Below are 233,421 nucleotides of genomic sequence, written 5' to 3'. Positions count from 1 at the left end.
TTGCAAGTGTCTTTCATGATTTTCCTCAATCTCCGAATGAAATATAGCCGATGTTGTGCCTTCATTGTAACTGCATCAACATGTTGGGCCCAGGATAGTTCCTCAGAGATGTTGACAGGCAGGAAATGGAAACTGCTCACCCTGTTCACTTCTGATCCCACTATGCGGACTGGTGTGTGTTCCCTCGACTTCCCCTTCCTGAATCCACAATCAATTCCTTTGTCTTCATGATGTTGAGTGCAAGGTTGTTGCTGCGACACCACTCAACTTGCTGATCTATCTCACTCCCGTACTCCTCCTTGTCACCGTCTGAAATTCCAGCAACAATAGTTGGGTTGTCAGCAAGTTTGTAGATGAGTCTAGACACACAGACGTGGTGTAGAGAGAGTAGAGCAGTGGGCTGAGCACGCATCGTTGAGGTGTGCCAGTGTTGATTGTCAGCAAGGAGGAGATGTTATTTCTGATCCACACAGGCTGGGGTCTCCTGGTGAGGATCCAGTTGCAGAAGGAGGTACAGAGGCCCAGGTTTTGGAGCTTGTTGATTACAATTGAGGGTCTAATTGTTTGAACGCTGAGCTGTAATCAACAGCCTGACTTGTGTATTGCAGTTGTCCAGGTGATCTAAGGCTGAGTGGAGAGTCAGTGAGATTGCATTTGCTGTAGACAGATTGCGTTGATCGGCAAATTGCAGTGGGTCCAGGTCCATGCACAGACAGGAGTTGATTCTAGTCAGGACCAACCCCCTCAAAGCTGTTCATCACAGCTGTGTGTCTGTGTGTGTGCGTACACGCTTCAAACAGTGATCCCAGTTTGATTCAGGAATCTTTCCTGTAGCTGGGGTACCTCAGAAGAGGGGTCATTGTGATGGGATGATCATTCTGATCCGAGCCAAATCATTTAGCCAGTCGATGCTGAACCTTTAGAAATTACAAAGCACATGTGTGTTTGAGAGAGTAATTTAAATGTAGAATTCAAAATTTACAAAGTAAGTTTATTATCGAAGTTTACGCTTGTCACCATGTTCAATCCTGAGATATTTTTTTTTTCGGACAAACTCAGTAAATCAAAGAATCATGATTGAATCAATGAAAGCCCGAACCCAACATTGGAGACAAAATACAATGTGCAAAAGACAACAAACTGTGCAAATACAAAAGAAAAAAAAAGTAATAAATAATTACCATGAACAGGTGATGAAGAATCCGTGAATGTGTCCATGGGTTATAGGAACAGTTCAGTGATGGAGCAATTGAATTTGAGTAAGATTATCTCCTCTGTTTGAAGAACTTGATGTTTGAAGGGTGATAACAGTTCCTGAACCTGGTGGTGTGGGTCCTGAGAATCCTGCACTTTCTTCCTGATGGCATCAGTGAGAAGAGATCATGTTTCACTTGGTGGGTTCCTTGATGATAGTTGTAGCTTTCCTATGACAGCACACCAGAGAAATGTGCGCAGTGGGGGGAGGGTATTACCCGTGATGTACTGGGCCATATCCACTACTTTCTGCAGGATTTTCCTTTGAGGGGCTTTGGTGTTTCCATACCAGGCCATGATGTAACCACTGAACATATTCTCCACACACACCTGCAGAAGTTAGTCAAGGTTGTAGATGTCATGCTGAATCTTTGCAAGCTTCTAAGGAAATGGAGATGTTGCTGTGCTTTCTTCGTAATTACACTTCCATGCTGGGCTCAAGACACATCCTGGAAAGTGATGACATTGAGGAATTTAAGGTTGCTGACCTTCTCCGCCTTTGATCTCTGATGAGGACAGGCTCACAGATCTCCTGGTTCCTCCTCCTGAAGTCAATAATTAGCTCCTGGCTCTTGCTGATGTTTAATGAGAGGTTGCCATAAAACCATCAGATATAGGAGCAGAATTAGGCCATTTGGCCCATCGAGTCTTCTCCGCCATTTCATTTTAGCGGATCCAATTTCCCTCTTGGCCCCGATCTCCTGCCTTCTTCTGGTAGCCCATCATGCCCTGACCAATCAAGAAACTATCAACCTCTGCCTTAAATGTACATGAAGATTTGGCCTCCACAGCTGCCTATGATTCACTATCCATAGAATCCATAGATTCATTACTCTCTGGCTAAAGAAATTCCCCCTCATCTCCATTCTAAAGACACCCCTCTATTCTGAGGCTGTGTCCTTTGGTCTTAGACTGTCCCAAAATAGGAAACATCCTGTCCATATTCACTCTATTAATCCTTTCACTATTTGATATATTTCAATTAGGTCTGCTCTCATTCTTTTGAATTCCACTCAACACAGGCCCAGAGCCATCAAATACTCCTCATATGACAACATATTTAATTTGGGAATCATTTACGTGAACCTCTTTTGGATACTCTCCTGTTTCAGCACATCTTTTTCTCAGATAAGGAGTCCAAAACTGCTCACAGTACTCCCAGTGAGGCCTCACCAGTGCTTACAAAAATTTCAACATTACATCCCTGCGTTTATATTCAATTCCTCTTGAAATGAATTATGACATTACATTTGCCTTCTTCACCACAGACTCAATCTGCAAATTGACCTTTAGGAAGTATTTGGAAAATAGTCAGCCCTTTCATTTCTTCTACCAAAGTGCATGCTGATACCCTTGGCTGACACTGTATTCCATCTCCCACTTCTTCGCCCATTCTCCTCATCTGTTGAAGACCTTCCATAGTCTCTCTATTTCCTCAAAACGACATAACCCTCAACCATCTTCATAGCACCTGTAAACTTTGCAGCAAGGTTATCAATTTCATCATGCACATCACCGACATTTAACAGAAAGAGTATCAGTCCCAACACAGATGACTGTGGAACCCACTCATCAAGAGGCTCCGTTTATACCCATTCTTTGCTTCCTCTCAGTCAGCCACGGCTTTGTCCATGCTGGAATCTTTCCGGTAATACCATGGGCTCGTGGGTTGTTAAAGCAGCCTCATGTGTGGCATCCGCTCAGAAGCCATCTGAAAATCCAGGTAAACACCATCAATCGATTCTCCTTTGTCTGTCCTGCTTGTTATTTCTTAAAATAATTTCTACAGGTTGGTCAGGCAAGGTTTTCCCTTCAGGAAACCATGCTGACTGTGGTCTATTTTATCTTGTGACACGGTACTCTCAGAGCTCATCATTAATAATCGACTCCAACATCTTCCCAATCACTGCGGACAGACTAACTGGCCTATAGTTTCCTTTCTTCTGCCTCTCTCCCTTCTTGAAAAGTGGTGTGACATTGGCAATATTACATTCTTGAGGAACCATTCCGGAACATTGTGATTCCTGAATGTTCATTACTAATGGGGCCACAATCTTTTTAGCCACCTCTTTCAGAAAGCCGGGGTGTACACCATCTGGGTCACGTGACTTATCTAACTTGGCCTTCCAGTTCCTCAAGAACCTTCACTCTGGTTCTGGTAACTTTGTACACTTCTGACTCCTGACACCCGGAAGTCCCACCATTATGCTGGTGTCTTCCTCTGTGAAGACAGACACAACATACTTATTCAGTCTGTCTACCATTTCTTTGTCTCCTGTCACTGCCTCTGCAGCATCGTTGTCCAGCCACCCTAGACTTTTTATTCGATAAAAAGTGGGGTGCAAGTGCTTTAATTGGGCAAGAATGTTGCACCAACACACCAGACAAAACTGAAAATGTAACTCACCTGATGGATTATATTTGAGAGGCAGCAGATAGAATGAGAGAAGTGGGAGAGCAGTTCCACAATGATAACCCCTCAGTAAGTCAGTGGCCATGTGGGACTCTGGGACGATGGTGGGATACTGGTTTACATTGTACATTTCCGCAATGATAACCCCTCAGGAAGCCGTTGGCCATTTGGGACTCTGGGACGATGGTGGGATACTGGTTTACATTGTACAGTTCCACAATGATAACCCGTCAGGAAGCCGGTGGCCATTTGGGACTCTGGGAGGATGGAGGGATACTGGTTTACATTGTAGAGTTTATCAATCATAACCCCTTAGGAAGCTGGTGGCCATTTGGGATTCTGGGAGGATGGAGGGATACTGGTTTGCATGATGGAATAACCATTGGAGCAATAATAATACAAACAATCTGATTATGATTCTCGTGCTCAGTCGGGAGTCTGAAAAGGAGGAGATATCAGGGTTCTGGCTCCTCATGGGGAATGGACGGGGAAAAGAAAGCCCTGAGATCTGAAGTATTTTCACTTTAAAGACATCATTCACTTCGTAAGTTCTGATGATATTGGATGTCTGTTGTCATGGGACAACAAAGAGGAGGGAATGGGGAAATATGTACTGAACTTTAGATTTTATTGTAAGTATCTGATGAGACAAAATGGAGCTGTACAAACCCCGGAGTGCTGAGCTAGTATATGCGATATATGTAGGTGGGAACAGTAACCTCGTCTCGTTCTTATGTACGGAAGGAATATTTTGTAAACGCTGTGTTTGAGGTCCCCTCCCATCCCTGGTGAGAATGGAGGTGAACTTACCCCCTGCAGGTAATAAAGAATAAAGCTGCTTGATGAAGAAACACTCAGTGTTGGGATTGTGTTCTGTGAGTCTCAGCAGAGAGATACTTGACAGGGGGTTAAGGGTGAAAGGTGGGGAGTTTATGGGGCACATGAGGGGATACCTCTTCACTCAGAGGGTCACACACCCACAAAACGTCTCCCCCCGAATGAGGCGGAGCCCAAATGTCGGGTCCCTCAAATGAGCTGCTGCCAACCGGAGACCGGGGTCTTCGGGCTGGTTTGTTGCCGCCAGAGAACATGATGTGTGCCCCTGGTGATGGACACACTGACGGTAGGTGTCGGCGATTGAAAGCCCGTGTTTCCCTGCACCCCACCCCCCCCCCCCCGGATCCAGCCAGTCTCGTTCCCCCGGGAGATGAAAGAGAAAGTAAATTCATCCGCTTACAACTGGACAATGATGTGTGTTAATTATTTGGACAATGCAGTTCAAACAATTAGTGAGGTTGTGGATGTCACCAAAACCGGTGTGTGGAGAAAGTGAGGGTTGTCTAAGGTTCCAGTGGGATCGAGACCAGTTGGGAAAGTGGGCCGAGGAATTGCAGGTGGATCTTAGCTGTCACTCAGAAACAGTTCTTCAGGGGGTCATAGACGACTGAGACACGAAAGAGAGCTTTTCTTGGGCTCTGGATTCAAACGGACAAGACTCATCTCGTTTGAAGGTACCACGGCAGAATAAAAGTTGTTGCTCCGCCACCCTGAGGGTGCAGTCATCAATTAGGAGCAACTTCGCACCATCCTCCACAAGTCTGACTTACCAGTCAGCACGCATTTTAATTCTTCATTCCCAGTCCTGTTCCGCCGTGTCGATCCATGGACTCCTCTTGTGCCAAGATGAGCTCCCATCCCCCCACCCCAGGGTGGTGGAGCAACACATTATATTCCGTCTGGGTACCCTCCAACCTGACGGCATGAACATCGATTTCCCCTCCTGTGAATAAATTACCGTCACCCTCCTCTATGCCCCACTCTGACCTTGTACTTCTCACCTTCCTACATTCCTCCCGGGACCCTCCTCCTGCCCTCTCTCTGGTCCACTCTCCCCTCCTATCAGATTCTTTATTCTCCAGCCCACCCTTTCTTGACCTTCCCCACCCACCCGGCATCAAATTCCAGCTCGCCTCTTCCCCTCCCCCACCATATTTCTATTCTGGCACCTTCCCCTGTGCTTCTCTGCCCTGCAGAAGGCTTTCTGCCAAAAAACGCCGTCTGTTCATAATTTTCTATAGATGCTGCCTGAGGTGCTGAGTTCCTGCAGCGTTTTGTGTGAGTCGCCTTGAATTTCCAGCACTTGCAGACTTTCTCCTGTTAGTTCCAGAAATCGCCGTCCGTGACCAGACGATCACATGCGCATGCGTAAGGTCGCGGTGAGTTTCGCGCGTGCGCACGGTGGACAAAAAGCTCGGAGACTCGCTGCAGGTAGGAGCGGGGATCCGGGCGGATTATCATCGGTACCGGCGTCCGAACCGCGACCGGCCACACCTTTCTTCCCCACCCCGGGTTAGTCCAAGTCCTTACCCCTCTCTCTACGGGGGCTCCGGGGAATTTGCTGCTGAGGAGCGGAGACGCTGGAGCCGTGGCGGATAGATGGGTCTCTTCTTCGTGTAGGTTTCTGGGTAATGAGGCAGCCATTGATGACAGGGCCAGCGTTTTCCCCGTTAGTCCGTAGGCCGTATTTGGAATCGCAGGGGGAGGGAAGGGGAGTAGATGGATCACTCGGGCACCACCGAGCACTGAGGAGCTGACCTTCCAGTCAATGAAAATGTCAATTTTTACTGTATGAAAAGAAGGAAACAAAATCCTTACATCAGCTTTAGTCCTTGTGGAAATCACCTTTGTTCCATCTTGATCTGGACCTTTCTACCTGTGAGAACTTGTTTAGTACCATTCGCTTTGGGTACATAATAATACCAATTACCTTTGGCCTGGTTAACAAGTGACCTGTAGCGTTCTCATCACAAATATGCCACTCTCCAATGAGAACAAGGACTGCCCTCCCCATCATGTTCATTGGCATTGCCGCTGACGGGCTCTCCACCGTCAATCACCTGTGCGGAGGGGCAGAGTAATTTGAAACTCTCCAGGGTTTGCTATGTAACATCACATGCTCTTTGTAGTGCTGCCGTACACGATCAGAACTTGAAATAATACCTATGTTTTCTCTAATTTATTTTTCTCAGAACGTATGGACCGACCATTTGTCTGAAAGTTAAATGTTTAAACAGCCTGAAAACAGCACGGCATCAACAAAACACCAGCTGTGCAGCAGCAAAGGCTGTCTGTGTGGGAACATTTCAGTTACTGCGCAGCTCGGAATAATATGGGACAGAGAATAATACTAATGGAAGGAATCAGACTGAGCTAAGTCACAGATTGAAATTCCCATTCTCACACAGACAGGAAATCTGTTGGGGAATTAGATGGACAGACCAGTTGCCGGCGTCATGAGCAGTTAGAAGGTGAGTTTTTCCCCCAACTTGGGTTGATCCTCGCTGTAACAGTGTGATGTCAGAGTTCAGAAAGGAGATTAAAATTATCTCACAATATATCGGCTGTGAAAATTAATCAGATACAGGAGCCGAATGAGGTTGTTTGGCCCATCGAGTCTGCTCATATAACCATATAACCATATAACAATATAACCATATAACCATATAACAATCACAGCATGGAAACAGGCCATCTTGGCCCTCCTAGTCCGTGCCGAACCCTTAATCTCACCTAGTCCCACCTACCCGCACTCAGCCCATAACCCTCCACTCCTTTCCTATCCATATGCCTATCCAATTTTACCTTAAATGACACAACTGAACTGGCCTCTACTACTTCTACAGGAAGCTCATTCCACACAGCTATCACTCTTTGAGTAAAGAAATACCCCCTCGTATTTTCCTTAAACTTCTGCCCCCTAACTCTCAAATCATGTCCTCTAGTTTGAATCTCCCCTACTCTCAATGGAAACAGCCTGTTCACGTCAACTCTATCTATCCCTCTCAAAATTTTAAATACCTCGATCAAATCCCCCCTCAACCTTCTACGCTCCAATGAATAGAGACCTAACTTGTTCAACCTATCTCTGTAACTTAATTGTTGAAACCCTGGTAACATCCTAGTAAATCGCCTCTGCACTCTCTCTAATTTATTGATATCTTTCCTATAATTCGATGACCAGAACTGCACACAATATTCCAAATTTGGCCTTACCAATGCCTTGTACAACTTTAGCATTACATCCCAACTTCTGTACTCAATGCTTTGATTTATAAAGGCCAGCGTTCCAAAAGCCCTCTTCACCACCCTATCTACATGAGACTCCACTTTCAGGGAACTATGCACAGATATTCCTAGATCTCTCTGTTCCTCTGCATTCCTCAATGCCCTACCATTTACTCTGTATGTTCTATTTGGATTATTCCTGCCAAAATGTAGAACCTCACACTTCTCAGCATTAAACTCCATCTGCCAACGTTCAGCCCATTCTTCTAACTGGCATAAATCTCCCTGCAAGCTTTGAAAATCCACCTCATTATCCAAAACACCTCCTACCTTAGTATCATCGGCATACTTACTAATCCAATTTACCTCCCCATCATCCAGATCATTTATGTATATTACAAACAACATTGGGCCCAAAACAGATCCCTGAGGTACCCCGCTAGTCACCGGCCTCCATCCCGATAAACAATTATCCACCACTACTCTCTGGCATCTCCCATCTAGCCACTGTTGAATCCATTTTATTACTCCAGCATTAATTCCTAACGACTGAACCTTCTTAACTAATCTTCCATGTGGAACTTTGTCAAAGGCTTTGCTGAAGTCCATGTAGACTACAGCCACGTAGACTACATCCACTGCTTTACCCTCGTCAACATTCCTCGTTACTTCTTCAAAAAATTCAATAAGATTTGTCACACATGACCTTCCACGCACAAATCCATGCTGGCTACTTCTAATCAAATCCCGTCTATCCAGATAATTATAAATACTATCTCTAAGAATACTTTCCATTAATTTACCCACCACTGATGTCAAACTGACAGGTGTATAATTGCTAGGCTTCCTTCTAGAACCCTTTTTAAACAATGGAACCACATGAGCAATACGCCAATCCTCCGGCACAATCCCCGTTTCCAATGACATATTAAAGATCTCCGTCAGAGCTCCTGCTATTTCTACACAAACTTCCCTCAAGGTCCTGGGGAATATCCTGTCAGGTCCAGGAGATTTATCCACTTTTAAATTTCTCAAAAGCGCCAGTACCTCCACCTCTTTAATTGTCATTGGTTCCATAACTTCCTTACTTGTTTCCCACACCTTAGACAATTCAATATCCTTCTCCTTAGTGAATACCGAAGAGAAGAAATCATTCAAAATCTCTCCCATCTCCTTCGGTTCCACACATAGCTGACCACTCTGATTCTCTAAGGGACCAATTTTATCCCTCACTATCCTCTTGCTTTTAATATAACTGTAGAAACATTTCGGATTTACTTTCACCCTATTTGCCAAACCAACCTCGTATCTTCTTTTAGCTTTTCTAATCTCTTAAGATTCCTTTTACACTCTTTATATTCATCGAGCAATTCCTTTACTCCATGCTGCCTATATCTATTGTAGACATCCCTCTTTTTCTGAACCAAATTTCTAATATCCTTTGAAAACCATGGTGCTCTCAAACCTTTAACCTTTCCTTTCACCCTAACAGGAACATAAAGATTCTGTACCCTCATAATTTCACCCTTAAATGACCTCCATTTCTCTATTACATCCTTCCCATAAAACAACTTGACTCAATCCACTCTCTCTAAATCCCTTTGCATCCCCTCAAAGTTAGCCTTTCTCCAATCAAAAATCTCAACTCTAGGTCCAGTCCTGTCTTTCTCCATAATTATATTGAAGCTAATCCATTTCCATCTCAGCCGCACTCTCCTGCCTTCTCCCCATATCCCTTCCTGCCCTGACTAATCAAGAATCCATCACCCTCTTCCCGAAAATAGACCCAATTACTTGGACTCCAGAGCAACTCATAGCAGCAAATCCCCCAGAGTCACCACGCTCCGGTTAAAGAAATTCCTCCTCACCTCCATTCTGAAAGAACAAAGCTCGATTTTGATGCTGTGTCCTCTGGTTTTGGACTCCCCCACTCTTGTCAACATACTCTCCATATCCACTCTATCGAGATTTTTCAATGTTCGATAGATTTCAATGAGGGCCCCTTCATTTTTCTGAACTCCAGTGAGTAGAGGCCCTGAGCCATCAAATGTTCTTCATCTGACAAACCTTATAAGTCCTGAAATATTTTTGTAAATTTCCTTTGAACGCTCTGCAATGTAAGTACATCTGTTCTACTTAAGGGGCCTGAATCTGCTCTCAACAGTCCAAGTGAGGCCACATTTTATAAATACTCAACAATACATCCTTGCTTTTATATTCTCCTACTCTTCAACATTATTTCCTCTCTATTGAGAAAACAGTCTGCACTCTCATTGCCTCTAACAAAGTGGATGACCATACACTTCTCTGAATGATGATTTTCATTCATTGATGTCTTTTGTAAATCTTTTTTACAGGTTAGAAATGACAAAAATTGTGTACGGGAATTTTAAACAGAACAACATGTCAGTTTGCTGTCTCTGCCCAGATATTTAAGGAGTTACTAGATATTTAACAATGTATCACTGTTGATCCTTGGAGATGAAGAATTTTGTCATCACAGCTGGAAAAGTGCTTTGTGTCTGAAATTAAGTTTTCTGTTGTAACTCACTGAAATCCACTGGAACCGGGGAACTGAGAACACACCAGCATTTGTTCACTGGAGATCAGTTCTTCAACTACTTTGATTGTGCAAGGGGTTTACTACATCTGATATTTGACTTATGAATTGACAAAGAACTGTGGGAAGGGATTCACTCTTCACTCACTCATCTCACCTGCATGCACAACAGCGAGTTCACACTGATAAGATGTCTTTCACCTGCGCTGATTGTGGGAAGGGATTCACTCGGTCATCCTGCCTACTGACACACCAGCGAGTTCACACTGGTGAGAAGCCATTCACCTGCTCAGACTGTGGGAAGGGATTCACTCAGTCATCGCAACTGCGGAGACACCAGTCACTTCACACTGGGGAGAAGCCATTCGCCTGCTCAGACTGTGGGAAGGGATTCACTTGGTCATCTGAACTGAAGATACATCAGCGAACTCACACTGGAGAGAGGCCATTCACCTGTTCAGACTGTGGGAAAGGGTTTATTCGGTCATCTCAACTGAAGGTACATCAGCGAACTCACACTGGGGAGAGACCGTTCACCTGCTCAGTCTGTGGGAAAGGATTCACTCAGTCTTCTGTACTGAAGGAACATCAGCGAATTCACACCGCAGAGAGGCCATTCACCTGCTCAGACTGTGGGAAAGGATTCACTCATTCATCTGTACTGAAGGTGCATCAGAGAATTCACACTGGGGAGAGGCCGTTCACCTGCTCAGACTGTGGGAAGAAATTCACTGACTCATCCAGGCTACAGGCTCACCAGCGAGTTCATACTGGAGAGAGGCCGTTCACCTGTTCAGACTGTGGGAAGGCATTTACTCGGTCATCTCAAGTGATGGTACATCAGCGGATTCACACTGGGGAGAGGCCATTTTCCTGCTCTGAATGTGGGAAGAGATTTATTCATTTATCTGACCTGCAGGTGCACCAGCGAGTCCACACTGGAGAGAGGCCGTTCACCTGCTCAGACTGTGGGAAGGCATTTACTCGGTCAGTTGAACTGAAGACACATCAGCGAATTCACACTGGGGAGAGGCTGTTCATCTGCTCAGACTGTGGGAAAGGGTTTATTCGGTCATATCAACTGAAGGTGCATCAACGAGTCCACACTGGGGAGAGACCATTCACCTGCTCAGACTGTGGAAGGGGATTTATCCAGTCATCTCAACTGATGATACATCAGCGTATTCACACTGGGGAGAGACCGTACGCCTGTTCTGATTGTGGAAAGAGATTCAGTCAGTCATCCGACTTACAGACACACCGACGAGTCCACACTGGAGAGAGGCCATTTTCCTGCTCCCAATGTGGGAAGAGATTCTCTCAGTCATCCCACCTTGTGACGCACTACCGAGTTCACACTGGGGAAACTGTTTAAACAGGCGACAGGCTACAGGCTGGATATTTCACCATCACAGTTGCTGAATCAAGTTCAAAAGTGACTGTTGGTGCCGAACTCGGCAATTACTGCTGCTGTTTATCAAACCCAGTTCCGCACTCTGGTCACTGGGCGTGGGAGTTATTCCTCAGCGAATGTTCACGTTTAATGGGACTGGAATTTAATGGTTTGGATCTGTGACGCAGAAATCAGTTCTAATTTAAATCCTGTCCACACCTACAGAATCTCCTTTCTCTCCCCAGAATATCATCTCTTATAACTGCCACAAGGGCTAAATTTACACTTCCCTGTTAAGCTTCAGAGTGGACAGTGCTGCTGGCCTTTCTGTTGCTTCCATGCCCCAATGGAACAACTCCCCACCCACTGAGCAGTATCCAACAAGGTGTTCTGCTGTGGAGAATGCCCACAGGACAGCCCTGCACTGTCTTCCTAATGACCCTTACTCTGCTGGTGGTCACGCTTCTCCTGTCCGAAGCTTGTACTCTGGGTGTGGCCACCTCTTCAGATGTTTCATTGACAGTATCTTCAGGCTCCCGAATGATCCTGAGTACATCCAACTCCCTGAACCAGTCAGTCCGGCGATGTGATTGGGTGCACTTCCTGCAAATAGTCATCGGCAAACTGTCGGATGTCCAGAGTTCCCACATCTGACTGGAGGAGCATCCCATCCTGACTGCTCTGCACCAAAATACACCACTGTCTGAATGAATTAACATACGCAAGAAAACATCGAACGGGAATGGGGCAATGACAGTGGAAGTAGAGTGTTCAATTACCTGTGTTTTTGCCATGAGGTCGAAGGAATAGAGGCTGCCATTTTGTGAAGCTGTTCTGTCACCCCCATTTTGTGCACTGATTGCTGTGGGATAACCTGATCAGATCAACTGAACACAAGAAGTTACTGGTATTCCCATTGTAAGCCTGAAATCACTCTCACATAATCTGTGTATTACGTACACTGTCAGGTTTGCAGAAGTAATCTCGTTATCTCTGAACCTGAAGTCTCTCTGAGATAAGGTGTGTATTACGTACAGTGGCAGTTCTGCAGAAGGAATCTCGATATTTCTGCTGAGAGTCTGAGCGACACAGTTTGTCTGTTTGGAACCATAGTGGAGGAGAACAAAAGAAATTACCTTTGACATGATGTTGTGTAGCCCTTGGACTACATCCAATGGAAATCTGTTAGTCATCAGCCTGATGGACCTCAGCCAACAAGAATGAGATGCGTCCTCTGAACTGATAAGAGTTGTGTCAAATGTTTCAAATCATGCTTGTTTCAAAACAAGTAAAGAGTTTCAAATGCAAAGGTGTGATAACTCCGGAGACTAACTATCACAAGGAAGAACCCCCATGGAAGGGATAGGAGAAGAAATGATCGATCATTTGGATACAGTGGGATCCCCTGTTTCAGTGTTGTGAATTTGAGAAGTGGTCAGGGTGTTTATTAATACAGAGGCAGCAGTGGAATTCATGTTTCAGTTGTTAGCCTGGGGTTTTCATTGTTACTTTGTTGTTTGTGCAGGAAAATTAAAGAGAGAGCTGTAACAATTACGAGTTTCCTGATGAGGTTCCAAACTGATCTCAGTTGATGAACGGTGAACATATTTTCGCGCCCTGGGTGCACTCGAAAAGAAGGAAAAGTGGTCTGGGACCCTGGTGTCGAGTTGACCCACACAGTAGATTAGGATATTAAACTGTGAAAGGGAAAGGACAGGAGGAAGAAACCAGGGATTCAGAGGATTTCAGAGATTACTTTCATCGTTAATTATTAAGGAAATGGTCAAATTATGAGGCGTGGTTAGAAAAGTTTGACAGCCAAGGTTCCGGGACTGTGGAGGAAGAATTGTGGAAAATAGTTCGTGAAAATAAGTTAAAGAAATTACCAGGGATTAAAAATGTTGTAATGTGATGTTTGTTGGATGATCTAATTGAAGTGAAGAGAGAAAAAACTGAAATTGGCAGAGAAATTGTGTAAGTGTAGGGAAGAGTTAGAAATTGTGACGGAGCAGGATCAGGTGAATTTGATCCACATGAGTCAGTTTCAGGCTCAGTGTGAAAGCGTTAACAAGAGAAAATGAGAAAACAGAAGAGGAGGATAAACAGGCGGATACAGAATTAGAGAAAGGAAAAGTCAGGGTCGGGATTTACGGCTGTTACGAATGTCATGAAGAAATTGGCAGCTGAGAAGAAAGGCTGCGCTGATCACAAGTGTTTAAAACAGATGGAAAATCTGCAAAGTGAACTCTCAGCTCGGAGAGGAGTGATATGTGCGAGGACGGACGATGATGGTGATGCAGATTGGGGTGATTTAACGTATGAAGAGACGCTTGTATCACACACCGGTCACCAGTCACCTGATGAGGTAATCGTAGCCTTTGTCCGGGGTCAGATATGGTCAGGTCGTGTCCAAATTTCATAGAGTGTTTCAACCGTTAACCACTACTCTTTCCAGTTGGTGGATCAGGAGTGAGGGCCAAGTCACTGCCCAACTGTTCCTGACCTCGAGCTCAACCCCTCTCTCCAGCTCCATACCCAGTAAGGGGCTCTTTCTGCTCCCTCCCCCATCCTGCCAGCTGCTTGCTTCTTGCTCTTTTCATCAAGGCCCAGCACAGACAGCTACCTCCATGCTGGCCGTGCCGGGAACCCACTACAGTCGATCTCCATGAGGAACAGCCACGTCTGCCATCCTTTGTCCCTGCACTCCGGGACTAACAGTGTCAGAGCCAGGATTATTGGGGAAGTGGCCCGCCTCCCAGCAGGTTTTTCCGAGAGTGGGTGGAAGCTTCAACACCCAGTGCCCCAGTGGCGCCTGTAGTAATGGAGGGACTGCAGGACACACCAGAGTCGGGGGTGTAGGGCGTTTGTGACATGTTATTCTGTCCCCTTTGACGTGGCCCAATTGAGTGCTTGAGCTGTGAATGAGAGATGATTCTCGGAAATTTTCCCGGTGCATTCAGCAGATAGGATAACTCACGGTCTATATGAAACGGAGGAGGGGAAGCTAACCCTTCACTGTCTAACTTCAGCTTTCCCTTTAGCCCTGCCTGAGGAACAGGCACCCTCCCAGGGGACACGGGGTGATTTTCAGAAGGCACCATTAGAAGCTGCTGGACTAATAGAGGTGACAGTGGAGGTTTTGCATAACTGCAGACAGTGGAAAGGGAGGAACCTTCTTTATTTGTTACGAGGTTGTGGCCGGTTTTCTCGAGTATTTTGGGTCCTACTTTGGATACGCAGAATTTGACTCCGTGACAGAGTAGGAACTGGCCGAGGAACTTGGTATCGCACAGTACCGAGGAGAGCAGAAGGGTGTGTGAAATGATTGCTCCATTCAAACCCCACACATGCTGAAGCATGGGCTCTCAGAAGGATGATGCGAATGAGGGAAAGGGAGTGAGGGAGAAAGGTACTGAGGAGGATAAGGGGAAACAGGGTTCTAAAACGACCCTATCACAGAACAAAGTTTGCAGTGGCAGAATGAAGGGAGACGGGGGTGGGTGCGGCCGATCAGTACAAACTCCACAACGCCACCTAATGGCTGGGTAGTCAACGACGTGGTTGGAATATCTATGTTCCCCCTGTTATGAATACTGGATCCACAAAGTAATGATGCAATACTGGATACGAAGTTTATTTTGGCATTGATTGCCCACAACCCAGGTGGGTTGGGACTTGTCAGCATGTAACGATGGCCTATTGCCCCAAGAAGGTCAACTGTGTTACCTATAATATAATGCCCATGGTGCTGATGATAAGCCACGACTTGAATCCAGAGTTACCCAGGGGGTCTCCAAGATACATGTGCGTTCACCACATGGTCGGATGGTGCAGCTGGACCCCTTGTTGAAACTAAAGTAGGAATCCGCCCCATAAAATTTCTTGCAGATGATACTAAGGTAGATGGCGTTGTGGAAAGCTTGTTTCAAAGTTTACAGAAAGTTAGAAGAGTGGGCTGAGTTTAATGCTGATAAGTGTGAGGTCCTACATTCTGGTAGGAATAATCCAAATAGGACATAAATGATAAATGGCTGGACATTGAGGAATGCAGTAGAACCAAGGAATAATGGTGCAGAGTTCGCTGAAGGTGGAGTCTCAAGTGGATAGGGTGGTGAAGAAATCTTTTGGTATGCTAGCCTTTATAAATCAGAGCATTGAGTAATGTTAAAATTGTGCAATGCATTAGTAAGGCCGAATTTGGAGTATTGTGTACAGTTCTGCTCACCGAATTATAGGAAAGATATCAACAAAATAGGCAGAGAACAGAGAATATTTACTAGAATGTTACCTGGGTTTCGGCACCTAATTTACACGGAAAGGTTGAACAAATTACGTCTTTATTCTTTGGAGCATAAAGGTTTGAGTCGGGACTTGATAGAGGTATTTAAAATTATGAGGGGGATAGATAGAGTTGACGAGGATAGGCTTTTTCCACTTAGAGTAGGGGAGATTAAAACAAGAGAACATGATTTGAGAGTTAGGGGACAAAAGTTTAAGGGTAACACTAGGGGGTATTTCTTTACTCAGAGAGTGGTAACTGTGTGGAATGAGCTTCCAGTAGAAGTAGAAATAGTAGTGTATATATATATATATATATATAAATATATATATATATAAATATATATATGGTTCATAATGCGGGAGAGTCTCGAACCACCCTAAACATGGCTACATTCAATGCAACACATTGGGAAACAGAAGATGCAGTTATTATGAATGAATTTACGTGACACTCACGTGTGGGAGTACCGTTGATATACATTCGAAACTTGGAGATTTTTTAATGTATTTAATCTTGTAATGTGCTCAATAGACCCTACATTATCCCAGATTGCTTTGCTGTATGCTAACTAAGGACGTGGAAGGAGGCGTGTGACTTTGGCTTCGAAGGACAAAAAATAAGATGATCAAAGTAAATATGTTATTATGACCTGAATTCACTTTTGTGTTGAAAATGCATTTTTGTGTCAGTGTCCCACGCAGCTGTATCCACCCCCACCCCCACGTTTCTTTGTAATGTGTGAAAGTGCACTGTTTATTTTAAGTTTTGCAATTATTCTGTGGAACGAAACAGCTGTGGGATTGGGGACAATGTTTCTGTTGCGTTTTTATTTGTTTTTCTGCATTTCGTGCGGAAGAGGAGTTGGTGATGTTTTTTTCTTGGTTTCGAGGCTATATGGTGAAGAAGAATCACAGGATTGTGTACTGCATACATATTCTGATAATAAATATAATGAAATGAAGGAATGAAAGAATGATACAAACATTGATTTTTGTACTGTCTTGTGTGTGTGTGTGTGTGAGAGAGAGAGAGAGAGAGAGAGTGTGTGTGTGTGTGTGTGTGTGCGTGTGCGTGTTTCGTTGTGTTTCCTTATTTGTTTTCCATGTAATTGATATTAAGGTCACCCGAATTCCACACTGGCAATGTGAAATCCTGGTTGAGCAGATGGAAATCCGTGCATCTGTATTCGGATATAGCTGCCTACATTTCAGGAGAATATTACTCATTGGTGTACCGTTAAGTTTGGGAATTTGAAATTAACAATTTTGTTAAGACTGGAATAATTTGAGAGCAGTCCTAAAAATTGCTTAACTAACCAGATATTTTTTCTTTTATAGAACAGAAAAGATTTTCAAGACTTTTGACAACTTGGTTAGAGTCCCCCAAACACAAACTAATCCAAGAGTTCATACTCTCGAGGAGAATGATAACAGTAGGTGATGCAATACAATTTTACAGGCTACAATGACATAATTTACTTCAGTATTATGTTTCTCAAATGGCTCCATTGAAGTACATACTTAGAGTGGGAGAATATTGAATTGATAAGAAACCACTGAAGGTTCAGTCACCTTTGTTGGGACAAACTAATTCACATAAACAGTCCACACATTGCACTCGTTCATTATTTAATCGCAATCTGTCACCACGGGGATTGCATCTGCCTGACGTAATTGGTTTGTAAATAATTTTAAAACAGCTATTTTTAAATCTGTTAAAATGTGTCCCTCTGGAGTCGCTAAATGGTATTAAAAACCGTAGGCTTGGGCTGCCTTTACATTTCATTCCAAGAGATCGCCTGTAGCACAGTGGGGACAGATCACTGGACAGAGAAAATGCCTGCATTGTTCAATAGGTACAGAAGTGTGGAGAAAATACTGTACGTGTTCATCGCCGTCATTGGAGTTCCTGGTAAGTGAGCAGAGCAATTCTTGTTTGGTATTTCTGTGTGTTAACCATGTGAATCTGTTTATGATCATTTGACGAGCTTCTAACTTGATGATCATTGTAGAAATATCCGTCAGAGATATTGATCCTGTCAGTTCAACACTCTGAATTTTCATATTTAATGACAAGCGGAGCTAAACTCCTGTCTCTCATCAAACTCACGTGATCGACTCGAACGTTGTTCTTGCCTTCAATGACACCTTGTCCGGAGTTGTCCCAGTGTGGGGACAGGCAGCTCTCCCGCAAGGTGTGACTGGAATGGGTTTACATTGTAAAGTTCACTGTTTCTGAGTTATCGATCAGAGAGAACCCCTGGTCCTGTGTTTCATGTCTCCCTGTGGAGTCTGTCACAGTCGGATCCCACTGCCTGTCGGTCAATAATTGGGTCTGATCATCTGAACCAGTGTCAACGGATCTGCTGACGAGAGTTATCGAATTGAACTGCGCTGTGGAATTAATCCATTAACGGAGCCGCTCAGCCTCAGGTTGCTCAGTTGTTCCTGCTTTCCCTCTGAGACGCGTCGTAAATTTTCTCCAGGACAACTCTTCGTCCTGGAGAAAAGTCTCGGCCCAATACCAAAGTTTGTTCAATTCCATGTACAGAATGTTGCCTGACCTGCTGAGTCCCTCCAGTGTTTTGTGTGTGTTCCTCTCCTCTGCATGCCTTATCGGCCCCATCATTTACGAGTTTCCAGGGGCCAGGTCAGTCACGATTAAATCAGTGAAACCGGCCAGGTCAGGGACAGGAATCGTGATCAGCACCGACCTATGTTGTTCATGCAGATCGCTTTTATCGCCGACGATTGTCCACAATTGTCTTATCTCCACACTGAAGAAGGCAGGTCAGAGACAGTGTGACCAGTGTCCCATGTTAGGTTAGCAGCCGTGCACTGACTCCACAACTCCTGGTCTTCAGCTGAAACCCGATCCCTTGAGGAATGCGTTCAGTAATGGCCTCTGTCTGTTATCTCTCTCTCCCTCACTCTCTCTGCTCCCTCGCCCTCCCACCTCCCCTCTCCCTGTCTCCCTCCCCCTCTCCCTCCTCTTCTCCCCCTTTCCCACACGCAGTGAATGTAGTGGCGATTGTGATCCTGTCTCGGGAAAGTGCGGCCTCTCTACCTGCACCACTCGCTACCTGGTTGCCATGGCAGCGGCTGATCTACTGACCATTGTCACCGCGGTCATTTTGTGGCGAATCAAATCCTATTACTTCCCGTGGAGTTTTCTGGACATCACCCCTGTGTGCAGTGTTATCGATGTACTGAGATGCACAGCCACAAACTGTTCTGTCTGGTTCACCGTCGCTTTCACCTTTGACCGGTTTGTCGCCATTTGCTGCCAGAAGCTGAAAACAAAATATTGCACCGGGAAAACTGCAACTGTGGTTCTAACAACAATCGGCGCACTATTCTGTCTGAAAAATGTTCCCCGATACACACGGCAACCCAGGGTGATCATCGACAATGTACCGTGGTTCTGTAAAGTGATGGACAGTTATTTCACTGACCCCGGGTGGGGAGGGTATGACTGGTTCGATACGGTTTTAACTCCGTTCCTCCCTTTCGCTGGGATCCTGCTGCTCAACGCTCTGACAGACACATTTTAGTGGCCAGTCGGGTCCGAAAGGGGCTGAAGGGACAGGGCAAGGGGGAGAACCGCAGTGACCCGGAGATGGAGAGCAGGAGGAGGTCTGTGATTTTACTTTTCACCCCCTCCGGCAGCTTCATCCTCCTGTGGATGACACTGGTTGTAAATTTCATATATTATCAGGTCTCAGGGAAAGGATTCAGTTTCAATGATTCTGAATGGATCTTTATGTACGTCGGGGTTTTGCTGAGTGATTTCAGCTGCTGCACCAACACGTTTATTTACGCGGTGACTCAGTCAAAATTCAGGGAACAGATAATTAGGTCGGTGAAATATTCTGTCACCTCGGTGGTTCATTACATTAATAAAGCTGCGTCCTGAGCACAAGCCGGACGCAGCCACAATTTCTCCAGTCCGGAGGCCAACTCCTCACATTCACCGCCTGATCTCGCAGTTGTTATTCCGGGGCCGACTGTCCCATTGACCAGTAGGTCTGGGACATTAGGATAGTGTGTTTCTGGGGAGGGGCAAAGCACTGTCCTGGACTCGCCAGATGTCAGTCAACGAACTACTCTGAAATGCCAGCCATCCATTGGTCTGGGAATATGTCCATCTACTCCTATTCCCACCCACCAACCTCACAGACCGACTTTCCCACAAGACAGCTGGTGTTCTAGTCTGATGCTGGTAGGATAATCAAATGTCAAGCACACCAGTTTCCGCCTTCCGCTTGAATGATTGGCTAACGTGCATATAAATAGGGCGGGTTTTGGATACATGGTGGTTGGTACTCCAAATTAATGCACGTTCCCGCCACTAACTGGACTGGAATATGGTGTAGAGGATTGGGAAATAAAACCCTTGCTGCTTCTTTGTTCTAATGAAAACTGAATTACACTCCAAAAATCCTACAGATTGTACCCACGTGAAGCCCAATAGAGAGAATCAAATTAAACTCATTCCCACGACTGAAATGAAAGATATCCGCCCCCAACGATTGTAATGAAATCTGTATTTCATTTCTGTCTACCTGATCACCTTCACCCTGAAATAGTGTGTGTTCAAGTGCTTCATAATGACAAGAACTACATGACCCAGTATGGAGTTTTCCAACACGACATAAGGAATAATTCGTTATAGTCGGGCTAATTCAGGTCGTATCAATATAATTCCTTCCCTTCTTGTTTTTACCCGGTTCTCCCATGAACCGAACACAGGTGTTCTCTAAAGGTGCTCCCCTTGTGCCCAGTATCCCACTAGATTTACCATAAGCCCCTAATTCTTAACCCTGCAAACTCTGAACCAGCTTCTGATTTGCAAAGTGGAAGGTTTGAATCTACAGTTGAATCTTCAACAGCTTTTGCAGCGAAATAGTCAACCCGTTCATTCACACCCAATTCTGAATGGACGCCCATTCCAAGTGAACCACAATATTCGACAAATGAACCACAATTGCTCACATCCGCAAACCGGTGTGTACCCCGTATATGGCAAATTACATCAGCAAATTACTGTGCATCCCATATTGGCCGACGCATTCCGTAATCTGTGTACACCCCAAATCCATGTTCAACCCCAAATCGGGGCGCCCCTCCAAATCCGCAAGCAACCCGCAAATCAGTGTGTACACCCAAATCCGTGTGCACCCACAAATCTGCGCACATTCTGAAACAGGAGCGCACTCCATAATCATTTTGCACACCAACCAGGTGAAAGCTCCACATGCAGTTCATCTAATCCCAAAGCATAATTTTCAAACAGTACACAAAACGGCTGACTCGATATTAAGCACTCGCACGCAACCCACAATTCTTGTGTAAATCCAAATCCGCTGGCGTTCGCTGATCCCATATTCGACAACACAGAAATAAGAGAGCACCACAAAATCTATGTGCACCCGTTGAAAGGACAAAGCACAGGGGTTATAAAAGTATCGGAAATTAAAACCCGTCACAACTCCAAATCCGCAGTCTCCAAAAAATCTGTGAGAACACCGAACTCAGTAAACATCGCCAGAAAGCCCGAAAGCAATGAAAATCTGTGCCAGCCCCAAATCAGTGCGCACCCCAAACACCTCACATGCATAATAGCTTGTCTCAGAGCAAGAATCATTTCAAACAGTTTAGAAAATGGCTGTATCAACATTAAAAAAGTCCCCAGCCAACCAGTTGTTTGTTTGCACCTTCCGATCGGCCGAAACCCCAAATCTGGATGCAACCTTAAATCTGTGTGCAGTCCTACCTCCGACAGCACAATCCTAAATCTGCGTGCACCCCCAAATCCAAATCCCCCCACCCAAAGCCGTGTGCACTCCATAGTTGCCGACAAACCGCTAAATCTGGTCCCCAGGTAAGTGCGCCCCCACATGTTCGGGAAGACAGCCATGAATTTGTGTGCATCCCTAAACGCATGCGCACCACCAAGGACCACGATTGTCGTTCCAAATCAGTGCGCACAACAGACCTGCTGACAACCCCATATGTGCATGAGATTATCTCAGAACAAAAAATGAGTCGCATTGAAAATCTGCCTCGACGTAAAAACTCCGAACCCAGTCCAAAACCCGTGTGGAAATCTTGATGTGCAAGACCATCACGTGCTGCCACGTATGCACCCCGATATTTGAAAGCGGACATCACTAAATCCGCGTGTGTTCCCATGTTCGACAACGCACACTAAATCTGCGAACATTTGGGTGCGCACCCTCAAATATGTGCACATCACCAAGAGGGCACCACAAACCCGCTAAAAATCTGACACGCACATCAGAATGGTTTCAAGCAGTTCTCAGAATAGCTTCCACCACCTTCAAAAAGCTGTGTACATTCATTATCAACGTACAGGAAACAACCTTTATATTTATTACTCAACCAAATCTACCGACACCCCTAAATTCATTTACATGCACGTCCTGAACTGGGGCTCTGCCAGCGAGATGTTTCCTGAGACGCCCGGGCAGAAAGGGGGCGCTTCACGCAAAAATTAGAGTTTCTGACATTGAGACAGTCTGTGAAGCCGATCTATTGACTTACATCCTGACCTTGGCAAAGTTGGATGCCAAAGTTCATCGTTGGTTCGTCGCGTTGTCTGCCTATGATTTCAGCCTGAAGTACCGGCCGGGCGGCCGGAACATTGATCCAGTTGTTTTCTCCCATGTGTGCATGAAGGTCTGGAAATGGACTGAGAGTGGATGGGCGTTCCCGTGCCTGGATTCATCACGGGGCTGGTTTGAGCGGTGGGTCATTTGGGAACTTCTGGTTGCGCCATTCCACAAGCCTGACCACTCTGGATGCAAAGCAGTTCTCTGAGCTGCTTCCAGAGGGAGTGACCTCCGCTCAGCGAGATGACCCTTGTGTAATCACTGTTTGCTCGGCGGCTGCGGAAGCGGAAATGGCCCAAGCTGAAATGAAGAAACACCCTGCCGTATCTCTACTGCGGAGAGACTGGCCGAAACGGCAGTTGAGGAACCAGATTCTGTGCCGGGTCACGTCTGCTCCAGAAAGTTCTCCGCGTTCCCAGTTGCTTCAGTCTGGGAAGTATCGAGGATTGTGTTGAAGTCATTTGATGATAATTCAGGTTAATTGGGGGTTGAAAAGATCTAGGGATTGGATCGTTTCTACTGACCCCGAATGAAAACTATGGTCGAAGAGTACTGTAAACCGTGACTGCGTAAAGACTGTGTAACCCGCGCATTCGATGTGTTCGGAGGAAGACGCTGCCTACAAGGCTCATTCCGTTATCTCATTTGCAGAGAGTGGGGCCACTTGTTCTGGTGTGTATGGATTTCCTATCAATAGAGTCTGGTTCCAGCAACACGGCGATCTTGGTTATTACTGAACACCACACCGGATGTGCTCAAACCTTCCATACAAAAGATCAGAGGGCATCGACCGTGATCAGTGTTATGCTCATTCTGGCCGCCCCAGACGGATACATAGCGATCAGGCCCAATTAAGGAGGTAGTAGCAAGATGGGGAATTACCCGAAGGAACAATGACAGTACCCTTCCCCTCAACGGAAGCCTCCAGGCAAGTTCCTCCATGATTGTCCTGATGGTCCCGGTGGAAGTGTTGGATGAGGGAAGTGTCCAGGATAAAGGAACTGGCAACCTAGGAACACTGGGCCCAGTCGACCCCTGTCCCGACGTTTCACATCTAGTAGCCGCCGGATGGTTGGCAATGATCCGGGATCGTGTAGGGGTTTCAGTCGGAGGACACAAGGGGCTGACGGAAAGTGGATTTAACTGGGAAAGGTGCATAGATCTTGGTAGTTTAAGTAGGACCGCTGTGAGGTTGATGATACTTTAGACTCCTAAAGGTTCCAGGAAGCGAGGGGCGAGTTTCTTAGCCTCGTTTTTGAGAGGGATGTCTTTGGATGAAAGCCACACCATCTGCCCAGGTCGATACTCAGGCGCAGGAGTCCGGTATCGATCGACAATCCTCCTCTTGCGATCGGCTGATCTGAGCAGGGTCGTGCGTGTGTCCTCCCAAAGTCGCGGCACCTATAGATATGGGCCGGAACAGACTGCACCACGATCTTGCTCGGGGAACAGCGGGGGTTGTTTCCCAAAGGAGCACGCGAAGGGAGATCTTCCGAAGGCAGCATTAACCAGAGAGTTGTGGGCGTACTCAACCCACGCGAGGTGGTCACTGCTGGTAGATGGGTTGTTGGTTTTTATACAACGTAGCGTCGCCTCCAAGTTTGACATGACCATGGTTCCTGCCTTGGCCCAGCTTGTCATTGCACTCTTTCCTCCCACTTTGCCCAGAAAAGACCCAAGGCTTGAGCTTCAACCCTCCGGCCTTCGGGATCTGCTCCACATTCGCCGTCATGGATTTTAGCTGGCCAAGGTTGTTGTGGGATGTGAGAATGTCATTGACGATTCTGTCGTGTTGGAGCACCTGCCGCTCCTCCTTGAGGTGGGTGAAAGTAGGGAGGTTAGCAGTTTCGCGCATTGCTAGCTGCGCAATGCCCCCTGCTGGTTTGTCTCAGATGCTCACTCTTGTGATTGCATATCTCCCAGCTCCTCGTCCTCGGAGTCTCGCCAGAGGAATCTATGCAGGTGCACTTCCCGGTCTTCCAACCAAACCGAATTGTACATCTTTTTAATTTCACCCAGAGCAGCGTATATTCCAGCCCTAAATCCGAGTCGGACAGATCGAATCTGGTTGAGGACATCTGGACCTTTCATTAGCAGGTCGTTCAAGCTCACGCCTCTGAACGTTTGGCTGCTGTTCCAGACGAGTCTCACTGGGGTCGTGACAGAGGGCGGGTTCGGAGCAATAAGGTGACTGGAACTGGTCCGTTCCAGTTGACACCGTGTCCTCGGACAATTTCATTTCAACCCTTCGACCAACCATGTCGCGCACTTGAGCAGTGTCGCAGCTTTCCACTCGGTTCTTTGGCTAGTTGCCTTTCCGTCCGGAGAAACGTAGCCTCGACTGTTCTTTTATTGTTTGGCAAGGAAGCTGGATCTTCTAACAAAGGATACCTGGCGTGGCAATGTGGTTCCTTGCTGCGGCGGTCACCTGTGACATAGGTGAGGCCTCTTCTTACAACTTCAGGTTCCCTCTCTTCAGCAAGAGTCATTCATTCTTTTGCCGCCCGGCTGGCGGTTTCCGCAGCGGCATCATATTCACTGGCATCTCTTACATCGCAACACTGTTTGGCCAATTCCGGTGCAAGTTTGCTGAAGAACTCCTCTTGATCCTCTCTATATTTGTTCCTGCCTTTATCTTCCTCTGGACCGAATCTGCTCTTTTTCTGACCTGCGCTGTTTTTCTTTATTTCAGCATTGGGGCACAGATAGTAAAGATGCTCGGGAGTACGCTCATCCTTGCAGTCTTGGTCTTTACACGGACAGGTGGGTTTGCAGTATGAACAGTCATCATGGACCTCGAGACACCTCTTACTGCCCCCACCTTTCTTACAGCAGCCTCTTTCTCTGGTAGCTTTGGAGCTCGAAACCGTTTGCAAAAGTGGAGCTTCCTTTTGTGCTTTCCATCACCGCAGACGACACACCCTGCATGGTCGTCGCCTGACTTGGTAGACTTGGCTCTGGCATGTCTTGGCTCAGCCCTGGTTCCTCTTCTACTCGGCTCTTCAACCCTCAGTTACTCCAGCTGCTCATATACGCTCTCTTGCTCTTTGAGGAATTCCAAGAGACTGTCAAACCGATTATCTGGTGCCACAGCATTTCCCCTGTCAGCGACATAGACCAGCCATTCCTTTTTGAGAGTTTCTGTAAGTTTACTTTCAATTGAACTTGTCACCAGCGGATTTTTGATAGCATCCCTGTCTCCAAGGCCACTCAAGTCGTGAAGTGCCTTCTCCACAGTTTGAATTAATTCCAATATTTTCCGTGGCTGTTGATTTCTGGCATTTTCTGTAACTCTTCCACTATTTCAACAACAGTGCACGTTCGATTCCCATAGCGGTTTTCTAGAACACGGAAAATGTCATTTGCAGTGTGATAAGTAGTGAGGCGAAGGTCTCTTCTGATTTTGTGGTCCAGACTGTCCGGTAGTTCAATCTCTATCACCTCTCTTGAGCAGGTCGGCTCTCCCTGCCTCTGGAGTGCTTCCCAGTCCTTTCTCCATCTGTGAAAATCACGTTTTCTGCCAGTAAACTTGGGAAGGGCCGTCGGTTTCAGTCTGATGGCTGGCGTGAGAAAATTGGAGGAAAAGCCCAACGCCGTTGGTGTTAGTCTTTCAGCATCCTCCTTTCTCCTTTCTTTCTTGGAAACCAACTTGGGGATGTGGAGTTCGAGCCACTTTAGGCGATTCAGAAGGTGCTTCCGATCACCTGGCGGGATCCAGCATTTCCACCGACCATGCACCTCCTTCGCTGTCTGTACCAGTCCTTGCAGGTGGTTAAGCAAGAAGTCATACGCCTCCTGGTGGCCATCGGGTTGTACAGCAGCGACGTTTTCACATTCATCCTCCGCTGCTTGTAATGCTGTGAACAGTTCAACATTTCCAAAGTTGTCCAAAGAGTCTCCTGGATTAGGCTTCTGTCCTCCTTCAGTTTCAACTCACACTCATTTGCCGTCTTTGCCAGGTCGGCTTTTTGCTGTTCAGTTAACACGGCTACTTTCTCTGCGTTCAGCTCCGCCTCCCGTTCCACAATGAATCCGGCCTCCACATCATCATTGGCTTCCATGACTTTCTCGGCTTCTGCTGTGAGTTTATTGAAACTGACTCCGAGATCCTCTTCAGACATGTTTTGATGGGCCCTGGTAATACTGTTGGCCAGACGAGAAAATAATCATTTTGCTGTCGTTCGATTTACCTCGAGTTGTTCAATTGATTTCCCAATAGCCTGATCAGCCATGTTTGAATCCGCCTGCAGGCTGTTCACAGGTGAAAGGGCAAGTACTTTTAATGGTGCTTTGATGTTGTTTTATCTTAACTTGATTTTCTTCCTTTTTGAGGATTCCAAGTTATTGCTGCTACTACTCCAGCTCAAGGCTCCCAGATTTCTGTTTCCTGGTCCTCCAGTTTCCCGGTCATTAAGGTTTTTTTTTTCCCCCACTGTCAAGCAGCATTTTCACTGTAAAGCAGTGTTTTCACTGTCAACACACACAAAACGCTGGTGGAACGCAGCAGGCCTGGCAGCAACTATAAGGAGAAGCGCTGTGTGTGTTGCTTGAATTTCCAGCATCTGCAGATTTCCTCGTGTTTGCCTTTTCACTGTCAACCAGTTTTTCACTGTCAAGTCGGAGTTCTTGTTCTGTTGTTTGAACATGTGCAGCCTCCCCACTTGAAAGAGATTGAATGCGCCTACCTAAAGGTTTTTAACCGGATTCCACTCAATGACCAAACAACTTTTCCTTTCATTGTTCGCAACTGCGGCAGTTTTAAAGTTCCGTTAGTTCTTAGTCATAAGTCATAAAAAATGTCATGTTGTCATTAGGTTAAGGTTAAGGTGAAAAACTGGCTGCCTCTCGGATTTTGTAGACGAATTCGGACCTGCACCTCCGTTTCTCTACTGAACCGTTATGGCCTCCGACCGGGCGAACTCTCTCGAAGGTTCGCGAGCTCTTAAGCCCCACGTCATCTCCAAGAAGCGCCTGCGCGCGGTGGGCCCCGTGTCGGAGTTAACTCAAACGCGGTGACAGCGGTGCTCTTTTCCATGAAACGGTCTCCAGTTATTTAAAGTTCGGCATCTTACCGCAGATTCCAACGCTGCTCTCGGACTGCCGGCGTGATGATGCAGGGTCCGACAAACTGTTTCAGGCAGTAGGTTATGTCTGGTCTATCAGTAAATTCTTGTTCTTGCTTTTAACCATATAAATATTATTTTCTTTTGCCTCTAGGTCCCAATGCTTTCTAGAAACTCAAGTTTGACTTGACACTCACCTTACTCCCCACCGCTCCACCATCTCACCACAATACCACAAGTCATAGGAACTGAAATACTCATTCCGTCCATTGAGTCTTCTCCACCATTCGATCACGACTGTTGGATTATCCCTCTGAACCCCATTCTGCTGCCTTTGCCCCGTCACCTTTGACACTCGTAGTAATCAACAACCCACCATTTATTTACTTAAAGCCCATTACTCCGCTGGGTTTAGGACAGCAATGAAGAGGTTCACCAGGATGTTGTCTGGATTAGAGACATGAGCTGCTGTGTAAGGAGAGCTCGGACAAACTTGGGCTGCTTCTCTGACGTGGAGGAGGCTCAGGGTGACCTGATACGGCTTGATAAGATTAAAAGAGATATAGATAGAGTAGATAGCTGCCATTTTAAATATTCGGGTCAAAATACCCGATACCAGACAGCATGCATTTAAGTAGATGAGGGGCCTGTGGAATTTTTTGCCAGTGACGGCACAGATGCCAAGTCATTATTTAAAGCAGAGGTTGATCGGTGCTTGATTAGTAAAGGCATCAAAGGTCATGGGGAGAGGGCAGGGAATGGGGTTGAGAAGGGAAATAAAAGACATTCGGACAGACTCATTTAGGGGCTCTTGTCTGGCACGGAGCAGTGGGGCTGAACACCGGTTCGTTTTCCACTCTCGGACCTTCACTGAGACCATTTCCCATCAGTACATGTTTTACCAACAGTACATTTCAATGTTCAAGTTCAACGTAAATTCGTTATCAAAACGTGTTAAGCAGAAGTTATCGAACAATTCCTTTTCTTGTTGGCAAGGTAACTCAATGCTCACCCCCAGCCTGGGGGAGGGAATGGGACCAATTCCAGAGGGGGAGGGTTGGGTGAGTGTGAGACTTTGTGAAGGAGTCCTAACTCCATCCTCCTCATTCCCCTTCCCCTTCTCACTCCCCTCCCTCCCACTCCACTGATGTGTTTGTGAGAGACAGAGAGACCTGTGTGCCCAGTCACATTCCGTTAGTGATGTGCTGTCCCTACCTACACACTCACACTCCTCTGTACACAGCAATCCTCACAAGCTCAAATGATCCAAAAATCTTATCCCCTCCCTCCTGAACCAACTCTTTAGCAACGTGTTAAACTGTATAATCTTCTGATCCCTGCCTCATCACACTGAAATCCTGAAATCACTGGCCTGGAGGAGCTGCCCTTTCAATTAGCAACTCACTCCCTCAACTCCCTTTACAGAACCTCGTTACTCTACCAGACCATATCATTGTTACCCACATGGACCACGACCTTCACTGTCCACCCTCCTGAGGAATGCTGAGCACTCAACCTGAGATGACCCAGATGCCAGCATGCAGGAGGGAACACACCATCCTGGAATTTCATTCTCACCTACAGTACATCCTGTCAGTTCACTGAGCTAACAAGCCACGTATCAACACAGCTCGCCTCTTCTCCTCCCTTCCCTTCTCAGTCTCAGAGCCATGCTCAGTGCCAGAGACCCTATTGCTGTGACTTTTCTTTGCCAGGTCATCCCACCATCCCCGACTGTACCTAAAGTGATACCTGTGTTGTTCAGAGGGATGGGCACAGGGGGAAACAGAGAGTCTAGTTTCTTCCTCACTGTCACCCAGTTCCCTGTGCCGTGCACCTTGGGTGCAAATACCTCTCAAATGTCCTACCTATCACCCCTTCAGCCTCCTGAATGATCTGGAGTTCATCCAGTTCCAGCTGCAACTCCGTAATGTGGATTGTTCGGAGCTGAAGCTGGATGCCCTTCTCACAGGTGTAGTTATCAGGGACACAGGAGGGTCCCCGGCCTTCCCACATCCCACAAAGCAGCTTTCCAGCACCCTGCCTGTCATCTCCACTGTTTCAACTAAGAAAATGTAAAGGGGCAAAAATAATTCTACCTCCATCATGATTTTGCCTTCTCTGACTGACTGCTCTCCCCACTGAATTAAAGAATTAAAGCCTCAAAGTCTCCGCTCCAACTCTGTCCACTCCATCAGTGACCGCTCCACTTGCTCCTGCTAATAAAGGTTTCCTTGATAATCCATCCTGACTGTGGAGTGGCCACTGTTGAAAGCTCAAAAATAACCTGCCCTGAACCACTGCCTTTAATACACCATTGGTGAACCTGAGTGAATTGCGTCCTCTCAAGCTTCTGATCTCTCCAATTCACGTTGGGTCAAAGCTCGGTACGGGGACACAAGGATGAATGACTGATTGAAACCCATCCCAGTCAGAGCAGGTGACCACCCTCACCACAGTGTGAACCCACCACTGTCTCTGCAGTGTGGATCAGTGTGTGAATGCCTTCCCACAGTCTGAGCAGGTGAATACCCTCACCACATTGTGAACCCACCACTGTCTCTGCAGTGTGGATCAGTGTGTGAATGCCTTCCCACAGTCTGAGCAGGTGACCACCCTCCCCACAGTGTGAACCCACCACTGTCTCTGCAGTGTGGATAACTGTGTGAATGCCTTCCCACACTCTGAGCAGTTGATGTTCAGTCAGTTGAGATGTCTGAGCGAATTCATTCCCACAATCAGAACAGGTGACTGGCATCGCCCAGTGTGAACTCGCTGATGGACTTTCAAGCCTGATGACCGAGTGAATCCCTTTCCACAATCTGAGCAGGTGAACGGTTTCTCCCCAGTGTGAATTCGGCTATGCCTCACCAGGTTGGATGATGCAGTGAACCCCTTCCCACATTCACAGCACGTGAACGGCTTCTCCCCAGTGTGAATTCGGCAGTGCTTCACAAGGTGGGATGAGTCAGTGAATCCCTTCCCACATTCAGAGCATGTGAATGGCTTCTCCCCAGTGTGAATTCGGCAGTGCTTCACAAGGGAGTATGAATCAGCGAATCCCTTCCCACATTCAGAGCAGCTGAACGGTTTCTCCCCAGTGTGAATACGGCAGTGCTTCACAAGAGAGTATGAATCAGCGAATCCCTTCCCACATTCAGTGCAGCTGAACGGTTTCTCCCCAGTGTGAATTCGGCAGTGCTTCACAAGGTGGGATGAGTCAGTGAATCCCTTCCCACATTCAGTGCAGCTGAACGGTTTCTCCCCAGTGTGAATTCGCTGATGTACTTTCAGATGAGATGACTGGGTGAACCCCTTGCCACATTGAAAGCAGCTGAACGGTTTCTCCCCAGTGTGAACTCGCTGATGTTCAGTCAGTTGAGATGACCGAGCAAATCCTTTCCCACATTCAGAGCAAGTGAACGGCCTCTCCCCAGTGTGAACTCGGTAGTGTCTCACAAGTTTAGATGAGTCACTGAATCCCTTCCCACATTCAGAGCAAGTGAATGGCCTCTCCCCGGTGTGAACTCGCTGGTGTCTCTGTAGTGTGGATGAACGAGTGAATCCCTTCCCACAGTCTAAGCAGGTGAACAACATCTTTTCAGTGTGAACTCACTGGTGTTCATTCAGTTGAGATGATTCAGTGAATCCTTTCGCACACAGAGCAGGTGATTGGCCTCTCCCCGTTATGAACTTGCTGGTGTCACTGTGGCATGGTTTAGTGTGTGAATACCTTCCCACCATGTAAACAGGTTACTGTCTTCTCACTGGGGAATTTTCAGATGTATATTTAGCACCGACGACAGAATGAATTGCTTCCTGCTGTCAGAACAGGTGGAGCATCTCACTGTGGTGTGAACTTGCTGATGTATCTTCAGGCTGGTTGACTGAGTAGTTCCCCTCCCTCACACAGAGCAGGTGAATGGCCTCTCCCCACTGTGAACTCACTGGCGTGTCTGTGGGTAGGCTGTGAGTGAATCCCCTCCCTCACACAGAGCAGGTGAATGGCCTCTCCCCACTGTGAACTCACTGGCGTGTCTGTGGGTAGGCTGTGAGTGAATCCCCTCCCACACACAGAGCAGGTGAATGGCCTCTCCCCACTGTGAACTCACTGGCGTGTCTGCGGGTGGGCTGTGAGTGAATCCCTTCCCACACTGAGAGAAGGAGAACGATATCTCACTGCGATCAATCATCTGGCAATTCAGACAGTCAGATGTTTGAATCCCTTCTACAATCAATGGGTTGAAGAACTGATCTCCAGTGAGCAAATGCTGGTGTGTTCTCAGCACCCCGGTTCCTGTGGATAACACTGAGTTACAACAGAAAACTTCATTTCAGACACAAAACACATTTCCAGCTGGGATGAGATAATTCTTCATCTCCAAGGATTGACAATAGATGTGTCCGTCTTGCAAAGAAAATATTTGGCCAATCCTTATATATCCGTAAATAGACAGCCCATGCACAAGTGTTCTGCCATTTCAAACCTGTAAAAATATTTGAAAGGACATCAATAGGTGAAGGACAGTTTTTCAGGTGAGATTTTGGTCTGTGGTGAGAACATAAGAAAAAGGAGCAGGAGAACATCATCTGGCCCGTCTCCACCAACCTGCCTTTTCCCCATCGCCCTTCATTCCCCTTCTTTGCAAACATCTATCCAACCTCGTCTCAAATGCATTTACTGAGGTAGCCTCCACTGCTTCATTGGGCGGAGAAATCTATAGATTCCCAACTCTTGGGGGAAATCTTCATCTCCATCCCAAATGCCCCGAAAGTTAAAGTGATGTCCTCTAGTTCTACTCTCAACTACCAGTGGAAACAACTTTTCTAACTCTACCTTAACTATCTGAATCATAATTTTGCATGTTTCTATAAGATCATCTCTCAATGTGAGCTCTGGCATCAGAATATCACCCAGTTCATCTCATGTTGAGATATACCACAGGTGACTGTTCAACCTGGTGGTTCATTTCGGTAGGTCCAATTTGAAGACAGAATACAATATTAATGATAGGACTCTTGGCAGTTTCGAGGAGCAGCTAGATCGTGGGATCTGTGTCAATAGTTCATGCAAAGCTGCTACGCAGCTGGACAATGTTTTTAAGAAGGCCTTCATCAGCCATGGGACTGAATTCAAAAGTGGTGAGGTACTACTACAGATATAAAAGGCCTTCGTTAGGCCCTACTTTTAGCACTGTGTTCAATTCTGATTACCTCACTACAGGAAAAAACACTCTAAATAGGGTGCAGAGGAGTTTGACAAGGATGTTGCTTGAATTGGAGAGCATGCCTTACAGGAGTAGGCTGAGTAAACTTTGGAGCGATGGAAGATGAGAGGGGACCTGAGAGAGTTGTATAAGATGATGAGAGGCATTGATCGTGTGGATAGCCAGAGGTTTCTCCCCAGGGCTGAACGAGCCAACATGAGGGGGCATAGTTTTAAGGTGCTTGGAAGTAGGTACAAGGGGGATACCAGAGGTAAGCTTTTTTTTCACTCTCTTTTCACACAGAGAGTGTCAGGTACATGGAATGCACTGCCAGCGACGGTGGAAAAGGTGGATACAATAAGGGTCTTTTCAGAGACTGTTCAGTCGGTACGTGGAGCTGGGAATAATAGAGGGATATTTGGTAGTGAAACTCTAGGCAGATTCTAGATGTTGGTTATATTGTCGGCATGAGGTTGTCATCCGAAGGGCCTGTAATGAATTGCAGACTTATGTTTCTGTGTTTCTATGTGAACTCCCCATCTTCTAACAAGGCATGGATCAAGTATCTTGACTGACCAACAAAATCTCTGATTGTATTCCTGTCTGTATGAGAAAGGGCTCTACTTCTGCCTTCAATCAACCTATGACTTGGCTCAGTCTGTCTCTGTCCTTTGGTATTATTTCAAGTTCATGTTCCACAACACGACAAAGTGAACTTGTTACTACATGTCTGATCCTGGAGATTTTCTAATTACTGGGATCCCCTCCCCCCAGCTGAGTGACAGTGATGAACCCATCGATGGCGATGCCAATGACTATGAAGGTGTGGGCAGTAGTTACTCTCATTGGAGTGTGGCACTTTTGTGATGTGAAAGCTACAAGTCACCTGTCATCGAGGACAAAGGTGTTTCATATCGTTATTTACCCAGAGAGAACTAAAGCTGACCGGTGGATTTTTTATGCTATACAATAGTAATTGACATTCTCACTGACTGGGAGGTAGACTCTTTATCTGAGAGTAACTGGACACTATATTTTTGTTCCGAGGTTCTGATCCTCGGATTTGCATGGCTGGAAGTCGCTGCGTTAGGGACAATCTCTATGGGGACAACGCTGGCCTGTCAACCATGGCTGCCTCCTTACCCAGAAGACACCACGGCGGAGAAACCTGTCCATCAGCCATCGAAGGACCCAGCGATGCGCATGCGCCGGAGAAATGGCGGCGCCGCCAGCTCTCAACCGCCGTAAACTCCCCGTGGCTCGGGTAAATCGTGGGGCTGAGAGAGACGGAAAGGACTGGGACTGTCCTGAGGTGCGGGACCAGTGTGGACGGAGCTTATAGTAATTTTTCTTCAATCGCGGTTCAGACGCCGGTGATTAAGTTCCCACCCGCGGCCCCGCTCCTACCTGCGTCCGATCCCCGAGAGCCTCGCGTCTGCTGAGCGCATGCGCAATGTTCACGACGGGCTGTGCCGCCCACGCATGCGCATTGGTTTAAACAGGATAAAAAATCTGCAGACGCGGAAATCCAAAGCAACACCTGGAGGAACTCAGGGGGGCAGAAAGCAACTATGGAGAGGAGAGAACAGTAGGCGTTTCAGACCCACACCCTTCTTCAGGACTGGAAAGGAAGGTAGGGAGTCAGTATGTGGGGGGAGATGAAGTGATAGGGTAAACCGGGAGACGGGAAGAGTAAAGAGCTGAGAAGTTAATGAGTGAGAGAGATAAAGGGCTGGAGAACAATAATATTTTATTGATCCTGAGTGGGAAATTCATTCCGTTACAGCAGCGACATTTAGAAACACACTTAACAGTGTGCAGAGTTTACTAATAAGAAAGTAGAAAATAATAATATACACAGTAATACTGTACCAATGTGCAATAATATTGCATAAAATAATAATGCAGGGATTATTGAACTAAGATGTGTGTTCACCTATCGCAGAAAGATGAACTCTTGCATTTGGTAAGAAACAATTTCTGTAACTATGCTTGAGAGGGCGGGGTTGAGTGAGTCTGTAAGAAAGAGGGATGGGGAATCTGCTGCCTGTCGGGTAGGTGATGGAGAGGATATGACAGATTGTCCATAATCGGTAAGTTTATCAAAGAATGGATCCATGTCTCCTGATGAGTTTATTTTGTCATTTTGCACCGATGCTGCTCCCCCAACAGAAAGCAGCAAAGAAGACTGCACTCGCTACAACAGACTGGTAAAAGATCTGCACCAACCTGCCTCACACATTAAAGCATCTCGGCTTCATAGAAGACAAAGTCTACTCATCCCCTTCTTCAAAACAACCTTTCTGTTGGTTTTTCAGTCATGTCTTTACCCGAGGTGAACACCCAACTAATTGTCCTCCAACACAGTGACCTCTTCTCCCAGAATGTGTACAGGACTCGTCACTGTCCTCTTCCCCCTAAAATCAATCACCATTTCCCTGGTTTCGGCCACATTCAGGAGCAGGTGATTCCTCCCTCATTATTCCACAATCCTGTCCACCAGTCCTCTGTTCTCCGACTCCTGCCCATCTCTGATGCACCCAACTACCGCAGAGTCATCAGAGAACTTCTGCAACTGGCCAGACTCAGAGTTGGACTGAAAGTCTGAGGAGTGCAGTGTGTACAGAAAAGGAGACAGGACAGTCCCTTGTGGGGCTCCAGTGACACTCACCTCCACCTCAGGCACAGAACACCCAGCGGTACAAACTGGGGTCTGTCTGCCAGGAAGGCAGTGATCCAGGAGAGAGTGGATTTGTGTACACCCATTCTTTGCAATTTCTTGCTCAGAAGACTGGATGGATTACACTGAAGGCACTAGAGCGATTTAAAATTATGATTCTCACAATGCCACCAGCATCATTCCGGTGGGAGTAAGCTCACAGCAACAGGTGGATGACAGAACACAGAACCAAAGAGAATCTGCAGCACAACACAGGCCCTCCGGCCCACAAAGCTGAGCCCAACATGTCCTTATCGTAGAACTGCCTAGGCTTGCCCATAGCTCCATGTACCGGTCCAGGAGTCTCTGAAAAGACCCTACCGTTTCCACCTCCACCACGGTCGCCGGTAGCCCATTCCACGCACTCACCACTCTCTGCGTAAAAAAACACAGGTCCCTGACATCTCCTCTGTATCTACTTCCAAGCACCTTCAGGATACCTCCATTCGTGCTCGCCAGTTCAGCCCTGGGGAAAAGCCTCTGACTATCCACATGATCAATGCCTCTCGTTATCTTGTACACCTCCATCAGGTCACCTCTCATCCTCCGTCGCTCCAAGGAGAAAAGCCAGGTTCACTCAACCGATTCTCATAAGGCATGCTCCCCAATCCAGGCAACATCCTTGTAAATCTCCTCTGCACCCTTTCTATGGTTTTCACATCCTTCCTGTAGTGAGGCGACCAGAAATGAGCAGAGTAATCAGAGTGAGGTCTGACCAGGGTCATATATAGGTGCAACATTACCTCTCAGCTCTTAAACTCATGCACCGCGTGCCTTCTTTACCACAAATTCAACTTGTGTAGCAGCTTTGAGTGTCCCGTGGACCCGGATCCCAAGATCCCTCTGATCCTCCACACTGCCTAGAGTCTTACCATTGATTCTACGTTCTGCCATCATATTTGACCTACCAGATGAACTACCTCACACTTCTCTGGGTTGAACTGCATCTGCCTCTTCTCAGCCCAGTTTTGCATCCGATCAATGTCCCATTGTAAGCTGTGACATTCCTGGGCGATCTCTACTCTCTTTCTTGGAAAAGGGAACAGCATCTGCATCCCTCCAATCGTCTGAAACGTCTCCCGTCCTCATTGATGATGTAAAGATCATCGCCAGAGGCTCAGCAATCTCCTCCCTCACTTCCCACAGTGTCCTGGGGTACATCCCATTGGGTGCCGGTGACTTATCCAACAGATGCTTTCCAAAAGCTCCAGCACATGGGATTGTCCACTCCTGACACACAGTAATCCAGAATGACTCACAGAACACAGAAAAAAACGGCGAAACGTAGGTGCTGCAGCAACGAGCTGTCACAAGCGCAGCACCATCTTAGAGTGTGAGTAGCCTGGAGTGTCCCGTCTGACAGTGACTGGTCAGGGTAGGAGACAGCCGGAGAGACTATATCTGCTGACCCGTCTGACAGTGACTGGTCAGGGTAGGAGACAGCCGGAGAGACTACACCTGCTGACCCGTCTGACAGTGACTGGTCAGGGTAGGGGACAGCCGGAGAGACTACATCTGCTGACCCGTCTGACAGTGACTGCAGGTCAGGGTAGGAGACATCCGGAGAGACTACATCTGCTGACCCGTCTGACAGTGACTGGTCAGGGTAGGAGATAGCCGGAGAGACTACATCTGCTGTCCCGTCTGACAGTGACCGCAGGTCAGGGTAGGAGACAGCCGGAGAGACTACATCTGCTGACCCGTCTGACAGTGACTGGTCAGGGTAGGGGACAGCCGGAGAGACTACATCTGCTGACCCGTCTGACAGTGACTGGTCAGGGTAGGAGACATCCGGAGAGGCTACATCTGCTGACCCGTCTGACAGTGACTGGTCAGGGTAGGAGACAGCCGGAGAGACTACATCTGCTGACCCGTCTGACAGTGACTGGTCAGGGTAGGAGACAGCCGGAGAGACTACATCTGCTGACCCGTCTGACAGTGACTGGTCAGGGTAGGAGACAGCCGGGGAGACTGCATCTGCTGACACGTCTGACAGTGACTGGTCAGGGTAGGAGACAGCCGGAGAGACTACATCTGCTGACCCGTCTGACAGTGACTGGTCAGGGTAGGAGACAGCCGGAGAGACCACATCTGCTGACCCGTCTGACAGTGACCGCAGGTCAGGGTAGGAGACAGCCGGAGAGACTACATCTACTGACCCATCTGACAGTGACCGCAGCTCAGGGTAGGAGATTTCGTGGTTTCTCCTGCCCCAGAAATGACCAAGAGACGCAGAAGATTCTTCAAGAAGAGTTAAACTTTAATTTGCAAATCAAAGCTGAGACAGTCATTGAGCTAGTCGCTGATTGCCCACCGATCCTTGTACATAACATTTTTATAGCAATCTCTTGGTTTAGTTGCATTAGCATATCCGATCGGTCTACAGTTGCGTATCACAAGTACGTCCACCACTATTGTTTCTACCCATTGATTTAATCATGTTCTAAGCTACATCTCTTAGCTCGCCTCTCATTAACACACCATTGTCTTCTACATTCTTAAGATTTCATTCTCCTACTAAATTGGGTACATGTACTCAGCTCCGATGTCACTATTGGAGTATAAAAGTATAAATTTTGCTGTGTAACCAAAACTATGAAGTCAGTTTTGAAACTTGCTATTTGCTATTCTCCTAGTAGAATGAAATCTTAAGTATGTAGAAGACAATGGTGTGTTAATGAGAAGTAGCTAAAGAGATGTAGATTCGAACATAATTAAGTCACATAATCCTAGGACGACTAATTGCTATGCATGTATCCTAAAAATGCAGAAGACAATGGTGTGTTAATGAGAGGTAGCTAAAGAGATGTAGATTAGAACATTGGTCCGTTCTGAGTTTGCTATTTGCTATACATGTACCCAATTTAGTAGGAGAATGAAATTTTAAGAATGTAGAAGACAATGGTGTGTTAACGAGAGGCAGCTAAGAGATGTAGATTAGAACACGATTGGGTCAATGGGACGTACGTTTAGTACGTGTGAAACTGGACCAGGGGATTGATATAAAAATGCTGTGTCCGGGGATCGGTGGGCAATCAGCGACTAGCTCAATGACTGTCTCAGTTTTGATTTGCAAATTAAAGTTTAACCCTTCTTGAAGAATCTTCTGCGTCTCCTGGTCACTTGTGAGGCACGAAAAACCACGACATCACAAGGATTGTTACAGAAACTCTTTCCCACCAAATGTAATCAGAATACAACCGTTCATTTACTGCAACAGGAGAACACACATCGTAGTTCAATAGTCTCTGCGTTATTATTTAATATATAATTATTGTGTATATTGTAAATCTTTATTTTTAGTAAAGTCTGCACAGTGCTAAGTATGTTTTTAAATGTTGCTGCTGTAACGAAAGAATTCCCCACTCTGGATTAATAGTATTTAATAATAATAATTCTCCACCCCTTTATCACTCTCACCAATCAACTTCTCAGCTCTTCACTCCTCCCCGTCTCCCTGTTTACCCTATCACCTCACCTTCCCCCAGATTCTTACTCCCTCCCTTCCTTTCCAGTCCTGAAGAAGGGTCTCGGTCTGAAACGCCGACTGTTCTCTCCTCTCCATAGTTGCTGCCGGCCCCTTTGAATTTCCTCCAGTATTTCCCCTCTTTTGCTTTGGATTTCCGCATCTGCAGATTTTCTCGTTTGCTCAAATGCGCATGCGCAGAGGTCTGAGGCGGTACGACCTATCGCGCATGCGCTCAGTCGGCGTGAGGCTCACAAGGACCGGCTGCAGGTAGGAGGGTCTCCGGGAGGGAATTAATCTCCGGTGTCTGAAACGCGATTGAAGGGCTATTACTGTGAGCTCTTGCCGCACTGGTCCTGCACCCCAGGACAGCCCCGGTCCGGTCCCTCTTCCTCAGCCCCACGATCCGTACCCGGGCCTCGGGGAGCTGACGAGCGCTGGAGCCGCCGCCATTTCTGCGGCGCATGCGCATCGCGAGAACGTTCGGTGGCTGACAGACCGGTTTCTCGTTCGTGCGGCCTTCTGGGTAAAGCGGCAGCCATGCGTGACTCTGCCAGCGTTGTCCCAGTACAGTCGGAGGAAATGAGAGCGAATGTCTCTCTCAAACTCTGCCGAGGTCCAGCTGTATACATGCAAGGATTAGTAATTCGGAACAAAAATATGTTTTCTAGTTAATCTTGGATGAAAAGCCTGCCTTCCAATCAATTAAATTGTCAATTAGTGCTGTATGGCAAAAAAAAATCCTTCCGTCAGATTTAGTTCCCTCTGGGTAAGTAACCCCTTTGTCCTCGAGGACAAGTGACTTGTGGCTTTCACATCACAAAAGTGCCACACTCCAATGAGAATAACTGCTGCCCTCCCATTCAGGATTGCTGGCATTGACATTAATGGATTCATCACTATCAATCAGCTGGGGTGGGGATCTGAGTAATTAGGTAATCTCTGGGATTCTATATGTTGTGACAAGTGATCTTGGTAGTGTTGTGGAGCATGGCCAGAACTTGAAATAATCCCAAAGGACAGAGACAAATTGAGCCAAGTCATAGGTTGATTGAACGCAGAAACATCCTCGTACAGACAGGAATACAGAGAATTTAATGGTCAGCCAGGATAACTGATCCGTGCCTTGTTAGAAGATGAGGAGTTCATATAGAGACAGAAATCCACAGTGTAATTACAATTTCCCTACCACATCGCCCATGTACCTATCTAAAAGTCTCTGAAAAGTTCCTATTGTACCCACCCTTTGTGTGAAAAACATACCTCTGACATCACCCTTGTACCTACTTCCAAGCACCATAAAACTATGCCCCCCACCCATGTCAGCCATTTCACTCTTGGGAAAAAGCTTCTTGCTATCCACACGATCAATGCCCCTCATCATCTTATTCACCTCTATCAGGTCACCTCTCATCTTCCTTCGCTCCGAAGTTCACTCAACCTATTCACATGAGGCATATTCTCCAATCCATGCAACATCCTTGTAAATCTCCTCTGCCCTCTGTCTATAGTATCCACGTCCTTCCTGTATTGAGGGACCAGAACTGAACACAGCAGCAAAAGTGAGGTCTAACTAAGTCCTTATATCTGTAAATCTCCTCTGTCTGTAGTATCCACATCCTTCCTGTATTGAGGGCACCAGAACTGAACACAGTACCAAAAGTGAGGTCTAACTAAGGCCTTATATCTGTAAATCTCCTCTGCCCTCTGTCTATAGTATCCACGTCCTTCCTGTATTGAGGGGACCAGAACTGAACACAGTACCAAAAGTGAGGTCCAACTATGTCCTTATATCTGTAAAGTTACCTCTGGCATTTGAACTCGGTCTCATTGTTGATGAAGGCCTTCTTAGCAACACTGTCAACCTACCCAGCAGCTTTGTGTGCACGATTGACACAGACCCCAAGATCTCACTGATCCTCCACCCTGTCAAGAGTCCTAACATTATTGTTGTATTCTGTCTTCAAATGTTACCTACTGAAAGGAGCCACTGGGTTGAACTCGATCTGTCACTTCTCAGCCCAGTTCTGCATCCTATTGATGTCCGGCGGTAACCTCCAGACTATCCACAACAACCTCAACATTTGTGTAATCGACAAACTTACAAACCCACCCTTCTAGAAACGTAGGAAACCTACAGCACGATACAGGCATTCGGCCCACTTAGCCCTCTATTTTACTAAGCTCCATGTACCTATCCAAAAGTCTCTTAAAAGACACTATCATATCTGCCTTCACCACCGTTGCCAGCAGCCCATTCCACTCACTCACCACTCTCTGAGTAAAAGACTTTACGACTGACAACTCCTCTGTACCTACTCCCCAGCACCTTAGACCTGTGTCCTCTTGTGGCAACCATTTCCGACCTGGGTAAAAGCCTCTGACTATCCACACTATCATGCCTCTCATCATCTTGTACACTACTTCCTCATCAAGGTCATTTGTAAAAGTTACAAAGAGGAGGGGTCCCGGAAAAGATCCCTGCTGAACTGCACTGGTCACCGTCCTTCATACAGCATCTACATCCACCCTTTGCCTTCTGTGGGCAAGCCAATTCTGGATCCACAAAGCAAGGTCACCTTGGATCCTTGCCTCATTAATTTCTCAATGAGCTTTGCTTGAGGAACCTTATTGAAAGTCTTACTGAAAGCCACGTCCACTGCATCCAATGCTCTACCTTCATCACTCCCTCTCTCTCCCCTTTCCCCCTCTCTCTCCCCCTCACTCCCTCTCCCTCTACTTGCACTGTACTTCTCTCTCTCTCTCTTACAGGCGTGATTCTTAAAGGCACAGTCCATAATGAATAAAACTTAAGATTTCATCGCAATAACCATTTCATACCTGGGATCATTCTCGTGAATCTTCGCTGAGCATTCACCAATGTCAATATATCCTTCCCAAAATGAGTAGCCCAATCCTGTACACAATACTCCAAGTGTGGTCTCCCGAGTGCCTTATAAAGCCACAACATCACATCACTGCTCTTATATCCTATACCTCTAGAATTTTCCCTTATTCACAACCGGCTCAACCTGGAGGTTCACCTTTAGTGCATCTAGCACAAGGATTCCCAAGTCTCTTTGCATTTCTGCATTTTGAATTCTCTCCCCATTGAAATCATAGTCTGTCCACTTATTTCTTCCACCAGATTGCATCACCACACACTTTCCAACATTGTATTACATTTACCACTTCTTTGCTATTCCCCTAAACTATCTATGTCTCTTTGCAGGCTCTCTGTTTCCTCAACACTACCCGCTCCTCCACCTATTTTTTTATCATCGGCAAATTTAGCCATAAATCCTTTCATATCATAGTCAAAATCATTGACAGGTATTGTAAAAAGCAGTGGTCCCAACTCTGACCCCTGTGGAACTCCACTGGTAGCAGGAAGCCAGCCAGAATAGGATCCCTTTATTCCCACTCTCTGTTTTCTGCCGACCAGCCAATGCTCCACCCACTTTAATAACTTCCCTGTCATACCATGGGCTTTTATCTTGCTCAGCAGCCTCATGTGCAGCACATTGTCAAAGGCCTTCTGAACATCCAAGTACACCACGTCTACTGCATCTCCTTTGTCTACCCTGCTTGTAATTTCCTCAAAGAATTGCAGTAGTTTTGTCAGGCAGGATTTTCCTTTCAAGAAACCATGCTGGCTTTGGCCTATCTTGTCATGCGCCTCCAGGTACTCCATAATCTCATCCCTAACAATCGATTCCATCAACCGCCAACCATTGATGTCATGCTAACAGGTCTATAGTTCCCTTTCTGTTGCCTCTGACACTTCTTAAATAGCGGAGTAACATTTGCTATTTTCCAGTCATCTGGTACAATGCCAGAATTTATTGATTCTTCAAAGATCATTGTTAATGCCTCCACAATCTTTCCAGCTATTTTCTTCAGAACCGGAGGGTGCATTGCATCAGGTCCTGGAGATTTATCCACCCTCAGACCATTAAACTTCCAGAGCACCTTCTGAGTCGTAATTGTCACTGCACAAACTTCACTTCCCTGATACCCTTGAATGTCTGCTACGCATTCAGTTCCTCTTACTTCTCAGCAACTCTCATTACAATAAGTCCAGCGATATATTGTATTGGTCCTAAATCTACCCTCGACTCTTTTTACCCTTTATATATATATATATATATATATTTAAAAAAACTTTCAGTATCTTCTTTGATATTAGTCACCAGCTTACTCTCATAATTCATCTTTTCCTTCCGAATGACCTTCTGAGTTTTCTTTTGCAAGTTTTAAAAAGCTGGTGAAGCTGTCTTCCCACTAGCTCCAACTTCCTTGTTTGCCCTCTCTTTTGCTTTTACTTTGGCTCTGACTTCACTTGTCAGCCACAGTAGTGTCCTTCTTCCCTTTGAACATCTCTTCTTATATTTCCCTCATTATTTGCAGAAAATCCACCCATTCTGCTCTGCTGTCCTTCCTGCAAATGTCCCTTTTCAGTCGACTTCAGCCAGTTCCCCTCCCATCCATTGCAATTTCCTTTATTCCACTGAAATACTGACACATTGGTTTTATTTTTTCCCTCTCAAATTTCAATGTGAATTTGATCATATTGGGATCACCCAGTCCAGCATAGCCGATCCCCTCGTGGGCTCAACAACCAGCTGTTCTAAAAAGCAATTCCTTAGGTATTCTACAAATTCTTTCTCTCGAGGTCCTCCCAATTCACTTTCATGTTAAAATTGCCAATGATTATCAATGTTATCATTGCCTTTCTGACAGGCCTTTTCTATCTCCTGCTGTAATTTGTAATCCACATCCCGACTGCTGTATGGAGATCTGTATACAACTGCCATTCCCCTCCCCATTTTGTAACTCAACCCGTAGAGACCCATGACCCCATCATGTGGATAGGGTGGTGAAGAAAGCTTTTGTTATGCTGGCCTTTATAAATAAGAGCATTGAGTATAGGAGTTGGGATGTAGTGTTAAAACTGTACATGGCATTCGTAAGGCTGAATTTGGAGTATTGTGTACAGTTCCGGTCACTGAATTATAGGAACGATATCAACAAAATAGAGAGAGTACAGAGAAGATTTACTAGAATGTTACCTGGGTTTCAGCACCTAAGTCATAGGGAAAGGCTGAACAAGTTAGGTCTTTATTCTTTGGAGCACAGAAGGTTGAGGGGGGACTTGATAGAGGTATTTAAAATAATGAGGGGGATATATTGAGTTGACGTGGATAGGCTTTTTCCATTGTGAATAGGGGAGATTCAAACAAGTGGACATGATTTGAGAGTTGGGGGCAAAAGCTTAAGGAGGGAACGTCTTTACTCAGAGAGTGGTAGCTGTGTGGAATGAGCTTCCAGTAGAAGTGGTAGAGGTAGGTTCGGTATTGTCATTTAAAGTAAAATTGGATAGGTATATGGACAGGAAAGGAATGGAGGGTTATGGGCTGAGTGCGGGCCAGTGGGACTAGGTGAGTGTCAGCGTTCGCATGGACTAGAAGGGCCGAGATGGCCTGTTTCCGTGCTGTAATTGTTATATGGTTAGACGGTCACACCTTACAATCCTATGTCATCTCTTTCCAATGATTTAATATTTTTTTATCCAGAGAGCCACACCACCCTCTCTGCCCAGTCACCTATCATTCTGATACACCGTGTATTCTTGGACATTCAACTCCCATCGGCAGCCACCTTTTATCCAAGTTTCAGAGATTGACCAATTTGCCAATTTGCAGCTGAATTTCAAGATCGTCCATTTTAATCCTCATGCTCTGTACATTCAAATAACTCTCTCAGCCCAGGATTTGTTGCTTTCTATTTTCACTGCCCCACATCTCTGTTGCCCTGTTGCACACTATCTTCGATTTATTTCTGTTTCCCGTTTCCTCAGCCCCATCACTCTGATTCCCATCCCCACGCCAAATCAGTTTAAACCCTCCCTAACAGCTCTATTAAATGTGCTGGCTAGGATATTGGACCCCTTTGGGTTCAGGTGTAACCCGTCCTTTTTGTACAGGTCATACCTCCCCCAGAGGAGATCCCAATTATCCAGGAATCTAAAGCCCTGCCCCCTACACCAGTCCCTCAGCCACACATTAATATACCTAATCATGCTAGTATTGCTCTCACCAGCACGTGGCACAGGCAGCAATCCTGAGGTTACTACCCTAGATGTCCTGCCTTTCAGCTTCCTACCGAACTCCCTGAATTCTCTCCTCACGCCCTCCTCTCTTTGTCTACCTGTGTCATATATACCAACGTGTACCAAGACTTCTGGCTGGTCACCCGCTCCCTTCAGAATACCTTGCACCCGATCTGAGAGATCCCGTACCCTGGCACCTGGGAGGCAACACACCACACACGTATCTCTATCAGGCGTGCAGAACCTCCTGTCCATTCCCCTCACTATTGAATCCTATGACTACTGCATTCCTCAACTTCCTCTTTCCCTTCTGCACCACGGAACCAGGGTCAGTGCCAGAGACCCGATCGTCGTGGTCGTCCTCTGTCAGGTCATCCCCCCTCAACCACATCCAAAGTGAGGTAACGATTACTGAGGGAGATGGCCACTGGGGCACTCTCCACTCACTGGTCTATAATTCCTGGGTTCCCTCAACTCCATTCCCTAACAAGGGGACAATGTCTTCCAATTCTCTGGTACATCTCCTGTCCTGAGTGGTAATACAAAGGTCATCGCCAGAGGCTCAGCAATCTCCTCCCTCGCTTCCCACTGTATATCTCAGGTTGTGTTGCTCCAGCTTGAGTTGAATTGGGTAAAATTGTGATTCCAGCGCTCACATTGAGAGGAGATCTTACAGAAACATGTAAAGTTATGAAAGGGGTAGATAAGCCAGAGGCGGGAAAGTTGCTTCCACTGGTAGGTGAGGCTTAGTACGAGAGGACATTGCCTCAAGATTGGGGGATGTGGGACGGAGATGAGGAGGAACTGCTTTTCCCTGAGGGTGGTGAATCTGTGGATTTCTCTGCCTAATGAAGCAGTGAAGGCGACCTCAGTAAATCTGTTTGAGATAAGGTCGGATGGATATTGTCCTTCTCCCATTGATGTATTTTGCATTGTTGTTGATCCAGTTGGAGTTGTATCTGTGTCTGAAGGGAAATTTTCTTTTGTAACTCCGTGTTATCCACAGGAACCGGGGTGCTGAGAACACACCAGCATTTGTTCACTGGAGATCAGTTCTTCAACTCATTGATTGTACAAGGGATTCAAACATCTGACTGTCTGAATTGCCAGATGATTGATCGCAGTGAGATATCATTCTCCTTCTCTCAGTGTGGGAAGGGATTCACTCACAGCCTACCCGCAGACACGCCAGTGAGTTCACAGTGGGGAGAGGCCATTCACCTGCTCTGTGTGAGGGAGGGGAACTACTCAGTCAACCAGCCTGAAGATACATCAGCAAGTTCACACCACAGTGAGATGCTCCACCTGTTCTGACAGCGGGAAGCAATTCATTCTGTCATTGATGCTGAAGATATATCCAAAAATTCACCAGTGAGGAGACGTTTCTCAGAGTGCAGGAAGGCACTGACACCATCAACCACACTACAGAGACACCAGCAAATTCACATGGTGCCATGGCCTTTCCCCACCTCTGAATGTCGAAACAGATTCATTTAGTCATCTCAAATGAACGAACGTCACCAGTTCACACTGGGGAGAGGCCGTTCACCTGCTCAGACTGTGGGAAGGAGTTCACTTCATTATCTCAATTGAAGGTACATCGGCGAGTTCACACTGGGGAGAGGCTGTTCACCTGCTCAGAATGTGGAGAGGCATTCACTCGGTCATCTCACCTACTGAGACACCAGCTGGTTCACACTGGGGAGAAACCGTTCAGCTGCTCAGAATGTGGGAAGGCATTCACTCGGTCATCTCAACTACAGGAACATCAGCAAACTCACACTGGGGAGAAACCGTTCAGCTGCTCAGAATGTGGGAAGGGATTCACTCGGTCAACTGACCTGAAGGTACATCAGCAAGTTCATTCTGGGGTGAGTCCGTTCACCTGCTCTGAATGTGGGAAAGGTTTCATGCACTCATCCAAACTACGGAGACACTTGCTGGTTCACACTGGGGAGAGGCCATTCACCTGCTCTGAGTGTGGGAAGGGATTCACTCAGTCATCCAAACTACAGACACACTGGCTGGTTCACACTGGGGAGAAACCGTTTGCCTGCTCAGTATGTGAGAAGGGATTCACACGGTCATCTCAACTGAAGGAACATCAGCGAGTTCACACTGGGGAGAAACCGTTCACCTGCTCAGACTGTGGGAAGGAGTTCGCTCGTGCATCTCAGCTGAGCGTCCATCAACGATTTCACACTGGGGAGAAACCGTTCAGCTGCTCTGAATGTGGGAAGAGATTCACTCTGTCATCTGACTTGAAAGTACATCAGCGAGTTCACACTGGGGAGAGGCCATTCACGTGCTCGGACTGTGGGAAGCGATTCATTCGGTCATCTCAACTGAACACACATCAGTGCTTTCACACTGGGGAGAAACCGTTCATTTGCTCAGACTGTGGGAAAAGATTCACTCTGTCATTTCGCCTACTGAGGCACCAGTTAGTTCACACTGGGGAGAAACCGTTCATCTGCTCAGACTGTGGAAAGGAGTTCGCTCGATCATCTGGCTTGAAAATACATCAGCGAGTTCACACTGGGGAGAGGCCGTTCACCTGCTCAGACTGTGGAAAGGAGTTTGCTGGGTCATCGGATTTGAAAATACATCTGCGAGTTCACATTGGGGAGAGGCCGTTCACCTGCTCTGTGTGTGGGAAGGGATTCACTCACTCATCCACCCTACAGAGACACCAGCTGGTTCACACTGGGGAGAGGCCATTCACTTGTTCTGAATGTGGGAAGGGATTCACTCAGTCATCCAACCTTTTGTCACACCAGCGAATCCACACTGGGGAGAGGCCGTTCACCTGCTCAGATTGTGGGAAGGCATTCGCTCACTCATCCACCCTTTTGTCACACCAGCGAATCCACACTGGGGAGAGGCCATTCACCTGCCCTGAATGTGGGAAGGGATTCACTCGGTCATCCAAGCTACAGAGACACCAGTTAGTTCATACTGGGGAGAAACCATTCACTTTCTCAGATTGTGGGAAGGGATTCACTTAGTCATCTGACTTGAAGCTACATCAGCGAGTTCACACTGGGGACAGACCGTCAGACTATAAGACTTAAGACCAGAATGAGGCTGTTTACCCCATTGAGTCTGTTCTGTCATTTTATCATGGCTGATCCAAATTTGCTCTCCACTCCAATCTCCTGTCTTGTCCCTGTATCACTTCATGCCTGGATCAATCAAGATTCTATCCACCTCTGCCCTAAATGTACATAAAGAATTGGCCTCCACAGCTGCCTGTGGCACGGAATTCCCCAGATTCACCACTCTCAGTCCGTTCTCTGTCATCTCCGTTCTAAAAGGACGCCCCTCTATTCTGAAGCTCTGTTCCCTGGTCGCAGACTCTTCCACCACAGGAAGCATCCTTTCCACATCCACTCTATCAAGCCCTTCCACAGTTTGATAAGTTTCCATGAGGTCAGCCCTAATTCCTCTGCTGATCCAGGCTCAGGCCCATTGAACGCTCTTCATATGACAATCCATTCAATCCTGGAATCTGTTTTCGTGAACATACTCTGAACCTTCTCCAGTTTCGGCACGTCCTTTCCAAGATCAGGGGCCCAGACCTGCCCTCCAAGTGAGGCCTCACCAGTGACGACCAACTTCCCGAATTACATCCTCGCTGATAGATTGTAGATCTCTCGAAATGAATGCCGACGTTGCGTTTGCCTTCCACACCACAGACTCGACCTGCAAATTAACCTTCAGGGAATCCTGAACATGGACTCCCCGTGACCCTTTGCACCTCAGTTGTTCGGTATTTTCTGTCCATTTCGAAGAAGTTAACACTTTCATTTCTTCTACCAAAATGCATGAACATACACTTCCCGGCACTGTATCCCATCTGCTGTTTTTTTTTCCCATTCTCTAAATCTATCTCAGTCCTTCTGCACCCTCTCTACCGAAAACTACCTGCCCCTCCTCATGTCTTCATATCGTCTGCAAACCTTGTAACAAAGCCAGCAATTCTGTCTTCCAAACTATTGGAATATTACAAAAATCACCAGTCCGAACACAGAGCCCTGAGGAACACCACTAGTAACTGGCAGCCAACCAGAGATGGCTCCCTTTATTCCCAGTCTTTGCCTCCTACCATTCAGCTTGTCATGGTCCTGTCCATGACGTCTGCGTTCCAGTTCACGGTCCGGTCCATGGACTCTGGACTCTGGGTCTTCAGGCTGTCCATTGTTTCAGTTGGGCTGAATCACAGGCACCTGATTCTCAAATTGGGGCTGGAATATCAGTGGCCCTGGGTTCGAGTGTAGGTGCGGGTTGGTCTTGTCAGTATCCTGTCCTTGCCACTGTGGGGTAGGTCAGGCCGTCTTTGCCATTGCCCTGCGGTTGATTCTGTCCCTCCCTGTCCTCGCCTCCATTGGGTAAGACAGGTCGGCTTTGCCGTTACCCTTCCCTGGACTGTTCCCTTCCCTTCCCTTACATCCCTTCCCCTTCTTTCAGCAACCCACGCCTGAAGCCTTGCCTGCAACCTCGCCTGTGTCATCGCCTGAATCACCATCAAGTTTAACCGCTAGAGTGAGACTGGAGCCTTGTCATGCCAACAGAAGGAACTGTTTATCGATGAGCTTGGAACTGTCTCTTTGTGTCCCCGTGTTAAGTGTCCGTGTATGAGTCCCGGTCCTACGTCCTGTCCCCAAGCCTGACTCTCTGTAAAGCCCCGGCCCTACGTCCTGTCCCCAAGGAGGGGTCCTGACACTATGTAAAGCCCCGGCCCTACGTCCTGTCCCCAAGGAGGGGTCCTGACACTATGTAAAGCCCCGGCCCTACGTCCTGTCCCCAAGGAGGGGTCCTGACTCTGTGTAAATCCCCGGCCCTACGTCCTGTCCCCAAGGAGGGGTCCTCTATGTAAAGCCCTGGCCCTACGTCCTGTCACCAAGGAGGGGTCCTGACTCTATGTAAAGCCCCGGCCCTACGTCCTGTCCCCAAGGAGGGGTCCTGACTCTATGTAAAGCCCCGGCCCTACGTCCTGTCCCCAAGGAGGGGTCCTGGCTCTATGTAAAGCCCCGGCCCTACGTCCTGTCCCCAAGGAGGGGTCCTGACTCTATGTAAAGCCCCGGCCCTACGTCCTGTCTCCAAGGAGGGGTCCTGGCTCTGTGTTCAGTGTTCCAGTGCTCGAGTCCAATGCTCAGTAGGAAGACTGTTTGCCGCTACTCGAGTGGACTGTCGTTGTTTGTCGTTCCGTGTCCAAGTCCAGTCCAAGTCTCAGGCTTCGAGTCAAGTCCAGTCCGGGTCAAAGTCTCCGAGGAGGTTTCCACTCCATGTTCAAGGCTCCTAGGAGTTTCCCAGTCCTGTTACCTTGCCACGTCCAGTCCTCGTCTGGATCCGGAGTCCGAGCCCAAGTCAAGACCCAGGTTCCGGGGCCCTGTCCAGTCTAGTCTCCAGATTCCAGCTGGTGTCCAGCAAGTGATGATAAAAAGCAGCTCTGCTGAGACACAGGCAGACACACCACGGGACACTGAAAGAGCGTTGTGCACCCATGTGAAGGTGGGGGTTTGTAGGATCGATCAGGGGCTCACAGTGTGTGAAAGGTGCGACCGGTGGGGGCTTGTTTGTGTGTCCACCCTTGCCTGCGTGACAGGTCCACCACTGAAGAACGGTCGTACATGGTCATGGTCGATGACTACAACAGGACAGGAAGCCAACGGACAGTTCGATGGTAACGTGTGTGTGTCTCTCTCCCCCCTCCTCCCTCCACCTGAACTGAACTGAACTCTTCACCATCGTAAAACTAACCATTTACATCTAGACTTTGAAAGAGCTAGGTTTTGATTCCTATTTCCACACTTCTGTACATATCATTGCTAACCTGTTTCACATATTTGCATTTTATAGTACTGTATTGCTTAGTTTACTAATAAACACTATTAGCTACAGTAATACCAGACTCCAAAGTGTTTTTCATTTCCGCTGGTTCGGTAACCGGTCACGGGGTACGTGACAAACCGATGACTTGGCCTCCGAGCCGGCCATGACAATGAATTTCACAGGATCACTGCCTGCAAATCATTGTGGGCAGGTGTTTTCAGGGAAATGCACGGCAGAAATGTCGCAAATGTTCAGGGAACACTGGCATGGCGTTCTGCACAGGTATGTTCCATTGAGGCAGGGAGCACACGGTGGGGTAGAAGAACCACAGTGTACAAAGGATGTAGAAAATTCAGTTAAGAAGAACAGAAAAGCTTATGGAAGCTCCTATAATCTGAGTACAGATGGATTTCTAGAGAATTACAAGGTTACCTGGAAGGAGTGTAAGTGTGAATTAGAGCCAGAAGGGGCCATGAGAAACCCTTGGTGAGCAGGATTAAGGAAAACACGAAGGCATTCTCCAAGTTTGTGAAGAGCAAGAGGATGAGCAATGTGATCTCAGGACCAATAGGATGCGATACCCGAGTTAGATCAGGTAGCGTTGGAACTGAATGAATAGTTTGCTTCAGTATTCACCAGGGAAGGGGACCTTCACAATTGTGGGGATGACTTACAGCGGATTGAAATGCTTGAGCATATAGACATTAAGAAGGAGGACGTGCTGGAGCACTGGAAAGATATAAATTAGACAAGTCGCTGGGGCCAGGTGAGATATACCCCAAGCTACTGTGGGAAGAGAGGGAGAAAATTGCAGAGCCTCCGGCGATGATCTTTGCATTATCAACCAGGACTTGAGAAGTACCAGAGGACTGCAAGTTAGCAAATTCTCTCTTCAAATTTTTACCAACCAAATATTAATGGTGAAACTCTTGGCAGTGTCGAGGATCTGTGTCCAATAGGAGCTCAAAGCTGCTCCGCAGTTTGAACGTGTTGTTAGAAAGGTGTATAGTGTGCTGGACTTCATCAACAGTGGGATTGAATTCCAGAGCCATGAGGCAATGTTCCAGGTATATGAAACCTTAGTTCCACACCACTTGGAGCACTCTGTCATTTCTGGACACCTCACTGCAGGAAGGATGTGGACACTATAGAGAGAGGGCAGAGCACCGTAACAAAGATCTTGCCTGGATTGGACAGCATGCCTAATGAGAGTAGACTGAGTGAACTTGGCCTTTCCTTCTTGGAGCGACGGCGGACGAGAGGTGACCTGACAGAGGTGTATAAGATGATGAGGGGTTTGATAGTGTGGATAGCCAGAGGCTTTTTCCCAGTGTTGAAATGGCTAACATGAGGGGGCATCATTTTAAAGGGCTTGGAAATAGGTACAAGGGGAGATGTTAGAGTTAAGTTTTTCACACAGAAGGGAGCACGGGACGCATTTCCAGTGAAGGTGGTAGAGGCGGATACAATAGGCTCTGTTAAGAGACTCTCATATAGGTACCGGACACGAAGCTTAAAAATAGAGGGCGATAAGGTAGGGAAATTCTGAATTAGGATACATGGTCGGCACAACATTGTGGGCAGAAGCGCCTGTAATGAGCTGAGGATTACTAGGTTCTATGGTCACTCTCCGCTGCTATCAGATTTTTCTTCTCCAGCCCTTGACCTTTACCACCCGCCTGGCTTCAACTATCACATTCTAGATAATCCCTTTCCCCTCTGATTATACTGCACACCATTTGATTCTGGCATTTCCCCCGTCCTTCTCAGTGCTGAAGAAGGGACTCGTCCCGAACCGCTGGCAGTTTATTCTTTTGCACAGATGCTGCCTGAGCTGCTGAGTTCCTTCAGCGTTTTGAGTGAGTGGCTTTGGATTTCCATCATTCACAGACTCTCTCGTGTTCGCTCCAGGATTCACCGTGACCAGGAGATCATATAGGCAAGCGTAAGGGTCGAAACCTTCCGGAAAATCATGCCTGCTCTCGGTAAACGGAAGGCTCATTGACTTGGCAGCATGTCGGAGCGGCGCTACGGGCGGAGATTTCCTGCGACTGAGGGACAATTACTGTGAGATGCCGACGCACCATGGATCCGCATCCCGGGACAGTCCGGGTCCTTTCCCTCTCTCTCGGCCCCACGATCCGGATGAATGAATGGACTTTATTTCTTACATCCTTCTCATACATGAGGAGTAAAATTCTTTTTGTTACAGTAATAATAATAATAAATGAAATAAAAATAATAGTAATGAACAAATAAACCAATTACAATATGCTTATCTTGAATAGATTTTAAAAACGTGCAAAAACAGAAATACATTATGTTAAAAAAGTGAGGTGGTGTCCAAGGGCACAATGTCCATTGAGGAATCGGACGGCAGAAGGGAAGAAGCTGTTGCTGAATCGCCTAGTGTGTGCCTTCAGGCTCCTGTACCTCCTACCTGACAGTGACAGTAAGAAAAGGACATGCCCTGGGTGCTGGATGTACCCAGAAGAAGCCAGAATAAAAATATGGGGAGGGGAAAGAGGCTAGCTGGAAGGTGGCAGGTGGGTGGGAACGGTCAAGGGTTGGAGAAGAAATAATCTGGTCGGTGAGGAGAGTGCACATGAGGGGAGAGAGGAGGAGGGGTCCCGGCGGATGTAATAGGCAGGTGAGAAGTAAGAGTGTGGAATAGAGGAAGACGGGGGTGGGGGTGGGTTTGGTCTATCAGAAGGCGAGATCAATATTCACGCATCAGGTTGGAGTACTCAGACCGAATATAAGATGTCGCACCTCCACCCTGACGGGGGAATTCATCCCGGCACAAGAGGAGGCCATCGATCAACATGTCAGAACAGGGATGGGAATCAGTATTGAAATGTTTGGCACTGGGAGGTTCTGCTCGGGACGGATGGTGCGAAGCTGCCCCACGAATTGTTCCCCTAATTGATGAGCTGATGCTCAGGAGGGAGGAGCAACACCTGATATTCCTGGTTCCCTCCAACCTGATGAGCTGAACCATAGCACCGGTCTTGTCTGGTGAATACAGAGACCCAAGGGAAGCTGTCTCTCCATCTGAATGATGGTCTTTTTGACCTCCTGAAGACCTGTACTTGAGTAACAGTCATGTTCCGCTGCCCACTTCCCCAGCTGTTCTCCATCTCACTGTAACCTCAGACAACCCTCACTTCCCCCACACACCAGTTCCGGTGCCATCCAGAATCTCACTAATTGTTCGATCTGCATTCCCTTACAAATCATTCACACCCGTGACCAGCACCAGTTCACTGCAAGGTGACAGAAAGAAGTGAGAGTAGAGCTCAGCTCAAACAAATAATACAAGTGAAACAAAGAGCAGGAGAGTGGTGGTGGAGGGGAACTCGTTGGGTCTGGTGTCCAGAAGGAAACGGAGAGCTCTGTGACTTTCCTGGTAGGAGGGGGAGGTGTAAATGGACGGGGTATCCACAGTGATAGTAAGATGATCGTGGCCAGGGAACTTGAAATCATTGAATAATTTCTCCTGTGTTGCTTGGACTTCCAGCATCTGCAGAGTTTCACCTGTTTGTGACCGGGAAATTCCGTTTGTTGTGGACAGAGCAAAGGTACTTGACAAAGTGGATTCCCGATCTACATTGGGCCTCACTGACGTAGCGGAGGCTGAACCAGCAGCATCAGGTAGAGTAGATCAACCTGACAGACTCGCAGGTGAAGTGTTGCCCCACCTGGAAGGACGTATGGAGCTGAGAGGGAAAGAAAATGGGAGAGTGTAGAACTTCCCTCGCTTGCAAGGATATGGTCCAGGAAGGAGATTACTGGGAAGAGACGAATGGAATCATTGTGGAAAGCAGAAAGTGGAGGAGGAAAGTTAAGATGGGAAGGTAGGAACTTTAGTGAAGATCACCATGAAAATCGGTAGGTTTATTCAAAAAATCAGCCAGTGTGAATGTGTTTTGTGACCCCTGCCACCTGCCACGGTCGGAGTCTTTCTCGGGTCAGCTTTCACCTGAATGCGCCGGGGTGGACGGTGGAAGGTTTTACAGAGATGGCGAGTGGCGTAGGGGTGAGGCGGGTTTACAGAATGGTGATGGGTGATGGGTCAGAAAGGTTTTCACAGATGGTGAGGGCTGCAAGGATCGGAGGTGCTAACAAAAATGGGGAGTGGTGTGAGGGTTGGAAGGGTTTTCAGAGGGGGTGTTAACAGGAATGGAGAGTGGTGTGGGGGTTGGAAGGGTTTTCACAGGGTATGTTAACAGAAATGGGGAGTGGTGTGGGGGTTGGAAGGGTTTTCAGAGGGGGTGTTAACAGAAATGGGGAGTGGTGTAGGGGTTGAAAGGGCTTTCACAGGGGGTGTTAACAGAAATGGGGAGTGGTGTAGGGGTTGAAAGGGTTTTCACAGAGGGTGTTAACAGAAATGGGGAGTGGTGTAGGGGTTGAAAGGGTTTTCACAGGGGGTGTTAACAGAAATGGGGAGTGGTGTAGGGGTTGAAAGGGTTTTCACAGAGGGTGTTAACAGAAATGGGGAGTGGTGTAGGGGTTGAAAGGGTTTTCACAGAGGGTGTTAACAGAAATGGGGAGTGGTGTAGGGGTTGGAAGGGTTTTCACAGGGGGTGTTAACAGAAATGGGGAGTGGTGTGAGGGTTGGAAGGTTTTTCACAGGGGGTGTTAACAGAAATGGGGAGTGGTGTAGGGGTTGGAAGGGTTTTCACAGGGGGTGTTAACAGAAATGTGAAGTGGTGTAGGGGTTGGGAGGGTTTTCACAGAGGGTGTTAACAGAAATGGGGAGTGGTGTAGGGGTTGGAAGGGTTTTCACAGGGGGTGTTAACAGAAATGGGGAGTGGTGTAGGGGTTGGAAGGGTTTTCACAGGGGGTGTTAACAGAAATGGGGAGTGGTGTAGGGGTTGGAAGGGTTTTCACAGGGGTGTTAACAGAAATGGGGAGTGGTGTAGGGGTTGGAAGGGTTTTCACAGGGGTGTTAACAGAAATGGGGAGTGGTGTGAGGGTTGGAAGGGTTTTCAGAGGGGGTGTTAACAGAAATGGGGAGTGGTGTAGGGGTTGGAAGGGTTTTCACAGGGGGTGTTAACAGAAATGGGGAGTGGTGTCGGGGTTGGAAGGGTTTTCACAGGGGGTGTTAACAGAAATGGGGAGTGGTGTAGGGGTTGGAAGGGTTTTCACAGGGGGTGTTAACAGAAATGGGGAGTGGTGTAGGGGTTGGAAGGGTTTTCACAGGGGTGTTAACAGAAATGGGGAGTGGTGTAGGGGTTGGAAGGGTTTTCACAGGGGTGTTAACAGAAATGGGGAGTGGTGTGAGGGTTGGAAGGGTTTTCAGAGGGGGTGTTAACAGAAATGGGGAGTGGTGTAGGGGTTGGAAGGGTTTTCACAGGGGGTGTTAACAGAAATGGGGAGTGGTGTCGGGGTTGGAGGGGTTTTCACAGGGGGTGTTAACAGAAATGGGGAGTGGTGTAGGGGTTGGAAGGGTTTTCACAGAGGGTGTTAACAGAAATGGGGAGTGGTGTAGGGGTTGGAAGGGTTTTCACAGAGGGTGTTAACAGAAATGGGGAGTGGTGTAGGGGTTGGAAGGGTTTTCACAGGGGGTGTTAACAGAAATGGGGAGAGGTATAGGGGTTGGAAGGTTTTTCACAGAGGGTGTTAACAGAAATGGGGAGTGGTGTAGGGGTTGGAAGGGTTTTCACAGGGGGTGTTAACAGAAATGGGGAGTGGTGTGAGGGTTGGAAGGGTTTTCACAGGGGTTTTAACAGAAATGGGGAGTGGTGTAGGGGTTGGAAGGTTTTCACAGGGGGTGTTAACAGAAATGGGGAGTGGTGTAGGGGTTGGAGGGGTTTTCACAGGGGGTGTTAACAGAAATGGGGAGTGGTGTAGGGGTTGGAAGGGTTTTCACAGGGGGTGTTAACAGAAATGGGGAGTGGTGTAGGGGTTGGAGGGGTTTTCACAGAGGGTGTTAACAGAAATGGGGAGTGGTGTGAGGGTTGGAAGGGTTTTCTCAGAGGGTGTTAACAGAAATGGGGAGTGGTGTAGGGGTTGGAAGGGTTTTCACAGAGGGTGTTAACAGAAATGGGGAGTGGTGTAGGGGTTGGAAGGGTTTTCACAGGGGTGTTAACAGAAATGGGGAGTGGTTTCGGGGTTGGAAGGGTTTTCACAGGTGGTGTTAACCGAAATGGGGAGTGGTGTAGGGGTTGGAAGGGTTTTCACAGAGGGTGTAAACAGAAATGGGGAGTGGTGTAGGGGTTGGAAGGGTTTTCACAGAGGGTGTTAACAGAAATAGGGAGTGGTGTAGGGGTTGGAGGGGTTTTCACAGAGGGTGTTAACAGAAATGGGGAGTGGTGTAGGGGTTGGAAGGGTTTTCACAGGGGGTGTTAACAGAAATGGGGAGTGGTGTGAGGGATGGAAGGGTTTTCACAGGGGGTGTTAACAGAAATGGGGAGTGGTGTAGGGGTTGGAAGGGTTTTCTCAGAGGGTGTTAACAGAAATGGGGAGTGGTGTAGGGGTTGGAAGGGTTTTCACAGGGGGTGTTAACAGAAATGGGGAGTGGAGTAGGGGTTGCAAGGATTTTCACAGTGTTGTTAACAGAAATGGTGAGTGGTGTAGGGGTTGGAAGGGTTTTCACAGGGGGTGTTAACAGAAATGGGGAGTGGTGTAGGGGTTGGAAGGGTTTTCTCAGAGGGTGTTAACAGAAATGGGGAGTGGTGTAGGGGATGGAAGGGTTTTCCCAGAGGGTGTTAACAGAAATGGGGAGTGGTGTAGGGGTTGGAAGGGTTTTCTCAGAGGGTGTTAACAGAAATGGGGAGTGGTGTAGGGGTTGGAAGGGTTTTCACAGGGGGTGTTAACAGAAATGGGGAGTGGTGTAGGGGTTGCAAGGATTTTCACAGGGGGTGTTAACAGAAATGCGGAGTGGTGTAGGGGTTGGAAGGGTTTTCACAGGGGGTGTTAACAGAAATGGGGAGTGGTGTAGGGGTTGGAAGGGATTTCACAGAGGGTGTTAACAGAAATGGGGAGTGGTGTAGGGGTTGGAAGGTTTTCACAGGGGGTGTTAACAGAAATGGGGAGTGGTGTGAGGGTTGGAAGGGTTTTCACAGGGGGTGTTAACAGGAATGGAGAGTGGTGTAGGGGTTGGAAGGGTTTTATCAGAGGGTGTTAACAGAAATGGGGAGTGGTGTAGGGTTTGGAAGGGTTTTCACAGAGGGTGTTAACAGAAATGGGGAGTGGTGTAGGGGTTGGAAGGGTTTTCACAGGGGGTGTTAACAGAAATGGAGAGTGGTGTAGGGGTTGGAAGGGTTTTCACAGGGGGTGTTAACAGAAATGGGGAATGTTGTAGGGGTTGGAAGGGTTTTCACAGGGGGTGTTAACAGAAATGTGGAGTGGTGTAGGGGTTGGAAGGATTTTCACAGAGGGTGTTAACAGAAATGGGGAGTGGTATAGGGGTTGGAAGGGTTTTCACAGAGGGTGTTAACAGAAATGGGGAGTGGTATAGGGGTTGGAAGGGTTTTCACAGAGGGAGTTAACAGAAATAGGGAGTGGTATAGGGGTTGGAAGGGTTTTCACAGAGGGTGTTAACAGAAATGGGGAGTGGTGTAGGGGTTGGAAGGGTTTTCACAGGGGGTGTTAACAGAAATGGGGAGTGGTGTCGGGGTTGGAAGGGTTTTCACAGGGGGTGTTAACAGAAATGGGGAGTGGTGTAGGGGTTGAAAGGGCTTTCACAGGGGGTGTTAACAGAAATGGGGAGTGGTGTGAGGGTTGGAAGGTTTTTCACAGGGGGTGTTAACAGAAATGGGGAGAGGTGTGAGGGTTGGAAGGTTTTTCACAGGGGGTGTTAACAGAAATGGGGAGTGGTGTAGGGGTTGGAAGGGTTTTCACAGAGGGTGTTAACAGAAATGGGGAGTGGTGTTGGGGTTGGAAGGGTTTTCACAGAGGGTGTTAACAGAAATGGGGAGTGGTGTGAGGGTTGGAAGGGTTTTCACAGGGGATGTTAACAGAAATGGGGAGTGGTGTAGGGGTTGGAAGGGTTTTCACAGAGGGTGTTAACAGAAATGGGGAGTGGTGTAGGGGTTGGAAGGGTTTTCACAGGGGTGTTAACAGAAATGGGGAGTGGTGTAGGGGTTGGAAGGGTTTTCTCAGAGGGTTTTAACAGAAATGGGGAGTGGTGTAGGGGTTGGAAGGTTTTCACAGGGGGTGTTAACAGAAATGGGGAGTGGTGTAGGGGTTGGAGGGGTTTTCACAGGGGGTGTTAACAGAAATGGGGAGTGGTGTAGGGGTTGGAAGGGTTTTCACAGGGGGTGTTAACAGAAATGGGGAGTGGTGTAGGGGTTGGAGGGGTTTTCACAGAGGGTGTTAACAGAAATGGGGAGTGGTGTAGGGGTTGGAGGGGTTTTCACAGGGGGTATTAACAGAAATGGGGAGTGGTGTAGGGGTTGGAGGGGTTTTCACAGAGGGTGTTAACAGAAATGGGGAGTGGTGTGAGGGTTGGAAGGGTTTTCTCAGAGGGTGTTAACAGGAATGGAGAGAGGTGTAGGGGTTGGAAGGGTTTTCTCAGAGGGTGTTAACAGAAATGGGGAGTGGTATAGGGGTTGGAAGGATTTCACAGGGGGTGTTAACAGAAATGGGGAGTGGTGTAGGGGTTGGAAGGGTTTTATCAGAGGGTGTTAACAGAAATGGGGAGTGGTGTAGGGGTTGGAGGGGTTTTCACAGGGGGTGTTAACAGAAATGGGGAGTGGTGTGAGGGTTGGAAGGGTTTTCACAGGGGGTGTTAACAGAAATGGGGAGTGGTGTAGGGGTTGGAAGGGTTTTCACAGGGGGTGTTAACAGAAATGGGGAGTGGTGTAGGGGTTGGAAGGGTTTTCACAGGGGGTGTTAACAGAAATGGGGAGTGGTGTAGGGGTTGGAAGGGTTTTCACAGGGGGTGTTAACAGAAATGGGGAGTGGTGTAGGGGTTGGAAGGTTTTCACAGGGGGTGTTAACAGAAATGGGGAGTGGTGTAGGGGTTGGAAGGGTTTTCACAGGGGGTGTTAACAGAAATGGGGAGTGGTGTCGGGGTTGGAAGGGTTTTCACAGGGGGTGTTAACAGAAATGGGGAGTGGTGTAGGGGTTGGAAGGGTTTTCACAGGGGGTGGTAACAGAAATGGGGAGTGGTGTAGGGGTTGGAGGGGTTTTCACAGGGGGTGTTAACAGAAATGGGGAGTGGTGTAGGGGTTGGAGGGGTTTTCACAGGGGGTGTTAACAGAAATTTGGAGTGGTGTGAGGGTTGGAAGGGTTTTCACAGGGTGTTAACAGAAATGGGGAGTGGTATAGGGGTTGGAAGGGTTTTCACAGGGGGTGTTAACAGAAATGGGGAGTGGTGTAGGGGTTGGAAGGGTTTTCACAGGGGGTGTTAACAGAAATGGGGAGTGGTGTAGGGGTTGGAGGGGTTTTCACAGAGGGTGTTAACAGAAATGGGGAGTGGTGTATGGATTGGAAGGGTTTTCACAGGGGGTGTTAACAGAAATGGGGAGTGGTGTGAGGGTTGGAAGGGTTTTCTCAGAGGGTGTTAACAGAAATGGGGAGTGGTGTAGGGGTTGGAAGGGTTTTCACAGAGGGCGTTATCAGAAATGGGGAGTGGTGTAGGGGTTGGAAGGTTTTCACAGAGGGTGTTAACAGAAATGGGGAGTGGTGTGATGGATGGAAGGGTTTTCACAGGGGGTGTTAACAGAAATGGGGAGTGGTGTAGGGGTTGGAAGGGTTTTCACAGGGGGTGTTAACAGAAATGCGGAGTGGTGTAGGGGTTGGAAGGGTTTTCACAGGGGGTGTTAACAGAAATGGGGAGTGGTGTAGGGGTTGGAAGGGATTTCACAGAGGGTGTTAACAGAAATGGGGAGTGGTGTAGGGGTTGGAAGGTTTTCACAGGGGGTGTTAACAGAAATGGGGAGTGGTGTGAGGGTTGGAAGGGTTTTCACAGGGGGTGTTAACAGGAATGGAGAGTGGTGTAGGGGTTGGAAGGGTTTTATCAGAGGGTGTTAACAGAAATGGGGAGTGGTGTAGGGTTTGGAAGGGTTTTCACAGAGGGTGTTAACAGAAATGGGGAGTGGTGTAGGGGTTGGAAGGGTTTTCACAGGGGGTGTTAACAGAAATGGAGAGTGGTGTAGGGGTTGGAAGGGTTTTCACAGGGGGTGTTAACAGAAATGGGGAATGTTGTAGGGGTTGGAAGGGTTTTCACAGGGGGTGTTAACAGAAATGTGGAGTGGTGTAGGGGTTGGAAGGATTTTCACAGAGGGTGTTAACAGAAATGGGGAGTGGTATAGGGGTTGGAAGGGTTTTCACAGAGGGTGTTAACAGAAATGGGGAGTGGTATAGGGGTTGGAAGGGTTTTCACAGAGGGAGTTAACAGAAATAGGGAGTGGTATAGGGGTTGGAAGGGTTTTCACAGAGGGTGTTAACAGAAATGGGGAGTGGTGTAGGGGTTGGAAGGGTTTTCACAGGGGGTGTTAACAGAAATGGGGAGTGGTGTCGGGGTTGGAAGGGTTTTCACAGGGGGTGTTAACAGAAATGGGGAGTGGTGTAGGGGTTGAAAGGGCTTTCACAGGGGGTGTTAACAGAAATGGGGAGTGGTGTGAGGGTTGGAAGGTTTTTCACAGGGGGTGTTAACAGAAATGGGGAGAGGTGTGAGGGTTGGAAGGTTTTTCACAGGGGGTGTTAACAGAAATGGGGAGTGGTGTAGGGGTTGGAAGGGTTTTCACAGAGGGTGTTAACAGAAATGGGGAGTGGTGTTGGGGTTGGAAGGGTTTTCACAGAGGGTGTTAACAGAAATGGGGAGTGGTGTGAGGGTTGGAAGGGTTTTCACAGGGGATGTTAACAGAAATGGGGAGTGGTGTAGGGGTTGGAAGGGTTTTCACAGAGGGTGTTAACAGAAATGGGGAGTGGTGTAGGGGTTGGAAGGGTTTTCACAGGGGTGTTAACAGAAATGGGGAGTGGTGTAGGGGTTGGAAGGGTTTTCTCAGAGGGTTTTAACAGAAATGGGGAGTGGTGTAGGGGTTGGAAGGTTTTCACAGGGGGTGTTAACAGAAATGGGGAGTGGTGTAGGGGTTGGAGGGGTTTTCACAGGGGGTGTTAACAGAAATGGGGAGTGGTGTAGGGGTTGGAAGGGTTTTCACAGGGGGTGTTAACAGAAATGGGGAGTGGTGTAGGGTTGGAAGGGCTTTCACAGGGGGTGTTAACAGAAATGGGGAGTGGTGTAGGGGTTGGAAGGGTTTTCACAGGGGGTGTTAACAGAAATGGGGAGTGGTGTAGGGGTTGGAAGGTTTTCACAGGGGGTGTTAACAGAAATGGGGAGTGGTGTAGGGGTTGGAAGGGTTTTCACAGGGGGTGTTAACAGAAATGGGGAGTGGTGTCGGGGTTGGAAGGGTTTTCACAGGGGGTGTTAACAGAAATGGGGAGTGGTGTAGGGGTTGGAAGGGTTTTCACAGGGGGTGGTAACAGAAATGGGGAGTGGTGTAGGGGTTGGAGGGGTTTTCACAGGGGGTGTTAACAGAAATGGGGAGTGGTGTAGGGGTTGGAGGGGTTTTCACAGGGGGTGTTAACAGAAATTTGGAGTGGTGTGAGGGTTGGAAGGGTTTTCACAGGGTGTTAACAGAAATGGGGAGTGGTATAGGGGTTGGAAGGGTTTTCACAGGGGGTGTTAACAGAAATGGGGAGTGGTGTAGGGGTTGGAAGGGTTTTCACAGGGGGTGTTAACAGAAATGGGGAGTGGTGTAGGGGTTGGAGGGGTTTTCACAGAGGGTGTTAACAGAAATGGGGAGTGGTGTATGGATTGGAAGGGTTTTCACAGGGGGTGTTAACAGAAATGGGGAGTGGTGTGAGGGTTGGAAGGGTTTTCTCAGAGGGTGTTAACAGAAATGGGGAGTGGTGTAGGGGTTGGAAGGGTTTTCACAGAGGGCGTTATCAGAAATGGGGAGTGGTGTAGGGGTTGGAAGGTTTTCACAGAGGGTGTTAACAGAAATGGGGAGTGGTGTGATGGATGGAAGGGTTTTCACAGGGGGTGTTAACAGAAATGGGGAGTGGTGTAGGGGTTGGAAGGGTTTTCACAGGGGGTGTTAACAGAAATGCGGAGTGGTGTAGGGGTTGGAAGGGTTTTCACAGGGGGTGTTAACAGAAATGGGGAGTGGTGTAGGGGTTGGAAGGGATTTCACAGAGGGTGTTAACAGAAATGGGGAGTGGTGTAGGGGTTGGAAGGTTTTCACAGGGGGTGTTAACAGAAATGGGGAGTGGTGTGAGGGTTGGAAGGGTTTTCACAGGGGGTGTTAACAGGAATGGAGAGTGGTGTAGGGGTTGGAAGGGTTTTATCAGAGGGTGTTAACAGAAATGGGGAGTGGTGTAGGGTTTGGAAGGGTTTTCACAGAGGGTGTTAACAGAAATGGGGAGTGGTGTAGGGGTTGGAAGGGTTTTCACAGGGGGTGTTAACAGAAATGGAGAGTGGTGTAGGGGTTGGAAGGGTTTTCACAGGGGGTGTTAACAGAAATGGGGAATGTTGTAGGGGTTGGAAGGGTTTTCACAGGGGGTGTTAACAGAAATGTGGAGTGGTGTAGGGGTTGGAAGGATTTTCACAGAGGGTGTTAACAGAAATGGGGAGTGGTATAGGGGTTGGAAGGGTTTTCACAGAGGGTGTTAACAGAAATGGGGAGTGGTATAGGGGTTGGAAGGGTTTTCACAGAGGGAGTTAACAGAAATAGGGAGTGGTATAGGGGTTGGAAGGGTTTTCACAGAGGGTGTTAACAGAAATGGGGAGTGGTGTAGGGGTTGGAAGGGTTTTCACAGGGGGTGTTAACAGAAATGGGGAGTGGTGTCGGGGTTGGAAGGGTTTTCACAGGGGGTGTTAACAGAAATGGGGAGTGGTGTAGGGGTTGAAAGGGCTTTCACAGGGGGTGTTAACAGAAATGGGGAGTGGTGTGAGGGTTGGAAGGTTTTTCACAGGGGGTGTTAACAGAAATGGGGAGAGGTGTGAGGGTTGGAAGGTTTTTCACAGGGGGTGTTAACAGAAATGGGGAGTGGTGTAGGGGTTGGAAGGGTTTTCACAGAGGGTGTTAACAGAAATGGGGAGTGGTGTTGGGGTTGGAAGGGTTTTCACAGAGGGTGTTAACAGAAATGGGGAGTGGTGTGAGGGTTGGAAGGGTTTTCACAGGGGATGTTAACAGAAATGGGGAGTGGTGTAGGGGTTGGAAGGGTTTTCACAGAGGGTGTTAACAGAAATGGGGAGTGGTGTAGGGGTTGGAAGGGTTTTCACAGGGGTGTTAACAGAAATGGGGAGTGGTGTAGGGGTTGGAAGGGTTTTCTCAGAGGGTTTTAACAGAAATGGGGAGTGGTGTAGGGGTTGGAAGGTTTTCACAGGGGGTGTTAACAGAAATGGGGAGTGGTGTAGGGGTTGGAGGGGTTTTCACAGGGGGTGTTAACAGAAATGGGGAGTGGTGTAGGGGTTGGAAGGGTTTTCACAGGGGGTGTTAACAGAAATGGGGAGTGGTGTAGGGGTTGGAGGGGTTTTCACAGAGGGTGTTAACAGAAATGGGGAGTGGTGTAGGGGTTGGAGGGGTTTTCACAGGGGGTATTAACAGAAATGGGGAGTGGTGTAGGGGTTGGAGGGGTTTTCACAGAGGGTGTTAACAGAAATGGGGAGTGGTGTGAGGGTTGGAAGGGTTTTCTCAGAGGGTGTTAACAGGAATGGAGAGAGGTGTAGGGGTTGGAAGGGTTTTCTCAGAGGGTGTTAACAGAAATGGGGAGTGGTATAGGGGTTGGAAGGATTTCACAGGGGGTGTTAACAGAAATGGGGAGTGGTGTAGGGGTTGGAAGGGTTTTATCAGAGGGTGTTAACAGAAATGGGGAGTGGTGTAGGGGTTGGAGGGGTTTTCACAGGGGGTGTTAACAGAAATGGGGAGTGGTGTGAGGGTTGGAAGGGTTTTCACAGGGGGTGTTAACAGAAATGGGGAGTGGTGTAGGGGTTGGAAGGGTTTTCACAGGGGGTGTTAACAGAAATGGGGAGTGGTGTAGGGGTTGGAAGGGTTTTCACAGGGGGTGTTAACAGAAATGGGGAGTGGTGTAGGGGTTGGAAGGGTTTTCACAGGGGGTGTTAACAGAAATGGGGAGTGGTGTAGGGGTTGGAAGGTTTTCACAGGGGGTGTTAACAGAAATGGGGAGTGGTGTAGGGGTTGGAAGGGTTTTCACAGGGGGTGTTAACAGAAATGGGGAGTGGTGTCGGGGTTGGAAGGGTTTTCACAGGGGGTGTTAACAGAAATGGGGAGTGGTGTAGGGGTTGGAAGGGTTTTCACAGGGGGTGGTAACAGAAATGGGGAGTGGTGTAGGGGTTGGAGGGGTTTTCACAGGGGGTGTTAACAGAAATGGGGAGTGGTGTAGGGGTTGGAGGGGTTTTCACAGGGGGTGTTAACAGAAATTTGGAGTGGTGTGAGGGTTGGAAGGGTTTTCACAGGGTGTTAACAGAAATGGGGAGTGGTATAGGGGTTGGAAGGGTTTTCACAGGGGGTGTTAACAGAAATGGGGAGTGGTGTAGGGGTTGGAAGGGTTTTCACAGGGGGTGTTAACAGAAATGGGGAGTGGTGTAGGGGTTGGAGGGGTTTTCACAGAGGGTGTTAACAGAAATGGGGAGTGGTGTATGGATTGGAAGGGTTTTCACAGGGGGTGTTAACAGAAATGGGGAGTGGTGTGAGGGTTGGAAGGGTTTTCTCAGAGGGTGTTAACAGAAATGGGGAGTGGTGTAGGGGTTGGAAGGGTTTTCACAGAGGGCGTTATCAGAAATGGGGAGTGGTGTAGGGGTTGGAAGGTTTTCACAGAGGGTGTTAACAGAAATGGGGAGTGGTGTGATGGATGGAAGGGTTTTCACAGGGGGTGTTAACAGAAATGGGGAGTGGTGTAGGGGTTGGAAGGGTTTTCTCACAGGGTGTTAACAGAAATGGGGAGTGGTGTAGGGGTTGGAAGGGTTTTCACAGGGGGTGTTAACAGAAATGGGGAGTGGTGTAGGGGTTGGAAGGGTTTTCACAGGGGGTGTTAACAGAAATGGGGAGTGGTGTGAGGGATGGAAGGGTTTTCACAGGGGGTGTTAACAGAAATGGGGAGTGGTGTAGGGGTTGGAAGGGTTTTCACAGGGGGTGTTAACAGAAATGGGGAGTGGTGTAGGGGTTGGAAGGGTTTTCACAGGGGGTGTTAACAGAAATGGGGAGTGGTGTGAGGGATGGAAGGGTTTTCACAGGGGGTGTTAACAGAAATGGGGAGTGGTGTAGGGGTTGGAAGGGTTTTCTCAGAGGGTGTTAACAGAAATGGGGAGTGGTGTAGGGGTTGGAAGGGTTTTCACAGGGGGTGTTAACAGAAATGGGGAGTGGAGTAGGGGTTGCAAGGATTTTCACAGGGGGTGTTAACAGAAATGGGGAGTGGTGTAGGGGTTGGAAGGGTTTTCACAGGGGGTGTTAACAGAAATGGGGAGTGGTGTAGGGGTTGGAAGGGTTTTCTCAGAGGGTGTTAACAGAAATGGGGAGTGGTGTAGGGGTTGGAAGGGTTTTCCCAGAGGGTGTTAACAGAAATGGGGAGTGGTGTAGGGGTTGGAAGGGTTTTCTCAGAGGGTGTTAACAGAAATGGGGAGTGGTGTAGGGGTTGGAAGGGTTTTCACAGGGGGTGTTAACAGAAATGGGGAGTGGTGTAGGGGTTGGAAGGGATTTCACAGAGGGTGTTAACAGAAATGGGGAGTGGTGTAGGGGTTGGAAGGTTTTCACAGGGGGTGTTAACAGAAATGGGGAGTGGTGTGAGGGTTGGAAGGGTTTTCACAGGGGGTGTTAACAGGAATGGAGAGTGGTGTAGGGGTTGGAAGGGTTTTATCAGAGGGTGTTAACAGAAATGGGGAGTGGTGTAGGGGTTGGAAGGGTTTTCACAGAGGGTGTTAACAGAAATGGGGAGTGGTGTAGGGGTTGGAAGGTTTTCACAGGGGGTGTTAACAGAAATGGGGAGTGGTGTGAGGGTTGGAAGGGTTTTCACAGGGGGTGTTAACAGGAATGGAGAGTGGTGTAGGGGTTGGAAGGGTTTTATCAGAGGGTGTTAACAGAAATGGGGAGTGGTGTAGGGGTTGGAAGGGTTTTCACAGGGGGTGTTAACAGAAATGGAGAGTGGTGTAGGGGTTGGAAGGGTTTTCACAGGGGGTGTTAACAGAAATGGGGAATGTTGTAGGGGTTGGAAGGGTTTTCACAGGGGGTGTTAACAGAAATGTGGAGTGGTGTAGGGGTTGGAAGGATTTTCACAGAGGGTGTTAACAGAAATGGGGAGTGGTATAGGGGTTGGAAGGTTTTTCACAGAGGGTGTTAACAGAAATGGGGAGTGGTGTAGGGGTTGGAAGGGTTTTCACAGGGGGTGTTAACAGAAATGGGGAGTGGTGTAGGGGTTGGAAGGGTTTTCACAGGGGGTGTTAACAGAAATGGGGAGTGGTGTAGGGGTTGGAAGGGTTTTCACAGGGGGTGTTAACAGAAATGGGGAGTGGTGTAGGGGTTGGAAGGTTTTCACAGGGGGTGTTAACAGAAATGGGGAGTGGTGTAGGGGTTGGAAGGGTTTTCACAGGGGGTGTTAACAGAAATGGGGAGTGGTGTCGGGGTTGGAAGGGTTTTCACAGGGGGTGTTAACAGAAATGGGGAGTGGTGTAGGGGTTGGAAGGGTTTTCACAGGGGGTGGTAACAGAAATGGGGAGTGGTGTAGGGGTTGGAGGGGTTTTCACAGGGGGTGTTAACAGAAATGGGGAGTGGTGTAGGGGTTGGAGGGGTTTTCACAGGGGGTGTTAACAGAAATTTGGAGTGGTGTGAGGGTTGGAAGGGTTTTCACAGGGTGTTAACAGAAATGGGGAGTGGTATAGGGGTTGGAAGGGTTTTCACAGGGGGTGTTAACAGAAATGGGGAGTGGTGTAGGGGTTGGAAGGGTTTTCACAGGGGGTGTTAACAGAAATGGGGAGTGGTGTAGGGGTTGGAGGGGTTTTCACAGAGGGTGTTAACAGAAATGGGGAGTGGTGTATGGATTGGAAGGGTTTTCACAGGGGGTGTTAACAGAAATGGGGAGTGGTGTGAGGGTTGGAAGGGTTTTCTCAGAGGGTGTTAACAGAAATGGGGAGTGGTGTAGGGGTTGGAAGGGTTTTCACAGAGGGCGTTATCAGAAATGGGGAGTGGTGTAGGGGTTGGAAGGTTTTCACAGAGGGTGTTAACAGAAATGGGGAGTGGTGTGATGGATGGAAGGGTTTTCACAGGGGGTGTTAACAGAAATGGGGAGTGGCGTAGGGGTTGGAAGGGTTTTCTCACAGGGTGTTAACAGAAATGGGGAGTGGTGTAGGGGTTGGAAGGGTTTTCACAGGCGGTGTTAACAGAAATGGGGAGTGGTGTAGGGGTTGGAAGGGTTTTCACAGGGGGTGTTAACAGAAATGGGGAGTGGTGTGAGGGATGGAAGGGTTTTCACAGGGGGTGTTAACAGAAATGGGGAGTGGTGTAGGGGTTGGAAGGGTTTTCACAGGGGGTGTTAACAGAAATGGGGAGTGGTGTAGGGGTTGGAAGGGTTTTCACAGGGGGTGTTAACAGAAATGGGGAGTGGTGTGAGGGATGGAAGGGTTTTCACAGGGGGTGTTAACAGAAATGGGGAGTGGTGTAGGGGTTGGAAGGGTTTTCTCAGAGGGTGTTAACAGAAATGGGGAGTGGTGTAGGGGTTGGAAGGGTTTTCACAGGGGGTGTTAACAGAAATGGGGAGTGGTGTGAGGGATGGAAGGGTTTTCACAGGGGGTGTTAACAGAAATGGGGAGTGGTGTAGGGGTTGGAAGGGTTTTCTCAGAGGGTGTTAACAGAAATGGGGAGTGGTGTAGGGGTTGGAAGGGTTTTCACAGGGGGTGTTAACAGAAATGGGGAGTGGAGTAGGGGTTGCAAGGATTTTCACAGGGGGTGTTAACAGAAATGGGGAGTGGTGTAGGGGTTGGAAGGGTTTTCACAGGGGGTGTTAACAGAAATGGGGAGTGGTGTAGGGGTTGGAAGGGTTTTCCCAGAGGGTGTTAACAGAAATGGGGAGTGGTGTAGGGGTTGGAAGGGTTTTCTCAGAGGGTGTTAACAGAAATGGGGAGTGGTGTAGGGGTTGGAAGGGTTTTCACAGGGGGTGTTAACAGAAATGGGGAGTGGTGTAGGGGTTGGAAGGGATTTCACAGAGGGTGTTAACAGAAATGGGGAGTGGTGTAGGGGTTGGAAGGTTTTCACAGGGGGTGTTAACAGAAATGGGGAGTGGTGTGAGGGTTGGAAGGGTTTTCACAGGGGGTGTTAACAGGAATGGAGAGTGGTGTAGGGGTTGGAAGGGTTTTATCAGAGGGTGTTAACAGAAATGGGGAGTGGTGTAGGGGTTGGAAGGGTTTTCACAGAGGGTGTTAACAGAAATGGGGAGTGGTGTAGGGGTTGGAAGGTTTTCACAGGGGGTGTTAACAGAAATGGGGAGTGGTGTGAGGGTTGGAAGGGTTTTCACAGGGGGTGTTAACAGGAATGGAGAGTGGTGTAGGGGTTGGAAGGGTTTTATCAGAGGGTGTTAACAGAAATGGGGAGTGGTGTAGGGGTTGGAAGGGTTTTCACAGGGGGTGTTAACAGAAATGGAGAGTGGTGTAGGGGTTGGAAGGGTTTTCACAGGGGGTGTTAACAGAAATGGGGAATGTTGTAGGGGTTGGAAGGGTTTTCACAGGGGGTGTTAACAGAAATGTGGAGTGGTGTAGGGGTTGGAAGGATTTTCACAGAGGGTGTTAACAGAAATGGGGAGTGGTATAGGGGTTGGAAGGGTTTTCACAGAGGGTGTTAACAGAAATGGGGAGTGGTATAGGGGTTGGAAGGGTTTTCACAGAGGGAGTTAACAGAAATGGGGAGTGGTATAGGGGTTGGAAGGGTTTTCACAGAGGGTGTTAACAGAAATGGGGAGTGGTGTAGGGGTTGGAAGGGTTTTCACAGGGGGTGTTAACAGAAATGGGGAGTGGTGTCGGGGTTGGAAGGGTTTTCACAGGGTGTGTTAACAGAAATGGGGAGTGGTGTAGGGGTTGAAAGGGCTTTCACAGGGGGTGTTAACAGAAATGGGGAGTGGTGTGAGGGTTGGAAGGTTTTTCACAGGGGGTGTTAACAGAAATGGGGAGAGGTGTGAGGGTTGGAAGGTTTTTCACAGGGGGTGTTAACAGAAATGGGGAGTGGTGTAGGGGTTGGAAGGGTTTTCACAGAGGGTGTTAACAGAAATGGGGAGTGGTGTTGGGGTTGGAAGGGTTTTCACAGAGGTTGTTAACAGAAATGGGGAGTGGTGTGAGGGTTGGAAGGGTTTTCACAGGGGATGTTAACAGAAATGGGGAGTGGTGTAGGGGTTGGAAGGGTTTTCACAGAGGGTGTTAACAGAAATGGGGAGTGGTGTAGGGGTTGGAAGGGTTTTCACAGGGGTGTTAACAGAAATGGGGAGTGGTGTAGGGGTTGGAAGGGTTTTCTCAGAGGGTTTTAACAGAAATGGGGAGTGGTGTAGGGGTTGGAAGGTTTTCACAGGGGGTGTTAACAGAAATGGGGAGTGGTGTAGGGGTTGGAGGGGTTTTCACAGGGGGTGTTAACAGAAATGGGGAGTGGTGTAGGGGTTGGAAGGGTTTTCACAGGGGGTGTTAACAGAAATGGGGAGTGGTGTAGGGGTTGGAGGGGTTTTCACAGAGGGTGTTAACAGAAATGGGGAGTGGTGTAGGGGTTGGAGGGGTTTTCACAGGGGGTATTAACAGAAATGGGGAGTGGTGTAGGGGTTGGAGGGGTTTTCACAGGGGGTGTTAACAGAAATGGGGAGTGGTGTGAGGGTTGGAAGGGTTTTCTCAGAGGGTGTTAACAGGAATGGAGAGAGGTGTAGGGGTTGGAAGGGTTTTCTCAGAGGGTGTTAACAGAAATGGGGAATGTTGTAGGGTTTGGAAGGGTTTTCACAGGGGGTGTTAACAGAAATGGGTAATGTTGTAGGGTTTGGAAGGGTTTTCACAGGGGGTGTTAACAGAAATGGGGAGTGGTGTAGGGGTTGGAAGGGTTTTCTCAGAGGGTGTTAACAGAAATGGGGAGTGGTGTAGGGGTTGGAAGGGTTTTCACAGGGGGTGTTAACAGGAATGGAGAGTGGTGTAGGGGTTGGAAGGGATTTCACAGGAGGTGTTAACAGAAATGGGGAGTGGTATAGGGGTTGGAAGGATTTCCCAGGGGGTGTTAACAGAAATGGGGAGTGGTGTAGGGGTTGGAAGGGTTTTATCAGAGGGTGTTAACAGAAATGGGGAGTGGTGTAGGGGTTGGAGGGGTTTTCACAGGGGGTGTTAACAGAAATGGGGAGTGGTGTGAGGGTTGGAAGGGTTTTCACAGGGGGTGTTAACAGAAATGGGGAGTGGTGTAGGGGTTGGAAGGGTTTTCACAGGGGGTGTTAACAGAAATGGGGAGTGGTGTAGGGGTTGGAAGGGTTTTCACAGGGGGTGTTAACAGAAATGGGGAGTGGTGTAGGGGTTGGAAGGGTTTTCACAGGGGGTGTTAACAGAAATGGGGAGTGGTGTAGGGGTTGGAAGGTTTTCACAGGGGGTGTTAACAGAAATGGGGAGTGGTGTAGGGGTTGGAAGGGTTTTCACAGGGGGTGTTAACAGAAATGGGGAGTGGTGTCGGGGTTGGAAGGGTTTTCACAGGGGGTGTTAACAGAAATGGGGAGTGGTGTAGGGGTTGGAAGGGTTTTCACAGGGGGTGGTAACAGAAATGGGGAGTGGTGTAGGGGTTGGAGGGGTTTTCACAGGGGGTGTTAACAGAAATGGGGAGTGGTGTAGGGGTTGGAGGGGTTTTCACAGGGGGTGTTAACAGAAATTTGGAGTGGTGTGAGGGTTGGAAGGGTTTTCACAGGGTGTTAACAGAAATGGGGAGTGGTATAGGGGTTGGAAGGGTTTTCACAGGGGGTGTTAACAGAAATGGGGAGTGGTGTAGGGGTTGGAAGGGTTTTCACAGGGGGTGTTAACAGAAATGGGGAGTGGTGTAGGGGTTGGAGGGGTTTTCACAGAGGGTGTTAACAGAAATGGGGAGTGGTGTATGGATTGGAAGGGTTTTCACAGGGGGTGTTAACAGAAATGGGGAGTGGTGTGAGGGTTGGAAGGGTTTTCTCAGAGGGTGTTAACAGAAATGGGGAGTGGTGTAGGGGTTGGAAGGGTTTTCACAGAGGGCGTTATCAGAAATGGGGAGTGGTGTAGGGGTTGGAAGGTTTTCACAGAGGGTGTTAACAGAAATGGGGAGTGGTGTGATGGATGGAAGGGTTTTCACAGGGGGTGTTAACAGAAATGGGGAGTGGTGTAGGGGTTGGAAGGGTTTTCTCACAGGGTGTTAACAGAAATGGGGAGTGGTGTAGGGGTTGGAAGGGTTTTCACAGGGGGTGTTAACAGAAATGGGGAGTGGTGTAGGGGTTGGAAGGGTTTTCACAGGGGGTGTTAACAGAAATGGGGAGTGGTGTGAGGGATGGAAGGGTTTTCACAGGGGGTGTTAACAGAAATGGGGAGTGGTGTAGGGGTTGGAAGGGTTTTCTCAGAGGGTGTTAACAGAAATGGGGAGTGGTGTAGGGGTTGGAAGGGTTTTCACAGGCGGTGTTAACAGAAATGGGGAGTGGTGTTGGGGTTGGAAGGGTTTTCACAGAGGGTGTTAACAGAAATGGGGAGTGGTGTGAGGGTTGGAAGGGTTTTCACAGGGGATGTTAACAGAAATGGGGAGTGGTGTAGGGGTTGGAAGGGTTTTCACAGAGGGTGTTAACAGAAATGGGGAGTGGTGTAGGGGTTGGAAGGGTTTTCACAGGGGTGTTAACAGAAATGGGGAGTGGTGTAGGGGTTGGAAGGGTTTTCTCAGAGGGTTTTAACAGAAATGGGGAGTGGTGTAGGGGTTGGAAGGTTTTCACAGGGGGTGTTAACAGAAATGGGGAGTGGTGTAGGGGTTGGAGGGGTTTTCACAGGGGGTGTTAACAGAAATGGGGAGTGGTGTAGGGGTTGGAAGGGTTTTCACAGGGGGTGTTAACAGAAATGGGGAGTGGTGTAGGGGTTGGAGGGGTTTTCACAGAGGGTGTTAACAGAAATGGGGAGTGGTGTAGGGGTTGGAGGGGTTTTCACAGGGGGTATTAACAGAAATGGGGAGTGGTGTAGGGGTTGGAGGGGTTTTCACAGGGGGTGTTAACAGAAATGGGGAGTGGTGTGAGGGTTGGAAGGGTTTTCTCAGAGGGTGTTAACAGGAATGGAGAGAGGTGTAGGGGTTGGAAGGGTTTTCTCAGAGGGTGTTAACAGAAATGGGGAATGTTGTAGGGTTTGGAAGGGTTTTCACAGGGGGTGTTAACAGAAATGGGTAATGTTGTAGGGTTTGGAAGGGTTTTCACAGGGGGTGTTAACAGAAATGGGGAGTGGTGTAGGGGTTGGAAGGGTTTTCTCAGAGGGTGTTAACAGAAATGGGGAGTGGTGTAGGGGTTGGAAGGGTTTTCACAGGGGGTGTTAACAGGAATGGAGAGTGGTGTAGGGGTTGGAAGGGATTTCACAGGAGGTGTTAACAGAAATGGGGAGTGGTATAGGGGTTGGAAGGATTTCACAGGGGGTGTTAACAGAAATGGGGAGTGGTGTAGGGGTTGGAAGGGTTTTATCAGAGGGTGTTAACAGAAATGGGGAGTGGTGTAGGGGTTGGAGGGGTTTTCACAGGGGGTGTTAACAGAAATGGGGAGTGGTGTGAGGGTTGGAAGGGTTTTCACAGGGGGTGTTAACAGAAATGGGGAGTGGTGTAGGGGTTGGAAGGGTTTTCACAGGGGGAGTTAACAGAAATGGGGAGTGGTGTAGGGGTTGGAAGGGTTTTCACAGGGGGTGTTAACAGAAATGGGGAGTGGTGTAGGGGTTGGAAGGTTTTCACAGGGGGTGTTAACAGAAATGGGGAGTGGTGTAGGGGTTGGAAGGGTTTTCACAGGGGGAGTTAACAGAAATGGGGAGTGGTGTAGGGGTTGGAAGGGTTTTCACAGGGGGTGTTAACAGAAATGGGGAGTGGTGTAGGGGTTGGAAGGTTTTCACAGGGGGTGTTAACAGAAATGGGGAGTGGTGTAGGGGTTGGAAGGGTTTTCACAGGGGGTGTTAACAGAAATGGGGAGTGGTGTCGGGGTTGGAAGGGTTTTCACAGGGGGTGTTAACAGAAATGGGGAGTGGTGTAGGGGTTGGAAGGGTTTTCACAGGGGGAGTAACAGAAATGGGGAGTGGTGTAGGGGTTGGAGGGGTTTTCACAGGGGGTGTTAACAGAAATGGGGAGTGGTGTAGGGGTTGGAGGGGTTTTCACAGGGGGTGTTAACAGAAATTTGGAGTGGTGTGAGGGTTGGAAGGGTTTTCACAGGGTGTTAACAGAAATGGGGAGTGGTATAGGGGTTGGAAGGGTTTTCACAGGGGGTGTTAACAGAAATGGGGAGTGGTGTAGGGGTTGGAAGGGTTTTCACCGGGGGTGTTAACAGAAATGGGGAGTGGTGTAGGGGTTGGAGGGGTTTTCACAGAGGGTGTTAACAGAAATGGGGAGTGGTGTATGGATTGGAAGGGTTTTCACAGGGGGTGTTAACAGAAATGGGGAGTGGTGTGAGGGTTGGAAGGGTTTTCTCAGAGGGTGTTAACAGAAATGGGGAGTGGTGTAGGGGTTGGAAGGGTTTTCACAGAGGGCGTTATCAGAAATGGGGAGTGGTGTAGGGGTTGGAAGGTTTTCACAGAGGGTGTTAACAGAAATGGGGAGTGGTGTGATGGATGGAAGGGTTTTCACAGGGGGTGTTAACAGAAATGGGGAGTGGTGTAGGGGTTGGAAGGGTTTTCTCACAGGGTGTTAACAGAAATGGGGAGTGGTGTAGGGGTTGGAAGGGTTTTCACAGGGGGTGTTAACAGAAATGGGGAGTGGTGTAGGGGTTGGAAGGGTTTTCACAGGGGGTGTTAACAGAAATGGGGAGTGGTGTGAGGGATGGAAGGGTTTTCACAGGGGGTGTTAACAGAAATGGGGAGTGGTGTAGGGGTTGGAAGGGTTTTCTCAGAGGGTGTTAACAGAAATGGGGAGTGGTGTAGGGGTTGGAAGGGTTTTCACAGGCGGTGTTAACAGAAATGGGGAGTGGTGTAGGGGTTGGAAGGGTTTTCACAGGGGGTGTTAACAGAAATGGGGAGTGGTGTAGGGGTTGGAAGGGTTTTCACAGGGGGTGTTAACAGAAATGGGGAGTGGTGTAGGGGTTGGAAGGGATTTCACAGAGGGTGTTAACAGAAATGGGGAGTGGTGTAGGGGTTGGAAGGTTTTCACAGGGGGTGTTAACAGAAATGGGGAGTGGTGTAGGGGTTGGAGGCGTTTTCACAGGGGGTGTTAACAGAAATGGGGAGTGGTGTGAGGGTTGGAAGGGTTTTCACAGAGGGTGTTAACAGGAATGGAGAGTGGTGTAGGGGTTGGAAGGGTTTTATCAGAGGGTGTTAACAGAAATGGGGAGTGGTGTAGGGTTTGGAAGGGTTTTCACAGAGGGTGTTAACAGAAATGGGGAGTGGTGTAGGGGTTGGAAGTGTTTTCACAGGGGGTGTTAACAGAAATGGAGAGTGGTGTAGGGGTTGGAAGGGTTTTCACAGGGGGTGTTAACAGAAATGGGGAGTGGTGTAGGGGTTGGAAGGGTTTTCACAGGGGGTGTTAACAGAAATGGGGAATGTTGTAGGGGTTGGAAGGGTTTTCACAGGGGGTGTTAACAGAAATGTGGAGTGGTGTAGGGGTTGGAAGGATTTTCACAGAGGGTGTTAACAGAAATGGGGAGTGGTATAGGGGTTGGAAGGGTTTTCACAGAGGGTGTTAACAGAAATGGGGAGTGGTATAGGGGTTGGAAGGGTTTTCACAGAGGGTGTTAACAGAAATGGGGAGTGGTGTAGGGGTTGGAAGGGTTTTCACAGGGGGTGTTAACAGAAATGGGGAGTGGTATAGGGGTTGGAAGGGTTTTCACAGGGGGTGTTAACAGAAATGTGGAGTGGTGTAGGGGTTGGAAGGATTTTCACAGAGGGTGTTAACAGAAATGGGGAGTGGTATAGGGGTTGGAAGGGTTTTCACAGAGGGTGTTAACAGAAATGGGGAGTGGTATAGGGGTTGGAAGGGTTTTCACAGAGGGTGTTAACAGAAATGGGGAGTGGTATAGGGGTTGGAAGGGTTTTCACAGAGGGTGTTAACAGAAATGGGGAGTGGTGTCGGGGTTGGAAGGGTTTTCACAGGGGGTGTTAACAGAAATGGGGAGTGGTGTAGGGGTTGAAAGGGCTTTCATAGGGGGTTTTAACAGAAATGGGGAGTGGTGTGAGGGTTGGAAGGTTTTTCACAGGGGGTGTTAACAGAAATGGGGAGTGGTGTTGGGGTTGGAAGGGTTTTCACAGGGGTGTTAACAGAAATGGGGAGTGGTGTGAGGGTTGGAAGGGTTTTCACAGGGGATGTTAACAGAAATGGGGAGTGGTGTAGGGGTTGAAAGGGCTTTCACAGGGGGTGTTAACAGAAATGGGGAGTGGTGTAGGGGTTGGAAGGGTTTTCACAGGGGGTGTTAACAGAAATGGGGAGTGGTGTAGGAGTTGGAAGGGTTTTCACAGAGGGTGTTAACAAAAATGGGGAGTGGTGTAGGGGTTGGAAGGGTTTTCACAGGGGTGTTAACAGAAATGGGGAGTGGTGTAGGGGTTGAAAGGGCTTTCACAGGGGGTGTTAACAGAAATGGGGAGTGGTGTAGGGGTTGGAAGGGTTTTCACAGGGGGTGTTAACAGAAATGGGGAGTGGTGTAGGGGTTGGAAGGGTTTTCACAGAGGGTGTTAACAGAAGTGGGGAGTGGTATAGGGGTTGGAAGGGTTTTCACAGGGGGTGTTAACAGAAATGGGGAGTGGAATAGGGGTTGGAAGGGTTTTCACAGGGGGTGTTAACAGAAATGGGGAGTGGTGTAGGGGTTGGAAGGGTTTTCACAGAGGGTGTTAACAGAAATGGGGAGTGGTGTAGGGGTTGGAAGGGTTTTCACAGGGGGTGTTAACAGAAATGGGGAGTGGTGTAGGGGTTGGAAGGGTTTTCACAGAGGGTGTTAACAGAAATGGGGAGTGGTGTAGGGGTTGGAAGGGTTTTCACAGAGGGTGTTAACAGAAATGGGGAGTGGTGTAGGGGTTGGAGGGGTTTTCACAGAGTGTGTTAACAGAAATGGGGAGTGGTGTATGGATTGGAAGGGTTTTCACACGGGGTGTTAACAGAAATGGGGAGTGGTGTGAGGGTTGGAAGGGTTTTCTCAGAGGGTGTTAACAGAAATGGGGAGTGGTGTAGGGGTTGGAAGGGTTTTCACAGGGGGTGTTAACAGAAATGGGGAGTGGTGTAGGGGTTGGAAGGGATTTCACAGAGGGTGTTAACAGAAATGGGGAGTGGTGTAGGGGTTGGAAGGTTTTCACAGGGGATGTTAACAGAAATGGGGAGTGGTGTAGGGGTTGGAGGGGTTTTCACAGGGGGTGTTAACAGAAATGGGGAGTGGTGTGAGGGTTGGAAGGGTTTTCACAGAGGGTGTTAACAGGAATGGAGAGTGGTGTAGGGGTTGGAAGGGTTTTATCAGAGGGTGTTAAAAGAAATGGGGAGTGGTGTAGGGTTTGGAAGGGTTTTCACAGAGGGTGTTAACAGAAATGGGGAGTGGTGTAGGGGTTGGAAGGTTTTTCACAGGGGGTGTTAACAGAAATGGAGAGTGGTGTAGGGGTTGGAAGGGTTTTCACAGGGGGTGTTAACAGAAATGGGGAGTGGTGTAGGGGTTGGAAGGGTTTTCACAGGGGGTGTTAACAGAAATGCGGAATGTTGTAGGGGTTGGAAGGGTTTTCACAGGGGGTGTTAACAGAAATGTGGAGTGGTGTAGGGGTTGGAAGGATTTTCACAGAGGGTGTTAACAGAAATGGGGAGTGGTATAGGGGTTGGAAGGGTTTTCACAGAGGGTGTTAACAGAAATGGGGAGTGGTATAGGGGTTGGAAGGGTTTTCACAGAGGGTGTTAACAGAAATGGGGAGTGGTGTAGGGGTTGGAAGGGTTTTCACAGGGGGTGTTAACAGAAATGGGGAGTGGTATAGGGGTTGGAAGGGTTTTCACAGGGGGTGTTAACAGAAATGTGGAGTGGTGTAGGGGTTGGAAGGATTTTCACAGAGGGTGTTAACAGAAATGGGGAGTGGTATAGGGGTTGGAAGGGTTTTCACAGAGGGTGTTAACAGAAATGGGGAGTGGTATAGGGGTTGGAAGGGTTTTCACAGAGGGTGTTAACAGAAATGGGGAGTGGTATAGGGGTTGGAAGGGTTTTCACAGAGGGTGTTAACAGAAATGGGGAGTGGTGTCGGGGTTGGAAGGGTTTTCACAGGGGGTGTTAACAGAAATGGGGAGTGGTGTAGGGGTTGAAAGGGCTTTCACAGGGGGTTTTAACAGAAATGGGGAGTGGTGTGAGGGTTGGAAGGTTTTTCACAGGGGGTGTTAACAGAAATGGGGAGTGGTGTTGGGGTTGGAAGGGTTTTCACAGGGGTGTTAACAGAAATGGGGAGTGGTGTGAGGGTTGGAAGGGTTTTCACAGGGGATGTTAACAGAAATGGGGAGTGGTGTAGGGGTTGAAAGGGCTTTCACAGGGGGTGTTAACAGAAATGGGGAGTGGTGTAGGGGTTGGAAGGGTTTTCACAGGGGGTGTTAACAGAAATGGGGAGTGGTGTAGGAGTTGGAAGGGTTTTCACAGAGGGTGTTAACAAAAATGGGGAGTGGTGTAGGGGTTGGAAGGGTTTTCACAGGGGTGTTAACAGAAATGGGGAGTGGTGTAGGGGTTGAAAGGGCTTTCACAGGGGGTGTTAACAGAAATGGGGAGTGGTGTAGGGGTTGGAAGGGTTTTCACAGGGGGTGTTAACAGAAATGGGGAGTGGTGTGAGGGTTGGAAAGGTTTTCTCAGAGGGTGTTAACAGAAATGGGGAGTGGTGTAGGGGTTGGAAGGGTTTTCACAGAGGGTGTTAACAGAAGTGGGGAGTGGTATAGGGGTTGGAAGGGTTTTCACAGGGGGTGTTAACAGAAATGGGGAGTGGAATAGGGGTTGGAAGGGTTTTCACAGGGGGTGTTAACAGAAATGGGGAGTGGTGTAGGGGTTGGAAGGGTTTTCACAGAGGGTGTTAACAGAAATGGGGAGTGGTGTAGGGGTTGGAAGGGTTTTCACAGGGGGTGTTAACAGAAATGGGGAGTGGTGTAGGGGTTGGAAGGGTTTTCACAGAGGGTGTTAAATGAAATGGGGAGTGGTGTAGGGGTTGGAAGGGTTTTCACAGAGGGTGTTAACAGAAATGGGGAGTGGTGTAGGGGTTGGAGGGGTTTTCACAGAGTGTGTTAACAGAAATGGGGAGTGGTGTATGGATTGGAAGGGTTTTCACAGGGGGTGTTAACAGAAATGGGGAGTGGTGTGAGGGTTGGAACGGTTTTCTCAGAGGGTGTTAACAGAAATGGGGAGTGGTATAGGGGTTGGAAGGGTTTTCACAGAGGGTGTTAACAGAAACGGGGAGTGGTGTAGGGGTTGGAAGGGATTTCACAGAGGGTGTTAACAGAAATGGGGAGTGGTGTAGGGGTTGGAAGGTTTTCACAGGGGGTGTTAACAGAAATGGGGAGTGGTGTAGGGGTTGGAGGGGTTTTCACAGGGGGTGTTAACAGAAATGGGGAGTGGTGTGATGGTTGGAAGGGTTTTCACAGAGGGTGTTAACAAGGATGGAGAGTGGTGTAGGGGTTGGAAGGGTTTTCTCAGAGGGTGTTAACAGAAATGGGGAGTGGTGTAGAGTTTGGAAGGGTTTTCACAGAGGGTGTTAACAGAAATGGGGAGTGGTGTAGGGTTTGGACGGGTTTTCACAGGGGATGTTAACAGAAATGGGGAGTGGTGTAGGGTTTGGAAGGGTTTTCACAGAGGGTGTTAACAGAAATGGGGAGCGGTGTAGGGGTTGGAAGGGTTTTCACAGAGGGTGTTAACAGAAATGGGGAGTGGTATAGGGGTTGGAAGTGTTTTCACAGAGGGTGTTAACAGAAATGGGGAGTGGTATAGGGGTTGGAAGGGTTTTCACAGATGGTGTTAACAGAAATGGGGAGTGGTATAGGGGTTGGAAGGGTTTTCACAGAGGGTGTTAACAGAAATGGGGAGTGGTGTATGGATTGGAAGGGTTTTCACAGAGGGTGTTAACAGAAATGGGGAGTGGTATAGGGGTTGGAAGGGTTTTCACAGGGGGTGTTAACAGAAATGTGAAGTGGTGTAGGGGTTGGAAGGGTTTTCACAGAGGGTGTTAACAGAAATGGGGAGTGGTATAGGGGTTGGAAGGGTTTTCACAGGGGGTGTTATCAGAAATGGGGAGTGGTGTAGGGGTTGGAAGGGTTTTCACAGGGGGTGTTAACAGAAATGGGTAGTGGTGTGAGGGATGGAAGGGTTTTCACAGGGGGTGTTAACAGAAATGGGGAGTGGTGTAGGGGTTGGAAGGGTTTTCTCAGAGGGTGTTAACAGAAATGGGGAGTGGTGTAGGGGTTGGAAGGGTTTTCACAGGGGGTGTTAACAGAAATGGGGAGTGGTGTATGGGTTGGAAGGGTTTTCTCAGAGGGTGTTAACAGAAATGGGGAGTGGTGTAGGGGTTGGAAGGGTTTTCACAGGGGGTGTTAACAGAAATGGGGAGTGGTGTAGGGGTTGAAAGGGTTTTCACAGGGGGTGTTAACAGAAATGGGGAGTGGTGTAGGGGTTGGAAGGGTTTTCACAGGGGGTGTTAACAGAAATGGGGAGTGGTGTAGGGGTTGGAAGGGATTTCACAGAGGGTGTTAACAGAAATGGGGAGTGGTGTAGGGGTTGGAAGGTTTTCACAGGGGGTGTTAACAGAAATGGGGAGTGGTGTAGGGGTTGGAGGGGTTTTCACAGGGGGTGTTAACAGAAATGGGGAGTGGTGTGAGGGTTGGAAGGGTTTTCACAGAGGGTGTTAACAGGAATGGAGAGTGGTGTAGGGGTTGTAAGGGTTTTATCAGAGGGTGTTAACAGAAATGGGGAGTGGTGTAGGGTTTGGAAGGGTTTTCACAGGGGGTGTTAACAGAAATGGAGAGTGGTGTAGGGGTTGGAAGGGTTTTCACAGGGGGTGTTAACAGAAATGGGGAATGTTGTAGGGGTTGGAAGGGTTTTCACAGGGGGTGTTAACAGAAATGTGGAGTGGTGTAGGGGTTGGAAGGATTTTCACAGAGGGTGTTAACAGAAATGGGGAGTGGTATAGGGGTTGGAAGGGTTTTCTCAGAGGGTGTTAACAGAAATGGGGAGTGGTGTAGGGGTTGGAAGGGTTTTCACAGGGGGTGTTAACAGAAATGGGGAGTGGTGTAGTGGTTGGAAGGGTTTTCACAGGGGGTGTTAACAGAAATGGGGAATGTTGTAGGGGTTGGAAGGGTTTTCACAGGGGGTGTTAACAGAAATGTGGAGTGGTGTAGGGGTTGGAAGGATTTTCACAGAGGGTGTTAACAGAAATGGGGAGTGGTATAGGGGTTGGAAGGGTTTTCACAGAGGGTGTTAACAGAAATGGGGAGTGGTATAGGGGTTGGAAGGGTTTTCACAGAGGGTGTTAACAGAAATGGGGAGTGGTATAGGGGTTGGAAGGGTTTTCACAGAGGGTGTTAACAGAAATGGGGAGTGGTGTAGGGGTTGGAAGGGTTTTCACAGGGGGTGTTAACAGAAATGGGGAGTGGTATAGGGGTTGGAAGGGTTTTCACAGGGGGTGTTAACAGAAATGTGGAGTGGTGTAGGGGTTGGAAGGATTTTCACAGAGGGTGTTAACAGAAATGGGGAGTGGTATAGGGGTTGGAAGGGTTTTCACAGAGGGTGTTAACAGAAATGGGGAGTGGTATAGGGGTTGGAAGGGTTTTCACAGAGGGTGTTAACAGAAATGGGGAGTGGTATAGGGGTTGGAAGGGTTTTCACAGAGGGTGTTAACAGAAATGGGGAGTGGTGTCGGGGTTGGAAGGGTTTTCACAGGGGGTGTTAACAGAAATGGGGAGTGGTGTAGGGGTTGAAAGGGCTTTCACAGGGGGTGTTAACAGAAATGGGGAGTGGTGTGAGGGTTGGAAGGTTTTTCACAGGGGGTGTTAACAGAAATGGGGAGTGGTGTTGGGGTTGGAAGGGTTTTCACAGAGGGTGTTAACAGAAATGGGGAGTGGTGTAGGGTTGGAAGGGCTTTCACAGGGGGTGTTAACAGAAATGGGGAGTGGTGTAGGGGTTGGAAGGGTTTTCACAGGGGGTGTTAACAGAAATGGGGAGTGGTGTAGGAGTTGGAAGGGTTTTCACAGAGGGTGTTAACAGAAATGGGGAGTGGTGTAGGGGTTGGAAGGGTTTTCACAGGGGTGTTAACAGAAATGGGGAGTGGTGTAGGGGTTGAAAGGGCTTTCACAGGGGGTGTTAACAGAAATGGGGAGTGGTGTAGGGGTTGGAAGGGTTTTCACAGGGGGTGTTAACAGAAATGGGGAGTGGTGTAGGAGTTGGAAGGGTTTTCACAGAGGGTGTTAACAGAAATGGGGAGTGGTGTAGGGGTTGGAAGGGTTTTCTCAGAGGGTTTTAACAGAAATGGGGAGTGGTGTAGGGGTTGGAAGGTTTTCACAGGGGGTGTTAACAGAAATGGGGAGTGGTGTAGGGGTTGGAGGGGTTTTCACAGGGGGTGTTAACAGAAATGGGGAGTGGTGTAGGGGTTGGAAGGGTTTTCACAGGGGGTGTTAACAGAAATGGGGAGTGGTGTAGGGGTTGGAGGGGTTTTCACAGAGGGTGTTAACAGAAATGGGGAGTGGTGTAGGGGTTGGATGGGTTTTCACAGGGGGTGTTAACAGAAATGGGGAGTGGTGTAGGGGTTGGAAGGGTTTTCACAGGGGGTGTTAACAGAAATGGGGAGTGGTGTATGGGTTGGAAGGGTTTTCTCAGAGGGTGTTAACAGAAATGGGGAGTGGTGTAGGGGTTGGAAGGGTTTTCACAGGGGGTGTTAACAGAAATGGGGAGTGGTGTAGGGGTTGGAAGGGTTTTCACAGGGGGTGTTAACAGAAATGGGGAGTGGTGTAGGGGTTGGAAGGGTTTTCACAGGGGGTGTTAACAGAAATGGGGAGTGGTGTAGGGGTTGGAAGGGATTTCACAGAGGGTGTTAACAGAAATGGGGAGTGGTGTAGGGGTTGGAAGGTTTTCACAGGGGGTGTTAACAGAAATGGGGAGTGGTGTAGGGGTTGGAAGGGTTTTCTCAGAGGGTTTTAACAGAAATGGGGAGTGGTGTAGGGGTTGGAAGGTTTTCACAGGGGGTGTTAACAGAAATGGGGAGTGGTGTAGGGGTTGGAGGGGTTTTCACAGGGGGTGTTAACAGAAATGGGGAGTGGTGTAGGGGTTGGAAGGGTTTTCACAGGGGGTGTTAACAGAAATGGGGAGTGGTGTAGGGGTTGGAGGGGTTTTCACAGAGGGTGTTAACAGAAATGGGGAGTGGTGTAGGGGTTGGAGGGGTTTTCACAGGGGGTGTTAACAGAAATGGGGAGTGGTGTAGGGGTTGGAAGGGTTTTCACAGGGGGTGTTAACAGAAATGGGGAGTGGTGTATGGGTTGGAAGGGTTTTCTCAGAGGGTGTTAACAGAAATGGGGAGTGGTGTAGGGGTTGGAAGGGTTTTCACAGGGGGTGTTAACAGAAATGGGGAGTGGTGTAGGGGTTGGAAGGGTTTTCACAGGGGGTGTTAACAGAAATGGGGAGTGGTGTAGGGGTTGGAAGGGTTTTCACAGGGGGTGTTAACAGAAATGGGGAGTGGTGTAGGGGTTGGAAGGGATTTCACAGAGGGTGTTAACAGAAATGGGGAGTGGTGTAGGGGTTGGAAGGTTTTCACAGGGGGTGTTAACAGAAATGGGGAGTGGTGTAGGGGTTGGAGGGGTTTTCACAGGGGGTGTTAACAGAAATGGGGAGTGGTGTGAGGGTTGGAAGGGTTTTCACAGAGGGTGTTAACAGGAATGGAGAGTGGTGTAGGGGTTGGAAGGGTTTTATCAGAGGGTGTTAACAGAAATGGGGAGTGGTGTAGGGTTTGGAAGGGTTTTCACAGGGGGTGTTAACAGAAATGGAGAGTGGTGTAGGGGTTGGAAGGGTTTTCACAGGGGGTGTTAACAGAAATGGGGTATGTTGTAGGGGTTGGAAGGGTTTTCACAGGGGGTGTTAACAGAAATGTGGAGTGGTGTAGGGGTTGGAAGGATTTTCACAGAGGGTGTTAACAGAAATGGGGAGTGGTATAGGGGTTGGAAGGGTTTTCTCAGAGGGTGTTAACAGAAATGGGGAGTGGTGTAGGGGTTGGAAGGTTTTCACAGGGGGTGTTAACAGAAATGGGGAGTGGTGTAGGGGTTGGAGGGGTTTTCACAGGGGGTGTTAACAGAAATGGGGAGTGGTGTAGGGGTTGGAAGGGTTTTCACAGGGGGTGTTAACAGAAATGGGGAGTGGTGTAGGGGTTGGAGGGGTTTTCACAGAGGGTGTTAACAGAAATGGGGAGTGGTGTAGGGGTTGGAGGGGTTTTCACAGGGGGTGTTAACAGAAATGGGGAGTGGTGTAGGGGTTGGAAGGGTTTTCACAGGGGGTGTTAACAGAAATGGGGAGTGGTGTATGGGTTGGAATGGTTTTCTCAGAGGGTGTTAACAGAAATGGGGAGTGGTGTAGGGGTTGGAAGGGTTTTCACAGGGGGTGTTAACAGAAATGGGGAGTGGTGTAGGGGTTGGAAGGGTTTTCACAGGGGGTGTTAACAGAAATGGGGAGTGGTGTAGGGGTTGGAAGGGTTTTCACAGGGGGTGTTAACAGAAATGGGGAGTGGTGTAGGGGTTGGAAGGGATTTCACAGAGGGTGTTAACAGAAATGGGGAGTGGTGTAGGGGTTGGAAGGTTTTCACAGGGGGTGTTAACAGAAATGGGGAGTGGTGTAGGGGTTGGAGGGGTTTTCACAGGGGGTGTTAACAGAAATGGGGAGTGGTGTGAGGGTTGGAAGGGTTTTCACAGAGGGTGTTAACAGGAATGGAGAGTGGTGTAGGGGTTGGAAGGGTTTTATCAGAGGGTGTTAACAGAAATGGGGAGTGGTGTAGGGTTTGGAAGGGTTTTCACAGGGGGTGTTAACAGAAATGGAGAGTGGTGTAGGGGTTGGAAGGGTTTTCACAGGGGGTGTTAACAGAAATGGGGAATGTTGTAGGGGTTGGAAGGGTTTTCACAGGGGGTGTTAACAGAAATGTGGAGTGGTGTAGGGGTTGGAAGGATTTTCACAGAGGGTGTTAACAGAAATGGGGAGTGGTATAGGGGTTGGAAGGGTTTTCTCAGAGGGTGTTAACAGAAATGGGGAGTGGTGTAGGGGTTGGAAGGGTTTTCACAGGGGGTGTTAACAGAAATGGGGAGTGGTGTAGGGGTTGGAAGGGTTTTCACAGGGGGTGTTAACAGAAATGGGGAATGTTGTAGGGGTTGGAAGGGTTTTCACAGGGGGTGTTAACAGAAATGTGGAGTGGTGTAGGGGTTGGAAGGATTTTCACAGAGGGTGTTAACAGAAATGGGGAGTGGTATAGGGGTTGGAAGGGTTTTCACAGAGGGTGTTAACAGAAATGGGGAGTGGTATAGGGGTTGGAAGGGTTTTCACAGAGGGTGTTAACAGCAATGGGGAGTGGTATAGGGGTTGGAAGGGTTTTCACAGAGGGTGTTAACAGAAATGGGGAGTGGTGTAGGGGTTGGAAGGGTTTTCACAGGGGGTGTTAACAGAAATGGGGAGTGGTATAGGGGTTGGAAGGGTTTTCACAGGGGGTGTTAACAGAAATGTGGAGTGGTGTAGGGGTTAGAAGGATTTTCACAGAGGGTGTTAACAGAAATGGGGAGTGGTATAGGGGTTGGAAGGGTTTTCACAGAGGGTGTTAACAGAAATGGGGAGTGGTGTAGGGGTTGGAAGGGTTTTCACAGGGGGTGTTAACAGAAATGGGGAGTGGTGTAGGGGTTGGAAGGGTTTTCACAGGGGGTGTTAACAGAAATGGGGAGTGGTGTAGGGGTTGGAAGGGATTTCACAGAGGGTGTTAACAGAAATGGGGAGTGGTGTAGGGGTTGGAAGGTTTTCACAGGGGGTGTTAACAGAAATGGGGAGTGGTGTAGGGGTTGGAGGGGTTTTCACAGGGGGTGTTAACAGAAATGGGGAGTGGTGTGAGGGTTGGAAGGGTTTTCACAGAGGGTGTTAACAGGAATGGAGAGTGGTGTAGGGGTTGGAAGGGTTTTATCAGAGGGTGTTAACAGAAATGGGGAGTGGTGTAGGGTTTGGAAGGGTTTTCACAGGGGGTGTTAACAGAAATGGAGAGTGGTGTAGGGGTTGGAAGGGTTTTCACAGGGGGTGTTAACAGAAATGGGGAATGTTGTAGGGGTTGGAAGGGTTTTCACAGGGGGTGTTAACAGAAATGTGGAGTGGTGTAGGGGTTGGAAGGATTTTCACAGAGGGTGTTAACAGAAATGGGGAGTGGTATAGGGGTTGGAAGGGTTTTCTCAGAGGGTGTTAACAGAAATGGGGAGTGGTGTAGGGGTTGGAAGGGTTTTCACAGGGGGTGTTAACAGAAATGGGGAGTGGTGTAGGGGTTGGAAGGGTTTTCACAGGGGGTGTTAACAGAAATGGGGAATGTTGTAGGGGTTGGAAGGGTTTTCACAGGGGGTGTTAACAGAAATGTGGAGTGGTGTAGGGGTTGGAAGGATTTTCACAGAGGGTGTTAACAGAAATGGGGAGTGGTATAGGGGTTGGAAGGGTTTTCACAGAGGGTGTTAACAGAAATGGGGAGTGGTATAGGGGTTGGAAGGGTTTTCACAGAGGGTGTTAACAGCAATGGGGAGTGGTATAGGGGTTGGAAGGGTTTTCACAGAGGGTGTTAACAGAAATGGGGAGTGGTGTAGGGGTTGGAAGGGTTTTCACAGGGGGTGTTAACAGAAATGGGGAGTGGTATAGGGGTTGGAAGGGTTTTCACAGGGGGTGTTAACAGAAATGTGGAGTGGTGTAGGGGTTAGAAGGATTTTCACAGAGGGTGTTAACAGAAATGGGGAGTGGTATAGGGGTTGGAAGGGTTTTCACAGAGGGTGTTAATAGAAATGGGGAGTGGTATAGGGGTTGGAAGGGTTTTCACAGAGGGTGAACAGAAATGGGGAGTGGTATAGGGGTTGGAAGGGTTTTCACAGAGGGTTTTAACAGAAATGGGGAGTGGTGTCGGGGTTGGAAGGGTTTTCACAGGGGGTGTTAACAGAAATGGGGAGTGGTGTAGGGGTTGAAAGGGCTTTCACAGGGGGTGTTAACAGAAATGGGGAGTGGTGTGAGGGTTGGAAGGTTTTTCACACGGGGTGTTAACAGAAATGGGGAGTGGTGTTGGGGTTGGAAGGGTTTTCACAGAGGGTGTTAACAGAAATGGGGAGTGGTGTAGGGTTGGAAGGGCTTTCACAGGGGGTGTTAACAGAAATGGGGAGTGGTGTAGGGGTTGGAAGGGTTTTCACAGGGGGTGTTAACAGAAATGGGGAGTGGTGTAGGAGTTGGAAGGGTTTTCACAGAGGGTGTTAACAGAAATGGGGAGTGGTGTAGGGGTTGGAAGGGTTTTCACAGGGGTGTTAACAGAAATGGGGAGTGGTGTAGGGGTTGAAAGGGCTTTCACAGGGGGTGTTAACAGAAATGGGGAGTGGTGTAGGGGTTGGAAGGGTTTTCACAGGGGGTGTTAACAGAAATGGGGAGTGGTGTAGGGGTTGGAAGGGTTTTCTCAGAGGGTTTTAACAGAAATGGGGAGTGGTGTAGGGGTTGGAAGGTTTTCACAGGGGGTGTTAACAGAAATGGGGAGTGGTGTAGGGGTTGGAGGGGTTTTCACAGGGGGTGTTAACAGAAATGGGGAGTGGTGTAGGGGTTGGAAGGGTTTTCACAGGGGGTGTTAACAGAAATGGGGAGTGGTGTAGGGGTTGGAGGGGTTTTCACAGAGGGTGTTAACAGAAATGGGGAGTGGTGTAGGGGTTGGAGGGGTTTTCACAGGGGGTGTTAACAAAAATGGGGAGTGGTGTAGGGGTTGGAGGGGTTTTCACAGGGGGTGTTAACAGAAATGGGGAGTGGTGTAGGGGTTGGAAGGGTTTTCTCAGAGGGTGTTAACAGAAATGGGGAATGTTGTAGGGTTTGGAAGGGTTTTCACAGGGGGTGTTAACAGAAATGGGGAATGTTGTAGGGTTTGGAAGGGTTTTCACAGGGGGTGTTAACAGAAATGGGGAGTGGTGTAGGGGTTGGAAGGGTTTTCACAGGGGGTGTTAACAGAAATGGGGAATGTTGTAGGGTTTGGAAGGGTTTTCACAGGGGGTGTTAACAGAAATGGGGAGTGGTGTGAGGGTTGGAAGGGTTTTCTCAGAGGGTGTTAACAGAAATGGAGAGTGGTGTCGGGGTTGGAAGGGTTTTCTCAGAGGATGTTAACAGAAATGGGGAATGGTGTAGGGGTTGGAAGGGTTTTCACAGGGGGTGTTAACAGGAATGGAGAGTGGTGTAGGGGTTGGAAGGGTTTTATCAGAGGGTGTTAACAGAAATGGGGAGTGGTGTAGGGGTTGGAAGGTTTTCACAGAGGGTGTTAACAGAAATGGGGAGTGGTGTAGGGGTTGGAAGGGTTTTCACAGGGGGTGTTAACAGAAATGGGGAGTGGTGTCGGGGTTGGAAGGGTTTTCACAGGGGGTGTTAACAGAAATGGGGAGTGGTGTGAGGGTTGGAAGGGTTTTCACAGGGTGTTAACAGAAATGGGGAGTGGTATAGGGGTTGGAAGGGTTTTCACAGGGGGTGTTAACAGAAATGGGGAGTGGTGTAGGGGTTGGAAGGGTTTTCACAGGGGGTGTTAACAGAAATGGGGAGTGGTGTAGGGGTTGGAAGGGTTTTCACAGAGGGTGTTAACAGAAATGGGGAGTGGTGTAGGGGTTGGAAGGGTTTTCACAGAGGGTGTTAACAGAAATGGGGAGTGGTGTATGGATTGGAAGGGTTTTCACAGAGGGTGTTAACAGAAATGGGGAGTGGTGTATGGATTGGAAGGCTTTTCACAGAGGGTGTGAACAGAAATGGGGAGTGGTGTAGGGGTTGGAAGGGTTTTCACAGAGGGTGTTAACAGAAATGGGGAGTGGTGTAGGGGTTGGAAGGGTTTTCTCAGAGGGTGTTAACAGAAATGGGGAGTGGTGTAGGGGTTGGAAGGTTTTTCACAGAGGGTGTTAACAGAAATGGGGAGTGGTGTGAGGGATGGAAGGGTTTTCACAGGGGGTGTTAACAGAAATGGGGAGTGGTGTAGGGGTTGGAAGGGTTTTCTCAGAGGGTGTTAACAGAAATGGGGAGTGGTGTAGGGGTTGGAAGGTTTTCACAGGGGGTGTTATCAGAAATGGGGAGTGGTGTAGGGGTTGGAGGGGTTTTCACAGGGGGTGTTAACAGAAATGGGGAGTGGTGTGATGGTTGGAAGGGTTTTCACAGAGGGTGTTAACAGGAATGGAGAGTGGTGTAGGGGTTGGAAGGGTTTTATCAGAGGGTGTTAACAGAAATGGGGAGTGGTGTAGGGGTTGGAAGGGTTTTCTCAGAGGGTGTTAACAGAAATGGGGAGTGGTGTAGGGTTTGGAAGGGTTTTCACAGAGGGTGTTAACAGAAATGGGGAGTGGTGTAGGGTTTGGACGGGTTTTCACAGGGGGTGTTAACAGAAATGGGGAGTGGTGTAGGGTTTGGAAGGGTTTTCACAGGGGGTGTTAACAGAAATGGGGAGTGGTGTAGGGGTTGGAAGGGTTTTCACAGGGGATGTTAACAGAAATGGGGAGTGGTGTAGGGGTTGGAAGGGTTTTCACAGGGGGTGTTAACAGAAATGGGGAGTGGTGTAGTGGTTGGAAGGGTTTTCACAGAGGGTGTTAACAGAAATGGAGAGTGGTATAGGGGTTGGAAGGGTTTTCACAGAGGGTGTTAACAGAAATGGGGAGTGGTATAGGGGTTGGAAGGGTTTTCACAGAGGGTGGTAACAGAAATGGGGAGTGGTATAGGGGTTGGAAGGGTTTTCACAGATGGTGTTAACAGAAATGGGGAGTGGTATAGGGGTTGGAAGGGTTTTCACAGAGGGTGTTAACAGAAATGGGGAGTGGTGTATGGATAGGAAGGGTTTTCACAGAGGGTGTTAACAGAAATGGGGAGTGGTATAGGGGTTGGAAGGGTTTTCACAGGGGGTGTTAACAGAAATGTGAAGTGGTGTAGGGGTTGGAAGGGTTTTCACAGAGGGTGTTAACAGAAATGGGGAGTGGTATAGGGGTTGGAAGGGTTTTCACAGGGGGTGTTATCAGAAATGGGGAGTGGTGTAGGGGTTGGAAGGGTTTTCACAGGGGGTGTTAACAGAAATGGGTAGTGGTGTGAGGGATGGAAGGGTTTTCACAGGGGGTGTTAACAGAAATGGGGAGTGGTGTAGGGGTTGGAAGGGTTTTCTCAGAGGGTGTTAACAGAAATGGGGAGTGGTGTAGGGGTTGGAAGGGTTTTCACAGGGGGTGTTAACAGAAATGGGGAGTGGTGTAGGGGTTGGAAGGGTTTTCACAGAGGGTGTTAACAGAAATGGGGAGTGGTGTAGGGGTTGGAAGGTTTTTCACAGAGGGTGTTAACAGAAATGGGGAGTGGTGTAGGGGTTGGAAGGGTTTTCACAGATGGTGTTAACAGAAATGGGAAGTGGTATAGGGGTTGGAAGGGATTTCACAGGAGGTGTTAACAGAAATGGGGAGTGGTGTAGGGGTTGGAAGGGTTTTCACAGAGGGTGTTAACAGAAATGGGGAGTGGTATAGGGGTTGGAAGGGATTTCACAGGAGGTGTTAACAGAAATGGGGAGTGGTGTAGGGGTTGGAAGGGTTTTCACAGGGGGTGTTAACAGAAATGGGGAGTGGTGTATGGATTGGAAGGGTTTTCACAGAGGGTGTTATCAGAAATGGGGAGTGGTGTGAGGGATGGAAGGGTTTTCACGGGGGGTGTTAACAGAAATGGGGAGTGGTGTAGGGGTTGGAAGGGTTTTCACAGGGGGTGTTAACAGAAATGGGGAATGTTGTAGGGTTTGGAAGGGTTTTCACAGGGGGTGTTAACAGAAATGGGGAGTGGTGTGAGGGTTGGAAGGGTTTTCTCAGAGGGTGTTAACAGAAATGGAGAGTGGTGTCGGGGTTGGAAGGGTTTTCTCAGAGGATGTTAACAGAAATGGGGAATGGTGTAGTGGTTGGAAGGGTTTTCACAGGGGGTGTTAACAGGAATGGAGAGTGGTGTAGGGGTTGGAAGGGTTTTATCAGAGGGTGTTAACAGAAATGGGGAGTGGTGTAGGGGTTGGAAGGTTTTCACAGGGGGTGTTAACAGAAATGGGGAGTGGTGTAGGGGTTGGAAGGGTTTTCACAGGGGGTGTTAACAGAAATGGGGAGTGGTGTCGGGGTTGGAAGGGTTTTCACAGGGGGTGTTAACAGAAATGGGGAGTGGTGTGAGGGTTGGAAGGGTTTTCACAGGGTGTTAACAGAAATGGGGAGTGGTATAGGGGTTGGAAGGGTTTTCACAGGGGGTGTTAACAGAAATGGGGAGTGGTGTAGGGGTTGGAAGGGTTTTCACAGGGGGTGTTAACAGAAATGGGGAGTGGTGTAGGGGTTGGAAGGGTTTTCACAGAGGGTGTTAACAGAAATGGGGAGTGGTGTAGGGGTTGGAAGGGTTTTCACAGAGGGTGTTAACAGAAATGGGGAGTGGTGTATGGATTGGAAGGGTTTTCACAGAGGGTGTTAACAGAAATGGGGAGTGGTGTATGGATTGGAAGGCTTTTCACAGAGGGTGTTAACAGAAATGGGGAGTGGTGTAGGGGTTGGAAGGGTTTTCACAGAGGGTGTTAACAGAAATGGGGAGTGGTGTAGGGGTTGGAAGGGTTTTCTCAGAGGGTGTTAACAGAAATGGGGAGTGGTGTAGGGGTTGGAAGGTTTTTCACAGAGGGTGTTAACAGAAATGGGGAGTGGTGTGAGGGATGGAAGGGTTTTCACAGGGGGTGTTAACAGAAATGGGGAGTGGTGTAGGGGTTGGAAGGGTTTTCTCAGAGGGTGTTAACAGAAATGGGGAGTGGTGTAGGGGTTGGAAGGTTTTCACAGGGGGTGTTATCAGAAATGGGGAGTGGTGTAGGGGTTGGAGGGGTTTTCACAGGGGGTGTTAACAGAAATGGGGAGTGGTGTGATGGTTGGAAGGGTTTTCACAGAGGGTGTTAACAGGAATGGAGAGTGGTGTAGGGGTTGGAAGGGTTTTATCAGAGGGTGTTAACAGAAATGGGGAGTGGTGTAGGGGTTGGAAGGGTTTTCTCAGAGGGTGTTAACAGAAATGGGGAGTGGTGTAGGGTTTGGAAGGGTTTTCACAGAGGGTGTTAACAGAAATGGGGAGTGGTGTAGGGTTTGGACGGGTTTTCACAGGGGGTGTTAACAGAAATGGGGAGTGGTGTAGGGTTTGGAAGGGTTTTCACAGGGGGTGTTAACAGAAATGGGGAGTGGTGTAGGGGTTGGAAGGGTTTTCACAGGGGATGTTAACAGAAATGGGGAGTGGTGTAGGGGTTGGAAGGGTTTTCACAGGGGGTGTTAACAGAAATGGGGAGTGGTGTAGGGGTTGGAAGGGTTTTCACAGAGGGTGTTAACAGAAATGGGGAGTGGTATAGGGGTTGGAAGGGTTTTCACAGAGGGTGTTAACAGAAATGGGGAGTGGTATAGGGGTTGGAAGGGTTTTCACAGAGGGTGGTAACAGAAATGGGGAGTGGTATAGGGGTTGGAAGGGTTTTCACAGATGGTGTTAACAGAAATGGGGAGTGGTATAGGGGTTGGAAGGGTTTTCACAGAGGGTGTTAACAGAAATGGGGAGTGGTGTATGGATAGGAAGGGTTTTCACAGAGGGTGTTAACAGAAATGGGGAGTGGTATAGGGGTTGGAAGGGTTTTCACAGGGGGTGTTAACAGAAATGTGAAGTGGTGTAGGGGTTGGAAGGGTTTTCACAGAGGGTGTTAACAGAAATGGGGAGTGGTATAGGGGTTGGAAGGGTTTTCACAGGGGGTGTTATCAGAAATGGGGAGTGGTGTAGGGGTTGGAAGGGTTTTCACAGGGGGTGTTAACAGAAATGGGTAGTGGTGTGAGGGATGGAAGGGTTTTCACAGGGGGTGTTAACAGAAATGGGGAGTGATGTAGGGGTTGGAAGGGTTTTCTCAGAGGGTGTTAACAGAAATGGGGAGTGGTGTAGGGGTTGGAAGGGTTTTCACAGGGGGTGTTAACAGAAATGGGGAGTGGTGTAGGGGTTGGAAGGGTTTTCACAGAGGGTGATAACAGAAATGGGGAGTGGTGTAGGGGTTGGAAGGTTTTTCACAGAGGGTGTTAACAGAAATGGGGAGTGGTGTAGGGGTTGGAAGGGTTTTCACAGATGGTGTTAACAGAAATGGGAAGTGGTATAGGGGTTGGAAGGGATTTCACAGGAGGTGTTAACAGAAATGGGGAGTGGTGTAGGGGTTGGAAGGGTTTTCACAGAGGGTGTTAACAGAAATGGGGAGTGGTATAGGGGTTGGAAGGGATTTCACAGGAGGTGTTAACAGAAATGGGGAGTGGTGTAGGGGTTGGAAGGGTTTTCACAGGGGGTGTTAACAGAAATGGGGAGTGGTGTATGGATTGGAAGGGTTTTCACAGAGGGTGTTATCAGAAATGGGGAGTGGTGTGAGGGATGGAAGGGTTTTCACAGGGGGTGTTAACAGAAATGGGGAGTGGTGTAGGGGTTGGAAGGGTTTTCACAGATGGTGTTAACAGAAATGGGGAGTGGTATAGGGGTTGGAAGGGATTTCACAGGAGGTGTTAACAGAAATGGGGAGTGGTGTAGGGGTTGGAAGGGTTTTCACAGAGGGTGTTAACAGAAATGGGGAGTGGTATAGGGGTTGGAAGGGATTTCACAGGAGGTGTTAACAGAAATGGGGAGTGGTGTAGGGGTTGGAAGGGTCTTCACAGGGGGTGTTAACAGAAATGGGGAGTGGTGTATGGATTGGAAGGGTTTTCACAGAGGGTGTTATCAGAAATGGGGAGTGGTGTGAGGGATGGAAGGGTTTTCACAGGGGGTGTTAACAGAAATGGGGAGTGGTGTAGGGGTTGGAAGGGTTTTCACAGATGGTGTTAACAGAAATGGGGAGTGGTATAGGGGTGGGAAGGGATTTCACAGGAGGTGTTAACAGAAATGGGGAGTGGTGTAGGGGTTGGAAGGGTTTTCACAGGGGGTGTTAACAGAAATGGGGAGTGGTGTATGGATTGGAAGGGTTTTCACAGAGGGTGTTATCAGAAATGGGGAGTGGTGTGAGGGTTGGAAGGGTTTTCACAGAGGGTGTTAACAGAAATGGGGAGTGGTATAGGGGTTGGAAGGGTTTTCACAGATGGTGTTAACAGAAATGGGGAGTGGTGTAGGGGTTGGAAGGGTTTTCACAGGTGGTGTTAACAGAAATGGGGAGTGGTGTAGGGGTTGGAAGTGTTTTCACAGAGGGTGTTAACAGAAATGGGGAGTGGTGTAGGGGTTGGAAGGGTTTTCACAGGGGGTGTTAACAGAAATGGGGAGTGGTGTAGGGGTTGGAAGGGTTTTCACAGGGGGTGTTAACGGAAATGGGGAGTGGTGTAGGAGTTGGAAGGGTTTTCACAGGGGGTGTTAACAGAAATGGGGAGTGGTGTAGGGGTTGGAAGGGTTTTCACCGAGGGTGTTAACAGAAATGGGGAGTGGTGTAGGGATTGGAAGGGTTTTCACAGGGGGTGTTAACAGAAATGGGGAGTGGTGTAGGTGTTGGAAGGGTTTTCACAGGGGGTGTTAACAGAAATGGGGAGTGGTGTAGGGGTTGGAAGGGTTTTCACAGAGGGTGTTAACAGAAATGGGGAGTGGTGTAGGGGTTGGAAGGGTTTTCACAGATGGTGTTAACAGAAATGGGGAGTGGTGTAGGGGTTGGAAGGGTTTTCTCAGAGGGTGTTAACAGAAATGGGGAGTGGTGTAGGGGTTGGAAGGGTTTTCACAGGGGGTGTTAACAGAAATGGGGAGTGGTGTATGGATTGGAAGGGTTTTCACAGAGGGTGTTATCAGAAATGGGGAGTGGTGTGAGGGATGGAAGGGTTTTCACAGGGGGTGTTAACAGAAATGGGGAGTGGTGTAGGGGTTGGAAGGGTTTTCACAGATGGTGTTAACAGAAATGGGGAGTGGTATAGGGGTTGGAAGGGATTTCACAGGAGGTGTTAACAGAAATGGGGAGTGGTGTAGGGGTTGGAAGGGTTTTCACAGAGGGTGTTAACAGAAATGGGGAGTGGTATAGGGGTTGGAAGGGATTTCACAGGAGGTGTTAACAGAAATGGGGAGTGGTGTAGGGGTTGGAAGGGTTTTCACAGGGGGTGTTAACAGAAATGGGGAGTGGTGTAGGGGTTGGAAGTGTTTTCACAGAGGGTGTTATCAGAAATGGGGAGTGGTGTAGGGGTTGGAAGGGTTTTCACAGGGGGTGTTAACAGAAATGGGGAGTGGTGTAGGGGTTGGAAGGGTTTTCACAGATGGTGTTAACAGAAATGGGGAGTGGTATAGGGGTGGGAAGGGATTTCACAGGAGGTGTTAACAGAAATGGGGAGTGGTGTAGGGGTTGGAAGGGTTTTCACAGATGGTGTTAACAGAAATGGGGAGTGGTATAGGGGTGGGAAGGGATTTCACAGGAGGTGTTAACAGAAATGGGGAGTGGTGTAGGGGTTGGAAGGGTTTTCACAGAGGGTGTTAACTGAAATGGGGAGTGGTATAGGGGTTGGAAGGGATTTCACAGGAGGTGTTAACAGAAATGGGGAGTGGTGTAGGGGTTGGAAGGGTTTTCACAGGGGGTGTTAACAGAAATGGGGAGTGGTGTATGGATTGGAAGGGTTTTCACAGAGGGTGTTATCAGAAATGGGGAGTGGTGTGAGGGATGGAAGGGTTTTCACAGGGGGTGTTAACAGAAATGGGGAGTGGTGTAGGGGTTGGAAGGGTTTTCACAGATGGTGTTAACAGAAATGGGGGTGGTATAGGGGTGGGAAGGGATTTCACAGGAGGTGTTAACAGAAATGGGGAGTGGTGTAGGGGTTGGAAGGGTTTTCACAGGGGGTGTTAACAGAAATGGGGAGTGGTGTAGGGGTTGGAAGGGTTTTCACAGGGGGTGTTAACGGAAATGGGGAGTGGTGTAGGAGTTGGAAGGGTTTTCACAGGGGGTGTTAACAGAAATGGGGAGTGGTGTGAGGGTTGGAAGGGTTTTCACAGAGGGTGTTAACAGAAATGGGGAGTGGTATAGGGGTTGGAAGTGTTTTCACAGATGGTGTTAACAGAAATGGGGAGTGGTGTAGGGGTTGGAAGGGTTTTCACAGGTGGTGTTAACAGAAATGGGGAGTGGTGTAGGGGTTGCAAGTGTTTTCACAGAGGGTGTTAACAGAAATGGGGAGTGGTGTAGGGGTTGGAAGGGTTTTCACAGGGGGTGTTAACAGAAATGGGGAGTGGTGTAGGGATTGGAAGGGTTTTCACAGGGGGTGTTAACGGAAATGGGGAGTGGTGTAGGAGTTGGAAGGGTTTTCACAGGGGGTGTTAACAGAAATGGGGAGTGGTGTAGGGGTTGGAAGGGTTTTCACCGAGGGTGTTAACAGAAATGGGGAGTGGTGTAGGGATTGGAAGGGTTTTCACAGGGGGTGTTAACAGAAATGGGGAGTGGTGTAGGTGTTGGAAGGGTTTTCACAGGGGGTGTTAACAGAAATGGGGAGTGGTGTAGGGGTTGGAAGGGTTTTCACAGAGGGTGTTAACAGAAATGGGGAGTGGTGTAGGGGTTGGAAGGGTTTTCACAGATGGTGTTAACAGAAATGGGGAGTGGTATAGGGGTGGGAAGGGATTTCACAGGAGGTGTTAACAGAAATGGGGAGTGGTGTAGGGGTTGGAAGGGTTTTCACAGGGGGTGTTAACAGAAATGGGGAGTGGTGTATGGATTGGAAGGGTTTTCACAGAGGGTGTTATCAGAAATGGGGAGTGGTGTGAGGGTTGGAAGGGTTTTCACAGAGGGTGTTAACAGAAATGGGGAGTGGTATAGGGGTTGGAAGGGTTTTCACAGATGGTGTTAACAGAAATGGGGAGTGGTGTAGGGGTTGGAAGGGTTTTCACAGGTGGTGTTAACAGAAATGGGGAGTGGTGTAGGGGTTGGAAGTGTTTTCACAGAGGGTGTTAACAGAAATGGGGAGTGGTGTAGGGGTTGGAAGGGTTTTCACAGGGGGTGTTAACAGAAATGGGGAGTGGTGTAGGGGTTGGAAGGGTTTTCACAGGGGGTGTTAACGGAAATGGGGAGTGGTGTAGGAGTTGGAAGGGTTTTCACAGGGGGTGTTAACAGAAATGGGGAGTGGTGTAGGGGTTGGAAGGGTTTTCACCGAGGGTGTTAACAGAAATGGGGAGTGGTGTAGGGATTGGAAGGGTTTTCACAGGGGGTGTTAACAGAAATGGGGAGTGGTGTAGGTGTTGGAAGGGTTTTCACAGGGGGTGTTAACAGAAATGGGGAGTGGTGTAGGGGTTGGAAGGGTTTTCACAGAGGGTGTTAACAGAAATGGGGAGTGGTGTAGGGGTTGGAAGGGTTTTCACAGATGGTGTTAACAGAAATGGGGAGTGGTGTGAGGGTTGGAAGGGATTTCACAGGGGGTGTTAACAGAAATGGGGAGTGGTGTAGGGGTTGGAAGGGTTTTCTCAGAGGGTGTTAACAGAAATGGGGAGTGGTGTAGGTGTTGGAAGGGTTTTCACAGGGGGTGTTAACAGAAATGGGGAGTGGTGTAGGGGTTGGAAGGGTTTTCACAGAGGGTGTTAACAGAAATGGGGAGTGGTGTAGGGGTTGGAAGGGTTTTCACAGATGGTGTTAACAGAAATGGGGAGTGGTATAGGGGTGGGAAGGGATTTCACAGGAGGTGTTAACAGAAATGGGGAGTGGTGTAGGGGTTGGAAGGGTTTTCACAGGGGGTGTTAACAGAAATGGGGAGTGGTGTATGGATTGGAAGGGTTTTCACAGAGGGTGTTATCAGAAATGGGGAGTGGTGTGAGGGTTGGAAGGGTTTTCACAGAGGGTGTTAACAGAAATGGGGAGTGGTATAGGGGTTGTAAGGGTTTTCACAGATGGTGTTAACAGAAATGGGGAGTGGTGTAGGGGTTGGAAGGGTTTTCACAGGTGGTGTTAACAGAAATGGGGAGTGGTGTAGGGGTTGGAAGTGTTTTCACAGAGGGTGTTAACAGAAATGGGGAGTGGTGTAGGGGTTGGAAGGGTTTTCACAGGGGGTGTTAACAGAAATGGGGAGTGGTGTAGGGGTTGGAAGGGTTTTCACAGGGGGTGTTAACGGAAATGGGGAGTGGTGTAGGAGTTGGAAGGGTTTTCACAGGGGGTGTTAACAGAAATGGGGAGTGGTGTAGGGGTTGGAAGGGTTTTCACCGAGGGTGTTAACAGAAATGGGGAGTGGTGTAGGGATTGGAAGGGTTTTCACAGGGGGTGTTAACAGAAATGGGGAGTGGTGTAGGTGTTGGAAGGGTTTTCACAGGGGGTGTTAACAGAAATGGGGAGTGGTGTAGGGGTTGGAAGGGTTTTCACAGAGGGTGTTAACAGAAATGGGGAGTGGTGTAGGGGTTGGAAGGGTTTTCACAGATGGTGTTAACAGAAATGGGGAGTGGTGTGAGGGTTGGAAGGGATTTCACAGGGGGTGTTAACAGAAATGGGGAGTGGTGTAGGGGTTGGAAGGGTTTTCTCAGAGGGTGTTAACAGAAATGGGGAGTGGTGTAGGGGTTGGAAGGGTTTTCACAGGGGGTGTTAACAGAAATGGGGAGTTGTGTAGGGGTTGGAAGGGTTTTCACAGAGGGTGTTAACAGAAATGGGGAGTGGTGTAGGGGTTGGAAGGGATTTCACAGGGGGTGTTAACAGAAATGGGGAGTGGTGTAGGGGTTGGAAGGGTTTTCACAGGGGGTGTTAACAGAAATGGGGAGTGGTGTAGGGGTTGGAAGGGATTTCACAGAGGGTGTTAACAGAAATGGGGAGTGGTGTAGGGGTTGGAAGGGTTTTCACAGATGGTGTTAACAGAAATGGGGAGTGGTATAGGGGTTGGAAGGGATTTCACAGGAGGTGTTAACAGAAATGGGGAGTGGTGTAGGGGTTGGAAGGGTTTTCACAGAGGGTGTTAACAGAAATGGGGAGTGGTATAGGGGTTGGAAGGGTTTTCACAGATGGTGTTAACAGAAATGGGGAGTGGTATAGGGGTTGGAAGGGATTTCACAGGAGGTGTTAACAGAAATGGGGAGTGGTGTAGGGGTTGGAAGGGTTTTCACAGAGGGTGTTAACAGAAATGGGGAGTGGTATAGGGGTTGGAAGGGATTTCACAGGAGGTGTTAACAGAAATGGGGAGTGGTGTAGGGGTTGGAAGGGTTTTCACAGAGGGTGTTAACTGAAATGGGGAGTGGTATAGGGGTTGGAAGGGATTTCACAGGAGGTGTTAACAGAAATGGGGAGTGGTGTAGGGGTTGGAAGGGTTTTCACAGGGGGTGTTAACAGAAATGGGGAGTGGTGTATGGATTGGAAGGGTTTTCACAGAGGGTGTTATCAGAAATGGGGAGTGGTGTGAGGGATGGAAGGGTTTTCACAGGGGGTGTTAACAGAAATGGGGAGTGGTGTAGGGGTTGGAAGGGTTTTCACAGATGGTGTTAACAGAAATGGGGGTGGTATAGGGGTCGGAAGGGATTTCACAGGAGGTGTTAACAGAAATGGGGAGTGGTGTAGGGGTTGGAAGGGTTTTCACAGGGGGTGTTAACAGAAATGGGGAGTGGTGTAGGGGTTGGAAGGGTTTTCACAGGGGGTGTTAACGGAAATGGGGAGTGGTGTAGGAGTTGGAAGGGTTTTCACAGGGGGTGTTAACAGAAATGGGGAGTGGTGTGAGGGTTGGAAGGGTTTTCACAGAGGGTGTTAACAGAAATGGGGAGTGGTATAGGGGTTGGAAGGGTTTTCACAGATGGTGTTAACAGAAATGGGGAGTGGTGTAGGGGTTGGAAGGGTTTTCACAGGTGGTGTTAACAGAAATGGGGAGTGGTGTAGGGGTTGGAAGTGTTTTCACAGAGGGTGTTAACAGAAATGGGGAGTGGTGTAGGGGTTGGAAGGGTTTTCACAGGGGGTGTTAACAGAAATGGGGAGTGGTGTAGGGATTGGAAGGGTTTTCACAGGGGGTGTTAACGGAAATGGGGAGTGGTGTAGGAGTTGGAAGGGTTTTCACAGGGGGTGTTAACAGAAATGGGGAGTGGTGTAGGGGTTGGAAGGGTTTTCACCGAGGGTGTTAACAGAAATGGGGAGTGGTGTAGGGATTGGAAGGGTTTTCACAGGGGGTGTTAACAGAAATGGGGAGTGGTGTAGGTGTTGGAAGGGTTTTCACAGGGGGTGTTAACAGAAATGGGGAGTGGTGTAGGGGTTGGAAGGGTTTTCACAGAGGGTGTTAACAGAAATGGGGAGTGGTGTAGGGGTTGGAAGGGTTTTCACAGATGGTGTTAACAGAAATGGGGAGTGGTGTGAGGGTTGGAAGGGATTTCACAGGGGGTGTTAACAGAAATGGGGAGTGGTGTAGGGGTTGGAAGGGTTTTCTCAGAGGGTGTTAACAGAAATGGGGAGTGGTGTAGGGGTTGGAAGGGTTTTCACAGGGGGTGTTAACAGAAATGGGGAGTGGTGTAGGGGTTGGAAGGGTTTTCACAGAGGGTGTTAACAGAAATGGGGAGTGGTGTAGGGGTTGGAAGGGATTTCACAGGGGGTGTTAACAGAAATGGGGAGTGGTGTAGGGGTTGGAAGGGTTTTCACAGGGGGTGTTAACAGAAATGGGGAGTGGTGTAGGGGTTGGAAGGGATTTCACAGAGGGTGTTAACAGAAATGGGGAGTGGTGTAGGGGTTGGAAGGGTTTTCACAGATGGTGTTAACAGAAATGGGGAGTGGTGTAGGGGTTGGAAGGGTTTTCACAGAGGGTGTTAACAGAAATGGGGAGTGGTGTAGGGGTTGGAAGGTTTTTCACAGAGGGTGTTAACAGAAATGGGGAGTGGTGTAGGGGTTGGAAGGGTTTTCACAGATGGTGTTAACAGAAATGGGAAGTGGTATAGGGGTTGGAAGGGATTTCACAGGAGGTGTTAACAGAAATGGGGAGTGGTGTAGGGGTTGGAAGGGTTTTCACAGAGGGTGTTAACAGAAATGGGGAGTGGTATAGGGGTTGGAAGGGATTTCACAGGAGGTGTTAACAGAAATGGGGAGTGGTGTAGGGGTTGGAAGGGTTTTCACAGGGGGTGTTAACAGAAATGGGGAGTGGTGTATGGATTGGAAGGGTTTTCACAGAGGGTGTTATCAGAAATGGGGAGTGGTGTGAGGGATGGAAGGGTTTTCACAGGGGGTGTTAACAGAAATGGGGAGTGGTGTAGGGGTTGGAAGGGTTTTCACAGATGGTGTTAACAGAAATGGGGAGTGGTATAGGGGTTGGAAGGGATTTCACAGGAGGTGTTAACAGAAATGGGGAGTGGTGTAGGGGTTGGAAGGGTTTTCACAGAGGGTGTTAACAGAAATGGGGAGTGGTATAGGGGTTGGAAGGGATTTCACAGGAGGTGTTAACAGAAATGGGGAGTGGTGTAGGGGTTGGAAGGGTCTTCACAGGGGGTGTTAACAGAAATGGGGAGTGGTGTATGGATTGGAAGGGTTTTCACAGAGGGTGTTATCAGAAATGGGGAGTGGTGTGAGGGATGGAAGGGTTTTCACAGGGGGTGTTAACAGAAATGGGGAGTGGTGTAGGGGTTGGAAGGGTTTTCACAGATGGTGTTAACAGAAATGGGGAGTGGTATAGGGGTGGGAAGGGATTTCACAGGAGGTGTTAACAGAAATGGGGAGTGGTGTAGGGGTTGGAAGGGTTTTCACAGGGGGTGTTAACAGAAATGGGGAGTGGTGTATGGATTGGAAGGGTTTTCACAGAGGGTGTTATCAGAAATGGGGAGTGGTGTGAGGGTTGGAAGGGTTTTCACAGAGGGTGTTAACAGAAATGGGGAGTGGTATAGGGGTTGGAAGGGTTTTCACAGATGGTGTTAACAGAAATGGGGAGTGGTGTAGGGGTTGGAAGGGTTTTCACAGGTGGTGTTAACAGAAATGGGGAGTGGTGTAGGGGTTGGAAGTGTTTTCACAGAGGGTGTTAACAGAAATGGGGAGTGGTGTAGGGGTTGGAAGGGTTTTCACAGGGGGTGTTAACAGAAATGGGGAGTGGTGTAGGGGTTGGAAGGGTTTTCACAGGGGGTGTTAACGGAAATGGGGAGTGGTGTAGGAGTTGGAAGGGTTTTCACAGGGGGTGTTAACAGAAATGGGGAGTGGTGTAGGGGTTGGAAGGGTTTTCACCGAGGGTGTTAACAGAAATGGGGAGTGGTGTAGGGATTGGAAGGGTTTTCACAGGGGGTGTTAACAGAAATGGGGAGTGGTGTAGGGGTTGGAAGGGTTTTCACAGAGGGTGTTAACAGAAATGGGGAGTGGTGTAGGGGTTGGAAGGGTTTTCACAGATGGTGTTAACAGAAATGGGGAGTGGTGTGAGGGTTGGAAGGGATTTCACAGGGGGTGTTAACAGAAATGGGGAGTGGTGTAGGGGTTGGAAGGGTTTTCTCAGAGGGTGTTAACAGAAATGGGGAGTGGTGTAGGGGTTGGAAGGGTTTTCACAGGGGGTGTTAACAGAAATGGGGAGTGGTGTAGGGGTTGGAAGGGTTTTCACAGAGGGTGTTAACAGAAATGGGGAGTGGTGTAGGGGTTGGAAGGGATTTCACAGGGGGTGTTAACAGAAATGGGGAGTGGTGTAGGGGTTGGAAGGGTTTTCACAGGGGGTGTTAACAGAAATGGGGAGTGGTGTAGGGGTTGGAAGGGATTTCACAGAGGGTGTTAACAGAAATGGGGAGTGGTGTAGGGGTTGGAAGGGTTTTCACAGATGGTGTTAACAGAAATGGGGAGTGGTATAGGGGTTGGAAGGGATTTCACAGGAGGTGTTAACAGAAATGGGGAGTGGTGTAGGGGTTGGAAGGGTTTTCACAGAGGGTGTTAACAGAAATGGGGAGTGGTATAGGGGTTGGAAGGGTTTTCACAGATGGTGTTAACAGAAATGGGGAGTGGTATAGGGGTTGGAAGGGATTTCACAGGAGGTGTTAACAGAAATGGGGAGTGGTGTAGGGGTTGGAAGGGTTTTCACAGAGGGTGTTAACAGAAATGGGGAGTGGTATAGGGGTTGGAAGGGATTTCACAGGAGGTGTTAACAGAAATGGGGAGTGGTGTAGGGGTTGGAAGGGTTTTCACAGAGGGTGTTAACTGAAATGGGGAGTGGTATAGGGGTTGGAAGGGATTTCACAGGAGGTGTTAACAGAAATGGGGAGTGGTGTACGGGTTGGAAGGGATTTCACAGGAGGTGTTAACAGAAATGGGGAGTGGTGTAGGGGTTGGAAGGGATTTCACAGGAGGTGTTAACAGAAATGGGGAGTGGTGTAGGGGTTGGAAGGGTTTTCACAGGGGGTGTTAACAGAAATGGGGAGTGGTGTAGGGGTTGGAAGGGTTTTCACAGGGGGTGTTAACAGAAATGGGGAGTGGTGTATGGATTGGAAGGGTTTTCACAGAGGGTGTTATCAGAAATGGGGAGTGGTGTAGGGGTTGGAAGGGATTTCACAGGAGGTGTTAACAGAAATGGGGAGTGGTGTAGGGGTTGGAAGGGTTTTCACAGGGGGTGTTAACAGAAATGGGGAGTGGTGTAGGGGTTGGAAGGGTTTTCACAGGGGGTGTTAACAGAAATGGGGAGTGGTGTATGGATTGGAAGGGTTTTCACAGAGGGTGTTATCAGAAATGGGGAGTGGTGTGAGGGATGGAAGGGTTTTCACAGGGGGTGTTAACAGAAATGGGGAGTGGTGTAGGGGTTGGAAGGGTTTTCACAGATGGTGTTAACAGAAATGGGGGTGGTATAGGGGTGGGAAGGGATTTCACAGGAGGTGTTAACAGAAATGGGGAGTGGTGTAGGGGTTGGAAGGGTTTTCACAGGGGGTGTTAACAGAAATGGGGAGTGGTGTAGGGGTTGGAAGTGTTTTCACAGGGGGTGTTAACAGAAATGGGGAGTGGTGTGAGGGTTGGAAGGGTTTTCACAGGGGGTGTTAACAGAAATGGGGAGTGGTGTAGGGGTTGGAAGGGTTTTCACAGAGGGTGTTAACAGAAATGGGGAGTGGTGTAGGGGTTGGAAGGGTTTTCACAGGGGGTGTTAACAGAAATGGGGAGTGGTGTAGGGGTTGGAAGGGTTTTCACAGGGGGTGTTAACGGAAATGGGGAGTGGTGTAGGAGTTGGAAGGGTTTTCACAGGGGGTGTTAACAGAAATGGGGAGTGGTGTAGGGGTGGGAAGGGTTTTCACAGGGGGTGTTAACGGAAATGGGGAGTGGTGTAGGAGTTGGAAGGGTTTTCACAGGGGGTGTTAACAGAAATGGGGAGTGGTGTAGGGGTTGGAAGGGTTTTCACAGAGGGCGTTAACAGAAATGGGGAGTGGTGTAGGGATTGGAAGGGTTTTCACAGGGGGTGTTAACAGAAATGGGGAGTGGTGTAGGTGTTGGAAGGGTTTTCACAGGGGGTGTTAACAGAAATGGGGAGTGGTGTAGGGGTTGGAAGGGTTTTCACAGAGGGTGTTAACAGAAATGGGGAGTGGTGTAGGGGTTGGAAGGGTTTTCACAGATGGTGTTAACAGAAATGGGGAGTGGTGTATGGATTGGAAGGGTTTTCACAGAGGGTGTTATCAGAAATGGGGAGTGGTGTGAGGGATGGAAGGGTTTTCACAGGGGGTGTTAACAGAAATGGGGAGTGGTGTAGGGGTTGGAAGGGTTTTCACAGATGGTGTTAACAGAAATGGGGAGTGGTATAGGGGTGGGAAGGGATTTCACAGGAGGTGTTAACAGAAATGGGGAGTGGTGTAGGGGTTGGAAGGGTTTTCACAGGGGGTGTTAACAGAAATGGGGAGTGGTGTAGGGGTTGGAAGGGTTTTCACAGGGGGTGTTAACAGAAATGGGGAGTGGTGTAGGGGGTTGGAAGGGTTTTCACAGAGGGTGTTAACAGAAATGGGGAGTGGTGTAGGGGTTGGAAGGGTTTTCACAGGGGGTGTTAACAGAAATGGGGAGTGGTGCAGGGGTTGGAAGGGTTTTCACAGATGGTGTTAACAGAAATGGGGAGTGGTATAGGGGTTGGAAGGGTTTTCACAGGAGGTGTTAACAGAAATGGGGAGTGGTGTAGGGGTTGGAAGGGATTTCACAGAGGGTGTTAACAGAAATGGGGAGAGGTGTAGGGGTTGGAAGGTTTTTCACAGAGGGTGTTAACAGAAATGGGGAGTGGTGTAGGGGTTGGAAGGGTTTTCACAGATGGTGTTAACAGAAATGGGGAGTGGTGTGAGGGTTGGAAGGGATTTCACAGGAGGTGTTAACAGAAATGGGGAGTGGTATAGGGGTTGGAAGGGATTTCACAGGAGGTGTTAACAGAAATGGGGAGTGGTGTAGGGGTTGGAAGGGTTTTCACAGAGGGTGTTAACAGAAATGGGGAGTGGTATAGGGGTTGGAAGGGTTTTCACAGGAGGTGTTAACAGAAATGGGGAGTGGTGTAGGGGTTGGAAGGGTTTTCACAGAGGGTGTTAACAGAAATGGGGAGTGGTATAGGGGTTGGAAGGGATTTCACAGGGGGTGTTAACAGAAATGGGTAGTGGTGTATGGATTGGAAGGGTTTTCACAGAGGGAGTTATCAGAAATGGGGAGTGGTGTGAGGGATGGAAGGGTTTTCACAGATGGTGTTAACAGAAATGGGGAGTGGTGTGAGGGTTGGAAGGGATTTCACAGGAGGTGTTAACAGAAATGGGGAGTGGTATAGGGGTTGGAAGGGATTTCACAGGAGGTGTTAACAGAAATGGGGAGTGGTGTAGGGGTTGGAAGGGTTTTCACAGAGGGTGTTAACAGAAATGGGGAGTGGTATAGGGGTTGGAAGGGATTTCACAGGAGGTGTTAACAGAAATGGGGAGTGGTGTAGGGGTTGGAAGGGATTACACAGGAGGTGTTAACAGAAATGGGGAGTGGTGTAGGGGTTGGAAGGGTTTTCACAGGGGGTGTTAACAGAAATGGGTAGTGGTGTATGGATTGGAAGGGTTTTCACAGAGGGTGTTATCAGAAATGGGGAGTGGTGTGAGGGATGGAAGGGTTTTCACAGGGGGTGTTAACAGAAATGGGGAGTGGTATAGGGGTTGGAAGGGCTTTCACAGGGGGTGTTAACAGAAATGGGTAGTGGTGTATGGATTGGAAGGGTTTTCACAGAGGGTGTTATCAGAAATGGGGAGTGGTGTGAGGGATGGAAGGGTTTTCACAGGGGGTGTTAACAGAAATGGGGAGTGGTGTAGGGGTTGGAAGGGTTTTCACAGATGGTGTTAACAGAAATGGGGAGTGGTATAGGGGTGGGAAGGGATTTCACAGGAGGTGTTAACAGAAATGGGGAGTGGTGTAGGGGTTGGAAGGGTTTTCACAGGGGGTGTTAACAGAAATGGGGAGTGGTGTAGGGGTTGGAAGGGTTTTCACAGGGGGTGTTAACAGAAATGGGGAGTGGTGTAGGGGGTTGGAAGGGTTTTCACAGAGGGTGTTAACAGAAATGGGGAGTGGTGTAGGGGTTGGAAGGGTTTTCACAGGGGGTGTTAACAGAAATGGGGAGTGGTGCAGGGGTTGGAAGGGTTTTCACAGATGGTGTTAACAGAAATGGGGAGTGGTATAGGGGTTGGAAGGGTTTTCACAGGAGGTGTTAACAGAAATGGGGAGTGGTGTAGGGGTTGGAAGGGATTTCACAGAGGGTGTTAACAGAAATGGGGAGAGGTGTAGGGGTTGGAAGGTTTTTCACAGAGGGTGTTAACAGAAATGGGGAGTGGTGTAGGGGTTGGAAGGGTTTTCACAGATGGTGTTAACAGAAATGGGGAGTGGTGTGAGGGTTGGAAGGGATTTCACAGGAGGTGTTAACAGAAATGGGGAGTGGTATAGGGGTTGGAAGGGATTTCACAGGAGGTGTTAACAGAAATGGGGAGTGGTGTAGGGGTTGGAAGGGTTTTCACAGAGGGTGTTAACAGAAATGGGGAGTGGTATAGGGGTTGGAAGGGTTTTCACAGGAGGTGTTAACAGAAATGGGGAGTGGTGTAGGGGTTGGAAGGGTTTTCACAGAGGGTGTTAACAGAAATGGGGAGTGGTATAGGGGTTGGAAGGGATTTCACAGGGGGTGTTAACAGAAATGGGTAGTGGTGTATGGATTGGAAGGGTTTTCACAGAGGGAGTTATCAGAAATGGGGAGTGGTGTGAGGGATGGAAGGGTTTTCACAGATGGTGTTAACAGAAATGGGGAGTGGTGTGAGGGTTGGAAGGGATTTCACAGGAGGTGTTAACAGAAATGGGGAGTGGTATAGGGGTTGGAAGGGATTTCACAGGAGGTGTTAACAGAAATGGGGAGTGGTGTAGGGGTTGGAAGGGTTTTCACAGAGGGTGTTAACAGAAATGGGGAGTGGTATAGGGGTTGGAAGGGATTTCACAGGAGGTGTTAACAGAAATGGGGAGTGGTGTAGGGGTTGGAAGGGATTACACAGGAGGTGTTAACAGAAATGGGGAGTGGTGTAGGGGTTGGAAGGGTTTTCACAGGGGGTGTTAACAGAAATGGGTAGTGGTGTATGGATTGGAAGGGTTTTCACAGAGGGTGTTATCAGAAATGGGGAGTGGTGTGAGGGATGGAAGGGTTTTCACAGGGGGTGTTAACAGAAATGGGGAGTGGTGTAGGGGTTGGAAGGGTTTTCACAGATGGTGTTAACAGAAATGGGGAGTGGTATAGGGGTGGGAAGGGATTTCACAGGAGGTGTTAACAGAAATGGGGAGCGGTGTAGGGGTTGGAAGGTTTTTCACAGGGGGTGTTAACAGAAATGGGGAGTGGTGTAGGGGTTGGAAGGGTTTTCACAGGGGGTGTTAACAGAAATGGGGAGTGGTGTGAGGGTTGGAAGGGTTTTCACAGGGGGTGTTAACAGAAATGGGGAGTGGTGTAGGGGTTGGAAGGGTTTTCACAGAGGGTGTTAACAGAAATGGGGAGTGGTGTAGGGGTTGGAAGGGTTTTCACAGAGGGTGTTAACAGAAATGGGGAGTGGTGTAGGGGTTGGAAGGGTTTTCACAGGGGGTGTTAACAGAAATGGGGAGTGGTGTAGGGGTTGGAAGGGTTTTCACAGGGGGTGTTAACGGAAATGGGGAGTGGTGTAGGAGTTGGAAGGGTTTTCACAGGGGGTGTTAACAGAAATGGGGAGTGGTGTAGGGGTTGGAAGGGTTTTCACAGGGGGTGTTAACAGAAATGGGGAGTGGTGTAGGGGTTGGAAGGGTTTTCACAGGGGGTGTTAACAGAAATGGGGAGTGGTGTAGGGGTTGGAAGGGTTTTCACAGAGGGTGTTAACAGAAATGGGGAGTGGTGTAGGGGTTGGAAGGGTTTTCACAGATGGTGTTAACAGAAATGGGGAGTGGTGTGAGGGTTGGAAGGGATTTCACAGAGGGTGTTAACAGAAATGGGGAGAGGTGTAGGGGTTGGAAGGTTTTTCACAGAGGGTGTTAACAGAAATGGGGAGTGGTGTAGGGGTTGGAAGGGTTTTCACAGATGGTGTTAACAGAAATGGGGAGTGGTATAGGGGTTGGAAGGGATTTCACAGGAGGTGTTAACAGAAATGGGGAGTGGTGTAGGGGTTGGAAGGGTTTTCACCGAGGGTGTTAACAGAAATGGGGAGTGGTATAGGGGTTGGAAGGGATTTCACAGGAGGTGTTAACAGAAATGGGGAGTGGTGTAGGGGTTGGAAGGGTTTTCACAGAGGGTGTTAACTGAAATGGGGAGTGGTATAGGGGTTGGAAGGGATTTCACAGGAGGTGTTAACAGAAATGGGGAGTGGTGTAGGGGTTGGAAGGGTTTTCACAGGGGGTGTTAACAGAAATGGGGAGTGGTGTATGGATTGGAAGGGTTTTCACAGAGGGTGTTATCAGAAATGGGGAGTGGTGTGAGGGATGGAAGGGTTTTCACAGGGGGTGTTAACAGAAATGGGGAGTGGTGTAGGGGTTGGAAGGGTTTTCACAGATGGTGTTAACAGAAATGGGGAGTGGTATAGGGGTGGGAAGGGATTTCACAGGAGGTGTTAACAGAAATGGGGAGTGGTGTAGGGGTTGGAAGGGTTTTCACAGGGGGTGTTAACAGAAATGGGGAGTGGTGTAGGGGTTGGAAGGGTTTTCACAGGGGGTGTTAACAGAAATGGGGAGTGGTGTAGGGGGTTGGAAGGGTTTTCACAGAGGGTGTTAACAGAAATGGGGAGTGGTGTAGGGGTTGGAAGGGTTTTCACAGGGGGTGTTAACAGAAATGGGGAGTGGTGTAGGGGTTGGAAGGGTTTTCACAGATGGTGTTAACAGAAATGGGGAGTGGTATAGGGGTTGGAAGGGTTTTCACAGGAGGTGTTAACAGAAATGGGGAGTGGTGTAGGGGTTGGAAGGGATTTCACAGAGGGTGTTAACAGAAATGGGGAGAGGTGTAGGGGTTGGAAGGTTTTTCACAGAGGGTGTTAACAGAAATGGGGAGTGGTGTAGGGGTTGGAAGGGTTTTCACAGATGGTGTTAACAGAAATGGGGAGTGGTGTGAGGGTTGGAAGGGATTTCACAGGAGGTGTTAACAGAAATGGGGAGTGGTATAGGGGTTGGAAGGGATTTCACAGGAGGTGTTAACAGAAATGGGGAGTGGTGTAGGGGTTGGAAGGGTTTTCACAGAGGGTGTTAACAGAAATGGGGAGTGGTATAGGGGTTGGAAGGGTTTTCACAGGAGGTGTTAACAGAAATGGGGAGTGGTGTAGGGGTTGGAAGGGTTTTCACAGAGGGTGTTAACAGAAATGGGGAGTGGTATAGGGGTTGGAAGGGATTTCACAGGGGGTGTTAACAGAAATGGGTAGTGGTGTATGGATTGGAAGGGTTTTCACAGAGGGTGTTATCAGAAATGGGGAGTGGTGTGAGGGATGGAAGGGTTTTCACAGATGGTGTTAACAGAAATGGGGAGTGGTGTGAGGGTTGGAAGGGATTTCACAGGAGGTGTTAACAGAAATGGGGAGTGGTATAGGGGTTGGAAGGGATTTCACAGGAGGTGTTAACAGAAATGGGGAGTGGTGTAGGGGTTGGAAGGGTTTTCACAGAGGGTGTTAACAGAAATGGGGAGTGGTATAGGGGTTGGAAGGGATTTCACAGGAGGTGTTAACAGAAATGGGGAGTGGTGTAGGGGTTGGAAGGGATTTCACAGGAGGTGTTAACAGAAATGGGGAGTGGTGTAGGGGTTGGAAGGGTTTTCACAGGGGGTGTTAACAGAAATGGGTAGTGGTGTATGGATTGGAAGGGTTTTCACAGAGGGTGTTATCAGAAATGGGGAGTGGTGTGAGGGATGGAAGGGTTTTCACAGGGGGTGTTAACAGAAATGGGGAGTGGTGTAGGGTTTGGAAGGGTTTTCACAGATGGTGTTAACAGAAATGGGGAGTGGTATAGGGGTGGGAAGGGATTTCACAGGAGGTGTTAACAGAAATGGGGAGCGGTGTAGGGGTTGGAAGGTTTTTCACAGGGGGTGTTAACAGAAATGGGGAGTGGTGTAGGGGTTGGAAGGGTTTTCACAGGGGGTGTTAACAGAAATGGGGAGTGGTGTGAGGGTTGGAAGGGTTTTCACAGGGGGTGTTAACAGAAATGGGGAGTGGTGTAGGGGTTGGAAGGGTTTTCACAGAGGGTGTTAACAGAAATGGGGAGTGGTGTAGGGGTTGGAAGGGTTTTCACAGAGGGTGTTAACAGAAATGGGGAGTGGTGTAGGGGTTGGAAGGGTTTTCACAGAGGGTGTTAACAGAAATGGGGAGTGGTGTAGGGGTTGGAAGGGTTTTCACAGGGGGTGTTAACGGAAATGGGGAGTGGTGTAGGAGTTGGAAGGGTTTTCACAGGGGGTGTTAACAGAAATGGGGAGTGGTGTAGGGGTTGGAAGGGTTTTCACAGGGGGTGTTAACAGAAATGGGGAGTGGTGTAGGGGTTGGAAGGGTTTTCACAGGGGGTGTTAACAGAAATGGGGAGTGGTGTAGGGGTTGGAAGGGATTTCACAGGGGGTGTTAACAGAAATGGGGAGTGGTGTAGTGGTTGGAAGGGTTTTCTCAGAGGGTGTTAACAGAAATGGGGAGTGGTGTAGGGGTTGGAAGGGTTTTCACATGGGGTGTTAACAGAAATGGGGAGTGGTGTAGGGGTTGGAAGGGTTTTCACAGAGGGTGTTAACAGAAATGGGGAGTGGTGTAGGGGTTGGAAGGGATTTCACAGAGGGTGTTAACAGAAATGGGGAGAGGTGTAGGGGTTGGAAGGTTTTTCACAGAGGGTGTTAACAGAAATGGGGAGTGGTGTAGGGGTTGGAAGGGTTTTCACAGATGGTGTTAACAGAAATGGGGAGTGGTATAGGGGTTGGAAGGGATTTCACAGGAGGTGTTAACAGAAATGGGGAGTGGTGTAGTGGTTGGAAGGGTTTTCACCGAGGGTGTTAACAGAAATGGGGAGTGGTATAGGGATTGGAAGGGATTTCACAGGAGGTGTTAACAGAAATGGGGAGTGGTGTAGGGGTTGGAAGGGTTTTCACAGAGGGTGTTAACAGAAATGGGGAGTGGTATAGGGGTTGGAAGGGATTTCACAGGAGGTGTTAACAGAAATGGGGAGTGGTGTAGGGGTTGGAAGGGTTTTCACAGGGGGTGTTAACAGAAATGGGGAGTGGTGTATGGATTGGAAGGGTTTTCACAGAGGGTGTTATCAGAAATGGGGAGTGGTGTGAGGGATGGAAGGGTTTTCACAGGGGGTGTTAACAGAAATGGGGAGTGGTGTAGGGGTTGGAAGGGTTTTCACAGATGGTGTTAACAGAAATGGGGAGTGGTATAGGGGTGGGAAGGGATTTCACAGGAGGTGTTAACAGAAATGGGGAGTGGTGTAGGGGTTGGAAGGGTTTTCACAGGGGGTGTTAACAGAAATGGGGAGTGGTGTAGGGGTTGGAAGGGTTTTCACAGGGGGTGTTAACAGAAATGGGGAGTGGTGTAGGGGGTTGGAAGGGTTTTCACAGAGGGTGTTAACAGAAATGGGGAGTGGTGTAGGGGTTGGAAGGGTTTTCACAGGGGGTGTTAACAGAAATGGGGAGTGGTGTAGGGGTTGGAAGGGTTTTCACAGATGGTGTTAACAGAAATGGGGAGTGGTATAGGGGTTGGAAGGGTTTTCACAGGAGGTGTTAACAGAAATGGGGAGTGGTGTAGGGGTTGGAAGGGATTTCACAGAGGGTGTTAACAGAAATGGGGAGAGGTGTAGGGGTTGGAAGGTTTTTCACAGAGGGTGTTAACAGAAATGGGGAGTGGTGTAGGGGTTGGAAGGGTTTTCACAGATGGTGTTAACAGAAATGGGGAGTGGTGTGAGGGTTGGAAGGGATTTCACAGGAGGTGTTAACAGAAATGGGGAGTGGTATAGGGGTTGGAAGGGATTTCACAGGAGGTGTTAACAGAAATGGGGAGTGGTGTAGGGGTTGGAAGGGTTTTCACAGAGGGTGTTAACAGAAATGGGGAGTGGTATAGGGGTTGGAAGGGTTTTCACAGGAGGTGTTAACAGAAATGGGGAGTGGTGTAGGGGTTGGAAGGGTTTTCACAGAGGGTGTTAACAGAAATGGGGAGTGGTATAGGGGTTGGAAGGGATTTCACAGGAGGTGTTAACAGAAATGGGGAGTGGTGTAGGGGTTGGAAGGGATTTCACAGGAGGTGTTAACAGAAATGGGGAGTGGTGTAGGGGTTGGAAGGGTTTTCACAGGGGGTGTTAACAGAAATGGGTAGTGGTGTATGGATTGGAAGGGTTTTCACAGAGGGTGTTATCAGAAATGGGGAGTGGTGTGAGGGATGGAAGGGTTTTCACAGATGGTGTTAACAGAAATGGGGAGTGGTGTAGGGGTTGGAAGGGTTTTCTCAGAGGGTGTTAACAGAAATGGGGAGTGGTGTAGGGGTTGGAAGGGTTTTCACAGGGGGTGTTAACAGAAATGGGGAGTGGTGTGAGGGTTGGAAGGGATTTCACAGGAGGTGTTAACAGAAATGGGGAGTGGTATAGGGGTTGGAAGGGATTTCACAGGAGGTGTTAACAGAAATGGGGAGTGGTGTAGGGGTTGGAAGGGTTTTCACAGAGGGTGTTAACAGAAATGGGGAGTGGTATAGGGGTTGGAAGGGATTTCACAGGAGGTGTTAACAGAAATGGGGAGTGGTGTAGGGGTTGGAAGGGATTTCACAGGAGGTGTTAACAGAAATGGGGAGTGGTGTAGGGGTTGGAAGGGTTTTCACAGGGGGTGTTAACAGAAATGGGTAGTGGTGTATGGATTGGAAGGGTTTTCACAGAGGGTGTTATCAGAAATGGGGAGTGGTGTGAGGGATGGAAGGGTTTTCACAGGGGGTGTTAACAGAAATGGGGAGTGGTGTAGGGGTTGGAAGGGTTTTCACAGATGGTGTTAACAGAAATGGGGAGTGGTATAGGGGTGGGAAGGGATTTCACAGGAGGTGTTAACAGAAATGGGGAGTGGTGTAGGGGTTGGAAGGGTTTTCACAGGGGGTGTTAACAGAAATGGGGAGTGGTGTAGGGGTTGGAAGGGTTTTCACAGGGGGTGTTAACAGAAATGGGGAGTGGTGTGAGGGTTGGAAGGGTTTTCACAGGGGGTGTTAACAGAAATGGGGAGTGGTGTAGGGGTTGGAAGGGTTTTCACAGAGGGTGTTAACAGAAATGGGGAGTGGTGTAGGGGTTGGAAGGGTTTTCACAGAGGGTGTTAACAGAAATGGGGAGTGGTGTAGGGGTTGGAAGGGTTTTCACAGGGGGTGTTAACAGAAATGGGGAGTGGTGTAGGGGTTGGAAGGGTTTTCACAGGGGGTGTTAACGGAAATGGGGAGTGGTGTAGGAGTTGGAAGGGTTTTCACAGGGGGTGTTAACAGAAATGGGGAGTGGTGTAGGGGTTGGAAGGGTTTTCACAGGGGGTGTTAACAGAAATGGGGAGTGGTGTAGGGGTTGGAAGGGTTTTCACAGGGGGTGTTAACAGAAATGGGGAGTGGTGTAGGGGTTGGAAGGGTTTTCACAGAGGGTGTTAACAGAAATGGGGAGTGGTGTAGGGGTTGGAAGGGTTTTCACAGATGGTGTTAACAGAAATGGGGAGTGGTGTGAGGGTTGGAAGGGATTTCACAGGGGGTGTTAACAGAAATGGGGAGTGGTGTAGGGGTTGGAAGTGTTTTCTCAGAGGGTGTTAACAGAAATGGGGAGTGGTGTAGGGGTTGGAAGGGTTTTCACAGGGGGTGTTAACAGAAATGGGGAGTGGTGTAGGGGTTGGAAGGGTTTTCACAGAGGGTGTTAACAGAAATGGGGAGTGGTGTAGGGGTTGGAAGGGATTTCACAGAGGGTGTTAACAGAAATGGGGAGAGGTGTAGGGGTTGGAAGGTTTTTCACAGAGGGTGTTAACAGAAATGGGGAGTGGTGTAGGGGTTGGAAGGGTTTTCACAGATGGTGTTAACAGAAATGGGGAGTGGTATAGGGGTTGGAAGGGATTTCACAGGAGGTGTTAACAGAAATGGGGAGTGGTGTAGGGGTTGGAAGGGTTTTCACCGAGGGTGTTAACAGAAATGGGCAGTGGTATAGGGGTTGGAAGGGATTTCACAGGAGGTGTTAACAGAAATGGGGAGTGGTGTAGGGGTTGGAAGGGTTTTCACAGAGGGTGTTAACTGAAATGGGGAGTGGTATAGGGGTTGGAAGGGATTTCACAGGAGGTGTTAACAGAAATGGGGAGTGGTGTAGGGGTTGGAAGGGTTTTCACAGGGGGTGTTAACAGAAATGGGGAGTGGTGTATGGATTGGAAGGGTTTTCACAGAGGGTGTTATCAGAAATGGGGAGTGGTGTGAGGGATGGAAGGGTTTTCACAGGGGGTGTTAACAGAAATGGGGAGTGGTGTAGTGGTTGGAAGGGTTTTCACAGATGGTGTTAACAGAAATGGGGAGTGGTATAGGGGTGGGAAGGGATTTCACAGGAGGTGTTAACAGAAATGGGGAGTGGTGTAGGGGTTGGAAGGGTTTTCACAGGGGGTGTTAACAGAAATGGGGAGTGGTGTAGGGGTTGGAAGGGTTTTCACAGGGGGTGTTAACAGAAATGGGGAGTGGTGTAGGGGGTTGGAAGGGTTTTCACAGAGGGTGTTAACAGAAATGGGGAGTGGTGTAGGGGTTGGAAGGGTTTTCACAGGGGGTGTTAACAGAAATGGGGAGTGGTGTAGGGGTTGGAAGGGTTTTCACAGATGGTGTTAACAGAAATGGGGAGTGGTATAGGGGTTGGAAGGGTTTTCACAGGAGGTGTTAACAGAAATGGGGAGTGGTGTAGGGGTTGGAAGGGTTTTCACAGGGGGTGTTAACAGAAATGGGGAGTGGTGTAGGGGTTGGAAGGGTTTTCACAGGGGGTGTTAACAGAAATGGGGAGTGGTGTGAGGGTTGGAAGGGTTTTCACAGGGGGTGTTAACAGAAATGGGGAGTGGTGTAGGGGTTGGAAGGGTTTTCACAGGGGGTGTTAACAGAAATGGGGAGTGGTGTAGGGGTTTGGAAGGGTTTTCACAGGGGGTGTTAACAGAAATGGGGAGTGGTGTTGGGGTTGGAAGGGTTTTCACAGGGGGTGTTAACAGAAATGGGGAGTGGTGTAGGGGTTGGAAGGGTTTTCACAGATGGTGTTAACAGAAATGGGGAGTGGTGTAGGGGTTGGAAGGGTTTTCACAGATGGTGTTAACAGAAATGGGGAGTGGTGTGAGGGTTGGAAGGGATTTCACAGGGGGTGTTAACAGAAATGGGGAGTGGTGTAGGGGTTGGAAGGGTTCTCACAGGGGGTGAGGGGTGTCGGAATGCTTCTCCACCACTGTGGAAATGTACTTCACTTGTTGCACCAAAATGGCCTGTAACCAGCTGGAACCTGTGTTGCATCAGACAGCTTTGCTAATAATGTTCGTGCAACATGGTACCTGAGCACTTGAGTGCAGACCCGCAGCTGTGATTCAGCAGACAACGGAGTGCACCCTGTCCGTGAACTTGAGTCCATCGCAGTGACTGGACTGTCTGTGTTTTGTTTTCGGACAAAGCTATTACCAGCTCTTCTGCATTGCTCATCGTCCCTCTGCAAGTAAATATAAAAGCAGTTATGATCGATCCACTCGGAGTGAATTGTTGTTGGTTGGAAGAAGCAGTGAAAAGCTGCTGAACACCATCTCCTACCTGGACACTCACTCTTACCTGCACCCGCAGCTTCCTCCGCATCGCTTCGCCATCCCACCTCTGTACCGCTCGTCGTAGGAACTGAAATACTCATCCCGTCCATCGAGTCTTCTCCACCATTCGAATTTCCCTCTCAACTCCATACTGCTGCTTTCTCCACGTCAGCTCCGACACCTTTATTGATCAACAACCCACCCGGTTCCTTCTCAAAGCCCGTTACGCCGCTGGTGTTCAGGGCAGCAACGAAGAGGTTCACCGGGATGTTGTCTGAGCTGCTGTGGAAGGAGAGTACTGAACCTGTTCACAGCTCTCTGCAGTGTTTCCGGTGCTGGCCAGTGCTGTTGCCGTGACAACACGACTAGTTTCCGCACAGGATGTGTTCTGTAAAAACAGATGATGGTCGTCCAGGAGGCGCCGATTTTCTTCAGCCTCTCACAGAAGCAGAGATGCCGCTGAGCTTTCTTGGCGATAGTGTCCTTGTGGCTGGACAAGGACAGGCTGTCAGTGGTGTTCACTCTCAGGAGATTGGAGCTCTCAACCCCCTTATCCTCTGCCGTTGATGTAAACAGGAATGTCGGCATCGCCCCGGCTGACTTCCTGTTGTCAGTAACCAGCTCTATTGTGTTGGTGAAATGGAGGGGGTGGGGAGCTGGGAGGCTAAGGGATGATGAGATGTGTGTAGAACGAGGAGAGAGAGAACGGGTAAAGAGCTCGGGGGAAGTTGAGAAGCTGAAGATACTGGGAAAATGGAGAAACAAGACTAAATGGAACCAGACAGGAGAGGAATTTCACTCTCTCCCTCTCCATCTCCCTCTCCCTATCCGTCCCCCTCTCTCTCTCCCCCTCCTCTTTCTCTGTCTCACTCTCTCTCTTTCTCTCTCTCCCCCTCTCTGTCTCCCTCTCACTCTCTCCATCACTCTCTCACTCACTCTCTCTCTCTCTGTCTGTCTGTCTCTCACTCTCTCCACACCCTCTCTCACTTCCTCTCTCTGCCTGTCTGCCTCTCACTCTCAATCTCTCAATCCCTCTCCCTATCTCTGATTGCGAGAGTAACAGAGGGGAGAGGTTTGTGTGTGTGTGAGAGAGAGAGACCGAGAGAGAGTGCAATGAACTGTCGAGGTAAGAGAGGGACAGAGGGAGTGAGAGCGCTTGGGAGAGATGGGTAAGTATGGAGGAAGGGAGAGAGGTGCAGCAAATGGGAAAAGAAAGGGGCGGAGAGGAGGAGGTGTAACGGAGAACAACACACACAAAATGTTGGAGGAACTCAGCAGGTCAGGCAACCTCTATGGAAAATAATAAAGAGTGGATGTGGCGGACCGAGATCAGCAAGATGAGAGGATTCGATCAGTGGGGAGTGGGAACTTCCCGAGGATGCTGCGGGATTGTTTGTTGGATTACAGTAAGTGAGAAGTACAATATATAATGAAAAACACAATCCCAAGTCTAAAACAAAGAGTGAAGGAATTGATGAAAGAACAAGTGATATGAACAATCTACTAAACAAGTGTAAACAGAGCACAGAATCATTGATCTTAGAGAGGGGGTGTAGAGGGGAGATAGGGGACAGGGGGTGAGGGGGAGAGTGGGGGAGACTGGAGAGGGGTGGAGAAGGGAAAAGGGAAGGGGAGACAGAGGGAAGAGAGGGATGAGAGTGAAAGAAAGAGAACGTGGGGAGAGAGGGTTCAAGAGTAGGAGAATGGGGTATACTGGGGAGGAAAGAGTGAAGCAGAGAAGGGGAAGTGTGGGGAGAGAGTGTGGAAGAGGGGAGGAGAGTGTGAGAGAGAGGAGAGAGTTGAGAGAGGGGTGGGAGCGAGAGAGAAGGGAATGGTAAGAATGAAAGCGAGGTTTGTAGGCAAGAGAGTGAGGAGGGGAGGGACAGAAATGGATGGGTATGGAGTGGGAGGTGCCTCATCTCATCTTGCCCTGATGACGGATGCTGCTTTTCCTTTTGCTAAGGCAGAGGTTGATGGACTTTCGATCGGTCAGGGCATGAAAGGATATGCGGCGAAGGCAGGAAATTGGGGCTGGGAGGAAAAATGGATTGACCAAGTGGCAGAGCAGTTTTGATGGGCCAAATGGCCTAATTCTGCTTCTGTCTCTCATGGTCTTATGGTCCAAGAGCAGCCTCTCATTCAATGAGAGCAAGAGCAATGAACTGGTTCTGGACTTTGGAGGAGGAAACAGGAACCCATGAGGCAATCCTCATCGGGGCTCAAAGGTGGAGACGTTCAGCAACTTTAAATTCCACAGTGTGAACATTTCAGAGGATCTGTCCCGAGCCCGGGACACAAGTGCAATTACAAGAAAGCAGGAACTGTCTGTCCTCAGTAGAATGGCCCAGCACATCATAGTGGATATGGCCCAGTACATCACGGGTAAAACTCTCCTCACAACCGAGCACATCTCTGCGGAGTGCTGTCGCAGGAAATCAGCATCCGTCATCAAGGACCCCCACCACCCAGGCCATGCTCTCTTCTCAATGCTGCCATCAGGAAGAAGGTGCATGAGCCTCAGGAGCCTCAACCCCAGGTTCAGGAACAGTTATTACACTCAACCAACAGGCCCTTTCTTTTTACAATATTTTTACTCAGAGAAAAAAAAGTTACACAGTGTAGTACATAGATACATTTCAACATAACTTGTGTACATTCAAATATTGTAATAAAATTGATCAAAATGTTATAGCATAACACATAAAGGTATACCTCTCTGTAATCAAAAATTTAAAGATAGGTTATACATCATAAAATAATTTTTTATATATATAAAAAAGTCAACCCCCTACCAACTACTAAAGAAAAAAGCTTATGGATGACAATGGATAATTAGAAAAAAAAACATTTTCATTTAAGAAGAGAAGATAAAAAATATTCATAAAAGTCTGTGCACTGTTAAACTTTACAAATTGGAAAAGTAATTTAGGAAAGGTCCCCAAATATCATAAAAAGATTGTTTCGAATTTAAGACTGAACAGCAGATCTTTTCTAAATTTAAATACGACATAATATCACGTAGCCATTGAAGATGTGTAGGAGGGGTAGACTCCTTCCATTTAAGCAGGATTGCTCTCCTTGCTAAAAGAGAGGTAAAAACTAAAACCTGTAGGTTAGGAGTATTTAAAGTTATATTTTCATTTGCAATAATACCAAACAAGGCAGTAAGGGGATTTGGGTCAAATTGGACCTAAAAAGTTGAGAGAAGGTATGAAATATTTCCCGCCAAAACTTTCCAATTGGAGGGCAAAACCAAAACATATGAATTAAAGAGGCATCAGCAGAGTTGCATTTATTACAAAGTGGAGAAACATTCGGGTAAAAACTGGAGAGCTTCTATTTAGAAATATAAGCTCGATGAACCACTTTAAATTGTAGAAGAGAATGACGAGCACAGAAAGATGATTTATTAACCCATTTAAAAATTTTATTCCATCTATCATCAGAAATCTGACAATTTAGGTCATCCTCCCAAGCTTTTTTTTATTTTATCTAAAAAGACTTGTCTAGAATCAATCAACAAGTTATAGATACCTGTAATAGAACCATTAACAAAAGGTTTTAAATTTAAAAGATCGTCCAGTAAATTTTTATCAGGACCTATAGGAAAAGTAGCTAATTGGAAACGTAGAAAATCTCTAATTTGAAGGTATCTATAAAAGTGAGATTTTGGGACTGCAAATTTATTTGACAATTGGTCAAACGATGCAAGAGATCCTGAGATAAACAAGTCCCAAAAACACTTAATAACTAGTTCTTCCCAATCCTTAAAGACTTTGTCAGTCATGGAAGGGATTAAAAAAAATTAAGGAGAATGGGAGATGACAATGAAAAATTCACTGAACCAAACAATTTTCTATGTTGAGACCAGATCCTTAAACTTTGCTATTCCCACAACCAATGGACACAATCAACAGCTCTTCATCTCATGTTCTTGATGTTTATTTCTGGGTTATTTATTAGTTTTATTTCTTTTGTATTTGAATTTTGTTGTCTTTGGCACATGGTTGTTTTGTTTGTCCTGTTGTGGGCGATCTTTCATTCACCTTATAATGGTTCTTGAGTTTACTGAATTTACAATATAATCAAATCCCAGGATTATACATGGTGACATGCGTATACTTTGATAATAAATTTACTTTGCACATTTTAAATTGGACATTTCAATTTGTAAATAACTCTGAAACACAAGAGCGGGTTGTGAGCTCAGTCTGCTGGGTAAATTATTTCGTTCTGATCTGAATGGTCGGCCCAACATTGTGACCCATCTTTCGAGGCACACCAATTACTGGAAATATTCCTGCATCGAACTGCAAAGCCTCAAATACTCTGTCTCTCTGCTCAAGCGTGCAAACACACACACACATTTAAAAACGTCGACAATCATACCAGGGCCCAAAAATACCAGGGTGACCTGCCTCAACAACCATCGCCCAGTGACGCTCACTACTGTGATGAAGTGCTTTGAGGGGTTGGTCATGGTCAATCAACTCCTGTCTGTGTGCAGGGACCAACTGCAATTTGCCAATCACTACAATCGGTCAACAATTCTCACTGGCTCATACTCGGCATTAGATCACCAGGTCAATAGCAATACCCAAGTCAGGCTGCTGATTACAGCTCAGCGTTCAACACAATCAGATCCTCAATTGTAATCAACAAGCTCCAAAACCTGGGCCTCTGTACCTCCTTCTGCAACTGGATCCTCACCAGGAGACCCCAGTCTGTGTGGATCAGAAATAACATCTCCTCCTTGCTGACAATCAACACCGGCACACCTCAACAATGCGTGCTCAGCCCACTGCTCTACTCTCTCTGCACCACGTCTGTGTGTCTAGGCTCATCTATAAACTTGCTGACAACCCAACTATTGTTGTTGGAATTTCAGACGGTGACGAGGAGGAGTACAGGAGTGAGATAGATCAGCAAGTTGAGTGGTGTCACAGCAACAACCTTGCACTCAGCATCATGAAGACAAAGGAATTGATTGTGGATTCAGGAAGGGGAAGTCGAGGGAACACACACCAGTCCCCATCGTGGGATCAGAAGTGAAAAAGCTGAGCAGTTTCCATTTCCTGCCTGTCAACATCTCTGAGGAACTATCCTGGGCCCAACATATTGATGCGGTTACAATGAAGGCACAACATCAGCTATATTTCATTCGGAGATTGAGGGGAATCGGTCTGTCACTAAAGACACTTGCAAATTTCTACAGATGTACTGTGGAGAGCATTCTAACTGGTTGCATCACTGCCTGGTGTGGAGAGGCCACTGCACAGGATCGGAAAATGCTGCAGAAAGTTGTAAACTCAGCCAGCTCCTTCATGGGCACTGGACTCCACAGCATCCAGGACACATTCAAAAGATGATGCAACAAGAAGGTGACATCCATCATTCAGGACCCCCATCACCCAGGACATGACCTCTTCTCATTTCTACCATCAAGGAGGATGTACAGGACCCTGGAGACACTCTCACCAGTTCAGGAACAGCTTCTTCCCCACCATCAGATTTCTGAATGGACAATGAACTCAAGAACATTTCCTCAGTATTTTCCCTCCGGCTTTGCACTACGTTTTGAATTTACTTTTATAAATACTTATTGTGATTATACTTCTTATTACTATGTATTGCAATGTACTGCTGTCACAAAGCAACAAATGTCACCACATATGCCGGTGATATTAAACCTGATTCTGATACACAAACACACACAGCTGGGCTCAGACATACAACACTCCCACATTCCTCCCTTTGTGACACCCTGCTTGCTCCGTGGCCCCCGGTATGAAGCTCAAACTGTTGCAACACCTACCCTTTAAATTCATGGCTGAGGCTGTGTTGTGTCTGTTCACTGTTTTGAGTTCGATATTAAATGAAGAGCATTGAATGGGAAGGAAGGTTTGAATAGAAGAATAAAGATCTCCTCTGAAGGTATATGGGGTCCTGGTGAGAGCGTACATGGAACACTGTGCACAGGTCTGGTCTCCCTCCTGGAGTCAGCCTGTGGGATGAAGGGAATGAAGAGAAGTTTTCAGAGATTGATTTGTGGGGTGCGTTAGTGTCCTCAGTGAGATTACACTGACTGGGCCTGTCTCAAAATTGGAGAAATAAGAGGTGGTCTGACTGAGTCTCACAGGGTATTGACAGGGTGGGGCAGGAATGGCGTGTTTCCTCACTGGGTGTTGAATAAGGTCACAGACTCAGAATCCGATGTCATCTGACAGGACTCAGATGAGGAGTGCGGCGAATCTTTGGATCTTTTCCCCACAAGGTTTCTAAATTCACAAGGAATTGAAGGGCTGAGCGAAGATGGGACGTTGCAGGAAAGTGTCGCTGAGGTCAAAAATCAGCCATGATCGGAGTGAAAGGCTGAACTGGCGCAAGGGGCCTGCGGCTGTTTCTTATTTTTTCCAAAGCGCGAGTTTACCTTTGCGCCTTGTTCTCCCTTGGCCTTCAGCCCGTCCGATTGCACGGGGGAGCGGTGAGAGCTCCGGAGATCCATCGGCTGCCGTTGCGGGTCAGATCCGGGCTCCCAGCAGCAGGAAGGGACGGGTCTGGGAGGGAACTCCGGACAACAGGCCCCTGATTCTCGGCAGGAAAAGACCGGACACCCTCCGTGCAGCTGAAACATCTCACGGAATCTCTGCCACGGGAAGGATTCACCCGGCCGGTGTTGCAGCCTTTACCCGAAGTGTAGCTCCCGATCTCCGGCCTCACTCGCTCTCAGCTCCAATCCTCGGACCGATATGCAGCATCCCGCCCACTGACACCCCTCAACCAATAGGAGCAAGACTCTCCCAGCAGTGCCGCTGATTGGCTGTAAGTGTGACTGACGGGCTGCTACCGGGAGCTGGAGATGTCAGTCACAGTTTGTTCTCGGAATCGAAGGAATTTCCCCGAAACTTAAACTCCAGGGTAACTTTTATTATCAGAGCCCGGATAACTCACCACATACAACCCCGAGAAGCATTTTGCTGCGGACACAGAGAAGATCGACAGAATAGTAACTATAACTGGATCAGTGAAAGATCAGCCAGAGTGCGGAAGACAACAAACTGTGCAAATACAAATATAAATAATTAGCAATAAATAACAGGAACATGAAATAACCGCAGCGGCTGCTGACTGATCTCCGGAGCTCACACCGCTCCCCTGTGCAATCCACCGGCAGAAGGCCAAGAGAGAACAAGGCGCAAAGCGGAACTCGTGTTTTATAAAATAAGAAACAGGAGGCGTGGATATTCGGCCCATTGCACCTGTTCTGCCCTTCACTCAGAACATAAAACCATAAGACACAGGAGCAGAATTAAGCCGCCTGGCCCATCGAGTCTGCTCCGCCATTCAATCATGGATGATTCTTTTTCTCTCCTGAACCCCAGTTCCCGGCTTCTCCCCGTAGCCTTTGCTGTCATGTCCAATCAAGAACCTATCATCTCCTCCTTAATGACACCCAACGACCCGGCCTCCACAGCTGCATGTGGCTATGAATTCACCACGCCTTATCTAAACATTTCTCCGCATCTCCGTTTTGAAAGGGCGACCCCTACCCTGAGGCTGTGCAACAAATTCCACAGATTCACCACCTTCTGGCTAATAAAAATTCTTCGCATCTCAGTTCTGAATCGGCGCCCTTCAATCCTTAAGTCATGCTCTCGTACTAGACTCCCCCACCATGGGAAACAACTTTGCCACATCCACTCTGTCCATGCCTTTCAACATTCGAAATGTTTCTGTGAGGTTCCCCCTCATTCTAAACTCCACAGAGTTCAGTCCAAGAGCGGTCAAACATTCCTCACATGTTAACCCTCTCATTCCCGGAATCATTCTCGTGAACCTTCTCTGAACCTTCTCCAACGTCAGCACGTCCTTTCTTAAATAAGGAGCCCAAAACTGAACACAGTACTCCAAGTGATGTCATACCAGTTCCTTATAGAGCCTCAACATCACATCCCTGCTCCTATACTCTATTCCTCTGGAAATGAATGCCAACATTGCATTCGCCTTCTTCACCACCGACTCAACCTGGAGGTTAACCTTAAGGGTATCCTGCACGAGCACTCCCAAGTCCCATTGCATCTCAGAACTTTGAATTCTCTCTCCATTTAAATAATAGTCTGCCCGTTTATTTCTTCTACCAACGTGCATGACCATACACTTTTCAACATTGTATTTCATTTGCCACTTCTTTGACCATTCTCCTAATCTATCCAAGTCTCTCTGCAGACTCTCTGTTTCCTCAGCACTACCGTCCCCTCCGCTTATCTTTGTATCATCAGCAAACTTAGCCACAAAGCCATCTATTCCATAATCCAAATCGTTGATATACAACGTAAAAAGAAGCCGCCCCAACACGGACCCCTGTGGAACACCACTGGTAACTGGCAGACAACCAGAATGGGATCCTTTATTCCCACTCTCCGTTTCCTGCCAATCAGCCAACGCTTTATCCACATATGTATCCGCAGTGCCATGGGCTCTTATCTTGTTTAGCAGCCTCATATGCGGCACCTTATCAAAGTCCTTCTGAAAATCCAAATACACAACATCTACTGCATCTCCCTTGTCTAGCCTACTTGTAATCTCCTCAAAAAATTGCACTAGGTTTGTCGGGCAGGATTTTCCTTCAAGGAAACCATGCCGAGTTCTGCCTATCTTGTCATATGCTTCCAGATACTCCGTAACCTCATCCTTGACAATCGACTCCAACAACTTCCCAACCACCGATGTCAATCTAACAGGTCTATGATTTTCTTTTTGCTTCCTTGCCCCCTTCTTAAATAGCGGAGTGACATTTGCAATCTTCCAGTTCTCCGAAACCAGGTCAGAATCTAGTGATTTTTAAAAGATCATTGCTAATGCCTCCGCGATCTCCACAGCTACTTCCTTCAAAACACAGGGGTGCATTCCATCTGGTCCTGGAGATTTATCTACCCTGAGACTATTCAGCATCCTGAGTACTTTCTCTGTCGTAATTGTGACTGCGCACACTTCTCTTCCCTGACACCCTTGAGTGTCCGGTATACTGCTGATATCTTCCTCAGTGAGGACTGATGAAAATACTCATTCAGTTCCTCAGCCATCTCCTTATCTCCCAATACACTTTCTCCAGCATCATTTCCTATCTGTCCTGTATCTGCTCTCACCTGTATTTTTATATACTTGAACAAGTCCTGCTGTTCCTGCCTCAAACCTGTAAATATCCTGTGAGATTGAGCCTGTCCCTTTTACTTCTCTAATTCTGAGACAGGCCCAATGCGATCAGTCTCAGTCAGACCACCTGCGATTTCACTCATTTTGTTACGATGATTTGTTGTGGGAGCATCTCAATGGACGGTAAGTGAGTGTAGTCATCCTGTGTTGTTCCCGAGCCTGATGGTTGAGGGGTAGTAACTGTTCCTGAACCTGGTGGTGGGAGTCCCGAGGCTCTTGTACCTTCTACCTAATTGCAGCAGCGAGAAAAGAGCCTGGCCTGGGTGGTGAGCATCTCTGATGATGGACGCTGCTCTACTCCGACAGCTTTCATGTCGATGTGCTCAGTGGTTGGGAGGATCCATCCGGGATGTACCTGGGCCGAATCCAAAACCTTGTGTCTGTTCATCAACAGAGTGATGAACGACTTTGATCATCGTGCCAAACCTTACCTGGGGAGAGGGAAATTGCTAATGCCTCCGCAAACTCCACAGCTACTTCTTTCAGAACAGGAGGGTGCATTCCATCTGGTCCGGGAGATTTATCTACCCTTAGACTGAGGGAAATGGCAATCGAGATTTCGAGTTCAGACAGTCCAGCTGAAGGATCTCGACCTGAAAGTCGATTTTACATTTCTCTCCACAGATGCTGCCTGACCCGCTCAGTCCCTCGAGTTTGTTACTCGAAATTGCAGCATCTGCAGTCTCCTGTGCCCCTCTTTTCAGAACTTGTCCCTTTCAGTCCGGCCTCAGACTGAACCAGGCTCTTCTCTCCGGATTTATTTCGGTTCTGCTTCTTCTTCAGCCCATCACACCTACCGGGACACAGGCCGTCAACAGCAGCTCGTCAGAGACCCATGTCCAGGGCGAAGGTTACCGGCCCTGTGGATTCTCCTTTCACCGCAGGACTTCAATCGTCTTCCAGGGGAAGGACCTTCCGATCTCAGGGATGAGGCCTTTGGAGGTTCATTTGACATTTCTGTGCACTGCCACTTTTCGGGACCAGGTTGCAAACCCCAGGCCCAGGGCTCCGACAGTCCACGGCCAAATTTTCATTTATGTTCTGATCTGTTTAACGTGTTGCTGATCCCACCCTGCGATGGAAATTACCACCATTACTTCCCATTGAACACAACCAGCAGCAGAATGTTCATTCCCCGAGTCTGCAGCGCGCGTAGTGGACAATCGCGGTACTGCAGGGGATCAGCAGCTCCCCGAAAGTGAAAGCATTCTGAATCAGGAAGTGCTGGAGTTAACATGGCTTCGAAAGGACCGGTCGAGAGTTGGACCGAGGAGGTAATTTGTCCCATCTGCCTGGATTTCTTCACCGATCCGGTGTCACTGGAGTGTGGACACAACTTCTGTCGCTCTTGTATCACACAGTGTTGGGAAAGGGAGGAGAGAAACTCCTGCCCGGAATGTAGAGAGGTGTTAGCCGACCGTACCCTCAGGATGAATCGGGCCTTAGCAAATCTGGCTGAAAAAGCTCGAAATCTAAACCTGAATCCGAAAGGGAAGGAAAGTAAACTTCACTGCGAGGAACATGAGGAAGAACTGAAGCTGTTTTGTGAAACGGACAAGACACTGATCTGTGTGATCTGTGCAGTGGCGGAGGAACACAGAGAGCACCGCTTCCGGCCGATTAAAGAAGCTGTTAACATCTACAAGGTAAAACTAACCCGAATTTGATACTCACCCCATCGTCCACTATCCACGACACAAGCCTCCATAAACAACACATCATCCCCCCCACCGTTCGCCATCTCCAATGGGATTCTGCCACGAAGCACATCTTTCGCTTCGTAAAAGGTGTATGTAAAAGCCCACTCCCACCCTCCACCACTGCAACTCTCCGCTCTCTACTTAACTCCCTTTTATCCACTCGCTCCTCCCCACTGATCTCCCTCCCGACACCGATACCTGCAAACGGGACAAGTGCTACACCTGACTCCTACCGACCCCGCCCTCGTCACGATTCATGGCCCCACACAGCCCCAAATCACTCCGTTTCCTCCATGGTCGATTGTCCTCTCGTATTAGATTCCATTTTCTCCAGCTCTTTACCTCTTCCCACCTGTCCCCTCTCAGCTTCTCACTTCATCACCCTCCCCCACGTTCCCCCTCACGTTGTCTCACCCGTCACCTGTCAGCTGGTTCTCATCCCCAAACTTATTATTCTGTCTTCTGTCCCATTCCTTCCCAGTCCTGATGAAGGGTCTCATCCCGAAACACCGACTGTTTATTTCCCCTGAATAGATGCTGCCTGACTCACTGAGTTCCTCCGGCATTTTGTGTGATAATCGGGTTTGATCACCTGTTTCTTTTGATGCATCTTTGTTTCTATTTCCTTCACTCTCGGACTTCCAGGATCAGCTAAAATCTTCCTTAGACTCTCTCACAAAAAAGAAATCAGACTTCCAGGAAAAGGAGCAGCAACAGAAAGAGAAGATTTCCGGAGTTAGGGTGAGGCTTCCTGAGCGGAATTTCTGATATTACTGTCGAGTTTTGCTCCATTTAATGCAGAATAGCCGAGTATCGCAGCTCCAGTGACCTGGGTTCGATCCTGACCTCTGCTGCTGTCTGTGTGGAGTTTGCATGTTCTCCCTGTGGCCATGGCAGTTTCAGACACATTCCAAGGACCTGCTGGATGAATGGTTAATTACAATTAACCCTATGAAGGATGTATGTGGAGGAGGGTGTATGTGAATCAGGTGGGAGTTAAAGGGGAGAATACGTTTCAGGAAAACGTGAGTGAATGGGTATGTTTCAGAGCTAGCATGGACACTAATGGACCAAATGGTCTCCTTAATGTCATCAGGAAATACAACACAGCAATACAGTGAATTAGTCTTCACCTTTCATTCGACAGGAACAGTCACACAGCCTTCAGTCCCACATCACATCCCAGTTTGCTGAACTGCGTCGGATTATCACTGAGAAAGAGCAGAGCTTACTCAGGGATCTCAGGGAAGAAGAGGAGAGGATTCTCAACCCAATGGAGAAAAATCTTCTGGCTCTTCAAGAGAATATAAGGATTATTCAGGAGGAAATCTCAAAGTTAAAGGAACAGATGGATCAAAAAGACGGTGTGATATTTCTCAAGGTGAGGGATTATTTTTCAATTTGTTCCTGTCAAAGGGCACTAAATGAACAGTGGTATATTTGAAATAACCACAGCAGAGCGGCCAATTCTAACAAATCAGTTGCCGCTGCTGGTGTCCTCACACAGAGTGTTAGTCATGTATGACGAGCCTCCAATCACATGGATAATGACCTTCCAAAATGTCAAAGATATGTATTCGATCCTTTATCTGCAACATACAATCATGAAGCAATTAAATCAAGTCGCAAATTAATCAGCAACTAAGTGGTTAACAAACAATATGATATCCATCCGTCCTCAGCACAAAACTGCCCAGAACAAAGCACGAATATGTAACCTATTCCCTTCACTATTACCACACCCCACACGCGTGACTAGTTACCATAACAATCACGTGACACGGAATACAATGCAGACTGGGCTATCAAAGACAGAAAACAGATGTGTTGCTGCTAGACACAGCATTTACAAATGGCAGTAAACTGTTTTTCACCAGACAATTGATACAACTATTCAGGGTTGTTGTTGTCCTAAAATTGGTCTTAAAACAACTCCTGTACATCGTAGGACAGAATGTAATCATTTCTGAAATGATTTACTCTGATTATAACACAGGGCTGCTGATTATCTCATTCAATATCCTCTAAAACTCCCATTAACACCCATATCCAGTCACAGGCTGTGAGTGTGTCTGGTGCGGTGGGTGTGAGGGTCTCTCTGTCAATCTCTGAGAACAAAGAATATGACCCACACATCAAACTTATCTTCTGTGTCCGGTTTCAGTCAGATTAGGGAAACTTTCACTGTTTCTTTAATTTTTCAGATAAATTTCACATTAGAAACGTAGAAATATAAACATTGAAAACAATACAGGCCCTTACTGTGCCGAAGATGTCCTCACTTTAGAAACTACCCTGGGTTACCCATAGCCCTCTATCTTTCTGAGCTCCATGTACCTCTCCAGGAGTCTCTTAAAATTCCCTATTGTATCCACATCCACTGCCGTTTCCGGCAGCCCATTCCACGCACTCAGCACTATCTGCGTAAAAATGTTACCCTGACATCTTCTCTGTACATTCTTCCAAGCACATTAAAACTGTGTCCTCTCGTGTTAGCCGCTTCAGCCCTGGGAAAAAAGCCTCTGACTCTGATCAATGCCTCTCACCATCTTAAGCATCACCTCTCATCCTCCATCGCTTCAAGGAGGAAAGGTCGAGTTCACTCGACTTACTCTCATAAGGAACTCTCCCCAATCCAGGAAACATCCTTGTAAATCTCCTCTGCACCCTTTCTATGGCTTCCACATCCTTCCTGTAGTGAGGTGACCAGAACTGAGCACAGTGCACCAAGTGGGGTCTGACCAGGGTCCGATATAGCTGCAACATTACCTCTCGGCTCCATAACTCACTCCCATGATTGATGAAGGCCAATGCACCGTATGCCTTCTTAACCACAGAGTCAATTTGTGTAGCAGATTTGAGTGTCCTATGGACTTGGACCTCAAGATCCCTCTGATCCTCCACACTGCCAAGAGTCTTACCATTAATACCATAGTCTGCCATCATATTTGTCCTACCAAGTGAACCACCTCACACTTATCTGGGTTAAACTCCATCTGCTACTTCTCAGCCCAGTTTTGCATCCTATCAATGTCCTGCTGTAAACTCTGACAGCCCCCCACACTATCCACAACATCCCCAGCATTTGTGTCATCGGCAAATTTACTAACGCATCCCTCCATTTCCTCATCCAGGTCATTTATAAAAATCACAAAGAGAAGGGGTCCCAGAACAGGGCCCTGAGGCAGACCACTGGTCACCAACCTCCATGCAGAACATGACTCGTCTACAACCACACTTTGTCTTCTGTGGGCAAGCCAGTTAGAACCATAGAACACTACGGCACAGTACAGGTCCTTCAACCCTCCATGTTGTGCCGACCTATATAATCCTTTAAAAAAAAGTTCTAAACCCACACTACCCCATAACCCTCCATTTTTCTTTCATCAATATGCCTGTCCAAGGGGCTCTTAAATACCCCTGTTTTAGCCTCCACCACAATCCCTGGAAAGTCATTCCAAGCACTCACAACCCGCAGTGTAAAAAAAAACTTACCCCTGATGTCTCCCCTAAACATTCCTCCCTTAATTTTGTACATATGCCCTCTGGTGTTTGCTATTGGTGCCCTGGGAAACAGGTACTGACCATCCACCCTATCTATGCCTCTCATAAACTTGTAGACGTCTATCAAGTCCGCTCTCATTCTTCTATGCTCCAAAGAGAAAAGTCCCAGCTCTGCTAACCTTGCTTCATATGACTTGTTCTCCAAACCAGGCAACATCCTGGTAAATCTCCTCTGCACCCTCTCCATAGCTTCCACATCCTTGCTATAATGAGGTGACCAGAATTAAACACAATATTCTAAGTGCGGTCTCACCAGAGATTTGTAGAGTTGCAACATGACCTCTCTACTCTTGAACTCAATCGCCCTCTTAATGAAGCCTAGCAAACCATAGGCCTCCTTAACTACCCTATCAACCTGTGCAGCGATCTTGAGGGATGTATGGATTTGAACCCCAAGGTCCCTTTATTCATCCACACTCTTAAGTAACTGACCATTAATCCTGTACTCAAGTCTTCTGGTTTGTCCTTCCAAAATGCATCACCTCACACTTGTCCAGATTGAACTTCATCAGCCATTTTTCTGCCCAGCTCTGCAGCCTGTCTATATCCTCTTGTAACCTTCGACCACCTACAGCTCCATCCACAACTCCTCCAATCTTTGTGTCATCCGTAAACTCATTCACCCATCCTTCCGCCTGTACATCCAAGGCATTTATAAAAATCACAAATAGCAGGGGTCCCAGGACAGATCCCTATGACAGGTGTGGTTGAACAAATCAATGTCCCCTTGGATCCCTTGCTGAAATCCATATACACTATATCTACTGCTCTACCTTCGTCAATGTGTTTTCTCAAGTCCTCAAAAATTCAATCACGGTCGTAAGAAATGACCTGCCTTTGACAAAGCCATGATGACTATTTCTAATCATTTTATGCCTCTCCAAATGTTCATAAATCCTGCCTCTCAGGATCTTCTCCATCAACTCACCAACAGCTGAAGTAACACTAAGTGGTCTATAATATCCTGGGCTATCTTGACTCCCTTTCTTCAATAAGGGAATGACATCCGCATCCTTACAATCCTCTGGAACGTCTCCCCATTGATGATGCAAAGATAATCGCCAGAGGCTCAACAATCTCCTGCCTCACCTCCCACAATTTCCTGGGGTACATCTTGTCAGGTCTCCATCAGAAAGAGGCCGTTCGGTCCATCATTTTCTATCAATTTCCCTGCTTCAGAATTCTCCTCCCACTTACTGACCACACCCAGCCACAGAGCCCCGAACTTGATGGTCCCTCACGTGTTTATCTAGTTTTCCCATTACATTCAATCTCTGCTGTTCCACTTCAACCACTCCTGTGGCAGCGAGTTCCACTTCACTAAATTTCTTATGGGATTTATTAAAATCCATCTGGAATTTCATCTCCCACAATTCTTCCCGTAAAGAGAGGTACATCCCCCGCCCTCCCGCTCACAAATAAATCCATCACTGATCATAAATTCCTACATCTTATCACTCTTGACGTCTTATTCAGATGATAATGCACAGCCTGTCCTGTCTTCCCTGGAAGTTTCATCCTCTCAGTAATGGACTGACATTCAGAAACTTTCCCTGTAATTTACCCCGTGGTTCCGTATTGTCCGTGAGTGCGAGTGATTGTGGGAGTGGGAATTTTCATCACCTGGTAATGATTTGGATGAAATTCAGGATGTGGACAGTAAGTCCAAGTCTAATCAGATTTGTGTTTGATTTATTTCAGGAGGAAGCTCATCGGAACAGGAGGTAGGACATACTCTTTATTGAAAACCTGTATAGTTCAAAGTTTCAGTTTATAACCAGCAGTTTAATATTTACAGGATTAATGATGACGTCCAGGAATTGTCAGTGACAGATGAGGCCCAACCGTTTGAAAAATTCGATCACCCCTATTTGTTGAACACTGCGCTGAGGGAAACAGTTGATGCCATTAATCAAGGTAAAACTTACAAAGGCTCTTTTCTCTTTGTTCAATTAAGTTCCAACTTGAAGCAAGGATTGGCTGTGATAATGGACTGAAGGGGAACTGAATATTCCACATGAACCCCACCGACTGGGAGGCATCACTGTCACATGGTCAGCTGGAGATGTCAGACCCCTGAACACACCAGCACAGGGTCACAATACAACCAATACTCGGGACTGGCAGATGAACCACTGTGTCCTGATCCCAGGCACACTGTACTAACACACGAAGACATGAATTTGAATCCTACCACAGGAGCTGGGAATTTAATACTGACGATGATATTGTAGAGAATAAAAGCGGTTATCAGTGTGGTGACCGGGCTTGTCAGGGAAATACACAAGTCCTTTATGTGCGCTGTGAGTGCAGACTCTGACTGACACAGGTCTTCACCCCACCCCGACCTGAACCCACAACTCTCACTGATGTTAGATGGAGAAGTGGGGAGCTGTAGTGACGGGGACTTAATCGTCAGGGGAGCAGATACTGGAGAATCTGTGGATGTGAACGGGACACCCGAATGGTATGTTACCTCCCAGGTGCCAGGGTCAGGGACGTCTCGTATCATGTCCGCAGCATTTCAGAGAGGAAGAGAAAAATTACACAGGACGTAAAAGCAAACTGGTCCTGAAGATAGAATTTAGAGAGCTCAGTATAAAACTGAGAAGCAGTACCTCCAGGGTTGTAATTTCTGGAATGTTGTCTGTGCCACGTGCCGGCGTGGGTAGGAACAGGATGTTTTGGCAGATAAATGTGTGGCTGAGAAGCTGGTGCAGGGGGCAGGGCTTCAGCTTCTTGGATCATTGGGATCTCTTCTGGGGGAAGTATGACCTGTTCAAAAGTGACGGGTTGCACCTGAAACCGAGGGGGAACAATATTCTCTCAGAGAGGTTCGATAGAGCTGTTAGGGAGGGTTTCAACTAATTTGGCGGAGGGGTGGGAACGAGAGTGAAGTGACTCTGGATAGGACTGATGGTAAAAATACAAAGGTAGCATGCAGTCAGTCTGTCAGATAGGGCGGACAGATGCGAGTACAGAATTGCAGCCAGCAGGGTGAGTATCAGTGCATTAGGGACACAGAATCAAAAAGGGTAGCAAATACAGAACTCAAAGTGTTAGATCTCAATGCATGGAGTATAAAAAATAAGGTTACAGATTGTCGGGTGTGATGTTGTAGCCATCGCTGAATCGTGACTGAAGGATGGTTGCAGTTGGGAGCTGAATGACCAAGGTTACACAATGTATCGGTGGTATAGGAAAGTAGGCAGAGGGGTGACATGGCTCTGCTGGTAAATCAGTAGAAAGTTGTGACATAAGATCCGAAGATGTTGAATTCTTGTGGGTTGAGTTATGAAAACTACAAACGTAAAAGGACCCTGATGACAGTTATATACAGTCACCCCAACAGTAGCTGGGATGTGGAGCACAGATTACAACTGGAAATAGAAAAGGCATGTCAAAAGGACAAATGTTATGTTAGTCATGGGAGATTTGAACATGCAGGTGAATTGGGAAAATCAGGTTGGTAATGGATCTCAAGAGAGTGAATTTGTTCAATGCCTAAGAGATGGCTTTTTAGAGCAGTTTGTCCCTGAGCCGGCTGGGAAATCAGCTCTACTGGATTGGGTGTTATGTATTGAACCGGAGGTGATTAGGAAACTCGGCACGAGTTAATCAGTCTGATGGCCTGGTTGAAGAAGCTGTCCCGGAGCCTGTTGCTCCTGGCTTTTATGCTGCGGTACCGTATCCCGGATGGTAGCAACTGGTACAGTTTGTGGTTGGGGTGACTCTGGTCTCCAAAAATCCTTCAGGCCCTTTTTACACACCTGTCTTTGTAAAACAAGCGAGCAAACAATATCAAATTGTTTCGTATTGTAAAAAATAGAGATGAGAGTGGATACAGGCTCGCTAGAAAATGAGGCTGGATATATACTAACGGGGACAAAGAGATGACAGGTGAACTAAATGAGTACTTTGCATCATCTTCACTGTGGAAGACACTAGCACTGTGCCAGTTGTTGAAGGGTTTGAGGGGAGAGAAGCGAGTGCAGTTACTGTTACAAGGGAGAAGGAGCTTCATAGCTCACCTGGACCAAGTGAACTGCACCCTAGTGTTCTGAAAGAGGTTGCAGTAGACATTGTGGAGGCATTTCAAATGATCTTTCAAAAATCATTGGCGCCAAAGGACTGGACAATTGAAAATGTCACTCTACTCTTTTAGTAAGGAGGAAGGCAGCAGAATGGATATTATAGACCAGTTGGCCTCACCTCTGTGGTTGGGAAGAGGTTAGTGTCAATTGTTAAGTCTGAGGTTATGGAATACTTGGTGACACTGGATGATAGGACAAGTCAGCCAGGATTTCTTAAGGGAATATCTTGCCTGACAAACCTGTTGGAATTCTTTGAGGAGATAACAAGAAGGATAGATAAAGGGGATGCAGTGGATGTTGTATATTTGGAATCGCAGAAGGCCGCTGACAAGGTGCCACACATGAAGCTGCTTACCAAGTTAAGAGCTCATGGTATTACAGAATGTTATTGGCTTAGTTAGAGCATTGGCTGACTGGTAGGAAAGAGCAAATGAGAGTAAAGGGATGCTTTTCAGGTTGGCTGCCAGTGACTAATGGTATTCTACAGGGGTCATCATTTTATGATGTGTATTCGTATACCACCCTCTCTCTCTCTCTGGGAATGTTATCCTATAGATCCCTCATAAAAACGTTCTGTCCCACTTTCAATCTGAGCTCTCTGGTTCTGTCCTCCCATTTCTCGGAAAAAGACTCACTTTATGAATGTGTTCAGGGGTCATCGCTCAACATCCTACACTCCAGCTAAATAGCCCAAGCTTATCCACTCTCTGCTTTTAACCCAAGCCCCCAGTCCTGGTAACATCCTCCTGAAGCCTCCTGTCCAGTGTAATGACATCCCCCGATAGTCGGGAACCGGAAATGCAGACAATACTCCAAGTGTGGTCTATCATCGACATCAAAGACCTTACTTCAGTTCATGTGGACAGTGTGGAATAGGGTGACGAATACAGGACTGAAGGTGTTGTGTTTGAATGCACCAGTATACGGAATAAGGTAGATGATGTTGTAGCACAGGTAGAGATTGGCAGGGACAACGTTGTTGGCATCACTGAGTTGTGCTGGAAAGGAGATCCTGGCTTGAAGCTCAACACTCAAGGATACACCTTGTATTCAAAGGACAGGCAGGTAGGCAGAGAGGCCGGGGAGGCTCTGTTGGTAAAGAATGAAATGAGATCTTTAGAGAGAGGTGAGATAGTATTGGAAGATGTCGAATCATTATGGGTAAAGTTCAAAAACTGCAAGGGTAAAAAGACCCTGATGAGAGTGATGTACAGGCCTCCAAACAGTAGCCATGAATAGAAATGGGATACAAATTACAGCAGAAAATAGAGAAAAGGACAAGGAGTTAAATTGGGAAATTCATGAAGATGCTGCATTCGAAGAGAAAGAATTTGTACAATGCCTCCATGATGGCTTTTTAGAACTGCTTGTGGTTGAGCCCAATGGGAGAAAGGCAATTCCAGAGTGGGATTTGTATAATGAACCAGATATGATTTGGGAGATTATGGTAAAAGAACATTTAGGAACCAGTGATGATAAAATGATAGAATTCACCCCAGAGTTTGAGAGGGAGATAACGTCAGATGTATCAGTATCAGAGTGGAGTAAAGTTAGTTACGGAGGCATGAGGGAGGAGCTGACCAAAGTAGATTGGAAGGGGACACGAGCAGGGATGATTGCAGAACAACAAAGACTGGAGCTCCAGGGGCAATTTGGATAAATAAAACCCAAAGATGAAGAAGTATTATACAGGGAGGATGAGGTAACCGTGTTTGACAAGGAAAGTCAAAGATAGCATAAAAGCAGAAGAGCAAAAATCAGCCGGATGTTGGAGTATCAAGAAGATTCTGTTCATCAACAGAAAGGAATTACAAAGCCAGAAGGAGTGAAATTGAGATATGAGGGAAAGCTGGCCAACAATACTCAAGAGGACACAAAATGTAAAGAGTAAAAGAGAGGTGAGAGTGGATATTGGACCCCTAGAAAATGACACTAGAGAGGAGAAATGTGAGATAGACATGGCAGAGGTACTTATTTAGTATTATGTGTCACTGTGGAAGATACCAACTGTATGTCAGAAATGTGAGAGTGTCAGGGGACAGAAATGAGTATTGTTGCTGTTACTGAGGAGAAAGTATGTGGGATGATTGAAGGTCTGAAGGTCCTGGACCAGATGGACTACACCCCAGTGTTTGGAAAGAGTTAGCTGAAGGGAATATAGGGACATTAGTGATGATCTTTCAAGAATCACTAGATATTTGGTCATTCAAGATGACTGGAAATTGCAACGGTCACTTCACTCTTTAAGAAGGGAGAGCAGTTGGGGAAATAAAATTATAGGTGGGTTGTCTGGATGTGGTGTGCTTGGGAAGATGTTGGAGTCCAGTGTAAAGGACAAGCTTTCGGGTACATGGAGGCACATGATAAAATAGAGCAAAGACAGCATGCCTTCCCTGAGGGAGAAATCTTGCCTGACAAATCCGTTGGAATTCTTCGAGGAACACAAAGCCAAGAGAGACAAAGAATGATTTGGATGACAGAATTGTTGCCTTTGTGGCAAAGCTTGCAGATGATATGAAGATAGGTGAAGGGGCAAGTAGTGCTGCAGAAGCTCGGAATCTGGGGAAGGACAGAGACAGATCAGGAAAAGGGCAAATACGTGATAGATGGATTATCGAGTAGGGAAGTCGTGCATGCACTTTGGTAGAAAGAATAAATGCATAGACAATTCTGTAAACAGGAGAACATTCAAAAATCTGAAGTGCAAAGGGACTTGGGTGTCCTTGTGCAGGATTCCCGTAAGGTTAACTTGCAATTTGTGTCAGTGGTAAGATCGGCAAACTCAATGTTTGCTTTCATTTTGAGGAGATTAGAATACAAGTGGAAGGATGTAATTCTGAGGTTTTATAAGGCATTGGTCGGACCACACTTGCAGTATTGAGAGCAGTTTCTGGTTGCGTATATCAGAAAAGATGTGCTGGCATCGGAGAGGGTCCAGGAGGTTCACAAGAATGATTCCTGAAATGAAAAAGTTAACATATGATGAGTTAATATGATGTTTCTGACGGTAATATGATGGTTCTGGGCCTGTACTCATGGGAGTTTAGAAGATTGGTTGATTTATTAACCCCCTCAACCCACTCTCCCGCCTCCTCCCGATAAATTTTGAGACTCTGACTGATCAGGAAGTTTACTTACCAACTTCTGCTTTAAAAATCAAACAGGAGAAAATCTGCAGAAGCTGGTAATCCAAGCTACACAGGTCCTGATGAAGGGTCTCGCCAGATCTCTCTGACACCTGTCTGGAGAGAGTTGATGTTGGGAGGATGTGGGTGGGTCGAGAACGGTGAGCACAGCCTCCGACTATAGGGATGTCCATTTAGGACAGAGATGCGGAGGAATTCCTTTATCTACAGGATAGTGAATCTGCCACAGGCAGCTTTGGAGTCCAAATAATTGAGTAAATTTAAAGCAGAGTAACACACACAAATTGTTGGGGGGAACAGCAGGCCGGGAATTTTCTATAGAAAAGAGTAAACAGTCGACGGTTCAGACTGAAACACTTCATCAGGACCAGTGTTGCTTAAGGGTTCCTGCAAATTCATCCCCTGTCCTAATGAGGGGCTGCGGGGGATGGGGTTGTGGGAAAGGGGACAAAGTCATCCTCATCTGCCATCTTTGCCCCCTCCAGCTTCTCATTCCGTGTACACACACAGTTCACCCACGGGGTTTCCACCCCTCTCCCTCCTGGTTCAATCTGCCATTCATCTCTCCCCTACCGGTTCCCATTATCACCTCCTTTACTGTCTCAAACCATCACACTCCCCCACTTCACACTCACAAATGAATATGAACATTGAATGACGGGCCTGTTCCTGTGCTCTACTGCTCTATGTTCTCTGTTCCCAGTTTAGAAGAATGAGAGGAGATCTGAGGGAAACATGAAATTCTTCCAGGGGTCAACAGGTTGGAGCCGGGGAGGATGTTTCCCCTATCTGAGGAGTTCAGGGTCAGGGGCCACTGTGTTTGGAATTCTCAGTACCCTTGAGGGGTGAGGGGGTTTGGGGTTCTTAGCCATTCAGTTCGCTGAGCCATCGCCGTACAGCATAGAAGTGTGCCCTTCGACCCATCACCTCTGTGCTGACCTATTTACCCATCCACATTCATCCCATTGGCCGGCATTAGGTCAGTCTCCCTCTGTGTCTTGCCTGTTGAAGTGTCTGTCCGAGTGTCTCTGAAACACAGAGGACTGGAGGCCTGTGACCTGCAGAGGTCGGTACTGGGGACACGGTTGTTTGTCATTCATATCAGTGATTTGGATGAGAATGTAAGTGACATAGTAGGTTTGTGAGAGACACTAAAATTCATGGTATAGTTGACAGGGAAGAGGATTATCGCTGTTTACACGTGGCCGTTGATCAACTGTAGAGATGGGTACAGGGAGAATGTTTTAAAATACATCTTGCCAGGGCGGTGGAATAAGAAAGGTTGGAAGGAAAAATGGGCTTTTGTCGAGTCAAAGGTTCGTGTCGGCCACCCGACCGCGCCTGAGACCCAGCGGCCTTTCCCCGGTCCCGGGGCCGCGCTGCCCGAGTCTCCCCCCGATCCCCGGGGCCGCGCTGCCCGAGTCTCCCCCGCCCCCCCATCCCCGGGGCCGCGCTGCCCGAGTCTCCCCCCGATCCCCGGGGCCGCGCTGCCCGAGTCTCCCCCCGATCCCCGGGGCCGCGCTGCCCGAGTCTCCCCCCGATCCCCCGCTGCCCGAGTCTCCCCCCGATCCCCCGCTGCCCGAGTCTCCCCCCGATCACCGGGGCCGCGCTGTCCGAGTCTCCCCCCGATCCCCGGGGCCGCGCTGCCCGAGTCTCCCCCCGATCACCGGGGTCCCGCTGCCCGAGTCTCCCCCCGATCCCCGGGGCCGCGCTGTCCGAGTCTCCCCCCGATCCCCGGGGCCGCGCTGTCCGAGTCTCCCCCGATCCCCGGGGCCGCGCTGTCCGAGTCTCCCCCCGATCCCCGGGGCCGCGCTGTCCGAGTCTCCCCCCGATCCCCGGGACCCCGCTGTCCGAGTCTCCCCCCGATCCCCGGGGCCGCGCTGTCCGAGTCTCCCCCCGATCCCCGGGGCCGCGCTGTCCGAGTCTCCCCCCGATCCCCGGGGCCGCGCTGCCCGAGTCTCCCCCCGATCCCCGGGGCCGCGCTGTCCGAGTCTCCCCCCGATCCCCGGGGCCCCGCTGTCCGAGTCTCCCCCCGATCACCGGGGTCCCGCTGCCCGAGTCTCCCCCCGATCCCCGGGGCCGCGCCGTCCGAGTCTCCCCCCGATCCCCGGGGCCGCGCTGTCCGAGTCTCCCCCCCGATCCCCGGGGTCCCGCTGCCCGAGTCTCCCCCCGATCCCCGGGGCCCCGCTGTCCGTGTCTCTCCCCGATCCCCGGGGCCGCGCTGTCCGAGTCTCCCCCCGATCCCCGGGACCCCGCTGTCCGAGTCTCCCCCCGATACCCGGGGCCGCGCTGTCCGAGTCTCCCCCCGATCCCCGGGGCCCCGCTGTCCGTGTCTCTCCCCGATCCCCGGGGCCGCGCTGTCCGAGTCTCCCCCCCTATCCCCGGGGCCGCGCTGTCCGAGTCTCCCCCCGATCCCCGGGGCCGCGCTGTCCGAGTCTCCCCCCGATCCCCGTGGCCGCGCTGCCCGAGTCTCCCCCCGATCCCCGGGACCCCGCTGTCCGAGTCTCCCCCCCGCTCCCCGGGGCCGCGCTGTCCGAGTCTCCCCCCGATCCCCGGGGCCGCGCTGTCCGAGTCTCCCCCCGATCCCCCGGGACCGCGCTGTCCGAGTCTCCCCCCGATCCCCGGGGCCGCGCTGCCCGAGTCTCCCCCCGATCCCCGAGGCCGCGCTGTCCGAGTCTCCCCCCGATCCCCGAGGCCGCGCTGTCCGAGTCTCCCCCCGATCCCCGGGGCCGCGCTGTCCGAGTCTCCCCCCGATCCCCGGGGCCGCGCTGTCCGAGTCTCCCCCCGATCCCCGTGGCCGCGCTGCCCGAGTCTCCCCCCGATCCCCGGGACCCCGCTGTCCGAGTCTCCCCCCCGCTCCCCGGGGCCGCGCTGTCCGAGTCTCCCCCCGATCCCCGGGGCCCCGCTGTCCGAGTCTCCCCCCGATCCCCGGGGCCGCGCTGTCCGAGTCTCCCCCCCGATCCCCGGGGCCCCGCTGTCCGAGTCTCCCCCCGATCCCCGGGGCCCCGCTGTCCGAGTCTCCCCCCGATCCCCGGGGCCGCGCTGTCCGAGTCTCCCCTCCGATCCCCGGGGCCGCGCTGTCCGAGTCTCCCCCGATCCCCGGGGCCGCGCTGTCCGAGTCTCCCCCGATCCCCGGGGCCGCGCCGTCCGAGTCTCCCCCCGATCCCCGGGGCCGCGCTGTCCGAGTCTCCCCCGATCCCCGGGGCCGCGCTGTCCGAGTCTCCCCCGATCCCCGGGGCCGCGCCGTCCGAGTCTCCCCCCGATCCCCGGGGCCGCGCCGTCCGAGTCTCCCCCCGATCCCCGGGGCCCCGCTGTCCGAGTCTCCCCCCGATCCCCGGGGCCGCGCTGTCCGAGTCTCCCCCCGATCCCCGGGGCCCCGCTGTCCGAGTCTCCCCCCGATCCCCGGGACTCTCTAATTCTCTGCTTCTCCCCCCAGTCTCTGTCACCCTGGATGTGGAAACGGCGGGTCCGTATCTCGAGGTGTCTGAGGATCGGAAGAGTGTGAGATGGACCGAGACCTGGAGGAATCTCCCTGACACCGGGAAGAGATTCACAGTCTGGCCTTGTGTGCTGGGATCGGAGGGATTCACATCGGGGAGACATTACTGGGAGGTGGAGGTGACGGGGAATCGGGTCTGGTGTCTGGGAGTCGCCGCAGAGTCTGTGGAGAGGAAGGGACGGGTCAGTCTGAGTCCGGAGACCGGATTCTGGGTCATCGGGCGGGTTGATGACGTGTTACAGCGGTTTGGTGACGTGTCCGGTCTCCCCTCCCCCGAGTTCCGTCTCGCTGCCGGTCCCATCCCCGGGAGGGTGGGAGTTTATCTCAGTTACGAGTCCGGGACAGTTTCATTTTACAACGCGGAGACCAAGTCCCATCTCCTCACCTTCACTGGGAATAAATTCACGGGGAAACTTTATCCTCTCTTCCGGACCGGGGATGAAAATCAGTGGCTGAGAATCTGCTCCGGTTCCGCTCCGGGTCTGTAAACGGGTCGGGTCCCGGGACCGGCGTCAGGAGTAAAGTCCCTGTAAATATAAATGTGCGGAGAGTGCAGCTAAATACGTGGCTAAGGGGATGGTGCAGGAGGGAGGGCTTCATGTTTCTGGACAATTGGGCTTTGTTCCCGGGAAGGTGGGGCCTGTTCCGACGGGACGGTTTGCCCCTAAACTGGGCGGGGGGGGGGGAATAACATTCTTGCGGGTAGATTTGCCAGTGCTGCTCCGGGGAATTTAATTTAGATTTGCAGAGGGAGGGGAACCAGAGTGTTAGAGCAGATAGTGAGGTGCAGGAGGATAAGGAACATGAGATGACTGCATGTATAAACGGAAATGAAAAAAAAGCAGATGATATACATATTCTCAGGTACATCTATTTCAATGCACGGAGTATTGTCGGTAAAACAGATGAGTTCAGGGCTTGGGTTGACACGTGGGATAACGACATTACTGCTATTGGTGAGGGGCAGAACTGGCAGCTTAATGTTCTGGTAAAATTGGAGAACGGCCAATTTTGTGGAAATGAAAAAGGATCTAGGAAGAGTGGATTGGGATAAGTTTTTTTTTTCTGGCAAGGATGTGTTCAGTAAGTTCACAGGCATAAGAAATTAAATAGAGATTGGGTTGGAAATGTTATAGCAACTTCATTTAATTCAAAATCGAGAGGAGTTGCAATTTCGGTTAATAAATCTTTACCAATTAAAATACAAAATGTAATAATTGATTCTGTGGGGAGATACGAGATTATACATTGTCAAATTTTTTCAGAATTATGGAATTTTATGAACATTTATGCACCAAATGAAAATGATGCAAAATTCATACAAGAAGATTTTTTGAACTTGGCTGACGCAAATGATAAAATATTAATAGGCAGAGATTTTAATTTTTGTTCAGATCCAGTTTTGGAAAGGTCAACTACAGTTGTTACAAAATTAAAAGAAATAAAACTAACTTTATCATTAATGAAAGATTTAAACCTGATTGATATATGGAGGAAAATTAATCCAAGAGAAAGAGATTATTCATTTTATTCAAATAGACATAAAGCTTAGATGGAGATTTAATACAATTTTATTAAAACGTCAAGATTTTTGTGATTTTATGAAAAAACAGATTCAATTTTTTTTGGATACAAATTTACATTCAGTTGAGGGTAAAATTGTATTATAGGAAGCGATGAAAGCATATTTAAGGGGTCAGATTATAAGTTATACATCTAAAATTAAGAAGGAAAATTGGGAAAAGATATAAAGTTAGAAAAAGAATCTCAAAGATATATGACAGAAGAAAAACAAAGACAACTTGTTAATAAAAAACTACAATATAATATCGTACATATCGTACAGAAAAAGTAATTATGAGAACTAAACAGAAATATTACGAATTAGGTGAAAGATCACATAAAATTCTTGCTTGGCAGTTGAAAACAGAACAGGCTTTTAAAACAATAAATGCAATTAGAACAAGTGTAAATAAGGTTGCTGATAAACCTTTGGAAATTCATGAAACTTTATTTTTTTTTTATATACTGAACTATATCAATCAGAATCACAAAATAAGATTACTGAGATGGATAAATTTTTATCACAAATAACCCTTCCGAAATTTAATTTGGAAGAACAGAAAGGATTAGATATGCCCTTTACATTAAAAGAGGTTGAAGAAGCTGTAGGATCACTTGAGAGTAACAAATCCCCAGAAGAAGATGGTTTTCCTCCTGAATTTTATAAAAAAAATTAAAGATATATTAATTCCTCCCTCTATGGAATTAATATACCAAGTGGAAAGAATGCATAAACTCCCACAATCTTTTTTAACAGCGATCATAACTGTATTGCCAAAAAAAGAGATCCTCTAAAACCAACATCATATAGGCCTATTTCTTTGTTGAATACAGATTATAAGATAATAGCAAAAATTTTATCTAATAGAATATCTAAATATTTACCAAAATTAATGCATATGGATCAAACAGATTTTATTACAATCAATGGATAATCTAACCTGGTTACTTAGTATAATTCATCTGGCACAAAAAAGAGAGGAAATGAGTGTGGCATTTGCTTTGGATGCAGAAAAAGCATTTGATAGATTGGAATGGGATTTTTTGTTTAAGGTATTGGAAAAATATGAGCGAGGAAAATCTTTTATACAATGGATTAAAACCTTAAATACTAATCCTCAAGCTGAAGTAGTTACAAATGCTCAGATTTCAACACCATTTTGCTTAACGAGGTCAACTGGACAAGGCTGCCCGTTATCACCTGCTTTATTTGTATTGGCAAAAGAACCATTAGCTGAATTAATTAGAACAGATTCAGATATTGGCGGTTTTAGAGTTAATCAAGAAGAATATAAAATTAATTTATTTGCTGATGATGTTTTGATTTATTTTACAAACCTATTACAATCTTTGCAAAGATTATCTTTTAAATTGGAAGAATACGGGAAAGTATCAGGGTATAAATTAAATTGGAATAAAAGTGAAATTTTACCCCTTACAAAAGGAAATTATAATCAATGTCGATTAGTAACTCAATTTCGATGGTCAATAAATGGGATAAAATATTTAGGTATCAGAGTTGACAATGATGTAAAAAATTTATATAAACAAAATTATTTGCCATGATTAAAAAAAAATAAAAGAGGATCTTGATAAATGGATGATGTTACCAATAACATTAATAGGTAGAGTTAATGCTGTAAAAATGAATATATTCCATAGATTGCAATATATATTCCAAACTTTACCAATACAATTACCGCAGAAGTTTTTTCAAGAACTAAATAAATATGTAAGGAAATTTCTTTGGAAAGGAAAGATGTCAAGAATATCATTGGAAAAATTGAGATGTAAATTTGATTTAGGAAGGTTACAACTTCCAAATTTTAACAATTATGATAAAGCAATTCAACTTAGATTTATTGCATCTTTTTTTGATGAAAAAAAAAACCCGGCATGGATTAGAATAAAATTAGATAAGATAGGAGAAAACATACCAGAAGATTTTACATATAAATGGGAATCCAAATTGATACGGGAAAAAAAAAGAATCTCCTATATTAAGACACTTGAATGATTTATGGAATAAGGTAAATATGGACGATAAGATAAAGAAATCTTTATTAGCAAAAATAAACTTTAATTCAAAATAGGCTTATTCCTTTTACAATGGATAATAAACTTTTACATAATTGGTTCCAAAAGGGGATTAAATATATATGTAATTGTATTGATGTCGTTTGAGCAATGAAAAAATAAATATAAAATATCAAACAACACTCTTTTCTCTTATTTTCAATTAAAGGACAATTACGAGAAAAGCTGGGTCAAACAATGTTGATGCCAAAACTTAGTGAAATAGAAATATTAATTCAAAAAGGAAAAATTTAAAAAATTACATCTTGTATGTACAATTTGATTCAAAAACAGACTGAATCTGGAATTCATAAATCAAGACAAAAATGGGAAACTGATTTGAATGTTAAAATTGTTGGAAAAAGTTGGTCAAGATTATGTTCTGATAGTATGATAAATACAATAAATGTTCAAATTAGATTAATACAATATAATTTTTACATCAATTATATATAACACCACAGAAAATAAATAGATTAAATTCAAATATGTCTGACCAATGCTTTCGATGTAATCAAGAAATTGGTACTTTTTTACATTCTACTTGGTCTTGTTTTAAAATTCAACCATTTTCGATATATCTGACTTTTATTGGAACAAAGTACTGGAGTTCAACTCCCAAATAGTCCAATATTATTTTTATTAGGAGATATTGAAGGGACAATACCGAAAATTAAATTGAATATGTATCAGAAAAAAATTATAAATATTGATTGGCAGTAGCTAAAAAAGTTATCGCAATTACTTGGAAATCTGAGTTATATTTAACTATGGATTATTGGAATAATGAAATATATAGTTGTATTCCACTTGAAAAAATTACATATAATCTAAGAAATGAATATGATATATTTTTCAAAATTTGGCTCCCATACCTACAAAAGATAGGATTAAATATATAGGTCCTTTGAAGATAAAATTATAATGTAATTGGGGAAAGTAAGAATAAATATTAAAATTATTTTGAACTCCATGGAGCATGTGGGTATCCTCCAATATCGAGGCAATCTTTTTCTTCTTTATTTCTTTCTTTAGATAAGGGTTAAGGTGGGGATGGGGAGGAGGACTAATATTATTTTTCTTTTTCTTACTAATTTTTCATTACATTTATTCTTTGTAATTTTCTAAAAATTTAATAAATAAATAAAAAGAGCATCTCAGTAATCCAACAGCCCACTCACCTTTGCTACCCTTTATGTTATTTCCTTACGTTTAACACAATTATTACGTGCCTTTTCCAGCTCAAACTGTGAATTGATTTAAAGTCAGTCCCATAATTTAATAGCTTTTATTTGAAAACTATCTACCCTCGCAAAGATTGTACTGAAGACTGCATTTGATTTTTCTTCAGCCTTGTACGCTTCACATTGAAATAGTATGTGTTTCGACGGTTTCATAATGACAAAATGTACACGACACAGAATGAAGTTTTCCAATTAGTTACAAGGCATAATTAAGCATAGTGTGGATATTTCTGTCATGTGAATATCATTCCTTCCCTTGTTTTAAGCCCTTCTTCTATAAACCCAACAGGTTTATGTATTCTGGAAAGGTGTCTGTCTTTACGTCCATTATCCTACGTCTTGCCATAAGCCCCTAATTCTTAACACTACCAACCCTTTAGCTTCTAATTTGCTAAGTGGAAGGTCTATATCCACAGCTTAACATTTAACAGCTTTTGGTGCTAAACAGTCAACATCATCATTTCCCTCAACAGTGTGATATGCAGGCCCCATAATGTGCAGACATATAAATCAAACTTTATATATGAAATACCGTTTGTCAAGTTTCCAACAGTCAATCTGACCTACTGCCAGAATGACCTGTTTAAGACTCATCAAAACTGAAATGTATTCTGAGCAAATTATAAGGACCAATTTCCTCCATCCACTGTAAGCCTAAACTGTTGGCAAAGAATTCTGCTTTCTATGCTGATAAATGGCTATAAGTCATTTCTTTATCATTACCTGCTATTCAGGCACACAAAAACAGCCACACCAACATCCCCAATTAAATTATCTTTTGATTCATCTGTAAAAATGGTTACTGTATGATAATAACTTTCATTAATATACTGATGACCAACAGACTCTCAGGCAGAACCGAATCCGATCGTGTAAAAAGTAAAATCACCTGAAGTCAATGGAAAAAACAATGTGGGGTTACAGAGAACGCTACAGTGGGACATACTGTGTCATCAAATACACCCATATTCGCAGCATGGTAAGAACCCAGCCACCCAAAACAAAAAACACTCTTCTAGTGATGTTCCCAACCGTCCTCTAGCACAACTTTAACAGGATGATCATTTCCTTGACCCGCAAATTAATCCAGTATGTTGACATCAACTTGAACCTCTGTTACTTTGAGGGCAATTGTCCCATTGCAATCAGTAAAGCCAAAGCAGGAGACAACATTACCGCACCAGAACACAATTAAAAGTCTGTAATTGTATCACATACAAACACTTTTAATTTGAAGATGAAGGTGATCCACAAGCCACACAGACATAATCATGAACAGATCAAATTAAACAAATATAATTGGTCAACAAAGATTTTCATGTTGCACCCAAGAATACCCACATAGATGTCTGAGGAGATTTAAAGCTCCTTTATATTTATCAATTATTTTACTGACAGGTGCTTCCCCATCAGCTTATTATTCATCCACATACTGAGAAATCTTACCACTGACACTTCCTCGAGACATTAATCAAGTGCAAGTCTATTAATGCTGTTTGTAAACCACGTAATGTGTTTTAACGACTGAAAGCTTACAATCCTCATCAATCTGCCCACTGTTTGATCTATTAATTGTAAATTGCAGTTAATACCTCAAATCCATAAAGCTAAGTCATCTGTATATTGTGATTTACCCAGGGAATCCCATTTTCCCATCTCACAGAAAATATCATTAATCATAATATTAAATAATGAAGGGCTACAAATACTGCCTTGTGGGATTCCATTCTCTATCTCATAGACACAAACATGCCGACCGTTACTTGGACAGTCCATACAAAAAAAAAACTCAGAAAAAAATACAATGACCCCCTTACTCCTAATTTAATCAAAAGTCCTTTCTTCCATATCATTTCCCTTTTCAGTCTCAATACTGCTATTACAACATCTTTATTTAATTGTGCTTTCCGAATATCATCTTCCAAACCTAAAACTGAATCTAATGTCATTTCACACTTCCAAAATCCACTCTAATAAAACACTTTATCACCACTCTTTCCAAAATATAACTCAAGCGCTTGATTACCATACATTCCATAAGTTTACATAAATGAGACTTTCACGATATAGGCCCTTAACTAGAAGGATCAAATGGGGATCTACCAGGTTTTCAGGCACTACTATTTCCATTTTCCATGAGGAAAGTGGATGCACAATTCAAATATTTAATATTTTACAAATGCAAATTATATACAATTACAATTTCAAATATCACTCTTTCCTGGAGACACCTGACCTGCATTATTAATAGACTTCTTAAATTCATACAAAGAAATCTCTCCATCTGTGATACTATCATTGCTGCAGCAGACTTCCAACACATCAGGGTATTCACTGAAAAAACATATCCCTACATTGTTTAACTTCTTCACTTAAATTATCCTGATTATGAATCTCATCAAATGACCCAGCCAGTAACACAACCTTCCCTGTTTCAGTAACAATCATTTTGCCCTCAATAATCAACACTGGAATATTATGATCCCCACAAATCCCCCCATTTTCTAAATCATATCCCAAACAATTCCAAGTTTGATATCCCTTCCAATATTATCTCCATATAACCTCCAGTAAATCACCTCCTTCCTCACCACGGCCTTTGCCCTTTTATTGTTAATAATGTAACTCGGAGACTGATGCACCATCACATAAAAACTCACATTTCTCCCAATTTGCTTCCTGTCCCGTTATAAATCCAAATCCAAACTCATAAAGACAGGAAGGCTGACTGACGTTCACATAAACTAATCACCCTCCGAGTTCCCATTTGAGCGACAGGCACTGCAGCCAACGACAGCGGGGTCAGTGTTAAGTCTGAGCTACGATAAGCTGGAGGAAATCGGCCCATGACCAGCCCCTCCTCTTCCGCTCCGTTGCCATGGCGGAGATCAGCGAGTCGCTTCTGTCGGTGTCGCCGGCCTCGGCGCCCACAAGGACGGGTGTGATTCCCCTTCGCGCCTCGGTGGGTCTGTTTCGGGGACGTCTGTGGTGGCTGACGAAACATGCTTTGACAGGGAGCGAGCAAGGACCAATGACTACAACTCCCAGAAGGCCCCACTGATGACGTTGTGGTGTTGTTTAGGGGTAAGGTATAAAAGCAAAATGGAGGAAAATGTAATGTATTACGTTTTCTGTACTGTGTCGTGCCTTCAATAAACAATTAAACTAAAAGAGAGATTCCAGCGAGAAATAGATAGAACATAGAACAATACCGCACAGTACAGGCCCTTCGGCCCACAATGTTGTGCCGACCCTTAAACTCTGCCTCCCAATCTTAAATTCCTCCATATACCTGTCTAGTTGGCACTTAAACTTCACCAGTGTATCTGCCTCCATCACTGACTCGGGCAGTGCATTCTACGCACCAACCACTCTCTGAGTATAAAATCTTCCTCTCATGTCCCCCTCGAACTTCCCTCCCCTTACCTTAAAGCCATGTCCTCTTGTATTGAGAGTGGCGCCCTGGGGAAGAGGCGCTGGCTCTCCACTCTATCTATTCCCCTTAATATGAACTATACCTCTATCATTTCTCCTCTCATCAGCCTTCTCTCCAGAGAGTAAAGCCTTAGCTCCCTTAATCTCTGATCATAATCCATACTCTCTAAACCACACAGCATTCTGGTAAATCTCCTCTGTACCCTTCCACAACATTCTTATAGTGAGGTGACCAGAACTGGACAGAGTACTCCAAGTGTGGCCCAACCAGAGTTTTACAGAGCTGCATCATTACATCGCGACTCTTAAACTCTATCCCTCGACTTATAAACGTTAACACCCCATAAGCTTTCTCAACTACTTTGTCTACATGTTGCCCCAGATCCCTCTGCTCCTCCACACTTCCAAGTATCCTGCCATTTACTTTGTACTCTGCCTTGGAGTTTGTACTTCCAAAGTGTACCACCTCACACTTCTCCAGGTTGAACTCTATCTGCCTCTTCTCAGCCCACTTCTGCATCCTATCAATGTTTTTCTGCAATCTTTGACAATCCTCTTCTCTATCTGCAACATCACCAACCTTTGTGTCTTCTGCAAACTTGCCAACCCATCCTTCTACTCCCACATTCCGGTCGTTAATAAAAATCACAAAAATTAGGGATCCCAGAATTGAAACTTGTGGGACACCACTAGTCACAACCCTCCAATCCGAATGTACACCCTCCACCACAACTCTCTTTCTGCCGGCAAGCCAATACTGAATCCACCTGGTCAAACATTCCTGGGTCCCAGACCTTCTGATTTTATGAATAAGCCTACCGTGTGGAACCTTGTCAAATGCATTACTAAAATCCATGTAGATCACATCCACTGCACTACCCTCATCTATATGCCTGGTCACCTCTTAAAAAATCTCCATCAGGTTTGTTAGACACGATCTGCCCTTCAGAAAGCCATGCTGACTGTCACTGATCAGACCATGGTTCTCTAAATGCCATCCACCTCTGCATGTTTCCCATTCCCCAGTGTACTACGACAGGTATATGTAGCCTCAGGTCCCCCGGGCGGGAGGGGGCAAGAGAGTAAATGCTCCGGGGGCCCTGGCCTTCATCCTATGGGGGGGGGAGAAGGTCTGCCACCCCTGTGGTGAGGCGCCTTGGTGGCTGAGGTGGGGCATTTCCTGTCTCAGGAAATCTCTGAGTTCTGCCCTCAGGCAGTTTCAGGTAAGGAAGGTGCAGAGGGTGGGTTGGTGTGGGCATAATCTGGCTGGGTGGGGCGGTCTGGGTGGTCTTGTTGCAGCTAGATTTGCCCCTGTAATGCAGAGAACGAAGTGAGATTGGGGAGAAAGACGGGGGAGTGGGGAGAGGAAAGAAGGGGGAGTGGGGCCTGTGAGAGAGAGGGAGAGAGGGCAATAGAAGGGAGTGTGGGGACCGGGAGAGAGACGGGGAGTGGATATGAAGAGACGGGGTAGTAAAAGAGAAAAGGGATTGTAGGGGGAAAGAGAGAGAGAGAGAGAAGGGAGAGTGTGGATTGAAAGAGGTAGAAGTCCGAGTGGGGAGATGAAGAGAGATGAGGAAGAATAGGGAATAAGTGACGAGTAAGGGCAAGTGTGTTGTGGAAGAGGGATTCCGGAGAAAGGGGAGTACAACAGTGTCACTCCACTCTTCAGGAAGCGAGAGAGGCAGAGGGAAGGAAACTGAAGGCCAGTTGGTCTGACCTCAGTGTTTGGGAAATGTTGGATTCGATTGTTAAGGATGATGTCTCAGTGCTCTTTGGGCAAATGATAAAAAGGGCCGTAGTCAGCATAGTTTCCTGACAAATCTGTTGAAATTCATTGAAGAAATAACAAGCGGGATCGACAAAAGACAATCGGTTGATGTTGTGTGTTTTGAATTTCAGGCCTTTAAAAAGGTGGCAGACATGAGGCTGTTTAACACGCTACGAGCCCATGGTATTACAGAAAGAGCCCAGCACAGATAAAGCAGTGGCTGATTGACAGGAGGCAGAATGTGTGAATAAATGGAGCGTTTTCTGTCTGGCTGCAGATGTCCAATGGCATTCCACAGGGGTCTGTGATGGGACCCATTCTTCTCTGCTATATGGCAATGACTTGGATGATGTATTTGATGGTTTTGCTGCAAAATCTGCAGAGGACATGAACAGAGATGGAGGGAAAGGTAGTTCTGAGGACGTAGAGAGGCCACAGAAGGAGCTAGACAGATTAGGATTGGAAACGGCAGATGGTATACAGAGCATTCATTTCATGAGGACTAAAAGGTAAAAGTAGGGACGAAATGTTGAAACATTAAAAAGCTCTGGTGAGGCCTCACTTGTAGTATTTTGAGCAGGTTTGAGCTGCTTGTCTTAGAAAGCATGTGCTGAATCTCGAGGGGGTTCAGAGGTGGGGCACGAAAATGGTTCCAGTATTGAACAGGTTGTCATATCACCATTGATGTCTCTGGGCCAGAATTCAGAAAAATAAGGGGTGAACTCGTTGAAGGAGGAGCCTTGATAGAGTGGATGTGGGCAGGGTTTTTCCTGTGATTGGTGGGTCTAAGACCGGATGAGACATGAGGGCATCCTGTTAGAACGGAAATGAGGAGGAGTTTCTTTAGCCAGAGTGGAGAATCTATGGGATTCTTTGCCACAGGCAGTGGTGGAGGCCGAGTCTCTCTGTACATTTACTACAGATGGTCATATATTACTGATTGTTCAGGGTGTTAAAGGATACGGGGAGAAGACAGGAGATTGGGTCTGTTGCGAAATTGGATCAACCAGGATGATATGCTGATATATTGAAACAGAGTGGATGGGCCGAATGTCCTAACCTGCTCCAGCACCTCATGGTCTTATGGACTTTCTGCCTTTTGAACACTTCTGTCTCTTTGGGATGTGTATATCCTGCGCTTTCTGAATTGCTTCCCGAAATTCCACCCATTCTTGCTTTGACGTTATCGGTGCCAAAGGTCTTTTCCAATCACTTTTGGCCAGCTTCTCTCTCAGGCCTCTGCAGTTTCCTTCATTCCACTGCAACACTGCATCTCCGTTGTGCTTCCCCTTCTCAAATTGCAAATTCAATCCCGGTTCATTGCATCACACCCTAACCAGAATAGCAGATCCCTTAGTGCAGTGGTCCCCAGCCACCAGGCCGCAATGCATGTTCTACTGGGCCGCGAGGAACCGAAATGATTTGGCGATAGTGGGTTTAACCACGAGCTGCTCTCTGAAGCCACCTCGCAGGCATTCTAGAAATTCTCCCCCGGGGCATCCAGCAGCAACCGGGCTTTCCCAATCTATTTGTGTACTGAAATCCCACATGACTATTGTAACGTTGACCCGCTGACTTGCATTTTCTATCTCCCGTTGTAGTTTGTAGACTACGTCCTTACTACTGTTTGGGGGTCTGCACATACCTTCCACCAGGATTTCTTTGCACTTGCAGTTCCTCAGCTCTCCCCACAGCGACTCAGCACCTTCCGACCCTATGCCAGCTCTTTCTGATGGTTTGATTTTGTTATGTTTACCAACAGGGCCACGCTGTCAGTGATGCCCACAACCTCATGTATGCCAGTCCGCAGCTCTTCCTCCACGTCAGTTTGCACAATGCGCGCATTCAAATGTAATACCGTCAGTCCTGTGTTCAGCCTTTTAGATTCTGTGTGTCTTTTCCATCGCAACTCATCCTGTCGACTGCCAGGTTGCCCTATCAGCAGCCTTTCATTGCCAGCAGTCTCACAACATACTGTCTCTGTCTACAAACCAACTACCTCATCCTCGGCGGTAGCACATCGGTTCCCAAACCCCTTACCTAACTCACAAAATATCTTTTTTAGGGCCTGCTGACATTTTTAACTGTCATTGGTGCCAATATTTACCAACAAGTCTGGTTGCTCGCCCTCCCCCTTTAGAATGCCAGGGGCCTGATCGGAGTCATCCCTGTCCCTGGCACCTGGACACATCTCACCATCCGGGTGACTCTATCGCCAGCACAGAACCGCTGGTCGTTGGTTGACAACAGGAGGAACTCTAACCCTGTTACGGCGGAGGGAGGATCGGGTGAGAGTTAATGTTCTAGAAATGGAGGGGTTGTCTCATGGATCAGAGGGAATGAAAGGTTGGAGAGGCTTCAGTTGTTTGCTCTGTAGCGATGGGGGCTGAGGGGAGACCAGAGGCAGACTGACGCTGAGTAGAGATCTGAGAGAAGAGAACCAACATTGTTTGTTCACCAGGTGAATATCTCAATTACCAGAGGATGTGATTTCAAGGTGAGCGTGGGACAGTTCAAAGATGATGTTTACCTGTGTCCCGGTACTCTACTCTGCTCCACAGTCCTGTCCTCTTTCTCTCCCTTTCTCCCTCCCTCCCTCCCTCTCTCCCTCTCCCCCCCCCCCCTCTCTCTCTCTCTCTCTCTCTCTCTCTCTCTCTCTCTCTCTCTCTCTCTCTCTCTCTCTCTCTATGTATATATATATACATATACAATTCCTCAATTTCTCTGTCTCCTCTTATCCTCATCCGTACTCTTTTACACCCTCCCACTCTTTCCTCCAAACATTCTTCCCTACACAGTCACTAACCTGCATCTTTCCCTTATTGTCTCTTACTCCGTTTTTGCCTAACCTTTCGCTTGCCGATCTTTCTCCCCAATTCCCCCTTTCCTGTAGCTGGCTGTCTCCGCCACCCACCCGTCCAGACCAGCACCACTCCCCCACCCCGCACTGTGATGACGGTTTTACACACTCAGTGGATTACACATGTTGTATAATTTCTCATCGGTTGGAAAGATTCAATGTTCTCTCAGAAGATAAAGGCTTGTGGTTTCCAGGAGAGGCCTGTATGTTTCCGTTTAGTGTGCTACAGAACAGGCGGTGGAGGAGTGTGGAGAAGGGGGGAGAGAGAGGGTAAGTGAGGACGTAAGAGAGGGGGAAAAAGAGGGGAAAGGAGAGGGGTAGAGAGAAAAGGAAGAGAGAGAGGGAGAGAGAGCGAGAGAAAGAGAGAGAGGATAGGCAGAAAGAATGAGAGAGGGGGGAGAGAGAAGAGGAGAGGTGAGGAGAGGACAGTTGCTTTCAATGAATCAAAGTACAGAGTGATAACCTTTGATTCGCAAGCCGCCCATAAAGATTAATTCTTCACCTCGTGACTGGGAGTGCGGGGTCGCGAAATGTGAGGGCCAATTAATTAACTTAACGAATCATACATCCATGAGGTACTGAACTTGTTCACAGCTCTCTGCAGTGTTTCCGGTGGTGGCCAGTGCTGTTGCCGTGACAACACGACTAGTTTCTGCACAGGATGTGTTCTGTAAAAACAGATGATGGTCGTCCAGGAGGCGCCGATTTTCTTCAGCCTCTGGAAGAAGCAGAGAGGCCGCTGAGCTTTCTTGGCGATAGTGTCCTTGTGGCTGGACAAGGACAGGCTGTCAGTGGTGTTCACTCTCAGGAGATTGGAGCTCTCAACCCCCTTATCCTCTGCCGTTGATGTAAACAAGAATGTCTGCACCCTTCTGACTTCCTGTTGTCAGTAACCAGCTCTATTGTGTTGGTGAAATGGAGGAGGTGGGGAGTGTTGATACCAGGTCACAAAGCTCTCCAGCTCCGACACGACACGCGGGTGGAGAAGGTTTACTGGAGTAAATTCCAACCGTGTGAAAACAGCACTGGCTCTGTGAACACGGGTGGAACTGTCCAGACGGACTGAAGGGTCTATTTCCGCGCTTTCCCCGAAACTCGTCCTTCTCTCTTACTTTTCTCACTCTCACCTTCCTCTCTTTCTCCTCTCTCATCCCAAACTCTACTATCCCTCCCCTTATTCTCCTCCATTACTCCCCACTCCCTCCGCCTTACACCACTCTCACACTGACCCCTCACCCTCTGCTTACTCCCTCCCTTCCTGAATCCTACATCACTCATATGAAACATATTCCTCCCGCGCCCTCCTCATCCAGCCGAAAGGCTTTATCTGCTGTCGCTTCCGCAGGACACGGATTTAATCAACTTCCGGTGACTCTGATTCACTGTCAAACCCTCAGCTGATTTACTGTCAAAGATAGAACAGGTAAAGAGCTCGGGGGAAGTTGAGAGGCAGCAGTTACTGGGAAGTTGGAGAAACAGGACTGAATGGAACCAGACAGGAGAGGAATTTCACTCTCACCCTTTCCATCTCCCTATACGTCTCCATCTCTCTCTCTCTCACTCTTTCTCTCTCTCTCTTTCTGTTGCCCTCCCTCTCTCTCACACTCTCTCTACTCGCTGTCGCTCTCTCTCACTCTCTCCACACCCTCTCTCTCCCCTCACTCTCTGTCTCCGTCTCTCACTCACTCACTCTCCCCATCTCATTCTCTCTACCTTTCTGTCTCTCTCCCTCTCTGTCTCTCCATCTCTCCCCCTCTCACTTTCTGTTCTCTCCCTCTCTTTCTCTCTCTCTCTCTCTCTCTCTCTCTCTCTCTCTGTCTCTCCCTCTCTCCCCACCATCTATCTGTCTTCCTCTCTCTCTATCTCTCTCACTTTCTCCCCACCCTCTCTCTCTGCCTGTCTCTCTGACTCTCCTCTCTCTCTCTGTCTCTCGCTCTCCCTCTCTCCATCTCTCCCTCTGTCTCACTCTCTGTTCCTCTCTCCCTCTCTCTCTCTTTCTGTCTCTCTCCCTCTGTCCCTCTCTCTCTGTCTCACCCTCTCACTCTCTGCACCTCTCTCTTTCTCACTCTCTTACTCTCTGTCTCTCTCCTGCTCTCTCTCTCACTCCCTCTCTCTCTCTCACTCCTCACCCTCTGTCTCTCCGCCCCCCTCTCTCGGTCTCACTCTCTCACCACACCCTCTCTCTCTGCCTCTCTCTCTGTCTCTGTCACTCTCTTCTGTTCCCACTTTTTTTCTCAGTCACTGTCTCTCTCACTCTGTTCCTCTCTCTCCCGCTCTCTTTGTCACTCTGTCTCTCCCTCCATTTCTCTCAGTCTCTGCCCACCCTCTCTCTCTGTCTGTCGCTCTCCCTCTCTCTCTCTTTTCCTCTCCCTCTGTCTGTCTCTGTCTCTCGCTCTCCCTCTCTTTCTCTTTCCATCTCTCCCTCTCTGTCTCTCCCTCTCTCTGTTCCTCTCTCTCTCCCTCTCTCTCACTCTGTTCTCTCTCTCCCCCGCTCTTGCTGTCCCTCAGTCTCTCTCACTCTGTTTCTCTCTCACTCTCTGTTTCTCTGTCTCTCTCGCTCTCTCTCACTCTCCTCTCTTCTGTCTCTCTCTCTCTGTTCCTCTCTGTCTGCCTCTCTCCCGCACTCTCTCTCTTGCTCTCCCTCTCTGTCTCTCTCACTGTTCCTCTCTCACTCTCAATTCCTCTCTCTCTTGCTCTCCCTCTCTGTCTCTCTCACTGTTCCTCTCTCACTCTCAATTCCTCTCTCTCTTCCACTCCCTCTCCCACCCTCTCTCTCTCCCTCTCTGCCTCCCTCCCTCTCTGCCTCTCTCTCTCACTCTCTGTTTCTCTCTGCCTCTCTCCCCCTTCTGTCTCACTCTCTCTCCCCCTCTGTCTAGCTCCCTCTCTCTCTCTCACACACTCTCCCCACCCTCTCTCTCTCCCTCTCACTTCCCACCCTCCCTCTCTCTCCCTCTCCATCTCTCCCTCTTTCTCTCTCTCCCGCTGTCTTTCTCCCTCACTCTCTCCCACCCTCTCTCTCTGTCTGTTTCTCTCTCTCTCTCTGTTCCACTATCTCTCTCCCTCTCTCTCTTGCTCTCCCTCTCTCTCTCCCCCTCTCCCTCCCTCTCTGTCTTTCTCGCTCACTGATACTCTCTGCCTCTCTCTTTCTATCTCTCTCTCACTCTCGGTCTATCTCCCTCTCTCTGTCTCTCACTCTCTCCCCACACTCTCTCTCTCTCCGCCTGCCTCTCCTTCTCTCCCTCTGTCTCTCTCCCCCAGTCTATCTCCCTCTCTCTCTCACACACAATCTCCCCACCCACTCTCTCTCCCTCTCACTCTCTCACTCCCTCTCTCTTTGTCTCTCCCCCTCTCCATCTCTCCCTCTCTCTCTCTCTCTCTCTCTCTCTCTCTCTCTCTCTCTCTCTCTCTCTCCCCCTCTCTGTCTCTCTCACTCGGTATCACTCTTTCTCTTTCTGTCTATCTTCCCCCCTCTCTCTCTCTCTCTCTCTCTCTCTCTCTCCCTCTCTCCCGCTGTCTTTCTCCCTCTCTCTCTCACTCTCTGCACGCCCTCTCTCTCTGTCTCTCTCTCCCTCTCCGCCCCTTTCTCTGTCTCACTCTCTCCCCACACCCTCCCTCTCTGTCTTGTCTCTCTCTATTCCTCTCTCTCTCCCCACCCACTCTCTCTCTCTGTCTCTCCCCCTCTCTCTCTCCCTCTCTGTTCTCTCTGTCTCCCTCTCTCTCTTGCTCTCCCTCTCTCCCCTCTCTCTCTCTTCCTCCCTCTCTGTCTTTCTCTCTCTCCCTCTCTCTGCCTCTCTCTTTCTATCTCTCTCTCTCACTCGGTCTCTCTAACCCTCTGTCTATCTCCCTCTGTCTAACTCTCCCCACACTCGCTCTCTGCTTGTCTCTGTCTCTCCTTCTCTCTCTCTCTATCTCTCCCTCTCCAACCCTCTCTGTCTCTCTGTCTGTTCCTCTCTGCCTCGCTCCCCCTTTCTCTATCTCTCTCACTCTCTCTTTCTCTCTCCCTGTCTCTCTCACACTCCCCACTCTCTCTCCCCCTCACTCACTCTCTTCCCACACTCCCTCTTTCTCCCTTTCTCTCTGTCTCTCTCCCTCTCCATCTCTCCCTCTGTCTCTCTCTCACTCTCTATCCCTCTCTCTCTTTCTGTCTCTCTCCCTCTCTCTGTCTCTCCCACTCTTTCTGTCTCTCTCCCTCTCTCTGTCTCTTTCACTCTTGGTACCTCTCTTTCTCTTTCTGTCTCTCTTCCTCCCTCTCTGTCTCTCTCTCTCTCCCGCTGTCTTTCTCCCTCTCTCTGTCTCGCACTCTCTCCGCACCCTCTGTCTGCCTCTTGTCTCTCTCTGTTCCTCTCTCTCTCTCCCCCTCTCCCTCTCTCTCCCTCTCTCCCCACCCACTCTCTGTCTCTCTCCCCCTCTCTCTCTTCCTGTCTCTCTCCCTCTCTCTCTTGCTCCCTTCTCTCTCCCTCCCTCTCTCTTTCTCACTTCCTCTCTCTGCCTCTCTCCCCCCTCTCTCTCACTCTGTCTCTCTCCCCCGCTCTGTCTATCTCCCTCTCTCCCCACCCTCTCCCTCTGCCTCTCTCTGTCTCTTTCTCTCAGTCTCTGTCTCTCTCTCACTGTTCCTGTCTCTCCCTCCCCACCCTCTCGCTCTGCCTGCCTCTCTCTTTTCCTCTCCCTCTGCCTGTCTCTTGCTTTCCTTCTCTCTCTGTCTCTCTCCCTCCCTCTCTCTGTCTCCCTCTTTCTCTCACTCTCTCGCCACCCTCTCTCTCTGTCTATCTCTCTCTGTCTCTCTTTTCCTCTCCCTCTGTCTCTCTTGCCCTCCCTCTCTCTCTGTCTCTCTCCCTCTCTCTAGCCCTCTCCCTCTGCCTGTCTCTCTTGCTCCCTCTCTCTTTGTCTCTCTCTCTATCTCCCTCTCTCCCTTGCTCCCTCTCTCTCTCTCCCTCTGCCTGTCTGTCTCTTGCTCCCTCTCTCTCCCTCTCTCTGTCTTTCTCCCTCTGTCTCCCTCCCTCCCCCTCTCTCTTCCGCTCCCTCTGCCTTTGTATCCGTCTCTTGATCTCCCTCTGTCTCTCTCTCTCTCTCTCACTCTCTGTTCCTCTTTCTCCCTCTCTCTCCGTCTCTCTCACTCTCTCTATACATGTACAATTCCTCAACTTCTCTATCTCCTCTTTTCCTCTTCCGTATTCTTTTGCACCCTCCCAGTCTTTCCTCCAAACATTCTTCCCGACACAGTCACTAACCTGCATCTTACTGTTCTCTTACTTGTCTCTTACTCCGTTTATGCCTAACCTTTCGTTTGCCTCTCGTTTTCTCCCCAATACCCCCTTTCCTGTAGCTTGCTATCTCCACCACCCACCCGTCCAGACCAGCACCCCACCCCCACCCCGCACTGTGATGACGGTTTTACAAACTCAGTGGATTACAGATGTTGTATAATTTCTCGTCGGTTGGAAAGATTCAACGTTCTCTCAGAAGATAAAGGCTTCTGGTTTCCAGGAGAGGCCTGTTTGTTTCCGTTTAGTGTGCTACAGAACAGTCGGCGGAGGAGTGCGGAGAAGGGGGGAGAGAGAGAGTAAGTGAGGAGGTAAGAGAGGGGGAAGGAGAGGGGTAAAGGGACGTGAAAGAGAGGGGGAAGAGAGAGATGAGAGAGACAGAGAGAAAGAGACAGTGACAGGCAGAGAATGAGAGAGGGGGAGAGATGAGAGAGACAGTGTACGAGAGAGTGACAGGCAGGGGGGGGAGAGAGAAGAGGGGAGCAGAGGTGAGCGTAAATTGGGACATTTGCTTTCAATTAATCAAGGTACAGAGCTAACTTTTGATTCGCAGCCCGTCCATAGAGATCAATTCATCTTCTCGAGACTGGGAATTCGGGGTCGCGAAATATGAGGGGACAATTAATTAACTTAACGAATCATACAGACCATTTAATCACAACACTGCATTAGGGAGATTGTGAAGTTAGTGGCCCATCTCTCAGGAAGTCAGGATGTTTGACGTGTGTGGGGTCTTTGATAACGTGGACTGTTTTATTGAGGCAGAGAGATGTGTAAACAGTGTCCACAGTTTCCATGATGTACTGAACTTGTTCACAGCTCTCTGCAGTGTTTCCGGTGGTGGCCAGTGCTGTTGCCGTGACAACATGACTAGTTTCCGCACAGGATGTGTTCTTTAAAAATAGATTATTGTCGTCCAGGAGGCGCCGATTTTCTGCAGCCTCTGGAAGAAGCAGAGAGGCCGCTGAGCTTTCTTGGCGATAGTGTCCTTGTGGCTGGACAAGGACAGGCTGTCAGTGGTGTTCACTCTCAGGAGATTGGAGCTCTCAACCCCCTTATCCTCTGCCGTTGATGTAAACAGGAATGTCTGCATCGCCCCGGCTGACTTCCTGTTGTCAGTAACCAGCTCAACTGTGTTGGTGAAATGGAGGGGGTGGGGAGGAGGGAGACTAAAGGATGATGAGATATGGGGAGAAGTAAGTGTGTAGAAGGAGGAGAGATAGAACAGATAATGAGCGGGGGAAGTTGAGAAGCAGGAGATACCGGGAGGATGGAGAAACAGGACTAAATGGAACCAGGCAGGAGAGGAATTTCACTCTCACCCTCTACATCTCCCTCTCCCTATCCGTCCCCCTCCTCTCTCTTTCTCTGTCTCACTCTCTCCCTCTCTCTCTCCTCTCCCCCTCTCTGTCTTCCTCTCACCCTCTCTCTCTTTCTCTCTCTCTGTCTGTCTGTCTCTCACTCTCCACACCCTCTCTTCCCTTCTCTCTGTCTCCCTCTCCCTCTATCTCAATCTCTCACTCACTCTCTCTCTCCCTCTCTGTCTGTCTCTCCCTGTCTCTCTTTCCCTCTCTCGCTCACTCTCCCCACCCTCTCTCTCTCTGTCTCTCTCCCTCTCTCTCTGCCTGTCTCTCTCTTTCCCTCTGTCTGTCTCTCTCTCACTCTCTTTCTGTCTCTGTCTCTCTCCCTCATTCTGCCTCTCTCTCTGTCTCTCCCTCTCACTCTCTCCCCACCCTCTGACTGTCTCTCTCCCTCTGTTCCTCTCCCTGCCTGTCTCTCTCCATCTCTCCCTCTCTCTGTCTCTCTCACCCACTCTCTCTCTGTGCCTGTCTGTCTCTTTCCCTTTCTCCATCTCTCCCTCTATCTTTCTGCCTGTCTCTCTCTCTGTCTCTCACTCTCACTCTCCCTCCCTCACTCTCTCTCTTTCTCTCCCTCCCTCTCTCTCTTTCTCTCCCTCTCTTTGTCTCTCTCCCTCTCCTCTCTCTGTCTCTCTCTCTTCCTCTCTCTGTCTCTTTCTCTCTCAGTGTACTATAAAGGCATGGATGAAGGATATGCAGTCTGGGAGAAAGGCGGAGCTGGGTCACTGAACGAAGCCAATGCTGATACAATCAATACGAACAATCTACTAAACAAGTGTAAACAGAGCACAGAATCATTGATCTGTGAGGGGGGTGTAGAGGGGGAGATAGGGTGGGAGGGGGAGAGTGGGGGAGACTGGAGAGGGGTGGAGAAAGGGGAACAGGGAAGGGGGAGAGGGAGGGAAGAGAGTGAAAGAAAGGGAACGTGGGAAGAGAGGGTTCAAGAGTAGGAGAATGGGGTATACTGGGGAGGAAAGAGTGAAGCAGAGAGTTGGGAGAGAGTGGGAAGTGTGGCGAGAGAGTGTGGAAGAGGGGAGGAGAGTGTGTGAGAGAGGAGAGAGTTGAGAAAGTTGAGGAAGGGGAGGGAGAGAGAGAGAGAAGTGGTAAGCAGTGAAAGTGAGGTTTGTAGGCAAGAGAGTGGGGAGGGGGAGGGACAGAAATGGATAGGTATGGAGTGGGAGGTGCCTCACCTCATCTTGCCTTGCTGACGGATGCTGCTTTTCCTTTTGCTAAGGCAGAGGTTGATGGACTTTCGATCGGTCAAGGCATGAAAGGATACGCAGTGAAGGCAAGAAAATGGGGCTGGGAGGAAAAATGGATTTACCCTGATGAAGCGGCAGAGCAGTTTTGATGGGCCAAATGGCCTAATTCTGCTTCTGTCTCTCATGGTCTTATGGTCCAAGAGCATCCTCTCCTTCAATGAGAGCAAGAGCAATGAGCTGGGTCTGGACTTTGGAGGAGGAAACAGGAACCCATGAGGCAATCCTCATCGGGGCTCAAAGGTGGAGACGTTCAGCAACTTTAAATTCCACAGTATGAACATTTCAGAGGATCTGTCCCGAGCCCGGGACACAAGCGCAATTACAAGAAAGCAGAAACTGTCTGTCCTCAGTAGAATGGCCCAGCATATCATAGTGGATATGGCCCAGCATATCATAGTGGATATGGCCCAGCACATCACGGGTAAAACTCTCCTCATAACTGAGCACATCTCTGTGGAGTGCTGTCGCAGGAAATCAGCATCCATCATCAAGGACCCCCACCACCCAGGCCATGCTCTCTTCTCAATGCTGCCATCAGGAAGAAGGTGCATGAGTCTCAGGAGCATCAACCCCAGGTTCAGGAACAGTTATTACAGTCAACCAACAGGCCCTTTCTTTTTACAATATTTTTATTCAGAAGAAAAAATAAGATTTACAGAGTGCAACACATAGATACATTTCAACATAACTTGTGTACATTCATATATTGTAATAAAATTGATCAAAATGTTATAGCATAACACATAAAGGTATACCACTCTGAATTCAAATATTTAAAGATAGGTCATACATCATAAAATAAATTTTGTGTGTATATATTTATATATATATCGATAATTAGAAAAAATGTATTCACAAGAAGAGAAGATAAAAATATACATAAAATTCTGTGCACTGTTAAACTTTATAAATTGGAAATGTACTTTAGGAAAGGCCCCCAAGTATCATAAAAAGATCATTTCGAATTTAAGACTGAGCAGCGGATCTTTTCTAAATTTAAATAAGACATAATATCACGTAGCCATTGAAGATGTGTAGGCTGGGTAGACTCCTTCCATTTAAGCAAGATTGCTCTTCTTGTTAAAAGAGAGGTAAAAACTAAAACCTGTAGGTTAGGAGTATTTAAAGTTATATCTTCATTTGCAATAATAGCAAACAAGGCAGTAAGGGGATTTGGGTCAAATTGGACCCTAAAATGTTGAGATAAGGTATGAAATACTTCCCGCCAAAACTTTTCAATTGTAGGGCAAAACCAAAACATATGAATTAAAGAGGCATCAGCAGAGTTGCATTTATTACGAAGTGGAGAAACATTCGGGTAAAAACTGGAGAGCTTCTGTTTAGAAACGTAAGCTCTATGAACCACTTTAAATTGTGTTAGAGAATGACGAGCACAGAAAGATGATTTATTAACCCGTTTAAGGATTTTATTCCATCTATCATCAGAAATCTGACAATTTAGGTCATCCTCCCAAGCTTTTTTTTTATTTTATCTAAAAAGTCCTAACTAGAATCAATCAACAAGTTATAGATACCGGTAATAGAACCATTAAGAAAATGTTTTAAATTTAAAAGATCGTCCAGTAGATTTTTATCAGGACCTATAGGAAAAGTAGCTAATTGGAAATGTAGAAAATCTCTAATTTGAAGGTATCTGTAAAAATGAGATTTTGGGAGTGCAAATTTATTTGGCAATTGGTCAGATGATGCAAGAGATCCTGTGATAAACAAGTCCCAAAAACATTTAATACCTAGTTCATCCCAATCCTTAAAGACTTTGTCAGTCATGGAAGGGATTAAAAAAATAATAATTAAGGAGAATGGGACTTGAGAATGAAAAATTCGCTGAACCAAAAAATTTTCTAAATTGTGACCAGATCCTTAGACTTTGCTATTCCCACAACCAATGGACACAATCAACAGCTCTTCATCTCAAGTTCTGGATGTTTCTTTCTGGGTTATTTATTTGTTTTATTTCTTTTGTATTTGAATTTTGTTGTCTTTTGCACATGGTTGTTTTGTTTGTCCTGTTGGCGGCGATCTTTCATTTATCGTACAATTGTTCTTGAGTTTACTGAATTTACAATATAATCAAATCCCCGGATTATACATGTTGACATGCCTATACTTTGATTATAAAAGCAATACACAAGTCAGGCGGCTGATATCAGCTGAGCGTCCAACACAATCAGACCATCAATTGTAATCAAAAAGCTCCAAAACCTGGGTCTCTGTATCTCCTTCTGCAACTGGATCCTCACCAGGAGACCACAGTCTGTGTGGATCAGAAATAACATCTCCTCCTTGCTGACAATCAACACTGGCACACCTCAACGATACGGGCTCAGCCCACTGCTCTACTCTTTCTACACCCACGTCTGGGTGTCTGGGCTCATCTATAAACTTGCTGATGACACAACTATAGTTGGTGGAATTTCAGACGGTGACGAGGAGGAGTACAGGAGTGAGATAGATCAGCAAGTTGAGTCGTGTCACAGCAACAATCTTGCACTCAGCATCATGAAGACAAAGGAATTGATTGTGGATACAGGAAGGGGAAGTTGAGGGAACAAACACCAGTCCTCATCGTGGGATCAGAAGTGAAAAGGGTGAGCAGTTTCCATTTCCTGCCTGTCAACATCTCTGAGGAACTGTCCTGGGCCCAACATATTGATGCAGTTACAATGAAGGCACAACATCGGCTATATTTCATTCGGAGATTGAGGGGAATTGGTCTGTCACTAAAGACACTTGCAAATTTCTACAGATGTACTGTGGAGAGCATTCTAACTGGTTGCATAACCGCCTGGTGTGGAGAGGCCACTGCACAGGATCGGAAAATGCTGCAGAAAGTTGTAAGCTTAGCCAGCTCCTTCATGGGCACTGGACTCCACAGCATCCAGGACACATTCAGATGATGTTGCCACAAAAACAGGGCATCCATCATTAAGGACCCCCATCAGCCAGGACATGCCTTTGTCTCATTGCTACCATCAAGGAGTATGTACAGGACCCTGGAGACACACTCACTGGTTCAGGTACAACTTCTTCCCCACTGTCAGATTTCCAAATGGACAAAGAACCCATGAACACCCCGTCCATATTTTCCCACTCGTTTTGCACTACATTTTAAATATAATTTTACACATTCTAATTGTAATCTGTTGTTTTTATTACTAAATATTGCAATGTACTGCAGACACAAAGGAACAGATTTCACCACATATGCCGGTGATATTAAACCTGATTCTGATACACAAACACACACAGCGGGGCTCAGACATACAACACTCCCACATTCCTCCCTTTGTGACACCCTGCTTGCTCCGTGGCCCCCGGTATGAAGTTCAAACTGTTGCAACACCTGCCCTTTAAATTCATGGCTGAGGCTGTGTTGTGTCTGTTCACTGTTTGAGTTCGATATTAAATGAAGAGCATTGAATGGGAAGGAAGGTCTGAATAGAAGAATAAAGATCTCCTCTGAAAGTATATGGGGTCCTGGTGAAAGGCCTAGGCAGTGTAGATATAGAAAGGATGTTTCCCATGGTGGGAGAGTCCAGGACAATAGGGCAGGGCCTCAGGATAGAGAGGAGTCCTTTCAAAACAGAGATGCAAATAAATTTCTTTAGCCAAAGGGTCGTGAATTTGTGGCCACATGAAGCTGTGGAGGCCAGGTCGTTGGGTGTATTTAATGCAGAGATTGACAGCTTCTTGTTTGGACATGCCATCAAAGATTACGGGGAGAAGGCCGGAATCTGGGGTTGAGGAGGAGATATAAAACAAGGGATCAGCCATGATTGATGGTGGAGTAGACTCGATGGGCCAGATGGCCTCATTCTGCTCTTCTGTCTCACGGTTCTTATGGTCTTATGGACTATTTTCTAAATGGGGAGAAATTTCTAAAACTGAGATGCAGAGGGATTTGGGAGTCCTTGTGCAGGTTAACTTCCCGAAGGTTAACTTTCAGGAGTCTGTGGTGAGGAAGGCATTTGCGATGTCACCATTCATTTGAAGAGGACAAGACTATAAATGCAAAGATGTAAGTTGAGTCTTTATAAAGCACTGGTGAGACCTCACTTGGGAGTATTGAGAGCAGTTTTGTGCCCCTTATCTTGGAAAGGGTGTGCTGAAACTGGAAATATTTAAAATGTGGTTCATGAAAATGATTCCAGGATTAAATGGCTTGTTATATGAAGATCGTTCGATGGCTCTGGGTCTGAATTCACTGGAATTCAGAAGAATGAGGGGTGACCTAATTGAAACCTATTGAATACTGAGAAAGCTTGATGGAGTGAATGTGGAGAAGGTGTTTCCTCTGGTGGGCATGTCTAAGGACACAGCCTCCGAATAGAAGGCTGTCCTTTTGAAAAAGAGATGAGGAGAATTCCTGTAGCAGGGAGAATTGAATCTGTGGAAATCTTTGCCTAAGGCAGCTTGTGAGGCCAATTCATTATGTATTGTTAAGACAGCGGTGGATTGATTCTTGATTGGTCAGGGCATGACGAGGATACGGGGGAAGACAGGCGATTGCTGCAGAGAGGAGAAATGGATCGGCCATGATGAAATGGCTGAGCAGATGTGATAGGGAATATGTCTTATGATCTAATACACGAATAAACATCTCCTCTGAAGGTATATGGGGTCCTGTTGAGAGCCTGCATGGAACACTGTGCTCAGGTCTGGTCCCCGTCTCAGAGGCAGTCTGTCGGATAAAGGGAATGAAGAAGTTTCCCAAGTTGATTTTGGGTTGTGGTAGTGTCCTCAGAGAGATTACAGTATTTGGGCCTGTCTCAAAACTAGAGAAATAAGAGGTGGTCTGACTGAAACAGACACAGACTCACAGGGTAGGGGCAGGAATCATGTTTTCCCCGGCGGGAGGGGGGGGGGGGTGTTGGCGGTGGAGATGTTGAACAAGGGTTTACAGACTCGAAATCAGAGGTCACCTCAGCAGGGCTGAGATCCGGCGAAATTTCCTCACCCAGACTGTAGTGCATACTTGGAATTTTCCTCCACAAGTTTTTTTTTTAAATTTAAAGTCAAATTTAGGGGCTCAGAGATGATGGGAAAGTTGTTGGAAAGTGGCGCTGATGTCAAAGATCGGGTATTCTGAGGAAAGGGTAGAATAGGAGCAACGGGTCGAATGGCCTTGCACGCTCCTATTTCTTATTTTCAAAAGCACGAGTTTACCTTTGCGCCTTGTTCTCCCTTGGTTTTCAGCCGTTCGGATTGCACAGGGGAGCGGTGAGAGCTCCGGGGATCCACCGGCAGCCGCTGCGGGGCAGCTCCCGTCTCCCGGCAGGAAGGGACGGGTCTGGGAGACAACTCCAGACAACAGGCCCCGATCCTCGGCGGGGAAAGGCCGGGCGCCTCCGTGTAGCTGAAACATCTCACGGAATCTCCGCCGGTCGCTTCAGCTCTGCCTTCGAAAGGATTCACGACCCGCCGGTGGTGCAGCCGAAACCCGAGGCGCAGTTCCCGGTCTCCGGCCCACTCGGTCCCGGTCCCAAACTCCGGCCCGGCCGGGTGCTCAGCCTCCCGCCCACTGACACTCCTCAACCAATGAGCGCATCCTTCTCCCAGAGCTGGTCGCTGATTGGCTGTGTGTGTGTGAGGACGGGCTGCTGCTAGGAGCTGGAGATGTCAGTCACAGTTTGTTCTCAGAATCAAAGTACAGATTAAAATACAGGTAAAATACAAAGTAAAAATGTACAGATTAAAGTACAGGGAAGTCATCAGATTCAAACGATATACATGAACTGACAGACACTGTGACACCCTCCATCAGTTTTTGTGCGGATGCATGTGTACCCACAAAAACTTTCCGGACCTTCGCCAACAATAAGCCATGGTTTAGCCCCAAACTCAGATATCTTCGCTAAGCTAAGGAGGACGCCCACAGGAGTGGGTATAGGGCCCTGTACAGGCTGGCCAGAAATGCACTGACCAGAGAAATCAGAGTGGCCATGCGGCTCTACTCCGAAAAGTTGAGGAATAATTTCTCAGCTAACGACTCATTGTCGGTGTGGAGAGGCCTGCAGGAGGTCACTGGCTACAGGAGACGCACTGCCCCTCCCCCCCCTACTGAGGTTAACAAAGCTTTGGCTGACGACCTTAATACCTTTTACTGTAGATTTGAGAGGGTCCATTTTACACCTGTCCCTCCCCCCTCTTCGGACTCTCTTCCTGCCTTCCCTCGACCATCACTCGATGGCACTCATCCCCCAATTACTGCAATCACCTCCCCACCATTTCTGCCCAGCCCCCCTAGATCACAGCTTAGAATCAGTGAAGGAGAAGTACGTCGACTGTTCCAGCGACATAAGACCCGAAAATCTCCAGGCCCAGATGGGGTCTCCCCCTCCTGTCTACGAGCCTGTGCTGATCAGCTGGCTCCCATCTTCACTCAGCTCTTTAACAGATCTCTGGAGCTGAGTGAGGTTCTGACTTGCTTCAAGCGCTCTGCCATCATCCCGGTCCCCAAGAATCCCACCATCACAGGACTGAACGACTACAGACCTGTCGCATTGACATCTGTGGTCATGAAATCCTTTGAACGCTTGGTGTTGAACCACCTGAAGACCCTCACCAGCAGCCTGCTGGATCCCCTGCAGTTTGCCTACCGGGCAAATAGGTCAGTAGACGATGCAGTCAACCTGGATTGCACTATATCCTGCAACATCTGGATCGTCCTGGGACCTATGCTCGGATGCAGTTTGTTGATTTCAGTTCGGCGTTTAACACCATCGTCCCTCATACCCTCTGCTCCAAATTGTCTCACCTCACTGTGCCACCTGACCTCTGCGATTGGATTTACAGCTTCCTGACCAACAGAAGTCAGCAGGTAAGGATGGGACAGGTCACCTCGGATACTCGAATCACCAACACCGGCGCCCCCCAGGGGTGTGTCTTCTCTCCCTCTACACCAATGACTGCACCTCTTCCAACCCCTATGAGAAGCTTTTGAAGTTTGCAGACGACACCACCGTCATCGGACTAATCCAGAACAGTAATGAGTCTGCATATCGACAGCAGGTGGACCAACTGGCGCTCTGGTGCGGTCGGAACAATCTGGAGCTGGACACGCTCAAGCCAAAGGAGATGATAGTGGATTTCAGGAGACATCCCCCCGTTATGTGCCCCCTCACAGTCCTCGGCAGCCCTGTGTCCACCGTGGAGAACTTCAGGTTCCTGGGAACCACCATCCCTCAGGATCTGAAGTGGGAGCAGTACATCAGCTCCATCCTGGGACAGCAGCGGATGTACTTCCTGCGGCTCTTGAGGAAATATGGTCTGCCTCAGGAATGCAGCTGCAGTTCTACACTGCAGTCATTGAGTCTGTCCTGTGCACCTCCATCACTGTGTGGTTTGGAGCCTCCAACAAGCAGGATAGAACCAGACTGCAGCACACAGTGAGGACTGCCGAGCCCATCATTGGAGCCTCCCTGCCCTCTATTGTGGACCTGTACTCTTCCAGGTTGAAGAAGAGGGCGGGGAACATCATAAAGGACTCCTTCCATCCTGCGCACGGACTGTTTGAACTGCTTCCGTCTGGTAGGCGCTTCAGATCCCTCCAGACTAAGACTAATAGACACAGGAGAAGTTTTCTCCCTACTGCGGTCACTTTGCTGAACAGTTAACTGCCGGTTAACTGTCGACTAACTATTACTTGGATTGCACTACCTGTTTGTATAATCTATATTTTCATTTATATTTATCATCGTTATTGTTATGAGCAGAGAGACAACATCTGCCGGAAGTAAATTCCTTGTGTGTGCACAGGGACTTGGCGATTAAAGTCTGATTCTGATTCTGATTCTGAGAAGCATTTTCCTGCAGACATACCTGGAAAAAGTATAGAATAGTAACCATAACAGAAGCAGGCAGTGAAAGATCAGCCAGAGTGCTGAAGGTAACAAACTGTGCAAAAACAGAGAAACACCGATAAAATCACAACGGCATGAAATAACCGCAGCGGCTGCTGATGGATCTCCGGAGCTCTCACCGCTCCCCTGTGCAATCCGACAGGCTGAAGGCCAAGGGAGAACAAGGCGCAAAGGTCAACTCGTGATTTAGAAAATAAGAAACAGGATCAGGCGCTCCCATTCGGCCCGTTGCGCTGTTCTGCCCCTCACTCAGAACATGTCTGATCTTTGGCCTCAGCGCCACTTTCCTGCAACGTTCCCAACATCGCCGAGCCCCTAAATATGTCCGTTTAATTTAGAAAACTTGTGGAGAAAACTCCAAATATTCACTGCACTGTGTTGGGGACATTTCTCCTCATCTCAGTCCTGCTGAGGTGATCTCGGATTTTGAGTCTGTGATCCCTGGTTCAACTACCCAGCCAGGAGAAACATCATTCCTGCCCCTACCCTGTAAATACCCTGTGAGACTGTGTCTGTCTCAATCAGGAGGCTTCTCCATGTGAACCTTGTGTTAACGAAATTGGTGGCAGTTCTTTCAGACCAGCAGCTTTGACCACAAGAACACCAGACAGTTGTCAGCACGGAATGTCCTGCAGTTACTGCAGGAGAAGGACTGGATGGACACAGTGGAGAGGTTCCCTGAGCAGACAGCCCAGACCATCTGGCAGAATGCCTCATCACCAGATCTCACCAACAGGCACCAAGACCTCACCTGTCTGGAGACGAGAGGGCCCCTCCCAGTCTGATCCTTGCTGCATGCCCGGAGTCACTCCCACAGCGCACTGCCCCGAGATTACTGCAGTGGAGACGAGAGGGCCCCTCCCAGTCTGATCCTTGCTGCATGCCCGGAGATCACTCCCACAGCGTGCTGCCCCGAGATTACTGCCGTGGAGACGAGAAGGCCCCTCCCAGTCTGATCCTTGCTGCATGCCCGGAGTCACTCCCACAGCGTGCTGCTCCGAGATTACTGCAGTGGAGACGAGACGGTCACTCACCTCTTTGTGGACAGTGGGCTGGCGAAAATCTGTGGAGAGAGATGCAAGGGCCTGTGCCACAGCAGCTGCGTGACAGAAGGCTCACTGATCTTCGGGCTGTTCCCAGGATCCAAAGAAAATCGGACAGCGAGTGCTGCTGGAAGATCATCAGCTCGGGGAAAGACACTCTAAACTTTTTGGCCTGCCATCACACCGAGATGTCCGGAGAGCAGGGGTTCCCAACCTGGGGTTCACGGTTACTGGTATTGGTCTTTGGCACAAAAAAAGTTTCGGAACTGCTTTCGTACAGGAATGCTGCCGACTGACACATTCCAGTCTATAGGGACACCATTGGATATACAGGGATTCTCTACACAGGACAGGGAGTGGCCGGGTTGGCTGAGGAATCCTCAAGGTTATTGTAGTAGTGAACCACCCCAGGGGGGCAGACGGCTTCTCCTTTCAGCGCAGGACTTCAATCGTCTTCCAGGGGAAGGTCCTTCCGACCGCAGGGATGGGGCCTTTTGAGATTCAGCTGACGTTTTTGTCGCTCTAGGTTGTTAATAGATGGGTTTGCAAGCCATATGGCCATCTCTCCTCAGCTCGTAGCCAGGCTTAGACAGACCATGTCCACGTTTTCTTATCTGTTGCACTTTTAATGTCTTTTTGATCCCACATTAACCAAAATTTCCACTGAACACATCCAGAATCAGAATCTGCAGCTCTCGTAGTGGACAATCGCGGTACTACAATCGCAGGGGTTCAGCAGATCCCCGAAAGTGAAAGCATTCTGAATCAGGAAGTGCCGGGAGTTAACATGGCTTCGAAAAGAAAGGCCGAGAGTTGGACCGAGGAGGTATTTTGTTCCATCTGCCTGGATTTCTTCACCGATCCGGTTATTCTGGAGTGTGGACACAACTTCTGTCGCTCTTGTATCACACAGTGTTGGGAAAGGGAGCAGAGAAACTCCTGCCCGGAATGTAGAGAGGAGTTTGCTGACCGCACCCTCAGGGTGAATCGGGCCTTAGCAAATCTGGCTGAAAAAGCTCGAAATCTAAACCTGAATCCGAAAGGGAAGGAAAGTAAACTTCACTGCGAGGAACATGAGGAAGAACTGAAGCTGTTTTGTGAAACGGACAAGACACTGATCTGTGTGATCTGTGCAGTTGCGCAGAAACACAGAGAACACCGCTTCATGACGATTAAAGAAGCTGTTAAAATCTACAAGGTAAAAGTAATTCGAATTTAATACTCTCCCCATCGTTTATTGTCCATGACACGAGCCTCCATAAACAACACATCATCCCCCACCGTTCGCCGTCTCCAATGGGATTCTACCACGATGCACATCTTTCCCTTCAAAAGCGCAGTCCCACCCTCCTCCACAACAACTCTCCGCTCTCTACGTAATTCCGTTACCCACTCGCTTCTCCCCACTGACTTATCTCCTGACACCGATACCTGCAAACGGGGCAAGTTCGACACCTGATTCCTAGCAACCCCTGCATCACCACTATTCATGGCCCCAAACAGCCCCCAAATCCCCCCTTTTCCTCCATGGTCGATTGTCCTCTCGCTCAGATTCCTTCTTCTCCAGCCCTTTACCTCTTCTACCCGTCCCCTCTCAGCTTCTCACTTCATCAAGTTCCCCCTCACGTTGGCTCACCCGTCACCTGTCAGCTGGTTCTCATCCCCAACCTTTTCTTTCTGGCTTCTGTCCCATTCCTTCCCAGTCCTAATGAAGGGTCTCATCCTGAAACACCGACTGTTTATTTCCCCTGAACAGATGCTGTCTGACTAACTGAGTTCCTCCGGCATTTTGTGTGATAATCGGGTTTGATCACCTGTTTCTTTTGATGCATCTTTGTTTCTATTTCCTTCACTCTCTGACTTCCAGGTTCAGATAAAATCTTCCTTAGACTCTCTCACAAAAAAGAAATCAGACTTCCAGGAAAAGGAGCAGCAACAGAAAGAGAAGATTTCCGGAGTTCGGGTGAGTCTTCCTGAGTGGAATTTCTGTTATTACTGTCCAGTTTTGCTCCATTTAGTGCAGAATAGACGAGTATCGCAGCTCCACTGACCTGGGTTCAATCCTGACCTCTGCTGCTGTCTGTGTGGAGTTTGCATGCTCTCCCTGTGGCCATGACAGTTTCAGACACATTCCAAGGACATGCCGGACGAAAAGTTAAATAAAATTAACCCTGTGAAGTTGAGGGTATGTGAATCAGGTGGGAGTTAATGGGTCAATGAGGGAGTATAGGTTTCAGGGAAACGTGAGGGAATGGGGTTGACAGGAATGTCTCAGAGGTAGTATGGACCCCAGTAGACCGAACAGTCACCTTCATATCAAAAGGAAATACTACACAGCAATGTAGTAAACTAATCTTCACCTTTTATTCGACAGGAACAGTCACACAGCCTTCAGTCCCACATCACATCCCAGTTTGCTGACCTGCACCAGATTATCACTGAGAAAGAGCAGAGCTTACTCAGGGATCTCAGGGAAGAAGAGAAGAGGATTCTTAACACAATGGAGAAAAACCTTCTTAAGATTCAAGAGAATATAAGGTTTATTCAGGAGGAAATCACTAAGTTAAAGGAACAGATGGATCGTAAAGACGGTGTGATATTTCTGAAGGTGAGGGAATATGTTTCAGTTTATATCTGTCAATTTGAACTAAATGAACAGTGGAAAATTTGAAATAAACACAGCACAGCGGCCAATTCTACCAAATCAATTGCCGCTGCTGGTGTCCTCACACAGAGTGTTCTCCTTGCATGACGAACCTCCAATCACTCCGTTAATGACATTCTAAAATGTCGGAGATAGATATTCGATCCTTCATCAGCAACGTATAATATTTAAGCAATGAATTTTCCGCATAATTAATCGTACATTAAACTGCAATTAATCGGTCAACAAAAAATATGGCATTTGTCAGTCCCAGGATCAAAACAGCCCAGAGCAAAGTACGAATACGTAACTTATTCCCTTCGCTTTTACCACGTCCCTACTCACGTGACTGGTTATTGTAATAAACACGTAACACAGAATACAATGCAGATAGAAAAAAGACGTGTTGCTCCTACGCACAGCATTTACAAATGGCAGTAAACTGTTTCTCACCAGACAATTGATGCAACTATTCAGGATTGTTTTTGTCCCAAAACTGGACTTCCACAACTTCTGTACATCTCAGGACAGAATGCAATCTTCTCTGGAATGATATACTGTGATCATAACACAGAGCTGCTGATTGTGTCCTTAATTACCACGTTAAATAACCTCTAAAACTCCCATTAACACCCAGTTCCGGTCATAGGCTCTGAGTGTGACTGGTGCGGTGGGTGTGAGGGTCTCTCTGTCAATCAGTGAGGACAAAGAATGTGACCCACACATCAGACTTATCCTCCATATCTGGTTTCCATCAGATTACGGAAACTTTCACTGTCTCTACATTTTCAGATATGATTTACATGGGATTGTGTCTCATTCTCCGTCACAAGCAGGCCATTTGGTCCATCTCCTCTAATCAATTTCCCTTCTGCACAATCATCCTGCCACCTGCTCACCATAACCAGCAATACGTGTTTATCCTGCCTCTCCATTACATGCAATTTCTGCTGTTCCACTTTAACCACTCCTGTGGCACTGAGTTTCACATCCTCATCACTAAATTTCTTGTGGGATTTATTAAAAACCACCTGGCATTTTATCTTTGACTGAAGGTCTCCCCATAAATAGAAATATAGAAACAAAGAAAACCTACAGCACAATACAGTCTCTTTGGCCCACAATGCTGTGCCGAACATCTACTCACTTTACAAATTACCTCGAGTTAGCTATAGCTCTCTATTTTTTCCAAGCTCCATGTACCTGTGTGGGAGTCTCTTGAAAGACCGTATCGCATCCGCCTCCACCTTCGTTGCCGGCAGCTCATTCCACCCATTTCAAACACTTACCCGACATCGCCTCCGTACTACTTCCAAGCACCTGTGTCCTCTCGTGTTCGCCATAATGAGGTACTTTTTCCACCTTCACGCAATGAAATTCAACACTTATCTTACATTGTTCCATTTTATCATTCTGACGCCTTATCCAGATGGTAATGCACAGCCTGTCCTGTCCTTCCTGTAAGTGTTGGTCTAATTTTGAGAAATATTCCCTGTAATTTTCCCCGTGGTTCTGTATTGTCCGTGTGTGACTGTTGGAGTGGAAATTTTTAACACCTTGTAATGATTTAGATGAAATTCAGGATATGGACAGTAAGTCCAAGTGCAATCAGATTTGTGTTTTATTTATTTCAGGAGGAAGCTCGTCGGAACAGAAGGTAGGACAGGATTTTTACTGAAACCCTGAATGGATTTGAAAATAGTTCAGAATTACAGTTTATCACCAGCAGTTTAATATTTACAGAATCAGTTACGATCTCCAGGAATTGTCAGTGACAGATGAGGCCCTACCGGTTGAAAAATTCGATCACCTCTATTTGTTGAACACAGTGCTGAGAGAAACGCTTGATGCTATTAATCGAGGTAAAACTTACAAAGTTTCATTTTCTCTTTGTTTATGAGACACAATTAAGATAATTTGAGGCAACGATTGGCTGTAATAATAGGCTGATAGGGGAAAGTTTATTCCAATCATCAGGGGAGCAGACAGGAGAATCTGTGGACGTGAATAGGACACCCGAATGGTATGTTGCCTCCTGGGTGCCATGGTGGGACGACTCAGATCGTGTCCGCAGCATTTCCGAGAGGAAGAGAGAACAGCCAGATATCTTGGTTCATATTGGTTCCAATTACATTGGTTCCATTACTCTGTGCCCTGTGAGTGCGGTGTCTGATTGACGCAGGTCTTACCCCTTTTTGATCGACATCTCTCACTGTTGTCAGAGGCAGAATAGGGGAGTGGTAGTGATCGGGAACTCAATCTTCATGAAGCAGACATGAACGGGACTCCTGAATGGTACGTTGCCTCCCAGGTGCCAGGGTCAGGGACTACTCAGATCGTACCTGTAGCATTTTAGAGAGGGAGGTAAAACAGCCAGATATCTTGTGTATTTTGCGACCGATTACATAGGAAGTAGAAGCAAAGAGGTCCTGAAAATAGAATTTGGTGAGCTTGGTAGAAAGCTCCGGGATTGTAATTTCTGGATTGCTGCCTGTGCCACGTGCTGGTGAGGGTAGAAACAGGATAATTTGGCAGATTAAAGATGGCTGAGAAGCTGATGCAAGGGTCAGGGTTTCAGGTTCTTGGATCAATGAGATCTCTTATGGAGGAGGAATGACCTGCTCGAAAGGGATGGGTTGCACCTGGACTTGAGGAAGACAATATTCTCAGAGAGGTTTGATGGAGCTGTTGGGGAGGGTTTAAACTAATTTAGAGGGGGTTGGGAACTGGAATGAAGGGTAAAATGCAAAAGATAGCATGCAGTGAGGCTGTCAGACATGACAGATATGAGGACAAAATTGCAGCCAGCAAGGTGAGTATGAGTGCTTTAGAGATGCAGAATTAAAAAGGGTAGCAGCTACAGTACAGAAAGTGTTATATCCCAATGCATGGAGTATGAAAAATAAGGTAGATAATCTTGTTGCACTATTTCCGATTGTCAGGTATGATGTTGTGGCCATCACGGAATCGTGGCTGAAGGATGGTTGTAGTTGTGATCTCAATGTCCAAGGTTACACAATGTACCGGTGGTACAGAAAGGTCGGGTGACGGGGCAATGTGGCTCTGCTGGTAAATCAGCAGCTGAATGTGACATAGGGTTGTAAGATGTTGAATCCTTGTGGGTTGAGGTAAGGAACTGCAAAAGTAAAAATGACACTGACACCAGTCATATACAGGCCTCCCAACAGTCAGTGGGTTGAGGCCCACAGATTACAATTGGAAATAGAAAAGGCTGATGAAAAGGACAATGTTATGATAATCATGGGAGATTTCAACATGCAGGTCAATTGGGAAAATCAGGTTGGTAAAGGATCTCAAGGGAGTGAGTATGTTGAATGCAATGTGATAGCTCTCTAGAGCAGATTGTCGTTGAGCCTACTCGGGGAACAGCTCTACTGGATTGGGTGTTATGTATTGAACCAGAGGGGAGTAGTTAAAAGAAACCTTAGGAGGCTGAGCTCACAACATGACAGAGTTCAACTTGAAATCTGATAAGGAGACAGTAAAGCCTGACATTGTAGTATTTCAGAGGAGGAAAAGAAATTACAGTGGTCTGAGAGGGGTGTTGGCCAAAGCAAATTGGAAGGAGATGCTGGTAGGGATGAGAGCAGAGCAGAAATGGTGTCAGTTTCTGGGAAAATGAGAGAGGTGAGGGATAGATGTATTCCAAAATTAAATAAATACTCAAATGGTAAAATTGTAAAACCGTGGCTGACAAGGGAAGACAAGTTAATGAAAAGGCAAAAGAGAGGGCATACAACTAAACAAAAAATAGTAGGAAGACAGAGGATTGGGCAGCTTTTAAATATCTACTGAGAAGAACTAAAAGAATGATTGGGAGGGGAAAAATAAACAAGAGATTGGTTTGAATTTAATTGACTTTATTACTTACATCCTTCATATACATGAGGATTAAAAATCTTTACGTTATGTCTCCATCTAAATGTGCAATGAGCAATTTATAGTAATTTATGATTAATTATATGTATGACATGCTGGTCAATATAACATAGAAATACAGCTGTGTCCACATGAGTTAAGCAGCCTGCTGGCCTTGTTGAAGAAGCTGTCCCGGAGCCTGTTGCTCCTGGCTTTTATGCTGCGGTACTGTATCCCGGATGGTAGCAACTGGTACAGTTTGTGGTTGTGGTGACTCTGGTCTCCAAAGATCCTTCAGGCCAGTTTTACACACCTGTCTTTGTAAAACAAGTTATCAAACAATATCAAATTGTTTTTCAAGTATTGTAGAAAAATGAAACAGAGGTGAGAGTGGATATAGGACCGCAAGAAAATGAGGCCGGATATATAATAACGCGGGATAAAGAGATGGCAGATAAACCAAATATTTTGCACCAATCTTCACCGTGGAAGACACTAGCACTGTGCCCGGTGTTGAAGAGTGCGAGGGAGGAGAAGTGAGTGCAGTTGCTGTTACACGGGAGAAGGTGCTCAATAGGCTGAAAGCCCGACCCGGACCAGATGAACTGCACCCTAGTGTTCTGAAAGAGGTCGCAGTAGAACTTATGGAGGCATTTCAAATGATCTTCCAAAAATCACTGGACCCTGGCATGGTGCCAGTGGACTGGAATATGGCAAATGTCACTTAACTCTTTAAGTAAGGAGGAAGGCAGCAGAAAGGAAATTAGTGACCAGTTAGCCTCACCTCTGTGGTTGGGAAGAAATTGGAGTCAATTGTTAAGTGTGAGGTTATGGAACACTTGGTGACACTGGACAAGATAGGAGAAGTCAGCATGGAATACCCTGCCTGACAAACCTGTTGGGATTCTTTGAGATTACTAGCAGGATCGATAAAGGGGATGCAATAGATGTTGTATATTTGGAATCTCAGAAGGCCTTCGACAAGGTGCCACACTTGAAAGTGGTAACCAGGTTACGAGGCCATGGGATTACAGAAAAATTACAGGCATGGTTAGAACATTGGCTGATTGGTCGGAAACAGCGAATGAGAGTAAAGGGATCCTTTTCTGGTTGGCTGCCAGTGACTCGTGTTCCGCAGGGGTCAGTGTTAGGACACCTTCATTTTATGCTATATATCAAGATTTAGCTGATGGAACAGACCATAAGATATAGGAGCAGAAGTAGGCCATTCGGCCCATCGAGTCTGCTCCACCATTCAATCATGGGCTGATCTTTTTATTCCGGTCATCCCCACTCCCCTGCTTTCACCCTATACCCTTTGATGCCCTGGCTAATCAAGAACCTATCTATATCTGCCATAAATATGACGGCCTTAACAGCCACTTGTGGCAACAAATTCCATAGATTTTCCACACACTAACTAAAGTAATTTCTTCACATCTCAGTTCTAAAAGGACGTCCTTCAATCCTGAAGTCATACCCTCTTGTCCTAGAGTAGATGGCTTTGTGGTCGTCGAAATAATGTGCAGATTTTTTTTTCAGATGGGGAGAAAACCAAAAAAAAAAAAACAAAAACCCAAAAAGCTGACATGTAAATGGACTTTGCAGTCATTAAAGTAGTTTCTCCGCATCTCAGTTCTAAAAGGAAGAACTTCAATTTTGAAGTCATACCCTCTTGTTCTAGAATAGATGGCTTTGTTTCCAAGTTTGCAGATGATACAAAGATTGGTGGAGGGGCCGGTAGTGTTGAGGAAACAGTTAGGTTGCACAAGGACCTGAGTGGGGAGAATGGGAAAGAAAGTGGCAAATGATATACGATGTTGGAAAATGCATGGTCATCCACTTTGGTCGTAGAAATAGTGTTCAAATTATTTTTTCAAATGGGGAGAAAACCCAAAAAGCTGAGATGAAAATGGACTTAGCAGTCATTCTGGAGAACATCCTAAATGTTCATTTGCAGGTAGAGTCAGTGGTGAGGACGGCAAATCCAATGTTAGCATTCAGTTCAAGGGGTTTAGATCGCATTCAATTCAAGCGCAGGGATGTGGTGCTGAGGCGTTATAAGGCACTGGTATTGAGTATTCCCTTGAGTGTTGTGAAAAATTTTGGGCTCCTCTAAGAAAAGATGTGCTGGCATTACAGAAGGTTCATTTCATAAGGATGATTCCAGGAATGAAAGGGTTATCATACGAGGAACGTTTGACAGCTCTGTGTCTGTACTCACTGGAATTTAGAAAAAAAAAGGGGGATCTCATTGAAACCTTTTGAATGTTGAAAGTCCTAGACAGAGTAGATGTGGAAAGGATGTTTCCCATGGTAGTGGAGTTTAGCACAAGAGGGCACAGCGTCAAGATGCAGTGACATCTATTTTAAACAAATATGAACAAATTTGAGCCAGCGGCTGGTGAATTTGTGGAACTTGTTGTGTGTATTTAAGGCAGAGCTTGATAGGTTCTAGATTGGACACAGCATCAAAGGTTACGGGGAGAAGGCCAGGTAGTGGGGCTGAGGAGGAAAAATAAGGATCAGCCATGATTGAATGGCGGAGCAGACTCGATAGGCAAATGGCCTAATTCTGCTCCTATGTCTTATGGTGATCAGACCACTACATTGAAGCATTGTGAGAATGAGCTCGGACACACCAACAAGCATTGACATGGGTCAAGATTTCATCTCGGGAGAAGCACACACAGCATAACCGGCCTGGCAAATCTCCTTCACACACACACACAGGAAGGACTGGCAGATTGTAGTCAGAGCCTCAGCAATGTTTTCCCTCAGTAACCTGGAAACCAATCTCTACAGAGACAGTCATTTATTCATTTAAACAACTCAATCACGTGTGACACAATGTCAACACACACCAGACATGTGATGACACACTGTAGCATACAAATTCCTCAATGGGCACACTCTCCTTCAATGTGTATACACACCACACGGATATTTACCACAATCAACACACACACACACACACACACACACACACACACACACATTATCAGAGTGTGACACACGTCTACAGAAATAGGCACAAATTCCCATTTAGGATTGAAATCTGCCGTTCGTACCCAGTCTGTCTGTTCTTTGGCACTGAGCTGCCCTCTGACGTGACGTCACATCAACACTTCACAGACAGACTCCGGGGTGAGATTCCTCAGGAGGATGATCTGGGAGGGTTTGATGGATGTTAAACCCACGGCCCACTTCATCAATGTGCGAGACTAAGATGTCTTCTTGAGTGTGGCCCATTTGTGTGTGTTTGCCTGCCCCCCATCCCTCTAACCATTTCCCATCTGTGTACCGGCCCAAATTTATTTTAAAATATTTTATTTTTACCTGTTACTACAGCGTTTGAGGGAAAATTCCATTTAACAACCTCCCTCTCTATGAGAATGTTACCCGATAGACCACACAGAAAAATTTCCTGTCTCACATTCAGTCTGAGGCCTCTGGTTCTGTACTCCCATTACTTGGAAAAAGAAACTATTTAAGCTCCTTAAAATTATTTATCTTGATAAGGGGGCATATCTGAACATCCTACACTACATCTGAATAGCCCAAGCTTATCCACTCTCTGCTTATAACCCAAGCCCCCAGTCCTGGTAACATCCTCCTGAAGCCTTCTGTCCAGTGTAATGTCATCCTCCCCATATTCGGGAACCGGAAATGCAGACAATGCTCCAAGTGTGGTCTATCATCGACATCAAAGGCCTTGCTGAATTTCATGTGGACAGTGTGGAATAGGCTGATGAATACACGACTGAAGGTGTTTTTTTAGATTGGGACAAGAAGTGCGGCGTGGGAGCTAAATTCTGAAGGAAGGCAGTTTTCTAAAATAAAAACTTTGCGTACAAGAACGGCGAGACTGCGCAGGACAGTGCGGAGAGTTTAAAAAGATGACCACCCTATACAGCGGGCAGCGGAGTGGGTGGCAGCAGAGTGTAGGGATTTGGCTCAACGGGCTTAGGCGGTAACGGGAAGAGGCGAGAGTGAGGCACCGATTCTTTTTCTCCCCTTGGCAAATCGGCCCGGACGGACAGGGAACAGCAGGGCACATTAGCGAACGGTTTAAAAAGTCCGTGTGTTTGGCGAAGTTAGTGGGTGAGTAGACCCATCTTTCTTTCTTTCATTCCTGTAGAATTAGCTAGCATGTCTGCGGGTTAGTGCTTTGCTCAGGGTCTCAGATGTGGGAATCCTGGGAGACCTCCAGCCTCCCTGATAGCCACATCTGCGTCAGGTGAACCGAGGTGCAGCTCCTCGGAGACCGTGTTAGGGATCTGGAGCAGCAGCTTGATGACCTACTGCTTATTAGAGAAAACAAAGAGGTGATAGACAGGAGCTACAGGGAGGTAGTCATCCCTAGGCTACAGAGGTCAGAAAACTAGGTGACTGTCAGGAGAGGGAAGGGAAATGCCAGGGTAGTGGAGAGCACCACTGTGTCTGCCCCCCTCAGCAACAAGTATATCGTTTTGGATGCTGTTGAGGTGGATGACCTGACAGGGGACGGCCACGGTGACCGGGTCTCTGGCACTGAGCCTGGCGCTGTTGTGCAGGAGGGAAGGAGGGAGAAGAGGAATGCGGTAGTCATAGGGGATTCCATAGTCAGGGGAACAGACAGGAGATTCTGTGAGCCTGATAGAGATACCCGCATGGTGTGCTGCCTCCCAGGTGCCAGGGTACGGGGTGTCTGGGATCGGGTCTAGAATATCCTGAAGGGAGAGGGCGAGCAGCCAGCTGTCTTGGTACATGTTGGTACCAAGAGGAAAAGGGAGGAGGTCCTGAAGAGAGATTTCCGGGAGTTAGGAATGAAGCTGAGAAGCAGGAACTCCAGGGTAGTAATCTCAGGATTGCCACCTGTGCCACGTGCTAGCGAGGGCAAGAATAGTAGGATCAGACAGATGAATGCGTGGCTGAGAGACTGGTGCAGGGGCCAGGGTTTCAGATTCTTGGATAATTAGTATCTCTTCTGGGGGAAGTATTACCTGTTTAAAAAGGACGGGTTACACCTGAACCATAGCGGGAATGTTTAATAGAGCTGTTAGGGAGGGCTTAAACAAATTTGACAGAGGTCATGGAAACCGGAATGATAGAGTGGAGGAGGGAGAAAACAGAAATAAATCTATGAGACTGAGCAGTAAAGATGTCACGAAGCACAGGCAGGTGATGGGGCAAATTTGCAGCCACTGGGATGAGCTGCAGTGCAATCAAAACAAAAAGTACCAAATACTGGACTTAAGGTGTTATACTTAAATACACACAGCATAAGGAATAAGGTGGATGATCTTGTCGTACAGCTACAGATTGGCAGGTATAATTTTGTGGCTATCACAGAGACGTGGCTAAAGGATGCATGTCTGTGAGAGCTGAACGTCCAAGGATACACGGTGTATCGGAAGGATAGGCAGGTAGGCAGAGGGGGTGACGTGGCTTTATTGGTAAGAAATGATATTAAATCATTAGAAAGAGATGACATAGGATCGGAAGGTGCAGAATCTTTATGGGTTGAGCTAAGAAATCGCGGGGTAAAAGGACCCTGATGGCAGTTATCTACCGGCCTCCTAACAGCTGCAGTGATGTGGACTACAAGTTACAACAGGAAGTAGAAAAGGCTTGCCAGAAGGGCAGTGTTGTGATAATTGTGGGGATTTTAACATGCGAGTGGATTGGGAAAATCAGGTCGACACTGGATCTCAAGACAGAGAATTTGTAGAATGTATACGAGATGCTTTTTTCAGAACAACCTGTTGTTGAGCCCACTAGGGGATCAGAGATACTGGATTGGATATTGTGTAATGACCCAGAGGTGATTAGAGAGATTGAGGTGAAGGAACCGTTAGGAGGCAGTGATCGTAACATGATTGACTTCACTGTGAAATTTGAGAAAGAGAAGCCGAAATCCGATGTGTCGGTATTGCAGTAGAGTAAAGGAAATTACAGTGGCACGAGAGAGGAACTGGCCAAATTTGACTTGAAAGGGACATTAGGGGGAAGGACGGCCGAGCAGCAGTGGCTGGAGTTTATGTGAAGAGTGAGGAATGTGCAAGACAGATATATTCCAAAAAAGAAGAATTTTTCAAATGGAAAAAGAGCAGTCAAAGCCAAAGTGGCTGACAAGAGAAGTCAAAGCCAAAGTAAAAGCAAAGGAGAGGGCATTCAAAGAAGCAAAAATTAGTGGGAAGATAGAGGATTGGGAAGTTTTTAAAAGCTTACAAAAGGAAACTAAGAAGGCCATTAAGAGGGAAAAGATGAACTATGAAAGGAAGCTGGCAAATAATATCAGAGAAGATACTAAAAGCTTTGTCAAGTATATAAAGAATAAAAAACGGGTGAGAGTGGATATTGGACAGATAGAAAATGATGCTGGAGAAATTGTAATGGCAGATAAGGAGATGGCTGAGGAACTGAACGAGTATTTGCATCAGTCCTCACTGAGGAAGATATCAGCAGTATACTGGAAACTCAAGGGTGTCAGGGAAGAGAAGTGTGTGCAGTCACAATTACGACAGAGAAAGTACTCAGGAAGCTGAATAGTCTCAGGGTAGATAAATCTCCAGGACCAGATGGAATGCACCCTTGTGTTTTGAAGGAAGTAGCTGTGGAGATCGCGGAGGCATTAGCAATGATTTTTCAAAAGTCAATAGATTCTGGCATGGTTCCGGAGGAGTGGAAGATTGTAAATGCCACTCTGGTATTTAAGAAAGGGGCAAGGAAGCAAAAAGTAAATTATAGACCTGTTAGATTGAGAAATGGTTGTGAGGTTTCTGGAGTCAATTGTCAAGGATGAGGTTACGGAGTACCTGGAAATTATTTGAGGAGATTACAAGTAGGCTAGACAAGGGAGATGCAGTGGATGTTGTGTATTTGGATTTTCAGAAGGCTTTTGACAAGGAGCCACACATGAGGCTGCTAAACAAGATAAGAGCCCATGGAATTACGGGAAATTTACATATGTGGGTAGAGCGTTGGCTGATTGGCAGGAAACAGAGAGTGGGAATATAGGGATCCCATTCTGGTTGTCTGCCATTTACCAGTGGTGTTCCACAGGGGTCCATGTTGGGGCGGCTTCTTTTTACGTTGTATATCAACGATTTGGATTATGAATTAGATGGCTTTGTGGCTATGTTTGCTGATGATACAAAGATAAGCGGAGGGGACGGTAGTGCTGAGGAAACAGAGAGTCTGCAGGGAGACTTGGATAGATTGGGAGAATGGTCAAAGAAGTGGCAAATGAAATACAATGTTTAAAAGTGTATGGTCATGAACGTTGGTAGAAGAAATAAACGGGCTGACTATTATTTAAATGGAGAGAGTATTCAAAATTCTGAGATGCAATTGTACTTGGAAGTGCTCATGCAGGATACCCTTAAGGTTAACCTCCAGGTTGAGTCGATGGTGAAGAATGCGAATGCAATGTTGGCATTCATTTCTAGAGGAATAGAATATAAGAGCAGGGATGTGATGTTGAGGCTCTGTAAGGCAGTGGTAAGACCTCACTTGGAATACTGTGTGCAGTTTTGGGCTCCTTATTTACGAAAGGATGTTCTGACGTTGGAGAGGGTTCAGAGAAGATTCACGAGAATGATTCCTGGAATAAGAGTGTTAACATGTGAGGAATGTTTGACCGCTCTTGGACTGTACTCCGTGGAGTTTAGAATGAGGGGGAACGTCACAGAAGCATTTCGAATGTTGAAAGGCATGGACAGAGTGGATGTGGCAAAGTTGTTTCCCATGGTGGGGGAGTCTAGTACGAGAGCATGACTTAAGGATTGAAGGGCGCCCATTCAGAACGGAGATGCGAAGAAATTTTTTTAGCCAGAGGGTGGTGAATCTGTGAATTTCTTGCAGCAGTGGAAGCCAAGTCATTGGGTGTATTTAAGACAGAGATTGATAGGTATGTGAGTAGACAGGTCATGGTGAGAGGGTGGGAGAGTGGGACTAAATGGGAGAATGGGAAAATGGATCAGCTCATGATAAAATAACTTCTGCTTTAAAAATCAAACACAAGAAAATCTACAGATGCTGGTAATCCAAACTGCACAGGTCCTGATGAAGGGTCTCGCCAGATCTCTCTGACACCTGTCTGGAGAGAGTTGATGTTGGGGGGATGTGGGTGGGTCGAGAACGGTAAGCACAGCCTCCGACTATAGGGATGTCCATTTAGGACAGAGATGAGGAGGAATTCCTTTATCCACAGGATAGTGAATCTGCCACAGGCAGCTTTGGAGGCCAAATAATTGACTATATTTAAAGCAGAGTAACACACACAAATTGTTGAGTGAACAGCAGGCCGGGAAGTTTCTATGGAAATGAGTAAACAGTCTACGGTTCAGACTGAAACAATTCATCAATACCTGTGTTGCTTAAGGGTTCCTGCAAATTCATCCCCTGTCCTAATGAGGGGCTGCGGGGGATGGGGTTGTGGGAAAGGGGACAAAGTCATCCTCATCTGCCATCTTTGCCTCCTCTAGCTTCTCATTACGTCTACACACACAGTTCACCCACAGGCTTTCCACCCCTCCCCCTCCTGGTCCAATCTGCCATTCATCTCACCCATACTGGTTCCCATTATCACCTCCTTTACTGTCTCAAACCATCACACTGCCCCACTTCACACTCACAAATGAAAGTGAACATTGTATGACGGGCCTGTTCCTGTGCTGTACTGCTCTATGTTCTCTGTTCCCTGTTTCGGAGAATGAGAGGAGATCTCATGGAAACACAAAATTCTTTCAGGGATCAACAGGCAGGAGTGAGGGAGGATGTTTCCGCTGTCTGAGGTGTCAAGGGCCACGGGTCTCTCTGCTCTCCGTCCAGCGGAAAACCCCGGATCCCCGGGGCCGCGCTGTCCGAGTCTCCCCCCGATCCCCGGGGCCGCGCTGTCCGAGTCTCCCCCCGATCCCCGGAGCCGCGCTGTCCGAGTCTCCCCCCGATCCCCGGGCCCCGCTGTCCGAGTCTCCCCCCGATCCTCGGGGCCGCGCTGTCCGAGTCTCCCCCCGATCCCCGGGGCCGCACTGTCCGAGTCTCCCCCCGATCCCCGGGGCCGCGCTGTCCGAGTCTCCCCCCGATCCTCGGGGCCCCGCCCGAGTCTCCCCCGATCCCCGGGGCCGCGCTGTCCGAGTCTCCCCCCGATCCCCGGGGCCGTGCCGTCCGAGTCCCCCCCCGATCCCCGGGGCCCCGCTGTCCGGGTCTCCCCCCGATCCCCGGGGCCGCGCTGTCCGAGTCTCCCCCCAATCCTGGGAACGCGCTGCCCGAGTCTCCCCCCGAACCCCGGGACTCTAATTCTCTGCTTCTCCCCCCAGTCTCTGTCACCCTGGATGTGGAAACGGCGAATCCGGGTCTCGAGGTGTCTGAGGATCGGAAGAGTGTGAGATGGACCGGGACCTGGAGGAATCTCCCTGACACTGGGAAGAGATTCACAGACTGGATTTGTGTGCTGGGATCGGAGGGATTCACATCGGGGAGACATTACTGGGAGGTGGAGGTGACGGGGAATCGGGTCTGGTGTCTGGGAGTCGCCGCAGAGTCTGTGGAGAGGAAGAGATCGGTCAGTCTGAGTCCGGAGACCGGATTCTGGGTCATCAGGCGGGTTGGTGACGTGTTACATTGGGATTGTGACGTGTCCGGTCGCCCCTTCCCCGGGTCCCGTCTCGCTGCCGGTCCCATCCCCGGGAGGGTGGGAGTTTATCTCAGTTACGAGTCCGGGACAGTTTCATTTTACAACGCGGAGACCAAGTCCCATCTCCACACCTTCACTGGGAATAAATTCACGGGGAAACTTTATCCTTTCTTCCGGACCGGGGATGTGAACCAGTGGCTGAGAATCTGCTCCGGTTCCGCTCCGGGTCTGTAAACCGGTCGGGTCCCGGGACCGGCGTCAGGAGTAAAGTCCCTGTAAATATAAATGTGCGGAGAGTGCAGCTAAATACGTGGCTAAGGGGATGGTGCAGGAGGGAGGGCTTCATGTTTCTGGTCAATTGGGCTTTGTTCCCGGGAAGGTGGGGCCTGTTCCGACGGGACGGTTTGCCCCTAAACTGGGCGGGGGGGGGGGAGGAATAACATTCTTGCGGGTAAATTTGCCAGTGCTGCTCCGGGGAATTTAATCTAGATTTGCAGTGGGAGGGGAACCAGAGTGTTAGAGCAGATAGTGAGGTGCAGGAGGATAAGGAACATGAGAGGACTGCATGTATAAACGGAAATGATAAAAAAGCGGATGATATACATATTCTCAGGTACATCTATTTCAATGCACGGAGTATTGTCGGTAAAACAGATGAGTTTAGGGCTTGGGTTGACACGTGGGATAACGTCATTACTGCTATTAGTGAGGGGCAGAACTGGCAGCTTAATGTTCCGGTAAAATTGGAGAAGGGCCAATTTTGTGGAAATGAAAAAGGATCTAGGAAGAGTGGATTGGGATAAGATTTTTTTTCTGGCAAGGATGTGCTCAGTAAGTTCACAGGCATAAGAAATTAAATAGAGATTGGGTTGGAAATGTTATAGCAACTTCATTTAATTCAAAATCGAGAGGAGTTGCAATTTCGGTTAATAAATCTTTACAAATTAAAATACAAAATGTAATAATTGATTCTGTGGGGAGATATGTGATTATACATTGTCAAATTTTTTCAGAATTATGAACTTTTATGAACATTTATGCACCAAATGAAAATGATGCAAAATTCATACAAGAAGATTTTTTGAACTTGGCTGACGCAAATGATAAAATATTAATAGGCGGAGATTTTAATTTTTGTTTAGATCCAGTTTTAGATAGGTCAACTAAAGTTGTTACAAAATTAAAAGTAATAAAACTAACTTTATCATTAATGGAAGATTTAAACCTGATTGATATATGGAGAATAATTAATCCAAGAGAAAGAGATTATTCATTTTATTCAAATAGACATAAAGCTTAGATGGAGATTTAATACAATTTTATTTAAACGTCAAGATTTTTGTGATTTTATGAAGAAACAGATTCAATTTTTTTTGGATACAAATTTACATTCAGTTGAGGATAAAATTGTATTATAGGAAGCGATGAAAGCATATTTAAGGGGTCAGATTATAAGTTATACATCTAAAATTAAGAAGGAAAATTGGGAAAAGATATCATAAAGTTAGAAAAAGAATCTCAAAGATATATGACAGAAGAAAAACAAAGACAACTTGTTAATAAAAAACTACAGTATAATACACTCCAGACATATCGTACAGAAAAAATAATTATGAGAACTAAACAGAAATATTACGAATTAGGTGAAAGATCACATAAAATTTTTGCTTGGCAGTTGAGAACAGAACAGGCTTTTAAAACAATAAATGCAATTAGAACAAGTGTAAATAAGGTTGCTGATAAACCTTTAGAAATTAATGAAACTTTAATTGTTTTTTATATACTGAACTATATCAATCAGAATCACAAAATAAGATTACTGAGATAGATAAATTTTTATCACAAATAACCCTTCCAAAATTCAATTTGGAAGAACAGAAAGGATTAGATATGCCCTTTACATTAAAAGAGGTTGAACAAGCTTTAGGATCACTTCAGAGTAACAAATCCCCAGAAGAAGATGGTTTTCGTCCTGAATTTTATAAAAAAAAAATTAAAGATATATTAATTTCTCCCTTTATGGAATTAATATACCAAGTGGAAAGAATGCATAAACTCCCACAATCTTTTTTAACAGCGATCTTAACTGTATTGCCAAAAAAAGAGATCCTCTAAAACCAACATCATATAGGCCTATTTCTTTGTTGAATACAGATTATAAGATAATAGCAAAAATTTTATCTAATAGAATATCTAAATATTTACCAAAATTAATACATATGGATCAAACAGATTTTATTAAAAACAGACAATCAATGGATAATCTAACCTGGTTACTTAGTATAATTCATCTGGCACAAAAAAGAGAGGAAATGAGTGTGGCATTTGCTTTGGATGCAGAAAAAGCATTTGATAGATTGGAATGGGATTTTTTGTTTAAGGTATTGGAAAAATATGAGCTAGGAAAATCTTTTATACAATGGATTAAAACCTTAAATACTAATCCTCAAGCTAAAGTAGTTACAAATGCTCAGATTTCAATACCATTTTGCTTAACGAGGTCAACTAGACAAGGCTGCCCGTTATCACCTGCTTTATTTGTATTGGCAAAAGAACCATTAGCTGAATTAATTAGAACAGATTCAGATATTGGCGGTTTTAGAGTTAATCAAGAAGAATATAAGATTAATTTATTTGCTGATGATGTTTTGATTTATTTAACAAACCCATTACAATCTTTGCAAAGATTATCTTTTATATTGGAAGAATACGGGAAAGTATCAGGGTATAAATTAAATTGGGATAAAAGTGAAATTTTACCCCTTACCAAAGGAAATTATAATCAATGTCGATTAGTAACTCAATTTCGATGCTCAATAAATGGGATAAAATATTTAGGAATCAGAGTTGACAATGATGTAAAAAATTTATATAAACAAAATTGTTTGTCATTATTAAAAAATAAAAGAGGATCTTGATAATTGGATGATGTTACCAATAACATTAATAGGTAGAGTTAATGCTGTAAAAATGAATATATTCCATAGATTGCAATATTTATTCCAAACTTTACCAATACAATTACCGCAGAAGTTTTTTCAAGAACGAAATAAATATGTAAGGAAATTTCTTTGGAAAGGAAAGATGTCAAGAATATCATTGGAAAAATTGAGATGTAAATTTGATTTAGGAGGGTTACAACTTCCAAATTTTAAGAATTATGATAAAGCAAATCAACTTAGATTTATTGCATCTTTTTTTGATGAAAAAAAAAACCCGGCATGGATTAGAATAAAATTAGATAAGATAGGAGAAAACATACCAGAAGATTTTACATATAAATGGGAATCCAAATTGATACGGGAAAAAAAAAAGAATCTCCTATATTAAGACACTTGATTGATTTATGGAATAAGGTAAATATGGACGATAAGATGAAGAAATCTTTATTAGCAAAAACAAACTTTAATTCAAAATAGGCTTATTCCTTTTACAATGGATAATAAACTTTTACATAATTGGTTCCAAAAGGGGATTAAATATATACGTAATTGTTTTGAAGGAGGTATATTGATGTCGTTTGATCAATGAAAAAATAAATATAAAATATCAAACAACACTCTTTTCTCTTATTTTCAATTAAAGGACAATTTACGAGAAAAGCTGGGTCAAACAATGTTGATGCCAAAACTTAGTGAAATAGAAATATTAATTCAAAAAGGAAAAATTTAAAAAATTACATCTTGTATGTACAATTTGATTCAAAAACAGACTGAATCTGGAATTCATAAATCAAGACAAAAGTGGGAAACCGATTTGAATGTTAAAATTGTTGGAAAAAGTTGGTCAAGATTATGTTCTGATAGTATGATAAATACAATAAATGTTCAAATTAGATTAATACAATATAATTTTTACATCAATTATATATAACACCACAGAAAATAAATAGATCAAATTCAAATATGTCTGACCAATGCTTTCGAAGTAATCAAGAAATTGGTACTTTTTTACATTCTACTTGGTCTTGTTTTAAAATTCAACCATTTTCGATATATCTGACTTTTATTGGAACAAAGTACTGGAGTTAAACTCCCAAATAGTCCAATATTATTTTTATTAGGAGATATTGAAGGGACAGTACCGAAAATTAAATTGAATAAGTATCAGAAAAAAAATTATAAATATTGTATTGGCAGTAGCTAAAAAAAGTTATCGCAATTACTTGGAAATCTGAGTTATATTTAACTATGGATCATTGTAATAATGAAATATATAGTTGTATTCCACTTGAAAAAAATTACATATAATCTAAGAAATGAATATGATATATTTTTCAAAATTTGGCTCCCATACCTACAAAAGATGGGATTAAATATATAGGTCCTTTGAAGATAAAATTATAATGTAATTGGGGAAAGTAACCCTCAACCTTCTACGCTCCAATGAATAGAGACCAAACTTGTTCAACCTTTCTCTGTAACTTAAGTGCTGAAACCCAAGTAACATCCTCGTAAATCGTCTCTGCACTCTCCCTAATTTATTGATATCTTTCCTATAATTCGGTGACCAGAACTGCACACAATATTCTAAATTTGGCCTTACCAATGCCTTGTACAATTTTAGCATTACATTCCAACTTCTGTACTCAATGCTTTGATTTATAAAGGCCAGCATTCCAAAAGCCTTCTTCACCACCATGCATGAGACTCCACCTTCAGGGAACTATGCACTGTTATTCCTAGATCTTTCTGTTCCTCTGCATTCCTCAATGCCTTACCTTTTACCCTGTATGTTCTATTTGGATTATTCCTGCCGAAATGTAGAAACTCACAGTTCTCAGCATTAAACTCCATTGGGCAACGTTCAGCCCATTCTTCTAACCAGCATAAATCTCCCTGCAAGCTTTGAAAATCCACCTCATTATCCACAACACCTCCTACCTTAATATCATCGGCATACGTACTAATCCAATTTACGACCCCATCATCCAGATCATTTATGTATATTACAAACAACACTGGGCCCAAAACAGATCCCTGAGGCACACCGCTAGTCACTGGCCTCCATCCCGATAAACAATTATCCACCACTACTCTCTGGCATCTCCCATCTAGCCACTGTTGAATCCATTTTATTACTCCAGCATTAATACCTAACGACTGAACCTTCTTAACTAACCTTCCATGTGGAACTTTGTCAAAGGCTTTGCTGAAGTCCATATAGACTACATCCACTGCCTTACCCTCGTCAACATTCCTCGTAAGTTCTTCAAAAAATTCAATAAGGTTTGTCAAACATGACCTTCCACGCACAAATCCATGCTGGCTACTCCTAATTAGATCCTGTCTATCCAGATAATTATTAATACTATCTCTAAGAATACTTTCCATTAATTTACCCACCACTGATGTCAAACTGACAGGTCTATGATTGCTAGGCTTACTTCTAGAACCCTTTTTAAACAATGGAACCACATGAGCAATACGCCAATCCTCCGGCACAATCCCCGTTTCTAATGACATCTTAAAGATCTCCTTCAGAGCTCCTGTTATTTCTACACAAACTTCCCTCAAGGTCCAGGGGAATATCCTGACAGGATCCGGAGATTTATCCACTTCTAAATTTCTTAAAAGCGCCAGTACTTCTAGTACTTCTTTAATTGTCATAGGTTCCATAACTTCCTTACTTGTTTCCCACACCTTACACAATTCAATATCCTTCTCCTTAGTGAATACCGAAGAGAAGAAATCGTTCAAAATCTCTCCCATCTCCACACATAGCTGACCACTCTGATTCTCTAAGGGGCCAATTTTATCCGTCACTATCCACTTGCTTTTAATATAACTGTAGAAACCTTTCGGATTTACTTTCACCTTATTTGCCAAACCAACCTCGTATGTTCTTTTAGCTTTTCTAATCTCTTTCTTAAGATTCCTTTTATATTCTTTATATTCCTCGAGCATTCTTTTACTCCAGGCTGCCTATATCTATTGTAGACATCTCTCTTTTTCCGAACCAAATCTCTAATATCCCTTGAAAACCATGGTGCTGTCAAACTTTTAACCTCTCCTTTCAATCTAACAGGAACATAAAGATTCTGTACCCTCATAATTTCACCCTTAAATTACCTCCATTTCTCTATTACATCCTTCCCATAAAACAACTTGACCCAATCCACTCTCTCTAAATCCCTTCGCATCTCCTCAAAGTTAGCCTTTCTACAATCAAAAATCTCAACTCTAGGTCCTGTCCTGTCCTTCTCCATAATTATATTGAAGCTAATGCTATTGTGATCACTGGACCCGAAGTGCTCCCAACATATACATCTGTCAGCTGATCTATCGCATTCCCTAACAGGAGATCCAACACTGCCCCATCTCTAGTCGGTACTTCTATGTATTGCTGCAAAAAAACTATCCTGCACACATTTCACAAACTCTAAACCATCCAGCCCTTTTATAGAATGAGCTTCCCAGTCTACGTGTGGAAAATTAAAATCTCTCAAAATCATCACCTCGTGTTTGCAATCTCCTTACACATTTGCTCTTCCAACTCACGCTCCCCATTAGGTGGCCCATAATACACTCTTATCACTGTTACTACACCATTCCCATTCCTCAATTCTACCCAAATAGCCTCCCTAGAGGAGCTCTCTAATCTATCCTTCCAAAGCACCGCCACAAGATTTTCTCGGACAAGCAATGCAACACCTCCTCCTCTGGCCCCTCCTACTCTATCACACCGGAAGTAACTAAATCCAGGAATATTTAATTGCCAATCACACCCTTCCTGGAACAATGCTACAACATCATAATTCCAGGTATCAATCCACGCTTTAAGCTCATCCACCTTTCTTACAATGCTCCTAGCATTAAAATAGATACATTTAAGATACTCTCCACCCCCTCCTCTCTTTTAGTCCCTAACAATGCATTCAAATTTATTATCCATTTCTTTCTTCTCTCCTAAATCTTCGGGCTGAGCGCATCCCTTCTCCATCACCTGCCTTTCCTCCCTCAAACACTGTCTATTTACTTGCTCTACTGGTGAACTAACCTCCTCTCCCTTGGTTATCTCAAATTGATTCCCGCCCCCAATCTTACTAGTTTAAAGTCTGCCCTGTAGCCCTAGCAAACCTCCCCGCTAGGATATTGGTCCCCCCAGGATTCAACTGTAACCCGTCCTTCTTGAACAGGTCACGCCTGCCCCAGAAGAGGTCCCAATGATCCAGAAACTTGAATCCCTGCCCTCTGCTCAGCTCCGACAGCCACACATTCATCCTCCACCTAATTCTATTCCTACTCTCACTGTTGCGTGGCACAGGCAGTAATCTCGAGATTACTACCTTTGCCGTCCTTCTTCTTAACTGCCTTCCAAACTCCCTATACTCTCGTTTCAGGACCTCTTCCCCTTTCCTACCTATGTCATTGGTACCTACATGTACCACGACCTCTAGATCCTCACCCTCCCACTTCAGGATTTCTTGGACGCGATTAGAAACGTCCCGAACCCTGGCACCACGGAGGCAAATTACCATCCGTGACTCCCGATCAGCTCCACAGAATCGCCTGTCTGAAACCCTGACTATCAGGTCCCCTATTGCTATGGTCCTCTTTCTTCCATCCCTACCCTTCTTAGCTACAGGGCCGTCCTTTGTGCCGGAGGCCCGGCCACTGTCACTTCCAGCAGGAAGGCTGTCCCCCCCAAAAGTACTCAAACATGAGTACTTATTGTCAAGGGGTACAGCCACCGGGATAATCTCTAGTACCTGCCTCTTCCCCATCCTGACCGTGACCCACCTACCTGCCTCCCGTGGCCCCGGAGTGACCAGCTGCCTGTAACTCCTCTCAATCACCTCCTCACTCTCCCTGACCAGGCGAAGGTCATCGAGCTGCAGCTCCAGTTCCCTAACCCGGTCCCTCAGGAGCTGCAGTTCGGTGCACCTGGCACAGATGTGGACGTCCGGGAGGCTCGGAGACTCCAGGACCTCCCACATCCGACACCGAGAACAACAAGCTGCCTTCACACTCATACTTCCCGAAAAACTGAAAAAATAACAAGAACTAAAAGATAAGCCTACTGTGCCCTCTTCTGCCTAAGCCCCCTGAGCCCAAGCCCTGCACTCTGCTCCCGGCTCACTCCGCTGCCCGCAAACGAAGCTGCCCGCTTCTTAAGACGGCGTTCTTTTTATATCTTCCCTCCTTCCCAGGCCTCCTCACGCGCCTGCGCAGTTCCGCCTCTCAGAACTCCGATCTGAGACACAATTGGACAATTTGAAAATTTATATAAAACAAGACAACTTAAATTGTTTACAATTTAAAAAATTACGAAACTGAATCGAAATCCTTAAAGATTGTTTAATAACCGGGTAAAAATTTAAATTTGGAATTTTACAGAGCTGTAAAGGTAATGAAGCTCCTAATTTTGAAGTTAAATGAAATTGTTTAACAGCTTTTAATTCCAAATCAACCCAAATATAACATGAGCCAATATAAAAAAAAAACATAATTGTCTAATATTTGCAGCCCAATAACACAGTCTTAAATTAGGAGGTGTAAATCCACAATTTTATTTGGGGTTTTGCAAATGGTGCTTACTAATTCTTGGTCTCTTATTGTTCCAAATAAAGGAAGAAATAAGAGAGTCAATTTGATTTAAAAAAAATAGTTAAAAAGATAGGTATATTTAGGAAACTATATAGAACTCTAGGTAAAATCATCATTTTGACAGCATGGATACGACCAATTAAAGAAAGAGTAAGTGGATTCCATCTAGAAAATAGTAATTTCATGGAGTCTACTAAAGGAACTATATTAGCTTTATAAAGATCTTTATATGTTTTAATAATTATAATACCTAAATATCTAACTGTATTAACAATTCTAAAAGAAATATCATTATATGTATTAACAGGAGCATTTAATGGACACAATTTGCGTTTTTTCAAATTAAGTTTATGTCCGGAAAAAAATCCAAAATCTTTAAGTGTTTCCAAAAGATTAGGAATTGAGTCAGCATGATTCGAAATATAAAACAAAAGATCATCTGCATGAGGTGAAATCTTACGTATGGTCCCATTTATAGAAATAACATAAATGTTTTTGGTCTCCCATAATGTTATAGCTGAAGGCTCCAATACAAGATGACATAATAAAGGCCTTAATGGACATACCAGTCTAGTACCACGACAAAGAAGACCTGTAATTGTTAGTAATGACGGTGGCAATATGGTTCTTATAGTTTATTGAATCCATCTATTAAAATTAATACCGAATTTATAATAGTTTGAACAAGTATGGCCATTCAATTCTATCGAATGCCTTTTCCGCACAAAGAGCGTTAACACAAGGAGGTTGCTTAGATAATGGTGAATAAATAATTTCCATCAATCTCCGAACATTAGAGAAAGAATAACGGCCTTTAATAAAGCCCGTTTGGTCAATGGAGATGATTTTAAAAGAAATATTTTCCAAGCGATTAGCCATTATTTTAGAAACAATTTTTGCATTCACATTTAATAGTGTAATTGGTCTATATGATGAGCATTCAACAGGGTCTTTATCTTTTTTAAAATATTAAGGAAATATATGCCTCATAAAAAGAAGAAGGTAAATTAACCTTCTCAAAGTATTCATATAATATTTCCAAAAGATTCGGAGAAACTAATCTTTCAACTAATTTTGAAAAATCCCCCCGAATAACCATCAAGTCTGGGAGTTTTATCTCATTGCACTGATAAAATAGCTGTCTGGATTTCATGCTCAGTAATTGTAGCATCAAGCATCTGTTGATCTTCATCAGAAATTTGTGGAAATTTAATCTTATGTACGAAAATTTCCATTTTGGAGGAATCTGCTGATAATTGAGATCTATAAACATCAGAGTAAAAATCTTGAAAAGTATTATTAACATCCACATAGTTATTTACTATATTTCCAATAATTTTACGAATCAGTAAAATTTGCCTTTTAGCTCTAACTGCTCTTAGTTGGGAAGCTAAGAGCTTATTATTTCTAACCCCAGAAATATAAAATTGAATTTTCAATCGAAGCAAATATCCTTCAGTATGATATGTTAACAATAAGTTATACTGTGATTGTAGTTCTACTTTCTTTTATATGAACCAGCATTTGTAGGGTTTGCATTAATGTTATCAAATTCTTTAATTTGTTTAGAAATGTTATCGAATTCCGTTCTTGTTTATTTCTTCAATTTAGGTATATACGATATAATTTGACCACGTGGATAAGCTTTTAACGTATCCCAAATTGCTAACTTGGAGACGTTTCCTATATTATTAAAGAGATAAAACTCCTTTAGCTGAGTTTCAATAAACTCATCAAATTCTGTACTTTGTAATAAATGTTCCGGAAAACGTCAAAATGGTCTAGTAGAAACAACATCTTTCAATTCAAATATTAAATTTAAAGGAGCATGATCAGAGATAGCAATCGCATCATACCCACATTTCTGAACATTATAAAATAGTCAATTCTCGAATATTTATTATGAACATGTGAGGAAAAGGAATATTCTCTATCAGTAGGATGCATATGCCTCCAGATCTCAATTAAACATTAATTAATTAAAAAGTAATTAATAAGTGATGCAGAACGGTTAGGAAGTTGATGATTTGGATGATGACTTATCCATTAAAGGATTTAAGCAAGTATTAAAATCACCACCCATTAATAACATATATTCATTTAAATCAGGTAATGCTTTAGAAATAAGGGATCATCAACATTTGGTCCATAAATATTAACCAAAACTATTCTCTTATTACAAACTATTCCTTTAACAATAAAAAATCTACCATTAATATCGGCTATAATATCCTCTTGATTAAAAGGAATATTAGAGTCAATAAAAATAGAGAAACCTCTAGTTTTACTCTGGGAATTTGCATGAAATGGAGAACCCTTCCAAAATTTAAAAAAATCGATTTTTATTACATAACCTGATATGCGTCTCTTGAGCAAAAATTATATCAGGCTGGAATCGATTTATAACTTTAAATGTTTTCTTACGCTTAATAGGGTGATTCCAACTGCGGACATTCCAAGTTAAAACATTTAACTGTTTAGATGTCATCATGAAACTTTGTATCTAAAAAAAAGTAGTTTGACGCATGTCAGGATAAAGTGGTCGAAAATGGCGGAGAAGAACAACAATAAAAATAATTAGCGTATACTCCGGGATTCCATAATTGGGATAGAAAAATAAAAATAAAACACCCAACATACAAAGCCCAGAAGCAAGTCGATGTCAATCGATGCAAACCCCAAGAAATGCATTGACGCGAATACAACTCCGCCTAGCTGAGTAATAAAAAAATAATAATAATAAAGTAATTTCTATCTCCCTCTACCGAATATAAATCTCATTACAGTCAATATATATCTCAGTATAATTAACTTGGAAGGATAGTGTTTTTGTTGTGAAACCAAACGACCTTCAATTTGAAAGAAACCTTCATAATATTAGATAAGGGAAGAAAAACACATCCAAAACAATTCGTGGAATATTTGCACAAAAGAAAAACAATCGCCATCTTTAAATTGTCCAATCTGTCTTTGAAACACAAGGATATCCAAATAATTACTTTAAAAAAAACTTCAATAAAGCATACGGAATAAAAAAAAAACAACTGATTCATTTAAATACTACAAAAAAGTTCTAGATGTTCAAACTTAACTATAGCCTATCAGCAGTTCTCGCGCTATATTTCCGAAGGTTAAAAACCCTCCAAACCAGTTTTATTTTCAAAAATAAAAATACATTTTAAAATAAAGACTTTCTGTGACCATCAAGTCTTCCAATTTTATCAGCCTTTATGTCGCGAACACTCAAACCATTATAAGTCATTCAACTTCAGGCTTCAAATTTGTCGTCATTGAAATATTTGCACAGAACAAAAAAAGCCGCCATCTTAAAATTGTTCAGACTTTCTTTAAAACGTAAGAAAATCCAGATAATGATTTAAAAGAAACTTTACAAAAGCATGCGATACAAACAAAAAACAGTTGGTACATTTAGATGCTACAGAAAAAAATGAAGTCTAGATGGCTCAGAATTATCTATGGCCTTTCAACAGTTCTCCCACGGTATCTTCGGAGGTTAAAGCCCTCTAAAGCAGATTTTTTCGGAGATAAAAATACATTTTAAGGTAAAAAAAAAAATTATGACCATCAAATCTTCCAATTTCTTCACTTTACACCACGAGACCATCAAGGTATTATAAATCATTCAATCTTCAAACTTCAGATCCGCCATCGGCGTCGTCAGACAAGGAATTAATAAAACGCAATGCTTCAGTTGGATCATGGCAAATTCAGCTGGATCATTTTTAATAATGATCCTTAATTTTGCTGGATACTGTAATAATGGAAAAGGCTTCTTTTGATAAACAAGTTTCACAGAAGGAGCAAAAACAGCGTGTGGCTTAACAATTTCGCATGGGCGGGACGTCACGTGATAACGTAGAACCGAGACGTGGAAATCCAGCTCTCCCGTAAAAACCAATAAAACAATGTTTAAGTGAAGAAGAGTTAATAAATACCTTCTAGAAACTACTTATAAACAATTCAGGATTATCTTTAGATATGCCTCCTAAACAGAAACAGAAGAAAATTACTAATTTGAAGACAGCGCGAGTTGGCGGGGAAAGGGGCCCAGCCGTTTTGGCGGAGCCTCGTACTCAAGTTGGATCTCTTCCCAGTGAAGTACCTATCGCTTCCGATGGTGCAGGGCAGGAGGCTGCGACAATATCAACGGTCTCTCAGAAGAAACATCGGGGGCTGCGCATGCGTGAAGACACGACTATGCACAAACAGGTGCAAACAAAACTACAAGTTCCAACTGCGACTGGAAGTGAAATTGAAAGTGAATCGGAAGTAGAATCAGAGTCTCTGGAAAACACAGATCAGGAAATAGATGATGAAGAAGAAGAAGAACAGGAGGAAATTAAAGGTGGAAAACTTTCTGGATACAAAAGAAAAGCCCTGATACAAATAATGCATGAATTAAAAGTAATAAAAACAGATATTAGAAATGTGAAGATTACGCTTGACAAGGTGGTGGAAAAACAAAAGAAGATGGACAAGAAAGTTAAAAAGTTGGCAGAAAAAAATGGGAGACAACTCTGAAAGAATGGACAAGATGGAAGTTAATATCCTTGCCTGGACGTCAGAAAGAAAACGGTTGTTGGAAAAAGTAGATGTGCTCGAAAATTTCAGCAGACGAAACAATATTAATATTGTTGGTCTTAAAGAAGGTATAGAGGGAGAAGATGCAATAAAATTCTTTCAAGAATGGATTCCGGAAATCTTGGAAATGGAAGAGGGAAGTCAGTTGATTGAAATCGAAAGGGCTCATAGAGCTTTAAAACCAAAGTCCCAACAAGATCAAAATCCACGATCAATCTTGATAAAATGTTTAAGTTATCAAGAAAAGGAAAAGATCTTGAGTCCAGTTGCTCAGGGTGCAGACAGAGAAATGGGCCATCGATGATAGAAGGGAAAACAGTTCTTTTCTATCCTGATATAACTTACGAGCTTTGGAATAGGCGGAAGGAATTTAATTCAGTGAAAAAATAATCTTTTGGGAAAAGGGTTATAAATTTATATTGAGCTACCCAGCAACACTGATAATTTTTTTGGATGACGAAGAAAGAAGATTTTTTACTGATCATCAGAAAACGGAGGAGTTTGTACGAGAACTTCCTAACATTCGCGAGATGCGGTGAAGAATTATGGAAATGAAATGGATTGAAGATGGAGATTGAGATAGGGATCGGATCTGATGGACATTTATGAGTAGAAGAATGTACAAATATACTTTAAGTATATGATAGAAGGGGAACAAGAAAAAAATAATTGAGGAATATTAATTGAGAGTAGAGATATTAATCTTTTTTCTTCTTCACTTGTATATATCTTTTTTTTTGTTACGGGGGAGCTGGAGGAGCTTCTGATCGATTGCTGCAGGATTCACGTGTGTAATCATGGCGATTGCCATGACCCGTAAAACGGAGGGGGGTAATTTTGTGTTTCTATTCATGCACGACATTAGTGAGGGGGTATTTTGTTATTTTTTTCTTTACTATCTATCGTTCTTCTATTTTTCTTTTTTTGCCTGGATGATTGGAGGGGGAAGACACATAGCAAAATGGAGAATTTTCAGGAGAGTACCCAAGGAATTATGAATGAATAATTTACTTAATTTTTTTAAGTTTTAATGTTAATGGGCATAATGGACCTGTGAAAAGAAAAAGAGTTTTAACAAATATTAAGAAAATGAAAGGAGATATAGCTTTTTTGCAGGAAACAGATTTAACAGAGACAGAACATCAGAAATAAGTTATTGCAGCTTCATTTAATTCGAAGTCGAGGGGAGTTGCAATTTTGGTTAATAAAACTTTACCAATTAAAATACAAAATGTACTAATTGATTCTGTGGGGAGATATGTGACTATACATTGTCAAATCTTTTCGGAATTATGGACTCTTATGAACATTTATGCACCAAATGAAAATGATGCAAAATTCACACAAGAAGTTTTTTTTTTAATTTGGCCGACGGACATGATAAAATATTAATAGGTGAATATTTTAACTTTTGTTTAGACCCAGTTCTAGATAGGTCAACTAAGGCTGTTACAAAATCAAAAGTAATAAAGGTAACTTTATCATTGATGAAAGACTTCAATTTGATTGATATATAGAGAAGAATTAATCCAAGAGAAAGTGATTATTCGTTTTATTCAAATGGACATAAAACTTCTTCAAGGATTGATTTTTTCCTATTATCAATGAATATTCAGGATAGAGTTAAAAGTGTGGAATATAAAGCAAGAATACTGTCAGATCATTCCCCCTTGATAATGACAATGATAGCGATGGATAAGGAAGAATTGATTTACAGATGGAGATTTAATTCAATTTTATTAAAACGTCAAGATTTTTCTGATTTTATGAAAAAAACAGATCCAATTTTTTGGATATAAATTTATATTCAATTGATGATAAATTTATATTATCGGAAGCGATGAAAGCATATTTGAGGGGTCAGATAATAAGTTATTCTAAACTTAAGGAAAATATGGTAGAAATAGATCAATTAGAAAAAGAATCCCAAAGATATATGACAGCAGAAAAACGAAGGCAACTTGTCAATAAGAAGCTACAATATAATTCACTCCAGACATATCGAACAGAAAAAGTAATTATGAGAACGAAACGGAGAAATTATGAATTAGGTGAAAGATCACACAAAATTCTTGCAGTTGAATACAGATCATGATTCCAAAACAATAAATACAATTAGAACAAGTGCAAATAAAATTACTTATAAACCTTTAGAAATTAATGAAACTTTAAAAAAAAATTTACTTCGAATTATAACAATCAGAATCACAAAATGAAGTTGCTGAGATAGAATTTTTTTATCACAAATAACTCTTCCAAAATTGAATTCGGAAGAACAGAAAGGATTAGATATGTCCAGGAGAAGACGGTTTTCCGCCTGAATTTTATAAAAAAAATAAAGATTTATTAATCCCTCCTTTTATGGAGTTAATATATCAAGCGGAAAGAACGCATAAACTTCCACAATCTTTTTCGAAAGTGATCCTAATCGTACTGCCAAAAAAAGATAAAGATTCTTTAAAAGCAACATCATATTCTATCGGTCAGTTGTGGAGAGCGCCCTCTTCTTTGTGGTGGCGTGCTGGGGAGGCAGCATTAAGAAGAGGGACGCCTCACGTCTTAATAAGCTGGTAAGGAAGGCGGGCTCTGTCGTGGGCACAGAACTGGAGAGTATGACATCGGTGGCAGAGCGGAGGGCGCTGAGTAGGCTACCGTCAATCATGGAAAAACCTGAACATTCTCTGCACAGCACCATCCAGAAACAGAGAAGCAGCTTCAGCTGCAGGTTACTGTCAATGCAATGCTCCTCAAACAGGATGAAGAGATCATTACTCCCCAACGCCATTCGGCTCTACAATTCAACCACCAGGGGCAAGGCGTGTTAAAGTGCTGGGGTTAGGACTGAGCTTAAGTTATCACTCAATGCACTTTAGTAAACTATTTAAGAACTTTTTAAAAGCTATTTATTAATGCTTTTTGGGAGGGTGATTTTAGATGCATATCATATTTATACTTAGTTAAATACTGTATGTAATTAGTTTTGCTACAATAAGTGTATGGGACACTGGAAAAATGTTGAATTTCCACTTGGGGATGAATAAAGTATCTATCTATCTATTTATCTATCTAACTATCTATCTATCTATCTATCTATCTATCTATCTATCTATCTATCTATCTATCTAGGCCTATCTCTTTGTTGAACACGGATTATAAGATAATAGCAAAAATTTTATCTAATAGATTATCTAAATATTTACCAAAATCAATACATATGGATCAAACAGGCTTTATTAAAAGTAGATAATCGGCGGATAATGTACCTCGGTTACTTAGCATAATTCATCTGGCACAAAAGAAGGAGGAAATGAGTGTGGCAGCTGCTTTGGATGCAGGAAAAGCATTCGATAGATTGGAATGGGTATTGGAATTTAAGGTATTGGAAAAATGGGTTAGGAAAATCTTTTATAAAATGGATTAAAACCTTAAATGCTAGTCCCAAAGCTAAAGTAGTGATAATTGGTCAAATTTCAACATCATTTCACTTAACAAAGTCAACTAGACAAGGCTGTCCATTATCATCTGTTCCATTTTTTATTGGCGATTGAACCATTAGCTGAATTCATTGGAATGGATCCAGATATTGTGGGCTTCAGAGTTCACCAGGAGGAATATATGATTAATTTATTTGCTGATGACGTTCTGATTTATTTAACAAATCCATTGCATTCGTTGCATAAATTATATTTTAGATTGGAAGAATATGGGAAAATATCAGGGTATAAAGTAAACTGGGATAAAAGTGAAATTCTACCCCTTACTAAAGGAGATTATAGTCAATGTCGATTAGTAACTCAATTTAGATGGCCGACAAATGGTATAAAATATTTAGGTATAAACGTCAATAATGATATAAAGAATTTATATAAATTAAATTATTTGCCATTATTGAAAAAATACAAGAAGATCTTGAAAAAATGGATGATGTTACCAATAACATTAGTAGGTAGAGTTAATGCTGTAAAAATGAATATATTTCCCAGAGTACAATATTTATTCCAAACATTACCAATACAAATGCCCTAGAAGTTTTTTCAAGAGTTGAATAAATGTGTGAGGAAGTATCTTTGGAAAGGTACGATGTCAAGAATATCGTTTGAAAAATTGACATGTAAATTTCACCTAGGAGTGTTACAACTCCCAAATGTTAAGAGTTATTATAAAGCAAATCAACTTAGATTCATTACATCTTTATTTGATGAAGAAAAACCTGCATGGATTAGAATAGAATTAGATAAGATAGGAGGAAATATACAAGAAGATTTTATATATAAATGGGAATCCAAATGGATACGGGAAATGAAAGAATTTCTTATATTAAAACATTTGATTGATTTATGGAATAAGGTGAATATGGATGATGAGATAAAGAAATCTTTATTAGCAAAGAGAACCCTAATTCAAAATAGACTTATTCCTTTTACACTGGATAATCAACTTTTATACAACTGGTTTCAAAAAGAGATCAAATATATAGGTGACTGCTTTGAATGAGTTATATTGATGTCGTTTGATCAATTAAAGAATAAATATAAAATATTAAATAACACTCTTTTCTGCTATTTTCAATTAAAGGCCTATTTAAGAGAAAAACTGGGTCAAACAATGTTAATGCCAAAACCTAATGAAATAGAAACTTTAATTCAAAAAGGAAAAATCAAAAAATTACCTCTTGTATGTATAATTAGATTCAAAATCAGATAATTAAATCAGGAATTCATAAGTCAAGACAAAAATGAGTAATTGATTTGAATATTAAAGTTGATGGAAAAATTGGTCAAGACTATGTCTTGATAGTATGACAAATACAATAAATGTCCGACTTAGATTAGTACAATCCAATTTTTACATTAATTATATATTACACAACAAAAATTAAATAGATTAAACCCAAATTTATCTGACCAATGTTTCCGATGTAATCAGGAAATCCGTACTTTTTTATACTCTACTTGGTCTTGTTTTAAAATTCAACCTTTTGGGATAAATTTAAGACTTTTACTGGAACAAATTATGGGAATACAACTCCCACATAGCCCAATATTATTTTTAATAGGCGATATTGAAGGGATAATACTGAAACCTAAATTGAATAATTATCAGAAAAAAAATTATAAAAATTACATTGGCAGTAACCAAAAAAGCTATTGCAGTTACTTGGAAACCAGATTCATATTTAACTATGGACCGTTGGAATAATGAAATATGTACTTATAATCTAAGAAATGAATATGACATATCTTTGAAAATTTGGCATCCCTATCTACAAAAGATAGGATCTACAAAAGATAGGTCCTTTGAAGATACAATTATTAGTTTTTTGGGGGAAAATAAAGATATATTGTAAAGTTATTTTGAACTCCATGGAGCATGCGGGGATCCTTCAATCCTTCTTTCTTTCTTTCTTTCTTTCTTTCTTTCTTTCTTTCTTTCTTTCTTTCTTTCTTTCTTTCTTTCTTTCTTTCTTTCTTTCTTTCTTTCTTTCTTTCTTTCTTTCTTTCTTTCTTTCTTTCTTTCTTTCTTTCTTTCTTTTTTTTTCTTTTTTTCTATTTTTTTAGGTAGGAATCTTAAGGGGGGAAGGGTTAAGGGGAGGGAGAGGGCTAATATAAACATTTCATTATTCTATTCATTTTATGAAATTCTCTTAAAAATTTAATAAAAAAATGTAATAAAATAAGAGATAGTTTTGTGAAACAAACTCTGTACATTAATTAGAGATGAGCCCGAAACCCCCATATCAGTTTGCAATCATAAATTGGATCTTGGAAACATAAATTAGACCTTAGAAGCATAAACTGGAAATAGATGTTCTCAGGGAAACTTACGGAGGAAATGTGACAAACGTTCAGGGGATATTTGCGTGAGGTTCTAAGTAGGTACGTTCCAATGAGACGTGGAACGGATGGTGGGGTACAAGATCCGTGGTGTACACAGGCTGCTGTAAATCTAGTCCAAACAAATAGAAGGACTTACAAAAGATTCAAAATACTAGGTAATGATAGGAATCCAGAAGATTATAAGGCTGGCAGGAAGGAGCTTAAAAATAAAATTAGGAGAGCTAGAAGGGGCCATGAGAAGGCATTGGCGGATAGGATTAAGGAAAAACCTAAGGCATTCTGCAAGTATGTGAAGAGCAAGAGGATCAGACGTGAGAGAATAGGACCAGTCTAGCGTGACAATAGAAAAGTGTGTATGGAACCGGAGGAAATAGCGAAGGTACTTAATGAATACTTTGCTTCAGTATTCACTACGGAAAAGGATCTTGGCGATTATAGAGATGCCTTGCAGTGGACTGAAAAGCTTGACAATGTAGATATTCAGGAAGAAGTTGTGCTGTAGCTTCTGGAAAGCATCAAGTTGGATAAGTGACCGGGACGGGACGGGTTGTGATCAAGGCTACTGTGGGAAGAGAGGGAGGAGATTTCTGACCCTCTGGTAATGATCTTTGCATCATCAAAGAGGACAGGAGAGGTTCCGGAGGATTGGAGGGTTGCGGATGGTATTCCCTTATTCATGTAAGGGAGTAGGGATGGCCCAGGAAATCATAGGCCTGTGAGCCTTACTCCAGTGGTTGGTAAGTTGATAAAGAAGATCCCGAGAGGCAGGATTTATGAACATTTGGAGAGGCATAATATGATCATAGTCAGCATTGCTTTGTCGAAGGCAAGCCATTCCTTACGAGCAAGATTGCATTTTTTTGTTAATATGACTAAACACATTGATGAAGGTAGTGCCGCAGATGTATAGTATATGGATTTTCGCAAGGCATTTGATAAGGTAGCCCATGTAAGGCTTGTGGACCCAGAACGGGCATGCCCACTGAAGGCAAATGTGATTGTAGTCGGCTCATATTCTGCATGGAGGCCGGTGACCAGTGCTGAGCCTCAGGGAACTGTTCGGGGAACCCTACTATTTATGATTTTTATAAATGACTTGGATGAGAAAGTGGAGGGATGGGTTAGTAAAGATGCTGATGACACAATGGTGGGGGTGTTGTGGATAATGTGGAGGACTGTCAGGTGTTACAACGGAACATTGATAGGATGCAAAAATGGTCTGAGAATTGGCAGATGGAGTTCAACCTAGATAAGTGTAAGGCGGTTCATTTTGGTAGGTCAAATATGATGGCAGAATATAGCATTAATAGTAAGACTCTTGGCAGTATGGAGGATCAGAGGGATCTTGGGGTCCGAGTCCATAGGACACTCAAAGCAGTTACGCAGTTTGACTCTATGGTTAAGAAAACATACAGTACATTGGCCTTCATCTATCGTGGGATTGAGTCTAAAGGCGAGAGGTAATGTTGCAGCTATATAGGACATTGGTGAGACCCAGCGTAGAGTACTGTGCTTCATTTTGGTCGCCTCACTACAGGAAGGGCGTGGAAAATATAGAAAAGGTGCAGAGGAGATTTCCAACGATGTTTTCTGTGTTGCGGAGCATGGTGTATGAGACTAGTTTGAGTGAACACGGTCTTTTCTCGTCGGAGCGACGGAGGATAAGAGGTGACCTGATAGAGGTGTACTAGATAATGAGCGGCATTGATCGTGTGGATAGTCAGAGGCTTTTTTTCCCAGGGCTGAAATGGTTAGCACGAGAAGGCATAGTTTTAAGGTGCTTGGAATTAGGTACAGAGGAGATGTCAGGGGTAGGTTTTTTACACAAAGAGCGGTGAGTGCGTGGAATGGGCTGCCGGCGGAGGCGGTGGAGGCGGCAACCATAGGATCTTTTAAGAGTCTTCGACATGGCTATTTGCAGTTTGCTATGGGTAATGCCTAGGTAGTTCTAAGGTAGGACAGACAGACAGAGAGACATACAGTCAGACAAACAGACAGACAGACTTACTTTATTGATCCCGAGGGAAATTCGGTTTCGTTAAAGTAAATTATGCCAAGTGGAAATAAGTCCAGGACCAGCCTATTGGCTCAGAGTGTCTGATACTCCGAGGTAGGAGTTGTAATGCTTGATGGTCACAGGCAGAAATGACTTCCTATGACGCTTTCTGTTACATCTCGGTGGATGAGTCTCCGGCTGAATGTACGCCTGTACCTAACCAGTACATTATTGAGTGGATGGAAGACATTGTCCGAGATGGCATGCAACTTGGACAGCATCCTCTGTTCAGACACCAAAGGACATGTTCGGCACAGCTTTGTGGCCGAAGGACCTGTATTGTACTATCTGTTTGTTTTCTATGTTTCTATATGGAGGTGGACTTCGAGATGCATAACTAATCTACTCGTTTATTGATGTCGGTTGTGGGAAAGATGCTGGAGTCAATTATAAAAGAGGAAATTACGGCACATTTGGATAACAGTAGAAAGATCAGTCCGAGTCAGCATGGATTTATGAAGGGGAAATCATGCTTGACAAATCTTCTGGAATTTTGTGAGGATGCAATTATGAAAATGGACAAGGGAGATCCAGTGGATGTAGTGTACCTGGACTTCCAGAAAGCTTTTGGTAAAGTTCCACATGGGAGATTAGTGGGCAAAATTAGGGCACATGGTATTGAGGGTAGACTACTGACATGGATTGAAAATTGGCTGGCTGACAGGAAGCAAAGAGTAGCGATTAACGGGTCCCATTCGGAATGGCAGGCTGCGACCAGTGGGGTACCGCAAGGTTCGGTGCTGGGACCGCAGCTGTTTACAATATACATTAGAAATTTAAATGAAGGGATTAAAAGTAACATTAGCAAATTTGCCGATGACAGAAAGCTGGGTGGCAATGAGAAATGTGAGGAGGATGTTATGAGAATGCATGGTGACTTGGACAGGTTGGGTGAGTGGGCAGATGCATGGCAGATGCAGTTTAATGTGCATGAATGTGAGGTTGTCCACTTTGGTGGCAAGAACAGGAAGGCAGATTACTATCTAAATGGAGACAAGTTAGGAAAGGGGGAAGTACAACGAGATCGAGGTGTTCTCGTACATCAGTCAATGAAAGCAAGCATGCAGGTACATCAGGAAGTGAAAACTAATGGCATGCTGGCCTTTATAACAAGAGGAATTGAGTATAGGAGTAAAGAGGTCCTTCTGCAGCTGTACAGGGCCCTAGTGAGACCCCACCTGGAGTATTGTGTGCAGTTTTAGTCTCCAAATTTGAGAAAGGACATTCTTGCTATTGAGGGAGCACAACATAGTTTCACAAGGTTAATTCCCGGAAAGACAGGACTTTCATATGTTGAAAGATTGGAGCGGCTGGGCTTGTATACACTGGAATTTAGAAGGATGAGAGGGGATCTGATTGAAAAACATAAGATTATTAAGGGATTTGACACGCTGGAGGCAGGAAGCATGTTCCCGCTGATGGGTGAGTCCAGAACTAGAGGCCTCAGTTTAAGAATAAAGGATAGGCCATTTAGAACAGAGATGCGGAAAAACTTTTTCCCCCAGAGAGTGGTGGGTATGTAGGTGGCTCTGTCCTAGAAGGCAGTAGAGGCCAAGTCTCTGGATGCTTTCAGGAGAGAATCAGATAGAGGTCTTATAGATAGCGGGGAGAAGGGATATGGGGAGAGGGCAGGAACGGGATACTGATTGTGTATGATAAGCCTTGGTCACAGTGAATGGCGGTGCTGGCTAGAAGGGCCGGATGGACTACCCGGCCACCTACTGTCATTTGTCTATTGTGTACTGAGTTATTTATCCTCCGGTTTGACCACTTTTGTGGCTCCAAACCAATCTGAAAGCAAGAAGGAAGTGTGACCATACGGGAAAGATTATTGAATTGAACAATCAAACGAAATGCCTTCCTTGACCTCAGAATCTTAATGCGCTTCGCCTATTGTTACTATTGTTGATTATTTGAGGGTAATAGTCCACCTTGTAAAGATATTGAGACTGAGGATTATTTCATGTGAAAAGCACCAACTCTGTGTCATAGAATTGTCATAGAATACATATAATGTACAACGTTCTCGTTTGAAGGTGTGAATAAACAGAATTGAACATAATTGTTATTTTGTAATTCCAACAAGAGAGCGATTTTCATTGCACGATGACGCAATTCATATAAATGTCTTACCTCAAGTGTTTGTTTAGTGGACTGTCACTGATGTGACTGACCACGTAGTATGATTAATTTTCAGAGGGCATTTTCCTCACCTGTATAAGAGCTTGCAAAGCAATCAACAGTAGCGATCAGTAGTTGGACTGCTTTCAACTGATCACCAACTCACACAGAAAATGGGATATCCAGCAATTTACTACATCGCGAGTATTTACTATCCTGTACTGGCAGCGATTGGTATCCCTGGTAAGTAACTGGAATTGGCTACTACTGTATGTGTGTGTTTTGTTCTTCTTGCATTTGTTACAGACGGTGCCTCCTCCGGTTCAGGTTCAAAGTTATATTTTATTTTATTCTTTAATTTTACCCTGGATTTGCTGCTCCTTTCTCATGTCCGATCACTTTGTCAATATTAACAATTGATTGAGTGTTAATATTGATACTTTTCCGGCATTTTACCTTTCTCGTCTTTGCAGCTTTACTATCACGTGTTGTTCCAAATCTGATTCCACATCGACACAGAACCCCAAATGTTTACTGAAATTTAAACAAACCCTACAGCATCGCCGCAGCTCTCTTTGCCAGCGCCCCGGTTTTTCGGCAACACCCAGTTCCTTTTCTCTCCGTCTCAATGTCACTGGAAAGACTCGTCTGTTTATTTATCGACATGTCTTGAGATCGTCTCAATGTCACTGGAAAGACTCGACTGTTTATTTATCGACATGTCTCTGAAATCGCCACGATAAACTGAAAAACTCTTTTATATCACCGTGTCTTCTTAGGCCCAGTTTTGATTTACATCAATATTTATTTCATTTCAACCATCCAGCATACAACATGAGGAAGCAAAATTCCTTATATTGCTTCTCAGTCGCAAAGTACGAGATTGAAGTTTATTTGCCACCTGCACATCGAAACTCATTTAGCCGCCCTGCCCATCCACTCAAAATGTCATCTCCCTGAGTCCATTTTATCCCTGCAATATATAAAACCTTCAGCATTCTCAGCTGTCCGGATGAGTGAGTCGATAAGTCGCTCATCGATAACTTGCCGACAACTGGAAAGTTGCAGCTCAACTGTTACTCTGGTCCGTCGTTGTCATCCAAACGAAGGACAGTGACGGAGCCCGTACGAAGAACATTTCCACTCTCGGAATTGAAGCCTGTCACACCCGGGATATGATCAGATGTCTGAGATTCACTCAATCCGATTTAACACATTTCTATGCCTGTAATCCAAGTTAACATGATCTGGGTGTCTGTGCATGAACGTCACTCTTCTTTGCTTCCTTGCAGTTAATTTAGTGGCGATTGTGATCCTGTCTCTGAGAAACTGCGGACTCTCCAAATGCATCTCCCGGTACCTGGTGGGAATGGCAGCAGCTGACTTACTGGGTGTTATTATTTCTGTTGTAATCGATCAGATCAATAATATTTATGTTTATGCCCTTCCTTTGCTCATTACGCCGGTTTGCGCCGTGACGCTTGTCCTGAGTGTTGTAACCATGGACTGTTCTGTTTGGCTCACGGTGGCTTTCACGTTCGATCGCTGCGTTGCAATCTGCAGCCAAAAGCTGCGGGAACGATACTGCACCGAGAGGACTGCGACTATTGTGATAGTAATTGTGTGTTTAGGAAATTCTGCGAAAAGTGTTCCATTCTACTTTGCGGTAGAACCTTACGATATCATTGACAACATACCCTGGCGATGCGTTTTCGGAATGGATTACCTAACTTTCCCTGCGTGGAAAGCATTCCAGTTGTTTAGCACGATCACTACACCTTTATTGCCGATCGCTTTGATTCTACTTTTTAATACTTTAACAGTCAGTCATATTATCGCGGCAAACAGAGTTCGCCGGGGGCTCAGGAACAGCAGAGAGAAAAAGAATGATCCAGAGGTGGAGAACCGGAGAAAGTCAATAACTTTGTTGTTCACACTGTCAGCCAATTTCATATTGTTGTGGATCCCTTATATTGTATATACTATGAACTGGCAAGTTCAGAATTACTATTACACCAACAGATATTTGAATACCCCGACGTATATCCTGCAACAGTTTGGGTTCATGTTACAATATCTCTGTACCTGCACCAACACGTGTATCTACACTCTGGCACAGAGGAAATTCAGGGAGGAACTGAAGGCTGTAGTCAAACATCTGGTTACGTTATATGATCGACTCTGTAGCTAAAACACTGTTCGATCGTGAGCTTTGAAGGAGTTCAAATGCATTTCAATGTTATTTCCATGTCTGGTAAATGTGTCCATATTCCAGCAGCCAGGTGACCAAATGTTAGTAGCTTGTCGGTTCCGGTAAATTCAGCAAAATTACTTCAACAATACGGGGAAGAAACAACAAATGGGCTCTCCAAGGATCTCCAATCCTATTTTCCCGTTCCTTCACAAAAATTACTATCGTAACGGTTCAGAAGTTCACCCTGACAACCCTCCGCTGAACCCTCACCAACATTGCTTTTGGTCCATTACTGAGGTCCACAACCCCAGAGACAGGAAACGATACACTATGGGGTTGACAGAGACTAGGGACTGTACAGTATAAGGGTGACAGAGACTGGAGATTATAGAGTATAGGGGTGACAGAGACTGGAGATTGTAGAGTATAGGGGTGACAGAGACTGGAGATTAGAGAGTATAGGGGTGACAGAGACTATTGACTGTGCAGTATAGTGGTGACAGAGACTGGAGATTATAGAGTAGAGGGGTGACAGAGACTGGAAACAATACATTATGGGTTTGACAGGGACTGGAGACTATGGAGTATAGGGTTGACAGAAAATGGAGTCTATAGAGTGTAGGGGCGACTGAGACTAGAAACGACACTCTATGGGTTTGACAGAGACTAGGGCCTATACAGTATTGGGGTGACAGAGTCTGGAGATTATAGAGAATAGGGGAATCAGACACTGCAGTCTATAGAGTATAGAGGTGGCAGAGATCGGAGATTACACAGACTGGAGATTACATAGAATAGGGGTGACAGAGACTGGAGAAGGTACACTATGCGGTTGACAGAGACTAGGGACAATACAGTACAGAGGTGACAGAGACTAGAGATTATGGAGAATAGGGGAGTCAGAGATTGGGGATTATATAATAAAGGGGTGACAGAGACTGGAGGCGATACACTATGGGGTTGAAAGAGATTAGGGACTATACAGTATAGACTGGAGACTAAAAATTACTCCAGAATGCCGCCCGCAGCTTCGTCTGCGGCCATATCCATCTATTTTCATTCCGTTCACCAACTTTACTGTTAGACATTCCCGCTTGACGGCGGGTGTCAAGTCAGATGCTCATTTACTCATTTACATGCCCATTTACATCTCGTTTAATGATTGGCAAAATGAAGACGTTCCATCTTAAAGGCGCATTCCCATAATCAAGTGGACTGGACTGTGGTGTAGAGAACTTGGAAATAAAATCTTCGCTGTCTTTGTTTTCCAATGAAAAGTACATTACCCCCAACAAAACCGATCGATTATACGTAATGAAACACAGTAATGCAAATTACATTAAAGTCACGCCATGACTTCAGAAAACGGTTAAATGAAATCAATCAAGCCCCCTAAATTTTCAATGAAGCCTGCATGATTTATTTCGTGACATGCTTCACCCTGAAATAGCAATGAAAAAAACCTACACGATTCAGAAGCATGATGTTCAATATGGCATGAGGAATAATTAAGTATAGTAAGTCATGGGGATATAATTCCTTCCCTTCTTGTTTCTCACATAAACCCAGCACATTCATGTTCCCATTCCAGTTCGTGACAATATAATTTCGTCCGTTCTTGTTTTACACGTTTATGTATTCTGTAAAGATGTACCCATTTTCCCATCAGCCTTTCCATAATCTCCTAATTCTCAACATACAGAACTCTGAACTTCCGATTTGTTAAGTGAAGTGTCTTTATCCAGAGTTCAATTTTTATAACTTACAGTCAACCCACTCATTCCCATCAATATCTCCTTCAGGGACCTATAAGAAGGAAATATATAAACAAGTACCTGAATATGAATTAATGCCTGGTGCACAGTAAATCTGACCGACTGCTGTAATATCGTGTTTAAGTGTCATCAAAACATAAAAGTAATCTGAGCAATTATAATGTTACGTGTGAAGAAATTTCTCCACCAACCTTCATTTTAAAATGATGGCAACCAATTCTGCTGTATATACTGATAAATGGTTGCAAAGTAATTTCTCTGTCATTGTCTATACTTCATGCACAAAAATGGGCTACTCCAACATTCCCAGTTAAATTATCTTTCGTTCCATCTGTAAAAATGTTAAAAACTTGACATGCTTAGTGTAACGCTTAGGACTATCGGCTTGTATTTGTCCAGGGGAAAATCCCTCCTCCTCCTCCCGCTAAACCGCGTCTCCCGTTTGTGTAGATGCTGTATAATGCACACTGGTACAAACTCGCACTCACAATATCAGACAGCACACAATGCACGTTTACAGAGTACACTTTATAAATTTTGCTGGAACTAGGTTATTCATAGCGATACAATATAAAAAGAAAGAAAAAGGGCTAAAACGTTTTTAGAGTTCAATGAGTTCGTGCACAACCGTTGGAGCTCAGTTATCGAAACCTTCTGTCCACCATTCGATCTTCTCCGACCTCCTCGACCCGCCGCCTGGGACCAACCTGGGACCAAAGGGTCCAGCACGTCCTTCCTCTTCGGTTCTCCTCCCGAAAACCCCGCGCACTGACTCCAGGCTCCCACACATACAAACAGAACAACATAGGTTCCTGTGGTTAGTTTGAAAACAGAGCATTACCAAATCAGTTACCCACAAAGAAGTAATTTCATTATAATGTTACAAATAAGCCATTTTATTTAAGCAGTTAACAATTAACATTACAGTTTATAAACTGAGAACCCTGAAATCTCCCCCTCCCCCACCAAATTGAGTCATGCCCTCATGACGTTCAGATAATTCGCCAACCCCTCCTGCAGAACACACCGCCCAATCCAAATGCAGAAAGCAGTGGCATCATTCCCCAAAACAGTGGAGATCACACCCTGTTCCCCAGGTGCCACATAGGCCAACCTGTCTGGGTGGTGCCTACTTCTCCGAGGCCTGGGCACTCCCTCCTCTAAATCTTCCACCTCGGACATTAGGGGAGACCCATAGTGAGTACGAGGCGAACCCTCCCGCGAACGGTCAGCCAAACCCCTCTGCACCATGGAACCGTCTATCTCTTGCTTGGTCCCTGCATCCTTTATTCCAACACCCTGTGATACCCCCGACTTCCCATCACTGGCCCCCCTTACCCCGTCTAACCCAGTGGGGGAAGGGCCAGGAGCCTCCCCCTCCATCACGGGAGCGTCAGCGAACGGCAGCATTTACCAATCGCCCGAGTCATCATCCTCCGAGTCAGTACCCCTCCCAGGGACTGGGCCCAGGTACGACTCTCCCGCAGAGTCCTGCTATAGGTTCATCCGGCACCTCGGGCTCCGGCTCTACCTGTGCATCTCGCCCCAGGGGCAACAGGGGAATCCTATGGAGAATCTTGACGGGCCCCCTCCCATCCTTGAGCCTCACCCGAAAAACCGGTAGATTTGGCATCTGACTCTCTATTACATAGGCCGTGCTGGACCAGCGATCAGCCAGCTTGTGTTTCCCAGGTAGTCCCCAATTCCATATGAGGACTCGATCTCCCGGCAGTAGTTGGGAGAACTTCACCTTCTTGTCATACCTCCTCTTATACCTCGGTAGCCGCCTCCCTAACCAGCTCATAAACTCTTTGTACTTCTTTCTTCATATCAGACACATACTTCAAGTAGGGTTTCGGCGTCCGATTACACCTATACGGCTGGGGATGGCCCTGCAGATGACAGGGTGTAGCCTTCGATTTCTCAACCCCCTTCATACCCAGTAGCTCATAGATGAGCTTAATCACAAAGTCTCGTCCTTGGTCACAATGTATCCGCCGGAGAAGGCCATAATGCACATAATAGCATTTTCGCCACCTCAATCGCCCTTTGCTCCTTGGTGGGAATCGCTTGTGCATACCTGGTGTAGTGGTCTTTGATGACGAAGACGTTCGCCGTATTGCTGGCATCGGGTTCTATGGCTGAGAAATCCATACACACCAGGTCCAACAGCCCCTCACTTTTCCAGTGTGACAACGGAGCAGCCTGCACAGGCAGCGTCTTCCGGCGTACGCAGCGAATGCACGACTGGCAATACTCTTCCACCTCCGCCTTCATTCGGGGCCAGTAATACCTGTCTTTGAGCGATCCATGGATCTACTCCACCCCCGAATGTCCAAAATCTTCTCAGCCCACTCCACATCCCTCTTTTCCACCGCGCACGAAACAGGGCCAATTACAGGGTCATCTCGCTGAGCATCAGCCACTTACCGTGGACTGAATTAGGACCACTGTTTCGTCTCCAGGTCACAGTAAACTGGGGGTAGGTCATCATCAGAAGCTCCCAATTGGTTCACTGCACGTTCCGGCTTCCCCTTTTCCTCGACCTTCACGGTGATAGCAAACTGACACATGGGTTTCACCCCAGGGGCAGGAATGCTCGCCCAGTACTCGTCCTGTTCCTCAGCTCCTGTCGTGACAAAGCATCTACATCGAGATTCCTGCTCCCCGGCCAGTACGTCAGGCTAAGATCATATACCGACAAGGTCACCTATCACCGAAGGTCCTGTAGCATCCAGTTTCGCCCAAGTCAGGATATAAGTAAGTGTGTTGTTGTCCGTCCTCACCTCAAACCTGGCTCCGGAGAGACAGTCACTCAGCTTATCCACCACTGCCCACTTCAACACTAGGAACTTATGGGTGGGACAGTTTCTCTCGGAGGGCGATAATCTTCGGATGACAAACGGGACAGGTCTCAACCCGGCACCCTGATCTTGATACAAGACGGCCCCTAACCCCTCCCGACTGGCATCGGGGGTCTGCAAAAGTCAGCACCGGTGCCTTGGTCAGTAACTCTTTCAGCGATTTGAAAGTCTCCTCCCATTTTGCATCACACCTCAGTAGGAAGGGCTCCAACGGGTTGAAATGTTCTCCAACCCGCCGGCCCCATCTTCCTTTCTTCCCCAAGGGAGGGTAACGACGCAAAAGCCGTTTCAAGAGGGGCTCACCTTGACGTAGCCCTTCAGGAATCTCCAATAATCTCCACAGAACCACGAGAACTAGAGCAGAGCGCTCACAGTCCGGAGCCTCGGCCACGTGGTCACCGCTTCTATCTTATCCGGGTCTGTAGCTACTCCATCCTGCGAGATTATGTGTCCAAATTAGCTTACAGACGTCTTGCAGAACTGGCACTTCTCCGGGGAGAGTTTTAACTCTTCCTCCCTCAGCCGACATAGCACCTTCAGTAGCCTCGTTTCGTGTTCTTCCAAGATGGCTCCAAACACTACCAAATCATCCAAATTCACCAACACTTCAAGCAAATTCATATCCCCACCGTCCTCACCATGACCCTCTGGAAGGTGGCAGGGACTCCCGATATTCCCTGGAGCATAATTTCGAACTGGAAAAAAACAAAAGAGGGGTCTCTCTTTGTCGGCGTCACGCATCGGGATCTGGTAATATCCACTCCTCAGGTCCAGCACACTGAACCACTTCGCTCCACTCAGACAGGCCAGCGCGTCTCCGATCCTCGGGACAGTGCGCCGGTTCAGGGTCCTATAGTCCACACACACGCGTATCTTTCCGTTCTTCAGGGCCACTACTATTGGCCTCTTACCTTCGGCCCTCGGAACCGTATACTGGTCAGGAAGGGTGCGCCTGCTCAGTGTCCTATAGTCCACAAACACCCGTAAGCTCACTTTCCGCTTCCTGCCCACTACTAATGGGAACGCATCGAGGCTTCGGAACCCAGCGATACTCCCCGTTTCCTTCAACTCACACACGTGGAGTGTTCGTCCCGGATTGAATCTGTGGATGCTGGTGACCCCTCTGCGTAAATACAATCCGGTTGGGGTGGCGGCAGCTGCTTTTCGGCGATGGTGTGCGGCTGCGAAGGTGGCAGAGAGCAATGCGTGCGTGTTGAGCGGGCGAAGACCAGCGTACCGGATGAAGTGTTACTTCGAGGTTTGAATGAGGTTAAAAATTTCTGCAAAGTAGCGATTGTATCACGGAACTTTGATTTTGAGGCAGGTACAGATACAGTGTTAATGTAGACAAGTGAGGACATAACAGGGGCGGAGTTGCCAGAGGAGATTGGCGTCCCCGGGGAGGCGGGGCCATGGCGTCTGCAGAGTGTCGGGGAGGGAGGGGTCAAAGCTCTGCGAGCGGAGTTGCCTGTAGAGGGGGGAGGAGATCTTAGGGAACGGATTCTTCCGGTGCTGGAGGATGAAGGGAAACAGCTGTCAGATTTGGAAAAGTTGGCCATTTCCCGTTCCACCGTGAAAGGCAAGAGTTCTGAGTTGGCCTCTGCACTTACCTCCTTAGCGAGAAGGGCAGAGGGGCCCCACCAGAAGATAAGAGTTTTCTCGGAGATAACGCCCGCTCCCGAGGGTGAGGAAGATTATGAGACATGGGTTGAGCAAACTTCACAGTTGTTGAGGGAGTGTCAGTGCTCGGATGAGGAAAAGCGACAGAGATTAGTTGAAAGTTTGCGGGATGGTGCGAGGTGTGAAGGTTAACCAGCCTTTGGCCACTGAAGGACGATATGGAGGCCTTGGAAAGAGCTTTTGGGTTGACTGGGAGCTCCTCGGGGAGTTTCAAAGCATTTATCAGGAGGAGGGTGAGACGCTCTCTGCGGACCTTTTATCGGCTAGAGAGACAGCTTAATGGATTGCGGCGCCGGGGGGTCATTCGGGCTGAACAGGTAGATCAGTTCAGGATGGATCAGGTATTTCGGGGAGCCCAGTCCGAGGACAAGATTGCTTGTAGTCTCCGGCAGTCTTATAAAACACGTCCTTCTCCGACGTTCGTTCAACTGATCAGAGATGAGAGGGGGGATGAGCGCGGGTTGAGGCCGCGGGAGGACTCTGTAAGCAGGGTGAGATCGGCAGACCGCTGGTGGGGATGGGAGAGGAGCCGGGTCCACCCGGCAACTGATAAAGGCAGTGGTGGCCAAGCTGAGAGTTGAGGGGGTCGGTAGGGAGGGTTTCGCCCCCCCAGAGGATGGTCAACGCAGGATGCTGCAAGTGGCGGAAGGTCTGCGAGAAGAGGCGCGGCTAGTAGCGTGTGCTATTACTTTGGGAAAGAGGGGCACTTCCCGAGAGACTGTGAGAGGCATGGTTTGCTATTACTGTAGGAAAGAGAGGCGTTTCCGGAGAGACTGTGAGAGATAGTGAGGTGTGTTATAACCAAGGGTATCCAAGAAGGTAGAGCTGTCGGGAAACTCAGAGGGGGCCCAGTGAGGGAAAGGCCTTGCGTCTCTCGGGGAACTCGTTCCTGGCAATATACCCCCGAAATCAAAAGACACGGTTCTGGAAGGATTAGTGGGACTCCCTTCCAGCGCGTCGCTACGGATAGAGGGAATCTCTGCTAAAGCCATACTTGACACCGGGTCGCAGATCTCGCTACTGTACCGTTCGTTTCACAGTCAGTACTTAAAGCATTTTCCATTGACCCCATTCCGGGCACTGGATATTTGGGGCGTCAATACCATGGATTATTGACGTGTATTTGTCAGTGAATCTGTAGTTTTCAGAAGCCGATGTGGGAGAGTCCGAAGTTTTGGAGACATTAACGCTGGTTCATTCGCACCCAGTTGAAGCAGGGGCTGCTTCAATACTGGTGGAGACCAACACCCCTGTGGTGCAGAGTTTCATGGGGTCCTGCCAGGAGAGGAAAAATGAGTACTGCTTGGGGGCCCATGTCGGGCACCCAGCGTTTCATGCTGCTTTCAAGGAAGTGCGGCATATCCCTGGGCCAGAAATTGATTTTAAACGAGGGACTGTGTGGTGCACCCAGTCGAGCCTGTGATAATAAGGCCCGGGGTAGTAGCAAGAAAAATGGTAAGCCCCAGATTTCACGAAGTGCCTGATGGCGAGGCCCTTTTAGTGGAAGATCTCTAGGGGGAGTCACGATTTCCGGCTGGGGTGCTGGTGAGGCACGAAGTGCAGAGGCTCTCGATGGTACAGGCGGGGCGGATAACTGAGTGTCAGGAACACTACGAAGAGAGACATCACCTTTCAGAGAGGGATACTACTGGCGCATTTGTTCCCGGTGATGGTAATATCTAGCGCCCCTGTGAGGCCCACTAAGGAGGAAGGATTGGAAAACAGAGGAAAGCTGACCGCTGAGGCCTTTAACTTTGGGGACTCTCCTCGGACACCCCGTTCAGGGAGAGGTCGCGGCGACTGGCCTCTGCAGATGTGGAGGACGTGCGGCAGCACTTGTGCACGTTGAAGGAAGCTGCAATCATCACTGAGTCCCGAAGGCCCTATGCGTCCCCAATAGTGATGGCCCGGAAGAACGGAAGAGTACGCAGGTGTGTGGACGATAGGACCCTGAACCGGTACTGTCCCTGACTAGTAGACTGTCTCGAGGGTCGGAGACGCGTTGGCTTGTCTGAGTGGAGCGAGTTGGTTTAGTGTGCTGAACTTGAGGAGTGGATATTACCAGATCCCTATGAGTGAGGCCGACAAAGAGAAAACGGCAACACACGCAAGATGCTGGGGGAACACAGCAGGCCAGGCCGAGACCTTTCGTCAGTACGAAGACGACATTTCAGGACAGAAAGAGAAGGCGGCATTTATATGCCCTATGGGGTTTTTTCCAGTTCGCAAGGATGCCCGAGGGTATATCGGGGCCCCCTGCCACCTTCCAGAAGGTCAAGGTGGGGGATATGAATTTGCTTGAAGTGCTGGTGTATTTGGATGATTTGGTAGTGTTTGGAGCCACCTTGGAAGAACACGAAGCGAGGCTGCTGAAGGTGCTAAATCGGCTGAAGGAGGAAGGGTTCAAACACTCCCTGGACAAGTGTCAGTTCTGCAAGACGACTGTTAGCTATGTTGGACACATATTCTCGTGGGATGGAGTAGCTACGGACCCGGCTAAGATTGAAGCGGCCGAGGCCACGGACTGTAAGCGCTTTGCGCTCGTTCTTGGGGTTCTGTGGTTATTATCGGTGATTCGTGAAGGGCTACGCCAAAGTGAGTCACCCTTGAACCAGCTTCTGCGTGGTTACCCTCCCATGGGGAAGAAATGAAAAGAAGGGACGGGAGGTTGGAGAATATCTCGAACCGTCGGAGCCCTTCGGACAGAGATGGGAAGCAAACTGTTAGGAGGCTGTTAAAATGCTGAAAGAGTTGCTGACCCAGGCACCGGTGCTGGCTTTTGCTGATCCCCGATTACCCTATGTACCCACAAGACGCCAGCCGAGAGGGATTATGGGTTGTCTTGTATCAAGATCAGGGCACCGGGTTGAGACTTGATGCGTTTGTCAGCCGGAGTTTGTCGCTCTCCGAGATAAACTCCCCCACCCATAAGCTGGGGTTCCTGGCGTTGAAGGGGGCAGTGGTGGATAAGCTGAGAGACTATCTCTCTGGAGCAAGGTTTGAGCCGAGAACGGACTACAACCCACTTACTTATATCCTGACTTCGGCGAAAGTGGATGCTGCAGGACTTCAGTGGTTGTCAGCCTTATCGGTATCTGATTTCAGTCTGAAGAACCGGCCGGGGAGCAGGAATGGCCATGCGGATGCCTTCTCGCGACGGGAGCACGGGGAACAGGAGACGGACGAGGAGTGGGACAGCGTTCTTGGCCCTGGGGTGAAAGCCATGTGTCAGTTTGCTATCACCGTGAAGGCCGAGAAAAAGGGGAAGCCGGAACGAGCAGTGGACCCACTGGAGGCTTCTGTTGACGCTCTACTCCCAGTTTACTGTGCCCTGACTGTACTGAAGACTAAGCAGATGCCAGAATTAAGTCCGGGGGAAGTGGCAGCTGTTCTGCGGGATGACCCGGGAATTGGCGCTGTTTGGTGCGCGGTGGAAAAGGGGGATGTGGTGTGGGCGGAGAAGATGAAACAGGCTTCAGTGCCTCCGTTATTGAGGGAATGGCCTCGACTGAAGTCGGGGGAACAAGTTTTATATCGGGTAACGTCACCCCCGGACCGTGAAGTATCGGAAGATTGTGTTGAAGTCACTGCACGATGAGTCTGGACATTCGGGGGTGGAGTAGTTGGCGCGCGGTGTAAAAAGGGTGATCTGGGCGGAGAAGACAAAATACGCTTCAGTGCCTCCGTCAGTGCGCGGGTTCGGGAGGAGAACCGAAGAGGAAGGACGTGCTGGACCCTTTGGTCCCAGGTTGGTCCCAGGCAGCGGGTCGAGGAGGTCGGAGAAGATCGAATGGTGGATAGAAGGTTTCGATAACTGAGCTCCAACGGTTGTGCACGAACTGATTGAACTGTAAAAAAAAAAGTTCTGGCGCCCTTTTCTTTCTTTTTATATTGTATCTCTATTACTTACCTAGTTCCTGTAAAATTTATAAAGAGTAATCTATAAAACGTACATTCTGTGCTGTCTGATATCGAATGTGCGAGTTTGTACCAGTGTGCGTTACACAGCATCTACACAAACGGGAGATACGGCTGGCGGGTGGACGGATTTTCCCCGAGACAAATACAAGCCGATAGTCCTAAGCGTTACACTAATCATGTCAAGTTTTTAACATTTTTACAGGTGGAACGAAAGATAATTTAAGTGGGAATGTTGGAGTAGCCGATTTTTGTGCCTGAAGTATAGACAATGACAGAGAAATTACTTTGCAGCCATTTATCAGCATATAGCGCAGAATTAGTTGCCATCATTTTAGGCTGAAGGTTGGCGGAGAAATTTCTTCCCACGTAACGTTATAATTGTTCAGATACTTTGATGTTTTGATGACTTTTGAACACGATATTCTAGCAGTCGGTCAGAGTTACTGTTGGAAACTCACCAGGCATTAATTCATATTCAAGTACTTGTTTATATATTTTCTTCTTTTTGGTCCGTGCACACAAAGGTATTGAGGGGAATGAGTGGGTTGACTGTGAGTTACAAAAGTTCGACTGTGGATAAAGACCCTTCATTTAAAAAATCAGAAGTTCAGAGTTATGGTTGTTGGTAACTAGGAGCTTATGGAAAGACTGATGGGAAAATGAGTACTCCTTTACAGACTACATAAACGTGTTGGGTGTATGGGGAGAAAGGGGTAAAACAAGAACGGACGGAATTATATTGACATGAACTGGAATGGGAGCATGAAAGTCGTGGGATTATGGGAGAAACAAGGAGGGAAGGAATTATATCCCCATGACTTACTATGCTTAATTATACATTTGTCATGTAGCAAAACATGCTTCCGGATCGTGTAGGTTTTTTCATTAAGAAACGTCTGAACACAGGTGAAGCAAATCTGGAAAGTAATCATGCAGGCTTGAGTGCAATCTGGTGGGGGGGGGGGGGCTTGATTGATTTCATTTAGCCGCTCTCTTAAGTCATAGGTGGGTCTTTAATTAAATTCGCCGTATTGTGTTTCATTACCTATAATTGATAGGATTTGTTGGCAATAATTTAGCTTTCGTTAGAAGACAGAAGCAGTGAGGATTTTATTTCGCAGTTCTCTACACCACAGTCCCGCCCAGCTGATAACGGGAATGCGCCTTTATGTTGGAGTGTCACCCGTCGTAAATCCAAAGCCTGACCTACTTCTTAACTTAGCCAATCATTCAAGGAGATGGGAGGGACTGGTGTGATTCATATGAGGTTAGTAAATGTGCATCTGACTCGACCCGCGCCGTCTTGTGGGAATGTCTGACAGTGAAGTTGGTGAGCGGAATGGGAATAGATGGACATATCCGCAGACGGATGTGCGGGCGGCATTCCGGAGTAGTTCTTTGTCTGGCATCTGGCGGGAAGAATGAGGTTCTGACTCTCTTGGACGGTGCTTTGCCCCTCCCGACACACACACTAACTTAACGTCCCGGACTGCCGGTCGATGAGTAAAACTACAGACCTCCTCCTGCTCTCCATCTCCGGGTCACTTCGGTTCTCCACCTTACTCTGACCCTTCAGCCCCTTACGGTCCCGACTGGCCACTGAAATGTATCTGACTGTCAGAGCGTTGAGCAGCAGGATCCCAGCGAAAGGGAGGAACGGAGTTAAAACCGTATCGAGCCAGTCATATCCCACCAACCAGTGAAATAATGGTCCTTGATAATGCAGAGCCTCGGTACATTGTCCATGATAATCCGGTGTTCCCATATGAAGAATCGGGGAACGTTTCTCAGACAGGACAGTACGCCGGTTGTTGTCAGAACCACAGCCGCAGTTTTCCCGGTGCAATATTTTGTTTTCAGTTTTTTGGCAGCAAATGGCGACAAATCGGTGAAAGTGACGGTGAACCAAACGGAACAATGTATGGCCGTGACAATCAGTACACCGATAACAGTGCTCACAGGGGTGATGTCCAGAAAACTCCGCAGGAAGTAATACAATGTGATTCGATACAAAATGACCCCGGTGACAATGGTCAGTAAATCCGCCGCTGCCATGGACAGCAGGTGGCTAGTGGTGCAGGTAGAGAGGCCGAAGTTTCCCCGGGACAGGATCACAATCGCCACAAGAGAGAGAGAGAGAGAGAGAGAGAGAGAGAGAGAGAGAGAGAGAGAGAGAGAGAGAGAGAGAGAGAGAGAGAGAGAGAGAGAGAGAGAGAGAGAGAGAGAGAGAGAGAGAGAGAGAGAGAGAGAGAGAGAGAGAGAGAGAGAGAGAGAGAGATGGAAAGATGCGCACCCAAATGTTCGCAGATTTAGTGTGCGTTGTCGAACATGGGAATACACGCGGATTTAGTGATGTCCGCTTTCAAATATCGGGGTGCATACGTGGCAGCACGTGAAGGTCTTGCACATCAAGATTTCCACACGGATTTTGGACTGGGTTCGGAGTTTTTACGTCGAGGCAGATTTTCAATGCGACTCATTTTTTGTTCTGAGATAATCTCATGCACATATGGGGTTGTCAGCAGGTCTGTTGTGCGCACTGATTTGGAACGACCATCGTGGTCCTTGGTGGTGCGCATGCGTTTAGGGATGCGCACGAGTTCATGGCTGTATTCCCGAACATGTGGGGGCGCACATACCTGGGGACCAGATTTAGCGGTTTGTCGGCAACTATGGAGGGCACACGGCTTTGGGTGGGGGGATTTGTATTTGGGGATGCACGCAGATTTAGGATTGTGCAGTCGGAGGTAGGACTGCACACAGATTTAAGGTTGCATCCAGATTTGGGGTTTCGGCCGATCTGGAGGTGCAAACAAACAACTGGGTGGCTGGGGATTTTTTTTTTAATGTTGATACAGCCATTTCTAAACTGTTTGAAATGATTCTTGCTCTGAGATAAGCTATTATGCATGTGAGGTGTTTGGGGTGCGCACTGATTTGGGGCTGGCACAGATTTTCATTGCTTTCGGGCTTTCTGGCGATGTTTACTGAGTTCGGTGTTCTCACAGATTTTTTGGAGACTGCGGATTTGGAGTTGTGACGGGTTTTAATTTCCGATACTTTTATAACCCCTGTGCTTTGTCCTTTCAACGGGTGCACATAGATTTTGTGGTGCTCTCTTATTTCTGTGTTGTCGAATATGGGATCAGCGTACGCCAGCGGATTTGGATTTACACAAGAATTGTGGGTTGCGTGCGAGTGCTTAATATCGAGTCTGCCGTTTTGTGTACTGTTTGAAAATTATGCTTTGGGATTAGATGAACTGCATGTGGAGCTTTCACCTGGTTGGTGTGCAAAATGATTATGGAGTGCGCTCCTGTTTCAGAATGTGCGCAGATTTGTGGGTGCACACGGATTTGGGTGTACACACTGATTTGCGGGTTGCTTGCGGATTTGGAGGGGCGCCCCGATTTGGGGTTGAACATGGATTTGGGGTGTACACGGATTACGGAATACGTCGGCCAATATGGGATGCACAGTAATTTGCTGATGTAATTTGCCATATACGGGGTACACACCGATTTGCGGATGTGAGCAATTGTGGTTCATTTGTCGAATATTATGGTTCACTTGGATTGGGCGTCCATTCAGAATTGGGTGTGAATGAACGGGTTGACTATTTCGCTGCAAAAGCTGTTGAAGATTCAACTGTAGATAAAGACCTTCCACTTTGCAAATCAGAAGCTGGTTCAGAGTTTGCAGGGTTAAGAATTAGGGGCTTATGGTAAATCTAGTGGGATACTGGGCACAAGGGGAGCACCTTTAGAGAACACCTGTGTTCGGTTCATGGGAGAACCGGGTAAAAACAAGAAGGGAAGGAATTATATTGATACGACCTGAATTAGCCCGACTATAACGAATTATTCCTTATGTCGTGTTGGAAAACTCCATACTGGGTCATGTAGTTCTTGTCATTATGAAGCACTTGAACACACACTATTTCAGGGTGAAGGTGATCAGGTAGACAGAAATGAAATACAGATTTCATTACAATCGTTGAGGGCGGATATCTTTCATTTCAGTCGTGGGAATGAGTTTAATTTGATTCTCTCTATTGGGCTTCACGTGGGTACAATCTGTAGGATTTTTGGAGTGTAATTCAGTTTTCATTAGAACAAAGAAGCAGCAAGGGTTTTATTTCCCAATCCTCTACACCATATTCCAGTCCAGTTAGTGGCGGGAACGTGCATTAATTTGGAGTACCAACCATGTATCCAAAACCCGCCCTATTTACCCGCCCACGTTAGCCAATCATTCAAGCGGAAGGCGGAAACTGGTGTGCTTGACATTTGATTATCCTACCAGCATCAGACTAGAACACCAGCTGTCTTGTGGGAAAGTCGGTCTGTGAGGTTGGTGGGTGGGAATAGGAGTAGATGGACATATTCCCAGACGAATGGATGGCTGGTATTTCAGAGTAGTTCGTTGACTGACATCTGGCGAGTCCAGGACAGTGCTTTGCCCCTCCCCAGAAACACACTATCCTAATGTCCCAGACCTACTGGTCAATGGGACAGTCGGCCCCGGAATAACAACTGCGAGATCAGGCGGTGAATGTGAGGAGTTGGCCTCCGGACTGGAGAAATTGTGGCCGCGTCCGGCTTGTGCTCAGGACGCAGCTTTATTAATATAATGAACCACCGAGGGGACAGAATATTTCACCGACCTAATTATCTGTTCCCTGAATTTTGACTGAGTCACCGCGTAAATAAACGTGTTGGTGCAGCAGCTGAAATCACTCAGCAAACCCCCGACGTAGATAAAGATCCATTCAGAATCATTGAAACTGAATCCTTTCCCTGAGACCTGATAATATATGATATTTACAACCAGTGTCATCCACAGGAGGATGAAGCTGCCGGAGATGGTGAAAAGTAAAACTACAGACCTCCTCCTGCTCTCCATCTCCGGGTCACTGCGGTTCTCCCCCTTTCCCTGTCCCTTCAGCCCCTTACGGACCCGACTGGCCACTAAAATGTGCCTGACGGTCAGAGCGTTGAGCAGCAGGATCCCAGCGAAAGGGAGGAACGGAGTTAAAACCGTATCGAACCAGTCATACCCTCCCCACCCGGGGTCAGTGAAATAACTGTCCATCACTTTACAGAACCACGGTACATTGTCGATGATCACCCTGGGTTGCCGTGTGAAGTATCGGGGAACATTTTTCAGACAGAATAGTGCGCCGATTGTTGTTAGAACCACAGCTGCAGTTTTCCCGGTGCAATATTTTGTTTTCAGCTTCTGGCAGCAAATGGCGACAAACCGGTCAAAGGTGAAAGCGACGGTGAACCAGACAGAACAGTTTGTGGCTATGCATCTCAGTACATCGATAACACTGCACACAGGGGTGATGTCCAGAAAACTCCACGGGAAGTAATAGGATTTGATTCGCCACAAAATGACCGCGGTGACAATGGTCAGTAGATCAGCCGCTGCCATGGCAACCAGGTAGCGAGTGGTGCAGGTAGAGAGGCCGCACTTTCCCGAGACAGGATCACAATCGCCACTACATTCACTGCTTTTGGGAAAGGGGGAGAAGAGGAGGGAGAGGGGGAGGGAGACAGGGAGAGGGGAGGTGGGAGGGCGAGGGAGCAGAGAGAGTGAGGGAGAGAGAGATAACAGACAGAGGCCATTACTGAACGCATTCCTCAAGGGATCGGGTTTCAGCTGAAGACCAGGAGTTGTGGAGTCAGTGCACGGCTGCTAACCTAACATGGGACACTGGTCACACTGTCTCTGACCTGCCTTCTTCAGTGTGGAGATAAGACAATTGTGGACAATCGTCGGCGATAAAAGCGATCTGCATGAACAACATAGGTCGGTGCTGATCCCGATTCCTGTCCCTGACCTGGCCGGTTTCACTGATTTAATCGTGACTGACCTGGCCCCTGGAAACTCGTAAATGATGGGGCCGATAAGGCATGCAGAGGAGAGGAACACACACAAAACACTGGAGGGACTCAGCAGGTCAGGCAACATTCTGTACATGGAATTGAACAAACTTTGGTATTGGGCCGAGACTTTTCTCCAGGACGAAGAGTTGTCCTGGAGAAAATTTACGACGCGTCTCAGAGGGAAAGCAGGAACAACTGAGCAACCTGAGGCTGAGCGGCTCCGTTAATGGATTAATTCCACAGCGCAGTTCAATTCGATAACTCTCGTCAGCAGATCCGTTGACACTGGTTCAGATGATCATACCCAATTATTGACCGACAGGCAGTGGGATCCGACTGTGACAGACTCCACAGGGAGACATGAAACACAGGACCAGGGGTTCTCTCTGATCGATAACTCAGAAACAGTGAACTTTACAATGTAAACCCATCCCAGTCACAGCTTGCGGGAGATCTGTCTGTCCCCACACTGGGACAACTCCGGACAAGGTGTCATTGAAGGCAAGAACAACGTTCGAGTCGATCACGTGAGTTTGATGAGAGACAGGAGTTTAGCTCCGCTTGTCATTAAATATGAAAATTCAGAGTGTTGAACTGACAGGATCAATATCTCTGACGGATATTTCTACAATGATCATCAAGTTAGAAGCTCGTCAAATGATCATAAACAGATTCACATGGTTAACACACAGAAATACCAAACAAGAATTGCTCTGCTCACTTACCAGGAACTCCAATGACGGCGATGAACACGTACAGTATTTTCTCCACACTTCTGTACCTATTGAACAATGCAGGCATTTTCTCTGTCCAGTGATCTGTCCCCACTGTGCTACAGGCGATCTCTTGGAATGAAATGTAAAGGCAGCCCAAGCCTACGGTTTTTAATACCATTTAGCGACTCCAGAGGGACACATTTTAACAGATTTAAAAATAGCTGTTTTAAAATTATTTACAAACCAATTACGTCAGGCAGATGCAATCCCCGTGGTGACAGATTGCGATTAAATAATGAACGAGTGCAATGTGTGGACTGTTTATGTGAATTAGTTTGTCCCAACAAAGGTGACTGAACCTTCAGTGGTTTCTTATCAATTCAATATTCTCCCACTCTAAGTATGTACTTCAATGGAGCCATTTGAGAAACATAATACTGAAGTAAATTATGTCATTGTAGCCTGTAAAATTGTATTGCATCACCTACTGTTATCATTCTCCTCGAGAGTATGAACTCTTGGATTAGTTTGTGTTTGGGGGACTCTAACCAAGATGTCAAAAGTCTTGAAAATCTTTTCTGTTCTATAAAAGAAAAAATATCTTGTTAGTTAAGCAATTTTTAGGACTGCTCTCAAATTATTCCAGTCTTAACAAAATTGTTAATTTCAAATTCCCAAACGTAACGGTACACCAATGAGTAATATTCTCCTGAAATGTAGGCAGCTATATCCGAATACAGATGCACGGATTTCCATCTGCTCAACCAGGATTTCACATTGCCAGTGTGGAATTCGGGTGACCTTAATATCAATTACATGGAAAACAAATAAGGAAACACAACGAAACACGCACACGCACACACACACACACACACACACACACTCTCTCTCTCTCTCTCTCTCTCTCACACACACACACACAAGACAGTACAAAAATCCATGTTTGTATCATTCTTTCATTCCTTCATTTCATTATATTTATTATCAGAATATGTATGCAGTACACAATCCTGTGATTCTTCTTCACCATATAGCCTCGAAACCATAAAAAAAACATCAACAACTCCTCTTCCGCACGAAATGCACAAAAACAAATAAAAACGCAACAGAAACATTGTCCCCAATCCCACAGCTGTTTCGTTCCACAGAATAATTGCAAAACTTAAAATAAACAGTGCACTTTCACACATTACAAAGAAACGTGGGGGTGGGGGTGGATACAGCTGCGTGGGACACTGACACAAAAATGCATTTTCAACACAAAAGTGAATTCAGGTCATAATAACATATTTACTTTGATCATCTTATTTTTTGTCCTTCGAAGCCAAAGTCACACGCCTCCTTCCACGTCCTCAGTTAGCATACAGCAAAGCAATCTGGGATAATGTAGGGTCTATTGAGCACATTACAAGATTAAATACATTAAAAAATCTCCAAGTTTCGAATGTATATCAACGGTACTCCCACACGTGAGTGTCACGTAAATTCATTCATAATAACTGCATCTTCTGTTTCCCAATGTGTTGCATTGAATGTAGCCATGTTTAGGGTGGTTCGAGACTCTCCCGCATTGTGAACCATATATATATATATATATATATATATATATATATATATATATACACTACTATTTCTACTTCTACTGGAAGCTCATTCCACACAGTTACCACTCTCTGAGTAAAGAAATACCCCCTAGTGTTACCCTTAAATTTTTGTCCTCTAACTCGCAAATCATGTCCTCTTGTTTTAATCTCCCCTACTCTAAGTGGATAAAGCCTATCCTCGTCACCTCTATCTATCCCCCTCATAATTTTAAATACCTCTATCAAGTCCCGACTCAAACCTTTATGCTCCAAAGAATAAAGACGTAATTTGTTCAACCTTTCCGTGTAAATTAGGTGCCGAAACCCAGGTAACATTCTAGTAAATATTCTCTGTTCTCTGCCTATTTTGTTGATATCTTTCCTATAATTCGGTGAGCAGAACTGTACACAATACTCCAAATTCGGCCTTACTAATGCATTGCACAATTTTAACATTACTCAATGCTCTGATTTATAAAGGCTAGCATACCAAAAGCTTTCTTCACCACCCTATCCACTTGAGACTCCACCTTCAGCGAACTCTGCACCATTATTCCTTGGTTCTACTGGTTCTACTGCATTCCTCAATGTCCTGCCATTTATCATTTATGTCCTATTTGGATTATTCCTACCAGAATGTAGGACCTCACACTTATCAGCATTAAACTCCATCTGCCATCGTTCAGCCCACTCTTCTAACTTTCTGTAAACTTTGAAACAAGCTTTCCACAACGCCATCTACCTTAGTATCATCTGCAAGAAATTTTATGGGGCGGATTCCTACTTTAGTTTCAACAAGGGATCCAGCCGCACCAACCGACCATGTGGTGAACGCACATGTAACTTGGAGACCCCCTGGGTAACTCTGGATTCAAGTCGTGGCTTATCATCAGCACCATGGGCATTATATTATAGGTAACACAGTTGACCTTCTTGGGGCAATAGGCCATCGTTACATGCTGACAAGTCCCAACCCACCTGGGTTGTGGGCAATCAATGCCAAAATAAACTTCGTGTCCAGTATTGCATCATTTCTTTGTGGATCCAGTATTCATAACAGGGGGAACATAGATATTCCAACCACGTCGTTGACTACCCAGCCATTAGGTGGCGTTGTGGAGTTTGTACTGATCGGCCGCACCCACCCCCGTCTCCCTTCATTCTGCCACTGCAAACTTTGTTCTGTGATAGGGTCGTTTTAGAACCCTGTTTCCCCTTATCCTCCTCAGTACCTTTCTCCCTCACTCCCTTTCCCTCATTCGCATCATCCTTCTGAGAGCCCATGCTTCAGCATGTGTGGGGTTTGAATGGAGCAATCATTTCACACACCCTTCTGCTCTCCTCGGTACTGTGCGATACCAAGTTCCTCGGCCAGTTCCTACTCTGTCACGGAGTCAAATTCTGCGTATCCAAAGTAGGACCCAAAATACTCGAGAAAACCGGCCACAACCTCGTAACAAATAAAGAAGGTTCCTCCCTTTCCACTGTCTGCAGTTATGCAAAACCTCCACTGTCACCTCTATTAGTCCAGCAGCTTCTAATGGTGTCTTCTGTAAATCACCCCGTGTCCCCTGGGCGGGTGCCTGTTCCTCCGGCAGGGCTAAAGGGAAAGCTGAAGTTAGACAGTGAAGGGTTAGCTTCCCCTCCTCCGTTTCATATAGACCGTGAGTTATCCTATCTGCTGAATGCACCGGGAAAATTTCCGAGAATCATCTCTCATTCACAGCTCAAGCACTCAATTGGGCCACGTCAAAGGGGACAGAATAACGTGTCACAAACGCCCTACACCCCAGACTCTGGTGTGTCCTGCAGTCCCTCCATTACTACAGGCGCCACTGGGGCACTGGGTGTTGAAGCTTCCACCCACTCTCGGAAAAACCTGCTGGGAGGCGGGCCAATTCCCCAATAATCCTGGCTCTGACACTGTTAGTCCCGGAGTGCAGGGACAAAGGATGGCAGACGTGGCTGTTCCTCATAAAGATAGACTGTAGTGGGTTCCCGGCACGGCCAGCATGGAGGTTGCTGTCTGTGCTGGGCCTTGATGAAAAGAGCAAGAAGCAAGCAGCTGGCAGGATGGGGGAGGGAGCAGAAAGAGCCCCTTACTGGGTATGGAGCTGGAGAGAGGGGTTGAGCTCGAGGTCAGGAACAGTTGGGCAGTGAC

The 233,421-nt window shown here is 46.7% G+C and overlaps 4 protein-coding genes and 1 long non-coding RNA gene across 15 annotated transcripts; 4 read left to right on the top strand and 1 right to left on the bottom strand.

Moving 5' to 3' along the window:
- The first annotated feature begins 2,985 nt into the window (after positions 1 to 2,985).
- LOC132385963 (zinc finger protein 850-like) lies at positions 2,986 to 51,075 on the top strand. Of its 8 annotated transcripts, XM_059958198.1 has the most exons (4): positions 4,878 to 6,975; positions 10,090 to 11,633; positions 46,850 to 47,015; positions 47,268 to 51,075. In XM_059958198.1, the coding sequence occupies exons 2-4, from the start codon at positions 10,483 to 10,485 to the stop codon at positions 48,174 to 48,176; spliced, it is 2,226 nt and encodes a 741-aa protein (XP_059814181.1). In that variant the 5' UTR covers positions 4,878 to 6,975; positions 10,090 to 10,482; the 3' UTR covers positions 48,177 to 51,075. The 8 variants fall into 8 exon arrangements, 1 of the variants encoding a protein (XP_059814181.1); XR_009509358.1 differs by lacking the exons at positions 10,090 to 11,633; positions 46,850 to 47,015; positions 47,268 to 51,075 and adding exons at positions 16,499 to 16,597; positions 17,305 to 21,017 and having other exon boundaries at positions 2,986 to 6,975; XR_009509361.1 differs by lacking the exons at positions 10,090 to 11,633; positions 46,850 to 47,015; positions 47,268 to 51,075 and adding exons at positions 17,305 to 17,399; positions 18,983 to 21,026 and having other exon boundaries at positions 4,849 to 6,975.
- On the bottom strand, positions 28,170 to 168,310 carry LOC132385962 (gastrula zinc finger protein XlCGF8.2DB-like). Of its 3 annotated transcripts, XM_059958196.1 has the most exons (3): positions 116,383 to 117,953; positions 116,115 to 116,266; positions 28,170 to 32,151 (listed from the first exon to the last, which is right to left on the bottom strand). In XM_059958196.1, exon 3 carries the CDS (start codon positions 31,259 to 31,261, stop codon positions 30,368 to 30,370), a length of 894 nt encoding a protein of 297 aa, XP_059814179.1. In that variant the 5' UTR covers positions 31,262 to 32,151; positions 116,115 to 116,266; positions 116,383 to 117,953; the 3' UTR covers positions 28,170 to 30,367. The 3 variants fall into 3 exon arrangements, with proteins under 3 accessions (XP_059814179.1, XP_059814180.1, XP_059814178.1); XM_059958197.1 differs by lacking the exons at positions 116,115 to 116,266; positions 116,383 to 117,953 and adding an exon at positions 167,588 to 168,310; XM_059958195.1 differs by lacking the exons at positions 116,115 to 116,266; positions 116,383 to 117,953 and adding an exon at positions 34,279 to 34,604.
- On the top strand, positions 126,802 to 146,376 carry LOC132385961 (zinc-binding protein A33-like). Its single transcript, XM_059958194.1, has 6 exons — positions 126,802 to 127,216; positions 127,916 to 128,011; positions 128,418 to 128,651; positions 132,536 to 132,558; positions 132,633 to 132,751; positions 141,511 to 146,376. Exons 1-6 carry the CDS (start codon positions 126,806 to 126,808, stop codon positions 142,059 to 142,061), a joined length of 1,434 nt encoding a protein of 477 aa, XP_059814177.1. The 5' UTR covers positions 126,802 to 126,805; the 3' UTR covers positions 142,062 to 146,376.
- Positions 149,266 to 151,923, top strand: LOC132385969 (uncharacterized). The gene is made up of 2 exons (XR_009509367.1): positions 149,266 to 149,540; positions 151,791 to 151,923. It is a non-coding gene; the product is annotated as an uncharacterized LOC132385969 (long non-coding RNA).
- Positions 168,311 to 172,043: 3,733 nt separating the features above from the next.
- Positions 172,044 to 191,442, top strand: LOC132385956 (zinc-binding protein A33-like). 2 transcript variants are annotated; one of them, XM_059958187.1, is made up of 7 exons: positions 172,044 to 172,524; positions 173,194 to 173,289; positions 173,701 to 173,934; positions 175,164 to 175,319; positions 175,605 to 175,627; positions 175,714 to 175,832; positions 187,152 to 191,442. In XM_059958187.1, exons 1-7 carry the CDS (start codon positions 172,114 to 172,116, stop codon positions 187,700 to 187,702), a joined length of 1,590 nt encoding a protein of 529 aa, XP_059814170.1. In that variant the 5' UTR covers positions 172,044 to 172,113; the 3' UTR covers positions 187,703 to 191,442. The 2 variants fall into 2 exon arrangements, with proteins under 2 accessions (XP_059814170.1, XP_059814171.1); XM_059958188.1 differs by lacking the exon at positions 175,164 to 175,319.
- Positions 191,443 to 233,421: the final 41,979 nt, after the last annotated feature.

The sequence above is a fragment of the Hypanus sabinus genome (genome assembly GCF_030144855.1).
Source record: "Hypanus sabinus isolate sHypSab1 chromosome X2 unlocalized genomic scaffold, sHypSab1.hap1 SUPER_X2_unloc_7, whole genome shotgun sequence".
Classification (NCBI taxonomy): Eukaryota; Metazoa; Chordata; class Chondrichthyes; order Myliobatiformes; family Dasyatidae; genus Hypanus; species Hypanus sabinus.
The sequence above is the reverse complement of the archived record's forward strand: the minus strand, read 5'-3'. Positions and strand labels throughout refer to the sequence as shown.

Bases quoted from the DNA above. Each gene is read 5' to 3' on its own strand.
- LOC132385963 (XM_059958198.1), top strand. From the start codon at position 10,483: ATGTCTTTCACCTGCGCTGATTGTGGGAAGGGATTCACTCGGTCATCC. The intron at 11,634-46,849 runs GCACTACCGAGT...TCACCTACTGAG, and splicing joins CAGTCATCCCACCTTGTGAC to ACACCAGCTGGTTCACACTG. The intron at 47,016-47,267 runs GTACATCAGCAA...TCTCAACTGAAG, and splicing joins CTCGGTCAACTGACCTGAAG to GAACATCAGCGAGTTCACAC.
- LOC132385962 (XM_059958197.1), bottom strand. From the start codon at position 31,261: ATGTTGTTCACCTGCTTAGACTGTGGGAAGGGATTCACTCGTTCATCC.
- LOC132385961 (XM_059958194.1), top strand. From the start codon at position 126,806: ATGGCTTCGAAAGGACCGGTCGAGAGTTGGACCGAGGAGGTAATTTGT. The intron at 127,217-127,915 runs GTAAAACTAACC...TCGGACTTCCAG, and splicing joins AAGCTGTTAACATCTACAAG to GATCAGCTAAAATCTTCCTT. The intron at 132,752-141,510 runs GTAAAACTTACA...TTCTCCCCCCAG, and splicing joins AGTTGATGCCATTAATCAAG to TCTCTGTCACCCTGGATGTG.
- LOC132385956 (XM_059958187.1), top strand. From the start codon at position 172,114: ATGGCTTCGAAAAGAAAGGCCGAGAGTTGGACCGAGGAGGTATTTTGT. The intron at 172,525-173,193 runs GTAAAAGTAATT...TCTGACTTCCAG, and splicing joins AAGCTGTTAAAATCTACAAG to GTTCAGATAAAATCTTCCTT. The intron at 175,628-175,713 runs GTAGGACAGGAT...TAATATTTACAG, and splicing joins GAAGCTCGTCGGAACAGAAG to AATCAGTTACGATCTCCAGG.